This window comes from Rhinoderma darwinii, chromosome 3 (genome assembly GCF_050947455.1).
Source record: "Rhinoderma darwinii isolate aRhiDar2 chromosome 3, aRhiDar2.hap1, whole genome shotgun sequence".
Taxonomy (NCBI): Eukaryota; Metazoa; Chordata; class Amphibia; order Anura; family Rhinodermatidae; genus Rhinoderma; species Rhinoderma darwinii.
In genome coordinates, this window is record NC_134689.1 from 292,798,507 (window position 1) to 293,086,864 (window position 288,358).

Genomic DNA, 288,358 nt, shown 5'->3' on the forward strand with positions numbered 1-288,358 from the left:
TGAGAGGGAAGATCATTGCTTATGCGGCATTCAAAAAAAACCAGACGTTTCAGAAATATAAGGAATATAGTGACGGGCTCAGGGGGGCATACTCCAATTTTCAGGCAGATCCGACACCGGATAAGCAGAATCAGTGGGTGGAGGCCAAACGATTGTTTGAGGAGTGGATGGATAGAAAGGAGAAATATGGCAGATCAATATATGAAGCGGAGCTTTTTAGGTTCGGGAATAAGGCGGGGAGGATGTTAGCAGGATTATCAAGAGGCTTTCGACCCCGCTCACATATCACAAAATTAAAGGACCAAAACGGCCATTTACAAACGGACCCTAGGAAGATCAATGACATTTTGAAACTATACTACCAGAAATTATATAGGGAGGGACAGGCGCCGGACATCGCGCAGGGAAGTAAATTTCTCTCCGAAATATCTATGCCAACATTGTCCACAGAGCAATTAGACGGTCTTAATACACCAATTGACATGGAAGAGTTGCAGATGGCAATTAAGGGGCTACCAAGAGGCAAGGCTCCGGGACCAGATGGTTATCCGGCAGAGTTTTATAAAATACTGCTGGAACAGATAGCTCCAACGCTGTTGTCATACTTCAATTAATTGATGCAGGGAACTCACATCCCAAAAGCGGCAAACATGGCGTTTATAAAGGTATTGCCCAAGACAGGATAAGATCACACGCAGTCGGGCTCTTACAGACCCATCTCACTAATAAACCAGGATCTTAAATTGGTATCGAAGATAATGGCAAATAGATTGGCGGTCCTGATGCCCCAGTTAGTGGGTCCCTCACAAGTAGGTTTTATCAAAGGAAGAGCTGCAGTAGTCAATATCAGGAAGGTCCTGGGGGTAATGGATGAGATTAAAGGTTGGTCGTCGTCATTCGACCAACCAGCCTTAGTGGTTTTAGATGCAGAGAAAGCCTTTGATAATGTTGAATGTCGATGGCTAAACATGGTTCTGGACAAGTTCAATGTGCAGGGGAACTTTAGGCAGTATTTGAGAACGTTATACACAGATCCCACTGCGGCCGTCTGTACACCAGGATTTAGGTCGCCGACATTTGCGTTGCATAGGGGCACACGACAGGGATGTCCCCTATCGCCTTTGCTATTCGACCTGGCACTGGAACCCCTTATTCATGCTTTAGAAAGAGACGGGCTGTACTCTGGTATACACATTGGTGATAGGGAGGTAAAATCAGCAGTATTCGCAGATTATATTCTCCTGTTTATGTCGCACCCTGCACAACATCTACAGAAGGTTTTTGAAATGATTCGACACTATGGTTCCTTTGCAGGGCTTAAGATTAATCAGACAAAGTGCGAATTACTAAGATTATCCCCACAAAATCATAGGGGCGGAATAGAAATTCAACAGACAGGTATCAAGGTAGCGACATCACACATAAAATATCTAGGAATTCAGATAGGGCAAACGTCAGAAACTCTGTATAAATTAAATTATAAACCGCTCTTTCAGAAGATAAGATCTGAACTTACTAGATGGGCAAATTTGCCACTTTCACTATTCTGTAGATGTCATTTAGTCAAGATGATATCGTTTGCGAGATTATTGTACCCGCTGCAGACCTTGCCCATTTTATTAAAGCATAAGGATGTTAAAGATTTTAACACGGCCATTCTAAAATTTATTTGGGCAAATAAAAGGCCGCGAATTGCAATGGCCAAACTACAGGGCTACCAATGGCAAGGTGGAGTAAATATACCACATTTGAGGGGATATAATATAGCCAGCTTGTTTCGGCATGTGGTGGATTGGCTGCATAAATCTAGCCATTATTCAAATTATGAGTTGGAAAGGGCATTAGCGGGATCTCATGATCTCATCTCACTGCTACATACCAAACTGGCATCGCTCCCTAAACATATCAAAGGATCGGTGTTACTACGCGACACTATTATGTGTTGGAAGGAGGTGAGGAAAAAGATGGGGCTATCATTTCAATTATCCAAGTACTTGCCATTATGGTCGCACATAGACTTCCCAGCAGGGCACTCTAGTTCTTTATTCACAGCATGGAAACAACGGGGAATAATGACAGTGGGCCACAAACTCCATACCTCAGAACCCCGATTGAGCACATTGTCGGAGTTGGTGGAAAAGTTTGGGATCTCTTCTAATCATTTTCTCCAATATTTACAAGTTAAATCGTTTTGCACAAAGTTGGTGAGGAATTTGGAACCAGAAATGATAGACAATGTCTTTGATGAAATGATTGGAGATGAGTCACATAGAACATCATTGTCTATGTTATATAAAAACATGCGAGATCTATACATTCGGGTAACACAGAGGGCTCAATTTGCGTATTGGAGACGCACTCTGAGGGTACAAGACATTAAAATCCCTCTCTTGGAGGGCTGGAAGATAGTGCGGAAATGTGTGGTGAATGAGGTATGGAGGGAATCACACTTTAAACTTATCCATGCGGCAATATATGCGTTCAATATCCCCTCAACGACGGCCAGCCCACAGAGACTGCATGCTTGTCCAAAATGTAATCAATTGGGCGCTGATCTATACCATAGCATATGGTCATGCCCAGAGACACAAAAATTTTGGGTGGAAGTTTTGGGCTACGTGCAGTCGCTCTGGGACAGAATGGTACCAGCGGACCCTATGTTGTTGCTTTTTCATTCCATCGGTTCAATTAATACAGATGCGGCAGAGACGACAGTACATGTTCCCACCCTGATGCATATAATATTTCTCGTTGCCAAAAGATGCTTGTTGAAATGTTGGCTGGAGAACAGCATCCCTTCAATACATCAGGTCACCCAACAAATGAGAGTCTGCATGTTTTCAGACAGAATAGAAGCGACAAAGCATAAGAAACAAAAGACCTCAGGTTTTTTTAAAACGTGGAGACCATTTATAGAGCATCTACCAGCAAGGGAAATAAGGGAGGTGATGGAGAATTTCAATACACATCCTGGTATCTCACAGAAGACATTAAAGGGAATTTGGGGAATTTAAAAGTGCAGCGATAAGGATGGGGTGAAACGCATAATGGATAGGCGAGGAAGAAAGATAGGGGGGGATAAGAGGAGAGTGGAATAAGGAATTGATGTAAATGTAACACGAACAGGAGCTCAGGGAGGTGATAACGCAATAAATGCTGATCTTTCTAACTCGCACTGACTCCAGGATTACCAAGGAAGGGAGACAGAATATAAACACTACTGTTAAGCGGAGGAGGGACAAGGTCTCAAACATTACAGAGTGTACGCTCCTGCGTGAGTTGAATATGTCATCTGTCTGATTGTTAAATATACAGTTTTGTTTAACTTGTACTATGCTTGTTGGAAAACCAATAAAAAATGTTTGAAAAAAGAAATAAAAACTCCCTCGCACAACCCTCTTTCACCATTTTATTAAAAAAAAAAAGTACATTATCGAAGTAGTCCAACTAATCTATGACGTTAGGCTGGGTTCACACGACCTATTTTCAGGCGTAAACGAGGCGTATTATGCCTCGATTTACGCCTGAAAATACGGCTCCAATACGTCGGCAAACATCTGCCCATTCATCTGGATGGGTTTGCCGACGTACTGTGCCAACGACCTATCATTTACGGGTCGTCGTTTGACAGCTGTCAAACTACGACGCGTAAAATGACTGCCTCGTCAAAAGAAGTGCAGGACACTTCTTTGGACGTTTTTGGAGCCGTTTTCTCATAGACGCGAGTTGCTCAAAAAACGTCTGAAAATCAGGGGCTGTTTTCCCTTGAAAACAGCTCCGTATTTTCAGACGTTTTTGGTCACTACGTGTGCACATACCCTTAGTCTAAATGGTCCAGCCGAACATAGCAAAAAAATAAAAGTTAGCAGTATTACAAATATAAAACCTATACTTTTTTCTCCCCTGCGCCACAATAGAAACTAGAGGTCAAGGAAAAATAATTTCCCTTCATGTAACTCTGCTTCCTGTCAACTGAAAAGTTAGCCGCCAGAGGGAAAAAATGTTTCCCCATTGTGGAGTACAAGAAAGTCTAATTCCCAGGTGGGGCTTTCTTGTACTCATCGGGGAAACATTTTTCCTTCTGACAGATGATTTTTCCGTTAACAGGTGACAGAGTTCAATAGGGGTGGTGTTAGGGGGAGGAGGGGGGAAAATATGGTCTGTTCACAGTTTGTGTTTTTTCCACCCCTGCCCTAGATCTCAATCCTATATCCGCCCCTGTGTGCAGAATATCACAAGTTCACAACAGAGCTTGCAGCGGAGAAGCGCATGCCCCTGTGGACCACAATACAGAGAGCGCGTCTAACGAGTGAGTATGGCAACTCTGCACCTCTCCTCAGCCTCCACATGTTATTGGATGAGAGGAGGAGGAGAAGGGCGGACTGCGGCTGATAACATTCACTGCTGGTATATATTTATATCTGCGGTATATTCACTGCTGCTATATATGGATCTGTGCGGTATATACACTGCTGGTACATATTTATTTATAGGCTGTGCACAGTTTATTTTTTGCTTTGCTACTGTTCCATATGCCTTTTTTTCTAAATATAAATTTTTGCCCCTTGCAGTTAAAGGGGTTGTTCCAAGATTAAATTTTATCCCCTGTCTACAGGACAGGACATAACATGCTGATCGGTGGGGGTCCGACCACTGGGACCCCCACTGATAACTGGAACGGTGGTCCCTTGTACCCCTGAGTAACTGGAGCGGCAGGGTGTATGCTTGACCTGCAGCGTCATTAACTCAGGGGTACGAGGGACCCCCACTGATCAGCATGTTATCTCCTATCCTGTAGAGAGGGGATAACATTTAATCTTGGGACAACCCCTTTAAGACCTGAACATGCAGTGAATAGTTTTCAGATTATATTACTGGCTCGATGATTACATTCATTCCTAGTCTGGTCTGTGCAGTTTCGGTTTACAAATATTACGGATTGGTAGTACAGATCCAACAGACGTGGACAGAAAAAGTGCAGCATGTGTTACTATACTGACTGTAAAGAGCAGCGTGCGTTACTATACTGACTGTAAAGTGCAGCGTACGTTACTATACTGACTGTAAAGTGCAGCGTGCGTTACTATACTGACTGTAAAGTGCCGCATGTATTACTATACTGACTGTAAAGAGCCATTAAAGGAGCCCTGACACAAGTTTGAACACTGACATTGTTCTTTCATTTTTGTGTTTGAATTTTGGATACACGTTGCCCTGGTCATTTTACTAGTATTTATAGCTGGGGCAATATAGGGATATTTACTACACAATTGCCTGTAGCATTATGAGACCTTGCAGTTTATAACAATGATGTTCAATAAGGGCCTGTTCACATCACCGTTCGATTCCGTTCCGTTGTCGACTCCGCTATTGATTCCGTCGGAAAACCGGAAACCACTGGAATGGTGACGAACGGAAGCCATTAGCGATGTTTCCATCAACATTGAGATCAATGGTAACTGAAACGGAAGCTGTGCTGTCACTTTCACTTTCCGTTGCGGGGTTCACCCGACAGAACCTCGGAACGGAAGCGAACGGTGATGTGAACAGGCCCTAATGTATTTTTTTGTTCACACAGCTTTAATTTTTTTGTTTTGTTTTACAAGTTGTTTCTTACTTACAATTTATTTTTATTTATTTTTTTGTGTGGAGGGGGGGGGGGGGCGCCATTTCCATTTTCGCCTCAGGCAGCAGAAAAGCTAGAATCGGCCCTGCATGGGCTGCAGCGTTATCCAGGGAGGCCGGACGGGACTGCACAGGAGGGATGCGTCGGCCATAACAACGGCCTAGTTAACTATGAGCATTTTTTACTGCTACTTTCTGCAGCAGAAATCCGTCCGAAAATACGCACCACAATGTGGTGTGGTTTTTCAGACGGAATGTACTGCTGGTTCCAGGTCGGATACGCTGCACAGTTTTACATAGCGTATCCGACCTGTGGGAACACGGCCTAAGGGTACTATCGGCCCACATCGGGCCATGTAAACGAGCGCCGATCAACGAGATAGCTCGTTGATCGGCGCTTGTTTGCTCCTATCACACGGAGCAATGATTGCATATGTATAGGGACGAGCGCTCGTTACTCCGATCACTCGTCCTCATACATTTTCATCATATTGGCAGCGCATCGCCCTGATTTTACAGGGTGATGTCTTGCCGACAATGATGATTTTTAATTCTGCATGAAAGAGCAGATCAGCCGACGAATGAGCGTTTGCTTACATGGCAATGATCGGGAACGAGTGTATGAACACTTGTTTGCCCGATCATTGGCCCGTGTAATAGGGCCTTTAGACATTAGAAGCAGATCCTTTAACCCCTTAAGATATATCCGTCGGAAGCAGGTGTTAATTCCCGCATAGCGACGGATATATCCGTTGCTCTGATCTCCTGGGTACTGCCAGTGTACCCACGCGATCAGCGGCAGGAGCATGGCTGTTATACACAGCCTGGCTCCTGCCCCAACTGCCGGAATCGAAGCACGCTCCGATTTTGGCTGTTTAACCCAAAGAAACCGCGGGGTGCCGTTGGGTTTCCATGGCAGCCGGGGGCTCAACAAAAGGCCCCCAGGTCTGCCTTCAGCAACTGCCTCTTAGGCCATGCCAGAGGCATAGCCTAATAGATTGCCTGTCAGTTTTACTCTGACAGGCAATAATGCTTTAGTATACTTTGGTATATTGCAAAGTGAAGTCCCCTAGTGGAACAAAAAAAAAAAAGTTAAAATAGTTAAATCAAGTTCAAGGAAAAAAAAAAAAAGATTACAGTAAAAATTAAATAAAATCACTTTTTTTCTCCAACAAGTGGTTTTATTTAGTAAAAGTGTAAAAAAAACACATACACATAAATGGTATCGCTGCGATCATAACGACTCAAACAATAAAGTGAACATATTAATTAAACCGCCGGGTGAACGGCGTCCAAAGAAATGCAAAAAACAATGGCAAAAGTCCTTTTATTCTCCCATACCCGCCATAAAAAATAAAATAAAACTTAATCAATAAGTCTCATGATCCCCAAAATACTACCAATGAAAACTACACCTCGTCCCGCAAAAACAAGTCCACATATGGCTACATCGATGGAAAAATAAAAAGGTCACGGCTCTTGGAATGTGGCGATGCAAAAACAAGTAATTATTTTTTTGAAGGGTTTTTATTTTGCAAACGTAGGAAAACATAAAACCTTTACATATTTGGTATCCCCGTAATCGTGCCGACCCATAGAATAAAGGTGACATGTTATTTATGCCTCCTAGGGAACGGCGTAAATTTATAACGTGAAAATCAATGATGGAATAGCTGCTTATTTTCAATTCTTTCCTAAAATAAAGTTAATAAAAGTTAGTAAATATATTATATGCACCCAAAAATGGTGCAATTGAAAAATACAACTCGTTCCGCAAAAAATAAAGCCCTTATACAGCTATGTCGACGGAATAAAAAAAGTTACGACTCTAAGGGTATGTGCACATAATCAAAAACATCTGAAAATACGGAGCTGTTTTGAAGGTAAAACAGCTCCTGATTTTCAGAAGTTTTTTATTCAAAGTCGCATTTTTCGCTGCGTTTTTAATGGCCGTTTTTGGAGCTGTTTTTCTATAGAGTCTATGAAAAATGGCTCCAAAAACGACTGAAGAAGTGACATGCACCTCTTTTTCATGGGCATCTTTTTACGTGCCGTTTTTGGAAAATGAGGCATAAAAAAATGCCCCGTTGGAACAGAACGTCGTATTTCCCATTGAAATCAAGGGACAGATGTTTTTAGGCGTTCTGCTTCCGCTTTTTTAGCCGTTTTTCAAGACGTTTACGGCCCGAAAAACAGCTGAAAACACTACGTGTGCACATATCGTTAGAATGCGACAGTGAAAAAAACAAAAATAATCCTTGGTCATTAACATGCAAAAAGGCCTGGTCGTTAAAGGGTTATTCCCAAGTTGAGTCATATTCTTTTTTTTAAATACATCCTATACCTAAATAAAATTCTAAATCTAGGGTTATAAAAATTTGTACAAAATTCCTTCCCTAACAACCCTTTTTTCCAACTAGATAACGCAGCTAGTGCTGGTTATTTTTTCTAAAAGGGGCGTGAGCGGCTCGATGTCAATCAAGCCGCTCTGCTCTGCTAGTGCGCGCTCCCGATGTGCTAGATAATCTAGTTCTAGCAGCATCGGGAGAACGATCGTCTCAACCAGGCATGGTAAGCGTGGTTGAGACGACCCCCCCTATTCCCTTTAATATAGTTTTATAGTGCCACTTTGTATTTCACGGCACCCCGCCCCCTCCTCCCTGCAAACCCCCGCCACCCTTCACGGTAACCCACTTACCCCCTCACGGAAAGCTAATTTCCCCCCCCCTTTCGCGGCACGAATACCCCCTCGCAATAAGCTACAACCCCCCTCGCGACAACCCTTCCCCCCCCTGTGTGAACACCTACCTAGTAGGCAGGACCTGGAGCCGACCGTTGATGCATCCACCCGAGAGGTGGCCGGGCCGCCATCTAATGCGCATGCACGTATAAGCGCGTTCACGAGTACACTGACATCCTCTCCTAAGTACGGAGAGGATATCATTGCGCAAGCGCGGCCACCACTAGAGGAAAGCAGTGGTGGCCGGATCCCTGGACAACGAGGAAGAAACAAAGATGCAACAAACAAGAGGAAATCACAGGAAACGTACATCATTTAGAAAAATAAAGGTAATTACAAAAATGTATGTGGATTAGGAAAGAATATGATCCAGCGCTGCAGGTATGTGATTTAAAAAGGATCTCGATCCCACTTTTATTTGTATCAAAAATTTAAAATTCGATATCAGGTGCATTCAGGCATCAAGGCAGTATTTTGTAGGTGTTCAGCGCCTACGCGTTTCAAGCACGACTAGTGCTCTTAATCATGGCATCCATTCACACACTGGGGCCCATGGATATGAACTTATATACTGTGTTTTACTAGGTGGAGCTAGGAGGCCAGCTGAATTAAATGATTGCGAACAGCTTGTGTGTTTCTAAAACACAGGAAAATTTGTCTTATCTTTTAAATCATTATATATGTCAGTTTGTATACAAAGTACAGAAATCTGACTTATTATTCCATTGTTATTGCAAAAAAGAATTGTTATGCGAGCAACATTGGCTCAGTTGCTATATTTTCCCTTTGCTGTATTATCTTACTATTTAAAAGAGCCCCGATGTAAGAAAGGGGAAAATATACTGGCTTACTTCAGAACCGCATGAGAAACCGTGGTTCAAGCTTTCCACAATAAATAGAAATAGGGCTTAGTATCTGTGTGTGAATGGGTGCTGAATTAATACCGATGTTACATCTTGTTTCGAAATTAGACAATTATGTGTAAAAACAAACCGTTCTAAATAGAAAAGTCAAAACATAAGACAGAAAGAAAACATATAAAATTAGACTTTACGAATACCAACAAATAGTGTGCTGGAATCTGAAGATAATTAACATAATAAAATAAATGAGTATATCATGGATATTACATCTAAGAATATAAAATATTTTGATATTTTTTATTTCTGTAGTACCTCGCCGTGGTATTCATTGTAAGATAGTGGAAAAAACTCTATATATGCATATAAATTAATTTCTATACAGAACATTACTGTGTCATATTTACTCAGCTATATAAGATAGAATTCATTGCTAAGCGCAATTATATATAGCTATGTTGCAATGCATATCTTTACTATAATCGATGTGCTGCCTGAATATTTTCTGTGCATATATATTTATTTTTTATAGTTTATCATTTAATGTTAACATAATTCGATCAATATGAAATAATTATTGATGAGTAGCTGTTATTTTTAATTGAACATATTGTATATGTGTAGATTTTCAAGTTTATAGTATGTTTATCATACGGTATGAAGTTATATAAACTGGATCTATGTTAGATAAAGAGATATGGGAATTGACAATCCTGCTATTGAAAACATGAATTTGAGAATTAACTTGTATCTCATATGCTACAACATATATTGACTACATTGCCAACTTATTTTAACTGTAACCTCTAGATTTTGTATGACAGATTACATTCATATTTATTCTTTTTTCCAATGGAACATCTACAATCGAGCAGGATGGAAAGGCTTCCTATTGTGTACACACTCTCCCGCAAAACACTCCCACTCCGATTGAAAACCAATGACACTCAAATTGCGTCTGGCTATGGGTTATGAGGTATGTATTATTTCAATTTGGTTTTTCCAATTTATTTTTCCCATAGGCAATTTATTTATCCATTTTTAATTTTTGGTTAATATAGGAACATTAGCTCTCTTTTTAAATTAAGTCCGTGCGGAAACCTTGTTTGTAAATTAAATATCCAAAAGGCTTCTCGTGTTAGGAGTGATTTTTTAAGATTTCCCCCACGAGCCGTGTGTTTAATTTTTTCGATGGCATATGTTTTTAGATATGTGGTATTTCTGTCATGACACGTAATAAAATGTCGTGCGGCATTCGATATGTTGACAATTGCCGGGTTCCTAATGTAACCAAGATGTTCTAAGATTCTTGTTTTGTATTTCCTGGTGGTACTTCCTACATATTTCAAGTTACAGCTGGTACATTCTATTATATATATTACAAAATCGCTGTTGCAATTAATGTATGATTTAATGGGATGACTCTGTTGTCCACTAGAGTTTTCAAATTTTTGGACTATTCTCGTGTAATTGCATATTTTACAAGGGTGGGATCCACACTTATAGAAACCCAATTGCTCCAACCATGTGGCTTTAGTAGTGTTTGATGGTAGTAGTGAGGGGGACAATGTGTTCCCTATTGTTAGACCTCTTCGTGCTACAATTCTGCATCCTTGTTTTAATATATCTACTAGTTTGTCATCATCATATAATAGTGGAATGTACTTTTGTACCATACTTCTGATAGTGGAGAATTGATTGCTGTATTGCAAACTTAATGTAGGAATTGCTTTGGTTGGTTTATTGGTATTGGTCGCTACATACTCTTTGTCCATTAATAGAGTGTGTCTATCCTTGGTCCTAACAATTTCCTTGGCCCTGTTCAACATCCAATTCTTGTACCCCCTTTTGGCCAGTTTTTTACTCATGTTTGATTGTTCTTTCTCAAAACTCTGTGTTGTACTACAATTCCTTTTGGCTCTTGTGAGTTCGCCTACCGGTATAGATGTAATCGTATGTTTTGGATGGTTCGAACTGGCGTGTAATATGGTGTTTCCTGAGATAGGTTTTTGATATATTTCAGAATGTATCACTTCATTACTTGTAGCAACTATGTTTAAATCTAGGAAATTGATGTTGTTCCTGCCTATTTTATGTGTGAATCTCAAATTGAATTCATTGTTGTTAAGGTAGGTAAGAAAGTCTTGTATGGCAGATACATCTCCCTCCCATAGGAGTAGGAGGTCATCGATGTATCTGCCATACCAATGTATGTATTTGTTGAAGGGATTGGACATAGAAAAGATGGTAATTTCTTCCCACCAGGCCATAACGAGGTTGGCTACTGATGGTGAAAATTTGGCTCCCATGGAGACTCCACGTTTTTGGAGATAGTACTGGCCATTGAATTTGAAGTAGTTATGGGACATAAGGAAGATAAGGGAATTTCTCGCAAAATCCTGTAAATGCTTGTCATATGTGCCATATTTAAGTAAGTGAAAATTGAGAGCTTTGACCGCAATTGTGTGTGGTATACTTGTATATAATGCGATCACATCGCAACTTAACCAAGAATAATCCTGTTCCCATACTTTGTTGGAAAATATCTGGAGGACGTCTTTCGTGTCCCTAAGATGACCAGGGACCCTCTGCACAAGAGGCTGTAATAACAGATCGAGCCATTCTGAGAGCCTCTCTGTGAGAGACCCTATGCCCGACACTATAGGTCGCATAGGGGGTGGGACTATACCCTTGTGAGTTTTGGGTAGGGCGTGAAATATGGGTATAATGGGATGCTCGGTAAGTATATAATCCAATTCTTTTTTGGAGATAACCCCATTATCTAAACCAATGTTTAGTAGATCTTTTAGTTCTAACTGATAGATTTGGGTTGGGTTATGATCTAATTTTACATACGTCTCTGTATCCATAAGAAGCTCCATAATTTGTTGGACATATATATCCGTATCCAATACTGTCACGCTACCCCCTTTGTCGGACATACGTACAACTAAATTCCTGTTGTCTTGTAGTGACTTGATGGCTTTTTTATGTGCAATGGATAAGTTGTGTCTATGTTGGCCCCCTCTAGTAGATTCTTGTAAGTGTAATAATTCTTTTTCTATAATGGCTTGAAATTTGTCCATAGACTCAGTCCTTGAATTGATAGGATAATATGCTGAGTTGGATGTCGTGAAATTGTTCAATTTTGAAATTGGTTCTTTTACAGTGTTATCTGCAAGTTCTTCCAGATTTATAAGCGTCAACTGTTCTTGAAACATGAATTGTCGGTATTCATTCGAATTTTTCTTTGTAAGGGGGACATCTGATAGTGCCGAAAGTATGTCCGTTTCCACTTGAGATGAAAAATGTCTCCTTATTGTAAGGTTCCTAATGAACTTGTTAATGTCCAATAGTGTAGTAAAGATGTCAAAATCTCTGGTCGGCACGAAATTAAGACCCAGCGTCAGTACCTCTATTTGGGCCTTTGTGAGTACAGTAGAGGACAAGTTGATAACGTCCATGTTTAGTACTTCTGATTCCTCAATTTCCGAGGTGGGTAATTTACCGCTGGATTTGTGTTTCCTGCCCCCCCTTTTTCCCCGTTTTTTGACATGTTTGATATTTCTCTGTAATTGGATCTTTGTGCATAATGGCTTGCTGGAAAATCCACGTCCAATCCTCCTATGGCTTCATCCGAAGTTTCCATTTCTGTTGAACTGAAGCTTACTCTATGGGGACTCACATTGCGTCTTTTAAATTTTCTCGGTTTTTTCAGGATAGATCTTGTTCCTTGTCTGCTATAATCCCGATGATTCCAGTTGTATACTTCATTTTTGGCATAGTCATTCATATCTCTCGTGAATTTGCTTTTTTTGGTCTCGGCAATCGATTTATCCAGTTGTTCCAAATATTGTGATGTTCTTATTTCCAACTTTCTGTAGTCTGGTAGGGTGGAGGATTTTTGGATTTCCTCTTTGAGAGTTTTGATATCCACTTGTAATTCTACCAATTTTAGCTCTTCCTGTTCCACAATAAGATTCATCAAACTTAAGGAACACTGCGATAATATGTTATTCCACTCCGCTGTAAAGTTGGGAGAATAAGCAAACGTTGGCGTTTTTCTTAAACGCAGTCCTCGGGGAATCATTTTCTTGGTAAGATAATTGCGTAATGTGGTGAGATCCCACCATATTTTGGTCTCTTGCGTCGACACTTTTTCCAACTCTCTGAATTGGTTTTGTAGTGAGAGATCCATGTTGTGGTGATCACCATTATCAAGAAAAACCGAGGCTGCCAGTTCAGCTCTTGAACTCTGCTGGTTGTGTGACATATTGATCGATATAATTAATTCCACTTTAATATCTTGAATTGTAGCCAGATAACTTTCATTTGTTTTCCTTATTTGATGGTTATATGTATAAAACAAAGAATGAACATATGCTGCCTTGTATGGTAACTGTAATCATTTGTTGTTCACTGAACAATATATATTGCATATAGTTACTCTTGATATGTGTGTAGGTGAGCACGAGAGATATGACCGTAATGACTAGAGTAAAGGGGAGGAAGCCTCCAGCTCACCGTTCCAGCACCCGACACCTTCGCCTCGCCCGGATCTCCGCGACGGTCCGCGGCAAACAATAGTGGATTAGGAAAGAATATGATCCAGCGCTGCAGGTATGTGATTTAAAAAGGATCTCGATCCCACTTTTATTTGTATCAAAAATTTAAAATTCGATATCAGGTGCATTCAGGCATCAAGGCAGTATTTTGTAGGTGTTCAGCGCCTACGCGTTTCAAGCACGACTAGTGCTCTTAATCATGGCATCCATTCACACACTGGGGCCCATGGATATGAACTTATATACTGTGTTTTACTAGGTGGAGCTAGGAGGCCAGCTGAATTAAATGATTGCGAACAGCTTGTGTGTTTCTAAAACACAGGAAAATTTGTCTTATCTTTTAAATCATTATATATGTCAGTTTGTATACAAAGTACAGAAATCTGACTTATTATTCCATTGTTATTGCAAAAAAGAATTGTTATGCGAGCAACATTGGCTCAGTTGCTATATTTTCCCTTTGCTGTATTATCTTACTATTTAAAAGAGCCCCGATGTAAGAAAGGGGAAAATATACTGGCTTACTTCAGAACCGCATGAGAAACCGTGGTTCAAGCTTTCCACAATAAATAGAAATAGGGCTTAGTATCTGTGTGTGAATGGGTGCTGAATTAATACCGATGTTACATCTTGTTTCGAAATTAGACAATTATGTGTAAAAACAAACCGATCTAAATAGAAAAGTCAAAACATAAGACAGAAAGAAAACATATAAAATTAGACTTTACGAACACCAACAAATAGTGTGCTGGAATCTGAAGATAATTAACATAATAAAATAAATGAGTATATCATGGATATTACATCTAAGAATATAAAATATTTTGATATTTTTTATTTCTGTATCTTTACATGGTTGCGCAAAATAAATAGATTTATAAAGATGGGAATAACCCTTTAACCCCTTCCCGCCCAATCACGTACAGTAACGTGATGAAAACTGGTGTCTTAACGCCTTTTCACGTTACTGTACGTGATGGAGATGAAGCTAGCTCAGGAGCTGAGCCAGCGACATCACCGCTGGATGACAGCTGTATGTTACAACTGGCACCCTGAGGTATCGGCCAGGACCGGAGCTAGCATCCGATCCGGCCGATTAACCCCTCAGATGCTGCGTTCAATAGAGATCGCAGCATGTGAGGAGTTTTTAGCCGCCGGCACCCCAGCAATGTGATCGCTGGGTTGCCGGTGGCTGCAAAGGCGATCGGAGGCCTAATACTTACCTCCCGGTCTGCCAGCAACGGAAGCCTCCTATGCCCCGCTCGGCGGCAGGGCCTAAAAGGCTTCCGGTACCATCGGCAAGATGGCGCCGGATCAGCTTCTGGCTCAGAAGCGGAGCCGGCGTCATTAGCAGTGGGTGTCCGCAGTATGTTGCAGCGGACACCCCGATCTATAGGCAGCAACCGGAGCTAGCTCCGATTCCTGGCATTAACCCCTTCGATGCAGCAATCCATTGCGATCGCTGCATCCTAGAAGTTTGTAGCAAATCGGCAGCCTGCCATGCGATGGCGACTGCTACTATGGCAGCAGGAGCCCTAACAATGGCCTCCTGTCTGCCATTACGGAAGCTGATTAGGCCCCGCCCAGAGGCGGAGCCTGATCGGCTCGCTGTCAGTGAACAACTGACAGTTCCAATACATTGCACTACATAGGTAGTGCAATGTATTAGAACATCAAACAAACATTTGGACCTTCAAGTCCCCTAGTGGGACTAAAGAAAAGTGTAAAAAAAAAGTGTAAAAAAAGTAAAAATAAAAGTTGTAAAACATACAATAAAAGTTTCAAGTAATAAAATAAAACACAATCTCCCCCTTTTTCCTTTATCAAGTCATTTATTATTGAAAAAAATAATAAACCATACATATTTGGTATCGCTGCGACCGTAACGACCTAAACTATAAAAATATTGTTAGTCATCCAGCGCAGTGAATGCCGTAAAAAAAACAACTAAAAAACACTGTCATAATTGCTGTTTTTTTGGTCACTTTGTCTTCCAAAAATTGAAATAAAAAGTGATCAAAAAGTCACATGTATCCAAAATTGGTGCCTATAAAATCTGTAACTCGTCTCGCAAAAAACAAGCCCTCTGTTAAGGATCTGCCAGGCACAGTTTCTGTATCCACGCCCATAGGTAATCAGTCTGCACCTGCTTCTATGTCTGTGAGACTGACTCCATCTTCCACGACTCAGGATGGCAGGCTTAGGAGTGGGAGAGCCTATCACAGCCTGGCCAGACGGAGCTAGCTCCCGCCCTCCGTCTATTTATACCTGCCTTTCCTGTTCCTCCTTGCTTGTGATTCTTCTCTGTTGGTTTCCTGGCCCTGCTGCAGCTTCTTGAACTACTTGTCCCTGCTTCGTATTGACCCTGGCTTACGGACTACTCTTCCGCTCTGCGTTTGGTACCTCGTACACTCCTGGTTTGACTCGGCTTGTTCACTACTCTCCTGCTCTGCGTTTGGCACCTCGTTCTCTCCTGGTTTGACTCGGCTCGTTTACTACACTTGTTGCTCACGGTGTTGCCGTGGGCAACTGCCCCGCTTCCCTTTGTTCTGTGTTTCCTTGTCTGGTTGTCTGTCGTGTACTTACTGAGTGTAGGGACCGTCGCCCAGTTGTACCCCGTCGCCTAGGGCGGGTCGTTGCAAGTAGGCAGGGACTGAGTGGCGGGTAGATTAGGGCTCACTTGTCTGTTTCCCTATCCCTGTCATTACACCCTCATACAGCTTCATCGACGAAAAAATTAAAAAGTTATGGCTCTCACAACATGGCGACAGAAAAAATACATTCTCTTTCCAAAAGTAATTTTATTGTGCAAAAAGTTATAAAAAAAGTTCTATAAATTAGGTATCGCCGGAATCGTACTGGCCCGCAGAATAAAGGCAACATGTAGTTTATAACGCATGGTGAACGCTGTATAAAAAAAAACTATGCCAGAATTGCTGTTTTTTTGTCACCTTGCTTCCCAAAAAAACGATAACAAGTAATCAAAAAGTCGCATGTACCCCAATATGGTACCAATAAAAACTACAGCTCGTCCCGCAAAAAAACAGTCCTCATACCACTACGTCGATGAAAAAATAAAATTAGTTAAGGCTCCAATAAGTCAGGAAAGAAAAATATCCAGTTGTGCAGCCCAAGGGGAACAATTCTTATGTTTCAAAAGGCGATGTATCAAGGCACTAAAATTAGGGAATCAGGAAGGGGAGGGCCCAAACATATCTGCTGGAAGCGAGGGCACCCGTATTATACCAGGACAACACATTCCCGGCAAAATTCCCCAAACTGCAAAGGTGCAGCGTGTGGACCAAAAGGGGGATAAGGAAGGACATTTATCAGTGCGACACCGGCCTGTGCAGAAAGGATTGTGTCACAGCGTAACACACATCTATGGATTATTTTTTTTTACCCCATTATTATACCACCTGAGTTTGCCCCTGATGTACTCTGCCCAGCTCACATATGCCCCACATTATAAACGGAAACACCAGTAAGACTCCAAACAAAACTATTACCAAGCAAATTCCACGCTCCAAAAGCCAAATGGCGCTCCCACCCATCTGAGCCCTACAGTGTGCCCAAACAGCTGTTTACTTCCATATATATGGCATCGCCATAACCGGGAGAACCCTTTTAACAATTTTTGGGTGTGTGTCCCCAGTGGCACAAGCTGGGCACGACATATTTGCCACTGAATTGGCATATCTAGGGAAAAATTTTAATTTGCACCTTCCGCAGCGCAATCATTTATGGAAAAGACACGTGGGGTGGAAATGCTCACTACACCCCTTAATAAATGCCTTGAGGGGTGCAGTTTCCAAAATGGTGTCACTTGTCAGGGGTTTCTTTTATTATTTCACATCAAAGCCTCTGCAATTTTGAACCAATACTTTATATGTCGCCAAATTAGGCCTCAATTTTACATGGTACTCTTTTACTCCTGAGCCCTGCAAATGTCCAGGCAAAAGATTAGTGCCACATGTAGGGTGATTCTAAAACAGGGAAGCACCGCATAATAATTGAGAGCTGTCTTGTTATGGTGGCACAAGCCGGGCACCACATATTGGCGTATCTAAGGAAAAATTCCCATTTTCACTCTCCCACATCGTGTGCACACGAATTTCTGCAAAACACCTGTGGGGTTAACATGCTCACTACACACCTAGGTGAATACCTTGAGGGTGTTGTTTCCAAAATGGGGTCACTTCTGGGGGGAATCCACTGTTTTGGTCCCATAGGGACTTTGCAAATGCGACATAGCGACCAGAAACCAAATGCCGTAAAATCTGTACTTACAAAAGCAAATGGCGCTCTTTCCCTTCTGAGCCCTGCCGTGTGTCCAAACAGCAGTTTATGACCACGTGTGGGGTATTGCCGTACTCCAGAGAAGTTGCTTTACAAATATTGGGGTTCTTTTTTTCCTTTATTTGTTGAGAAAATGAAAAATTTTGAGCTAAAGCTACGTCTTATTGAAGAAAAAGGATTTTTTTTCATTTTCACTGCCCAATTCTAATAAAATCTATGAAACACCTGTGGGGTCAAAATGCTCACTACATCCCTAGATGGATTCCTCAAGGGGTGTAGTTTTCTCAATGGAGTCACTTTTTTGTCGTTTTCACTGTTTTGGTCCCTTAGGGGCTTTGCCAATCTGACCTGGCCTCCGCAAACCATTCCTGCTAAATTTGAGCTCCAAAAGCCAAATGGCGCTCTTTCCCTTCTAAGCTCCGCCGTGTGTCCAAACAGCTGTTTATTACCACATGTGGGAGTTTGTTTTACTCGGGAGAAATTGCTTTACAAATGTTGCAGTGCTTTTTCTCCTTCAGTCCTTGTGGAAATGAGAAAAAATTAGCTAAACATACATTTTCTTTGAAAGAATGTAGATTTTCATTTTCATGGCCCACTTTCAATAATTTCTGCAAAAAACCTGCGGGGTCAAAATGCTCACTACACCCCTAGATGGATTCCTCAAGGGATGTCGTTTTCTCAATGGAGTCACTTTTTTTGGCGTTTTCACTGTTTTGGTCCCTTAGGGGCTTTGCCAATCTGACCTGGCCTCCGCAAACCATTCCTGCTAAATTTGAGTGGTTTCCCAAATGGGGTCACTTTTGGTGGATTTCCACTGTTTTGGCACCGCAAGAGCTCTTCAAACCTGACATGGTGCCTAAAATATTTTCTAATAAAAAGGAGGCCCAAAATCCACTATGTGCTCCTTTGCTTCTGAGGCCAGTACTTCAGTCCATTACCACACTAGGGCCACATGTGGGATATTTCTAAAAACTGCAGAATCTGGGCAATAAATATTGAGTTGCATTTCTCTGGTAAAACCTTCTGTGTTACAAAAAAATAGATTAAAAATGAATTTCTTCAAAAAACAATGTATTAATGCATTAATTCCTGTGAAACGTTTAAAGAGTTAAGAAACTTTCTAAATGCTGTTTTGAATACTTTGCGGGGTGAAGATTTTCAAATGGGGTGACTTATTGGGGATTTCTAATATATAAGGCCCTCAAAGCCAGTGGCGGATTATCATTAGGGGGACCGCCCGAACACCCTCATGCCCAGTGGCATCGCTAGCACCGGAGGGAGCTCCGGTGCCAGGACTGCACCTGTCATCAGACGAGGGGAGCTTCGCTCCTACTTAGCAGCCGTGGTCTGTGCTGCTTTAGAAGCTCCCCCTCGAGCCCCCCTTCCCTGCTCTAAACAGCTCTCCTCCTGCTGCCAGCTGTCGGGACATGGGGGAGGGGAGACTGTCGGCGGGCTCTGTGTCGGGCTGTGAGCAGGAGAAGAGCTGCAGTGAAGACTCACAAATCTCCTACATAAAAGGTAAGTGCATGTGTGTTTACAATGTGTTTAATGTGTATAATGTGCATACTCGTGTGTACTTTGTGTATAATGTGCATACTCGTGTGTACAATGTGCATACTCGTGTGTACTTTGTGTATAATGTGCATACTTTGTGTATAATCTGCATACTTTGTGTATAATGTGCATACTTTGTGCATAATGTGCGTACTTTGTGCATAATGTGCGTACTTTGTGCATAATGTGCGTACTTTGTGCATAATGTGCGTACTTTGTGCATAATGTGCGTACTTTGTGCATAATGTGCGTACTTTGTGCATAATGTGCGTACTTTGTGCATAATGTGCGTACTTTGTGCATAATGTGCGTACTTTGTGCATAATGTGCGTACTTTGTGCATAATGTGCGTACTTTGTGCATAATGTGCGTACTTTGTGTATAATGTGCCTACTTTGTGCATAATGTGCGTACTTTGTGTGTCTGTGATAGAGTGTATATATACATACATATGTATAGTGTGCGTATGTGTGTGTGTGTATATATATATATATATATATATATATATATATTTCAGCAGAAATTCCACTACAGAAAAAAAGCACCATTTCCTGCGGTTTTTACTGCAGTAAGTGGTGCGTATTTTGCTGCGTTTTTCTCAGTGTTGGGAGATGGTGACGTCTCCTCTGAAAAAACGCAGCAATTCAGTCACTTTCCGCAGCAGGAATTGACATGCTGCAGTACGAGAAATACGCACCGCAGGACAAAATGTCTGGTCGCAAATTTTACACAGCGTCTGGATGAGATTTGGTAAATCTCACTCACTTTGCTTCTACTGTATTCTGGGTATTTTCCGGGCAGAAAATACGCAGCAATTCCGTTAAGTGTGGACAAGCCCTAATACAGTAGCAGCAGAGTAGATTAGATGTGAACAATTCTCATCACACTCTGCCGTAAATGATAAGCGGGAAATAAAAAGCTCAGAAATTGACCTGCGGTGCGTTTTTTTTAATATGCAGCGTGTCAATTGTATTTGCGTAAACACTGCTCATTTGTTTTGGGTTTTCCCCATTTAATTCAATGGGGAGGTAAAACCTGCAACAGATAGCATAGCAGATGTTATGTAAAAACGCAATTTAGAAAAAATAAAAATCTTATACTTGCTTCGTCCGGGCCGGCCTCCTGGGATGACGTTTCACCCCATGTGACCGCTGCAGCCAATCACAGGCTGCAGCAGTCATATGGGATAAAATGTCATCCCAGGGCTGCAGCGACGCTGTGTAGCACTATATACAAGGGGGGGGGAGCGCTGTGTGGCACTATATACAAGGGGAAGTGCTGTGTGGCTCTATCTATAGGGGGCTGTGTGACGCTCTCTACAGGGGGTTGTGTGTGTGGCGCTATTACAGGGGTGTCTGGCGCTATCTACAGGGGGTGTGTGTGTGGCTTTATCTACTGGGGGGTGTGTGTGTGTGGCGCTGTCTACATGGGGGTTGGCGCTGTGTCCCTGCATAGTGTGATACTGTCAGTCTGTAGGGACACATCCCTGTGAAAGGGGAATCGTAACACCCATTTGTTAATGCTTGTGCAAAAAGGTAGTGTTAGCAATAGTTACGGCGCGGCAGGGTGGCGGTGGAGAAGGGGGGCCCAAGTTTGGGTAACAGCCCAGGGCCCATGGTCTTCTTAATCCGCCACTGCTCAAAGGCACTTCACAACTGAACTGGCCCCTGTAAAAATAGCTTTTTGACATTTTCTTGAAAATGTGAGAAATTGCTGCTAAAGTTCTAAGCCTTGTAACGTCCTAGAAAAATAAAAGGACGTTCAAAAAACGATGCCAATCTAAAGTAGACATATGGGGGATGTTAATTAGCAACAATTTTGTGTGGTATAACTGTCTGTCTTACAAGCAGATACATTTAAATATATAAAAATGCTAATTTTTGCAATTTTTCACAAAATTTTTGTGTTTTTCACTAATAAATATTGAATTTATCGACCAAATTTTTCCACTATCATAAAGTACAATAAGTCACGATAAAACAATCTCAGAATCGCTTTGATAGGTAAAAGCATTCCCAAGTCATTACCACATAAAGTGACACGTCAGATTTGAAAAATGGGTCTGGTCCCGAAGGCCAAAATGAGCTTGGTCTTCAAGGGGTTAAAGAGGCTCTGTCACCAGATTATAAGTGCCCTATCTCCTACATAATGTGATCGGCGCTGTAATGTAGATAACAACAGTGGTTTTTATTTTGAAAAATGATCAGTTTTGAGCAAGTTATGAACAATTTTAGATTTATGCTAATTAGTTTCTTAATGACAAACTGGGCGTGTTTTTACTTTTGACCAAGTGGGAATTGTACTGAGGAGTGTATGAGGCTGACCAATCAGTGACCAATCAGCGTCATACACTTCTCATTGTTTCAGCCCATTGCTACAGCATGATTGTGCAGTGAAAGAAGAGTCATACACAGAGCCTCTTTAAGGGTATGTTCACATGGGGCGGATTTGCTGCAGAAAACCCTACAGCAAATCCAACCCAGATTCCTCTGGAAATTCCTGCCGAAAATACACACCAAATAGTGTTTTATTTGGTTCACATTTCATCCGGATTTGTCGCTGCAGACAACGGAAAGGAGATTTTAAAAAAAAAGAAGACTATACTCACCTTTCCTGGTCTCCCGTGGCGATGCGTCCCTGATCCCCCATCTTGTGTTTGTGCTGCTGGCCTCCTGGTATGATTTTTTGTTCCATGTGACCATTGCAGCCTGTGATTGGCTGCAGTGGTCACATATGGGGAAACATCATTCCAGAAGGCTGGCTGCACATAGAACAGCCTTGGTAGCAGGGTGGCATCGCTACAGGAGACCAGGGGAGGTGTATAGTCTTTTTTTTAAAAAAAATAATTTAAAGCCATCTTTGCTGCGAATTTGCTGCTTTTCCACAGCTGAAAAATCGCAACATTTGCTATTTGTTGCAGATTTTCACTTCCCCTCTAAGCTCCATAGGGAAATCCGCAACAAATACGCAACCATTCCGCAACATAAATTGACATGCTGCGGATTGAAAAACGTTGCTACTACTTTGCTGCTGCTCTAATATGCTGTGGATTTTGCGCCCGCAAATCCGTAGGTGTTAACCATACCGGGAGCACCCCACATGACCTGCCATTTTGGAGATGATCTGACCCATTCATCTAGTTATCAAAATTTGGCTCTTATCAGACACTCAGATCTCTGTTTTCCCATCTTTACCTACTTCCAACTTTAAGAAATGACTGTTTACTTGCTGTCTAATATATCTCAACTCTTGAGAGGTATAGAAATGCTCAAAAAATAAGAAAACAGTGCTTCATAGTGTAAAAACAGAGCAGATGCAGGCATATAGCAGTGACTTAGTTCTGCTCACTTTTTTGTGTTGTGCTTAGGGCACAATACCTACTGATGCGCATCAGTGTGATAGCTGCCGTCCTTCCATCCGAACAACAGGTAGTGCAAATACCTTGTCTGTCTGGAGATTGATGCAAAAAAATAGAAGAAAAAATGGATTTTTGGAGGCGCTGCTTATATAAATTCGAGTTGAGGCAGGAGGTATAAATAATAGATTTGTTTTTTTCCAAATGACCATATTTGACCCCTTCCTGACATCCTCCGTATATATACGGCGCTGTCTGGCAGGGGTTCCCGCAAAGCGCAGTACTGATATGTTGCAGTGATATTGCGGGCTCCGGAGCGGAGACCGCACCGTCACCGCCGGGTGTCAGCTGTATGTTACAGCTGACACCCTGCTGTAACGGCTAGGACCGGAGCTAGCCTCTGATCTGGCCAATTAACTCTTTAGATGATGCGCTCAATAGAGATCGCAGCATCTGAGCGGTTTTTAGCCACCGGCACCCCAGCAATGTGATCGGTGGATTGACGGTGGCTGCAATGGCAACCAGAGGCCTAATACTGGCCTCCCGGTCCGCCAGCTACGGAAGCCTCCTATGCCCCGCTCGAAGGCGGGGCCGAAAAGACTTCGGTTACCGATGGCAAGATGGTGTCGGCTCAGAAGCTGAGTCGGCATCATCAGCAGTGGGTGTCTGCTGTATGTTACAGCGGACACCCTGCTGTAATGGCAGGAACCAGAGCTAGCTTCGATCCCCTCCATTAACCCTTTAGAAGCCGTGATTGAAATTGCGAAGTTTCTCCATTGCTGCTGAGTACCGCCATCACTGCTGAGCGCTTCCATTGATGCTGAGTTCCTCATTGCCTCCGAACTCTTCCATCGCTGCCGAGCTCCTCCATCGCTGCTGAGCTCCTTCATTGTTGCTTTGCCTCTCCGTTTCTGCTGTGCTCCTTTACTGCTGTGGGGCTCCGCCATAGCTTGAGTTCTTAACCTGGCTAGATTAACTCCCTGAATATCCCGGCTAAAAGACAGCCCGAAAAGGACAATTCTAAAAAGCAGATCTGGGAATGGTTTACCAAAATCCCAGAAAGGGAAACATTCACAAAATATGGATACATTTCTTAGTTCTCCTTTGTCAACCGGCACAAGAACATATAAAACCCAGTCTGCTTTAACACCTAACCAAGTGGATAGGGGTACTACATCTGTAAACCCCTTAGGAGAAGCAGACTTGCCTACTAACGCGGACATCTCAGATACTAATCTAGGGACTCAACTTGAACCCCAAAAGGTTGGATAACCCCCCTGCTACTACAAGAGATATTAAGTACAGTTAAAAGAATGGACTGTAAAGTGACAGACTTGCATGTGCAGATGTGTGGGATAAAACTTGATATCTCATCAATAAAGTCTAATATGTCTATAATTCGTAATAGAGTCGATGAGGCTGAGGGCAGAATCTCCCTCCTCGAGGACTCAGTTTCCGTACGATCAATGGACATTACAGAAGAAGCAAGACGCTAAACTCCAACAAAATAATCAAACCGATATGGAGGATAGAACCAGCAGATACAATCTCAAATTTGTGGGATACTCAGAAGGAGTAGAAAGCAATGATTGTGAAAACTTTATGCAGAAATGGATCCTGGAACAGATAGGACCAGAATCCCTTTCCAAATTGTTTTGTGTTGAACGAGCTCACCGGCTCCCGTCTAACCTAAATCAGTCTGAGCTTTTTCTAGGCTTATTCTGCTAAAATTATTATGCTACCTGGATAGGGATGCGATTATCCAAGGAAGAAGGGAGATTTCTTTTTTAATAAGGCTCGGATTTCCATTTACACTGACTTTTCTATGGCAATCAATAAGCTCAGGTTGAACTTTCATGAGGCCAAAAGGAGATTGCACAAGGCAAATATTCAGTATTCGCTTATTTAGCCAGTAAAATTAAAAATCCTCTACGAAGGAACAGTTTTTTTCCCATCAGCAAGGGAGGCGAGTCAATGGTTGGACGCCAAAGGGTTCTAAATTTAAATTTTGTATCTCACTATCACTATGGGCCATCAGTGCCGGTGTCAATAGCTGGACTCAGGTCCCCTAGTGGAGACCTATCTTATCTTCCTTTTGTGTCTTGGTAGTGGGGGGGGGGGGTGGGGGGGTGGGCTCTGAGAGATGATAGATTGAGTTTTCTTGTTCACTAGTTGGTAGTTGGTGCATTAGTGAATTATGTCTGGGCTCTTGGGGGAAAGTGTCGGTGGGTGGGGGGTGATAGAGAGGGAAATTCCTTTTTTTCTTTACTTGGTTTCCTTTTTTGGTCATTTATAAAGAAGAACCATGTTGAAAATAGTGCCATGGAATATTAGAGGAGCCGCTGCAAGATTAAAAAGATATGCTATCTTTAAAATCAGGTATTACCTTTCTGCAATTATATGCCTTCAGGAGACCCATTTGGTCAACGATAAAATTAGTAGCTTTCAGAGAGGCTGGATAGCTCGGTCTTATCACTCGGTTTACCCTTCTTTTTCCAGGGGAGTCTCCATATTAATACATAGGAACCTAGATGCTCAGATTTATGACACCCTTATGGATTCAGAGGGAAAGTATATAATCTTATTGTAATGACAGGGATAGGGAAACAGACAAGGGAGCCCTAATCTACCCGCCACTCAGTCCCTGCCTACTTGCAACGACCCGCCCTAGGCGACGGGGTACAACTGGGCGACGGTCCCTACACTCAGTAAGTGCACGACAGACAACCAGACAAGGAAACACAGAACAAAGGGAAACGGGGCAGTTGCCCACGGCAACACCGTGAGCAACAAGAGTAGTAAACGAGCCGAGTCAAACCAGGAGAGTACGAGGTGCCAAACGTAGAGCAGGAGAGTAGTGAACAAGCCGAGTCAAACCAGGAGTGTACGAGGTACCAAACACAGAGCAGAAGAGTAGTCAGTAAGCCAGGGTCAATACGAAGCAGGGACAAGTAGTTCAAGAAGCTGCAGCAGGGCCAGGAAACCAACAGAGAAGAATCACAAGCAAGGAGGAACAGGAAAGGCAGGTATAAATAGACAGAGGGCGGGAGCTAGCTCCGTCTGGCCAGGCTGTGATAGGCTCTCCCACTCCTAAGCCTGCCATCCTGAGTGGTGGAAGATGGAGTCAGTCTCACAGACATAGAAGCAGGTGCAGACTGATTACCTATGGGCGTGGATACAGAAGCTGTGCCTGGCAGATCCTTAACACTTATATGGATGTTTTGATGGAGTAATCTGTGTTCTTGCAGCAGTGTATTTCCCCCCTCCTTTTGTCATGTGTGATTTAGGTGGTCTCGCAATATATGATTTCGAAACCAAAATGCCCCTTTTTGATAATGGGAGACTTTAATGAAGTCATGGATATACAGCTAGATCTATTTAGGCAAAACACAATAACGTCACATAGGTCAACAACCAAACTAAAAGGCTGGGTTCACACGACCTATTTTCAGGCGTATTATGCCTCGATTTACGCCTGAAAATACGGCTACAATACGTCGGCAAACATCTGCCCATTCATTTGAATGGGTTTGCAGACGTACTGTGCCGACGACCTGTAATTTACGCGTCGTCGTTTGACAGCTGTCAAACGACGACGCGTAAAATGACTGCCTCGTCAAAAAAGTGCAGGACACTTCTTTGAAACGTAATTTGAGCCGTTTTTCATTGAATTAAATGAAGAACAGCTCAAGATTACGGGCGTCAATGACGCCTCGCAAAATGCGAGGAGGAGCATTTACGTCTGAAACGACGGAGCTGTTTTCTCCTGAAAACAGTCTGTAATTTCAGACATAAAAGCCAGTTATCGTGTGCACATACCCATAGGGTAAAGATCTGAGTTGGGCTGGCTTGATATCTGACGGATGAGGAATCCCTATGTTAAGAAATTCTCATGCTTTACAAGTTCTAGGGATGTGATGTCAGAGATTATTGTGATCCCCAAGAAGGACCCTCTTTTGCCAGAATCGTACCGGCCTATTTCCCTGTTGAATGCCGATGTCAAATTGTTGGCCAAAGTTTTGCCCAGCAGATTGATGAAGGTAATGAATAGCGTAATTCATCCTGATCAGACCGGGTTAATTCCTGGTAGGTTTATGGTAAAGAACATCTGTCGAGCCTTTGCTAATTACAGTATGGGAGAAAGTATGCTAAGGGTGGTGCCTGCCTCTCAATCAATGATATGAAAGCGTTTGATACAATGGAATTGCGTTTTCTTTTTAGGATTTTGGGTCGTTTCAGTATCGGGGAAAAATTCACAACCTGGATTAAATTACTATATAGACAACCCAAGGCTAGAGTGGGCATGACTGATCATAAATCAACTTACTTTAACTTAGAAAGGGGAATGCGGCAGGGTTGTCCCCTGTCCCCCCTCTTATTTACCCTAGTAATTGAGGTCTTGGCAATGAAGATCAGAACTTCTGAGAATATAGTGGGTTTTGAATTGGGGAATTCGGTTGATAAAATCTCGTTATATGCAGACGATGTACTCCTGTTTATAGCGGATTTAACCTCGGTCAACTAGGTAAGGCCTCATGCACACAAACTTATTTTTTTCCTCCCGTAAATACTGGCGGAAATACGAGTCCTTGGTCACACATATTTGACCCGTATTTACAGACCCGTGCCCGTAAATACGGATCCGGTGTCACCAGTATTCCACCTGTATTTACGGGCACGTTTTCACTGCAAAATTGCACTGCACTAATCGGCAGCCCCTTCTCTCTATCAGTGCAGGATAGAGAAGGGGCAGCCCTTTCCGCATTAAAAGTAAAAGAAATTCATACTTACCCGGCCGTTGTCTTGGTGACGCATCCCTCTTTCGACATCCAGCCCGACCTCCCTGGATGACGCGGCAGTCCATGTGACCGCTGCAGCCTGTGATTGGCTGCAGCGGTCACATGGGCTGAAACGTCATCCCAGGAGGCCGGACTGGAGGACAAAGCAGGGAGTCCTGGGTAAGTATTTTTTTTTTTAACAGGTTGATCTATATTGTGATCGGTAGTCACTGTCCAGGGTGCTGAAAGAGTTACTGCCGATCGTTTAACTCTTTCAGCACCCTGGACAGTGACTATCCCCTGACGTCGCCTAGCAACACTCCCGTAATTACGGGTGCACACATGTAGCCACCCGTAATTACGGGAGCCCCATAGACTTCTATGGGCCTGCCCGTGCCGTAATTACGGCCTGAAATAGGACATGTTCTATATTTTTCAACGGCACAGGTACCATCCCGTAAGCATACGGGGAGGTACCCGTGGCCAATAGAATTCTATGGTCCCGTAATTACGGGCGTTTGTACGTTCGTGTGCATGAGGCCTAATTCGTTTATATCAAGAATTTGGTAATCTGGCTGGCCTTCAAATCAACTGTCAAAAATAGAGTTTGTTAATTATCTCGACCGAGGTAAACCCAGGTCAGGTCTCCTCCTTGAATTCTGTTGAGGTATTCGGCTATTTAGGTGTAAAAAATCTCTAGGGATCCTGCAGATTACATCGCACTGAATATAATTTTCGTTTGCCTATTTGAGCGGGAAAGTTAAAGCTTGGAATAAATTACCCTTGACTAGAGCTGCAAAAAATAGTATTAATAAAAAATATTTTTTTACCTAAAATATTCAATTTCTTCTCCAATTGTCCGATTAGGTTGCCAGAATCTTTTTTTAAAACACTTGAAGCCTTTTCTAATGATTTAATTTGGAACGGGGGAAAAAAATAAAAAATAAAAAAATAAAAATCGCATTAAATACTCTGGCCTTACCTACCCTGTAAATAAAGGGGGCTTTGCCCTTCCTGACTGGAGGAAGTACTTCTTAGCTTCTCAGTTCCAACAGTTTCGGGACTGGGAGTGCCTTGGTGCTAATAGATTTCTGTTAAAAACACTAGGGGATAAATGGTGTAATGTATTTGAAATTTTAGAAGCTGGGGTTTTGACATCTCCTGATTTGGGACCGCGGCCTATCTATGAAAACCAGCAGCTGGTCTGGGATGCTGTTAAAGAGATTCTGTCCCCACATTATAAGTGCCCTATCTTCTACATAATGTAATGTAGATTACAGCAGTGTTTTTTATTTAGAAAAACGATCAATTTTGACGGCGATATGCGTGGGGCTTTCAGTCCCCTCTTGGTTCATCACGTAAATATGCTAGTTGATGCAACATTTTCACATATATTTTTTTCAAATGCTTATACACTAGGAACGCATATTTAGGGGATTAGGTGGGAGTGTGGGGATCTCTTTTGTTTGCCACTTATCAGGGTGGCTACCCCCAGAGATCTTGTTTAGCATGTTTATGCTATTTTAAATGTTTTTAAATTATTCATATGGTGTATTTACTTCAAATAAAAATATATATTTGTGATATACATAATTATTCTATGGTATTTTCTTGCCCTACATACATACCCGTTGGTGTTTCGTGTTCAATATTGTGTTCTATAGGGTAGCGGCAATATTTATGCAGTGCCCGCCGGTGATATAAATAGGAATATTGGGGTGTTTGACAGCCTCCCAGACTCTCGCATTTGGAAAAAGTACCACATTACAGGGATCTCACATTTATTTAATAATGCACAATTAAAAACTTTTACGGAACTGCAGAGACTGTACAAGGTCCCTAATAACAGTCTGTTCATATATTTTCAAATAAAACATGCCTTTTTGGCTATTAAATATAAATCAAGGTTTGTTCTTACACCTTAACTTTCTTTAACCCCTTAATGACCGGCCTATTTTGGACCTTAATGACCAAGCTATTTTTTACGTTTTTCAATCGTCGCATTCCAAGAGCTATAACCTTCTTATTTTTGCGTCGACATCGCTGTATAAGGTCTTGTTTTTTGCAGGACAAGTTGCACTCTTTAATAGCACCATTTTTAGGTACATATTATTTATTGATTAACTTTTATTAACTTTTTTTTGGGGGGGGAATAGAAAAAAATCTGACATTTAGCCACTCTTTTTTGCGTCCTAAATCTACGCCGTTTACCGTGTGATATAAATAACACAATAACTTTATTCAGCGGGTTGTTACGATTGCAACGATACCAAATTTGTATAGTTTTTGTATGTTTTACTACTTTTACACAGTAAAAACGCTTTTTTTTCAAAATTATTTGTTTTTGTGTCTCCATATTTGAAGAGCCGTAAAGTTTTTATTTTTTCGCCGATGCGGTTGTATGAGGGCTTTTTTTTTGCGGGACGACTTGTAGTTTTTATTGGTACCATTTTGGAGTAGATGCGACTTTTTGATCACTTCTTATTACATTTTTTTAAAGTCAGTATTCACAGAAAACAGCAATTTTTCCATAGTTTTTTATTATTATTTTTACGGCGTTCACCGTGCGGGTTAAATAATGTAATAGATTTATAGTCGGGGTCGTTACAGACGCGGCGATACCAAATATGTGTAACTTTTTAACTTTATTTTGGTTTTTTTTAATAGTAAAGCAGTTTGTAAGGGGAAAAGCTGGGTTTTTAATTTTTTTTCACATTTTTTTTTAAATTAACTTTATTAAACTTTTTTTTCACTTTTTTACTAGTCCCATTAGGGGACTATAATATGCGATTCTCCGATCGCTATTATAATACACTGCAATACTTTTGTATTGCAGTGTATTACTGCCTGTCCGTTTAACACGGACAGGCATCTGCTAGGTCATGCCTGCGGCATGATCTAGCAGGCATTCACTCCAGGCAGCCTGGGGGCCTTTATTAGACCTCCGGCTGCCATTACAGACACAGACACTCGGCGATCGTATCGCCGGGTGTCGGTGGGAGAGAGATGGAGCTCCCTCCCTCTCTCCAAAACCACTCAGATGCGGTGCTCACTATTGAGCACCGCATCTGAGGGGTTAAACGTGTGAGATCGATACTAATATCGATCTCACACGGCAGAGCAGGGACGCTCCCAGCCCTCAGCTGCCTCTAGCAGCTGAGAGCAGGGAGATCTGACAGTTCCCTGCTCTGTAAACTTATTCCGATGCCGCGACGTAAAAAGTCTATGGCATCGGAATAAGGCCCGTTAGTGACCGACGTAGAAACACGACGGGCCGGTCACTAACGGGTTAAATTGTTTAAAAAATAAGATAGGACATTTGTCCTCACTATATAAAAAATTCCTTCTAGCGGATGAAGGAAATAATATTAAAAAATAAAAAAAAAATAAAAAAAAAATCACAATAAGGATCTTGGGATTTGGATGGATTGTGAGTCAGTTTATAACCATATTGGGGAAGTTTCACTAAACCACGATCACTGATTTATTTGTTTCATGATTAATCATAGACTTTATTATACACCGAAGCTTTTAAAAGTTATGTGGTTAACCACTTGCAGACCGCCCATAAACTATAACGTCTGGGCGGCCTGCAGAGTTAATTGCGGAGACGTTCCAGAACGTCCTGCAGATTTATACTTTTTTTCCGCTCTGTGGCAGTATTTAGCTCCGTGATACAGCTGTCTCGACAGATGACATCACGGAACTCTGCCCAGAAACCAATCAACGTGATCTCTTGGCATGCGATCATCGTGACAACCTGTCACAGTGATAACAATACTATCCACGTCGGCAGAGCTTCCCCATAATCTCATAATGTAGGATTAAGTGACAGCACAGCGTGATCTCGCGAGATCACGCTGTGCTATGGATTAAGCTGAACATGAATTAAGAGAAGTGTATGACGCTCATAGGTCAGCGTCATACATTTCTCTTTACTACGCCCACTTGGTGAAAAGTAAAAGAAAACTACCACTTGGGCCTTAAAGAGGCTCTGTTACCAGATTTTGCAACCCCTATCTGCTATTGCAGCAGATCGGCGCTGCAATGTAGATTACAGTAACGTTTTTATTTTTAAAAAACGAGCATTTTTGGCCAAGTTATGACCATTTTTGTATTTATGCAAATGAGGCTTGCAAAAGTACAACTGGGCGTGTTTACAGTAAAAGTGTCCAACTGGGCGTGTATTATGTGTGTTACATCTGGGCGTGTTTACTTCTTTTACTAGCTGGGCGTTCTGACGAGAAGTATCATCCACTTCTCTTCAGAACGCCCAGCTTCTGGCAGTGCAGACACACAGCGTGTTCTCGAGAGATCACGCTGTGACGTCACTCACTTCCTGCCCCAGGTCCTGCATCGTGTCGGCCACATCGGCACCAGAGGTTACAGTTGATTCTGCAGCAGCATCAGCGTTTGCAGGTAAGTAGCTACATCGACTTACCTGCAAACGCCGATGCTGCTGCAGAATCAACTGTAGCCTCTGGTGCCGATGTGTCCTTGCTCGTCCGACACGATGCAGGACCTGGGGCAGGAAGTGAGTGACGACACAGCGTGATCTCTCGAGAACACGCTGTGTGTCTGCACTGCCAGAAGCTGGGCGTTCTGAAGAGAAGTGGATGATACTTCTCGTCAGAACGCCCAGCTAGTAAAAGAAGTAAACACGCCCCGATGTAACGAACACAATACACGCCCAGTTGAACTTTTACTTTAAACACGCCCAGTTGGACTTTTGCAAGCCTCATTTGCATAAATACAAAAATGGTCATAACTTGGCCAAAAATGCTCGTTTTTAAAAAATAAAAACGTTACTCTTATCTACATTGCAGCGCCGATCTGCTGCAATAGCAGATAGGGGTTGCAAAATCTGGTGACAGAGCCTCTTTAAGAACAAATTTGTATAACACTTAAAATGCTCGTAACTTTTTAAAAACAAACACATTACTTATCTACATTAAAGCGCCTATTAGATTAGGTAGAAGATAGGGCAATTATAAACTGGTGACAGAGCCTCTTTAAAGAGGCTCTGTCACCACATTATAAGTGCCCTATCTCCTATATAAGGAGATGGGCGCTGTAATGTAGGTGACAGATTGTTTTTTTAAATAAAAAGCATTACTATTTTCACAACATAGTTACATAGTTACATAGTTAGTACGGCTGAAAAAAGACACATGTCCATCAAGTTCAACCAAGGGACGGGAAAAGGGAAGGAAAAATTTCTACACATAGGAGCTAATATTTTTTTGTTCTAGGAAATTATCTAAGCCTTTTTTAAAGCCATCTACTGTCCCTGCTGTGACCAGCTCCTGCGGTAGGCTATTCCATAGATTCACAGTTCTCACGGTAAAGAAGCCTTGTCGCCTCTGCAGCTTGAACCTTTTTTTCTCCAGACGGAGGGAGTGCCCCCTTGTTTTTTGAGGGGGTTTTACAAGGAACAGGATTTCACCATATTTTTTGTATGTGCCATTAATATATTTATATAAGTTAATCATGTCCCCCCTTAGTCGTCTTTTTTCAAGGCTAAATAGGTTTAATTCTTTCAATCTTTCCTCATAACTTAAATTCTCCATGCCCCTAATTAGCTTCGTTGCTCTTTTTTGTATTTTTTTCAACTCCAGGGCATCCTTTCTATGAACTGGAGCCCAGAACTGAACTGCATATTCTAGATGAGGCCTCACTAATGCTTTGTAAAGTGGCAATATTACATCCCTGTCCCGTGAGTCCATGCCTCTTTTAATACACGACAATATCCTGCTGGCCTTTGAAGCAGCTGATTGACACTGCATGCTGTTATTGAGTTTATGATTTACAAGAACACCCAGATCCTTCTCAACAAGTGAATCCGCCAGTATAGCTCCCCCTAGGACATATGATGCATGCAGGTTGTTGGTACCCAGATGCATAACTTTAAATTTATCTACATTAAACTTCATCTGCCAAGTGGATGCCCAAACACTTAGTTTGTTTAAATCTGCCTGCAATTCATGAACATCTTCCATAGACTGAACTATATTACATAGCTTGGTGTCATCTGCAAAAATATAAATAGTGCTATTAATCCCATCTTCTATATCATTAATAAATAAGTTGAATAATAGTGGTCCCAGCACTGAACCCTGGGGTACACCACTTATTACCGGGGACCATTCAGAGTAGGAATCATTGACCACAACTCTCTGGATACGGTCCTTGAGCCAATTCTCAATCCAATTACAAACTATATTTTCTAAACCTATAGTCCTTAATCTACCCATTAGGCGTCTATGGGGGACAGTGTCGAATGCCTTTGCAAAGTCCAAAAACACTAAATCCACAGCGGCCCCTCTGTCTAGACTTCTGCTCACCTCTTCATAAAAACAGATTAGGTTAGTTTGACAACTTCTGTCCTTAGTAAAACCGTGCTGGCTGTCACTTATAATGCTATTTATTGTCACATAATCCTGTATATAGTCCCTCAATAGCCCCTCAAACATTTTCCCCACGATGGATGTTAAGCTTACTGGTCTATAATTACCCGGGGAAGACCTAGAGCCCTTTTTGAAAATAGGCACCACATTTGCGCTGCGCCAGTCCCTTGGCACTATACCAGTCACTAGAGATTCTCTGAATATTATGAAAAGGGGGACAGAAATAACTGAACTAAGCTCTTTAAGAATTAGGAGTGAGGAGCGATTTTGGTTTATGTTAATGAGCTTTCTTAATGCCCAAGTGGGCGTATTTTTACTTTCGACCAAGTGGGCGTTGTACAGAGGAGTGTATGACGCTGACCAATCGGCATCATGCACTCCTCTCCATTCATTTACACTGCACTAGCGATATAGTTATATCACTATGTGAAGCTACATACACAAACCCTAACATTACTACAGTGTCCTGATAATGAATACACATGAGCATCCAGCCTGGACGTCATGTGTATTCAGAATCCTGACACTTCTGACTCTTTTCTTTGAGATTTCCAGCACGGGAAACGAAATCTCGTTTAGCTCCGTAATCTCGCGAGATTTCGTTTCCGTTGCTGGAATCTCACAGAAAAGATTCAGAAGTGTCAGGATTCTGAATACACATGACGTCCAGGCTGGATGGTCATGTGTATTCATTATCAGGACACTGTAGTAATGTTAGGGTTTGTGTATGTAGCTACACATAGTGATATAACTATATCGCTAGTGCAGTGTAAATGAATGGAGAGGAGTGCATGATGCTGATAGGTTAGCGTCATACACTCCTCTGTACAACGCCCACTTGGTCGAAAGTAAAAATACGCCCACTTGAGCATTAAGAAAGCTCATTAGCATAAACCAAAATCGCTCCTAACGTTGTGAAAATAGATCGTTTTTTTAAATAAAAAGCATTACTGTCCCCTACATTACAGCGCCCATCTCCTTATGTAGGAGATAGGGCACTTATAATGTGGTGACAGAGCCTCTTTAAAGAATAACGATAACTGTCAGAAATGCGGAATACACCAAGCGGATCTCATCCACTTGTTGTGGCGATTTCCGAAATTACATAAATATTGGAGTGGGGTGGCAGTATCTATTTCCAAACTGATCCGGAAAGAGGTCCCATTGGAGCCAAAGTTATTTATTTTTGGAATTTCTGACCTTCTGAAAGATTGTGGTTATAGTAAATTAATTAGAAAGATTTTATTTCTGGAAAGGTTGGTTATAATTTATAAATGCATTTCATAAGATTTCCGACGGGAAGTAGAATGGCCTCATAGGGTGAATAGAGTTATGCTCTTGGAAAGAACATATTATCTGACATCAAATAGGGAGGAAGGGGAAATCTTTTTCTATAAGTTATGGGATAGATGGATAGCGGAATTATCCCCCAAACAGAAAATAACCCTAGGGCTGGATCAATGGCTGGTTACATAAGTTGTGTCAGTAGCTGATCAAGTAAGATGTTTATTTTTAACTTCTTTTTTTTTCTCCCTTCTCTTTCCCCCTCCCACAGGATAGTTTCTAGCGTTTTATTGGGGTCGTTGTTGTTTATTTATTAAAGTCTCTCTAATGGAGTCTATTATCCCAAGGAGGGTCTGTGGGCGGCAGAATAGCATGGCTCGGGAGGCTTTTTACTAATGATTATTAAATAAACGTTTTTTCGTATTAAGTAATTGGCCAGTTTAGTGTGGTCATTGGTGTGGTCTCTGAATATTGAGGTCACATGACGGTTTGCCCCATGAACCAGCTTATTCTGAGTTGTTTCAGTGGAATCTCAGGAATTGAAGGTCAATAAATCCCTATAGGGATGTTTGTACTATATAACAATTTGTTGGAATATAATGTTAATTTTGATACTACTTTTTTCTGTTATGTAGTATGGAATACTTTGGTATAATTCAACAATAATAAAAAATATATTGGAATTTATTTATTTTTTAGCTTATATTATAAAATTTGCTTCTTTAAATCTAGCCAGTTGTGGACTTAAAGGGGTTCTCCAGGATTAGAAAAACAAGGTTGCTTACTTCCATAAACGGCACCACACCTGTTCACAGGATGTGTGTGGTATTGTGTAATCGTACCAACCTGTAGAATAAAGTTAAAGGGGTTGTACCAGAATCAAAATTCACCAAACATCCACTGCTGGGATCCTCACCAATGCGAGTATGGGTGTTCCGAATCTCTTGTTCCTCCATCACACAGCGAGGAGATTCTTGAATGGAGCGGGGGTCGAGCACACGCCTGGCACTCTGCTCAATGTCTATGGGACTGACAAATAGTCAAGCGCTGTACTCGGCATTTTCCGACATTCCCATAGGCTTTGAATAAAGCAAAAGCGCGCGTGCTCGACAGCTGCTCTAGTCAATGTTGTAAAAAACAAGCTAAAAACATATACAGTTTTGCAGTGTGATTTTTGATTTTGCGGCACACTACCGGTGCCTGTGATTACACCCTATGTGAATGGGTATTAATGATAAATAGCGGTTGATAAATTGATCTTAAATCGAATCACTGCTGCTTGCAAATTTATCGTTATTACTTTATCACCTTATGTAAATTGTGATAATGCTCTCGACCATCTTTTTTCACGTTTTAAAATGATCGCGTAGTGTAAATGACCATCTCAAATTGTATGACTGATATAAAGTTTATTTTGTAGACAATTTATTTTATTACAATATTGGATGCGGGGAAATAAATAAAAGATGACAGCATAATGCTAAGGTGACACCACATTTGTCATACACACTGGGAAAAACTCCCAGCATATACATCAAATGTGCCGACATACTTCAGAAGCCAAGCATATGCCAAAAGTATGTCCTTTGGCGGGTATACGTGTAAGGCCTCATGCACACGACCGTAGTGTTTTTCTGGTCCACAAATTCCAGGACCGTGTTCCGTGAAATGTCCTCCGCAGTTCATCCGTATGTAATCCGCAGTTCATCCGTATGTAATCCGCAAAATGCGGATAAAAAAAAAAAGCCTAGGTAAAACAGGATGACGACAGAACTCATTCCCGGTCGTCGCCTAGCAACACTTCCGCAAATCCGCAAACTGCGGTTGACACACGGAGGTGTACCCGCATTTTCCACGGGCCCATTGACTTCTATGGGCATGTCCGCATCGAATTTACGGGCCGTAATAAGACATGTCCTGAGTTTCTGCGGCACGGATTTGCGGACATGCGGAGACCCGTGAAAACACGGATAGTGTGTATGGGCCCATAGAAATGAATGGGTCCGCAATTCTCCCGTGGATTTGCGGGGGAATTGCGGACGCAAAAACACGTTCGTGTGCATGGGGCCTAAGTGTTACACTGCCCAACTATTGAAAAGCGCAGGTTTTTTTATGGAATATTAACCTCGTGTTATATGAGCTGCATGGGTGCCTATTTCATGAATGACATGCACACAGGTACACCATACAGCTACCAGCAGCACATTCTGCGAGGTGCCATTACAGTTAAATAAGTTTACCCAATTATATTGATGAGAAAATGAAACACAGGTGATTCTGGGAGCATTGCTCCAGCTAGCCAATTCACCAATGTGCAAATAGGTCATACTGAAATTCTAATAATCTGAAAGGAGCCAAATAAAATCTGTGTGTTATTTAGGGGTTTAAGTTGGGAAACTTTCAGTCAAAAGACAGAGCCTCGAATTAATACAAGTCCATGTTGTGCAAGCTGGATGACAAGCCCCGTCACGGTGAACATTCCTCTGGCTGACCCCTCTTCATTTAGTCTCAGTGCAATAGTAACGGAGCCAGCTGTTCCCTACAGACGAGAATTGTGACAACATGGATGTTTATTAGTTGAATAAACCTCTCTGGGTTTGCACCTGCCTTCTGGTATAGCACAGGGAGTTTTGGCAAGAGCATCCGGAAAATCATGTTAAGTTTTCATGGGGAAAATGGTCCCAGGTGGTAACTGAATCACTTATTTAGTCTCACGCCTGTCTGATGTGAGGTTGGTGACACCCCACCATGAACGCTTAGAAATCTGTCTTTTGTTAGTTACTTTTTACCTTTTAGCTCTTATTGTTAAATAATATAGGAATAGTGTCTCATGGAAATATTAAATTTGAAAATAGAAACGTTTCTAACCAAGCTGAAAAACGGAAGACTTGATATATCACAGATGTGCCATTTAAAAAAAGAAGTTGTCCCGCCACGACAACCACGTCCATATTCTTACTAGGGCATATGGACATCATAGAGGGGGTCCACCACGCGGGACCCACTCTTTTAACCAGAAAGTGCTCTGGCAGTCCGGGGGGGGGGGGGGTGTCCATGCATTACAAGGAAGGTCACTCACTTGAATGGACAACATGCATTGCTAAATCTCCACTCTGTGGCCTCTGCAGGAGAAATGTCTGGCCAGATGCGGTTTTCTCCTGTGATCACAGCAAATCACCTTGGGTCCAGCGTCTCTAACCCTCAATAATCATCTGTGATCGTTGGGTGAAGCCGTCTCTGGCCACACATTTTAAAAAATGGTCTGACTTCATGAGACACCCCTTTAAATTACAGAAACATGGGGGCAACTCACATGATTAGGTGATCACAGGTGTAGCCACAGCAGCCCATATAGCTGATATAGTGCTGAGAAGAGTGGGGAATTCCACATTGCTAACGGGAGTTAAACATAGACACCATTGTCTGCCACCCATCTGCACTGCACCATCACCCAAAATAGCTGTTGTGTTCTTGCATGTTTATAATAGGATATTTGTCCGTTTCCCTTGTACGTTCTCACAGGAAGGTTATAGAAGAGACTATAAACCTCAGTAAATCTAGGCCTGCTACTAATATATATCAAAAGGATTTTTCCGAAAAATGTGTGACCTGTCCTACGTGTCTGATCAACAGAATGAAGGCACATCCACACGTACGGATGAGCTGCTGTGTCTGGATAAACATTGAAAGGGCTACGGCACTTCCTGGACCACCACAGCCTCTTTATACTGCTTATCAGTGGGGATCCGACACCCATCCTAGGGATAGCCCATCAATCTTTTTTCCTGGAAAACCTCTTTAGGCTTGGGAGCGGAGATGGTTTTTTTTTATATTGGAAATGCAGGGTTGTCAAGATAGTCGTTAATTCATTCTTCCTTATTCATAATCTGATATTTTGATTAAAAGTAAAACCGATACCACCCATATATCCAAAAATTAATGTGTGAAAAAAGTAAAAAAAAATTATAAATAGGCGACGTGAAATTATATAAACACACTTAATATATTTCAAAGCGATTATGATCATTTCCTGTACACTACATGACAAAACAAATTGGTATTACCAAGCTGAGGGGACCGGTCAACTTATTTAGAAATAAATAGAACTAATCAGTGTAACGTGAGAAAGATTTATTATTACAAAAAATTTACATAGGGTATACAAATGTAGCTATTGGGAAACAATTAATTTTAAATAACAAAATACAATATATTTTGAAAGATGTAGAAATGGCCTTTTGTAGAACCTTGAAGAAAACCGGACCACTTATATTTGTGTAACCTTTAAATATAGAATACTGTTCATTTTAACAAAGGCCAGCTCTTGTGAACATTACAAACAACAAAAAGAACAATTAGAAATATAACCAGTAGCTAGACATTATTCATCTAAGATCTCAATCACAGGGCTGAAGGCTACTAGTTGCTTTAGTCGCATGTTCCAGATTAACTACTCATGGTAATACAAATGAAATATTTGTAATTGGCCATTGGAAGTAGGTAAAAGTGTAATTAATGTATCTTAAGAATTTGCACGGATACATAAGGAGTCTCTATGGTTCCGTATTTTGGAGCCATAGGCAGTCCGTGCGCCAGCGTATGGTGATTCTGTTCTGTACGGCACCATATTCTCCCCTAGAAGCATTATGGATCCGAAAACAATTCAACTAGAATACTATTATAGCTTCTTTTTTGCATGGTCCATCTGATGTCAGATTTATAAAGATTCACTGTAGACAGAGAAATTTGCCCCAAAATTTCCAATAGACAAGAATGGTTGATCTAATTTCAAACAGTCCAGTAACCTATTAATATACTCCCCTGTATCACATGTGTATTTACCAAGCTATAAAAGAAGGATCATACCAAAGATCTCTATGGCACAGTAAATGTTACATCTGGAACAAAAAAAAAAAAAAGACGGCCACATGGAGCAAAGCATCTCTGCGAATAGAAACTGAGAAGACAGTTGGGTAATCTGAAATAATATGCATCTGCAGGTCTCGGAGCTGCAAATATGTTGTGGCTAGGTTTCCTATAGTTATCAAGGCTTTCATTTTCTGACCATTGCTAGAAAAGAAACAACAATAATCTGATTGGTTCCTCTACGCAACATATTATTTGCATTAATTTTCAAAAACAAGCCCCATTGCTGCTCAGGGTTTTGAAGGCTGGATACATGCAGTTTTATTGCCGTTTTTTTTAGCCAAAGCCAGGAGTTGATTAAAAAAGGAATGAGAAGTACTGTGCACAAACGGATGCCTCGCATGGAAGCGGTCAGTAAGACTTGTATTGTATTGAATTGGTATCATGACAAATTGTATAACTTAACACAATTAAAGAAAAGTGAAGAGTGGACACGTGTACTATATAACTGAAAGACTTCCTTAGGGTAAGTTCACACTACAGTAAGTATACGTTTACCTCTCTTCCATCAGAGGAAGAGAGGATCGAAACATTAAACAAAGCAATGGTTCCGTTATAATCACCATTGATTTCAATGGTAATTATTTTGTTTTAGTTGCTTTACATTTGTCTCCGTTCGCTAGGTTTCCGTTTTTTTTAACGAAAACAAAAAGTTCTGCAGACTGCACCTTTGTTTCCATTCAAAAAAATGGAAACCTGGAGAACAAAGACAAACGGAAAGCAACTGAAACAGAATTACCATAGATTTCAATGGCAATTATTTTAACAAAACCGTTGCCTTCTGTTTAATGTTTCGATCCTCTCTTCCTCTGACAGAAGAGAGGTAAACGTATACTTATGGTAGCGAGAACTTAGCCTGTTGGATACACTCCTGGTTTTGGATAAAAATTAAAAAAAACTGCATCAAAAACAACATGTGTAATTCCACCTGAGGTGTTTTTTTTCATCTAAATTTAAAAAAAAAAAAAATTTATTGATATGGAGGAGAGATCGAGGAAAAAAACAAAACAAACAACTGCCCAGTCTTGAGGACCTAGATAATCTTAGGCACACTGGTGGCAAGGGATGCGCTGCGTGACAAACATATAAAAAGCAGTGCATCTGCAGCAACTAATCTGTCTCAAATTACTCACTGTTTGGCAGCAGTTACGCCATGCAATTCCAAAATCTCAGCCTGCAGTATTAATGGGGTTTTCCGAAACGTAAAAAAAAAAAAAAAGGGTCAGCTGACTTTCCATAAACAGGTGCCGCCCTTGTCCATGGACTGTGTCTGGTATTGCAGCTCAGTTGCATTCAAGTGCAATATAAGGCCTTGTTCACATGGCACTAAAAAAAACCTTGACCTGTAAACGTGTCAAAAACGCTAGCGTTTTTGCAAAGTGTTTTATAAAGTACAGGCGTTATTTATGTGGTTTATGTCGCTTTTTCTGGGCGCGTACTTAGGACTCCCATTGACTATGGGAATTAGGCACGTTTTTGGCGAGTTTTATGCGCCAGGAATTGACCGGATGCTTCTTTTTTTACACGACGCGTTTTTTCAAACGCACACAGGAAAAAAATTGTCGTATGTATTACAATGCGTTTTTCCATTAAAGTCAATGGGAAGCTTGAAGCATGCATTTTTGACGCATTTTTCGAAGCGTAAAACGCAGCAAATACGCACCGTGTGAACAAGGCCTTAGATACTGCCCATAGGCAAGAGTGGTACGGTTTCTAGAGGGGGCGACAACAGACTTTTCTTTTTAAAAAGCAATGGCTTTAAATACATTTTTCCCCCAAAAATATATTTTGATCCGAACCTCTGAATTCTTTAAAAGTGGGTTCCCTTGCATAGAAAAGTAAACCCATGTTCACAAGGCTTGTGATTAGCAAAAACCACCCCGTGTTTAAAAGAATAAGGATTCATCATAGCTTTTATTGAGCCACAATCTTGGGGGCCCCAGTCATACACTGAATGTACACAGGATACACTGCTCGTTTTCCAGTTCAGATGCATTTTTCAAGGATTTCAACTGCAGCTACATAGCAAAAACTTGCATACCAACTGGGCTCATTCCCAATAAGTTAAATATCAACAAAACTGAAATACTGCTACAGACAGCAACAAATTAAATCTGTGTGTTTTCTTATATATATGTACAATACATGACAACGATTTCACAACTCCAGTCCTACTGGAATCTACACATATTTGAAATGAATGAAACAAAAATGTTGTTCCTATTTACAAAAACCGAAATCAATATCATGCTTCTGGAAAAAATCTGTCTTCTCCAATTTAAACAAATAAAAAAGCAATAACATTTATATAATAATAAGACATAATATCATTTGTAACAAAAGTGAACGGACAGCATTTTAATACAAAATGCCGGGAACAAGTGCATAGCATACGGAATAACAAACATATACAGTGACAAAGCTGTAGTGACATGGTATCAAAACTGTACAAGTCAGAGCATGACGTTACTACTTACACAGCTCATTATTGTCATTGTCTAAAAAAAAACGTGAACGCTTTTATTTTGTTCAGCTGGCATCAGAACAGTAGTGGTTTGACCATTTTGTGTGTTTTTGTATTCAGTAAAGGGAGTTGTTTGCACATCCTCTACTTTGAAATGCATCATTGTTTCGTTCTTTCAAGATCATGCTTTTTCCTAGAATGAAAAAGATGCATTAAAAAGAGAGCAGTGAGAGACGTTTTCCTTACTGTTTTACAAGTAGGAAGCAATCTCTATACCATAGCGCAGGTCTTTACATTTGTTAGCATTTTCACACCATAAAAAGTAGTTGTCAGGACTCAGTCACACGCATGCATTCTGTAGAGAATATGTTCAACACAGGGAACAGACTTTAGAGTGAATATCCACCTTTTATCACCATGTCGTTTTTAGGTCTGAAATTCTGTGCCAGTCAATTTTTCGATATTTCTTTATAGTAGTCGTAACTCCATGACACAGCGGCAAATCACCTGCATTGACATAGTTTTAAAAGATAACATGCTGACTGCCTGCAGTAACTAGCAGGGGATGGGGGGCTTAGGAACTGCATACTGCATTATGCATCAAGTTTTTTGCCTAAGTTCAACATATACATTGGGGAAAAAGCTTCTGATGTATACGATATATGTAGGCTTTGATGGATGCCTAACAGTGGCATGAGTCACTATAGACTTTAATGGTATCCATTAAACAGATATGTCGTGAACTGGGGTCATGAGACTTCATGATGTATTCGTTAAACAGATACCATTCTAGTCTATGAGTGACAGATGCCACTATTAGGTATCCGTTTAACAGATAGGTCATAAAAGGCTATTTGAAAGCCCACAACGTATCGATTAATCGGATGTTTCTGACATATGCTATACAGTAGCATACGTCACCCATAGGCTCCCATGTTAAAAAAAAAAAAACTTATACTGCGCAATATTTTTTTTTTGCGGGATTCAGCAGGATGGAATAGCTTAGTCTATTACACTAGTCCATCCAACATATACCAGTCCGGTGGAGCCCAAAAGAACACTCTTGAGCTCCATCAGGCTAATGGAGTCCAATGGACACGTCGGGAGCTCTCATGACGTAGAGGCTAAACCGGCAACAAAACATAAAGTAAACAGGTTCTAAACAGTATGCAGTGAGTTTCTATACTGCCTCTAGTGGCGGCTGCAGACATCTTATAAACGTCAATGTAGTAGATTTCTATTTATAGTGGGCTTTATAGTGAGCTTCAACCGCTATAAAGATATATCAAGACATTAATCAGTACCAAACTTTGAACCTATTTAGAAAAAAAATAAAAAATCGTGCTAAAGGGTAGACAATCACGTTAACATTGAATGAATGACGTCAAGTGCTTTCAAAATAATTTTCAAATTAAGGGATCCATTAACATAAATCTGGCCATTATGGCACAACAGAAGTCTGATTTTTAGTAAACCCTGCATAATTCGTACTAAACAGTATTTGATGACTCAGATAAGTTTCTGTGCAAGTTAGGATTTTGGCTGTGTCTGTTTCGACTACGCACAGAAGAGAACGTAATGTTGCAACCAGCCACTTTACATTTATGAAGTTGCCGCAGATGTACTGTTTTGTAATGGGCCCTGAATGTGCCCTTGTTACTGTATGTTTTTTGGCAGATGTGGCAGGTTATTGGTATACCAGATGGTATATTTGAGAAACTTTGGTCAGCTCTACTGACCAAACTCAAATTGTGGTAAAGCTCTTCCTGTGGCATGAAGATCAAGCCTTCAATGTTTTCATCACTATCTTCCACTGGTAGGTTACCTTCTTCACTACCGCCATCCGAGTCCCAGGAGGAATGTGAACTGCTTGCTGACTTGAGGCTTGAGGTTGTGCTTAAATCCAACACAACACTGTCATTCACAGGATCTGTACCAAAGCTGTCCAAACAAGGCTCTCTGATCTTACTCATGGGATAAACCAGGCTCCCTGTCCGATTCATTCCTTTGAAGATCACAGATGTCTGTCCTGGGTTCTTTAGTGGGGATTCCTGGTAGCGATCCTTGGTCATGTCTTTCAAAAGATAAGGAATATTGTAAGGGTTGTTTTGTAGTTCCAAAGCATCTCTGGTTAGAAGTTTATGATGAAGGTTCAGATTAGAACTATGCCTGAAAAACAGAAAGAAGAGTGAGGGGAATTCCAATATACAGATAGAAGGCAAGTACCTTCTTGTGTATTTATTATGGTAAAATATGACATTGCCTAATAAAAGCAGATTAGCGGAAACAACATTAAATGAAACAAAGCCTGCGGAAATTGTTGGGTTAGAAAAATGACAAACAAAAAACAGTGTTCCACTATATCCTGTATTATATACAGAATATATCCAATTATATAAAGTGGTGTTTAACTTTTTGTTTTAACTATTGCCAAAAAATTCCAATATCGATACATAAAACATATGATAGTTTGTAAGAAGAGGTTAGATTTCCGATTTAAAATTCTGTTGCTGGATAGTTCCAGGTAAAGAACTGCATTTGCACTAGATGTAATGCTAAACATAAAGCAGATTTATAGTATAGTATGCAAGAAAAGTCAGTAATACTAGTTAATGTTGACCCGTCATAAGACAAACAAATTTTTAATAAGGGCAGCTATACAAAGTTAAACTAATACACTGAACACCTGTGGGAGAGTCTCCTGAACCGAACTGGGTGGCTGACATACAGGGCTGTACTCCTGCTGCTCTGCTCAAGTCTTTCCTAAAGCTAGCATCACCAAGAGTGCTTGAAAAAGAAACAACAACTACTGCTACAAAAACTAAAACTACTACCGCTACAACAACTACTATCGCTACTACTGCTACAACTACAACTGCTACTGCAACTACTACTACTGCTACTGCAACTACTGCTACAACTAAAACTACTACTGCCACAACTAAAACTAGTACAACTACACTTTTATTGTGTAAATTCACTTTTATTGTGTAAATTCACTTTTATTGTGTAAATTCACTACATATGCATAGGGCCCAACTTAACTAGTGGGATGCAGATGCACCTGTGTCCAGGTATTGAAGGGGGCCCTGCAGCCCCTCTTCTATATAATAGGGCATCATTACTACAAACAGCATGTGATAGGTGGGGGGAGAAGGGGGCCAGTTAGAGATTTTCCATCGGATTTCAGACTTTTGGGGGTAGTCACTGGAAAGATTTTTTTGCACCTTACTTTGCAAAAAGTTTAATAAAACAAAAATGAGTGATTTTCCTAGGATATTGATATGGACTATGGGCAAGATTTTGCCTTCTTCTACATGAACATACGTCATTTACAATAACAACACGTGGGATATTTTAAATTTTTGTCTTTGTTGATCTCAGTATGTATGCAAATATGTCTGTAACTACTGTAAGAAGTGTATTTGTTTTCTATGAGATTCATCTAGCGTCATATATATGTAGATCCACTATGTCTGACCAGTTATTCTGTATAAACACCGAGAAATATACTGTCGTACTGTTGCGGCACATAGATCTCCCTGGTGACATGGGCTGCATAGAAGTAGGGGGTTTATTTTCTTTTTAGTAAAATCTAAGACTCATGCATGACCAAGTATTTACATAAAGCAGGAGGAGATAAGTGGTTACCAGACACCTAGGTTGTTCCTTATTAAGCAGTGATACAATAGGATCAGTGAGGTGCAATCCAACCTGTCTAATCCATGCTTCCCGCGACAGCAGGTAAGGGTCTGCCATGCTTCACAGACATTAGATTGTCAGTGGACTGCACTAACAAAATCCCAATGTTTGAGAGCTCCTTTAGCACTACTGAAAGTGAACGTTTGTTTTCAACCCAATGAAAAAGCTCTGTGTGGGAAAAAGATCCTGTAGTAAAAGTCAGTCTGGAATTTTATGAAAAATTGTATGTGTACAAAGCTGCTCTTTATAAAAAAAAAGTGCAAATTTAAATAATGTACGGTCACAAGTTATTGCTGGGTAAAAGAAACCAAGTAGTAAATTCTGCACACCGAATGACTGGACAGCAGGTATGATCAGACCTATAGCATGTCGGTGGTAACAAAAAAAAAAAAATACAATCTATAATAATACTCACTTAGCCACTTACAACCCACTGCTTTAGAAGTGAGTGGCAGGGCAGACACTGGTGGATCACTTGTGCTGCTCCATTCACTTAGACACACTTTTAAACACACACTTTTAAACAACTGCTTCCCTCCATATAGCCACTGGTGGGAAGAGGTAGTCTGGAAATCATAGCGACTGATGTTGTCATATGTATTGCCCGAAAGGATGTCAGGGCTAACTATAAATATTAGGGTATGCTCACACAGAGTTTTTTTGCAGGCAGAAAATTCTGCCTCAAAATTCCATCCGGAATTTTGAGGCAGATTTTGAACGGCCTGCAAGTCGTTTGCTGCGTTTTTTGCCCACGGCCATTGAGCGCCGCGGGCAAAAACGCAGCGAAATATGCTTTCTCTGCCTCCCATTGATTTCAATGGGAGGTCAGAGACGTAAACGCCTGAAGATAGGGCATCTCGCTTTTTCCTGCGAGACGGTTTTTCCGCTCGCAGGAAAAAAACGCCTCCGCCTCTCATTGAAATCAATGGGAGGTATTTTCGGACGCTTTTTGGCGCGTTTTCCGATGCGGTTTCCGCGTCAAAAAACGATGTAAACTGGCCCTTAAAGGGACACTCCAGCCAAAACGAAAGTTTCCCGTGTGTACCATTATGGTATTCCATGTGTCAATCTCACCCGTTATTTTTCTTGCTGCTTCTATCTCTATATATATATATATATATATATATATATATATCAGACTGGGATGCTTGCTTAGCAGCAATGTGAATCAGGCTTGGTGACACACTACGTGTCCCCCTTCACAGACTTCATCAGTTCCTCTACTACACGGGGGGGGGGGGGGCAGAAACTTCTATCATCAGCAACCACTGATGCTTAGACAGGTTCCTGTCACACAGGTTTAATGTAGAAGAATATAATGCAGCCTCCCTGTCTGTATACTTAAGGTTTCTTGGCTTATTTAGGAGAATATAGAGAGAGTGATAATCAGTTTCCCCCTGCATGCAGAATTGGTACGGTCTTTAGCTGGTCATGTGATGCTGTGCTGAAGCAACATGGGATTGATAGCAAAGCAGAGAGGAAGAGAAAGCTGGGGAAATCTAAGAATCAAGATGGAGTTTTTTTTCTTTAAGAACAGACAAGGCAGCAGTTCAAGTAAGTACAGTACACATAAAAGAAGTGTAGGGTGTGGTATACAGTCAGGTGGGGAATGCAGACATAGAAAGCTGTGTTTCCACTGGAGGTCTTCTTTAAGCCCTGACATCATATTTAGAGCAAGTGTCACATTTTTGTTGGCTACAACATATATCTAACATCTATATGTGGGATTATTAAAAGCAATATTTAAATGCTCAGTAGCAGCAAGCTAAACATGGCAAAAAAATCTAAAATTAACTATTAATATTTAATAAAAATAGGTTTTTACCTGTCTCTGCTCCTCCGAGAAGGAAAAGCAGCATTGCAGCCATCGATTGTACATAAATGCATTTCTTTTGGGTGTACATTTTTGTAATGCATTTTAACACTGTACGGGTTTTTGAATGTCTTCTTACAAATCTCACAGTGGAAACGATTTTCATCCTTGGGAATATCTAAGTGCTGATTTCCACGTTCTATGTCTGCAGAGACACTCAAACCAGAGCACTTGTTAGATATTGCACCAAAAATGCCCCCGTTGAAAGGATAATGTCGAAATTCAATACTGTCCTCAGAATCAGCATGTTTTGACTGTTCTTTATTATACAGGGAGGGGTCAGCCAGCTGCCTCACAACATTAAAGTGGTTTGAGCGTTCATATTTATTTTCACTGGAATCCACTTTCAATGCCGGCTCTTGTGCAAAGGCATGAAATTCATTCTCAGAGTCAGAAGATGTACTGTCATAACTTCTATCCACAGCAGAGTGAGAATTTCGTTCTTCTCCATTTTGAGATTGTAAAGAGATTACAGAACGCACATGATCCCTCTCAAATCCACCTGGACTTTCAGCAGAGGTATCTACAATTCTATCAGAGTTATCAAATACAGGGGAATCATTTTTATTTGGTGAGAGGTCCTCTTCAGAACTCATGTTTTCTGTACTTTCGGTCGGGGTATCCACAGATTCTTTCTGGATTTTGATGGGCATGCTGGACTTTCGAGATTTCTTTTTTGGCATGCTATCCAAAAGCAGATCTGCGGAAGCTAACTTATCACTGATAGATGAAGAGATAGCTGGTAGGGAAGGGAGCATACAAGGAGTATTAGCGATTTCAGCTGGAGTAACAGGACTTCGGTAGAAAGGTAGAACTGGTTGAACAGTTTTCAAGTTAGGAATGAGAACACAAGACTGACCAACGTTCGGAATACCCGTTGGCATCTTTGAGTCAGTGCTGTGAGTTACATAGTTATTGGAACATCTGTTATCTAAACAAGGACTTTTAAGTCCCAGCCTTTTGTGATTCTCAGATACAGAGATAATGAGTCCATTTCGAAGATCTTTATCTCGATTATTCCTATTCATTGGCATATGAAGTCGTGGGTTGGGATTAGAACTGTGACGATTTCGGCTACGTAGTGAACTAAATACCATATTGCAGCCCTCTATGGTACACCTGTGTTTTATCTTCAGATGGACTGCATTGTAATGTATCTTTAATGTTCCTTTGTCATAAAAGGTCTTTTCACAAGCAGTGCAGTAGACACGGCCCTTTCTGGGTCCAGTGCCGTTTCGGTCAGCAGACTTCAGTTTATTTTCAGGAGAGACTGAAGTCATCTCATAGTTTGTCAAGGTGTTGTGTGAACTGGAATCGCTTAATGGGCTATCATCTTCTGCTTTGGTGACGACATCCTGAGCACTTATGCTGGACTCATTTTCTAAATTAAATGATGCAGAACTAGAAGTCAAGAAGCTGCTTTCAGAGAATGATATATGGGCATCTTGTTTGCTTTCATTCCCTCTATCCTGACTTCTTTCAGTAAGTGGCCTTTCAGGTGGTGAGCCTATGAGAGGGGGAGGCACAGGGCTGAAAAATTGAAATGGCAATGTGAAGGCCATGTTATTGATCATGTTCTCAAATGGATGTATGGAAGATGGGGACATTTTCTCCAGTGGGTTAGGTACTATAATAGGACTGCTCCTTGGGTTGCTGCCTTCAATAAACGTTCGGATGTCAGAATTTGCTCGAGTGCTGGGAATAAGTACAGAGTATCCCTCTTTCTCATGGATTGCCATAAGTTCCACAATAGATTTGGTTTCTCCAAATCGAAGAAACTGTTGCAATGTGGCTAATTCTTCTTCAACAGTCATTATTGACCAGTGATCCAAGACTTTGCCAGATGCATCCTAAGGTCAATTTTGTTTTTAGGGAAGAGGAAAAGACAATTGTGTTAGACACATAAATATTGTTTATAAATACATTAAAAAACAATACTAACCAGGCTAAATTTCTATACACAGTTGTTAGAACCTGAGGATATTTTAACCCAAAACCCATTAAGCTGAGTCCCATTTTAAGTCAACTAATAAGTGGTGGCCACACTGTTCCTTCCAATGTAAGCAATCTAGAAACAATGCTGCTTAATAGTGTTTCTGGTCAGTAGCAGAGGAACCCTTCAAGATGAAGTGCTCTTTAAATTAGCATTTTAACATCCTCCTTTCTGGATTTCTTCCCTTAGATGGAACATTTATCTAGTTCTCTGAAATTAAAGGGATTGTCCAGTACCGGACAACTGATGACCTATCCACCGGATAGGTCATCAGTATATCATCGGTGCAGGTCCGACACCCGAACCCCACACCGATCAGCTGTTCCTGTGGCCTGCAGGCACCGGACGTTATGGCACAGTTGGCTCCGTACATTGCATAGCGGCTGCGCTGCCGAACTGCAGCTCAGCTCTTATTAGCTTGAATAGGAGCAGAGCTGCAGTACTGCAGCTCGGCCGGATATCCTTGACCGGAGCCATCTGCTTCTGGCATGGACATCCAGTGCCCGGAGGCAGCCGGAGCGACTTAACGGTGCGGGTTCCGAGGGTCGGACCCCCACAGATCATGTACTGATGACCTATCTGGTCCGGTAGTGGACAACCCCTTTAAGTTAATTTTGGCAATGTAGTATTATTTTTTTTTAACTATTTGTAACCCAACACAACACATATTTATTGACTTCCTTGGGAGAATACATTTGTCATATGGCATCCCCTGGAGCATGCAGAGTATAGAAATCTAGATATGTAAATAGCTTAAAAGGATTAAAGTGAATTGAAGAATTAAAGTGAATGGAAGACGAAGGCTGCAATACCTGTGAATCGCCGCTACATGTGTGTTGACGATTCACAGTTAGCAAGTAGAAATGAAGGGGAAGTAGCTCTCGTACGAGTGCGGCACCCCCTTTAAAACAGCTGATCGACAGGGGGTCCCGGAAGTCAGACCCCGACCCATCATCTATTGGTGACCTATCCGCAGGATAGGCCATACGTTTTTAGGGATTGAACAAACCCTTTTTATAAAATATCACTGGGTCTGTACTCAAGACCTATTTTATACATATCCTGAATATGGGTTCCTTCAAACTTGCGTATCAAATACAGATCAAATACGAATGCGACATACGGATCTTTTCTTTTTACAGTTTCCGCTTTTGTTTCCATATTGTATCTGTTTTTGTTGTTTTTTTGTTATGAGTTGTTCGATTTTCATCCGTATTGTTCCAATTTTTTGTTAAAGGATTCACTTTTTTTTTTTGCGGTTTTTGTTACGTCGCTGAAATACAGATGTAAAAAAAACTGACCAAATACGCACATGTGCACTATGCAAAAATGGAACATGCGTTTTTAAAATCAGCCCATTGGGGAAATTATCAACTTTTCAATGTCATTTTTTCTGGGAAAACTCAAAAGTCTAAATTTAAAGTAAAAATAGCGAATTTTGAGCCACATACGACGCTCCTGCCTCTTTTCTAAAAAGTTGGGGAAGCTTAGTAAAAGTGGCGTGGTCACCCGTGAACCGACAGATTTATTATAATTTACGCCAGAGATTATATCGGTGTCCATTACATCGAAAATTTATGTTAGCTCCTAGTTGGCGTAGATTGAACTCTGTGGCCAGGGGTGTAACAGGGGACAGGCAGGCCCTGTACCATCATCCCATAACTGATTGGATATTAAAATAAGTAAAAAAAATAAATGTGGTGCATTTATTTTTATTCACTTCATCACTCTGCTTCTACCCCCACTCCGATCTTCTCAGACCCCCACATCAGGCCGCGGTGCATACAAGGTCCTTACACCGAGCAGCGTCAGGGCCTTATTATGACGTAGCACACGCAGGCCTGTGTGTGCTGCATGCCTGCATCGCATATAACGTCCTGACGCTGCTTGGCTTCATGACCTCGTATGTGCTGCGGCCTGATGTTGGAGTCTGAGAAGATTGTGGATGGGGGAGAGGAGCGGTGAGGTGAGTAAAATGTGAAATATTAGGTCTGATTGGGGGGGGATGGCGCACGGCCAGCAGAAAGATGCAAAAATGTGCCTCTTAATAAATCTGTTGCATTTTACTCCAGCGGTATAGAAAGCCAAGACTGGCGTATAAAATGTCTTTGTAAATATGCCCCCACTGGCTAAACGGTACCAATTTGGATCCCTTAAAACATGCTGCGCATTGGGAAAAAAATAAATAAATAAATCGGCATGCGAATAAAAAAGGAAATGTAAATAAAACCATTTAAATGTATTGCCAACGCTTTTTCAATTAAACAAAAACAGGAATAATAGAGTTTTGATATACGGAAGTGTGAATCAGACCTAAGGGTGTGAATGAGGCCTAAAAAAGTGCTTCAATTCAATTTAAAGAAAAAAAACAGTCCAAAAGTGTTCTCCAATAGAATGTCTATTAATCCTTAGGGTATGTTCACACGGCTTATTTTCGGCCGTCTTTCGGGTCGTAAACTGGCGAAAAATCGGCAGCAGAATGCCTCCAAACAACTGCCCGTTGATGTCAATGGGAAATACGGCGTTCTGCTCCGACGGGGCGTATTTTTACGTGGCCGTATTTAAAAACGGCCGCGTAAAGAAAAAACACCCGCAAAACAGAAGTGCATGTCATTTCTTGAGCCGTTTTTCATTGACTCTATAGAAAAACAGCTCCAAAACGGGCGTAAAAAACGCTGCGAATAATCAGAGTTGCAAAAAAAAACTTCTGAAAATCAGGAGTTGTAAATCCTTGAAAACAGCTCCGTGTTTTCAGACGTTTTTTGCTAAGCATGTGAACATACCCTTAGAATCAATTGGGCTCTTAGATATCAGAACAAATTTATGCAAGCAACTTATTTGAAAAGCAAGTTGTGCATATTGCATTTTAGAATCAGAGAGTAGATAACCTCTAAAGATGATTTCTCATCTAAATCTAAACGGATGAGTTAATATAAAAATAAAAAGGCCACGCAATTTACGTTTCAGATTATCTTCTCATTTTAGTCAAGTCCCATCCCCCCCACTGTAAGTTTAATAATCTTTCAGGCAACTAAGGATGGTGGAATAAATGAAGGCGTATTGATCTATAGCCAGCTTCCACAAAGCACAGCTGTAATTACACTTGAGTGTTGGAGTTATATCAAACTCTGGCCTTGTCTAACTTTTCCCAATAACTACAATAAATATTTTATCACAGGACATGTATTTGATAGCCTACAGAGATTTTTCACAGTCCATGAAAGACTTTTCAGGTTGATGAAGAATGTATCATCATATTTTTTTCATGCTGTAGAGGCTTTGAGATAATTGATTCCATATTTTTAATCCCAACACTAAAACACAAGATTATCCAGATCATTAAATATTGATCTGTCATGATATAAGACCATAATGGAGCTTTGCACAAAAAAAGCATAATTGTAGCAAGCAGCATGAAGAGCAGGGATCTCGCAAGCCGTTTAATTAGCATATCTTAATTGCGGTCCATTGTGCTCTTACCAGGTACCAAGATGATCATAATGGATTGCAAACTAAGTGATTTACAGTTACTACTGGAGTTTGTAAAGGCAAGCAAATGAACTAAAACAACCAACAAGATTTTAGAGGGTTTCATGTAGGTTCTTTGTCTATTACTCATAAAACTGTGCCATCACAATGCTGGTTGTGAGAGGTACTGCAGATTCTTTAGCCCAGTGCTTCTCCTCTCACATCCAGGAGTTGTCTGGGCACAGGGTGGTTTTTCATACTGATGACCTATCCACAGGATAGGTCTTCAGTATATGATCGGTGGGGGTCCAACACCCGCACCAATCAGCTGCCCAGGCAGCCTCTGGGCACCGGATGTCTGTGCCGGAAGCAGTTGGCTCTGGTGACAGTATAGCAAGTGAATAGAAGCAGAGTTGCAGTTCTGCAGCACGGCCACTATGCAGCGTACGAAGCCATCTGCTTCTGGCACCGAACACTACACACTGTGCATAACATCCGGTGCCCGGAGGAATTGGATCAGTGCAGGGTTCAGGTGTCAGACCCCCACCAATCATATACTGATAACCTATCCCGTGGATAGGTCATCTGTATGAAAAAGGGTCCATGGTCGGACAACCCCTTTAAATGCGTCCAACAGTTAATGTAGTACGTATTTCCTTATTATCTTAATGTCTAAACTTTTACGCACTAGACCATCCACAGCGGTTATCCAACTCATTTACAGCGCAACAGCACTACCTAACCTTTACAAGGTGTGTTTTGCTAAAGAATTTTCTTATAGACAATAGTTGATGAATAGAGAAAGAGATAGATAGATAAATAGATAGGTGAAACTTTGTACACAAATACGGCAGAATTACCTGAAGCACATAGCCCCGGATGTAGTCCTGGAGTGTCCAGTCAAGTGAATGAAGAATCTGAATGACCTCTTCTTGCTTTAAGACACTGAAAAGTCGATCAAGCAGAATTTTCAGTCGAATAGGAATGGCTTCAGTTCCATAAAGCATAAGGCTGCTAATATCAAAGACTACGCTGGACTGAACGATCTCAACTTGACCGGTGGGGTAAAAGTGTGGGATCCGTAGCTTACTCAGCGCTAAATGAACATAAGAAAATAAGTATTAAAACTATGTTAATTAAATAGAGATATATACAAATCGAGAGAGTGATCAGAATGTAGCGGTTTAATAAATACCATGCGCCACCCATCCATGTCTGCACTGCTCGCACTGACGGGGATTTATTTTGCCAGGCTTGAATCCCAAACAGATGCAGTTTACCAGTGTACATCTTATTGCCTGTAAAAAAACACACTGAATATTAGCATTTAATATTGCAAAACATAAAGCAGAGCATTAGAATTCCCATCATGGAGCTGCTATAGTTGTCCCCCGATTTCGTGTATGCAGGTAGCAATGGCGGCATACTGATGGTACTTCTATCAAATAGAAATATACACATGCACTCTGTGTATGGAGATCACTTCCAGATATAATGGACATCAGTGACAGATTATAGTGCATGTTCATACTTTTATGGCTTCCAAGTGCAATGTAATGATTACTTTCCGTTGCCATAGTACATCTTATCCATCTGGATGCCTTATGCAGGTCATAAATAATCTCCATTATAGTGGGTTTCAAAGTCAGATGCACAAACGTACAGACATAACCTAAAGTTCTATAAGTTATGGGAGTAAAGAACATGTGTTCTCAGGGATGCATCTATACAATAAAAAGATGAAAACGGTAATAAACTATTTCCCGGATGCAAAGTTCTTCATAATAATTCCTAGATTACGGATTTCTAAACTCTGCAGGCCAGGGAGGGCAGCTGCATTCACACAACTTTGTTTAAATTTGGTTGAATGGATTTGGAATACATGGAACAAGTAAGAAATTCAATCTGTCACCACTTTTTAGGTACATCAATGGACATGTCTAAGAAGAGAAAATTCCTACATGTTCTGTATTGGAGGGCACTAAACCCAGCTGTATGGTAACAGTGAGTGAAGACTGGGGATGTACATTAATCCTCTGGGGAAACCATTCCTGTACAGAGTGGAAAACAGATTATGGCAGTCTAAGAAAACCAGTCTCAAGTTACCCCTATTAGCATTTCATCAGCAGTACTTCCTACAGGGGTTTAGGACATCTGCTGAAACTTTGTATGCAACTGATTTATAGATTTACATGATCAATAAATGAAATGCTTTAAAGAAGAGTATGACTGCAACAAGAATTCTCGGATATTTCAGTTTAATACGGTGTTGCAGAAAGGCTAGGACTGTTTTTCATGCAAGTCACCTGAGATTTTAAATTGCTGTGCAGTCTTTCAATTCCTATTATTGCCTCTGAAAGAAAAGATTTCGGCAAATGTCATATCGCCCCCCCCCCCCCCCCCATAGTGAATAATAGGAGTTGCACCATTTTACGAAAAAAAAAAAAAAAAAAGTGATCCGGTTTAGAAAAAACATTTTCAAATATCGTACTTGGGAATTTTGAATTAGAAGAGAGTTCAGGACCTTAATCTTTTATCCAGAATGGCTTCAAAGAGCTTCTCTCTCTCTCTGAAGGACCCAGCATGTCCATGCATTACATGGACAGATGTAGATTTCAATGCTGTATTTCCTCTGTGGAGGCACTGCAGGGAAAGTGAATACTTGCCGTCAGGTCCCCCCACAGATTACAGCTGTTTGCAGGTGGTCCCAGGAGTGGGACATCCTGTGATCTGTCCTGTGGGACATCATTGAAGGACCCTCCTGACAAAGAGATACTGTCCAAAGCAGACAACCCATATAAGCAGCCGTGTAGTCCTAGCCTTAGACAAGAGTGGGATGCTCCACAGATCTCAACCTGATCAGCTTCATCTGGTAAACATTCATCTTCTCATGTTCTCACTTAGTTCATCCGGGTTGAGTTAGGCTGGGTTCACACGTTGTGGTTAAAATGTAATTTTTTTCTTGTGAATCGTAGAAAAACTGTGCCATCCAACTGTGAATCCAGCCTTGGGTGGCCCATGCAATCAAGAGGGCGAGAAATACACAGCAAAGCCACAGATGGATTTACCACGTATTGTCGCGTTTTCGCAATGTGGTTTTTGCACACGCATCTTGTACAGGTGAAGCACATATTTTTAATCCTTTGGTGGCACCCTGAATGAAAGGGGCATCCTTATTAAGTAGGTTTTATATACATTAGTTAATGGAGACCAGCTCAATGTTGCGTTTGTGAGCAGACATGAGATATAGCAGGTTGATATCCAGGTTGTTTGCACTTGGATAAGCTTTGTGACATCTGGTGACTTTTTCATTAACAGAATACCATTTAAAAACAAAAACGGACATGTATTATAAAACAATTGAATCCGACATGGAACGCACCAGTCAGTGATATAAATGATGCTTTAATATTTTCAAACTACGTTCAATAAATACATGTTATGCTGCTTTCCATGGAGGTGTTAAATAAATATTTGAAATCATCAGTATACGGCTACATGCAAACGTTGCGTATTCTGCTGCGCAAAATACACACCAAAACCGCAGCAATACGCAGGAAATTAGCAGGTAAAAACTGCACCTAGTGTGTTCCTCGATGCAGTTTTTACGTTTGGATGTGATTTTCGGCAAGTTTTCATGCTGCGTATTTTGGTGCGATTTTCCTCAGCACTAGGCATATAGCATTCGCAAGCGGAAATGCAAGATAAATTGACATGCTGTGGATTTTAAAATCCGCATCGCAGATCAATTTACGTGCAGAAAAATGCAGCAGCGTGTACATGAAATTTCCTGGAATCTCATTGACTATGCTGGCACTGTATTGTGCTGCGGTTTTGCCGCACGTAATACGCATCGTGTGCATTGCTACTGATGGTAACGTGTAGTGATAAATAGAGGAAAAAAAAGGAAAAGAAAACTTACCTCATTCATTTTGCGCTTTGGTTCAGTCCCCACAAACAGCTGAATCTCATTCCCTGGAATGCACTCACTAACACACAAAACAGAAGGTCAAGTTACTTTCTGAAAACACTTCTTGGCAATGCTTCCAATCCAGCTACCACCCTCATTACAGATATTCACTCTGCTACAACTAATAACTTCTGTTCAGTATCAATAAACCTTAACCCATTCACACAGTGCAGAACTTTATAATATATATATATATATATATATATATATTCATAGCCAATGATGGAGCAAGGTCATCCTCATCCAGCATAGTTTAATAGGTATGTAGTGGTCTCTATCTTATGGTGGCCACACACAGCCAACAGCTACCTCCACTGACTCCCCCATAAACACCCATGTTGATTGGATCAGCCAAGAGTACATGTTATTTTAATGGCGAGAGGTGTAGAGGCCACTACCAGACACCTCAGGCAGCTTTTATTCCTCCGGAGAACAAAGAATCGGGCACATTTTTAATCCAGCATGACCCATCTTTCTTTCCTTGTTTGGAAGACATCAGGGAACGGTTTGGTTACCTCCTATATATTATGCTATGTTTACACGGTTTGTGGAGCATAGCCCTGATGTATACATCTCTTTGTCTTCGAGTTGCATCCGACGCCCACTGACACTCCATGTAAAAAATGTCCCTGTGTTACATATCATTTTTCTGTTTTTTTTTTCTGCAGAATCCCCTGTATTGAAAGTGTAGTCGACTATGCTTTTCAATACAGTAAACCAAAAAATATGGCGATGCATACGCATATAGAAATTACTTTGCCATAGACCAGGCCCATCATAGGCTATAGACATGTTTAACATATACCCCATGCAAACATAGATAAATCGTCTGATTTTGACAATCCTCTGTTAACGTTTAGGCTGGAGGAATAGGCAAGCCCACATTTACTAATAATGGTATATTGCACAGTAAATGTAAAGAGAGCAGTGGGCAATGCTTGCACCAAAATGTTATAAAAAGGTGAATCTCTTAATAAAATTTGCCACTTTTTGAAGTCAGCAGATATATAAAAAATAAAAAAAGTTTTGCCTGTCAATGAGCAGATGTAGATTTGTGCCATTTCTCCTCCTTCCATTTAATATATTTGGCTTATACTACGTATATTCCTTGGAGACCACGACTACATTTTAAATAGGGCTAATTTTATGCCAAAAACTGCTGTAAATACATTGATAAATGTAGGCAGAGACTTCTGCAGTGTAACAGCTTCAAGCACAACTTTTTTTCTCCATGACTTACTTAATGATGTATATGTGCATGAACAGTATGGGTCTACACGCAGATATTTTTTTTTAGCACAACATCTGCAGTCCATAGGAGTACATTGAGTAGTGTGAAGTTCACATGACAGACATACATGAGAGGAAAAGTGGTGCACTAGTTCTACGACTGAAACGGTTGCCTGACAGTTGCTATTGAAGTTGAAGTCTCTGTAAGGGTCCAATCAGATGTTGCCGTTGAGGTGCGCTGAAAAATCGCATAGGAAAAAACTCATCTGATAACTGCATGCATTTTTAGCACGACTCGTTGCCTTTTTTACCTCAACGGCATTGAAAAATGCACCTCAACGAACGTCTGAATGGACCCTTATGCGGTGATAGATATACCTTTCTCCTAAATGTTACTACAGTTTTTGATTGACAGTAGTCTGAGTATTTGATTTCTAATATGGTCTAGCATCTGTGTGACCATGCATAGTGACATGCATCATAAAATATGCAAAAGTACACTACAGGAACCATTACAAAATGGAATACAATAATCCAAGACGTGCCACCTGGATATAAAACTGTAATAATTAAAAAGGAAAATTCTGAATAACATGATTCAAAGCCCATGAGATGAGGGTAAAACACTAGTGTGTAATCATTCTGTGTGGCATTCCACATTGCTGCCACCGGTGACACTACTGGCAGACTGACATTACTAAAGGGGCAGATTTATCAATGATGTTGCAGGGACAGGTTATAGTGCTGTGTAAAAAGTGTTATTCGTTGAGTGACGGTATCCGAGGTCTGTCTTTAAATGGTTAAATGATAAATGTTACCAACACTAAAGACAATCATAAAAAAGGCTCAAGCTTTCCTTCAGGTCCAACCTGCCATTCTTAGATTCTATTGAATGGTAAAGTTAAAGAGAGTCATAGGGTATGTTCACATGAACAGTTTTGTTACCGCATTGGCTGCTGTTGTAATTTACTGCCAGAGAATAAATTATATTGATTTGACCACAGCAGAATAGTGTTTACATGCATGTTTATGCCCTTTTCCACGATCGTGGCAGTGGTACAGACTACTGCTATGTATGAACCTACCCTAAGCTGTTAAAATATCACAAGCCAATTGTGACCATTTTCATACTCCAAGACCTCCTTCACACACAGCTCTTTTTCTGTCAATTTAAACTACACCAAAACACTTCTACAAATGGCACCAAATGAAAAACGCCAGATGATTTTTTTACTGCCGCTTTTGAAGTCCTATAAAAAAGCCTATGGGGAAAAAAAGCAAAAACACCATACCCAGAACATGCAGTGTTTGAAAAAAACAAACAAACACACTATTGACCCCAAATTTGCCTCAATAACACAATATACAAACCAAAACGCAGTTGTATGTAGTGCATTTTAGATTTTACTACAGACATTTTAATATACCATCTGGCCACATAAAAAAAACCACAACAAAAAAATGCTCAAAACAAATGCCCACAAGCGCAGCACAACGCTGTGTGTGAATCTATCCCTTGTAGCAGCTTTAAAACAAGGCACAGAGTTATAAATCTGTACGCTGTAAAGGCGTAGAGATTATAATTCTGTAATCAGAAATATATTTAATATCAGCCCTAAAGACAGTTCATGAAATTCAACTTTTTTCAGCTACATAGTAAACTAACTGCAAAGAAGACAAAAGATTTGTGGTCATTGATGACTAATGAACAGACAATCACGTGGATCTGGGAACAGAGCAAATATGACTTGTTACAAGTCTCAAGTAACAACATTTGTCTGTAGTCAGGTAACCCCAAAACATTGGTGCAGACAAAATAATGACACAATAAAAGTGATATGGCAGACCATAAAACCCAACTCATACAGGAAAGGATGAGCTCATCATCAGGGCCTGAATCATTTCCACTAGAACTCCTGCAGGGTCATGTAGTAATCCTGAGTACACAGACCGTCATACCACAAGCACCTCCTTGTACAATCCATTTTCTTATTCTCGCCCAAATGGCACACATACAGTCACTTGCCTCAATATATACCATAAATACAATAAAATCCAAAAATGTAAACTCAACTTTAACACACATTGCTAACTGTTTAGTATGTTGTGGTAACATGTCGAGTAAATGTCTGTACTATGATATTCCATATGTCTGTTTATGTGAAACTCGAAGGATGCTGCAGGTTCTCGACTGAATATCCATCCCAGACATCTGAATGGGGTTGTTTCTGCAATATGTGCATGGAATTTTACAAACCCCATTCAGATGTATGAAACGGTCGCAGAAATTTTTGCAACACATCTGCCGCATGTAAACATGCCCTTAAGTGGTCCAGACTCCATAATTAAGTTGCCCTTTGTACTTCGGCTACACTTCACATCCAGGGGACCTGAACCCCGGCATGGACTAGCTCCAGTACAAACGGTCTAGGAGAATAATTTCTGATTCCTCACCTCAGCTAGAGATGCTATGTAGTGTTTCAGAACACGTCTGGTAGCCCACCACAGATCTAATCTACAGGTTGCACATGATTGAGAGGTCTTTTTCAAAACCTAATAATTATATAAGCCACATTCTCTGTACAAGGCAATCTCCAACCATCTTATTACTGTGATCTGAACTACAGGGACAGAAATGGGCATGTCATATTGATTTACTGAAGCCTATTACCGGAAGCAATATAGTATTATACATAGCATTTGTTACCCATTATGAATTAAAAAATTTATTTCATGTCTGCTCACGTTTAAAAGTATGTGTATTTTTATATTGCTCAACTCAAGCCAAATACAGGCAGAATAGCAATGTAATATGAGGTCGATGTGGCACAGGGATGAGGGGTATAATGCCAGTGCATCAGTGAAGTATTGTACAACGTCATTTGCTTTGCTGCCTAGGAGTTTACTGCACTGTGCCACCGTTACCTAACCTACTTCCATTCAATAAACTTTCAATAGTTCTACTGACCTATCAATCATACAGAATCATCAAGCAGCTGTTAGGATCATTTATGTACATTTCGCTCTCCAGTCATTGTCACACATTAAAGCAAAATAACAGCCAACACCACAGACAAAACCGGCAATTGGCACAATAGTAGAACACCTATTTTAATAATGAATTACTGTATGTAGAATTCTCCCGAGTTCCCCCCACTGTGGTTATGGAGTCTAAGTCCCTACAAGCATTTAGCCATCACTATAAATTGTCACAAAATGACAAACTCAACTCTGCTGCATTTAACATATAATCTGTATTTAAAACAGCACCGTTATCTGGTTGTTTTATTTCTTTAACATCCCCCCCTCTCCCCCAAACTGAAGGGAAGATCTTTTTGCAATATGTATGAAGCACTGAATCTATCAGACATGATAGAAGTCACTGAGTTAACACCTCCAAAGTGCAGTGCACTGGGAAGATGCATATAGACAAAAACACCTGAATAAAACAAAAAAACAAGCATCACATTTTGGCAACCTCCAGACCACAGTAGAAGGGTTAATTGGCCTTTGGCTGCAATTGAAAGTAAGCTCTTAAGATCTTTCAAAGATCATACTCTGTCATACGAGAAGAGGTAGCTTCGAATACCAGTAGAGATGCTTGGTCACACATAGACTTCAGGCCACATAAAGAAGAATTGACAGAGCCTGTCAATTAGCAATGCTGCGTTTCTTGCGGATGCCTGTACGGTTAACTGCTCATCCATCACATGATCACCGCTTGTCGGATCATTGTTGTTACCTGGTGTCTAAACACGAGACAATTAGGCCCATGCATCATTAAATCCTGTAAGAAAATATCAATATCTACAAAGATTTAATGGTCTTGTTTGCAAGGCGCATAAAGATCTTAAAGTCATGCCTGAGGTGTCATACTTTACATGATTATTTTATCATCTGTATTAATCTGCAAATTGCAAACATACACAGCGGAATTTGCTGGTAATAGGTTACGCAATATAGGTTTTAATGTTTGCAGAAGAGCCATAAAACATAACCTGCTGAAAGCTCTTCTATATAACTTAGCACTTGTCCAGATAGCTGTCAGATTTCCTGTATGGAAGAAAATCAAATGTTTCTTCTAAAAAAAAAACTTCAGTTTAGAGGGGAATGGTCACTTCAGTGCTAAAGTTACAAAACTATTAACTCCAGAACAAAAATTTAAGATCAGGCACCTAGGGGAGCTAGTTAGGATTAACAGAACTGCGCCACTATGCCACAAATCATACATGGGCATTGTACAGAGAATAACATACATGCGGAGACCTCGTGTGAGAAAGCATGTGAACGTCAACATCAGGAAAAGAAAGGGACTTATATAAGCAGTAGGCATGTTTAGGGAACCTGACTAGGTTATGACATTCTAATGCTATGGAAGAAAAAAAATAAAAAAACGTAGGCAATTTTAAAGATTCTCAGACAGACATGAACAGATAGAAAAAAAAAACAAAACACTATTATCTACTCCAGTCTGTAAAAAACCCAGGAGTTGAGACATTGGCAGCTCAATAGTAAGAAAAGAGGAGCAGTAGAGAAGAACATGTTTCTACACTGCCTTTGAGAAAGTTTGGCTTCCAGCTATGCACTGATTAATATCAGATCTCCTCCTTTACTTGCCTCTTGACAATCGTGTCACATCTGGCTGACAAATCCTTACAAGCTTATCCAAACCTAGGCAGCCCAGATCATGCTCCAGGACTCGCTAGAAGGAAGCGGTAACACCAGCCCTGTACTGATGTGCCATCATGAAACTAATGAAGCTGACTTCACTTGTAGACTGCAGAAACACGAAGCAGCACAACATGCCTGGAGGTCCTTGCAACATAGATGTTAGCTCACCCAAAAGATACAAACAACAATAAGCTTTCCACTTCAAGAAGCCAAAAGAGCTACATGATTCCAGGCTGTGCAGGAGAGCCTTGTAAAAGGAGATAATCACAGATTCACAGAAGAGCAGAAAGACACCTCGGCGCAGGCGAAACAGGAGAGTTTGTCTCTAGATTGCACTTTCCATCTCCAGCATTACGTCAAACTAAGAAAATGGGCTGGGCACACCTATCTTAATGGATCCTGCATAGTTAAAGCCATCTATCAGGGTATTGATTGTTCTGGACCAAGTTCACTGGAAAGATTGGTTTCCTATCCACAACTACAGGAAAAGCTTAACATAAAAAAAAGAGAGGGAAAAAGAAAATAATCTCAGCAAGCTTTAAAAATGTATAAAGTGCACTTGTAAGGGGCATATATTTAGACCATTAAGTGTTACGACAATGGAGTGCACTGAAACTATTCAGTGGCATTAGGACTGATTAAAACAGAGCCCACACTGTATCATCCTCATCATCTTCATCATCACCACCACAGTGCTTTCAATGCAAAGGGACTACAGGACTAAGTGTGCTCTGAGGGAGGACAAGAGGACAATAGCACTCTCCAATAAAAGGCTAAGATTGTATGCATAATTTACAGACGCTGATCACCGGCCACTAATAACACTAAGAACAACTATAGGAAAATTGGTTTTACTGCCTGCTCTAAAGAGCATTTCTGCATCATAATAAGGACATTAATGCACTTGCTTAAAGCACTTTGTACAAAACTCCTTTAAAAGTTACATTGTCACTTATCAGCATTAGTGAATGCGGGGCGAAAAGAATTCAGACACAATTACACAATAAAAAGTTACGTCATATGCTGCTTACTGCGCAGAATATATGGTTTTAAGACATTGATGACAATTACATTATTAGTCACTATTTAAAAAAATGCAACAATATTATTTATTACACACATACAAAACAAAATATATATAAAAAAAGTTCCCTTACTTTGTCCATTGCTAGTAAGAGATCATGTCCCCGGCTGTTCCTCATTCCCTCAATGAGTACTCCAGCTATGTACTTTAAGCGCACTCCTGTCTGTACAAGTACTAAAACAGAACATCACACGCCTTCTTAGCCTTGTCTGAATATGAGCACCTCAAGGTCTGATGAATACTAAGACTGTGCACAGGGGAGTGGAATGAGATCCTCCCACTTGGTGATCTGTTGGCCCTCCAAGTTTGTGTCTGCCTCGCTCACCTCTGCAGCACGCTCTCACCTCAGTGCCCTGGTGCGCTCTGTTCCAGCATGCTCTCAGAGTCACAGGGCAGTCCCCTCACAGCTGGCTTGAAGAGGGCATGACACTCATCTTTCACAGAGATTTGATCAAAAGGAATCACAGAGGCTTGAGGCACTCCTGATGCAGTCTAAGGAGATTCTACCTCAGTTCAGGCAGCCTAAGTAATGCATTAAATCAATGCAGCTGACCTAAGGCCACTTACAGTTTTTTTTTCTGAAAACAGAACTATCTGTGTATAAACCACCAGGCTTATTTCAGATTGGAATTACTTGTTCGAACCAGTGACCTAACCCCATCTAAACTAACTCCCCAAACTAAAAATGTGTTCACCAGTTTTCTGAAATCTTACAATAAAACGTGGAAGAGAACCAGACTTTCAGGAATGCCAAGCATTTAACACATAGATTTGTAAATACTGCAAAGAATTTGAATACAATTTTTACAAAATTCTATTGATCAGAACAAAAAAGTCATTATGATGAGTTTCTGCTAAAGCAACACATTAACAAAACGTTGTCAGATACTGTTGATGCCGAATTAACAGAATTTCTGTACGTCTAATAGATACATTGATTTAATGGGGTTATAAAAATACCAACAGCATACGATAAGTCAAGAGAAAAAATGTGTATTCCCTCACCTGTGACTTTCCGGTCTTGACCTATATCACATTTTAATATTCCATTAACTTACCTGTCACCAGAGCCACCCATGAAATGTAAAGCATGCACAGCTGGGAAGATTTTCTTTTTTCAAAGAAAAGAAAAAAAAAACAGCACAATGTATATATACACGTTTTACTCCTAAATAGTGTCTTAGCGCTGGGTGCCATGATTAATAAAAAATTTAGTCATGTATTTCATTTTATAAAAGTGGAGTAAAAAGAGGGTGTTGCTTACTGCTTTATAAAATGCAACTTCAAAAAAGAAAAAAAGCCGCAAATGAGAAAAAAAGAAAAGAAAAGTTGCATCTCTACTCTACACAGGCCCTGGAAGTAGAAAAAGTAATTTTAACCAGTGAAAAAAGTTAATAGCAATGATGTAGGTTCTGACAGATTTTTCAAATAGGACCCATGAAGCCATAAATTTGGCACAACAAATGCCAATACATTATTCGAACTTCATACCACTTACATTTTATGAACAGCCTTTTTTTTTTTTATATATATAAAATTTCATTTTATTTTAATCTTGAATGAATACATAGTCTTTGTTTTCTAGGAGCTGCTGATTAGTTACAATAGACAGAAGTAGGATTTCTAGCAAGGATTGTAAGTTTACGTCTAAGAGATGATCAGTAAATTGGCTTCTATAGGTAACCATGAACGATCAGGTCTCCTTAGGTGATGTCCCACAAAGATACATGCCCTGCACGGAACATGTCAGGGAGACCTGTTCTTTCCATGCTCTGTATTGGCACAGCTGCAGTAAGCCCAGTCCTACAGAAAGCCAGATTCTCTGAAAGAAATATTATTTGACAGGTTAACTACGAGTTTTATAAGGTTTTTGAAACGTTTTCAGTGGCTTTTTTTATGCACTTTTTACCCAAAACCACTGTGGCCAGATGTAAGTGTAAAGTCTATAGTGAAATATAAAATTCTATATACACCGCATTTTAGTTTTTGTCATTTTTGTAGTATTTGTGGAATCAGGCGTGTTTTTAACAAAATGCAGCATGCTCTCGGCATGGTGTTTTTCATTATTGGCTTCTCTATAGAATTTCATAAAATGACAGAAAAAAAACACCTTTACACAATTACAAACAATTGAAACCCATGGTATTTTTTACATGCATTTTAAAACGCTGAAAAATAAAGTACGTCTGAAGCAGGCCTAAAAGTAGTGTCGTGATTTTAAGCCCATTTTACTATTCATTATATTAGGACAGGCCAGGAAGAATCAAGCATAAAGAAGACATCACAGATCCTAAACCTGTAATTCATCTGAATCATTTTGTTTTCAGTGTGGTCACTTTTAATCTGAAAGTAAGCAGACTTTACGAAGACTTCATCACAAGGAGCCCGATAAGGTTCCACATGAAAATGTAAAGCACCTGTGAGAACAATTCAAATTTCACAGTGCACTGTCCAACATTCCCAAGAAATGTACTCTGGAAACCCAACCTTCCTCTGATTTCACATTGTTGCTTAGAAAGCCTAAATGTTAAAAGCGAATCAATTTTCTGTGCTCTGGTTCTTACAAAAAGAACTGATACCAGTTTCTCTCCAAAACAGCCAAAATCAATTGGACCAAACTTTGAAACTTATAAACTTACACACACACACACACACACACACACACACACACGCTCCTTCCATCACTATCAGAGTTGCACTCTTTGGGGAGACTTCTAATTAGTGGGGTCATTTCAGTTGCCACCTAACAGGTGCATGAAGTCAAGCAGTCATGAATTCTCCATACATAAACAAGAGTTTTAGAGTTGAACTGGTGAACTCCACTGTAAGGTGGAAGTGAAGGAACACAAGCCCACAGAGTCGGCCAAAACGCATAGCAGAAGTAGTGCGTCTTCAATTGCAACAAATCACTCAAGTACCTCTGGAAGAAACATTTGTACAAAAATGGTTTGTTGGGAGTTTCATATAAAAAGTTTGGTTGTGGAAGAATAATGGACTCGGGCTGATTTACATGTCCTGGTCTAGGGTCTTTATTTCTAGCAATTGGAAACTATAATGAGAAAGAATACAATAAAATTCTAGAGCATTATGTTCTTCCATCCTTGTGGCAATAGCTTTGGGAAACTGGTTTCAGAACAACAATGACCTCACGCACAAAGAGCTCCATAAAAATGGTTTTACAAATTGAACATGAAAAAAATGTGATTGGCTTGCACAGGGCCCTGACTTCACCTGCATCAAAAATCTTTGGGATGAATTGGAATGCCAACTCTGAGCTTTTAATGCCCAACATCAGGGCCTGACCTCTACCAGAATGGAGGAAAGTCTCCACATCCATGTTCTAAAATCTATTGGAAAGACTTCCTAGAAGAGTAGAGGTTGTTGCAGCAGCAAAGGCGGAGACAACTTTATATTAATGTTTTTGAAATTAGATATTCAACAAGCACACGTGATTATCTTGTGTCTATGATTTAATTTATGTTCGAAAATGGTGGTGTATGTAAGATGTTACATCCACGGCCGCGTACCGTCGGGATTACTCAGCCCTCGACAGCTGCAGCCATGGACTTGCAAGTGCTGGTCCCCATCTCCTCCCCAGGAGACGCCAGCGCTCACTTCTGCTCCATTCTGCTGTGTCCCGTAGGGTGTGCGTGCATGCTCGCTCGCGGCCTTAAAGGGTAAGTGCGAGCACATGTAAATCATCAGTAATTAGCCCATGATCACCCTTGACTATAAGAAGGGCTCTGCCCATTTACTCCTTGCCTGAGTGTTGCTCGTATTCCTCTGTTAGTCTTGCAAATGGTCCTTTAGTGTTATGCTGTTCCCATGCCCTGCATCCCGAGTTCTGCCATCGGCCACGTATGCTGTGTTTCGCCAAGTCTGGTGTCATCGGTCTCGTCTGCATCACCTGCCGTCAAGATCCCATCTGCGCCTGCCGTTGCTACGGTCTGGACTATCACAGGTACCCCTGTGCTTGGAAAATAAATATATATCTAGTTTTGCCAGCTGCCATCCTGCTACGGCGGTGCGGCCGAGCATTGTAACACATGAATGTATGAGAACGGGCCTGCGGCTGTGTAATACAGCTATCGCCCCGCTCCTGAGTCCTGACAAGTGCGCGCTGTCAGGATGATGTTATGCAGCCAGCGCTGCACTAATGAGCGGCGGCAATGAAGATAGAACATAGCGGGCGCAATGCAACACACCCTCATGTTCTGTCTTCAGTGCATGAACCGCCGCTCATTAGTGCAGTGCCGGCCGCATCACCTCATGCTGACCACGCACGCACTTAATGTCAGGAGCGGGGTAATGGCTGTATTGCACAGCCGCAGCCCTGCTCTATAACGGCGGAGATCAGAGAAACCGCTCATCTCGACCGTTATTCCCCTGAATGCTGCGATCAAAGAGGACGGCAGCATTCAAGAGGAAGTGAGAAGGGGGGATGCCCCTTGGATCGAATCACAGGAATCCCTGAGACGCGACTGAGTGACATACCATATATGGGCAGACAGCCCAGGGTCAATTGAAGACCCCAGGGCTGTCCTACCATATTTCCTGTTAGGGCATACTGAGGTATGTTACAACTGCCTGTGTACTATCAGTACACAGGCTAATGTACTGGCATATAGATATATACCAGTACATTACTATCAGTGTATAGATATATGCCAGTATATTAAAGTTTAAAAATAAAGTAAAAAACATAAAGTAATATTAAATTAAAAAAAATACACAGGAACCTTTTTTACAATAAACATTAAAATAAGTCTCAATACATACAATATTCACATATTGGGTATTGGCGGGGCCGTAATAACCTTCACAACAATTTTTTTGCGTCATTTATGATGTGTACGCTGTAAAAAAATAAAATAAAAGCTGCTTTCTTTCACTTAGGCCGGATCCACACGAGTGTGTGCGTTTTGCGCGCGCAAAAACCGCTGCGTTTTGCGCGCATTGCAGTTCCGTGTGTCATCAGTGAATGGTGCGTGGCTGCATGATTTTCATTCATATGCCATCCTTATGACACTCGGTTTTGATGTATAGAAAAAGAAATGAAAGAAGTGCTTTTATTTCCTTCATTTCTTTATCTACTGTTGCGCGAATCACGACTGTTGCGCGACTTCAATGGGTGTGTGATGCGCGAAAAACGGCCAAGTATAGGACATGTCTAGAGTTTTACGCAGCGGATGTACGCTGTCTGGACGGCCCCATTGACTAACATAGGTCCGTGAGACGCGCGTGAAAGTGAGGCACGAGGTGTGATGAACTTAACCTCCATGTGCCTCACATTATTAGTAATTAACCCCATGTACCTTACACATTAACCCATTATGACTGAGAAACATGATGGGATTAATTACTATCAATGTCAGGCACATTCAAAATGTATCACACCTCACGCCTCACATCAGAAAATGGAAGAACTTTTTTTTTTTTTTATTACTGTTGGCATAGTATCGTTTTTGCCTCCGTCAAACCCTTTTTTTTTTATTTATTTTTTTTTTTTTAGTCCTATGGCGAAGCCCAGGGGAAAAAAATGCCATACCTAGAGAGTGGCATTTTTTTTTCCTTTTAATGCAGCATTGAGCCCAAAAACACTACAAAAGACGCCACAAACAAAACACTACATTTTTCATAGTTCCATATAGACTTCTAAGCAACATCTGGCTGAAGCGGTTTTAGGCAGAAAAAAAATGTGAAAAAGAACGCCACAAAAAAACACCACAGAAAACGCAAATAAACAGTGTGTGTGATATAGATATTATTTTGGGCATTGGGGATAGTTTGTTAGGGCTCATTCAGACAAGCATAATATTCGTCCATGTGCTGTGTGTTGAAATAACTCACAGCACACGGAGCCATTCATTTCAATGGGGCTATTCAGACACGCGTGAGTTTCCATGCAGCGAGTGTCCGTTGTGTAAAACTCACTGCATGTCCTATATTGGTGCGTTTTTGCGCACCTAGTCACCAATTGAAGTCTATGGGTGCATGAAAACCTATAGAAACGACATCCGTGTGCTCAGTTTCATAAATCAATTACATAGAAAAGCAGAGAAATAAATAAAAATAAAAAAGTGCTTGCACGGATGTGAAAAACGCAAGCCACACACAAAGCACAGTGATGGCAATACGCAACGCACACAGACATGAATTGTAGGAAAAACGCTGCGTTTTTTACGCATGCAAATCGGACACGCTCGTCTAAATGTAGCCTTAGTGTTTTAAGATACCGTAATGTCTAAATGGACCTTGATGCTTTCAGTTAAATGTTGGGCCTTCAATGCTGATCTTTGGATACATACATTTTTCTGTATAGACAACAAACACACAATAAACTTGATAATGAATGCCTAGGCCACGGACAAAACAAAACAGAAAAACACTGCCACCCCTGCAGCCGTAATCTATAGTGATTGGGGACCTAATGTTATCATAGAACATATGGAATCCATTTAATTACTACAAAACAGGGTCATTAGAAAAGTCGGCCATAAGTAAATTTCCATTAGTTTGTAGGTAATGAAAAAAACAACACATACATACAAGAGAAAGAACTCTACTTTGACCTTGGCTTCACACATCCCAGTGTCACTCCATAGTTCTTAAAATTACCATAGCCATGAACTAAGGACAGGCATTAGAAGGTGGTAAACACAGTCTGTTTTAGGAAAGGTAAACAGAGACAAAAATCTTTACTTTGAGTGAGCTGATAATAGCCCAGGAGAGCAGCAGAAAGCCCCACTTAATACCCTTTAAAATAAGGTCATGACAGGGTTGCATGTCTCGTACACTGGTAGTGCTGCTTTAACATCAGACGGTCATACTAGTATTGTGAGCCATTCAAGGGATTTATGGGGCACTTTAGTGTTGCTGAAGGCTATGAAAATTAAAGGGTACAAGTGAGAGTCAGATTACAGCCTACAGACACATACTTTTATGAAAAATTGGCTAGAAACATTCCTTCATTTTAAAAGGACATCATTTAGTCGGCAGAGTCAATTTGGCAACTAATCTGGATTTGCATACTGTATATCACTGCAAAGACATCAGTGTCATATGGAAAGGGGCTTTTCCCATTTTAGGTAAATAAAGCATAAATTATATACCTTGCATTTCAGTTCCTGGTCATTTTCAAGACCTCAGCTTGCGGTCAGTGAATGAATACATGGTTTACATTCGGAGGTGTTCTGAACATATCTGGTTTACACAGCTAATGGGTTCTCACACGTAGCCGAATTGCTGTGTATTTTCCGTCTGGAATTGCGGATGGAAAATACGCAGCAGAATAGAGTAGCAGCAAGGTGGTTGAGATTTAACAAATCTCATCCACACACTGCGTAAAATTTCTGAGCAGAAATTAACCTGCAGTGCGTATTATTCGTACCGCAGCAGGTCAATTGCTGCTGCGGAAAGTGGACTGAATTGGTGCATTTTTCAGAGGCGATGTCACTATCTCCCAGCATTGAGAAAAACGCAGCAAAATACGCACCATTATCTGGAGTAAAAAACATTTCAAACAGAGTATTTTTTCCCACTACGGTAAGTGATGGCATATCGCTGTGGGTCTGACTGCTGGGACCTCCACCATTTCTTTTAATGAATGGCCTATCGCACTAGCTTAAAGAGGCTCTGCCACCAGATTATCAAATCCCTATCTCCTATTGAATGTGATGGGCGCTGCAATGTAGATAACAGCAACATTTTTTTTTTGTTTTTTTTTAAACTATCATTTTTGCCCACGTCACGCTGTATCTGCTGTGAAAGAAGCTGGGTGGGAACGATGAAAAGTGTACGATGCCGATATGTCAGCGTCATACACTTCTATTCACAATGCCCAGTTGGTAAAAACACAATACACGCCCAGTTGGTAAAACGAGAAAACACGCCCAGTTGTCCATTGAAAAGCTCATTTGCATAAATATAAAATTGCTCATAACTTGGGCAAAAATGATCGTTTTTAAAACAAAACAAAACATTGCTGCTATCTACATTGCAGCGCCGATCACATTCAATAGGAGATAGGGATTTGATAATCTGGTGACAGAGCCTCTTTAAAGCTGTGGTTACTGCACAGTATTTCTCTGCACAGCGATGCTCCCACTGTGCATTGAACTGCAACACAGCACTACTCAACTGAATGGGGCTGTGTTGAAATTCCATGCACAGGGGATGGCAAGGAGTGGTGCTGTCCTCGAGAAAAGCTGAAGGGACCTCCGTACCTTTATTCTCCGGAACTGAAGTAGGATTCACACCGTTCACGAATGTTATGGCATATCCTAGCAATCTGCCATAAAATGACAAGATCCTTAAGGCCCTTTTACACCGGCCGATAATCGGCCGTTGCAGCAAGCGCCGATCAACGAGACATCGTTGATCGGCGCTCTTTTGCGCCCGTCACACAGAGCGATGGATGGGGACGAGCGGTCGTTACTCCGATTGCTCGTCCCCATACATTATTATGTTGGCAGCGTGTCTCCCTTTTTAACCACTTCATAACTGGAGGCTTTACCTCCCTGACCAGGCACATTTTCAAGTTTTAGCCATGCGCCAATTTAAAAGCGAATTGTTTTTCTATTACTCTTCCAACCTACGTGTTTTTACAAAACATGTTGGGCTTCCATATTTTGTCAAAATATGTGTACATTTCATACACACTGGGCGCAACGCGGAGCTAACAACGAACGGTGCGCAAATTGGCTTTTGGAGAGCAAATTTTCCAAAGCTGGTTCCAAAGCAATCTTTGTGTATGCGACCAGTGTCGCGGCCAAAGTCACTGTGTAGCCCCAGCCTAGGGCCCCCTGCACACGGCCATGCCTGTAATCACGGCCGGTGATTACAGACACGGCCGGCCGAGGACACTCATTTGCGGTCCATAAAATCAGGAGCATGGTCCGTAAAATCAAAAATAGGACGTCCTTTTTTGCGTGTCATTTCTACGGGCCGAACAACTTCCCGTATGGGAAGGCGTCCGTGGGCTATAGAAATGAATGGGTCCGTACTCTAATTACGTTCAGTAATTGCGGATCAAAATTACGGCCGTGTTCATGGGGCTTAAAACTGTATATAATATATATATATTAATAACCTTTATTTGTATAACAAATAAATTTGCAACCTAGATTTGAGATGGATAGATAGATATGAGATAGATCTAATATCTATCTCATATATATTAATATATAGTATAGTTCTAGGCTGGGGCTACACAACGACTTTGGCCACGACACAGGTCCCATGGCCAATAATTGCTTTGTCCGGTAAAATTAGTGCGACCACATTCACTTTGATTACTTGCCATGTACATAGTGATCTTTGGCCGCGTGACTGTAGTGTCCAAAGTCGCCGCGTCGCCCCAGCCTAAAACTATACTATATATCAATATATATTAGACAGACAGACAGACAGACAGAGGAAAAAAAAAAAGTGTGTGTGTTTTATTACTATTATTATTCTCCCTCCCTGACAACCTGCCAGGAGAGGGGGAAGTTCCGGGGAGAGGGGGTGCCGCGAGAGGAGGGGCGGGGATGGCGCGAGTATGGGGAAGCGCCGCCAGTATTGTGATCAGTGACAGGTTGTCACAATGATCACATGCCCAGAGACCACGCTGATTGGTCTCTGGGCAGAGCTCTGTGATATCAGATAAACCAAGCTTGAGAAAAGTTGTCTTAACCCCTTAATGACCAGCCTATTTTAGACCTTAATGACCAAGCTATTTTTTACGTTTTTCAATCGTCGCATTCCAAGAGCTATAACATTTTTATTTTTGCGTTTACATAGCGGTATAAGGTCTTGTTTTTTGCGAGACGAGTTGTATTTTTTAATAGCACCATTTTGAGGTACATATTATTTATTGATTAACTTTTATTAACTTTTTTTGGGGGGGGGGGGGAAGAGAAAAAAATCTGAAATTTCGCCACTCTTTTTTGCGTCCTAAATCTACGCCGTTTACCGTGTGGTATAAATAACACAATAACTTTATTCAGCGGGTTGTCACGATTGTAACGATACCAAATTTGTATAGTTTTTGTATGTTTTACTACTTTTACACAGTAAAAACGCTTTTTTTTCAAAATTATTTGTTTTTGTGTCTCCATATTTGAAGAGCCGTAACGTTTTTATTTTTTTGCCGATGCGGTTGTATGAGGGCTTTTTTTTTGCGGGAAGACTTGTAGTTTTTATTGGTACCGTTTTGGAGTAGATGCAACTTTTTGATCACTTTTTAATCACATTTTTTTAAAGTCAGGATTCACAGAAAACAGCAATTTTCCGTCGTTTTTTATATAATTTTTTACGGTGTTCACCGTGCGGGTTAAGTAATGCAATAGCTTTATAGTCGGGGTCGTTACGGACGCAGCGATACCAAATATGTGTAACTTCTTTACTTTATTTAGTTTTTTTTAATAGTAAAGCAGTTTGTAAGGGGAAAAAGTGGGTTTTTCATTTTTTTTTTAATTAACTTTATTAAACTTTTTTTTTTACTTTTTTACTAGTCCCACTAGGGGACTTTAACCCCTTAGTGACCAGCCCATTTTAGGCCTTAATGACCAAGCTATTTTATTCGTTTTTCTATAGTCGCATTCAAAGAGCTATAACGTTTTTATTTTTTCGTCTACATAGCTGTATGAGGACTTGTTTTTTGCAGGATTAGTTGTGCTTTTTAATAGCACCATTTTTGGGTACATATAATTTTTATATTAACTTTTCTTAACCTTTTTGGGGAGGGATTATAACAAAAACCTGAAATTCCGCCATTGTTCTATGCGTTTTTAAATTGACGCCGGTCACTGTGCGACGTAATTAACATGTTACCTTTATTCTATGGGTCGGTACGATTACGGCGATACCACATATGTGGAGGTTTTTTGATGTTTTACGACTTTTGCACAATAAAAACACTTTTGAACTAAAATTATTTGTTTTTGCATCGTCGCGTTGCAAGAGCCGTAATTTTTTTATTTTTCGATCAATGTAGTGATTTTTTGGGCTTGTTTTCTGCGGGACAAGACGTAGTTTTGAATGGTACTGTTTTGGGACTTATTGATTCATTTTTATTATGACTTTTTTGGGGGGCAATGGAAAAAAATTGCAATTTCGCCATGGTTTTTTGCGTTTTTTTTTTACGGTGTTCACCTTGCGGTTTAAATGACATATTAACTTTATTAATGGAGTCATTACGGTCGCGGCGATACCACATATGTGTAGTTTTTTTTTTTTTTTTTACACTTTTACTAAATAAAATCACTTTTTATGGAAAAAAATGGTTTTATTTATTTTTTTACTGTACTTTTTATTAATAATCTTTATTTCACTTTGATGACTTATTTTATTAGTCCCACTAGGGGACTTTACTGTGCGATGTTTCGATCGCTGCTATAATGCTTTGGTATACTTCGTATACCAGAGCATTATTGCCTGTCAGTGTAAATCTGACAGGCAATCTGTTAGGACGTGCCTCCGGCGCGTCCTAACAGGCATATGTCCAGGGCAGAGCTGAAGGCTTTTATCAAGCCCCTGGCTGCCATGACACCCCATCGGAGACCCGCGATTGCATTCGCGGGCCGCCGATGGGTGACAGAGGGAGCACACTCCCTTTGTAAACAAAGTTAAATGCCGCGGTCGCTATTGACGCCGGCATTTAACGGGTTAAACGGCCGCGATCGAAGTAAACTTCGATCGCGGGCGTTGGAGCAGGAGCTCAGCTGTCATCAGACAGCAGAGCCCCGGCTCCTGCCTGCACGGGAGACCCGTGCAGGACTTAGACTAGGCGGACGTGAAAAGGCGTCAGCCTAGCCTAAAGCCCATTAGTGACTCACGTGAAAAGGCGTATTGGTGGTCACTAAGGGGTTAATATGCGATTCTGCGATCGCTATTATAATACACTGCAATACTTCTGTATTGCAGTGTATTACTGCCTGTCCGTTTATTAGGCCCCAGGCTGCCATCGGAGACACTGACACTCGGCGATTTTATCGCCGGGTGTTAGTGAGATGAGAGGGAGCTCCCTCCCTCTCTCCGAAACCACTCAGATGCGGTGCTCGCTATTGAGCACCGCATCTGAGGGGTTAAACGGGTGAGATCGATACTGATATCGATCTCACCCGGCAGAGCAGGGACGCTCCCAGCCCTCAGCTGCCTCTAGCAGCTGAGAGAAGGGAGATTTGACAGCTCCCTGCTCTGTTTACTTATTCCGATGCCGCGACGTAAAAAGTCTATGGCATCGGAATAAGGCCCGTTAGTGACCGACGTAAAAACACTATGGGCCGGTCACTAACGGGTTAAACCAAAACGTCGCTCACTTCAGGTGAATAAAGCAACCATTTTTCATCTTCATTGAAGTCCTGGTGCCCTTCCTTTGTCCTATGTTTTTTTTCTACAAATTTGTTGGGGGAAGTGATTCATACTCTGGTAACGTGCACATGGCCTAATATTTAGCCGTGTTGGAGTGCTGTGTTCAATTGTGTTTGGACTGTATATATATATCTGGCAGATATAGAATATTTCAGTATAATTTACTCCAATTTCTGGCGTAATTTCTAGTAAATCTGTCGGCCTATGGGTGGCTAAGGGCCTTTTCACATCTACAGTTGGAGGCTTCGTTAAGGGCATCAGTCAAAGATCCAACCATAAACAACAGTGCAGCATGCTGCTCTATTGTTTCTGGTAAAACTACAGACACCCGGCAGGGTCAATAAAGTCAATGGGTTCAGTCAGACGGCGGTGGTGTCTGCAATGCAATGGAAACACTGCCTCCTGTATTTTCGTTCTCTTCTGACAGAGCAGAACAATGGAAAGACCAACACAGGTGTGAATCAGCCCTTAGCCTCGACACACTTGAAAAGTGGTGAGTGGTGTAAAATAATAATGAAGTAAAAAATGCATGCGCAAAACAGGCGTGTGCCAACATATGTGACTTTTAGGCCAGAAAACGTCTGCAAAATCGCTTACTAAATCTCCCCCAGGGTGTTTTTCAGTGCATTAAAAAAAAAAAATTCAGTCGCCAGATATCGACAATGAAAAGAAAAATGGATTTTCCATTCACACTTTTTGGCGATATTATGGAATGTTATGTTTTTATTTTGTAAATGTTGCAAGTTCTAGGTATTCCTTCTGTGGTAATTGCGCTTTATTCACTTCAATGTAGCGGAAGGGAATTTACAATGCGACAAATTTATTACGTGTATTAGACATATTTTACACCTCACGTGACAGTTTTGAATAGGGTTTCAAAAAAGTGCATGGCTAGGGGGGAGTCGTAAAATGCACCAGATTTATTAATTCTTTTGGTGCAAAATAGAAGTGTAATATATGCCGGCTATGCGGTGTCATAAGGAAGAGAAATATGTCTAACGTAGGATGTTGCAAATTTATCATAGAACGTGTACCACTGTGATTAATTTGGCGCAGTTTCTGCCCGATTAATGTTTTTTCCTGTCTGACTTTAAGAAATGTAATAAATCTCCGACCATGTTGTAGTTCTAATAACTCCACTATGCCTGCTTCCCATGTCTGAACCTAATCTGTAGCAAAACCACTGCTGACACATACGTTGTAGGGTTAATTTTATGTCACCGACAGCGTTAGTCTGGTAAAGAAGAACACTGATTTCAAACAAGCACAGTCTCCAACAACAAAAACAGCTCTGGTACGGATGTTCCCCAGAGGTGTGGCTTTTAATCCATAAATTGCAACACAAGTTTTAACAGGCAAGTCTGGTCTGTCACCAGGAGTTTAGTAATTAACAAAAACGTCTCTTTTCCTAATGGTTTATGAGAGATGCATGTGAAAAAAGCGCCATGCTCTGCTTTGCAAGATATCCATCTACTTGGTGATCCCTTTTCTGTTGCATCCAATTAAAAGAAGCCTATAGGCCAAGAGTACACATAAACATAACATTCCTGAAGTCATGTTTCAACTTCAGTGATGTTTTCAGAAGTGCAGATAGCAGCGTGGACTAGGTAGAAAACAGGAAGATGCACTAATCATGCCAGGGCCGTCTTCAGAAAAACAGAAAATAAACTACTAGAGCAGCAGCATTCAGAATCCTCACGGTTCAATCACAGCTCAATCTCCTTAGATTATTAACCTCTTCACAGGCAGATGCATAAAAATAAACTGCTTTCTTTTTTAAATTTCAATATAATAGATGAAAAGAGACAAAGATTAAATTTACTTACATTTCCTATCTGTATTTCCTTCTTAGAATTTTTATGCATTTCCCGGCTTGGTGAAGTCCTAAAATTAAACATCCTAAAACGTAACCAGATCTACCCAATAGGGGTGTCTTCCCAATGGAAAATATTTTTTCATTCCGTGACCTATACATGCTTCCTCCTCACTGATTACACTGCATTTACAGGCGTGCATGAGGCCTCTACTGTACCTCCATATGCCTTCAATTTCATACAGCAGTTTACAGAATTTATTTCTATAGGATTTAGTTTGAAATAAAAAAAATAATAATATAATATTATTATAATATTAATATTATCAGATGCCTTATGTTTGGATGTATTGTCCCCCTACAAACATTGCATTGGGGAACATACACTATATGGACACCTACACATTACACCTACAGGAGTTAATGACATGTTCTAAATCCATAGGAATTAATATTAAGTTAGAACCTCCTTTGCAGCTAAAACAGCTTTGATTCTTCTGGGAGACTATCTACAAGACTTTTGAGTACGTCTGTGGGAATTTTGGACCATTCATCCAGAAGAGCATTTGTGAGGTTAGACGCTGATGTTGGACGAAAGGGCCTGGCTCGCAAACTTTGTTCTAACTCAGCCCAAAGGTATTTGATGCAATTGTCCAAAATGTCTTGGTATGCTGAAGCATCAAGATTTCCCTTCACTGGAACTAAGAGGCATAGGCCAAACCCTGAAGAACCACCCCAGGCCGAGGCCAACCCCTGAATACCAAAATCCCTCCCCCACAAAACTTTACAGTTGGCACAATGCAGTCAGGCAACGTTATTTATTTATTTCAGTTACTTATATAGCGCCAAAATATTATGCAGCGAAGTACAGAGGTCCTCTTTTTTACTGTCCCCATTGGGGCTCAAAATCTAAATTCCCTATTGGTATGTTTTTGGGGTGTGGGAGGAAACCGGAGTACCCGGAGGAAACCCACGCAAACACGGGGAGAACATACAAACTCCATGCAGATGTTGTCCTTGGTTGGATTTGAACCCAGGACCTCAGCGCTGCAAGGCAATAGTGCTAACCAATGAGCCACCGTGCTGCCCTACGGTCTCCTGGCATTCGCGAAACCCAAACTCAGACATCAGACTGCCAGATACAGAAGCCAATCCTGCAGAACATGTTTTTACTGCTCTAGAGTCCAAAGGCGGCATGTTTTACACCATTCCATCCGACACTCGGTATGGTGCTTGGTGATGTAAGGCTTACATGCAGCTGTTCGGCCATGGAAACCCATGCCTAGAAGCTCCAGGTGCACAGTTTGTGTGGATATCAATGCCGGAGGTGGTTTGGTACTATTGAGTCAGCAGAGCGTTGGCGACTTTTATGCACTATGCCCTCAGTGACCCCGCTCTGTAACTTTATGTGTTCCGAGTGAGCTCTTTAGAACGTCCCATTCTTTCACAAATGTTTATAAAGACGACTGAATGGCTAGGTGCTTGATTTTATACACCTGTGGCAATGGGACTGAATGAAACACCTGAATTCAATGATTAAGACGTGTGTCCCAATACTTTTCTCCATGTAGTGCATCTTTGTACATGAAGCATCTGACAGAGCCTGTACGGCAGCACATGGAGGACGTATGGCGCGATGCTAAGATGCCATACAGTCTCCATGCACTAGGTCCTGCCGTAAGCATGAACTTTAAGTAAAGTAAGTACATCCAAATATTTAGAAAGGCTCACACTATGATTGCTAAAGTTTAAAAATCATTATGAAAATTGCTCCATTTACAATTACACACCGATTCCATCAAGAGGAAAAAAAAAAAAAAAAAGACAAAAATGCTATTCATAAAATAAAAAGGCTGTGATCTTAAAAGAAAATGACCTAGCTTTTCAGCATCTGCACAGAGCAGGATGATCACCTCTTGGGTTAAAAGATGATAAGAAATTGCAAATCTGAAAGTGCTCCTTTCTACACAATTACTCTTTCTATTATTACTATACAAGGTATGGACCATGTACAGTATATTTCATAGTTAGCATAGGTCACTTTAATATAATACATCTAGACATACAATTTCTTAGAGAAATGAAAACAAGAAATTCACCGAAAACTTTTATTGTATAGCCACAGCTGTAATTAAAATGCCTTAGTATGGTTGACCCACTTAAAAAGGTGGTAATCCATTCAGTAAGAGACTTGTTATAGTAGCAAATATGTGATGTGGCCGGTACTAAACGTTATGTAGGTTGAATTTGCTGTAGGAATGTTCACTCATCAACATCTTCAACAGGACTGTCAAGGTCAAAGAGGTTTAGAGTAGACAGACCATTTAATGGAATTAATGGAATAATGTTTACAAAGAAAGTTCTATAAATCTCCAAGGACAGTGATGCTGTCTATTGGCAAATCGGTCTTAGTATTTTCTGGGGCATAAGGATTGCATGTCATGTCATGTCAAAAAGGCATAGACTAAATCACAAAAAGGTGAATTTAAAAGTAATACGTAAAGTTAGGTTTATGAGTCTAGAAGCTGCACATAGATGAGGAGATTTGCAAGAAACTACTGCTACAGCTGAAATGTGCCGAACTTCCCAAAGTAGCCATGCAGGGTAACAGTACAGAAGGGTCCACCTGGATGCCATCAGTCTCAGCCAAGTAAACAATACTGACACCAGATTTAGCTTGCTGACCAGTGCAGGTTAGGAAGGGTCAATGAGACATAAGGGTGACCAAACTGTGCCTGAAGCAATAGATGATCTGGAAGTCATCACAGTAACTCGGACAGAAATTCATCTTTCTTCTGCATCCTTTACAGGAATTTTGTACTTCCAACATCCAATATGGAAGTTATTGGAAATCCCTTTACCGAATTTAGGGTGCAGAATAAAAAATAACGAATGTACAATTTTGCAGCAGATTCAATACCAAGTTTCCATCGGGAAATATTGGCAGTCTTCTTGTAGGATAGCAAATGAAAAAAGGCTATTGTGTACACCTATATATTGTCAGCCCAATATCTTCACAACTATTGACTAATAAAATGACAAGGCCACCATCACACGACTGTATTTTGGTAAGTATTTTGCCTCAGCATTTGTAAGCCAAAACTAGGAGTGGGTCTAAAACATCGAAGTAGTGAAAATCTTTCCAGTATGCGTTTTCTAGTTTTGGCTTACAAATACTGAGGCAAAATATGCAAGTGTGAAAGTGTATATCTGAAGCAGTTTTTGAAGCAAAGACCGGAAGAGGAGTTATAAAAAAAAAAAAAAAAAAAAAAAAATAAAAATAAAAAGAATTAGAACCGGTATATGTCTTTTATACTTTCTCTCCCTTTATGATCCGCACCGGGTTTTGGCTTTAATAACCTAAGAAAATTAAATCCTGATCAAAACCTGCTCATGTGCGTGCACCCTAAGAGATGGAGATTTTATGTAAAGAAACAGAGAACAGATTATCATTGTTTATCCTGGATTGATGGAGAGTGTTACAGACACTGGCTGCCTTATCAGATGTGGTCCATCAGGCAGTGCACATTAAAACATTAGCCACATGGCCAGAAATTCTTTGTTCTGTTTAAAACTCATTAAAGCCTTGTTCACGCTGGGCAGAGTTTGTGCTGTTTTCCCTGTGTGAACAAGACTTTAAAAGGGTCCTTTTCGCACTGCTACAAGGCTGCATCTTAAAAGTAAGGGCCCATTCACACGAAAGTGAATAACGACCGTGTGCTACGCACGAAAATCACGTGCAGCACACATGGAAATCACGTTCACGCAGCGAGAGTCCGCTGCGTGAAACTCACTACATGTCCTAGGTTAGTGCGTTTTCACGCACCTACGTGCACATTGAAGTCAATGGGTGCGGGAAAACTACGCACCACACACGGATGCGTGCGTAATTTGCACATCAATTTAATTGAAAATAATTTATTTTTAAAAAAGATGTGCTTTGCGAGTGCGTGAATAGCGCATGACACTCGCAAAGCACACTGATGCATAACGCAAACACACGGTCCAGATTCACGCACGTGATTCTGATACACTCGTGTGAATGTAGCCTTAATCCCCCAAAAAATATCTGTGAATACTGTTATAAGCAGCCTTATAAATTATTGCTGAACTCGTTTTTCACTTCAAGGGTAGGAGAATACTGCTGGTATTTCTGGGTAAAACATTAACCCTAGGCGAACCACAATGCAACTGTACATCCGGGTGGCCAGTGTCTTAGCGCACGAGGACGTATAATTACTGCGCGGTTCCCGCTCTCCCTGACAGCTGACACTCCACGGTTCCCGTTCAGCGGCTCATTTCCTCTGATTTCGGAAATTAACCCCTTAATTGCGGCGATCGATTGCAATCGCCGCATTTAAGGGGTTTCTAGCACATCGGCAGAGCTCACAATAATTTCGGGAGGTTTGCAGATGGCTAGCATGGCAACCGGAGGCCAAGTAATGGCCTACGTGTCTCCCATGTACGGAAGCCTATCAGGACCAGCCTCCTGATAGACTTCCTGTCAGAGTGACAGGAAGTCACTGTCGTTCCCGATGCACATTATTGGCGACAGTGTGCATCGGGAACCGGGAGGTCAGCTGTCCCCGAGAGCGGATACTCCACTGTTGCCGATCAGCGGCACCTCACCGCTGATTTCGGCAATAAACCCCTTAAATGCGGCGCTCGATTGCAATCGGCGCATGTAGGGGTTTTTGTAGCACATCAGCAGCCCCCATGCAATTGTGGGGGTTGTTGATGCTTGTGATTGCATCCTGAGGCCAAACAACGGCCTCCGTGTCTGCCATGTATGAAAGCCTACGAGGACCAGCCTCTGACAGTAAGTCTATGAGGACCAGCCAGAGTGACTGTGACGTCACACTGACAGTTGAAATACATTACACTACCTAGGTAGTGTAATGTATTCTAGCAGCGATCAGTGCTGCAGGTAAAAAAAAGAAAGTGTAACGAGTAAAAAAGTTAATAAAAATGTTTTACAAAAGTGTAAAAATCAAAGATTTTTTTTTCCTAAAATAAGTCTCTTATTATAGGAAAAAAATGAAAACGTTAAACAGTACACATATTTGGTATCACCGCGTTCGTAACGACCCAAACTATAAAACTATAATGCCAGAATCACTATTCTTTGGTCACCACCCCTCACAAAATATAGAATAACTTTGTAAAAGTAGTAAAATATAAAAAAAACTATATACATTTGGTATAACAGTAATCGTATTTAAAGTTAAAGAGGCTCTGTTACCAGATTTTGCAACCCCTATCTGCTATTGCAGCAGATCGGCGCTGCAATGTAGATTACAGTAACGTTTTTATTTTTAAAAAACGAGCATTTTTGGCCAAGTTATGACCATTTTTGTATTTATGCCAATGAGGCTTGCAAAAGTACAACTGGGCGTGTTTACAGTAAAAGTACAACTGGGCGTGTATTGTGTGTGTACATCGGGGCGTTTTTACTTCTTTTACTAGCTGGGCGTTAGGAATGGGAGTGTATGATGCTGACGAATCAGCATCATCCACTTCTGTTCGTTAACACCCAGCTTCTGGCAGTGCAGACACACAGCGTGTTCTCGAGAGATCACGCTGTGATGTCACTCACTTCCTGCCCCAAGTCCTGCATTGTGTCGGCCACATCGGCACCAGAGGCTACAGTTCATTCTGCAGCAGCATCACCGTTTGCAGGTAAGTAGCTACATCGACTTACCTGCAAACGCCGATGCTGCTGCAGAATCAACTGTAGCCTCTGGTGCCGATGTATCCTCGCTCGTCCGACACGATGCAGGACCTGGGGCAGGAAGTGAGTGATGACACAGCGTGATCTCTCGAGAACACGCTGTGTGTCTGCACTGCCAGAAGCTGGGCGTTCTGAAGAGAAGTGGATGATACTTCTATACAAAACGCCCAGCTAGTTAAAGTAGTAAACACGCCCAGATGTAACACACATAATACACGCCCAGTTGGACTTTTACTTTAAACACGCCCAGTTGGACTTTAGCAAGCCTCATTTGCATAAATACAAAAATGGTCATAACTTGGCCAAAAATGCTCGTTTTTTAAAAATAAAAACGTTACTCTTATCTCCATTGCAGCGCCGATCTGCTGCAATAGCAGATAGGGGTTGCAAAATCTGGTGACAGAGCCTCTTTAAGTTGTAGTTTTTACCGCACGGTGAAAGCGGTAAAAACTAAACCCAAAAAACAAAAGGAGGAATCTCAGTTTTTTTCCAATTTCACCTCGCAAAGAATTTTATTTTCAGTTTCCCAGTACATTATATGGTACTTTAAATGGTGTGAATAGAAACTAAAATTCTTCCTGCAAAAAATAAGCCCTAACACCACCCTATTGGTAAAAATAAAAAAGTTATAGCGTTTGGAAGGCGGGGAGTGAAAAACTAAAATGGAAAAGCAAAAAAGGATCAGTCCTGCAAAGGTTAATTAATTTCTATAAAAAAACAAAACAATTATTACCACATGTGGGGTATTGTCATACTCGGGAGAGATTGCGTTACAAATTTTGGGTGGCTTTCTCCTTTATCCCTTGTGAAAATTAAAAAATTCTGCATTTTAGTGGACAAAAATGTTGATATTCATTTCCACGGCCTGATTCCACTAAATTCTGCAAAAAACCTGTGTGGTATAAATGCTCACTATGCCCCTACAAAAACTTCTTGAGGGGTGTAGTTTTCCAAAATGGGGTCACTTTTGGGGTGTTTCCACTGTTTTGGTCCCTCCAGGGCGTTGCAAACGCGACATGGCACTGAAAACCAATCCAGCAAAATCTGCGCTCCAAAATCCAAATGACGCTCCTTCCCTTCTGAGCCCGGCCAAACAGCAGTTTATTACCACATATGGGGTATTTCCGAAATCGGGAGAAGATGCTTTACAAATGTTGGGATGCGTTTTCTTCTTTATTCCATGTAAATATTACAAATTTCTAAAAATAGTAGACTTTCATTTTCACAGACTAACTCCAATAATGGTCATTGGCCCTGTTACCCCTGAAGACGCTACATCGTAGCGAAACATGTCGGGGGGGCTTCTACCTTCATTTTAATTATTGTCCTATTGATGCTCTAGAATCTAACTACTAACTAAGTGAATGTAGCGCTCTGTGGTCGTGGTACTTAACCTTTTCTAGACAGAGCTCCTACGTCTGGCACTATACTGACTGCTGTCAGAAATGGACGTTAACTTTTAAATTTCATGTAGTCTGTCCTTGTTGCAAATCCAATAAAGATTTTTTTGTTTTTACATAATAGTTGGAAAACAGGGCCGCTTTCTGCCGGTAGGCAGCCTTTTTTGAATTTAGCTTCCAAAATGGGGTCACTTTTGCGGAGTTTTCCCTTTTTTGGCACCACAGGACCTCTTCAAACCTGACATGGTGCCTAAGATATAATCTAAAAAAAGTAGACCCCAAAATCCTGTAGATGCGCTTTTGCTTCTGAGGCCGGTGTTTCGGTCCATTAAATATTTCTAAAAACTGCAGAATGTGGGCAATAAATATTGATTGCGTTTCTCTGGTAAAACCTTCTGTTACAGAAAAAAAATTATTACAAATTAATTTAGGCAAAAAAAGTGAAAATTGTAAATTTCCCCTCTACTTTGTTTTATTTCTTGTGAAACGCCTAAAGGGTTAAGAGACTTTCTGAATGCTGTTTTGAATACTTTGAGGGGTGCAGTTTTTAAAATGAGGTGATTTATAGGGGGATTCTACTATAGAAGGCCCTCAAAACCACTTCAGAACTAAACTGGTACCTGTAAAAATAGCTTTTTGACATTTTCTTGAAAATGTGAGAAATTGCTGCTAAGGTTCTAAGCCTTGTAACGTCCTAGAAAAATAAAAGGATGTTCAAAAAACAAACAAAGTAGACATATGGGAAATGTTAACTAGTGACTATTTTGTGTGGTATTACTATCTGTTTTACAAGATATGGCTCTTTTTCTTATAGTATATCTATTGGTTGCTATTTGCCGGTTTTTTCTTCTAACTGATAATTAGATTTTATTGCCTTTTCTGTTAATGAATAAGTAATGTTTTTAATATTATTAATTACATCAATTTTATTAATTTTATCCCAAATTGGTATATTAATATTAGTTACACTTAGGATATATAACAATGCTTCCGTTTAATACGCCTCATGCTTCAAATACCAACCCGAAGTGGGTTTTTAGCATCTTTTCATTGTCATTCATAAATTTGTCTACATTTTTGTTCGTTTTAAATCTATTTAACATACATGTTTTATTGATTCAATTCTTATATATTGGATTAATTAATTTGTTTTTGCTGTCTCAGCATGATTCCGTTCTTTTTGCAGGAGTTTCCCTTTGTCCCCTCCCTGTTTCCCCCTTGTGATTGGCCCTTGGTTTAACACCGACATGTATATATATATGATGTTTTTCTGAATGTTCATGGCCTGATGAAGACGCATGTCCTGCGTCGAAACGCGTAGCCACCTGTAATCATTCATTTAATAAAAACCTTAACTGGTATAGCAGCGCCTCCATTGGTCCCCCTTTTTTCCTCATTCTCTTACCTCATCACCAGCGGTGAATTCCCATTCACCGGCTCTTGGACCTTGGCAGCAGCTACACCATTGATCTGGCTTACACACCTTGGGTGTGTCTCCTGTGCGCGCATCCCTGCAGCGTTGCTCTGTATGGAGATCGCCCCACTCCTTGCAACAGTGTTGTGCCTGGTCAGCATAACCCTTCTAGGTGAGTGCAATTTCCCTAGCATCATTTCTCCCATGACCCTTGGATAATTGCACTATCTGGCGCCGTGTGCTTTTGCTCTTTGTATAGTGTTTTACAAGTAGATACATTTAATTTTGAAAAATGCAAATATTTAATTTATCAACCAATTTTTTCAACTATCATAAAGTACAATATGTCACGAGAAAACAATCTCAGAATCGCTTGGATAGGTAAAAGCATTCCCAAGTTATTACCACAAAGTGACACGTCAGATTTGAAAAAAAATCGGCTGTGCCACAAGGCCAAAACAGTAGGTGTCCTAAAGGGGTTAAACAATACAGAAACAAATATACTAAATTCATCAATACACCTTATTGCATGAAGTGTAAAGTGGTTTGTCTTTTCAGTGACACTAATTGTATGTTTAAGTGGCACTGTATGGTGATAGTATTTGAGTACTTATATATTTAGATATAGTATTATGTAAACTCTGCATGGCACTAGTATGTGTGCACTTTATGATATTCGCTCAAATAATGGCACCATAAAATTCCCATTATGTGGAGATTGCAATGAGATTATTTCAGTGCTGAATAGCACTGGTATTTGGCCAGTATACGGCACTATCATTTTAATTATGTTTTTATTTAATGGGGTTTTCCCACAAATCAAAGTCCCTTAGATGACCACACTTGATATACATTTTAATACCAGTGAGTAGTGATTTTTGTAAACTTCCTTACTTCTTGAATGTTTGTCCTCCCATGTAATCCTCCTGAAACTGTGGGCACGCTGTACGTGTCAACCGGCATACTTCCACTCTCCTACAATATGCCGATTAGCACTGTGTAGGAAGTGAGGGACTGCCACAGCACAGATGCAGGGAAACTAGTGCTGAAACCAGGAAGCTTGCATGCGCAGAACACGAACTCATCACGTCACTACACAGGAACACAGAGACACAGCTCTGCGTATGCACGACCACCTATTGCAAGCGCCACTGGCAGTGGCGGATCATCATTAGGGCGGTTCGGGAACCCCACGGGCCCACTCATGCCCGGTGGTGTCGCTAGCACCGGAGGGGGCCCTAGTGCTAGCGGCAGCCACATTCATTTGTATCCGAGTCCTCAGGACTCAGATACAAATGAATATTATAGGCTGCTGGCCACGTTAGGGCTGCAGCCTTTAAGGTGCTGGGAAGACTCCCTGCGCATGCCGGCGATGAGGTACTGCATCATGCCGGTCTGCGCAGGCGTCTAGTCCGAAGGATTCACATGCGTCCAGCTGGAGCGCCCGCCACGGGGCAAGGTAAGTAAAATATATATATATATATTTTAGGTGGGTGTAGCGCTGTGTATATATTCAAGGAGGGGGGGGGGGAGTGCTCTGTGACACTATATACAAGAGGGGGGAGGAGTTCTCCATGACACTATATACAAGCGGGAGTGCTGGGTGGCCCTATATACAAGGGGTAGCGCTGTGTGGGCCTATATACAAGGGGGAGGGGAGCGCTGTGTGACACTATATACAAAGGGGGGAATGCTCTGTGACACTATATACAAGGGGGGAGAGTGCTGTGTGACACTATATACAAGGGGGGAAGCGCTGTGTATCGCTATATACAAGGGGGGGGGGAGTGCTCTGTGACCCTATATTCAAGGGGGAAGGGGAGCTCTGTGTGGCACTATATACAAAGGGGGAGCGCTGTGTGCACTATATACAAAGTGGGAGCACTGTGTACACTATATACAAGGGGGAGCGCTATGTGGCCCTATACACAAGGGGGGGGAGTGCTGTGTGACCCTATATACAAGGGGGGAGGGGAGCGCTGTGTGGCACTGTATACAAGGGGGGGAGCACTATGCGGCCCTATATACAAGGGGGGAGCGCTAAGTGGTCCTATATGCAAGGGGAGAATGCTGTGTGGCCCTACATACAAAGGGGAAGCGCTGTGTGACACTATATACAAGGGGGGAGCGCTGTGTGACACTATGTACAAAGGGGGAGGGCTGTGTAGCACTATCCACAGCGGTATGTGTGGCGCTTTATAGGGGGGGGGCTCTGTGGCACTATTTAAAAGAGGGGCGCACTCTACAGGGGGCTGTATGGAGCTATCTATAGGGGGCTGTGTGTAACGCTCTCTACGGGGGGGGGGGATGTGTGTGTGGTGCTAGCTATAGGGGGATGTGTGATATATACAAGGGGGCTGTGTGTGGAACTATGTACCGAGGGCTGTGTGTATATGTGGTGTTTTACAGTGTATGGTATTACTATATTCAGGCGCACAGTGTTTGGTGCTATTATATTTAGGGGCACAGTATGTGGCACCATGATAATTTTATTTTTGTTTATAGGTGTGGAAATGTTTGAAAATTGAGGAGCCGAAGACATCTGAGTGGCAAATTCTGCAGAAATGGGTCATGGCCGGGAGAAGTGGTCATGAGCTCTGGACCGGATGGAGAAGAAAAGAGGAAAAAAAACTACTAGAAACTGAGACATCGACACCTGTGAGTCACTAGATTTAGGCTGGGTTCACACGACCTATTGTCAGGCGTAAACGAGGCGTATTATGCCTCGTTTTACGCCTGAAAATAGTGCTACAATACGTCGGCAAACATCTGCCCATTCATTTGAATGGGTTTGCCGACGTATTGTGCAGACGACCTGTAATTTACGCGTCGTCGTTTGACAGCTGTCAAACTACGACGCGTAAATTGACTGCCTCGGCAAAGAAGTGCAGGGCACTTCTTTGCCACGTAATTTGAGCTGTTCTTCATTGAACTCAATGAAGCACAGCTCAAGATTTACGAGCGTCACAGACGCCTCGTAAATTACGAGGGGGAGCATTTACGTGTGAAACGAGGCAGCTGTAAACAGTCTGTCTTTTCACACGTAAATGCCTCTCAGCATGTGAACATACCCTTATAGAGAATCTGTCACCTCCCCAGACATGTTTATTATAGGAAAGCCTTGTATTTCACAAAAAGTCTTTCTGCAGTCCAGGACTGATAGACAATTCCCCTGGTCAGGAAGATGTGTCCCAGCACAGTGTGATACTGTCAGTATGTAGGGACACAGCCCTGTGACAAGGGAAATTGTAACAAAAAGGTAGTGTTAACAATAGTTACGGCGCGGCAGGGCGGCGGTGCAGAAACAGGGGACCAAGTTTGGGTAACAGCCCAGGGCCTATGGTCTACTTAATCCGACACTGGCTGCTGGTGGACATTACTACTGGCAACAGGTTTCTGACATGGGGCACTGAATCCTGAGCACGATTCTGACATGGGGCACTGGTAAGGAAATAACTTTTTAAAGAGGCATTTTCTAAAATTGAAGTAAATGACAGTTCATCAAGATATAATGAATGATTGATAGTTTTAATAGTGGGGAAAACGCCTTTAAAGACTATGTAGACCTTTAAAAGCGATATTATTTTAATAAAAAGGTCAATCCGTCTGCTTTGTGCAACTTTAGGGTATGTTCACACACTAGACTAAAAACGTCTGAAAATACGGAGCTGTTTTCAAGGGAAAACAGCTCCTGATTTTCAGACGTTTTTTAAGCCACTCACGATTTTCGCAGTGTTTTTTACGGTCGTTTTTGGAGCGGTTTTCAAGAGAGTCTATGAAAAACGGCTCCAAAAACGTCCCAAGAAGTGACCGGCACTTCTTTTTCACGGCCGTTTTTTTAAAAAAACGGCCACGTAAAAAAACAGCCCATCGGAACAGAAGGCCGTTTGAACTAACCCTTATAATTAGTTTCTATTAAAAAAAAAATTTTACTTTTTGAGATACAGATGCTCAGTATTCTGTACACAGAGCAGCTGTATCGTGCGCTAATGAATCTGTCAGGTCTATAGGACTGAGTGGTTCAGTGTCAGCGGGAAGGATCCACTTGTTTGTCCATCACATCTAAGTTCATAACTTAGATGTGATAGATTACAAGTGGATCGTGTGTATCAGAGACACGCAGGACCCGCTGACCTGTCAGATTCAGGTCTTAGCGATACACAATACAGCTGCTCTGTATGCAGAATACAAAGCAGCTGTATCTCAAAAATTAAAAATTATTTTTAATAAAAACTAAATTATAAAGTTGCACAAAGCACACCGATTTTTTTTTTTTCTCTCAATAAAAAGGTCAATCTATGGAAGTCTATGGGAGAAAATGATAGTAAATGCTGAAACAAAAAAACACCAGAAGCCAGGCTTGCTGCGAATTTGAAAATATGCCACCAAGTAAAAAAACAACACAAGCCCACGTAAAAAAAAGCTAGAAAAAAAAAGTGTGTGTGTGTGTGTGTGTGTGTGTAGCGGCCTTAAGGCCATGTTTCCACTCACAGGCTGCAGTGTCGCACGGCCCGAAACGTCATCCAGGGAGGCCGGAGCGGACATCTGAGGATAGAGCGGGTAAGCATGAACGGCTTTCTTCTGCAGCGGAATTTCCATCCAAAAAAAAAAAAAAATCGCCCCACAATGTACTGCGATTTTTCGGACGGAATGTCCTACGGGTTCCAGGTCGGACACGCTGCGTGATTTTTACACAGCGTATCCGTCCCTTGGGAACCCATCCTAAGATTTGTTTTTTTAGGAAGGGTGGAGGGCTTTCTAACTTATACACATACATACACACTGATCTATGTTAAGACTGATATGAAAGAGAGGCAACACTGCCACCTCTAGAGGCCTTTTTAGGGTAGGAACACACACAGCATAAACACTGTGGATTTTCCGCAACAGATTAATCAACAAATCTCGTCCCCACACTGTGGTAAATATCCGCCCAAAAAAAACGCAATTAATTCTGCGGATACTCAATTCTTCTGTTGCGGGTTTACCCATTGAATTCAATGGGGTGCTTAAACCCGCAACAAAGCAGTGTGTGTTGCGATATTTGCAGGAGAATGAAAGCGATGCACCGCAAAAAAATCGCAAGTAAGAAAAAATAAATAAAGTTATATATACCCAGAGTTCCCTGCTTCTTCTCCAGTCCGGCCTCCCTGGATGACGTTGCAGGCCATGTGACCGCTGCAGCATTACATGGCCTGCAACGTCATCGCAAGAGGCCGGGCTATGCGCCGAGAAGAGGGAAGGGGTAAGTATGAACGGTTTTTTGTTTCTTTTAAGGCTATGTTCACACAGAGTATTTTGACGAGTTTTTTGACGCGGAAACCGCGTCACAAAACTCGTCAAAAACGGCCCGAAAATGCCTTCCATTGATTTCAATGGGAGGCGTCGGCGTCTTTTTCCCGCGAGCAGTAAAACTGCCTCGCGGGAAAAAGAAGCGACATGCCCTATCTTCGGGCGTCTCTGCCTCTGACCTCCCATTGACTTCAATGGGAGGCAGAGAAAGCGTATTTCGCGGTGTTTTATGCCCGCGGCGCTCAATGGCAGCGGGCGAAAAACGCAGCGAAAAACTCCGCGAAAATCGGCGTGCAGGGAGAGGAAAATATGCCTCAAACTTCCAAACGGAAATTTGAGGCAGATATTCCTCCTGCAAAATACTCCGTGTGAACATAGCCTTATGGTGCCGCGTCGCAGCGGAAATTCCGCCGGAAAAACGCATCACAAAGTGGTGCCATTTTCGGGACACCATTCCCTGCGGTGTTAAGCTGCGCAGTGTATCTGCCTTGAACGCAGTGTATCCGCACGGAACACATGGTGTGTGTTCCTACCCTTAAAATGAAGATTTACCTTTAAATCAGAGATTCCTTTTGGCTGCTCTCATCAGAATACAAGCAGAATTTACAGCACCTGCATTCAGTCAATAAAGAGTAGAAAGCGGTCTTGATATGCCGAAAGCCATCTTGACAGCTCCTCTCCTGTGAACATTGAAAAAATACAGGCGCTCTGGTTAGATTTGACCCAATGACCCGCTTCATTAATAATTTTCAGAATAGCAAGTTCGCTATTTGTGGAAGACACACCTATTCCCATCTTTCCTCGGGTTCCGAAATAGCTGCCACACAGGCACAGCATCACTCCCTGTTCATATGCCAATCAACTACCCTGGGTACAGATCATAGATTCTTGCGGCCTTCTCCATCTTGAACATAGTCACAGAGGACAGGTTTTTGCCAAAGACAGAAGCTGTTTAATACACTGGTAATGTACTGCTTGTACCACATATCTGTCTTACTCAAGTAGTGGATTCCCCCCAACACCCCTGCATAGACTTTGACAAACTAAGATCCTGTCATTATGTCACAAATCTAAAACGTAAAATAAAAGATCTAATAGAGAAAATCTATTTTATGTAACTCATATATGCAAACCTCAATTCTATGACATTATATGCCATTTAAGAGCACTGGGTTAAGACAGACTCTATACAAATGATGCCCAAGCCCAGACCACATGGGGGCTGCAAGGCAGTGATGCGTACCAACCATGTGATGTTCCACCAATGTAAAAGGTACCCATATATTTAGCAAAATTGTTGTTGATTTGCCAGTCACAAAACTGCAGCAAAATCTGCACATATTACATGCAGATTTTGCTGTTGACTTCTACATTAAAAAGGGTGAAAGCCGCTATGAACAGTCGCAACAGAATGGAGCATGCTGCAGATTTAAATAATCTGCAGCATGCTCTGATTTTCGTGTGGAAAATGTTCTCGGATTGCCATTAGGGAATGGAGACATTTGTTATGCCCGCAGTCGCTGACCACCGGCACGCCCCACTTACCGGTAGCCGCGACTGCAGGACTGTATCTTCAGGTCGGCGTCTCCCTCCTCAGAGACACTGGCACACATGGCTGCAGTACTCTTCTGTGTCCTGTAGGGTGCGTGCACGCGCTCATTCCTGGCCTTAAAGGGCCAGCGCGCACACCTGTCTAAAGTTTCCCAATCAACCCATTAACACCCTAGACTTTAAAAAGGGCTCTGTCCTTCCTCTCCTTGCCTGAGCGTTGTAAGGGTATGTTCACACGCTGAGTCAAACAGCTCTGTATTTTCAGACGTTTTTTAAGCCACTAGCGATTTCCGCGTCGTTTTTTACGGCCGTTTTTTTACCTTTTTTCAATAGAGTCTATGAAAAACCGCTCCAAAAACGCCCCAAAAAGTGTCCTGCATTAAAAAACGGCCCATCGGAACAGAATGCCGTTTTTCCCATTGATTTCAATGGGCAGATGTTTGGAGGCATTCTGCTTCCGATCTTTCGGCCGTTTTTCGTCAGTTTACGGCCCGAAAAACGGCCGAAAATAGCCCGTGTGAACGGGTTCCTGTGTTCGTCTATGCAAATGGTCCCTTAGTTGTGTCCAGCTTCCAGTGCTTCCCCTATGCCCTATCCTGTAGCGGTGTTTCGTTCCGGTTCCTAAGCCTATTGTTGGAGTCGTGTGTGCCTCATCTGCCAAGCCAATCATCACCTGTGCCACTTGTCGGATACCTCAAGCATCTGCCTGAGCATCCTCCCAGGTACTCTTGTCCGAAAGACTGTTATTGACTATTGTTTGGCCAGCTGCTTCTCCGCTATGGTGGAGCGGTCTAGTGGGTCCACATACCCCACAGTCGTAATATTCTTGAAAACCTGTCCTGTCCAGCCCGACACATTTTGATGGCTTAGTATACGTTCACACATAGCAGAGGTGTTCCGCATGTTCCACAAATCCGCAGAATTTCCACGACGTGTGAACATACCCTTTATGAGAAGTACACGTGTGAGAAGTACAGGTTTAGGAAGGGACTTTCAGCTCTGGATGATAATAATTCACTACAGCGTTCTTAACAACTGAGGAATGAACACCCAAAAAGGGGTGAGATTTATAAAAACTAATGCAAAGGAAAAGTGGAGTTGCCTATTGCAACCAATCCTTAAAAAATGAAGGCTGGAATGTCTTCCACTCAAAAGTTTATTCTAGAAAGCAACATAACCTTTCATTATACAATAAATATGCTTTATTTAAACACCTAAAACTCCTAGATGACATTTTTGACGTAGGCAGATTTGAAACTCTACACCCCAGCTGCATAACCGAATGCTGGTGGTTTAGTGGCTCCAAACCTACTGACCGATTTCCATTAAGTATTTGGTAGCTATAAAAAAAATAGTTAGAACAATTGGAAAAAAATAATCCTAAATCAAAAAGGAGTCTTGCCTTTCCTTATTTCATTTTACATGCAATCTGATGTTGTTATTTTAGCCCACCAGGCATTTGACCAGTACAGCACCATATGTTTCTCACCTACTCCCTTCATTAATTTGTGCCACAACCTCTGGAAAAAAGCCAGTCTAATGTGTGGGTAATTAGCAGTGTCCATGTGCTCATTCCAACAGCAGTCACAACTAGTTCAATGCCAGGGGCAGAGGAAGCATTGCTGTGCTAGTGCAGAACATGTACTGTAAAACCTCTCACATTCGGCCATTCAGATTTCCTGTAGATCACAAAGGAAATTGTAATATTTATTAAGACCTATGAATTGCAGTTATGTAAGAAGGAATAGTAACCTTATAAATCTATAGTATACAACCTCTGCACCATTCATTAGCAAGCAAAATACACACTGGGGAACATTTATGAAGACTCCGTTTTAAGAAGACCTGGTCTGCCACGTGCTGTATTACACAACTTGGGGCATGCCTGCTGGAGTTGCACCTGGCATTGTTTGGTGCTACTTTTCTGTATGGAAAGGCAGTAACAAATGTTGTTAAATCAGTGACACAGAGGACCATGCAATCTTTTCCTGACACATAAGTTGTCCTTTGTGTCGGAAACCATGTTTGTTCTAAATGCCATTCTGCCAAATGCGTTGATAAATCTCACCTACTATAGAGTGCAGTGTCATTAACAGAAATACGACTGGAAAGCAAAGCCAAGGTACTCACAGAAATTGATTCAAGTAGGACTTCCCTCGCACAGCTTTTTTTCTAGTTTTTTTTTTTTTTTACACATATATTTTTAACGTGTGTTTTTTCTTTCTGACGTTTGTCATATGATATAAAAGCGTATGGGAAAATACCAGAGGGGAAAAAAAAACCCCATACAAATAGCTAAAAAAAAAAACAATAGTGAAGAAAAACACCACAAACCGAAAAGCAGTGTCTGTAGTGCGTTTTAGATTTCACTAGTGACTTTCAGCTAACATCTGGCCACTGTGTTATTTTGGGGACAAAAAAATAAAATAGGGAAAAAAATGGCAGGAAAAAGGAAACAAAAAAAAAAAAAAACCAGCGTTGTGTGTGTATGTATGTATATATATATATATATATATATATATATATATATATATATATATATACACACACACACACACACATACACTATATATATATTATATATGTGTGTAATACCACCCTAGGGTTTGTGAAGGACTAAAGCATCTGACTGATGTAGAATCTATATACATATCAATTGCTACCAGTAAACAAGTAGATTCAACAAATTAAAAAACTATTTTGCCTGTGCCGTGCCTTTGCTTTGTAATTGAAAGTGACCCTTTGAACGATCAATCTCAATTATGTAGATCACAAGTGATGACCAACTTTTTCACTATAACCACAAATATGGACATATACAGTAAATACAATAATAAAATACTTTGGGTGTAAAAAACAAAAAAATATGCTTTTGTAAATGTGTGAAACATGTAGACAGAGCTTGGTTTTGGACAGGGTAACATCACCATTTTGAGAGAGGGCATTTTTTGCACTGCATATGGCTTTCCCAGTAATTTACCTTAGATTGCATGTACTATTTTAAATCAATGTTCTATACTGTTGGTGAGATCAAGTACATTTTCCAGTGTCTGAACTGCATGGTCAAGAACACAGCGGGCAGAATTATCAATGTATTTACACCAGTTTTCTGCCATTTGGGCAGCACACCATTGTTATAAAGTCCCTGCCCCACTTTTCCGAAAAATAAGAATGAATCAGAAAAAAAATGGACAGGGTTTCAGAGTCACACCGAGAGGGCCTAAAGATTTCTTGCACTTTTCTAACTAGAAAAGTGTTGAAAAACAACGTCATGTGTGGATTTTCCATCTACAATAGATTCATCAATAGAGCGTGCCACTGGTTGAGAAATCTAGTGAACACCGCCGTGGGCATGAGACTGGTGCACCAATCATACCGTGCGCAATAATACATTGTCAGGTTGTGCTAAATCAAAGGGGTAACAGTTAAAGTTCTGCTTAAGGGCCCATGGAAAGCTTTTCCCACATCAAGCTCTAGGAATGTGTAAAGGATCTGCCCAGACACAACTTCTGTGTCGACGCCCATAGTTAATCAGTCTGCACCTGCTTCTATGTCTGTGAGACTGACTCCATCTTCCACCACCCAGGATGGCAGGCTTAGGAGTGGGAGAGCCTATCACAGCCTGGCCAGACAGCGCTAGCTCCCGCCCTCTGTCTATTTATATCTGCCTTTCCTGTTCCTCCTTTGCTTGTGATTCTTCTCTGCTGGTTTCCTGACCCTTCTGCAGCTTCTTGAACTACTGATCCTCTGCTTGTGATTGACCTTGGCTTTACTGACCACTCTTCTGCTCTGCGTTTTTGTACCTCGCTCATCTCCTGGTTTGACTCGGCTCGTTCACTTCGCTTGTTGCTCACGGTGTCTCCATGGGCAGCTTCCCCATCTCCCTGGCTTCTTTGTACCCTTGTCTGTTTGTCTGTCGTGCACCTATTGAGTGTAGGGACCGTCGCCCAGTTGTACCCCGTCGCCTAGGGCGGGTCGTTGCAAGTAGGCAGGGACTGAGTGGCGGGTAGATTAGGGCTCACCTGTCTGTCTCCCTACCCGACATTACAGAATGTCTTTGCTGATCTAACGGGACAGGATCCCCACCTACTTCTTGTCTCTTCCTCTAAATCACATAGACTGGAATGAGGAGAGCCACACACTTGGGCAGCCACCACTCTGCCGAGTCTGAGGCCACCTCACCTGGCAATAAAGGGAGGGGGGGGGGTCAGGGAAATCATTAAACATTACTGCACCAAACATATATAATCAAAGAGCAAAATGACATAATCATTGCGATTCCCTTTTTTTTCTTTTGCCATACTGCGGCCCTCTGGGTCCTTTACAAGTCCTCTATGTGCTTCTGTGCTTGATAACAAGTTGTCTATACTGGTAACATGTCATACGACCATGATTCATCACCTATGCGGGCTGATATTGGCCAATGAAAATGTGCGATCATGCTCCAGTGTAAAAAGGCAACTGACTGGGGTCTCTGAGAACAAGATCTCAGGTATGGGAGAGAACAACAAAAGGTAAAATTATTAAAAAGTTTTTTTTTTTTACATTTTATGGCAGTAGAACATTTGTTAAAGAACTAGGAAAACCCATTTAACAAATTCTCCAAGAGATCCTAAATTTCACAATGTTATAGTAACTGTCTGATATTTCTATTAACTTTGCCAGGTCATCAGCATTTAAGAATTGGTAGTCTTGTACACCATACCTCCCAACTTTTAAATTTGGAAAAGAGGGACATTTTAAGCCACGCCCCTAACCACGCCCAATATCCGTCATCAACACATCAAATCACGGCCAGATCCTTCTGCAAATAACAAGCGCACATTCTCACTGCGGATCTCTAGACTGTCTGGATATCACAGATATTATGGATCCGGTTATGTCGTCTTTGTGTTACTTTTCCTATCTTGGGTATAACATTTGCTCATCACGGCGTCAGCAGTAGCTGCAGGACAAACCAAAAGGCTGAGAACAATGAAAGTCAAGAGGGAGACCCTGTGGTGGATGACTTTTCAATTGACAGGTAGCAGAGTTACATGAAGGTTTTTTTTTTTCCAGTTGTGTAACTCTGCTACCGGTCAATGGAAAAATCATCCACCAGAGCCCCCCTGTAGATCGATCCACACACAGCCCCCCTGTACATAGCTCCAGACACAGCCCCCCTGTAGATAGCGCCAGACACAGCCCCCCTGTACATAGTGCCAGACACAGCCCCCCTGTACATAGCGCCAGACACAGCCCCCCTGTAGATAGCTACAGACACAGCCCCCCTGTAGATAGCTACAGACACAGCCCCCCTGTAGATAGCTACAGACACAGCCCCTTATACTTTGTGCGGAGAGCTGTAGAGGTAGCTGGCCCTACTGTTGCCACTCACCGTCAGAAGAAGGCAGGAGTCTTGCAGCGGTGTTCTCACTGGTGTCGATGCCAGCCCGGGAGTGGACCAGTCCAGTCACCTGACCGGTGAGGTCAGGTGACTGGACTGGTCCACTCCCGGGCCGTCATCTATCCCAGTGAGAACACCGCCGCAAGACTCCTGCTTTCTTCTGATCGCTGCTGCAGTCAGCAGCGATCAGCTGTTTTGATGCAGCGCCCAGCGGGACATTTTGAAGACCGGACGGGACGGCGGGACAGCGGTGAGAAACCGGGACCGTCCCGCCGGAATCGGGACGGTTGGGAGGTATGGTACACATGCAATTTGTGATACCGTTTGATTTTAAAACAATCTAAATTTTCCATGACATTACACAGTGCGCACAAAGTAAATTCCCAGTTTACACCTGACAATATAATGTGTGTGTTACAAGTCTTAACTTTTGCCAGTTCTCAGCAAAATAAGTGATCACAGCTATTCATTATCTCAGTTACACCAGCAGCTCAGGAGAGGGTGATTATCAACATAAACAGCAAAAGATGATAATTACATTTATTGGACAGTTCTCAGCTTGTACAACAGGTCACAGTGAGGAAGAATAAGGCCCAGTTCACACTTATGCATTTTTATTTTTGCCAGGTGCAGAACTAGTTTCACAAGTGACGCTTAGCAGCGCTTTTTTTCTGGCTGCATTCCTTTAGGGTATGTTCACACGGCCTATTTACGGACGTAAATCGGGCGTTTTTGCCCCGAATTACGGCCGAAAATAGCGCCTCAATAGCGCTGACAAACATCTGTCCATTGAAAGCAATGGGCAGACGTTTGTCTGTTCACACGAGGCGTGTATTTACGCGCCGCTGTCAAATGACGGCGCGTAAATAGACGCCCGCGTAGAAGAAGTGACCTGTCACTTCTTTGGCCATAATTGGAGCCGCTATTCATTGACTCCAATGAATAGCAGCGCTAATTACGCCCGTAATTGACGCGGCATTCAAGCGCCTGCACATGCCGGTACGGCTGATATTACGGGGATGTTTTCAGGCTGAAACATCCCCGTAATTTCAGCCGTTACGGACCCCCGCCGTGTGAACATACCCTTACTGTAAAAAAAAAAGCAGCAGCAATTTTTTGAGCTTAGCTGATAGGGGCTCTATACATTTCCAAAGACCACTCAAAGCAAATTATACAGCACAATATTTAATATGGGTTGTATATACTTTTTTTTTTTTTAGCCATTTTACAATAAATTGAAGCACAAAAAACAAAAAAACAAAAACAAAATTAGAGATACAAACCTCCACATAATGACAAAAAAAAATGGATTTGTAATAATGATCAAATGCTAAAATTTCACTATTACAAGTGATCTAGAATTAGGGTACACCTAGGGCCGATTCTAGCTTTTCTAGCGAACATTGAAACGACGCCACCCAGATTTTGATTGACACACGTCACTGCACGGTGCGTACCCATGGAGTACAAGGCAATGGCGCATCCCAGAAAGTTGGAGGAGACTGGTAGTGATGTATAACAGCCAGGGGGATGTGAATCAAGCATGGAAAGGTGGGTTTGGAGGTAGGACTATGTGATTCTTCAGAATAGTGGCACCGCCCCATGACCCTTTAATGAGTATTTAGCATATAGTGTGCGCCGTTTTAAAAGTTGATTTTATAGATTTTGCTGTATCTGAAAAAAACAAAGGGAATGTTTGGAGATATTGTCAGGTCATGTATTACAGCATGGTGGCGGTTGAAGGGGTTAAAACTACCTGACCAGTTTCCATTAAATATACAATTGCAACAATTCCATCTGCCCTGCAATTTTGTTATAATAAATATACCCTATATAATTACAGGTCCAGAACCAAGCTTAATACATATATACAGCACCAGAACAAAGCTCAATACATATAAATAAAGCACTAGAACCAAGCTCACTGCACAAATACAACACCAGAATCAAGCTCAGTAGATAAATACAGCACCAGAACCTAGACCAATACATAACTACAGCACCAGAACAAAGCTCAGTAAATATAAATACAGGACCAGAACCAAGCTCAGCACAAATACATTTCAGTATAGAAATAATTTGCAAAGTCGGGTTAGCAGCTTCCATTATGATCTGAACACTGGTAATTATATACTAGGAGTTGCATACACCCCCAAAAAAATGGAACCCTCCATCATCTGTACAGATCATACAGTAATAATAAGTTAGGCTCTGTTCACATCTGCGTTGGGGTTCCGTTCTAACGTTCCATCTGAGGTTTTCGTCAGAACGGGACCCCGAGCAGACACAAACGGACACCGACAGAAACCAGAGGGTTCCGACTCCATCACCATTGATTACGCAATTGCTTGGACAGGTCCAGTGAACAAAATAGGCAAACGGAAACCAGGGGCACCGGCTCCGTCACCATTGAAATCAATGGTGATGGAGACGGAACCCTCTGGTTTCCGTCTGTGTCAGTTTGTGTCTACTCGGGGTCCCATTCTGACGGAAACCTCCGACGGAACGTCAGAACGGGACCCCAACGCAGATGTGAACAGAGCCTAAGATGCAGAATAAACATTATTCAGTGACTGACAGGTGATTAGAGACGCTCTTTCATTTTCTTCTCCATCCGGTCCATACAAACATGACTACTTCTCCCGACCACGACTCTGCAGAGTTTGCCTTTCAGATGTCTTCACTTCTCCAGCATATCCGCACCCCCCATACTTACACAAAGCCCTCATTGTGCCACACACTGCTCCCATGAATATAACAGGACCCTATACGGAGCCCATGAATATACTGCGCCACACTATGCTCCTGAGTATAGAACGTTACAAAGTGTGACCTGGAATGCTGGGATGACCCTTAGAGAAATTAAAGACCGCCTGAGTCCCGGTTTATGAACCATCACGGTTCGGGTACTTTCACACTTGCCGAATGGCAGCATTTTGCGGTTTGGCTAATTACTGCACAGCAAAACCACACACTTTTACCACGAATTGCTGTGATTTTTTTATGCATTTTTTTGGCCACATATCTTCTACACAGGAAACAAAAACTTTTTTTCACCTGCAGAATCATGCAGCCAAGCACCACATTGCAAAACCATAATTTATGGAAAAAGTTTGCACGGTTTTACTGTGCGGTAATTGACCATGCTGCAAAAAGATGGTGCCATTTTGCACATGTAAAATTATCCTTGTGGTAGGGACACACACAAAGCGTAAACACTACAGATTTTCCGCAACGGATTTCAGTGACATAATCTGCAGTGTATTACAGGAGCAGAAGAGTGGATGAGATTTAACCCTTTCACGACCAAGGACGAAAATGCACGTCCTGGTCGGCTGCTAGTTCCCGCACCAGGACGTGCATTTTCGTCCGCATTTCAAACTGTCACTCTGTGTAAACACAGAGTGACAGACCCGCGCTGACAGCTGTCCTAGACAGCTGAGACATCAGTCTCGCCGGACAGCGGACCATCGCCGCTGCTTTCGGCAGTTAACCCCTTAAGTGCGGCGACGGATTGCCGTCGCCGCATTTAAGTCGTTTGAAGTATATCGGCAGCCCCCACGAAGTGATCGTGGGGGCTACCGATGCTTGTCACGGCAATCGGAGGTCAGATAATGACCTCCGGGTTGCCATGTACGGAAGCCTCGGAGGAACAGCCTCCGGCCATTCCTCCTCTGCTTCCTGTTAGTGTGACAGTCACGTCACAATGACAGTTACATAGTTACATAGTTACATAGTTAGTACGGCTGAAAAAAGACACATGTCCATCAAGTTCAACCAAGGGAAGGGAAAAGGGAAGGAAAAATTTCTACACATAGGAGCTAATATTTTTTTGTTCTAGGAAATTATCTAACCCTTTTTTAAAGCCATCTACTGTCCCTGCTGTGACCAGCTCCTGCGGTAGGCTATTCCATAAATTCACAGTTCTCACAGTAAAGAAGGCTTGTCGCCTCTGCAGCTTGAACCTTTTTTTCTCCAGACGGAGGGAGTGCCCCCTTGTTTTTTGAGGGGGTTTTACAAGGAACAGGATTTCACCATATTTTTTGTATGTGCCATTAATATATGTATATAAGTTAATCATGTCCCCCCTTAGTCGTCTTTTTTCAAGGCTAAATAGGTTTAATTCTTTCAATATTTCCTCATAACTTAAATTCTCCATGCCCCTAATTAGCTTCGTTGCTCTTCTTTGTATTTTTTCCAACTCCAGGGCATCCTTTCTATGAACTGGAGCCCAGAACTGAACTGCATATTCTAGATGAGGCCTCACTAATGCTTTGTAAAGTGGTAATATTACATCCCTGTCCCGCGAGTCCATGCCTCTTTTAATACACGACAATATCCTGCTGGCCTTTGAAGCAGCTGATTGACACTGCATGCTGTTATTGAGTTTATGATTTAAAAGTACACCCAGATCCTTCTCAACAAGTGAATCCGCCAGTGTAGCTCCCCCTAGGACATATGATGCATGCAGGTTGTTGGTACCCAGATGCATAACTTTACATTTATCTACATTAAACTTCATCTGCCAAGTGGATGCCCAAACACTTAGTTTGTTTAAATCTGCCTGTAATTCATGAACATCTTCCATAGTCTGAACTATATTACATAGCTTGGTGTCATCTGCAAAAATAGAAATAGTGCTATTAATCCCATCCTCTATATCATTAATAAATAAGTTGAATAATAGTGGTCCCAGCACTGAACCCTGGGGTACACCACTTATAACCGGTGACCATTCAGAGAAGGAATCATTGACCACAACTCTCTGGATACGGTCCTTGAGCCAATTCTCAATCCAATTACAAACTATATTTTCTAAACCTATAGTCCTTAATTTACCCATTAGGCGTCTATGGGGGACAGTGTCAAATGCCTTTGCAAAGTCCAAAAACACTAAATCCACAGCGGCCCCTCTGTCTAGACTTCTGCTCACCTCTTCATAAAAACAGATTAGGTTAGTTTGACAACTTCTGTCCTTAGTAAAACCGTGCTGGCTGTCACTTATAATGCTATTTATTGTCACATAATCCTGTATATAGTCCCTCAATAGCCCCTCAAACATTTTCCCCACGATGGATGTTAAGCTTACTGGTCTATAATTACCTGGGGAAGACCTAGAGCCCTTTTTGAAAATAGGCACCACATTTGCGCTGCGCCAGTCCCTTGGCACTATACCAGTCACTAGAGATTCTCTGAATATTATGAAAAGGGGGACAGAAATAACTGAACTAAGCTCTTTAAGAATTCTAGGGTGTAACCCATCTGGTCCCGGGGCCTTGTGCACATTTATTTTATTTAATTTAGCTTGGACCATCTCTACATTCATCCAATTCAGTATATCAACTGATATATTAACAGCACTGGCACTGGCTACATCAGCTGCTCTTTCTTCAGTTGTATATACAGAGCTAAAGAACCCATTTAGTAACTCTGCCTTCTCTTGATCCCCTGTGATCAACTCCCCATTACCATTATCTAGGGGTCCTACATGTTCAGACCATTTATATACTTGAAGAATTTTTTGGGATTTGTTTTACTATCCTTGGCCACCTGCCTTTCATTTTGTATTTTTGCTAATTTTATTACATTTTTACAGATTTTATTAAGCTCTTTATATTTTACAAAGGCTACAGCCGTACCCTCAGATTTGTATTTTTTAAATGCCCTTTTTTTGTCATGTATTGCCCCTTTCACAGAAGGTGTAAGCCATGTGGGGTTTAATTTGAGTCGTTTATACTTGTTACCTATAGGAATACATTTTGCACTATAATAACTCAAAGTAGATTTGAAAATCTCCCATTTATCATTTGTTCCATTAGTTGACATTAGTTCTTCCCAGTCCATATCCTGAATTGCAGCCCTCATCCTGGGGAAATTGGCTTTCTTAAAATTAAATGTTTTTGCCCTCCCAGCCTGCGTTTGTTTTTTACAGTATAGGTAAAATGTAACTATATTATGATCACTGTTACCGAGGTTTTCACGAACATTGACATTCCCAACAAGATCTGCATTATTAGAAATGACCAGATCCAACAGAGCTTCACCTCTAGTCGGGTCTTCCACAAACTGGCCCATAAAATTTTCCTGCAACAGGTTGAGGAAATGTCTCCCCTTTGCAGTTGAAGCCGAACCATGACACCAATTAATATCCCGGAAATTAAAATCTCCCATTATCACTACAGTACCTGCCTGTGCAGCCTGCTCCATCTGTTTATATAGCTGAACATCCATCTCCTCAGTTATATTGGGGGGTCTATAGATTACACCAAAAGTAATTTTTTCAGTGTTTACCTCCCTTTCTAGTTCCACCCACAAGGTTTCAACCTCCTCACAGTATTCACCCACTATTGTCTCTTTCACACTCGCCTTCATATCATTTCACACTACGTGTGTAGTGTAATGTACTCTAGCAGCGATCAAAGCTGCAAGTCTAAGTGTCCCCTAGTGGGACAAGTAAAAAAAGTAAAAAAAAGTAATAAAAATGTTTTAAAAAAAGTGTAAAAATAAAAGTTATAAGTGATATAAACACAAAATCCTTTTTTTCCTATAATAAGACTTTTATTATAGAAAAAAAATGAAGACGTTAAAAAAGTACACATATTTTGTATCACCGCGTTCGTAACGACCCCAACTATAAAACTGTAATGTTCTTTTCCCCGCACGATGAACACGCCAAAAAAAATCAATAAAAAACTACGACAGAATCACAATTTTTTGGGTCACCACCGCTCTCTAAAAAAAGAATAAAAAGTGATCAAAAAGTCGCATGTTCCCAAAAATAGTACCAATAAAAACTTCTATCCGTCCCGCAAAAAACAAGCCCTTACACAGCTTTTTTGACTAAAAAATAAAAAAAATTACGGCTCTCTGAATATGGTGACAGAATTTTTTTTTGTTTATAAATAAGTCATTTTATTGTGCAAACGCTAAAAAAAAGGACCAAACCTATATACATATGGTATCGCCGTAACCGTACCAACTCGCAGAATAAAGTAAAAATGTCACTTATAGCGTACGGTGAACGCCGCAAAAAGAAAACATAAAAAACGGTGTCAGAATTCCTGTTTTTTGCTCAGGATTGCAAAAAAATGGAACAAAAAGTGATAAAAAAAAAAAAATCGCATGTAGCCCAAAATGGTACCAATGAAAACTACAGATTGTCCCGCAACAAATAAGCCCTCACATGACTCCGGTGGTGAAAAAATAAAAAAGTTCTGGCTCTCAGAATATGGCGATGCAAAATGTTCCAAAAGCGGAAAAGATCGGGCGCCATTTATCAGTGCGACACCGGCCACATATCTATGAAATATTATTTATTTACCCCATTATTATACCCTCTTATTATACCCCGCACAGATTACACATGCCCCCCACATTATAAACTGAAATACCAGCGAAACCCAAATCAGAAAAACTACCAAGCAAAATCTGCGCTCCAAAAGCAAAATGGCGTCCCTCCCTTCTGAGCCCTGCAGCGTGCCCAAGCAGCAGTTTGCGCCCACACATACGGCGTCGCCATACCCGAGAGATCCCGCTTAACGTTTTATGAGGCATTTGTCTTCTGTGGCACAAACTGGGCACAACATATTATGCACTAAAATGGCATATCAGTGGAAAATTGCAATTTTCACTTTGAACTATCCGCTGTGCATTAACTCCTTTGCGCACTATGACTTAATTGCCCGTCATGGTGCGGCGGTTGATGTATGGAGCCGGCTCACGTGCTGAGCCCGCTCCATACGCTGCGGGTGTCGGCTGTGTATTACAGCAGGCCCCCTCGGTACTAACGGACAGGAACAGCGATCGCTCTGTTACAGAAGCCTGTAAGAATAACAATATACTGCAATACATTAGTATTGCTGCATATTGTACCAGTGATCCAATGATCGCTGGATCAAGTCCCCTAAGGGGATTGATTAATAAAATGTGTAGAAGAATTATAGTTATTAATAGTGAGAATTTTTTTTTTTTAAAGTTAAAAAAACAAAACACCTTTTCACATTTTTCTTCTAAAGTAATGTAAAAAAATTAACAAAATTGGTATCGCTACGTCCATAAAAGTCCGAACTATTACAATATACCATTATTTAATTTGCACAGTGCACACCTTAAAAAAATGTAATAATTGAAACCGCCAAAATCGCATTTTTTTTTTTTTTGTCACCTTCGCTCTAAAAAAAAAAATGTAATACAACTTTTGAATCACTTTTTATGTACCAAAAAATGGTACCAATAAAAACTGCAGCTCCTCCCGCAAGAAATAAGCCCTCACACCGCTCTATTGATGGAAAAATAAAAAAGTTATGGCTCTTGGAATGCGGGGAGGGAAAAAATAAAATAAGAAAGCAAAAACTGGATCAGTCCTGAAAGGGTTAATTAATTTCTAATGAAAAAACGTATGACCCCATGTGGGGTATTTCCGTACGCGGAAGAAATTGCTTTATAAAAAATGGTTGTTTTTTTCCTCCTTTATCCCTTGTGAAAATGAGAAAATGCAACATTTTAGTGGAAAAAATGTTGATATTAATTTTCGCGCCCTAATTCTAATAAACTCTGCAAAAGACCCGTGGGGTGTAAATGCTCACTATACCCCTAGAAAAATTCCTTGAAGGTTTTTCCAAAATGGGGTCACTTTTGGGGGCTTTCCACTGTTTTGGTCCCTCCAGTGCATTGCAGATGCGACATGGCACCGAAAACCATTCCAGCAATATCATAAATCCAAATGTCGCTCCTTCCCTTCTGAGCCCTGCTGTGGGTCCAAACAGCCGTTTATTACCACATATGGGGTATTGTCGTAAACGGGAGACATTGCTTTACAAATGTTGGGGTGCATTTTCTTCGTTATTCCTCGTAAATAATAAAAATTTCTATGTTTCAGAAAAAAAGTACATTTTAATTTTTACAGACTAATTCCAATATATTTAGCGAAAAACCTGTGTGGTCAAAATGCTAACTATACCCCTAGATAAATACCTTAAGGGGTCTAGTTTTTGAAATGGGGTCGTTTATGGACAGTTTCTATCGTTCTGGCAGCTCAAAGCTTCTCCAAATGTACAGTGGGGCCTAAAACATTTTCAAGCAAAATATGAGTCCTGAAAGCCTCCGGGTGCTCCCTTCCTTTGGGGCCCTGCCGTGTGTCCAAACAATGCATTAGGGCCACAATGTGGGTATTTTTGAAAACAGGAGAAAGAGGGTGATAGATTTCGGGGTGTGTTTCTTCATTTTCATGTTCGCTTTACAAAGAAATCGGTCTTCAAACAAATACTTTTATGAAAAAAGTGAAATTATATTTTTTTTCACCTGATATGCATTAAATTTAGCAAAGAACTGTGGGGTCAAAATAATTACTATACACCTAAATAATTACGTTATGGGGTCTAGTTTTCGAAATGGGGTAGTTTATGGGGAGTTTCTATCGTTCTGGCAGCTCAAAGCCTCTCCAAATGTACAGTGGGGCCTAAAACATTTTCAAGCAAAATATGAGTCCTGAAAGCCTCCGGGTGCTCCCTCCCTTTCGGGCCCTGCCGTGTGTCCAAGCAATGCATTAGGGTCACAATGGGGGCATTTTTGAAAACAGGAGAAACAGGGTGATATATTTTGGGGTGTGTTTCTTCATTCTCATGGTCGCTTTACACAGAAATCGGTCTTCAAAGTGATACTTTTATGAAAAAAGTGTTTTTTGTTTTTTTTTCACCTGCTATGCATTAAATTTAGCAAAAAACTGTGGGGTCAAAGTACGCACTACACCCCTATATAAATACCTTAAGGGGTCTAGTTTTCTAAATGGGGTCGTTTATGGGGAGATTCTATCGCTCTGGTAGCTCAAAACCTCTCCAAATGTACAGTGGGGCCTAAAACATTTTCAAGCAAAATATGAGTCCTGAAAGCCTCCGGGTGCTCCCTCCCTTTCGGGCCCTGTCGTGTGTCCAAGCAATGCATTAGGGTCACAATGGGGGCATTTTTGAAAACAGGAGAAACAGGGTGATATATTTTGGGGTGTGTTTCTTCATTCTCATGCTCGCTTTACACAGAAATCGGTCTTAAAGTGATACTTTTATGAAAAAAGTGAAATTATATTTTTTTACGCCTGCTTTGCATGAATTCTTACAAAAAAACTGTGGGGTCAAAATACTTACAACACCCCTTAATAAATACCTTAAGGGGTGTAGTTTTCAAAATGGGGTCACTTGTGGGGGTTTCCACCATTCTGACACCTATGAGCCTCTGAAAACCTGGCTTGGTGCAGGAAAACAAAATGTACTTCAAAATGTATAAAATGATTACTAAATTTGTAAGTCTTCCAAATTGCTCAAAAAAATAAAAACATTTTCAAAAGTGCTGACAAAATAGAGTAAAGAGATGGAAATATATATTTAATTAAAAAAATTGTGCAGTATGTGTGTACATATGTGACATATTGCAGTTAAAAATAGGGAAAAATGATAATTTTTACAAAATTTCTTCAATTTCTCTATTTTTTAATTAATTTCCGCAAATCGTATCAGTCTACTTTTACCACTAAAATAAAGTACAACATGTGACGAAAAAACAATGTCAGAATTACTTGGATATTCAAAACTTTCACAGAGTTATTCTCTGATAAAGTCACACATACCAGATTTGACAAATCTGGCTTGGTCATTAAGGTACAAACATGCCCGGTCATTAAGGAGTTAAACAAACTCCTCCATACACAACGTGAAAAATCCACCAAGAAAAAATTAATAAATTGACCTGCGGTGCAGTTTTTAATCTGCAGAATGACAATTTCTGCTGCGGAATCGCGGCTCTTCTGTTGACTGTTTTTCCTATTGAATTCAATGGCGAGGTAAAACCTGCAGCAAACAAGCAAATGTTGCGATTTTCTTCAGCGGAAATGCTGTGATTGCGCTGCAAAAATAGTCAATAAAAAAAATAAATGCCTTTTTCGGTTGGAAAAATAATAATAAAAAAAAAAAAGGATCATACTTACTCCCGGCCGTTGTAATAGCGACGCGATCCTCTGCTCTGAGTGCAGCTCGGCCTACTGGGATGAAGTTTCATCACATGTGACTGCTGCAGCCAATGAAAGGCTCCGTTGTTTCCTTCTTCATGGTCGGAAATCGCACGCTTCAGCCACAACACAGAGCAGTAGAATGGGCTTAGGGGGCCTCATTCTAGAGAAAGGTGCGGGTCCCAGAGGTGGGACCCGTATATATCTGACATATCCTGTGGATATGTCAAACGTCTCTGATGCAAAACCCCTTTTAAAAACATAGCTACTAGGGGAAAATATAGTGCTTCACTAGTGCACCATACCTGGTATCACGTACATGAGTCCCTAGCGCTACTAGGTCTTTGTAACCCAACTACTAGAACAACTGTACCATAACTATTCACTTTGTGATAAAACTAAAGGATTTACCTCAAAACACTTTATAAATTCATTCAACTCCAGACAAATAGATTAAGAAATTATTCAGACTGATGCATTTTTTACTTGATTTCCGGCCCCCGTTTTTAAGGATGCAAAATACTGCCTTGTGAGAGGAACCTAAAAATGGTAAGAATAAGGCCTCATGCACACGACCGTATTCTCTGTGGCTGTCATTTATCCACATTTTTGCAGATAAATTGCGAACCTATTATTTTCTATGATGGCCCCATGCGCACGAACGTGATCTACGCGGATCGGTGCGGGGGCCGCGAATGCCAACCATAAAAACTCAGGACAAGTCATTTTACGGCCCACAATTGCGGATTCACCAATACTGGTAAATTGTTGTGGATCCGTGAGTCCAGATGACACACTGATGCACAATAAGAGGAGTTTTTTTGCGGTCCGATGGACCGCTACGGACCCGTGGATTTGCGGACCGCAAAACAAATGCAATCGTGTGTATAAGCCATATGGAAGAATATTTAAAGTATGCACCAGTTATGCATGTGATTTTTATAAAACGCAGCAATTCACTTAACTAGATACTGCACATCTTTAGGTATTGGAGTATTATATGTAGATCTACAACCTGGTGAAACGGTCAAGTGAAATGCTGCCTAATTTTCCTTTGCAGTGCGAAAGAATTTCAACAGAGCTGTGACCCCCCCCCCTTCCAGCTGATGGGTGGACTTGAAGTTCGGTTCTTCTAGAAGCGTCTACAGGTGGCTGTCTTTGAGCTGTGGGTTTACAGCTGTTGAGTGACAGCTCCCATCAGCAACTCTCTAATGAAGGAGATTGCATGGAAAAGGATCATATTGCACCATTTTATATGTCTGCTCCTACACATTCACCCCAAATATTTAAGGAAAACAAGGTTAGAGAAGCACATAAACATATTAAATATTTTCATTTTAAAAAGGTTCAGAGATGAATGTCACAATATAGTACAAATCTACACCAGGGAGAACCATGGCCTACAAAAAGCATTTTAAATGCAGAAGTTAGAATAATGTCCCCAGAGGCACTGAAGAATGTAGATTGTTGTAATACATGTGAGCATTCTCAACAATGCAGTCAGTCATTCTCAGTATACCAGCCTCTCATTCAGGAAGCATTTTAGAAGATGAAGCTTACGGGCACACATACAAATTAATAACAGTAGGGACATTCTGGCATTGTGACACGCTCCTTTTATGCACAGGTGTTCAGGGCTTGGCAGGGCATCCTGTAACCGTACAATGTGACGTTGAAAAATGTGATGTATGTCTTCATCGCAGATTGCTACGGCATGCCAATTATGTTAAGTCTAAAACAATTTTTAAGTGCAGTTAATGTTATGGTGACCGTTCTCTAATGGACCCACTGAACGGCCAAAGTCTTACATAGGGGTGTGTGGATGTGGCTACGTCATCACTCTTGGGAAAATCAAACAAGAGGGGAAGGCTATTCAGAGAGATTAGGGGGAATTTGTGACTTTTCTATGCCAGAAAACTGGCGTAGAAAAGTTGCTAAATGGCTCAAGTTGCAAAAATGTAGATTTTTTTGAGCCACTTTTCTAAATAAGTGGGTGGAGCTTGGCTGATGGATGCTGGGCCACTGACGGTTCGACCAATTTACTATGGTTTACGCTAAAGCTTATAGTGAAAATCTATGCCGGATCCTGGCTGGCGTAGATTTTACTCAGTGACGCATGGACAGCTAAAGATGCGTGCGTCTATAAAACGCCAGTCTTAATAAATTCCTCCCTTTTTTGTTTTAAACAGAGTTCTTCTTTTCTCTATGGGCTGTGTCTGACATTGCAGTCAATTCCCATTCACGTGTAATGGACTGCAATATCAGTCTCTAATCTTAGAGAACCTCTTTACCATGTAGTTTATGCTCTTTTACTTTAATTCTTAGTTGGTAGTGAACATTGGCTTCTTTCTATTAGGTTATCTAATAGATACCCAAATTTTAAGGCCACATGCACACAAAGTGTATCTAATCTGCACATTGCACATAAAATTGACCTGCGGTGTAGATTGTCAAATCTGCCGCATGTCACTTTATATGACATATCTATGTCAAACTAATTTCGACAAGTTAATAAAAAATATGCACCAAAATCAGCAGCAGATGAGCCACAAATATTTCCGCATATACTGCTCCTTGAAGGGTACTTTCAGAAGGGTTTTAGCCATACTTCGACTACATCATTTTAAAATAAGGGAGTGGGGCCTGAATTTTTTAGTTAAAGGGTAACTAAATGTTCAAACTTCTGACATGTCATAGTGACATGTCAGAAATTTTGATTGGTGGGGGTCCGAGCACTGAGACCCCCACCAATCGCTAAAATGAAGTGGCAGAAGCGCTCAGGCTGCTACATTTCTGATCTGCTTTTTGTGGAAATCAATGTATCGGAGGAAGGGCTCAATAGAAAGTCTATCAGCCCGTACGCCGCTACATCGGCTTTCCGGAAAAAGACGAACAGAAACTAAGAGGCTGAGCGCTCACACGAGCACTTCTGCCACTTTGTTTTAGCGATTGGTGGGGGTCTCAGTGCTCGGACACCCACCAATCAAAACTTCTGAGATGTCACTATGACATGTCAGAAGTTTGTCGAACGTTTAGTTACACTTTAAAGAGACTCTGTCACCACTTTATGAGCGATTTTTAGCTTTATGCTAATGAGTTTCTTAATGCCCAAGTGGGCGTGTCTTTACTTTAGACCAATTGGGCGTTGTACAGAGGAGTGTATGACGCTGACCAATCAGCGTCATACACTTCTCTCCGTTCATTTATACAGTAATAGCGATATAGATACCGCTAAGTGCAGTCACATAAACACACTATAACATTACTGCAGCGTCATGATAATGAATATACATTACCTCCAGCCAGGACGTGATGTGTATTCAGAATCCTGACACTTCTGAATCTTTTCTGTGAGATTTACAGCAAGGCAAGCGTAATCTCGCGAGATTACGATGTAACCTGTCATTTCAAACGAGATTACTCTTGCCTTGCTGTAATCTCACAGAAAAGATTCAGAAGTGTCAGGATTCTGAATACACATCACGTCCTGGCTGGAGGTAATGTATATTCATTATCAGGACACTGCAGTAATGTTATAGTGTGTGTATGTAGCTGCACATAGCGATATAGCTAGATCGCTATTGCTGTATAAATGAACGGAGAGAAGTGTATGACGCTGATTGGTCAGCGTCATACACTCCTCTGTACAACGCCCACTTGGTCTAAAGTAAAGACACGCCCACTTGGGCATTAAGAAACTCATTAGCATAAAGCTAAAATCGCTTATAAAGTGGTAAAAATAGATAGTTTTTCTAAATAAAAAGCACTGCTGTCACCTACATTATAGCGCTGATCTCCTTATGTAGGAGATAGGGCACTTATAATGTGGTGACAGAGCCTCTTTAAGTCAGACTTTAATGAAAAAGTATGAAAAAAACAAAATAAAGAAAATGATTAATATCACCATTTTTGTGATAAAACTGTATAAATAAACTTTAAATAAACTGCCTCATAAGAAAAATTTTAAATAAGCAATTCATGCAGAAGGCAGATTCCACATGCAGACTAGACATATTCTGGTTAGTGGTTACAAGAAAAAAAAAGAAAAAGTCTAACTGGGCCACACACATTCACATATGGCTGGACAAATGAATGGCGGAACCTACTGGGAACATGTGTTGTCAATCTCTGTAGTCCATGTCCCTCAAGATTATGAGGAATTCTTACAACAAAATTTTGATTGACATGGCTGCTTCCCAAGTGGTTCTGCAGAAGTGGACATCTGATGTAGGCAAAAATTTTATTTACAAGACAGACCCCGCTTGTTCTTACACTGCTGCAGAAGAAGTTTTTCCTGGACCATGTTTGAAGTGGAACTTAAGAAATTAAACAACTGCATAGTAAAAGCAGTAGCTCCTGGCTACGAGGCTGTATAATTGAATACCAGTTCATTTTCCAAAACAACTACATAGTTAACACTGCAACGAAACTCTCAACATATTCATAGGCTGACCAAACTGTGCAATTACAACGTATCCGTATTACATTTTTTGGAGGTTTTAGAAGAAATGCGCTCCATTATGTAATATTTGAGTAGTGGCCAATTAACTTAAAACAGTATGATTGGCGAAGTTCCAATAAGAAAAATCACAATTATCTGTGGAGACAATTTTCAAATAGGTTTAAGAATCAACATATAATTTTACATATAATACAAATTGAAATAAAAGAATTGATCATTGGGAAAAAAATAAAAAATTATTAGAATAATAGATGGACATCGTAGAGCTGGAGCGAGTGCAGAGGAGAGCCACCACGATAATTAAGCGAATGGACGGATTTCAGTACCAAGAAAGATTATTAACCCTTTCGCTGCCAGGGATTTTTGGACATATTGCACCTCTGCTAGCCAGGACAAATTTTCACACTTTTGACATGTACAAACAAAAGCTAAATTACAAAAAACAAGACAAAAACCCACATACTAAACCCTCATACCTATATATTTTCCAAAAACAGACCTGACAGTGTCAAAATACCAATGAGCACAGTCACCGTCATGCTATTTTGTGTCAAAGTACCATTTTTCATTTAAGCAAATGCATAAAAAAAATTATAAAATATATATTTCTGGCTAAAAGCAGGACACAAGGAGAAAATTAGATGTACTACACATCCTAAAGTTCCATATGTGCAGAGTTCACCGATACAATTTATGCCATATCTACATGCACATATCGTTAAAAAAATTATTGTCAAAAATTAGCTTTTAAGCTGGAAATTTATTAAAAAAAATTAGACAAAATACAGGGATTACACACTAAGGCCGGATTCACACGAGTGTGTGCGTTTTGCGTGCCCAAAAAACGCGGCTTTTGCGTGCGCAAAAGGCCCCTTGAGAGCTCTGTGTGTCAGCCCCGTATGAAGCCGCCATCATTATGACACTCCGTTTGGATGTTTGTAAACAGAAAAGCACGTGGTGCTTTTCTGTTTTCATTCATCCTTTTCACTGCGGTTGCGCGAATCACGCTTGTCCCACGGAAGTGCTTCAGTGTGGCATGCGTGATTTTCACTCACCCATTGACTTCAATGGGTGCGTGATGCGCGAAATACGCCCAAAGAACGGACATGTCGTGACTTTTTCGAAGCGGACTCACGCTGCGGAAAAATCATGCAACTGTCTGCACTGCCCCATAGACTAACATAGGTCCGTGCGACGCGCGTGAAAATCACGCGCGTTGCACAGACGTATATCCCGTTCGTCTGAATAAGCCCTTAAGAAGTGAGTACTCCCTCGAACCCTAAATATTGCAGGCTACCTGACAATTGCAGCGGTCTTGACGTGCGGTTGGCAGTCATGTCCACCTTCATGTAACTTTGTGACAAACAGGATTAAAAATAAATAAATCATACTTTTTTTTTATTCTAAAACTAACATCAAGCAGCTGTTTACACACAAAAACAATAGGAAACAAAAAGAAGAGGCCGTACTGAAAGAAGAAAAAAGGAATAAGGGAAGGCCTCCATGACTAAAATAGATGGGAGGGACACAGAGTTGGCTGGCCTATGAGAGGAAAGGGGGGGGGGACAGCAGGAGGGCTTGAGTGAGAAGGGGTGGGGATTGAAGGGGATGTACCTGTTTCCTGTTTGTGCTCTCCCTCTCTTCGCCAGGACACAGAAGCAGGAACATGTTTGTTACCCCTGCTGCGTCTGATGAGGAGGCTATGGAGCTGTTGCGGGCCGCGGCAGCCTCTCAGGGTCCTGGATGGCTCGGAGCACGAGTGGCGACGCTGCTGCAGGGACAATCGGGCGCTCCGGTCCAGGAGCGAGCAGAGTCGGCTGGAGCAAGCGGGGAGCGCTCTGTCATGCCGGTGGTCGCGGGGCTGCTGGAGCAGGCCGAGGTACAGGACCGGCGTACCAGGGGGTCGGGCAGGAGAAGAGGAGAGCCCGTTTCCCCCATGACTCAGGCCAGGGCTGGCACTCCCGGTGTGACGCGCAGCACGAGGCGCTCGCGCCCGCCCGCAAGGCTGAGTCCTGAAGACATCCCGCGGGCGCGGCGGCGCAAGAGGAGCCCATCAGTGGACCCTGCAGGCCAGACCCCAGGGCGGCCTGCTGCTGCTCTTTTCGTCTGGTCCTGGGAGGAATCCCAAAACGCGGCAGCGCCCGGCGGCAGCGGCGAGGAGGACGCGGCCTTCACTTCCGGTCACATCCTCTCCTTCTTCAGCACGTGGCGGAAGGGCAACGGCGACCCTGCATGGTGATGTGCCAGCCAGAGGGTCGGCTCATGGTGTCGTCGAGGTGGAAACGACCAGAGGTCGCAGGATGAGGTCGGTGGTTGGAGTGCCAGGGACGGAACAGCTTGGAGCTGGTTCAGCGGGACGGATGAGGCATGAACTGGACCTCGGCCAATTGGATGATGCGATGTCACCCCCCCTTTACTCAGACGAAAATCGGAATTCCCCGTGCACACATTGCCAATGCGGACAGCGCCAGAGGGAGTCCGGAGCATTGGAGGACGGTGAGCGGCGGGCCTCTCCACGTGGACATGGGGGTCCGGCTGACGGGTTCACAGCCCCTGGGCAGCCTGGTGAGTTGACACCTACGTTACCATTTCCAGCTTTATTGATGTCGGGTATCGGTGTAGAGGGTGTCGAGGCGGTGGGCGTCGCGGCGGAGTCGGGGGTCCCGTCGCTACAGGCGGGTGTGCGGGGGATAGTTTGGCGGAGTTAGTGGGATGTTTAAAAGTGTTAGTGGGGCGGCTAGGTGGTTCCCCTTCCCAAGAATCGTCAGGTGTGGCGCCGGCCGCGGTGTGGGGGGGCAGTGTTGGAAGCGCTCCGGTTCGTCAAAACGGTGGGGGGTTGAATGCCGGGGCAGCGGTGGCAGTGGCGGCGGCGGTTCAAACAGACTCGCCAAAGGAGGTTGATAGGGTGCGTCTTGATGATCGTGCGCGCGGGGAGGTTTATGTTTGTTATGAGGGCCCGTTAGGGGCGCATTTAAAGCAGGAGGTAAAGGAAAGGATTTGGAAGGACGAGTATGTGGAGATTTTTTCCTTGCTTCCGCTGGAGAAGTTTAATTTAGATAAAGTGAAGCGGGATGAAACAAAAAAGGATGAGGAAGAAAAGAGACGGTACAGGTTGATTCCAAAAACGTTCGTCAATTGGATGCAGGCTTTTGCAATTTTGGCGAGCGTTATTGGGGAAAAGGCGCCAGATAATTGTTCCGGCTTGTTTTGTTATTTGGATGCGGTGGGGGAGGCGCATCGGGTTTATGGGGGCCAGGCCTGGCTTCGTTACGATGAGCAGTTTCGGCAGAGGAAAGCGGTGCGGCCGAATATACGGTGGGACCATAAGGACATAGCCTTATGGTTGAAAGTGACGGCACTTTATAAGCAGGGGCAGTCCTTTCCCGGGAGCGGGAATGCAGCAGGAACTTCCGGCGGGGGTAGTCAGGCCTCAGGTTCAAAATTTGGGACGTGTTGGCAGTTCAATGAGGGGCAGTGCAAATTTGGAGCGACGTGTAAATTCAAGCATGCGTGTTCACATTGCAGCGGGCAGTCACATGGAGCGTCTAAATGTTTTAAGAAGGGTAAACGACAAGGGGGAGCCAGCGGTGCGTCTGGTTATGGGGGAGACTCCGGTGAAACTCATAAAGATGGCCCCCTTTCTAAGTAGGTACCCCAATAAGGAGGGGGCGCGGTTGATTAGTTTAGGTTTTGGTTACGGTTTCGTTATTCCGCCCCCTTTGCATGAGGTCCCTTTCACGCAGCGCAACCTTAAGTCGGCATATCAGCATGCGGGGGTAGTCTCGGAAAAAATCCGGAAGGAGATTGATCTGGGCAGAATGGCGGGCCCCTTTAGCACGATCCCAGTTCCAGGTTTGGTGGTGTCACCGTTAGGGGTGGTTCCAAAACGAGAAGATAACAAATTCCGGCTTATTCAGCATTTGTCCTTCCCGAAGGGGGCGTCGGTTAACGATGGCATTGACCAGGATCTCTGTTCTGTGGTCTACACGTCGTTTGATGCGGCGGTAGCGTTGGTACGTGGTTACGGAAGAGGGGCTCTGATGGCAAAAACTGATATTCAAGCGGCGTTTCGTTTGTTGCCGGTTCATCCGGACAGCCAGAGGTTGTTGGGATGTTATTGGGAAGGGGATTATTACATTGATCGATGCCTTCCCATGGGTTGTTCGTTGTCGTGCGCGTACTTTGAGGTGTTTAGTTCTTTTTTGGAATGGGTAGTCAGGGAGGTCGCGGGGGTGGAATCAGTTATTCACTATCTCGACGATTTTTTGTGCGTTGGCCCGTCGTGTTCGGGGGTTTGCGCAAATTTGTTGGAGACGGTCAATTGGGTGTCAAGGGAGTTCGGTGTACCCTTGGCTGTGGAAAAAACTGAGGGTCCGGTGACGACCATTTGTTTTTTGGGAATTATTATCGACTCCGTAGCAATGGAGTGCAGATTGCCGGAGGATAAGTTGGGGGATTTGCGGTTGGTAGTGGAGCGAGCGTGTCGGATTAGGAAAATTACGCTACGTGAATTGCAGTCCTTATTGGGGAAGTTGAATTTTGCCTGCCGCATCATGCCGATGGGCAGGGTTTTTTGTCGGCGGTTGGCAGCGGCGACGGCGGGGGTTCGGGAACCCCATCATTTCATTCGTCTGGCTGCAGAGCACAGGGAAGATTTACAGGTCTGGCTCCATTTTCTGGCACAGTATAATGGGCGCTCTCTTTGGATGTCCCGGGCGTTAGATAGCTTCGATTTGGAATTGTTCACTGACGCGTCTGGGGCGGTGGGGTTCGGGGCGTTCTTTAAAGGTCAATGGTGCGCGGGAAAATGGCCGGTTGCATGGGTGGAGGCGGGACTGACGCGTAACTTGGCCCTACTCGAACTGTTTCCCATCGTGGTGGCGGTCACCATTTGGGGAGACAGGTTCCGGGACAAAAAAGTGCGTTTTCATTGCGACAATTTGGGGGTGGTGATGGCTATAAATAATACTTCGGCGTCGTCCCCTCCAGTGGTTCGCTTGTTGCGTCAGTTGGTGCTTTCCTGTTTGAGTTTAAATGCATGGGTGGTGGCGGTGCATGTTCCCGGGGTAGAGAATTGTATTGCTGATGCGCTTTCTCGCTCGCAGTGGGATCGTTTCCGGCAGCTGGTCCCGGACGCGGAGTTAACAGGGGTGGACTGTCCCAGTCATCTGTGGGAGCTGGTATCCAGGCGGCAGGTGCATTGATTAAACGTTCACTGGCCAGTGCGACGTGGTCGTCGTATGCGGCTGGATGGAGGCAATGGGAGGAGTGGGTGAGATCTTTGGGAGATGTGTGCTCGGATGATGATAGGATGGTGGCCTTGCTGTTTTGGTTGGGGGATGCGTTCGCCCGGGGTTGCACGGTCGCTAAGGTTAATCGCTTCGTGGCGGCCATTGCTTTCGGTTGTAAGTTACGGGGGTTGGCAGATATCACGAAGCGGTTTTTGGTGGGCCAGGCATTGAAAGGGCTGAGACGGGGTGTAGTGGTGAGGGATAAGAGGCGTCCCGTGTCATTTCAATTGTTGTGTTCCCTGGAGGTGGTGGTGCGGCAGGTGTGTCGTTCAGAGTATGAGAGCAAGCTTTTCCGGTTGGCTTTTGCGTTAGCCTTTTTTGGTGCTTTTCGGGTAGGGGAATTGGTTTCCCCCAGTTCGGTGAGAGCGGGGGGCTTGTTGCAGGATAATGTCGATTTGTATGAAGACAGGGTGGAGATAGTGTTGCGAAGGTCCAAAACGGACCAAGGAGGGGCAGGACGTCGAGAGGTTTTGCTGGCGGTCCCAAAGAATCCGGTTTGTCCAGTGTTGTGTGTCAAGGAGTACTTGGCGGGTTTAGATCTCTCAGACGGGCCGTTGCTGCGGCACGAGGATGGCTCGTTTCTGTCGCGGTATCAGTTTATTTCGGTTTTCAGAAAGTGTCTGGTGGCTAGCGGGGTGCAGGCAGAGCAATACTCGTCTCATTCTTTCCGTATAGGGGCAGCGACGGAGGCGGTGAGATGGGGTTTAGATGATGCAGGCGTGCAGCGGATAGGGCGTTGGGAGTCGGCGCGTTTCCGTTCTTATGTGCGCTTGAACATGTTGTGATATCTTGATGTATAGCATGTTCCGGGTGCGTGCGTTTCCGCCTGAGTATTAATGGTACGCGGCAGCAAGAGGTGGTGCGTGTATGTTCTTCATTTGTTTTGCAGGCCGTGACTCATGCATGGTGTGGATTATGGGACATTCTTTTGTGTACTGGGGTGCCCTTCGCGCGGATGTACGGCCGGACGGTCGACAGCTCAGGATTCCGCGGGACGCGGCGGTTGTGAGGTGGATGGGTATACGGGGAATGACATGGAACAGGGTATTGCCCGAGTTTCACAATTTTGTACTGCTTGACAGGGCGCCGGAGGTACTGGTGTTGCATGTGGGAGGCAACGATTTGGGTATACGCCCTTTCCGGGAGTTGGTACGGGACGTCAAGCATGATTTGCTCTGCTTATGGGCAACTTATCCTAAATTGGTGACGGTGTGGTCTGAGATGGTCCCTAGGAAGAACTGGCGGATGGCCCGTTCTGTGGGAAAAATTAACAAGGCTCGCATTAAGGCTAATAGGGCCATATCGAGCTTCGTGACGCGTAATGGTGGGGTTGCGGTGCGCCACTGGGATCTGGAGGCTGGGACAGGCAGCTACTGGAGAGAGGACGGTGTGCACCTCAATGAGGTGGGGATGGATATGTGGAGTCTGGCTTTGACCGATGGAATTGAGCGAGCGGTGGGAGTGTGGAGGAGCTCGCAGGCGTGAGGTGGTCAAGGCCTGTTTCGCTTTGGCGGGGGGGAGTCCTTGAAGTAGGTCGTAAAAAGTGGTGGGGGGGAATGCATCACGGGATGCACCCCCAATTTGTCGGCTTCTTAGGGTGTTACCCCTTTTGAAAGCTGGGTTATATATATTTATATATATATGGTGGTCATCTGCAAAAAGGTAATTTGGTGCTCCTGGGCCGGGTTACGGCTGGGGGTAAGGTATTTGTGGGCAGATGGCCAAAATTAAGTATCGGTGGCTTCAAGGACTTGCCCCTGTCATTCTGGTTGGTTTATAATGTTATGACCCTGATAGGGTCGCAGTGGGTTATTTGTTGTTATGATGTATCCCCTTTTTTGGGGATTCAAAAATTATGGTATTTAAAGTTATTGTTATTTAAATAATAAACGGCTGCTGTGGCCATTAAAATCCAACTCTGTTTCAGTGTCTGCTTTGGGAGGGTAGATTTACATAAGGGGAGAAGCGACTCGACTTATTTGAGTCATGGATTAAGGAGTGTAATCAAATAGAACTTGTGCTCTCAAAAACATTGAAACAGAGGCCATTCAATATTTGGCCATCAACCACAAAAGTGTTAAATATATACAGTATACTGCACAAGGCAAACAGCTACTAATATACCAAAATCAATTTTTTTTTGATAGAGCACAGAATACCGTGTATAAAAATACAACGTAATAATTTATACACACAACGACGTGACTGTCATGGAACTTTGCATCAGTGATAAGCAAAAATTGCATGAAAATGCGCATTCAAGCAGACATTTTTGCAAACAAAATGTACTCTCCAAAGAGCTATAAGATGGGAGTTCATATATACCATACATGTTCACAGGCGCATGTGCTAAAGCAATGCCAAAACGGAAGTAATTTGCCAACCAATTACCAATGTTTGCATGCAAATAAATTGGGAATTGTATAGTTACAGTGAAGGAAATAAGTATTTGATCCCTTGCTGATTTTGTAAGTTTGCCCACTGTCAAAGTCATGAACAGTCTAGAATTTTTAAGCTAGGTTAATTTTACCAATGAGAGATAGATTATATAAAAAAAAAAACAACAGAAAATCACATAGTCAAAATTATATATATTTATTTGCATTGTGCACAGAGAAATAAGTATTTGATCCCCTACCAACCATTAAGAGTTCAGCCTCCTCCAGACCAGTTACACGCTCCAAATCAACTTGGTGCCTGCATTAAAGACAGCTGTCTTACATGGTCACCTGTATAAAAGACTCCTGTCCACAGACTCAATTAATCAGTCTGACTCTAACCTCTACAACATGGGCAAGACCAAAGAGCTTTCTAAAGATGTCAGGGACAAGATCATAGACCTGCACAAGGCTGGAATGGGCTACAAAACCATAAGTAAGATGCTAGGTGAGAAGGAGACAACTGTTGGTGCAATAGTAAGAAAATGGAAGACATACAAAATGACTGTCAATCGAAATCGATCTGGGGCTCCATGCAAAATCTCACCTCGTGGGGTATCCTTGATCTTGAGGAAGGTGAGAGCTCAGCCGAAAACTACACGGGGGGAACTTGTTAATGATCTCAAGGCAGCTGGGACCACAGTCACCAAGAAAACCATTGGTAACACATTACGCCGTAATGGATTAAAATCCTGCAGTGCCCGCAAGGTCCCCCTGCTCAAGAAGGCACATGTACAGGCCCGTCTGAAGTTTGCAAATGAACATCTGGATGATTCTGAGAGTGATTGGGAGAAGGTGCTGTGGTCAGATGAGACTAAAATTGAGCTCTTTGGCATTAACTCAACTCGCCGTGTTTGGAGGAAGAGAAATGCTGCCAATGACCCAAAGAACACCGTCCCCACTGTCAAGCATGGAGGTGGAAACATTATGTTTTGGGGGTGTTTCTCTGCTAAGGGCACAGGATTACTTCACCGCATCAATGGGAGAATGGCTGGAGCCATGTACCGTCAAATCCTGAGTGACAACCTGCTTCCCTCCACCAGGACATTAAAAATGGCTCGTGGCTGGGTCTTCCAATTGATGCGGACTGGCCGTTGCGTATTGAGGTGAAAGTACTTCCCTTCTCTCTATCAGTGCAGGATAGAGGGAAGGGACAGCACTTTCCCTAGTGAAAGTAAACGAATTTCATACTTACCGGCTGTTGTCTTGGTGACGCGTCCCTCTTTCGGCATCCAGCCCGACCTCCCTGGATGACGCGGCAGTCCATGTGACCGCTGCAGCCTGTGATTGGCTGCAGCCGTCACTTAGACTGAAACGTCATCCTGGGAAGCCGGACTGGAGAAAGAAGCAGGGAGTTCTCGGTAAGTATGAACTTCTATTTTTTTTACAGGTTGCTGTATATTGTGATCGGTAGTCACTGTCCAGGGTGCTGAAACAGTTACTGCCGATCGCTTAACTCTTTCAGCACCCTGGACAGTGACTATTTACAGACGTCGCCTAGCAAAGCTCCCGTAATTACGGGTGCACACACATAGTCACCCGTAATTACGGGTGCACACACATAGTCACCCGTAATTATGGGTGCACACACAGTCACCCGTAATTACGGGAGCCCCATTGACTTCCTCAGTCTGGCTGTAGACCTTGAAATACATAGGTCCAGCCAGAATGAAGAAATGTCATGTTAAAAAACCAATACGCTCCGCAGCACACATAACATGTACATGACATCTGCGGACTTCATTGCAGAATTTAGAATCTCCATTGAAGTCAATGGAGAACTTCCGCAATGAGTCTGCAACCAGTCCGCCACAGGTCCGCAACATCCATTGTATGCTGCGGACACCAAATTCCGCACCGCAGCCTATGCTCCGCAGTGTAATTTTCCGCATTGTCGAGCACTACTAAAAAGCAGTGGAAGGCAATGGAGAAACGGGTCCGCTGCGGATTAACGCTGCGGAGTGTCCGCAGCGGAATTCCAGAGCAATTCCGCCACGTGGGGCTTTGCCCTAAGAGTCGAGTCGCAGCCTTGCATAAATTTACTTAATCAGAGAAAGAGCTGCCGGGCAGTGCATAATACACCAGTTTTCAAGAACTCCTCTTCTTGGCTGCTTACAAGTGCAGTGCACCATAGTAGAAGACATCATGTGAAGTGTCCCTCCTAGCTCAGCTTACAGTGGGTCACTTCAAACAGTGAAACTGTATTCCTGCATGGCAATTGCAGTTTCCTCACCAGCGCAGTGGATACAGTGTTTAATTGATTGTACAAATAAATTTCAAAAGGCAGAGTTTGTTTTGGAGGTTTTTAAACCATAAATTACGCCCTAGGTGGCTGCCTACTCAGCCTACTTTTTGTCCAAGCAATACTACATTTTCAGTTCACAGTTTTATATTCAAACAACATCCAAACTGTTTTTAATTCTGGACAGTTATGCAATTCCATATTACAAAAAGTTTTCACCTATTTTAGGTTGGATGCCAGATAAGCCAGAATTCTAGACTAATGGATGCTAGAGTTTTTCCTGTATAAGTAATTAGAGGTGTTGCTATCTACAGTAGTTCGATATGGACACCATTGACACATGGCAAATACTTTCCATGTACACTGATCCAACAGCATCCAATCCCTCCACAAAGTATTACATAATCTAACATTTGTAAATGGAAATGATGTACAGAACACAAATAAGACACAACGCAACACAATAGACCAAAAGTAAAGCAAATATCAAATAAACAAAATATCAAATTTTTATCTTCGTCCTTTTTTTTTTTCCTAATAATCCTAGTAGTAAGTCACTAAGGTTTGTTTTTCTTAACAGTGTGGGTCGGCCCCAGATCCTCCCCTTCCCAGAGTGCCTGCCAATTAAATGCCCCCATATCGTGACACAGATGCCCCTATTCCAACCACAGTTATCCTCCAGAATCCCGTTTGTGCTTACCCCTTGTGACCGGCTCTGCTTCTTTACATCTGACTTGCGGGACAGCAGGCGCAGTGCCTGTTGGTTTAGTAGGCAGCCATGACCAGTTTTGTTGCAGCTGCATTCCTGAATATATTTTTTTTAGACAATGGAACAAGGAAAATATCCGTAAGGTCAGAATCACACACAGATTTAATGCCGTTTTTGGATGAAATTTTTGGAGCCAAAGCCAGAAGTGGATCCAAAAGGAAGGAAAGGTATAAAGAAAAGACTAATGCATTTCCTTTTTTTTTGTGTCCACTCTTGTGTTTGGCTGAAAATTGGAGCCAAAAACTGCATCAAAAGTTTGTGTGTGATTCTGGTCTAAAAGTGGTCTCACGCACAGCGGTTTTTTTCCCATGCAGTTTTTGGAGCCATAGCCAGAAGTGGTTCCAGCAGTGATGAGTAGTACAAGTCCTTCCTTTATATTTCCTGTTCCATTCAATCTACTTCTGGCTAGGACTTAAAAAACTGCATTAAAAACTGCCACAAAAACTGTACTGTTTTTCAAAAAAACAGTGTGTGTGAAACCATCCTCAGGCTATTTTTTTTTTTTTTTTTTTAAAAACAGCTGAATTTTTGTAGCAGTCTCTTGAGCCAAAGCTAGAAATGGAACCAGCAGAAAGAAGAAGCCCTTCCTTAATTCCTTTAGGATGTCTTCCCACATAGCGTAAATACTGTAGAATTTCCGCAATGGAATTCTGTGCGGAAATTCCCAGTATTTACAGTAGCAGCAAAGTGGATGAGATTGAAAAAATTTTATGCCCACGCTGCGGGAAAAAAAAAATCGCAGCATAAATGTTAATAAAAATTGACCCGTGATGCGGAATTTAAATCCTTAGCATGTGAATTTATGCTGCGTGTTCGTTGCTTTTCTGTTGTGGGTTTTCCCCATTGAATTCAATGGGGATGCAAAACCCGCAACAGAAAGCCAGTGTTGCAGCTTTTGTGGCGGAATCGATGCGATTCCACCGCAAAAGTCACAACTCCGGAAACAAATAAAAAAATCCTACTTACCCAGAACGCTCTCCTTCTTCCTGCAGTCCGCCCTCCTGTGATGACGTTGCATCCCATGTGACTGCTGCAGCCAATCACAGGCTGCAGCATTACATGGCCTGCAACATCATCCAGGGAGGCCGGACTACGCACAGAGAAGAGGGAGGGGGTGCAGTTTTTCGGACAGAAGGTGCAATGCTGCGGGGTCCAGGTCGGATACGCTGCACAGTTTTTATGTAGCGTATCTGACCCGTGGGACCCCGACCTTAGAATCCACTTCTGAATTTAGCTAGAATAAAAAAAAAAAAAAAACAAAAAAAAAAAACGTCATGAAAAACGCTCACAAAAAACTCTGAAGCTGGATTCACATACTTTTTGGTGTGGCTTTTTTTTGTTGGACAATTTTTTTTTAAAAATAGTGTTTTACTTTGTGTTTATTTTAGGTGGTGTTTAATGTGATTTGAAGATCGTGCGATGCAAAGTTTCCACTTTTTTCTGAAAAAAAGCCACCAAAAACGCCATAAATAAAACGCAATACACATTGACATTTAAGAAAAAGTGGAAGTCTACGGGACAAAAATGGCACTAGATCAAAATCAGTCTAAGCCAAGCTTGATGCGATTTTAAAAAAAACGCAAATAACCAACAAAAAGACAAGTTTAAGTAAAACAAGAAGAAAAACAAAAACGTTTTATATTTCTCCATTGACTTCAAGCTAACATGTGGCCGCAGCTTTAGTCCAATAAAAATGTCAGGAAAGACGCCAATAAAATTGTGCCGTTTTTTCCTAAAAACGCCCCGCTATTAGTAGCTTTTTAGGGGGCGTTTTTTTTTTGCATCATTTAGTGGCTTTTTTTGTCCCATATACCTCTCTTTAACCCCTTAACGCTCAGCGACGTACTATTCCGTCGTGCTGACCGCCCCGTTTGCGCTCAGCGACGGAATAGTACATCGCAGGGAAAATGCATCGCCATTTTCCACCGGCGCATGCACGAGTTGTGACAGCTGCTGTTTCCGACAGCAGGCTATCACAGCTCAATACGCTGAGGACCTGTCGCGATGGTCCCGATCTCTTATCACTGACCACTTCTTAGTCTTCAGGACCAATTTCTTGGTCCCTGGGGATTATTTTTTTCTTTTTTTTTTCTTTATAAAACCAAGAAAACAAAATAAAATATATAAAAATTAAAAAACAAAAACAAAAAACTGTTAATTTAGACAATTTAACTGGTTAGTTTAGTATTAGGGTTAGTTAGTGTCAGGGAAAAGTAAAAAAGCGTAGTTAGGTATAGCGTCAGGGAATTTAGCGTTCGGAATCCATCACCGTAGTTAGATCTAGCATCAGGGAAGCTCGGAATAGTCTAGATAAGTTTAGTGTCAGGCACCCGTCACCGTAGTTAGGGAAGCTCGGAATAATCTAGTTGGGTTTAGTGTCAGGGAATAGTCGCCGTAGTTAGATTTAGTCTCAGGGAAGTTCAAATAAAATCTAGTTAGGTTTAGTGTTAGGAACCCTCCCCCTAGTTAGGTTTAGTCTCAGGGAAGCCCACTCGTTCTACAAAAACACCAATTTTTTTTGGCTGGTTTAGGTAGCAGCCTATTGCTCCTAGTTAGGGAAGCAAGCAAACATGTCCCAATGGACATGATCAGCCACTCTGCTTCTGCTGCCCATGGCCGCGCTACTCCTTATTGCTCTGTTCGCTCTTTGCGCATGTTCCATAGGGCACGCTTGCTCCCTGGAGTCACATTGCTCCCCAACCAATCCCTCATTTTCTATGCTTATTTAAGGCAGCTCCTCTGGTCACCTAGTACCTCAGCAACTTTGGTGCAACTAAGTGGTTTCCTGCGAAGGTTCCGGTTTACATCCCACAACCTGATACTAGTCCGCATCTCGCTACCTACTATCAGTCATTGTCCCACTACCAGCATGTATCCCGCTACCTGCTGCCAGTCAGTGTCCTGTGGATATATGTCATAAATGTCTCTGATGGGAAACCCCCTTTAAAAAAAAGTCAGTTCCATTCATCTATAAAGGGTTGTTTCTGCAGCAAGCACATAAAACTACTGCAAGTCCATTAAGAAGAATGGAACGGATTTTCAGTTGCAAAAGTTTTTGCAACAAAATCTGCCGCATGTGAATCCTCACTTACGGAATTCTGCCCGAAAATTCCGCAGCATTTACAGCATCAGCAAAGTAGATTTTGAAAATCTAATGCCCACGCTACAGAAAAAATGCAGCGAAAACTTTAATAAATTAACCTGAAATGCCGAATTTAAATCTGCAGCATGTCAATTCATGCTGTGTTTCTGTTGCGGGTTTTCTTCATTGAATTCAATAGGGATGCAAAACCTGCAACAAGATAGCCAAATGCTGCGACTTTTGACACAGAATTAAAGTGCTTCCACTGCAAAGATCGCAACTCAGAAAAAAACAAGGTTAAACTTACCCAGAACTCCCTGCTTCTTCATCCAGGCCGGCCTCCTGGGATGACGTTTAATCCCATGTGACTGCTGCAGCCAATCAGAGGCTGCATTGGTCATATGGGCCGCAGCTTCATCCAGGGAGGCCGGACTGGACGTCAAAGGAGAGACATGTCACCATGACAATGGCCGGAGTAAGTATTAACACTTTTTCGGACGGAATGTGCTGCGGGTTCCAGGTCGGATACACGGCATCGTTTTACGCGGCGTATCTGACCTGTGGGAACCTGGCCTTAGGCTGGGTTCCCACATAGCGTAAATGCTAATTCCGCAAAGGAATTCTGTGTGGTAATTCTGCAGCATTTACAGTAGCAGCAAAGTGAATGAGATTTAGAAAATGTCATGCCTGCGCTGCGGGAAAAAAAAAACGCACAAAAATTATGCGGAAAGTGATCTACATTGCGTTTTTAATTCCGCAGCATGTCAATTTATGCTGCGTGTTCTGTGTGGAGATGCTGCATGTTTGGCACATAGTCTTCAATGGGGAGCAGATATTCTGCAACAGATGTATGTTGTTGCAGTTTTTACAGCGGAAACGCAGTAAAAACCGCTGGAAATCCTCAGGTGCACATAAACATTAGTTATAGCAAAGTAGAACACTAAATACTCAGGTAAAATCACTGCGGGGAAAAACGCAGCGTTGCTGCAGCAATATGAGCAGGAAAAATGCACTATTTGGTCCGGATTTCTGTCACAGATTTACCAGCGTTTTTTAAGAGATTCTGCTGTAGATTTTCTGTTGCAGAAAATCTGCAGCGTATCCTGTGTGTGGGTATGTTACCTCTAAATCTAAAAATAAAACGCAGGTAAATCAGTCACAGAAATCCATTGCAAATAGTGTTTTTTTACCCATATTGCTGCGGAGACGCAACATGGCTGCAGAAATTATTGCAAATTTTCTGCAGCAGTTTTACCTGCAGATTTAGTGCGAAGAATTGATTATAGCAAACTTTATGTGCACCTGCAGATTTAGTGTGGTTTAAACATAGTTTCCACTGTACAAATTGCAACAAAACTCAACTAGCGTATTTTGGTGCGGAATTTATGCTCCACATTCAAGTCTATGTCCTAAACACACAACATCTCCGCAGCATAAATTGACATGCTGCAGATTTAAAAGCCGCACCGCAGAACACTATCTGCACTACCTGTTTTTTTCCGCAGTGTATAGCTGAGATTTAGGGCAGATACAGACGGACGTTGGGTTTTTGCGCACGCAAACAACGCAGCGTTTTGCGCTCGCAAAAACCATTTGACAGCTGCGTGTGTCATCCGTGTATGATGCTCGGCTGCGTGATTTTCGCGCAGCCGCCATCATAGAGATGAGGCTAGTCGACGCCCGTCACTGTCCAAGGTGCTGAAAGAGCTAACTGATCGGCAGTAACTCTTTCAGCACACTCGACAGTGAATGCCGAACACAATATACAGCAACCTGTTAAAAAAAAAAAGAAAAAGTTCGTACTTACCTTGAACTTCCCGGCCGTTGCCTTGGTGACGCGTCCTTGGTGACGCGTCCTTGGTGACGCGCCTCTCTTGACATCGGGCCCCACCTCCCTGGATGACGCGGCAGTCCATGTGACCGCTGCAGCCTGTGCTTGGCTGGAGCTGTCACTTGGACTGAATTGTCATCCCGGGAGGTCAGACTGGAGGAAGAAGCCGGGAGTTATCGGTAAGTGAGAACTTCGTTTTTTTTTACAGGTTCATGTTTATTGGGATCGGTAGTCACTGTCCATGGTGCTGAAACAGTTTAACTCTTTCAGCGCCCTGGACAGTGACTATCTCCGGACATCGCGTACCGGAATTTTTTTTGCCGAGTTCGGCCAAACCCGGTGAAGTTCGGTTCGATTGTCCGGGTTCGCTCATCTCAAAGACACTCCATTTGGATGTTTGGAAACAGAAAAGCACGTGGTGCTTTTCTGTTTACATTCATCCTTTTGACAGCTGGTGCGCTGTTTCAGTCGGTTCACATGGAAGTGCTTCCGTGCGACCTGCGTGGTTTTCACGCACCCATTGACTTCAATGGGTGCGTGATGCGCGAAATACGCGGAGATATTGAACCTGTCGCGTTTTTTGCGCAGCAGAAAAAAGCTGCGCAAAAAGCACGGACTGTCTGTACTGCCCCATAGACTTGTATTGGTCTTTGCGTGGCGCGTGAAAACCACGCGGCCCGCACGGACCGAATACACGTTCGTGTGAATCCCCCCTTACAGAAATCTTATCCACTTTCCTGCTACTGTAAATGCTGAGGAACTTCCGCACAAAACTCTGTTGCAGAACTTCCTTAGTGTTAACGCTGTGTGGGAACCCCGCCATAGAGACGGTGTACGGATTCAGCAGATGGCTAAACTTTAGTAAAGAAAAGTTGCTTTATTTCTGCAATCTTTGTCACAGGAAAATAATGGATGCAAAAAGGTTTCTTGAGTATGCATGACTAGGATTAAGAGCAGAATACGTGCATTCATTCTACACGCTGGTTCTGTCAGCTCTAATAATCAGATATTACTCTGGTAAGTCAGTGAAGACTAGAAATCCAGCTGTTTATTGTTCCTATAAATGATCAATTACATCAGTCTTGAAATCAATATGACAAACATCTGATGTGAAGCGATTCCTTTGCCCATTTCAATCTATGATACACACGCATAGCTCAACCAACATTAGGCACCTGTAGAGAGCAATGCAACATAAAGTAAATGGTTGTGGACATGTAAAAAAGGGGAACAAAATGAATGCTTCTATTTTTAAAAATACTTTTCAAAATATACAAATATGATACAACTTAGTAAGAAAATTGTGTATTGTAATGATGCTTGCATGCAAAATTCATAGCGATAATGTATTCATATACCAAACTCTGTTCCTAGTAGTATTCAATGTCAATTTTCCCCATCTCATCCACTTTGTGCGTTTCCCGTGAAATTGGCACCAGACATTTATTTGGGCGTGTGGTAGGAATTGGCAGATTCCAACCCAATGCCCCAGTGCTCTGGTTTGGATTCTTTAAAAGAGGTGTATTACATAGGTTTGGATATAGCTGCTTTCCATAATAATCCCCTAAACAAAATTACATATTGTACACTGACTATCATTAATCTTATTAGAGTTTGAGTAGTCATACAAAGTCATGTAGTAGCAGTAGGCCTGGCAGGTGTTAGATAATTTTCAGCTCTAGTTACACTGTTAATCCAGAGGCAAGATCCAGAAGACTAAAATGAGCATCCTTTTGAATGTCTTTTTTTTTAGCGTTTTCTAAAAAACATCTTGTATTATTTTGGGTGTTCTTTTTACATGCATACGTTTAATATATATATATATATATATATATATATATATATATATATATATATACACACACACACACACACACACACACTGGTCATGCCCACGTCAGGCTCACTCACCTCCTGACGGCCGCAGCCACGGATCTGCGAGCGCTGGCCCCAGCCTCCTCAGGAGACGCCAGCGCTCATTTCCCGCTTACCTCGGCCCGTTCCCGTAGAGTGCTAGCGCGCGCACCTGAGTTAAAGTCGAAATTAGCCCATGAGCACCCTGGACTATAAGAGGGGCCCAGCCCTTCCTGCCTTGCCTGAGCGTTGTTGTCTTACTTTAAGTTTGTCTAAGCAAAGTTCCCAGTGTTTCCCGTTCCTGCTACCTGTATTCCGTGCTATCCTAGTTAGGTGCCGTGTTGAGCTGAAGTCGTGATGTGCTGTATACCATGCCTGGCACCTACCTGCTACCTAGTCCCAGCCGAGCATGTCTTACTACTGTCTGAGCTACCACAGGTACACTATACGAACTATAGACTGTGTCCTGTTAGCCAGTTGCTATACCGTGAATGGGTCTACGTACCAAACGTGACACACACACACACACACACATAATATATATATATATATATATATACATACATACATACATACATACATACGCGAACACACACAAACACATACAAACAAGCCTTTGTGTCAATTTTTGTTGCTATAGTAGAATGTCCAGGTACATCTACAGTGCCTTGCAAAAGTACTTACTCCCCTTATAGTTTTTCTTGTTTTATTGCATTACACCTTAAGTTCAAATGGATTTTGGGGTGTTTGTACCATTTGATTTATACAGCATGCCTAGCACTATGAAGGTGCAAAATATATTTTTTACTGTGACAAACAATTAAGAAAAAAAAAAACGAGAACTTTACTGTGCATAAGTATTCTCCCCTTGAAAATACTTTGCTGCAATTACAGATGCAACTCTTTTGGGGTAGGTCTCTATTAGCTTAGCACTAGGAAATTTTGCCAATTTTTACAGGAAAACTGCTCCTATGGCCTCATTCACACGACAGGGTCCGAGTGTCGGCCGGGAAAATAGGCAGTTTTTGGCCGATTTTCCCGGCCGGTTTGCATCCGGGTTGCATCCGTTCCGATTCCGTTCCGGGCCGAGTTGCCGTTTTTACCGGCCGATTTGGACCCGATTTGCATCCGTTTTTTTCCCTGTCCGTTTTAAAATCGGATGAATTTCATTTCAATTTGTTGCCACACACAGCCCTTTGTAGATAATGCCACAGCCCCCCTGGAAGGTAATGCCACCTAGCCCCCTGGTAGGTAATGCCACCAAGCCCCCTGTAGGTAATGCCACCTAGCCCCCTGTAGGTGATGCCACACAGCCCCCTGTAGGTGATGCCACACAGCCCCCTGTAGGTGATGCCACACAGCCCCCTGCAGGCGATGCCACCCAGCCCCCTGCAGGCGATGCCACCCAGCCCCCTGTAGGCGATGCCACCGTGCCCCCTGTAGGCGATGCCACCCAGCACCCTGTAGGAATACCCTGTCCCCTGTAGGTAATGCCACCCAGCTCCCTGTAGGTGATGCCACCCACCCTGCCCCCTGTAGGTGATGCCACCCAGCCCCCTGTAGGTGATGCCACCCAGCCCCATGTAGGTGATGCCACCCAGCCCCCTGTAGGTGATGCCAACCAGCCCCCTGTAGGTGATGCCACCCAACCCCCTGTAGGTTGCACCCATCCCCCCCCTTCCAGGAGAAGTCACTGACTTCAATGTCCATATATGGACTGTGTAGTCACTGACTTCTCCTGAAGGGGAATTCCCTGCCACAGGTCGGGAATTCCGCTTCAGAAGTGACTGACGTCACTGTGTCCATATATGGACAGTGTAGTCACTCACTTCTCCTGTAGCGGAATCCCCGGCCATAGAGTCGGGGATTTCCCTGCAGAAGTGAGTCACTTCGCTGTGTCCATATATGGACAGTGTAGTCACTCACTTCTCCTGTAGCGGCAACCCCCGGCCATAGAGTCAGGGATTCCGCTGCAGAAGTGCGTGACTTCGCTGTGTCCATATATGGACAGTGTAGTCACGCACTTCTCCTGTAGCGGAATCCCCAATCCCCGGCCGGGGATTGGGGATTCAGACTCCTACAGCGAGCAATAAAAGATCCTCCTCCTCCTCACATGCACTCTGCGCTGTGAGGAGGAGGAGAGAGAGCGCGAGCGACGGTAGACCCGGCCATCACTCGGGACACATTCCGGTGATGGCCGTGTATTACCCGGCCCCATAGACTTCTATGGGAGCCGGGCGGCCGGGCACCCGGCCGAAAATAGAGCATGTCCTATTTTTTGACGGCCGTCAAAAAATCGGTCGTGTGAATAGCCCCATTAGGGGTCTATTATTCCTAATGCAGCCGGGTGCCGGCAGATTTATGAACGGCCGGCACCCGGGCCGGGAAACCCGGTCGTGTGAATCCCGCCTAATCCTTCAAGTTAGAGGATTTGCTTGCACAGCATTTTTCAAGCGATGCCATGAATTGTCAATTGGATTGAGTTCTGGGCTTTGACTACGCCATTCCAAGACATTTAAATTGTTTTCCTTAACCCCTTGACGCACCGTGACGTGCAGGTACGTCATGGTTTTGGAAGGAGAGGTATGCATTTGCAAAACCCCTGATGTACCAAACAAAAGTTGATTGGGCGGTGTGCGGGCTGGTTTTTTGCGAGACGGGCTGTAGATTTTATTGGTACCATTTTGGAACATATACGACTTTTTGATCACTTTTTATTTCATTTTTTGGTAAAGGAAATTACCAAAAACAAGCAATTCTCGAATCGTTTTTTGTTTTTTTGTTATCGGCATCCACAGTGCGCCCCATGTTAGCTTTATTCTGCGGGTCGATACGATTACGGCGATACCAAATTTATATCGTTTTTTTTATGTATTGCAGCTTTTGCACAACAAAATCACTTTTTTTATAAAATCATTTGTTTTCTGTGTCGCCATATTCTAAGACACATAACGTTATTATTTTTGCGTGCACAAAGCGGTGTCAGGGATTATTTTTTGCGGGACGGATTGCCGTTTTTATTGGTACTATTTTGGAGTAAATGTGACTTTTTGATCACTTTTTATAGCATTTTTTGGAAGGAGATGTGACCTAAAAACAAAGATTCTGGCGCTGTTTTTCATGTTTTTTTTTTTACCGCGTTCACCGTGCGGGATAAATTACATAATAGTTTTGTAGTTTGGGTCGTTACGGACGCGGCGATACCAATTATGTATAGTTTTTTTAATTTTTACGGTTTTCCCCATAATAAAAGACTTACTATGGGAAAAAAGTCAGTTTAGCTTTATTTTTATTTGAAATGTGTGTTTTTATTGTTTTACCACATTTTTATTAACTTTTTTTTACTTTTCTGACTTGTCCCACTAGGGGACATGAGGGCCTGATGCCCCGATCGCTACTCTAATACACTGCACTACATACGTAGTGCAGTGTATTAGCGCTGTCAGTTATTCACTGACAGCAAGCCTATGAGGACACGCCGAAGGCGGGTCCTCATCGGCTCCCGTACAAGGCAGACTCGGACGCCATTTTCTGGCGTCCGATTGCCACAGCAACCCAGCGATTGCATCACTGGGTTGCCGATCGGGTGAAAACCTATCAGATGCTGCGCTCTATTGAGCGCAGCATCTGAGGGGTTAATCTGCCGGATCGGAGAGTAGCTCCGGTCCTGGCAGTTACAGGAGGGTGCCAGCTGTATAATACAGCTGTCACCCCGCGGTGATGGTGCCGGCTCTGCTTCTGAGCCCGCACAATCACTGCGCCGTACATGTACGGCGCTTTGCGGGAAGCACCTCCCGACAGCGCCGTACATGTACGGCGCATGTCGGGAAGGGGTTAAAAAGTCGTATGTACCAAAAAATGGTACCAATAAAAACCACAGCTTGTGCGGCAAAAAACAAGCCCGCACACAGCTCAAACGATGAAAAATAAATAAATTATGGATTTCAGAATATGGCTAAACAAAACTTTGCTCAGTGTTCCAAAGCCCTGTTTTCAGATGAAATTTGGAAATCACGGTCCCAGAGTCCGGAGGAAGAGTGTAGAGGCATCAACCCAAGTTGCTTGCGTTCTAATGTGAAGGTTTCCACAGTCAGTAATGGTTTGGGGAGCCATGTCATCTGCTGGTGGTGGTCCACTGTGTTATATCAAGTCCAGAGTTAACGCAGCCGTCTACCCGGAAATTTTAGATAACTTCATGCTTCCCTCTGCTGACAAGCTTTATGGAGATGTTTACTTCATTTTCCAGCAGGACTTGGCACCTGCCCACACTGCCAAAAGTACCAATACCTGGTTTAATAACCACAGTATCATTGCGCTTGATAGGCCAGCAAACTCGCCTGACCTAAACCCCATAGAGAATCTATGGGGTATTGTCAAGAGGAAGATGAGAGACTCCAGACCCAACAATGCAGACGAGCTGAAGGCCGATATCAAAGCAACCTGGGCTTCCATAACACCTCAGCAGTGCCACAGGCTGATCGCCTCCATGCCACGCCGCATTGATGCAGTAATTCATGCAAAAGGAGCCCTGACCAAGTATTGAGGGCATATACTGTACATACTTTTCAGTAGGACAACATTTCGGTATTAAAAATATATGTTTTGAAATTGGGCTTCTATAATATTAAAATTTTCGGAGAAACTAAATTTTGGGTTTATTAACTCTTAGCTATACTCATCAACATTAAAAGAATAAATGCTGGAAATAGATCTCTCTGTGTGTAATGAATCTATATAATATATGAACTTCACTTTTTGAATTGAATTACTGAAATAAATAAACTTTTTGATGATATTCTAATTCATTGAGAAGGACTAGTTTACAGTATGTATATGAAGTCTTGTAATGTTCCTTTTTCTGAACATAAACACAACAGGAGGTATCTAGGTATTTGATATTTACAGATTGTTGTAACTCTGAATTTTCTCATCTAGATCAGACAATTATCAGTTTATGACAGATCTCCAGAATCCTGAGGACTAAGGCCCCATGCACACAAACGTGCTTTTGCGACCGCAATACCCCCGAAAATCCACGGGAGAATTGCGTCCCCATTCATTCCTATCGGGCCATGCGCACGACTGGTTTCCACGGTACGTGGATGGCCCAGGAGCCCGGACCACAGAAAGAACGGGCAAGTCTTATTACGGCCGTGTTCAGGCGCATGGCAAATAATGGCGGCGGCCAAGTGCACGGCCCGCAATGTGACACTCCGCCCCCGGCCGACCCGAAATCACGGCCGTGCACATGGCTACGGTCGTGTGCATGAGGCCTAACAAGGAGGATGGAAGAGAAAAGTCATAGGGAAACAGTCATAGTCAAACAAACTGGAGCACACAACACTTTCAAAACAATCTGCTAAAGTTTCAAATGCACAAATGTTTGCTTTACATTTTTTTTTTTTTTTTAAAAGCCTTCATTAGAAAGCAAAACTTTTACACTTTAATAGTTTGCCCTCACAGTTCCTTCATAAATCTAAGAGGTCAAAGGAAAACTTTTTATAAATCAATCTTTCTTTTGTTTGCCGTATTTGATCATGTCACTTGGAATGGAGCAGAACGGGGCCTGATGAAATTGGAAAAGCATGTGTAGATAGAAATCACTTTCAGATGAATTCAGACACTTCCTGCCACTCTACAGATGCCACAGTGCTGGAAGCCACCCTCCCAGGAGAGATGATTCACCTGGAAGGAGGGCCAGGCTCTGCCAGATGTGTAGGAAGCTGCCTGGGACCCACACGCTAACACTGTCTCAATTGTATGAAGCATATGCTTTAAGTCAAGGGTGAAAAATGCAGGCACCAGCACATGCCAAAACCCTTTCAAGCATGGCCCACCAGTCAGCCTCAAGCTTAAAGCGCTGATCCATCGAGTCAGCAGATGTGTGTCACTGCAGTACAAGTTGTGGCTGGTTCAAACTATAAAGAAGCTAAGTGACCTAATCCAGACATTCAAACTTCACGGCTAAAACCACAGTACTGTCACTTTGCAAGCTGATAGTAACAGACATTCCTCTAGTGCAATGAACTTTACTTGCTGACAATTACAGCTCTCCAGATAGCGCTCATTATAAAATAGAATTAAAAAAAAGAGCTTTGTTTTCTTTTAGAAGAGTTAAACATACAAAACAGGTTAACATATGATGATGAAATAGAAGGTAGTTACCTAAATCGATGAACAGCTCTAATTCGTTATTGGGATCAGCCATATTTTGGCAAGATGTGGATAACTTTAAGGGTATGTGCACACTATAACTGCAATTACGTCTGCAAATACGGAGCTGTTTTCAAGGGAAAAAACAGCCCCTGATTTTAAGAAGTTTTTTGAGGAACTCGCGTTTTTCGCTGCGTTTTTTACGTCAGTTTTTGGAGCTGTTTTCATTGGAGTCTATGAGAAAATGGCTCCAAAAACGTCCAAAGAAGTGTCCTGCACTTCTTTGACGAGGCAGTCATTTTACGCGTCGTCGTTTGACAGCTGTCAAACGACGACGCGTATATTACAGGTCGTCGGCACAGTACGTCGGCAAACCCATTCAAATGAATGGGCAGATGTTTGCCGACGTATTGGAGCCGTATTTTCAGGCGTAATTCGAGGCATAATACGCCTCGTTTACACCTGAAAATAGGTCGTGTGAACCCAGCCTTACAGTAAAACTATCCTCAATAAAGCAAAGCACACTGCTTTTCCCCATTAGGGCCTGCTTTGCAGTCACAGTTTCATATGGGGAATATAGTGAGATATTACACACAGAAGTTTTGTTTATAGTATAAGATTATTGTTACAATGAGTCAATTTTATTTGGACTGTAGGGAAAAAAATAAAAAGGAAGCGGATGCCTACTTTGGGTGACCTTTTTCTATGAGGCTGCCCCACCCTTTCTCTGACGGGACTTCCATGATCTACTGTTACCATCGCGGGCACCTACACGGAAAGTGAAACATTACATTGCTTTTATGGAAATCAAGGTCTTCCAGAACAAGATAAACACATTGTAGTAACTAACTCTCTGCTCTGGATAAATATAAGGGTCCTGATCAGAGCACCATATTTGGTTACCTCCTAATATGCATGTGGATAGGGGAGCGGTTCACACATTTATTTACACTAGATATGTGGTTGAGAACCACACCATTATTCCAAAAAAGAAGTGTACATGAAGTTGTACAAGTGGGGTCAAAAATCGAAGACAATGAGATAAAAAAAAAAATAAGAAAATGTTGCTGCATGCAGTACCACATGTAAAAACCACATATTCATCAGAATAAAAAAAAATAATATGCAAAGATAGAGTATGCAATAAGAAGACAAACAAAGACACAAAAATAGGTGGGTTCATGTGACGAAGGAAAGTATTTCACTTTCTGTTCTTGAGTTCCTTGTTCCTCACATTTCCATGAATCCTTGGATTGCCGCAGGTATGAAGTTTTTATCAGATTTTTAGCAATCCGACACATTTCAGACTTTTGAAGAATTAAAGAAATCTTATCACCTATCCCAAAACCTTTTTTATCACAATCTTGAAATCAGACATTGTATCCAATCCATGAGATTACCCTCAATCACCTAAAACTTTTACTTCATTCCACAAATTCTTACATAATTGGCAAGGGTATTCGAAGTGTTTACTGCTGTGCTGTAAATCCCACACAAACGTTACCGAAGTGTCACGATTGTGAATAGACATCACGTCCCGGCTGGAGGTGAGGTCTATTAACTCCCAGGACACTTCAGTAACGTTAGTGTGTATGTGGCTGCACATAGTGATCTGGTAAAATCACTATGTGCAGAGTAAATGAATGGGGAGAAGTGTAGGACGCTGATTGGTCAGCGTCATACACTTCTCTCCACAACGCCCACTTGGTCAAAAAGTAAAACACGCCCAGTTTTCTATTAAGAAAGTCATTAGCATAAAGCTAAAATAGGTCATAACTCCATCAAAAATGATCGTTTTTCTAAATAAAAAAACACAGCTGTAATCTACATTACAGCACCAATCACATTATGTAAGAGATAGGCCACTTATAATGTGGTGACAGAGCCGCTTTAAGGGATGGATCTCTTTCTTTCCATGAAGAACATCTGTCTCAAACCTTGGAATAATTCTTGGACCTATACTCATGATCTATCAACCCAGCTACAAAGGATCCATTTTCTTTTCTTACCAAGAAGAATCCAGCAGCAGAGGACGACTTTTAGAGGAATTTTTTCTTGATATTTTTTTTAAATATACATTTTTTTACCATTGCCTCAGTTTCAGGCATAAACAGAGGGTAAACTCTACCCCTGGGTGGATTGTGACCTGGAAGGAGAGGAATGGCACAATCATAGGAGTGATGTTCCAGAAGTATCCAAGACCCTTGTTTGGAGAACAAGTCCTGATATAGCAGAGGAATGTCGGTGTGCAGGGTAACAGAGCTGAGTGGAAGTAAACGTAAACACAGATCTGGACGGCAGTGCCGAAAAACTAGAGGAACTGTAGAGGATGATCTGACCAGCCGACCAGTCTATTGAAGGAGAATAGCATCTGAGCCAAGGTAAGAAAAGCATTACCAAACTATTGAAATAAGGGAGAACCTGGAACAAAATTTCTTCACAATTGAGGACTTCCACTTGTAAGTGGACTGGAGAAGTTTGATGACAAACATATCCCTTAGGGGATCAGTTATTCCGTTGTCCGAAATCTACAAAAGTGAAACAGGAATTGTGAGGTGTCTTGAAATTAAAAGGAACAGGAACAAGTAGTTTATCATCGGGAGAAGGAAAGAGTTAGGCCCAAGGTGATCTCCTCACACTTACCTAGGACTTTGAGTTTTCAGTCTTAACAGGATGCACAGGACAACTGGAACGAAGATGCCTTTTATTGGATCTTTGCTAAAGGCATAGGGTCATCTAACGAGTTTTCTCTTGAGAGACAAGGAAGTGTGACCTAGTTGAATGGGCTCCACCAGTTCCACAGTAGAAAGTCATTGAAGGTTGAGGCCTAGTGATCATACCGACCGGTGTGTTCCTTTTCCGGAGACCTCCCCTGGAAACAGCCACTGAAGTGGATCTCTAAAGAGATCAGGTCGTCTAGTGTAGAAGGAAGATCGGGACCTGCCAATTCATTCTTAAAAGCGTCCTGATGATCCTTTCTGGGGTCTTCTATAAAGGACTCCAAGCTAGTTTTGAAGCCAGTGTATGGAATTTTACACCATACTGTCCAACTGTGATGGCTTATCTTGAGACGCAACAAAGCAGAGGTGGTTTGTCCAAGTTCCTCAAAAACTCTCTGAAACAAGCTGGTAGACGACGCATGGAATCTGAGGTGAAGAGTCTGTTTCTCCTCAAGTCTCCCACAAAACCAGGCAACCAGAGACAAGCGGTTTCGACTGGCAGTCTCCAAGCTTGGTTACGTGCTTGGCCAGTTCATAGACATCAATAGGCAGAGGCGTAGAAGTGGCAGCAGCTCCTCTGGAATCCATGGCCTGGTAATTATGTTATGATCACATTCTGATCTAAGTACTAATCCGTATCATGCAAGCTAGATTAATAGGGTGCGCGGTCTAAAAGAATCCACTGGTCTTCAACTTTAACAACCACAAGAAGGTGTGGACTTTGCTGCTTGAGAATTTCCAGGTTGCGGTACCCAGCATAGTCATAGATTGGCATCGGTAGTGATGTCGGAGTGGAGCGTGGTCAAGAGCGAAGCTAAAAGGTCATCACCAGGAAAGCAGACAGAATGCGAGAAGCCAAAGGATGAGACAGGAGCTAGTCAGGAGTAGCATTACTAGTACCAGGCAGGTGTGTAGTCAGGAACAACACAAAAATTACGAAGGCTGTGTTGTAAAACTTGTCAGCGTTTCTTCACGGAAAAACTGCCAATTTGACATCAGAGTTCAAAACAGTATTGTTTAATGAAGTACTTAAAAGCCCTCCATATATTAATAGATAACCCACAATTTATTAATAGATAACCAGTTCACCAGACTCCAATCTCCAGTATAGACTTTCAATAGCACCAAGCACCAAGTGTATTTAAAGAAGGAACACATCTAGTGTTCCTCCGAAATGCCTTGCCGCAGCAGGAAATGGGACACAAGCGTGAATTCCAATGGCACACTAGGAAAACTGTTAGGTTTTAATACTCACTTTATTATGGACCTACTCAGTACGTATATTTTTTAAAATGCCTTAATGAAAGATGTTTTTATTGGCCTGTTAGCAAAAGGCTGGGTTACTAGCGAGGCATCTAGCCTTAAAGTAATTTTTGTGCAGTTTAAGAATTCATTTCTTTCACAGGCCATGGTTTCTACCCAGTTTTCTTGAACTTATTCAGAAACAAGGCCAAGGTCAGGATAAAACAGTAAATAGAAATAAACGGAAAAGAACAGACAGAAGAAACCTCAGTTACCAGGAAACAAATGGCAGGATGATCCTTCATTAAAATAGGCCACCAGGCCTGATGTCATTTTTGGGCACCAGATACCTTGGCAACCCAGTGCCGCTGTACAACCAGAGCAGGAGGCCGAAGCAAGAGATGGGAGACTGAGCAGGAGCTGCAGCAACTCACTGGAATATGGTGTTGGAACCGGGAGAGGTGAGTAACACTATGCTCTGTGGTGGGCTGGCAGGCAAATTGAACACTTGCTACCAGGTTCCGCCCCATATTACAGCTGATCGTGGTGGGCTCCAGCAGCGGGACACCCTGTGATTAGCTCTTTGACTGGGACCGTTCTAACTGGATTGTTTAAACGGATATTTCAAAGCAACAAGTAGTGAGGAAAGTGAAATTACGGCACTCACCCATGTGGTTGTATTTCTTTCTTTTGTTGTGGCATCCAGAAAAAAGTTAAAAGCGTTCAAGGGATGACATAGCAGATTGCATGGCAGGTTAGAGCCCGTTTCGCACGAAGAGTAACGCATTCTTCTTCCTGTGATGTCATTTCCAACCCCTGCAAGAAATTTTCGTAGTGTTCCCGTAGGAAATCAGTCCACTTTCCGCAGCAATAATGGACATGCTGTGGAACTAAAATTACGCACCATAGGTGAATTTCTGGACAAAATTTTTCCACAGCGTATGGATGACATTTGTTAAATGACACCCACTTTTCTGCTACTGTACTCTGCTACATATTTTCTGTCCGCAATTCCAGGCGGAAAACTCGCAGCAATTCTGTTACATGTGGACAGGCCCTAACACTGGTTTGTGATCAGCGATCCTACATTCTGAAATGGTATGATGGATTAACATTTTTTTTTTTTGAGAGAACACAATGTCTCAGTTGAGCTGAATAAAATACATACACACGTAAACACACAGAGGTATAATGTCCTAGAGGTATAATGTCATGACGGTATTTACCAGCATTAGCAGTATGTTCGTCAACATGCAGTGTCGTACACTTTAAACTGGCCTGTTTTAAATAAGCCTCCCTTCAAGGAGTTAATGAGCACTGCATGACTTGTACCATCCGTAAACGTCTCTGGTCCACTTAAACATAAGGCAGAGCTCCAAACATACCTAAGACAGGAAAAAAAGTTTATTTAAGGAGTACCACTATGTACTTGGTATAATCGCTGGGTTACATAAGGTATTCATTCCTTCACTCCCCACAGAGGGCTGACAGTGTCAGTACCATGACTTGGCTGTGTTTTTCAACTCCTTCAGTTTTTTTTTTCCTTTCTTCTTTAACTTATTTTTATGGAATTCAGTCATTAGCTACTCCATTATCACTGCTCAATGGAGGACTGCAAAATTCCCAGGAGAATTATTGACAGTGAAATGTATCTTGCATGGTTATAATATGAGTAGAAGTACCTAAAAAAGGTCAGACTTTTCAGGGTTCAATCTCCAAAAAGTTTTTTTATTTTTTTTATTTCTTTGTGTGTGTGTTGTCTGGAATCCAAGTTCCACATGAACTGAAAATAGGCAGATTTGCCATTCTGGATTCCAGGAAAGCTGGGTGGTTGTGTGAGCCGTGTTGTCTGCCACTAATCTTTCCAAAATACAGATCTAACTGAATTGATAACACCATGAAATGTAAAAGTTCAACTTAAGGACTTTTAGTTGGTGATTTTCTTTTTACAGGGAATATAAAAATTGAAAAATGAATGAAGTTCTTATATTGTTTTCAACTGCCAAGGTTTGTATTGAAAGATTCTCTGGTAATCAGGTGAATGGAGTGTTTTTAAAATCTCAAGCTGGTCATACATGTGAGAAAAAAAAAGCAAAAAAAAGCAAACCTGCCGATTTTGGTAGGATTGGCGGACAACCTAATGTATTTCAGCCAACATTGGAAATATGCCCTGCTATAAGTTTTTGGCAGTAGATTATACCCCTCTCCATATTGAAATAAACATGCATGCTTGGCCGGTTTGATTGTACATGTTTATGGGGGAGTCAGGAGAGATAACGGTCGACGGATAGTTAACTTATTAGACTGGGACCACACACACATACTTTTGGGAAACTTCTTTTCAGCCCACACAAATACATCAAGGTTAGTTTCACACACAGTATTTTGCCGTGTTTTAGGTGGCGTTTTTGAACTTTTTTTTTTTTTTTACTCAAATACGTTAGGGCCAGATTCATCATGCTGTAAAAATCTGTGCATAGTTCCCTGTGGTAGTTGTAACAGCAGCCATTTTGGTTGTCACTCATCTGTACCAAGCACAGATATAACGAAGAAAAAGGCTGAACAGAATTTGTAACAAATTTATAGAAAAGGATAATTTAATGAGTGAAGGAAATCCGTGTAAATATCAGAATTATATAGGTGGAGATTTGTGTTGGGAAAACATGTACAAACTGACATGCCATAACCAAACGATCAGAAGATTGGCTGCAAAACCCTACATTTCAAAAGAAACACACTGCAAGTGCCTCCTGTTTTATATGTAATGCAATATCCGCATGTGAAAAAAATAAAATAAAAAAATCATACTGTACCTACTGAAGGTATGACAAGACCTGTATGCCCTTCATTGCCAAAAGGCAGCGGTGCATTTTTACATGAAATACTGAGTGACAATACATTTCATCACATTTTTGGAAGGAACTGAAAAGAGCCGACGCACACTAAATAAATAGGACAAGCAGATGCATAGCCTTGTCTTTGAACAACATGGCTCCAATCTCTCACCTGGGATCCATTTCCCAGATGTCATGCTTGCTGCTTAAAGTATCTAGTCTTTGTAGGAATGCTGGCGTTAAACAATGACCTCATTGTGTGGTGATGGAGTGTGCCTAAGCTACAGTATAGGACACACACACACCTGTTCCATCTACGCCAAAAGGCCACTAGAGCCAAATTTACATCAATCAGCATACTCCATCATCAAATAAACAGTTTGACTAAAAATAAAAATCTATCATGAATGATATAATACAAAGGAACAAAAATTCCCTAACTAAAGAAATGTTCTATGAGGAAGGGATTGGCCCCCTAGATTTCTATACCAAGTTTAAAGTGTAGAAACTTGTAATAGCAAATTGTTTTGGACCAGGATCACACACACACTGACAGATTTCTTTTTTTGTTCTGCTAGAATTCTGGCCTAAGTTGCAAATCAATTTAAATATATTTATTATTGATTTGCGCCAAAAATAACAAATGTTTGTGACTCAAGACACTTTCAAAAATAGTCCAAAAAAGGGGGCATGGGTTAGCGGAAAGGGAGTGTGGCTTAAAATGCACCAAACTAAGCCAACCAAGTGGTGGAGTAAGATTAAGAGGAAAGTTTTTAGAATGTCTAGCAAGATGCTCAAATTTATTACACAGCGTGCACCACTGAATTTTCAGACTGCCTTCTCTATGTTTACATGGTCTCAATCTCTGGTATGTTCACAAAGCGTTATTTGTCAGGCAGAAAAAAAATCAGCCACTAAATTTCCTTCCGGATTTTGGAAGCAGTTTTTAACCCCTTGTCACATACTATTACATTGCTGTCGCCAAGGTCTTAAGACATAACAACGTAACTGTACGTTGTGTGGCTGGTGTGGGCTCAATCGACCAGCGGGTGTCCGCTGTATATTACAGCGGACACCCTTGCTGCATAGCCAGGACCGGAACTAGCCTCCGATCCGGCTGATGAACCCCTTAAATGCAGCGCTCAAAAGCGCTGCATCTATGGGGATTAACAACAGATCGGAACCCAGCGATGTAATCGCAGGGTTCCGATAGCTGCTTTGGCAGACCCGAGGCCTAACAATAGCCTCCTGTCTGCCAAGTATGGAAGCCTATTAGATCCCACTTGGAGGCGGGGCCAAAAAGTCTTCCATCCCCGGAAACCAGATGGAACAGGCTCAGAAACTGAGCCTGCGACATCAGCCGCAGATGTCAGCTGTATGTTACAGCTGACACCCTGCTGTAATGGCAGGCAACGGAACTAGCTTTGATCCCTGCCATTAACCCCTTAGATGCCATGATCAAAAACGCTCGCGGCATCTTAGTGGTTTGAAGCCAATTGGCATCGCTGCGATGTGATCACAGGGTTGCTGATCATTGCTATGACAACTGGAGGCCTAACAATGGCCTCCTGGTCTGCCACGTATGGAAGCCCATTAGGTCTCGGCCGGAGGCAGGGCCTAATAGGCTTGTTGTCAGTGAATAACTGACAGCTCTAATGCATTGCACTATGTGGGTAGTGCAATGTATTAGGGTATGTCCGCACGCAAAATAAAAATGTCTGAAAATACGGCGCTGTTTTCTAGGGAAAACAGCTCCTGATTTTCAGCCGTTTTTTATTAAAAGTCGCGTTTTTCGCTTGCTTTTTTTACGGCCGTTTTTGGAGCTATTTTTCTATAAAGTCACTGAAAAACGGCCCAAGAAATGACATGCACTTCTTTTTCGTGGCCGTCTTTCAAAACAGCCACGTAAAAAACGGTCCGTCGGAACAGAACGCAGTTTTTCCCATTGAAATCAATGGGCAGATGTTTGGAGGCGTATGGCTTCCGATTTTTTGGCCGTTTTTCGGATGTTTACAGTCCAAAAATAAGCCGTGTGAACATACTCTAAGGCTGGGATCACACGACCTATTTTCAGACGTATTGGATGCGTTTTACGCCTCGAATTACGTCTGAAAAAACGCCTCCAATACGTCGGCAAACATCTGCCCATTAATTTCAATGGGTCTTACGATGTACTGTGCCGACGACCTGTTATTTTACGAGTCGCTGTCAAAAGACGGCTCATAAAATGACAGCCTCGTCAAAAGAAGTGCAGGACACTTCTTGGGACGTTTTTGGAGCAGTTTTCCCATAGACTCCAATGAAAACAGCTCCAAAAAAGGGCGTAAAAAACGCTGCGAAAAACGCGAGTTGCTCCAAAAAAAGTCTGAAAATTAGGGGCTGTTTTCCCTTGAAAACAGCTCCGTATTTTCAGACGGTTTTTGTTAAGCGTGTGAACATACCCTTAGGGTAAAGATCGGAAGTGCAGGCTTTCACGTCCCCTAGTGACACAAAACAAAAAGTTAATAAAAATGTTACGTAAAAGTGTAAAAATATACGTTTCAAACACTGCCTTTTTTCCTATAAGTTTTTTTATAAGGCCTTATTCACACGAATGTGTTATACGTCCGTGCTACGCGCATGATTTTCACGTGGGTCGCGCAGACCTATGTAAGTGAAAGGGGTCGTTCAGACGGTCAGTGATTTTCACGCAGCGTATGTGCGCTGCGTAAAACTCACTACATGTCCTATACTTGCCCGTGTATCGCGCAGCACGCACCCATTGAAGTCAATGGGTGCATGAAAATCGCGCACGGCACACGGAAGCACTTCCTTCCGGGTGACGCGCGCTACAGTAGTAAAATAAATGAATGAAAACAGAAAAGCACCTCGTGCTTTTCTGTTTGTAAACATAAAAACAGAGTGTCAGAATGATGCCAGATGTGCGAAAATCACGCAGCCACGCACCATATGCTGATGCCACACGGACCTTTGGCGCGCGCAAAACGGACATGTCCGTGTGAATAAAGCCTTCTAGAAAAAAACAAAAAAAACAAGTACACATATTTGGTATCACCGCGTCCGTAACAACCCAAACTGTAAAACTATAATCTTATTTTTCCTGCACGGTTAACACCGCAGCAAAAAAAAAAAAATATATAATAATAATTACAAAAAAAAAAAACAAAAACAACAAAATGCCAGAATCGCTATTTTTTGGTCACCACCTCTCACAAAACATAGAATAAAATGTGATCAAAAAGTTGCATGTACCCCAAAATAGTACTAATAAAAACTACAACCCATCCTGCCACACAGCTTATTTGATGAAAAGTTAAAAAAAAAAAAAAGTTATGGCTCTGATAATATCGTGACACAAAAAATAAATTTAAAGTGATTTTATTGTGCAAATGCTGCAAAACTTAAAAAAACTAAATACATATGGTATCACCATAATCGTATCGACCCGCATAATAAAGTAAAATAGTCATTTATAGCCCACGGTGTACATAAAAAAAATTATTAAAAGAAAAGAATAAAAAAAAAAAACATCGTCAGAATTGCTTGATTTTGTCACCTTGCTTGCCAAAAATTTGAATAAAAAGTGATAAAAAAAATAAAAAAACGCATGTATCCCAAAATAGTACCAATGAAAACTACAGATTGTCCCGTGCAGGGGGGCACGACGGCAGAAGTCATCTCTGTCTAAGTGTCATATTGTCAAAGTGTCCTGGCAGTTATACATGGCAGTTGCACAGGGTCAGTGACAGGTAAGCTGCATTACCAAACCAGACAAACTAGCCCACGATCTCAATATTAGATTTCTAACTATCTGTAAACAAAGATGTTTGCCACCGCTCTCATCATTATAGCTGCTCTTGGTTTTCAATCCTATCACCCATTTAAGACTTGCCCAAAAACAGTCTACATCAGTCCCTCTCTCCTTGCCTCGCCCATGTACAGCTCCCATTCACTATTCACTTTCCTCAGTCAACTTAACCCATCTCATCCCACTGCCCAACATAAAAATCACTCTCATAAATCACATAACCATATGCTGTCTCTCTGCATTCTCCTGCTACTAGCTGCAGGGGACATCTCTCCCAACCCTGGGCCTCCCTTTTCTTCTGCCAAGCTCAACCACTTACCTGCCACACATAGAAACCCTGCAAATCTTCTTGCCATTCCTTGTATGTCTTCTCCTGTCTCTTTTAACTGTGCTCTCTGGAACTCTCGGTCCGTGTGCAACAAACTCACCTTTATTCATGACTTATTCCTTTCTAACTCTCTCAACCTTCTGGCTCTTACAGAAACATGGCTACACCTGTCTGACACTGCTTCCCCTGCTGCTCTATCTTATGGTGGTCTCCAGTTCTCTCATGCCCCCAGAACTGAGAACAGGCAGGGTGGAGGAGTAGGTATACTTCTTTCCCCACACTGCACTTTCCAGGTCATTCCCCCGGTCCCCTCACTCACATTTCCCTCTTTTGAAGTCCACACCCTCAGACTCTTTCACCCTTTTCCCCTCCGAGTGGCAGTTGTCTACCGCCCACCGGGCTCACCCCGCCAATTCCTGGATCATTTTGCTGCCTGGCTTCCACAATTTCTATCCTCTGAAACACCCACTCTCATCATGGGTGACTTCAACATCCCCATTGATAACCCAATCTCCTCATCTGCCTCCCAGTTTCTATCTTTAACCTCGTCCCTCGGTCTGTCACAACTTACTAACTCTCCTACACATGAAGACGGGCATTCACTTGACCTGGTCTTCTTCCGGCTCTGCTCAGTTTCTGACTTTATTAACTCTCCTCTCCCGCTTTCTGACCACAATCTTCTCTGCTTTACTATCAAATATTCTCTGCCTCCTCAGGTCATCCCTACGTATCAGACATACAGAAATCTACATGCCATTAACACTGTGAAACTCATAGACAGTCTACAGTCCTCATTGTCCCCTATCTCTTCCCTCTCCTGTCCCAATCTGGCTGCCAAACTTTATAATAACACTCTCAAAAATGCATTGGATGAAGCAGCCCCCACTACACTCCGAACCACCCGACGACAACCCTGGCACACGCCTCAATCCCGCTTTCTTCACCGGTGCTTGAGATGTGCTGAACGACTGTGGAGAAAATCGCATTTGGATGCAGATTTCCTCCATTACAAATTTATGCTCAAAACTTACAACTCTGCCCTTCACCGCGCCAAACAAGTCTACTTCACTTCTCTCATCTCCACACTATCTAATAATCCAAAACGCCTCTTTGATACTTTTCACTCCCTCCTTAGTCCTAAAGTGCAGACGCCAATCACAGATCTCAGTGCTGAAGACCTGGCCAATTATTTTAAAGTTAAAATTGACAACATCCGGCATGATATTATCTCCCAGTCCCCTAGTAACATCGATCCCCTTCCCCCCCGCACTCCCTCTTCTTCACTCTCAGCATTTGACCCAATAACTGAAGAAGAAGTCTCGAGGCTCCTCTCTTCTTCTCGTCCTACTACCTGCCCTAGTGATCCTGTCCCCTCACACCTCCTCCAGTCCCTCTCCCCAGCTGTCACTAGTCACCTCACTAAAATATTTAACCTCTCTCTTTCCTCTGGTATCTTTCCCTCCGCTTTTAAACATGCCATTATAAACCCATTATTGAAAAAACCAACACTTGACCCATCCAGCGCTGCCAACTACCGACCAGTCTCTAATCTGCCCTTCATCTCCAAACTCCTGGAACGCTTGGTCTACTCTCGCCTTATCCGCTATCTCTCTGCTAACTCCATTCTTGACCCCTTACAATCTGGTTTCCGCACTCTACACTCCACAGAAACTGCCCTTACTAAAGTCTCAAATGATCTCTTGGCGGCTAAATCGGACGGTAAATCCTCTCTCCTGATTCTTTTGGATCTCTCTGCAGCCTTTGACACTGTAGACCACAAACTCCTACTTAACATGCTCCACTCTATTGGCCTCAAGGACGCGGCTCTCTCTTGGTTTTCCTCCTATCTCTCTGACCGCTCATTCAGTGTGTCATTTGCTGGTTCCACCTCTTCTCCTCTTCCCCTTGATATCGGGGTTCCTCAGGGATCAGTCCTAGGTCCACTCCTCTTTTCTCTCTACACAGCTCCTATTGGACAAACCATCAGCAGATTTGGCTTCCAGTACCATCTCTACGCTGATGACACCCAATTATATACCTCTTCCCGTGACATCACCCCTGCTCTAATACAGAACACCAGTGATTGTCTGTCCGCTGTCTCTAACATCATGTCCTCTCTCTATCTGAAACTGAATCTTTCTAAAACTGAGCTCCTTGTGTTCCCACCATCTACTAACCTCCCTAAACCTGATGTCTCCATCTCTGTGTGTGGCACTATCATAACTTCTAAGCAGCACGCCCGCTGTCTCGGGGTTATTTTTGACTCAGATCTTTCCTTTACTCCTCACATACAATCACTTTCACGCTCCTGTCATTTTCACCTCAAAAACATCTCCAGAATCCGCTCTTTTCTTACGGAGGAAACTGCCAAAACTCTCATTGTTGCTCTGATTCACTCTCGTCTTGACTACTGTAACTCATTACTAGTCGGTCTTCCCCTCACTAAACTCTCCCCTCTCCAATCTATCCTCAATGCAGCAGCCAGGCTCATCTTTATGACCAACCGCTACACCAACGCCTCTAATCTGTGCCAGTCACTGCACTGGTTGCCCATCCCCTTCCGAATAAAATTCAAACTTATTACTCTCACCCACAAAGCTCTCCACAGTGCTGCACCTCCTTACATCTCCTCCCTCATCTCTGTCTACCACCCTACTCGGGCTCTACGTTCTGCCAACGACCTTAGATTAAAATCCTCCATAATCCGAACCTCCCACTACCGTCTCCAGGATTTCTCTCGTGCTGCACCCGTCCTCTGGAATGTGCTACCCCAGACAATCAGATTAATTCCCAATATCCACAGTTTTAAACGTGCCCTGAAAACACATCTATTTAGACAGGCCTATAACATTCCCTAATCTGACTCCTTTCCATGGCCCTCCATTTAGATTAGTCATCAGAATAAGATTCCCTCACACTCCTTCTCTTCATGTCCGTCATACACGGATAGTGGCTGGTGACCGGCTCATGCAGCTTTATGTTACCACCGCATGTGTATAAAAATGGCCGGACTATTGTGCAGAACAAACACTGTTACACTTTGTGTCTCCCTTATGTCCTCATAGATTGTAAGCTCTTGCGAGCAGGGTCCTCACTCCCCAGGTTTGAATTGTAAATGAACTTTGTCACTATGTAATGTCTGATATTGTTTGTTTCATGTTCCCTCTAAATTGTAAAGTGCTGCGTAATATGTTGGCGCTATATAAATAAAGATTATTATTATTATTATTATTATTAAGCCCTCACACAGCTCCGATGGAGAAAAAAAATAAAGAAGTTCTGGCTCTCGGAATATGGCAACGCAACATGTGCAGAGCGTTCCGAAAGCGGATAAGATTGGGCCCCATTTATCAGTGCGACACTGGCCACACATCTGCAGATTATTTATTTATCCCATTATTATACCCTCTTATTATGCCCTGATGTACTCCGCACAGATTACATATGCCCCCCACATTATAAACTGAAATACCAGTAATATTCCAAACATAACTACCACAAAGCAAAATCTGCGCTCCAAAAACCAAATACACTCCCACCCTTCTGAGACCTACAGTGTGCCCAAACAGCACTTTACGTCCACATATATGGCATCGCCATACCCGGGAGAACCCGCTTAACATTTTATGAGGTATTTATCTTCAGTGGCACAAACTGGGCACAGCATATTGTGCACTAAAACGGCATATCATTGGAAAATTGCAATTTTTACTTTGCACCATCTATGCATTAATTTCCAGTGAAAAAACATGGGAGGTCAAAATGGTCACTACATCCCTTAATATACCATACGGGGTGTAGTTTCCAAAATAGGGGTCACTACTTGGGGGGTTTGTTTTACTATTTGACCTCGGAACCCTGCAATTGTGGGCCAATGCTGTGAAAATCACCAAAATAGGCCTCAAACACGCATGGTGCTCTTCAATTATGAGCCCTGTCATTTGTCCAGGCAAATGAGAAATGCCTTGAGGGGTGTAGTTTCTAAAATAGGGTCACTTCTTGGGGGCTTCCACTGTACTTTTGTACCTCAGGGTTTTGCAAACGCGACATGGCGCCCAAAAATCAAATCAGCAAGATCTACATGGTAAATAGCGCTCATGCCTTTCTGAGCCCTGCCGTGTGTCCAGACAGCAGTTTATGACCGCATGTGGAGTATTGCCGTACTCGGGATAAATTGCTTTACAAATGTTGGAGTGCTTTTTCTCCTTTATCCTTTGTGGAAATGAAAAAAAATGCAACGTTTTAGTGTAAAAAATTCCACTAAATTCAGCAAGAAACGTGTGGGGTATAAATACTCACTATATCCGTCGATAAATTCCTTCAGGGGTGTAGTTTCCCAAATAGGGTCACTTTTGGGGGGTTTCCACTGTTTTTGTCCCTCAGGGGCTTTGCAAACACGACATGGCACTGAAAACCATTCCAACAAATTCTGAGCTCCAAAATCCAAAAATGGCATATCAGTGGAAAATTGCAATTTTCACTTTGCACCATCTGCTGTGCGTTAATTTATAATTAAAAAAATAAATAAAACAGTGGGGTCAAATTGCTTACTATACCACTAAAAAAAAACAAATCCCCTGAGGGGTTCAGTTTCCAAAATGGGGGTCACTACTTGGGGGTTTGTTTTACTATTTGTGGGCCAATGCTGTGAAAATCACCAAAATAGGCCTAAAATGCGCATTGTGCTCTTTCACTCCATAGCCCTGTCATATGTCCAGGCAAATGATAAATGGATAGAGGTGTGTTTAGTTTTCAAAATGGGGCCACTTCTCGTGGTTTTCCACTGTACTCTGGTACCTAAGGGAGCTCTGCATATGCAACATGGCGCTCGTACACCAATCCCTCAAAATCTGCGCTCTAAAAGTCAAATGGCGTTCATTCCAATTTGAGCTCTGCCATGTGCCCAAACAGCAGTTTAGGGCCACATATGGGGTGTTGCCATAGTCAGGAGAAAAATCGCCACACAATTTGTTACTCAATTTCTTCCGAGTATGGCAACACCCCATATATGGTCATAAACTGCTCTTTGTACACACCGCAGGGCTCGGAATAGCAATAGCGCTATTTGGTGTGCAGACTTTGCTTAATTAGTTTTTGGGCGCCATGTTGCATTTGCAGAGCCTTTGAGGTACCAGTACAGTAGAAACCCCTGAGAAGTGACTCCATTTTGGAAACTACACCCCTCATAGCATTCATCTAGGCGTGTAGTGAGCATTTTGACCCCACGGGTGTTTCATAGATTTTATCAGAATTAGGCCGTGAAAATGAAAAAATTATTTTTACAAAAATATGTAGTCTTCGCTCCCAATTTTTTTTTTTCACAAGGGGTAATAGGAGAAAAACCGCCACACAATTTGTTACTCAATTTCCTCCATTACCCCTTGTGAAAATAAAAAATTGAGAGCAAAAACTTGCTTTACAAGTGTTTGGGAGCGTTTTCTTTATTCCTTGCAAAAATAAATCAACATTTTAGTTAAAAAAAAAAAGTTGATTTTCAGTTTTACGGCCGAATTCCCAAAAATTTTGCAAAAAAAACTGTTGGGTTAAAATGCTCACTATACCGCTAGATAAATTCCTTGAGGGATGTAGTTTCCCAAATGGGGTCACTTTGGGGGGGGGGGGGGGTTTGCATTGTTATGTTCCCTCAGGGGCTTTGCAAATGCGACCTGACACCTGAAAACCATTCCTGCCGAACTTGAGTTCTAAAAGTCAAATGGCGCTCCATCCTTTCTAAGCCTTGCCGTTTATTATCACACATGAGTTATTTCCGTGCTCAGTAGAGTTTGCTTTACCGAAGTTGGGGTGCTTTTTCTCCTTTATCTATTGTGAAAATGAAAAAAACCTCAGCTAAAACTACATCTGATTAGAGAAAAAAAATGTAGATTTTCAATTTCACTGCCTAATTACAATAAGTCCGGCAAAAAAAACTGTGGGGTCAAAACATTCAATATACCCCTAGATACATTTCTTGAGGGGTATGGTTTCCCAAATGGGTCACTTTTGGGGGGTTTCCACTACTTTTGTCTCTCAGGGGCTTTGCAAATGCGACATGGCACCAAAAAACCAATCCAGCAAAACTTGAACTCCAAAAGCCAAATGGCGCTCCTTCCCTTCCCAGTCTAGTAGACATATGGTGAATGTTAACTAGTAAATATTTTGAGAGAAAACGGTTAATTTTTGCACATTTTCTCAATTTTCAGTCTTTTTACAAATAACCACTGAATGTATCGACCAAATTTTACCACTAACAAAGAACAATGTGTCACGAGAAAACCATCTCGGAATCGCTTGGATACATAAAAACATTCCAAAGTTATTACTGCATAAAGGGACGTCAGATTTGAAAAAAATTGGCCTGGTCCATAAGGCCAAAACTGTCTGTGTCCTTAAGGGGTTAAACCACCTTGGAGCTGGTTTAGTTTCCGACAATTATTTGCGCAAGTAAATGTAAAAAAAATTGAAAAAGGCCAAAACCACAACTCTTATCGTCACAAAAGTGTACTACCGTGTTGAGCATGTGGCAAAAAATTGTTTCCCTGACACATGCATAGAGTACATCAAATGTAAGTAATTTGCGCCACTGGAACAGGAGGAGCCTGATTAGACAAACGAAGTGCCGCAAGCATATTAAAGCTTAAGGCCTCATGCACACAGTGTTATCCGCGGGCAGCCCGCAAATCACGGATCGTGCACACATTGATTTCAACGAGCCTGGCTCACGCATGGCGATGGAAACCACGGTCAAGTGCATGGGCCCATAGCAATGAATGGGTCCGCAATTCACCCGCAGATTTTCGGGTGAATTGCAGACACAAAAACACGTTAGTGTGCATGAGGCCTAAAGCTGCCCCTGTGTGTATGATCTTGACCTAACCAAACTTTTTTCAGATCTTAGTTATTTGCCCCACAAGCTTTCAAGTCTATTAAAAAGGGGTCCCCCGGGAGCCTGACGTTTTGTTTTTTTACCATCCAAGCACCTAAAATGCTAAAACTTTCTAATGTATATCCAGCCTCAAAGTGTGCCAGCATGCAATAAATGCAACTCCACACGCTCTGCCCTGGTAACACTATATTTCCCTGGACTTCTGTTTCCCCCTACATTAAATAAAGACATCATAGATTACTTGTTTCCTATGAAACTGGATTGATGAAATTATGCACTACTGCACTGTAAATGGTTGGTGCTATAGAAAGCATAGTATTAAATATGGCAAAGAAGTTTGATTTCCAGAATATGTGGACATCACCGATACTGCAGACAGCTTCCATTGACTTGTAAGATAATACCCAATTTAGAACTGCATATGCACATTCATTTAAAAGTCATCCATGCACCACGATAAAAGTGGTAAATACAATGCAGAGAAAGACAACCATATCCTTGTCACACAAACATCTTCCAATATTACAATTTGAACTCCTCACCCTGAGAATGGTTTTGTCATCGATACTAGTGGACAGCATCTGCTCGTCCAGATCAAAAAGCAGTATGTAGTCCAGATGTGTTAAACTGTCATTACAAGAGTAAACAGTTGTGATGGACAGTGTGTTAACAGCAGCCTGCTCTACATTCTGCATACTGGTGACTACATATCAGACGCAAGGGATCTGGTGTGAATACCTTAAATCGTTCCTTCATTCATCATTATTAAAGAAGTCTTTTTGATCATCCTGCCCGTCAAGGACTTGTCCAATATCTTGAATTTTTATATTATTAAATGTATCAAAGCATCAAAATGCATAGGGCCCCATAACTAAAGTAAGACACAAGCGGATACAAATGATCACTGTATAGTACACAGTGATCTTTTGTATCAGCTTGTATCTTCCCTTAGTTATGGGGTCCTTTGCATTATGCAGGGACCATTTATGTATGTAATTTTAAACACACTATTTATACCATATATAGCTCAGGTGGCTAAGAGAATAAGCCATGATTTATATTGGATCTAAAACGGCGATTTAAAATGATGCTTCATTCATAATCAGTCACTTTAAGGGCTTATTCAGATGAACGTATAATACGTCCGTGCTACGCGCGTGATTTTCACACACGTCGCACAGACCTATGTTAGTCAATGGGGCCGTTCAGACGGTCAGTGATTTTCACGCAGCGTATGTCCGCTGCTTAAAACTCACGACATGTCCTATATTTGCCCGTTTTTCGCACATCACGCACTCATTGAAGTCAATGGGTGCGTGAAAACCGCACACGGACGCACTTACGTGTGCCAAGCGTGATGCGTTCTACAGTAGTCAAAACTATGAATAAAAACAGAAAAGCACCACGTGCTTTTCTGTTTACAAACATAAAAACAGAGTGTCATAATGATGCCGGCTGCGCGAAAATCACGCAGCCACGCATCATATGCGGATGACACATGGAGCTTTTGCCGCGCGCAAAACACAGCGTTTTTTGCGCATGCAAAACGCACACGCTCGTGTGAATCCGGCCTAACATTGGGAATTTATAAGCAGTTTTCTTCCTAAAAAGAGATTTTTTTAAGATAAAAACGAATAATCATATAATAAATCAGTATCATAGTAAACGTTATGTTAAATTGAAAAACGGTATTAGGAATTATATTTTTATAGCTACAGTACTTTAAAAAATTAAAAAGATTGATATTGCATATTTTTGTAGCACTGGCCTTAAATTAAGGGAACATTGTTTTTACAGTATATAGTAGTGTGGCCCATATGTGTTATTTTTGTGGGATGTTTGTTCTTAAAAGGTTTTTTTTATTTTTTTAATTGAGGAACAAAATCAGCTAGAGCAGGAAATTTGTTAAAATAATAAAATAAGTATTTGTCGCTCCAGCGCCGCGGCTTTGGTGCTTCCCAAGGGCGGGTCTTTGTTACTTAAAATTGAAGAGGAGAGACTAAGGACCGCACATCCACAATATCAGTAATCCTTAACCCCTTAAGGACGCAGCCTAGTTTGGGCCTTAAGGCTCAGAGCCCATTTTTCAAATCTGACATATTTCACTTTATGTGGTAATAACGTCGGAATGCTTAAACCTATCCAAGCGATTCTGAGATTGTTTTCTCGTGACACTTTGGGCTTCAAGTTCGTGGTAAAATTTGGTCGATATATTCAGTCTTTATTTGTGAAAAATTGCAAAATTTAGAGAAAATTTACAAAAAATAGCATTTTTCAGAATTTAAATGCATCTGCTTGAAAAACAGACGGTTATACCACCCAAAATAGCTACTAGTTCACATTTCCCATATGTCTACTTAAGATTGGCATCGTTTTTTGAACATTATTTTATTTTTCTTGGACGTTGCAAGGCTTAGAACATAAACAGCAATTTCTCATATTCTTAAGAAAATTTCAAAAGCCTTTTTTTGAAGGTACCGGTTCAGTTCTGAAGTGGATTTGAGGGGCCTATGTATTAGAAACCCCCATAAAACACCCCATTTTAAAAACTAGACCCCTCAAAGTATTCAAAACAGCATATAGAAAGTTTTTTAACCCTTCAGGCATTTCACAGGAATTAAAGCAAAGTGGAAATGAAATTTGCAAATTTCATTTTTTCTGCTGAATTTCAAATTTATTAATTTTTTTTCTGTAACACAGAAGGTTTTACCAGAGAAATACTACTAAATATGTATTGTCCAAATTCTGCAGTTTTTATAAATGTCCCACATGTGGCCCTAGTGCGCTCGTGGACTAAAACACAAGCCCTAGAAGCAAAGAAGCACCTAGTGCATTTTAAGGCCTCTTTTTTATTAGAATATATTTTAGGCAGCATGCCAGGTTTGAAGAGGCGTTGAGGTATCAAAACAATGGAAACCCACCAGAAGTGACCCCATTTTGGAAATTACACCCCTCAAGGAATTCATTTATGGTTTTTGTTATCATTTTGACCGCACAGTTTTTTCACAGCACCTATTTGAATTGGGCTGTGAAATGAAAAAAATGATATTTTTTCCAATAAGATGTAATTTTTGATCAAAATTTCTTATTTTCACAGGGAACAACATACCCCATTTTGTTGCCCAATTTGTCCTTAGTGCGGCAATACCCCATTTGTGGTGATAAACTGCCGTTTGGGCCCATGGGAGGGCTCAGAAGGAAAGGAGCGCTATGTGTTTGTTGGAGTCCAGATTTTGCTGGATTGGTTTTCGGGTGCCATGTCGCATTTGCAGAGCCCCAGAGGTATCAAAGCAATGGAAACCCACCAGAAGTGACCCCATTTTGGAAACTACACCCCTCAAGGAATTCATTTATGGTTTTTGTTATCATTTTGACCGCACAGTTTTTTCACAGCACCTATTTGAATTGGGCTGTGAAATGAAAAAAAAGATATTTTTTCCAATAAGATGTAATTTTTGATCAAAATTTCTTATTTTCACAGGGAACAACATACCCCATTTTGTTGCCCAATTTGTCCTTAGTGCGGCAATACCCCATTTGTGGTGATAAACTGCCGTTTGGGCCCATGGGAGGGCTCAGAAGGAAAGGAGCGCTATGTGTTTGTTGGAGTCCAGATTTTGCTGGATTGGTTTTCGGGTGCCATGTCGCATTTGCAGAGCCCCAGAGGTATCAAAGCAATGGAAACCCACCAGAAGTGACCCCATTTTGGAAACTACACCCCTCAAGGAATTCATTTATGGTTTTTGTTATCATTTTGACCGCACAGTTTTTTTACAGCACCTATTTGAATTGGGCTGTGAAATGAAAAAAATGATATTTTTTCCAATAAGATGTCATTTTTGATCAAAATTTCTTATTTTCACAAGGAACAACATACCCCATTTTGTTGCCCAATTTGTCCTTAGTGCGGCAATACCCCATTTGTGGTGATAAACTGCCGTTTGGGCCCATGGGAGGGCTCAGAAGGAAAGGACCACCATTTGGCCTACTGGAGCTTTTCTGGTGCTAAGTCATGTATGCAGAAGCCCCTGAGGTACCAGTAGAGTTGAAACCCCGAGAAGTGACCCCATTTTAAAAACTACACCTCTTAAGACATTCATCTAGAGGTGTAGTGAGCATTTTGACCCCACAGGTACTGTGTAAAAGATAATGCGCAGCAGATGGTGCAGAGTGAGATTTGCAATTTTATATATATATATGGCATGTCAGTGTCCGATATAGTGTGCCCAGCATGCGCCACCGGAGATATACACCCCTTAAATTGTAATGTGGGTTCTCCTGGGTACGACAATACCCTACATGTGGCTGTTATCAGCTGCCTGGGCATACGGCAGGGCTCAGAAGGGAAAGATGAGGGGGGTAAGCTGTGCGGAGTGCATCAGGGTAAATTGAAAATCAAGGGATGTATGATACATTTTAAAACAATCTTTTATACAGAGCCCTGGTTTTTCGGGACACGTGTCACATTGGTATATTGTGTTCTTCCTTATCCCCCTCTTATAGCAGACTCTGCACCTCTTTTGACTCTTTCCCTTTCCACCGGTTTGGGGAACTTCTCTTGGAAAGTGTTGCCCTGGTACGATGCGTGTGGCCTCGCTTCCAGAAGTACTGGGTGCCCCCCCTTCCTGGTCCCTAAAGATTAGATCTTGAAATTCCAGGAAAGTTCCCGTCTGGCCTGCACATCGACGTAGCACGTACGCATTGTACAAAGCCATCTGTATGATGTGCCCGGCCAGCTTCTTATACCACACCGCATGGCGCTGTAGGCCTTCAGGACTTGATTTGACAAGTCCTTCCCTCCCATGTACCTATTGTAGTCCAGGATGCAGTCTGGTTTGGGGGTGGCCTTTCCTTCATATATCCTAAACCTGTAGGTATACCCTCATACACTCTCACAGCTTATACATCTTCACGCCATACCTTGCCCTCTTACCCGGCAGGTACTGGCGGAATTGAACCCTCGCTTTAAAATGTACCAGGGACTCATCAATAGAAATACACTTCTCGGGGGTGTATGCTTGGGAAAACCGGACACTGGAACGGTCTAATAGGGGTCTCCGTTTATACAAACGGTCAAAATGGGGTCATCTCGGGGTGGGCACGACTCATTATCAGTATAATGTGAGAAGCGAAGTATTGCCTCATTTATTTATTTTTTTAGGTTCCAGTTCAGTTCTGAAGTTGCTTTGAGGGGCCCATATATTAGAAACCCCTATCAAACACCCCATTTTAGAAACTAGACCCCTCAAAGTATTCACAACAGCATGTAGAAAGTTTATGAACCCTTTAGGTGTTTCACAGAAATTTAGAGCAAAGTAGAGGTGACATTTACTTTTTTTTTTTTGTCAGAAAATCCTCTTTATACCATTTTTTTTATAACACAAAAGGATTTATCAGAGAAACGCAACTTAATACGTATTGCCCAGATTCTGCAGTTTAGAGAAATATCCCACACGTGGCCCTCGGGCCGGTAATGGACTGAAGCACCAGCCTCCGAAGCAAAAGAACACCTAGTGGATTTTGAGCCCTCTTTTTTATTAGGCACCATGTCCGGTTTGAAGAGGTCTTGTGGTGCCAAAACAGTGGAAAACCCCCAAAAGTGACCCCAATTTGGAAACTAGAGACCTTGAGGAATCCATTGCAGTTTTCATGTCATGCATGCGACTTTTTGATCAGTCTTTATTCTATTTTTATGTGGCGCGGTGACTAAAAAACCGCAATTCTACTATTGTTTTTTTGTTCTATTTTTTTCACAGCGTTCACCGTGCGCTATAAATGACACATTCACTTTATTCTGCGGGGCGATACGATTACGGCGATACCAGATGTTTATAGTTTTTTTATGTCTTATGGCGTTTGCACAATAAAATACGTTTTGTAAACAATCATTCACTTTTTGTGTTACCTTATTCTAAGAGCCAGAACGTTTTTATTTTTCCTTCAAAAAAGCCGTGCGAGGACTTATTTTTTGCGTAACGAACTGTAGTTTCGATCAGTACCATTTTTCGGTACATGCGACTTTTTGATCTCTTTTTATTCCATTTTTTGGGAGGTGAAGTGACCAAAGAATTGTGATTGTGGTGCGGTTTATTATTTTTTTTTTTTACGGCGTTCACCGCGCGGGATAAATAACGAAATAATTTTGTAGTTCAGGCCGTTACGGACGCGGCGATACCAATTATGTATAGTTTATTTGTTTGTTTATTTATTTATTTTAATAATAAAGACTGACAAGGGAAAAAGGGGGATTTTTACTTTTATTACTTTTAAAACTTTTATTTTCTTATTTTTACACAACTTTTTTTAACTTTTTTTTTACTTTTTTACTTTGTCCCATTAGGGGACTTGAGGGCAGGAGGTCCTGATCGCTATTCTAATACACTGCACTACATGCGTAGTGCAGTGTATTAGAACTGTCAGCTACTCACTGACAGCAAGCATAGTAGGTCCCGACTCTGTCAGGACCCACTAGGCTTCCGTCTATGACATAGCCGGACGCCATTTTTTGGTGTCCGGTTGCCATAGTCACCATCGCCGGCCGCTATCGTGTAGCAGGCCGGCGATGGCGGATTAACCCCTAAGAAGCCGCGATCGCTATTGAACGCGGCTTCTGAGGGGTTAAATCTGCGGGGACCACCGCGATCGGTCCCGGCACATTGAGCAGTGATAGTCTGCTGTCGGAAACAGCAGCTATCACAGCTCATGCACGCGCCCCGCGCGAACGGCGCCGTGTTTACTCCATGACATACTATTATGTCATGGAGCGCGAACGATGCACTTACCATGACATAATAGTATGTCCTGGAGCGTTAAGGGGTTAACATGAGGTTCTTTGTTAACATTTTGATCAAATTGTATAAGCCCACTTGCCACTTCACGGTGACCTCCTTTAAGTGGGTCCCTACTCTATTGGTTGCAGCACCGCATGGCTGTGCCCTCCACCACAAAGCCGTACCCACAGGCCCAGAAGCACCCCTGCTGCCAGGCCAAGCCAACCTTGGCTCTGGGCCATGTCCCCCCACAAGTGTAGCACCACAGGAACAGACACCACCACCACCACCACCACAAGTGAAAAGATGGAATGAACTCACCTTTAGATGCGCCCCCCAGTGGCCAACTGAGAGCACAACAGCAGAAATACTTATGAGGTCATTCCTAAATTAAAATCTTTGTTTACTTAGCTGAAGCGATGACGTGGCTGTCTACCCACGTGACCGCTGCAGCCAAATCACTGGTCGCAGTGGTTTCTTGCCGTACATCCCTGAGGCCAGTAATTGGCTGCAGCAGTCACGTGGGTAGACAGCCATGTCATCATTGCAGCCCAGTAAACAAAGACCCTCGGGAAGCACCAAGACCGTGCCGCTGGAGCGGCAGGGATTTATCAGGGGAGTATTGGTTAGTTTATTTTAACACATTTCCTGCTCTTAGCTCATTTGTTCCTGAACTCTGCAAAAAAACTTTTACGTTTAAGTAAATTTTGTTATGTATTATAATGCAAACATAGCCGATAAAGGTAAATAACTGTATTAATCCTTACATGCGTTAAGGATGTCATAACTTTTTTTTTTTTTTTACCAAGTCTTCTTTTATTTTCTTAAGGGCCTGTTCACATCAGCGTTGGCTTTCCGTTGAGGGGTTCCATCTGAGTTTTCCATCGGGTGAAGCCCTCAACGGAAAGTAAAACGGAAACCTTAGCTTCCGTTCGCATCACCAATGATCTCAATGGTGACGGAAACATTGCTAATGGTTTCGGTTTGTCACCATTCCGGAAGGTTTTGTTTTTTCGACGGGATCAATAGCGCAGTCGACTGATGTGAACAGGCCCTAAGATGAATAACAAAAAATAAAACAACTGTATATATTGCAAATACACTGTATACAACAATGAATATTAGCAACATGATCCGAAACCAACATATTACGTTAATTGTGCACATTTCTATGCACCAGGACCACAAAAACATAAGATCCATATATAATGATTCCTCTTTCTTACCACAACCTTTCAAAGTACATATACTCTATATCTGATAAAAAAAATAGAATACATCGCCAAATAATTTTAACTTTGCACAAAAATATGAACAAATAATGTACAGTTGCTTAATTTTTTTTCACAAAGACATTGCATCAGTCATAACAAACTTTATATACCCCTTCCCTCCCAAATAAAAAAAATTTAAATAATAAAAATTAAATATAAAATAATGATATCTCCAAACCACTTTCTCCATCCCCTCCACTACATCGCCTCCATCACTTTCAAGTGCCTCAAACCAGCAATGAATCCAAGGGGCCCAACCGGGAGGGGAAAAAAAAAAAAAAAAGATTTTCCCCTTTATTCTAAAATCATTCTTTTCCAAAATTATAATTCGATTGGTATATTAACCCACTTATCTACCGATGGAGGGTTTTTACTCTACCAATTCAATAGAATTGTCATAACTACAATAAAATGAATGAAAATGTACTTCTTTTGGCACCCTGCTTTCAAGAAGTCACAGGCCTTCTCAGTGACTGTTTATTGCCTACTCAAGTTGAGTACAAGATAGAGTTACAACCACCTAGCGCAGTGCTTCTCAAGCTGTGGGCCAACCACTAGATGCATTGTCTTTAAATCAATTCTTATTTTGGAATTTATTAATTACCCAGTTTTTATACAGTGCCAACATATTCTATAGTGCTGTACAGAAAAAGCAATTATGGCTCATGCACACCGCAGTCATGTGCAAGGAGGCCATATGAATCCCAAGTATCGAGTCGCACATGATCCGTCAGATGCAGGGCTTCTAGGGGAGGGAATTCCTCCATATATACGGAGTCCGACGTAGCATGCCACGATTTTTTGGGTCATATGAAATTGGAAGGCATACTGAGGTACAGAAAGGGATACGCACTTGAATTACCGCTGTATTGCAACTCTGTACAACTCAGAGGTTATATGGTGCTGTAATACAGCCGTGTGCATGAGCCCTTAGTTTCCCATGAGCTGACAATTGATTATCCTATCTCATACACACACACACACACACACACACACACACACACGTTGTAGAGCCCAATAGGAAGACAATTTTACTACACAGATTATTTGTTGTGAGCAAGTAAACTGAAAAGCTGGATATGAAACCCAGTAGCCCTGGTCAGATTTGAACCCAAGTCCTAAGTGATTCAAGCAACTGTGCAATATACTCTATATATGTGCATAGCAGTTTTGAACCCCTTCTTGCTCCATAACATACTACGTGACGGAATGCGAGTCGTTCCCGCGAACCACTGTACTATTGCATCATGTGATGGTGCATGCATACATCAGTGGGTGCCAGCTGTAACCAAAAAACGATATCCTGCTGTAAACGGCTGTGATCGGAGATACCTGAGATCCCGGCCGTGTAAGTGGTCAGACAGATTTGAATGCGGGGTACTAATGAGCTGTGATGGCAGCCAGGAGACCAACAAATTCCCCCGTGTCTGCCATGTGTATATGCAGACACCCCAGGTCAATCAATAAAAGTTAATCAATTCGTGGTAGGTACCCCAAAATGTTACCATTAAAAAAACATAACTCGTCCCGCAAAAAAAACAAAACTCATATGGCTATAGTATGTCCACAGAAAAATGTAAACGTTTATGGCTCCCATAATACAACGAACAAAAAATAAAAATAGGCCAAATCCGTAAGGAGTTTTTCAATCTTTAAAAATTGTGTGCAGATAGTATAACTGCAGTAAGATTAGTCACTAATATACAAAAATGTCTCCGTAAAAGCCAGTCTCACATGCAGTCACATGACCAGGTGCCTGGTGTTTATCTCCGGCTTGTGCGATGTTCTCTACACTCTCCTGTAGTACAGGATGTCCACCTTACACATGCCTATTATCTCCACTGCTCCCTGGCTCTCCATTACGTTAGCTGGAGAGGATGTATTCCTAATGCCAAGCAGCAGATAGTGCAGAGCCTAACAGCAGAACAGCAGAGCTGTGTCTCAGTAGGAGACCGGTAGTAATTCCACTACCTTAAGTCTTGTAATAGAGGGACATGCAGGCAGCGTTAAATAATTGTGATGGCTGTGAGGGGGGGGGGGGGCATGGGAACTGTGGTCTTTTATATTGTAATCCCACCTCCAGCTGGTCCTGGCAGCAGCAAAACCGAGGTGATGTACAGAGCTGGGCAAGATAATAAAAATAAAAACAGTAGTTTTTTCATTTTTATTATCTTGCCCAGCTCTGTACATTATGCTTTGGTGGCATCATCTGGTGATTATTTAGACACATTATAGGTACTTTTCTGTGTTTTTCAGAGGTTCGTGAGAGGTAAAACAGGTAGAAATGTACCAAAAAGTTAAGTAAATCTGGAGCGAACCAAGAAATGTTGACACATTTCACTTTTAGGATAGAATAATATCATATCACTTTGACCCTTTTTCAGCAAGCAGAAGGTTTGTGACGGTTTTGCACTTGACTCTAATCCAAAATATATTTTATGATGTGGGCTTATCCCACTTGTCAGCAAAATTATTCATATGATATAGTCATGAAAATAATACAGAAACATCCCCCCTACATCAGATCTAGACCAAAATCTACCCATAATTAAAAAACAGTGGAAACTAGCAGCAATAGTATATACACTACAGACGATCTTGTATCATTAACCCCGACAACGAAGAATGTTGAACTCTGACTAATGCTACAATTTCCAGACAACAAAATTCAATGCTCCACGTCCAATTAGCTCTGGTTTAGAGAGCAATTTCAAACTCAATCCTGGAAAACCTTAAAGTAGAATGTCAGGTTTAGACTCTGCCACTTGTGATCTTTCAGAGATTAAACATCCTGTAGTTTGCTCATAAAATTTTATAAGATTCTGTTTCATTGTGACCATGTACTGGACCGCTTTCCCCCCTGTAAATTAAAATCAATTTTTTTGTGATCTTAAAACCATTATGATTTGTAATACAGCTAATACTATACCTGGGGCTGATCGGCACATCCAGAATTGTCTATGACCCTCCTGGTATAGTTTTGTCAGTCTACAGTATTAAACAATCTACCTATTGGATTACAACCCACATTCCACTCAGGCCTCATTCACATGGAGCCTGTACGGCAGCACCGATCAATATGGTTCTTTACTACAGAGCCGCAGGGATACTGCCAAATGGTGCCTTCATAACCCCTAGAAGTATTAGCGAGAATACTGTATCTTTATAAACCGTAATCCAATGGAACCTGGCACAACTTTATTTTCCGTGATTACATAGATTGTGATCTGATCAATTTTTTTGCCTCAAATGTCTATCTTCCTCATGGAGCTGTATTGCAGTTGTATGATTGCAGCCTCTGAGCTCGAACAAGCTTGTGTTCTCTGATTGGGATGTTGGCGCTATAGAATTGAATGATAATATGAATAGTAAATCCATGCTTAACCAAACTTACGCAAATGCTGATTCACCTACAGTTTTGTGAATGTATGAAGAGTACTACATAAACAGCAATTCCAAATACGTATCTGTTATTGAAATTGCTTCCTTTAGAAGCAGGATTAAGGCCTTATCCACGTGACAGATAATAGGCTGGATGACTGCGGGTTTTTTTTTTGTTTGTTTTTTTAACGTCCTTCACACAGCTGCATCAATGCATCTCTATGGGGCTATTCACACAGCCGTTTTTTTTAATTGACCGTGTGAAAGGCCCGGGGAAAAAATAGGACATCTTCTATTTTTGCCCGTTTTCCTGGATCCCTCAATAGACTCAAGTCTGAGAGATCTGTGAAAAAGAGTCCCACACGTGTGCAAATCAGTTGTGAAGAAGACTTGACACCAAGTCGTGTGAATAAAGCCTTAAGCTGCATTCACACGACAGGTAAAAACGGCCGTGACAGCTGTCTTCTTTAACGGCCGTTTTTAGAACATTGTTGTTCTATGGCTGTATTTACAAGGTCGAGTTTTTTGTTTTGAACGGCCTGTGAATACTGGTTGTCAAAAAAATAGCACGTCCTATTTTTGACAATTTTCACGGCTAGATGGCCCCGATAGAGCTCACTGGATCAATTTTTAAATTTATTTATTTATTTTATAAAACGCAGACTAACTAATTTTAGGGAAAATGCACAGAAAGGGCAACTATAAACATGAAGTACAAATATAGTGTAATATGCCTCCACTATAAATGTACCTACACATAGAGGTCTCTAAACAGAACATCTCCAAGTCACGAACAGAGTGGCTAGCAGTTATCCTCCCCAGACTCTAAATCATAACCTTCATGTTTTTGGTATTTCACATTCTAGCCACAGTTTCAACATCCCATATCCCATGACATTATGGAATGATAAATCAGCAGGCGTGACAGCTCCCTTGTAGAGACTGGTACGAACCTAGGATCTGCCACAGCCAACACCCACAGCTTCTGCCAGATGTCTTCATGAGGTCGGACGCTTTAACCCCACAATGGAACACGGAGGAACCCTCCGCTACATGATACCATGAGGAGTGGAGGGGGGGCGCAATGAAGTCAGGATAAGTCTAAGATAATTTTGAAACTAGAAGCACATTTGATAGTAGGAGCACTGCCTTGTGGTATTCAAGACAGCACACGAAACAAAATAAATGCTTGGATGTTATCCATTCTTTTAACACTTTGGGAACAAGAACAGCCTGACCGAAAACAATTATAATAAAGTAAATTTACTGTATACAAGAGGAGGAGATCAAACAGCCTTCAGTGTAGATAAATGTTATTTATGAAAAAAAAAAAATACATAAAAAAACGCACAATTAAGTTCAGGACAATTGTCTGGAGGTACTGTCCCTGTTAAGAGACTGAAAATTAGTAAAGTGCCAGATGCCTTTTCAAATTGACAGGAGAAAATCATATTTTGTGCATGCTGCTAATTCTTGCTCAAACAAAGGCAAGGAAATAAAAGTGAAAATGTCCACAGAAAGCATTAACTTTTGTACTGTACTGTATGCAAGGAGTTAGTTTGTGGGGTAAAATATTTTTTCTACTTTATGATGTGGGCTGTGTTCACACCTAATTGAGCCTCTGTTGCAGGTCCGGTCAAAAATGACATGCTGTGCTATTTTTTCTGGTAAAATGACAGACATGAAGGAAACCTGACGGGAGCCATTAAGGTCAGTGAGTTCTATCAGGCGCCGATGGTGTCCATCATGCAACGAATCTGGCGCTTCCGTAGTTTCGCTGCCCTGCTCCAATGACGGCCCCATGCACACGACCGTAAAAAATCTCCGGAAATTGCGGACCGCAATTACGGACCCGTTCAGTTCTATTGGCCGCAGACACCTTTCCGTATTGCTACGGAAGGGTGTCCATGCTGTAGAACTGTGCCGTGAATTATGGAGCATGTCCTACTTTTTGTATTTTACGGGCCGTGCTCCCATACTTTGTATGGGAGAACGGCCCGAAAATGCGGGCTGCGGCGGGCACGGCCGTGTGCATGAGGCCTAAAGACGTGAACAAAGACGGAGAATATCCAGAAACCAACACTACTAAATACACATTTTTCAGACATTACTATTGTAGTTGCAAATTTCTTGGCATCATGATCACATGTAGTTGAAGTACAAGCGTACATGTACCATCATGAGCTACTATATATACATGGTAAACATGCTGGTAACTTTAGTTCCTCAACAGTAAGGATGAGTTCACATAGTATTTCTTGCCGTGGATTTTGACGCAGAAACCACATCAGAATCAGCACCAAGTTAATGTCCTAAAATCCCCCCCTCCCCCAACACGCAGCAAAAAAACGAGGAAAGAAAAGCTTAAAAGAAATACTGCCATTTAAAAAAATCTGCTAGTTTCTGCCAGACAAAAAACGCTGTGTGAACTACCCCTAAAGCTTTTTTTTCCCAAATGAGCCACCCACATATATCAATGGTTCGTGTGAAACAAAAACCAAAAATAACCTAATGAGAACCAATACGACCTGGTTGTGTAAAATTCAAATATAAACTTTATTGATTAACAGGATTAAAAATAAGTGAATATTAAAATAAAGCATACAACCTTTACAAAAAGAGGGAGACAGAAAAAGCACGGTAAGTAAGCTGGATGTACAGACTGTGTCAAGGTCTTTCGTGACGGGCATACAATGAACAAGATTGGTAGTACATGTCAAAATAAGTGAACCATGGTAAACAGACATTGGTCAAGTACACAGGTATGAATACATAATGTAATAAACAAATGCATATAATCAATCCTAAGTAGGAAATACATACATGGTACACTAGAAGGATGCCGGGGCCAAGGTAAGAGCGATGCCAGATAACCAGCCGTGCACCCGACGCGCGCGTTTCACCTAAGCTTCGTCAAAGCAGCCATGGACTTGTGAGCGCTGGTCCACATCTCACTTCCACTCTGCCTTCGGCCTTTGTAACGCTCCCGCGGCCTTCCAAGAATTCGTCAATGGTATCTTCCTTGACCTCCTCTATGTCTGCGTTGTAGTCTATCTTGATGACATTTTGATTTTCTCCCCAGATCCGACAACACATCCGAGACATGTTTGTCAAGTTTTACTGCGATTAAGAGAGAATCGCCTATATGCCAAGTTAGAGAAATGTACTTCTGAAAAATATTATTTGCCCTTTCTGGGCTACATCATCTCGGATCAGGGTCTCAAGATGGATCCTGAGAAAGTAAAGTCCGTCCTGAAGTGGCCACGTCCTCAGGGCCTGTGGGCCATACAGCGTTTTTGGGTATTCACTAACTTCTATCGGCAATTTATCCCAAATTTCTCTTCACCGACGGCCCCCATCTCTACCCTTACTGAAAAAAAAAGGTATGAGCGCCAAGGTGTGGACTTCAGAGGCAGAATCAGCATTTAATAGCCTCAAGAAAGCCTTCACTTCAGCCTCGATCCTCCATCATCCTGACGTGTCTAGGCAGTTCTCTTTGGAGGTGGACACTTCTTATGTTGGTGCAGGTGCACTTCTGTTCTAGAGGAGCTCCAAAGGAACGGCAGTAGTATGTGTGGCTGTTACTCAAGGCTTTTGTTTCCACTGCAGAACGTAACTACTCTATTGGAGATTGGGAGCTACTGGCCATCAAACTGGCTCTGGAGTAGTGGAGACATCTGCTAGAAGGCGTAGCTCACCCCATACTGATATACACCGACCCCAAGAACCTCACCTATCTCCAGTCAGCTGAATGGCTAAACCCTAGTCAAGCCAGGTGGTCACCGTTCTTCACCCTTTTCCAATTTGCGCTCCACTACCATCCCACTGACAAAAATGTGAGGGCTGATTCCCTGTCCAGGTCATTTGAAACGGAGGACACGGTGGAGTCCCCTCAAAGTGTCATAGACCCATCCTGCATTGTCACTGCCAATCCTTTGCAAGTTAGAGACATCCCTCCGGAGAAGACTTTTGTTCGGTTGGCAGACCGGAGAAGAATTCTCCGCTGGGGACACCGCTCTAAACTGGCTAGGCACGCTGGTGTTCGTGAGACCAGAGACCTGATTACTCGTAATTTTTGGTCGCCCATGCTACCCAAAGAGGTTGTGGACTTTGTTAGAAACACACACAGTTCAGGAAGAGACAAAGTTGCTTACTCAAAGCCTGCCGGCCTGACCAGCATCTGCCGGTACCCAACGCCCCCTGGCAGCACATTGCAATGGACTTTGTCACAGAGCTTCCTTCCTCAGCAGGACGCAACACTGTCTGGGTGGTGGTGGACCAGTTCTCGAAGATGGCACATTTTATCCAGCTGACCGGCCTTCCTTCTGCTCCTCAACTGGCAAATCTCTTTATTCAAACACATCTTCTGCTTGCATGGCTTGCCCCTTCACAGTGTCCGATCAGGGGGGTTATATTTCCTCAAAATTCTGGAGAGCTCTCTGTAAACTCCTGGATGTGAGATTGGACTTTTCTTCAGCCTACCACCCTCAGTCCAATGGTCAAGTCAGGAGGATTAACGAGATCATGTAGAATGATCTCCGCCACTTCATCTCCATGCAGCATGACGACTAGGTACAGCAAGTGAGTCCACCACTTCCACACCATTCTACATTGTGTACGGTCAACATCCTAGAATCCCTCTTCCTGTGTCGGCCACATCTCAGGTACCTGCACTGACTCTGCCTTTGGGGACTTTCTGCAAATCTGGCAACAGAGCCGATCCTCTATTCTGCCGGCAGTTGATCGCATGAAGCGAAAGTCGGAGAGAAGAGAGCCACCCCAGTATCTTCCGGGTACCAAAGTCTGGCTATCCTCCAGGAATATCCATCTGCAGGTGCCTTCATACAAATTTGCTCAAAGGTTCTTTGGACCTTTTGAGATCCTGCAACAAATTAAGCCTATCTCCTACAAGCTTCGGCTGCCTCCTACCCTCAGAATCCCGAACTCTTTTCATGTGTCCCTCCTGTAGCCTGTAGTCCTGAACCGCTACACTAAAACGTCTAGACCTGCAGTTGCTCCCAGCGGTTTGTCCGATGTGTTTGAGGTAAAGAAGATCCTGGACTTCAAGAAAGTAGGAGGAAGAACTTTTTATTTGGTGGATTGGAAGGGGTTTGGTCCAGAGGAGAGGTCCTGGGAGCCGGAATAGAACCTCAATGCCCCTATCCTCAAAAAGAAGTTCCTCTCTCGCTCTGGCCCCAAGAAGAGGGGGCGTAAGAGAGGGGATACTGTAACATCCATGGCCGCGGACCGTCAGAACTACTCACCCCCCGACGACCGCAGCCATGGACTTGTGAGCGCTGGTCCACATCTCCTCCCCAGGAGACGCCAGCGCTCACTTCCACTCTGCTGTGTCCCGTAGGGAGCGCGCACATGCTCGCGCCCAGCCATAAAGGGCCAGTGCGTGCACATGTTAAACATAACTAATTAGCCCATGATCACCCTAGACTTAAGTAGGGCCCTGCCCTTTTGCTCATTGCCTGAGCGTTGTTGGTATTTCTTTGTTAGTCTTGCAAATGGTCCCTTAGCTGTATCCTGTTCCCTCTGTTCCCGTGCCCGGCTACCTGTATCCCGTGCCATCTCTAGTGTTGGAGTCGTCTTGTGCCGTCTACTACGGCTGCTGACTTACACCACGTCTGGTGTCATCGTCCACGTTTTGCATCACCTGCTGCCTAGGTCCCATCTGTGCCGTTGCGACTGTCTGGACTATTACAGGTACCCTTGTGCTGGACTTTGTATATACTGTACTTGGTACACTGTTGTTTGGCCAGCTGCTACCCCGCTATGGCAGTGCGGCCTAGTGGGTCCACATACCCACAGATCGTGACACATTGCAAAATAGAGTACTGTCAAATTATACATATTATCCACACAGAACAACCTTCATGTCTGGTCAGCCCATAGAATTCAACCTTCATAGGATTTATGAACATGCAAGCATTATCACTAAAATGGAGGGGTCCATGGTCCTGCCATGCAATTGACATGCTATTGCCATCCAGTTATCCATCTACCTCCCCACAAAGCAGCTAGCTTCTGTTATAAGCAAAGTAATGACATTGGTCTGTTGTATCTTGACAATAAAAGTCAAGTGGGATTTGTTCCAGAAATATGGCAGCCAGAAGCGGGGTTCGAATATTTAAATTATTAGGTTTGATTTGTCTTGCAAAATATAAAAAAGTGGTACAGCATCATTGTGGCGGTTACCCAGAAAACATTTACTTGGAATACACTCCTACTGGATCCGACTGCCCAAAAGTTCTGTTGCAATATCTTGCTTAAACATTAAATTTACTTTTCACATCCATGGGGACAAGTCAAATTGCTGAGATTTATCTAATAATGTGCAGCCCTGGTGGGACTTCACTAAGGAGCATAGTCACCTCTTTCATGCACCTGCTCTCTAAGGCTTCGTTCACATCTGCGTCAGGGTCCCGTTCTGACCTGTCGGAGCTTCCTGTCAGAACGGGACCCTGACAAACTATAGGTTTCCGTTTGCATTCCCATTGACGAGACCCTGATGCAGATGTGAACGAAGCCTAACCAGTACTCTAGCCCAGTACGACTTTTGCTTTTTGGGGGGCTATTGGACAGGGGCAAATAGTGCCACTTTAAGGCTGACTGGTCAAAGTCTGTGTGCTGTGCGATACTGTACCAATGGCTATGCTTCTTTTTGGAATTCTGTACCTAAAATCTTCAACAAAAGTACAGCAAATGGGGTTTCAGTTTCTACATCATCCAGAACATAAAAAATAAAAAAAAAGATCTGAATGTGATGGTCTTCTTCCAAATCCTATTTATAACGAGGTGTAAAAAGTGAAAGCCATGAGAAAATAACGCAGTTTTCAAATAAACAAGAAACATCTCATTGCCAACGGTTTTATAGCAATTGATGTACTTAAATAAGGCAAGAAATAAGATATTTTTTAACTAACCAGTTTAAACAGAAGAATCCCTTTTTGTTGCCATCTGTAAAACCTGGCAATGAATCTTAAGCCTTGTTCACATCATTTTTTTGGATTACGTTAAGCGTAAACATTGGGAAACCTCTTGACGTACGGGTTAAAAGTGTCCACAGGGCTTCATTAGCTGGACAGAGGCTAAAAGTGTATACCGCGCGGTATACATATTTTTAACATGGCAACGTATGGGTGACATACGTCACAGGTATACGTTCAATGTATACGTCGTGGTTTTCTCAATAGATTTTCATGACGTATACGTTAAACATATAACATTATAGTTTATGGGCGATGGATACGTTAAACGGGCATCTAATAGTAGCATCCGTCACCCATAAACTAGAATGGTATCCATGAAATGGATAAGCCAAGAACCCTCATGACCCGAGTTTACGATGTATCCGTTTAACGGATTCCATTAAAGTTTATGGTGAAGATGCCACTGTTAGACATCCGTCACAGCCTACATTAACCCCTTAATGACCAGCTAAATGTTTCAATTTTTGCCTGTCTTTCAGCAGCCATAACTTTTAGATTTTTTAATTGACGTGGCTGTAAGAGGCCTTGATTTATGCGGGAGAAATTGTATTTTTTTTCCTGCGCAGTTAGGGGGTAGAAAAAAAATCACTGTTTAAGTTATATCGTTTTTTTACGTGAATATAGGTAGAAGTGATTTTCTGCATAGTTTTTTTTGTTTATTTTTTATCCTGTTCACGTTTCACGTTAAATAAATTTTTCAGGTTATTACGGTCGTGGAGATACCTAATATGTGTAGGTTTTTTGTTTTTATGTGATGTATGGGCAATAAAATATATTTTATGCAAAACAATTACTTTTAATTTTTTTTTATTTTTTTATTTCCATTAAGGGATAACTTTTTTTAATAACATTTTCTTTTACTTATAATGTATTAGCATACTCCCATAGGGAGCTTTAGCCTGCATGCGAATACATGATCTTCTTTGAGACAGGCTGCTGTACGGGCAGCACATAGTGTGCCCCAACAGCAGGCATACTGAGCAGACAGCCCTAGGGTCTTTCTAGGTCCACACGGCTGACTGCAGAGCGTTTCCCCGGTCTTCGATCGCGTCACTGGGTTGCCGGTGACGCGATTGAAGAGGGGAGACCCCTTTGACCATGCTGCGGTCACAGACCGCAGCGATCAAACGGTTAAGCAGCTGGGATCAGAATGTTTTCTGATCCCAGCTGTGTTCAGCAGGCTGCTCTAAGTTCAGGAGCGGTTAGTTACTGCTCCTGCTCACAGGAGAGCTCATCAGCTTTTTCTACAGCGACGCCAAAAGACGTCGCTGTAGACAAAGGACCTGCATGCCTGCCGTCAAAAGACGGTGGGCGCTCGTTAAGGGATTAATCTTAGGGCAGATACACACGAACGTTGCGTTTTTGCGCGCGCAAACAACGCTGCGTTTTGCGCGCGCAAAAACCATTTGACAGCTGCGTGTGTCATCCGTGTCTGATGCGCGGCTGCGTGATTTTCGCGCAGCCGCCATCATAGAGATGAGGCTAGTCGACGGCCGTCACTGTCCAAGGTGCTGAAAGAGCTAACTCTTTCAGCACCCTCGACAGTGAATGCCGAACACAATATCGAAAAACCTGTTGAAAAAAAAGAAAAGGTTAGTACTTACCGAGAACTTCCCGGCCGTTGCCTTGGTGACGCGTCCTTGGTGACGCGCCTCTCGACATCGGGCCCCACCTCCCTGGATGACGCGCCAGTCCATGTGACCGCTGCAGCCTGTGCTTGGCCTGTGATTGGCTGGAGCTGTCACTTGGACTGAATTGTCATCCCGGGAGGTCAGACAGGAGGAAGACGCCGGGAGTTATCGGTAAGTCAGAACTTCGTTTTTTTTTCTACAGGTTCATGTATATTGGGATCGGAAGTCACTGTCCATGGTGCTGAAACAGTTTAACTCTTTCAGCACCATGGACAGTGACTATCTCCTGACGTCGCGTACCGATAATTTTTTTGCCGGGTTCGGCCAAAACGAGTTCGGCCGAACCCGGTGAAGTTCAGTTCGCTTGTCCGGCTTCGCTCATCGCAAAGACACTCCGTTTGGATGTTCGGAAACAGAAAAGCACGTGGTGCTTTTATGTTTACATTCATCCTTTTGACAGCTGGTGCGCTGTTTCAGTCAGTTCGCACGGAAGTGCTTCCGTGCAACCTGCGTGGTTTTCACGCACCCATTGACTTCAATGGGTGCGTGATGCGCGAAATACGCAGAGTTATTGAACCTGTCGCGCTTTTTGCGCAGCAGACAAACGCTGCGCAAAAAGCACGGACTGTCTGTACTGCCCCATAGACTTGTATTGGTCCATGCGTGCCGCGTGAAAACCACGCGGCCCGCACGGACCGAATACACGCTCGTGTGAATCCCCCCTTATACATATATACATAGGGAGCTTTAGCCTGAAGAATACGTCAAACATAGGCAAAAAGACGTGATGTGAACATAGCCTTAAATACACTTTTGCAGGTCCCAAGGTCATCAGATAAAAAAAGGCATCTAAAGAGTTTATCCAGACATCCTATGATGCAAGACTGTACAGTAGTGACTTTAGATACTCCGACACATATGGAGAAACACAGCACTGACTAGAACTAGAACAAACTCTGCTGTGATTCATATACAATCAAAGTAACCAGTATAAATTTCCATTTTAGAGCTCTGGTGATATTGTCAAGTAATTGATGCCCCAGGCTATTTTATTGAGCAAGTAAAGCCACTTTTACATATTAACATAGGTGTGGCATATTTCATCTTAGTCCAAACTCCAACACATCTAAAATAATGCATTGAGCGATTGCAGAGGATGACTAACACACGATAAACTGTGAACAGTCAAAAGCATTACAACGTAGGCTAAATTCACACATCGCGTATTTGTTGCAGATTTTGTTGAAGGCTTTTGGGCCAAAGCCAGGAGTGGATCCAGGAGAAGCGCAAGTTCTCTCTTTATATTTATCTATCCTTTTGAAACCACTTCTGGCTTTTGCTCAAAAATCAAAATCTGCTTCAAAATACGCAATGTGTGAATCCAGCCTAAGGCCTTATTCACAAGAACATGTTATACGTCCGTGCTACGCGCGTGATTTTCACATGTGTCGCACGGACCTATGTTAATGAATGGGGCCGTTCAGACGGTCAGTGAATTTCACGCAGCGTATGTGCGCTGCGTGAAACTCATGACATGTCCTATATTTGCACGTGTTTCGCGCTGCACGCACCTATTGAAGTCAATGGGTGCGTGCAAATCGCGCTTGGCACACGGAAGCACTTCCGGGTGCCGCGCGCTACAGTAGTAAAAACGATGAATGAAAACAGAAAAGCACCACGTGCTTTTCTGTTTGTAAACATAAAACCAGAGTGTCATCATGATGCCGGCTGCGCGAAAATCATGCAACCGCGCACCATATGCTGATGGCACACGGTCCTTTTGCACGCGCAAAACGCAGCATTTTTTGTGCGCGCAAAACGGACATGTCCGTGTGAATAAGGCCTAAGCGCAAGGCCATACGGAGCGGCCTTGACAAATACCCTGTAAAATGGTGCTGAGGTTAATGTGGGTAAAACGTCCCTTTATCTGCAAAATCGTGGGGCCATTAATTAATACACCCTTTATGGCCGCACCAATTTGCAGGTAAAGGGTCGTTTTAGCTGCAATAACGCGTGGCCATTTACAGTGTATTTGACAGCCGTGGCAAACATGGTTCCAGCGCGGTTGTTGGCCGCGTCGAACGTGTCATGGTCGCTCCATGTGGCCTTACCCTTAGGGCTGATTTAGACTAATGTGATATACGTCCGTGCAACGCGCGTGGTTTTCACGCGCCTCGCACTGACCTATGTTAGTCTATGGGGCCGTGCAGACAGTCAGTGATTTTTACGCAGCCTAAAACTCACGGTATGCCCTATATTTGTGCGTTTCTCGTGCATCACGCACCGATTGAAGTCAATGGGTGCGTGAAAATCACGCGCAGCAAAAGGAAGCACTTGTGTGACACGCGTGATTCGCACAAGAGTAGTCAAAACTATGAATGAAAACAGAAAAGCACCATGTGCTTTTCTGTTTACAAACATACAACGAGAGTGTCATAATGATGGCGGCTGCGTGAAAATCACGCAGCCACGCATCATATGCTGCTGAAACACGGAGCTGTTATGTACCTTTTGGACGCGCAAAACACCACGTTTTTTGCGCGCGCAAAACGCACACGCTCCTGCGACTCCGGCCTGAGGCCAATATCTCAGAAGTCAGAGGGGTCCATTCCCAATTTGTGTTTTAGCCAAAAGGAACATTTTAGAAGAGAGAACAATGGAAACATTCCCAAACGGAAGGTTTAAGAGAAGGGCTTTGTTTCCATTTTTGCATATAAGAAAACTGAATGGCAAAGGATACCTAAATCTCCAGCAAAGGTCCCTTTCACAACATGGCTAAGAGTTTCCCCTCTACCTTCTGCCGAGATCCAACGGTGCATATACGGTGTGTGTTGTTAGGTTAGAATGAACCACTCGCTTTCCATTGAGCAGATACTTATTTCGCTAGCCTAAATCTTGACAACTTGTGCCATGTGTTGGCCCTTTTTTGTTTGGAATGTATCAAGTCACAAAATACATGTGCTTCACACCAACAGCGGTAACGGAACTAACAAAAGTTGACTCCTATCCAACTGGAGCACTAGAAGTCAAAGTGGGGAGAAATAAAGTTGTGTACATGGTTAGACTAGCGTGCCTTGGTCCCACTAGAGAAATTAAGTCTGATTGGCTGCCATCTATTTTTACAGAACAAGCACATGCTCAAGTTTAATTACACCCTGAATTATTTATTGCTGTGTTCACAGGTTGGACCATCAACTTGTTGGTAAATCCACCTAAGAATTGAAAGGGAGAAGCAAGTAATGGGCTCCAAATTGGCTTCACATGGGTTTTTCTTCTGCTGGAACTTAGGGTCCATTATTAGGTCAGAACTTGGGCCCACCAGTGGATCCACTGGTACACTGGTGAGCCAGTCTAGACCTGTTTGCACAATTCAAATTGCAAAGTTGTATTGTCGGTCTCTACCCCCATGGCAACTTAATCCAAAATATATATTATAATACACTCAGAATTTCATAGAAATCAACTGATAAAAAAAAAAAAATATATAGCTTTCTAAAATATATTTGTTGACAACACACTAGTACCTTTAATACCTTTTACGGACCCGATATCAAGGAGTTAATCTTTCATTTGTATTATTCTCTTCACAGCTAATATGTTTGTCACAGCCAAGTCACTCCAGGTGAGCCACCACCACTGGTGACAAATCTTCCCAGATTTTCTTATGCGGCTGCTTAAAGTCAATAAAATGTCATAAGAAGTGCATTATTGATTCACAGAACCCTCACATTCCTCCACATAGGCTGGCATCTATAAATCCCTAGTATATGTATCTGGTGTTTGTTAGAATGGACCCATCTGTACTGGTCTACAATAAATCTCTGGCACTGAATAAGTTGTTTGGCTCTTTCTAACCCATTTACTGGTCATTTATATAATCACACTGTTCTGCAAGTATGCACCATTACATAAATACCTTGCTGGAAATGATAAGAAAAATGTTCCAACACCGGCAATTTCTAAATTCCAGACTGATCTGGAATGCAAGGATTACAATTAGAGATCTTCTGAACAGACAGTTAAAGGAAAACGATCCTGTACGTTTTTTTTCTTTTTGAAGTGTAACTCTAGTATATATACGCCTGTAAATATTATTGCAAACTTGGACACACTTAATTTCCATTTCAATTTTCATTACCAGGATTTCAAGATGCACAGGTAATAGTTTGTTATTTATATAAAAAGCAGAAACAGAAGGGGGCCAAACAAAGTCTTAGGGTCAATTCACACTGAGTTTTTTGGCGCCGATTCCTGAAGGAATTCTGAGGCAGATTTTGTTCTGCCTGCAAAACTATTAGTAAGGCCCTGTTCACACAATTAGGCCGAAGTTTCCGCAACGGAATTCTGTACGAAAGTTCCACAGCATTTACAGTAGCGGCAAAGTGGATGAGATTTAGAAAATCTCATGCCCACGCTGCAGAAAAAAACTGCAGCGTAAACGTTAATAAATTGACCTGCGGTGCGGAATTAAATTTAATAAATTTATGCTGAATATTTATTGATTTTCCGTTGCGGGTTTTCCCCATTGAATTCAATGGGGATGCAAAACCCGCAACAGAAAGCCAAGTGTTGCGAGTTTTGCAGCGTATTCGCAGCGATTACGGCACAAAAGTCGCAACTACGGAAAAAGAAAAACAAACAAAAAAAAACTAAATCACATCCTTACCCAGAAGTCTGTGTTTCTTCGTCCAGTCCAGCCTCCTGGGGTGACGATGCATCCCATGTGAACGTTGCAGCCAATCACAGGCTGCAACGGCGGTCACATGGGAGGAAACATCATCCAAAAGAGGCCGGCTTGGATGACGTCATAGGGCTGGCGTCCTGGGATGACGTTACATCCCATGGGACTGCCGCTGTAGCCAATCATAGGCTGCAGGGGTCACATGGGCTGCAGCGGCATCGGGGAAGGTCGGACCGGACTGCAGAGGAGGGACCCGTCGCCATAACAACGGCCCAGGCAAGTATGAGTGGTTTTTTTAGCGCTACTTTTCGCAGCGGAAAATTCGTCCGACAAAATGCACTACAATGTAGTGTGGTTTTTTGGAAGGAATGTATTGCGGGTTCCAGGTCGGATACGTTGCGCAGTTTTTACACAGGGTATCCGACCCGTGGGACCCCGGCCTTAATGTAAAAATGATTTATTCTAGTAAGTGTCGTAGTTCAGCACTTGTAACAAAATAAAAATCAATAATCTGAGACCAGAAGTAGAGGTAACAAATTATGAGACTTCTCTGATTAACCCCTTCCCGACATTCGGTGTGTATATTAGTCCTTCTCAATGAATTAAAATATCATCAAAAAGTTAATTTATTTCAATAATTCAATTCAAAAAGTTAAATAGATTCATTACACACAGAGTGATCTATTGCTAGAATTTTTTTTATTTTTGATGATATTCTAATTCATTGAGAAGGACTAGTATATATGGCACACGTCACGTGGGAGGAGTATGGAGCGGGCTAACAGACTGAACCCGCTCCATAGAACGAGCGTGTGTGTCACAGCTGACACTTCAGGGTAACGCACGGGATCCCGCTCGTTTAACCGATTAAATGCCATGGTCAATAGCGACCGCAGCATTTAAATGACTAGAAACAGGGGGGCGGCCGCTTGTAATGTTGCAACGGCCCCCCCCTATGAAGCTGGCAGAGCATCATAGGCGTGTCAGTATCACGATATACTGCAATACATTATTATTGCAGTCCAACGATCGCTGGTTCAAGTCCTTTAGGGGACAAGTAAAAATAAAAGAAAAAGATGAGTAAAATAAAGTTTTTAAAATAAACGAAAAAAATAACTAAAAAGTAAAAAAAAAAATTAACATACAGTAACAGGCATTGACGCGTCCGTAAAAGTCTGAACCATTACAATATATCAGTCACTTTATCGCTTACAAAAAAATGAAATAAAAAGCGATCCAAAAGCCTCGTACCCCGAAATGGTGCAAATAGAAACTACAGTTTGCCCCGCAAAAAATAAGCCCTCATAATGCTCAATTGACTGAATAATAAAAAATAAAAAAAAGGAGTTATGGCTCTTGGAATACGGCGACAAAACTAAAATTTTATTTTTAACAACGTTTTTTCCATGTAAAAGTGGTAAAACATAAATAAAACAATATAAATTTGGTATCGCCGCAACGCCCTAAAACCCTATGTGGAGCGGTCTTACCAGACTTGTACCAATACCATGTAGCAGGTCGATTATGTTACTTGTATGGGTTACTAAGGCCCCCCTTCCAAACAGGGAACACTACTTCGCATTTTATCTACGACTCTCCCATCTGTGGCCGGTGCTAGAAAGTCCTCCGGGTACCATTAAAAATATGATACCTATCCACAAAGTGGAAATACAGGTGTGGTCAGCTGCGAAATCTATCTATGGGTACTCAGATATACAGACATGCCTATGGTTTAATACATTACTTCCGCAATTATCAGAAAACTTTGCTCCTACCTTTTAGATCTAATATTGGGTGTGCACTATAGGAGATCTATATATACACTGAGAACATAATTAAGTCCTTTACGCAGATGCAAAGAGACTTTGGATTGTCTAGAGAGGCTTTCTATAGGTATTAGCAATTATGCCACGCACGTAGGGGACAGTACCCACCATCCGGGGTAAAATCCTCACAATTCCAGTTAAACAGGATTTTCAAATCCCAGGGACCAAGAGGTCTGATATCTGCCATCTCACCCTTACCTGTGAAGGACAGTTGGGATGCCCAAATAATGGACTTGTCGCGAGAGGATTGGGAAGAAATACTTTCCTCTCCACTTTCAGTGTCTCCAGCGGCTAACAATAAAATGATACAAATTTTAATAATCCATCAAAGTTATCTTACTCCAGGGAGAATGCATAAAATGGGCAGATACCCAAGCCCAGAATGCCATAGGTGTCGCTTTCCGAGATCAGATTTTTGGCATATGATATGGGCATGCCCAGCAGTTTCTTCCTTCTGGAAAGAGGTGTTATATGTGGTTACTGAAGTGACGCAAATACCGACACCCGTAACCCCAAAGGTCTGTCTGTTTGGTGTATTACCTGAAGATTGGTGGCCTCATTTTACAAGGAACTTTCTCTGAGAGGTGCGGTCCCTGTCACGCAAAACTATTGCACTCAGGTGGACAGATCCAAGGCCTCCTAAACTTTCTAAATGGAAGTCTTTAGTCAACTCGATTCTTCCTTATGAATGTGTACTTCATAAATGTAGAGGATGTGTGAGCAAATTCTCTAAGATTTGGGAGGCATAGTGTGATTCATCACTCACTCAATACACCCCACACAGGTATACAGATATAAGAAATTCACTGTGAGGCTGGGTTCACACGACCTATTTTCAGGCGTAAACGAGGCGTATTATGCCTCGATTTACGCCTGAAAATATGCCTCCAATACGTCGGCAAACATCTGCCCATTCATTTGAATGGGTTTGCCGACGTACTGTGCAGACGACCTGTAATTTACGCGTCGTCGTTTGACAGCTGTCAAACGACGACGCGTAAAATGACTGCCTCGTCAAAGAAGTGCAGGACACTTCTTTGAACGTAATTTGAGCCGTTTTTCATTTAATTCAATGAAGAACAGCTCAAGATTACGGCCGTCAATGACGCCTCGCAAAATGCGAGGACGAGCAATTACGGAGCTGTTTTCTCCTGAAAACAGCTCCGTAAATTCAGACGTAAATGCAGTTTACGTGTGCACATACCCTTACAGACTTGATATGTATATTAAAAAGTTTATTATAGGAAATTATTTTTCTCTTCTATACATGTCTAACCAAGTATGTTCTGCAATTATAGATTTGCTTGTACAGGAATTTGCATATTCCTTTGTTGACAATGTTGTTACACATGTTTGGACTCATGTGTAGTCCATCGACACTTCACCTAGATTTGTACCGATTATTTATTTTGTAATCATATTTCATTCTTTGTTGACTATTGAATGCATTTGTGCTGCATTTCTTTAATAAAACGAGTTTTTTAAAAAAATAAAAAAAAATTGGTATCACCGTAATCGTAATGACCCGCAGAATAAAGTTAACATGCCGTTTTTACCGCACAGTGAACGCCGTAAAAACGAAAACCCCCAAAATATTGAGTAATCGCTGTTTTTTTTTCCTATTCCACCCTACAAATTTTCCAGTTTCCCACTACACTAGTACTTTGGTTCAATAAATGCAGTGAAAATCTACAACTCGTCGCCCAAAAAAAGAAGCCCTCATATGGCAATATTGATGGAAAAACAAAAAAGTTAAGGCTTTTGGAAGTTGGGGAGGAAAAAACGAACGTGAAAATCTGAAAAATGGCTGCAGCGCGGAAGGGCTAAAAAAAAATTTATAGTTGCATATTTTAGAGTAGCATTTTAGTTTGGGCTATTATATCTGATGGTTCTAATTCTAGGAAATTTGCTTAATTTCTCTTCTTCTAAAATCTAAATGTCAGATCACAAGAAAATGGTGCACTTTCAGGTGTACATAGTATTTATCTGTTGTTTTCCAATGTTCTACTTATTGATTTTTCCCTCTGGGAAAAAAAAAAAAAAAAAAAAAAAAAGGAAAACAAAAAGGAAAATACAACAGAATTGTTTTGGGTTATTGCAACTTTTGTAGCATTCAGCAAGAATTGGACAAGAATGTTCTATGGAGTGCAAATCTAAAAATTTAATTCAGATTTTTTCCATTACCATAATTTTTTTTATGTGTCAAGTTTATTTGATTAACCACTTCCTGACCGACTTCAACAATACTAAATATGTGCGCATTTCTTACATGCTGGGTGCAAGGTGGGGCTTACAATGAATGGTGCAGAAACTGGCTATTGGAGAGCAAATTTTCCAAAGCGATCTTTGTGCATGCGACCAGTGTCTCAGTGTAGCCCCAGCCTAAAACTGTACATCTATATATCGATATCTACATCTATATATATGATCTAAAAAGATATAGATAAAGGGATAGGTAGATTATATATATGTAAAATCGCTTTGTCCGGTAGCCTACATCGAAAGTAAAATTACTGCGACCACATTCACTTTCATTGCTTGCCATGTATGCTACGGAACATAGCGATCTTTGGCCAAGCAACTTGTGTCACGGCCAAAGTCGTCGTGTAGCCCCAGCCTAAAACTATGCTATATATCAAAATAAATTAGACAGACACAGATTGACAGACAGACACACAGTGGAGAAAATAAAAAAGGCATGTGTTTTTTTTACTTACTGTTCTCCCTGTCTGACAGCCTGCCAGGAGAGAGAGAAGTTAAGGGGGGGGGGGGGGTCGGTGCCACGAGGATGAGGAAGCGAGGAAGCGCCGCCGAAGGGGGAAAGAAAGTATCGTGATCATTGTGACAGGTTGTAACAATGATCACATGCCCAGAGATCATGCGGATTGGTCTCTGGGCAGAGCTCCGTGATGTCAGCTGTCTGGAGACTGCTGTATTATGGAGCGAAATTCCACCATAGAGCAGAAAAAAAAAAGTATAAATCTGCAGGACATTCTGGAAGAGTTAATTGCGGTTAATAGCTTAACGAGCTTAACTAGGTCTAGCTCTGAGCATCTACTCCCCTATAAATTTAGTTGTGACATAAGTGAAGGCACTCGTGCGGGGGGTGGAACGACGGCAGAAGTCATCTTTGTGTTAGGGCTTATTCAGACGAACGTGATATACGTCCGTGCAACGCGCGTGATTTTAACGCGCCTCGCACGGACCTATATTAGTCTATGGGGCCGTGGAGACAGTCCGTGATTCTTACGCAGCGTGAGTCCGCTGTGTAAAACTCACGACATGTCCGTTCTTTGTGCGTATTTCGGGCATCACGCATCCTTTGAAGTCAAGGGGTGCGTGAAAATCACGCGCACAACATGGAAGCACTTCCATGGGTGCGCGTGATTCCCGCAACAGCAGTAAAACTATGAATGTAAACAGAAAAGCACCACGTGCTTTTCTGTTTACAAACATCCAAACGGAGTGTCATAATGATGGCGGCGGCTGCGCGAAAATCATGCAGCCGCGCACCATATGATCATGACACACGGAGCTGTTAAGTGCCTTTTGCGCATGCAAAACGCAGCGTTTCTTGAATGCGCAAAACGCACACGCTCGTGTGAATCCGGTCTAAGTGTCATATTGTCAAAGTGTCGCGGCAGTTATGCATGGCAGTCAGACAGGGCAAGAGACCGATTAGGCTTCGTTCACATCTCCGTCAGGGGTACCCATTAACAGAATCCAAACTGGAACAAACGGAAACCATTAGGTTTACGTTTGCATTACCATTGATTTCAATGGCTTCCATTTGTCACTGTTGTGCAAGAGTTCCGTCATTTTGACGGAATGAATAGCACAGTCGACTATGGTATTGATTCTGTCAAAACGACGGAGCCCTTGCACAACGATGACAAACGGAAACCATTTGCACCGGATCTGTCACCATTGAAATCAATGGTGATGCAAATGGAAACCTATGGTTTCCGTTTGTTTCAGTTTGGATTCCGTTCATGAACCCACTGACGGTAAGCTCCGATGGAACCCATGAACGGAGCCCTGACGCAGATGTGAATGAAACCTTAGCTATGTGACCTAAACAAAGAGACTTGCATACATTATAAATATAGTTATTTTATCTGTTTTCCTGAAAGAATGAAAAAAAACAAAAAAAAACACTGTGTTCACTGCCTCACTCTTCATTTTAGCGGTTTGCTTTCAATCCTACCGCCCATTTATGCATTTGGTGGATTCTATCCACATCACTCCCCCTTTCCTTCCCTTGCCCATGTACAACTCCCAAGAAGAGGCCGTACTGAAAGAAAAAAAAAAGGAATAAGGGAAGGCCTCCATGACTAAAATAGATGGGAGGGACACAGAGTTGGCTGGCCTATGAGAGGAAAGGGGGGGGGGACAGCAGGAGGGCTTGAGTGAGAAGGGGTGGGGATTGAAGGGGATGTACCTGTTTCCTGTTTGTGCTCTCCCTCTCTTCGCCAGGACACAGAAGCAGGAACATGTTCCCGCCCGCCCGCCCTGATGTGGATCGGTTGACCGCGGCAAAAGGTTGCTGCGGATGGTGGTTCTTCTCGTCAAAGTTTATTTGCTTATTGACATTTGTCTTTGGGGGAGGTTAAATTTTGTCATTGCAGCTGCGGGGGGGAGTCCTTGAAGTAGGTCGTAAAAAGTGGTGGGGGGGAATGCATCACGGGATGCACCCCCAATTTGTCGGCTTCTTAGGGTGTTACCCCTTTTGAAAGCTGGGTTATATATATTTATATATATATGGTGGTCATCTGCAAAAAGGTAATTTGGTGCTCCTGGGCCGGGTTACGGCTGGGGGTAAGGTATTTGTGGGCAGATGGCCAAAATTAAGTATCGGTGGCTTCAAGGACTTGCCCCTGTCATTCTGGTTGGTTTATAATGTTATGACCCTGATAGGGTCGCAGTGGGTTATTTGTTGTTATGATGTATCCCCTTTTTTGGGGATTCAAAAATTATGGTATTTAAAGTTATTGTTATTTAAATAATAAACGGCTGCTGTGGCCATTAAAATCCAACTCTGTTTCAGTGTCTGCTTTGGGAGGGTAGATTTACATAAGGGGAGAAGCGACTCGACTTATTTGAGTCATGCACTATTCACTCTCCTCAGTCGCCTTAAACCATCTTATCGCACTGTTCAACACAAAAGTCACTCTCATAAATCACTGAATCATCTGCTGTCTATCCATTCTCCAAATATTAGCTGCAGGGGACATTTCTCCTACTCCTGGTCCTCCCTCTTCTGCTGCCAAGTTCAACCCTTTACCTGCCACACATAGAAGCTCTGAAAATCTTATAAACTATGTACACCTTTGAAATAGTGTTTATTTAACCCTTTTAGGACACAGCCTGTTTGAGCCTTGTGGACACAGATGATTTTTTCAAATCTGACATGTGTCACTTTATGTGGTAATAACTCCGGAATGCTTTTACCTATCCAAGCCATTCTGAGATTGTTTTCTCGTGACATATTATACTTTATGTTAGGTGAAAAAATTTGGTTGATAAACTCAATATTTATTTGTGAAAAACGTCAAATTTTAGCAAAAATTTGCAAAAATTTGCATTTTTCTAAATTTAAATGTATTTGCTTGTAAAACAGATAGTAATACCACACAAACTAGTTACTAGTTAACATCCCCCATATGTCTACTATATATGTTTGCATCATTTTTTTCACGTTCTTTTCTTTTTCTAGGACGTTACAAGGCTTAGAACTTTAGCAGCAATTTCTCATATTTTCAAGAACATTTCAATAGGCCATTTTTTCAAGGACCAGTTCAGTTCTGAAGTGGCTTTGAGGGCCTTCTATATTAGAAAGTCCCCATAAATCCCCCCATTTTGAAAACTGCACCCCTCAAGGTATTCAAAACGACATTCAGAAAGTATTTTAACCCTTTAAGCGTTTCACAGGAATTAAGGCAAAGTAGAGGTGAAATTTACAAATTTCTTGTTTTTGCTGAAATTAATTTGTAATAAAAAAAAATCTGTAACACAGAAGGTTTTACCAGAGAAACGCAACTCAATATTTATTGCCCAGATTCTGCAGATTTTATAAATATCCAACATGTGGCCCTAGTGTCCTAATGGACTGAAACACAGGCCTCAGAAGCAAAGGAGCACCTAGTGGATTTTGGGGCCTCCTTTTTTTAGGAATATATTTTAGGAACCATGTCAGGTTTGAGGAGGTCTTGTGGTACCTAAACAGTCGAAACCCCCCAAAAGTGACCCCATTTTGGAAACTACACCCCTCAAGGCATTTTTCTAGGGGTATAGTTAGCATTTTGACCCCGCAGTTTTTTAGCAGAATTTAGTGGAATTAGTCTGTGAAGATGAAAATCACCTATTTTTCTGTGGAAACATAGAATTTTTTCATTTTTACAAGGAATAAAAGGAGAAAAAGCCACCCAACATTTGTAAAGCAATTTCTTCAGATTACGGCAATAACCCATATGTGGTCATAAACTGATGTTTGGACCCACAGGAGGGAAGGAACGGCTTTTGGAGCACAGATTTTGCTGGATTGGTTTTCAGTGCCATGTCGGGTTTGCAACGCCCCGGAGGGACCAAAACAGTGGAAACCCAAACAAAAAAAGTGACCCTATTTTGGAAACTACACCCCTCAAGGAATTTTTTTAGGGGTATAGTGAGCATTTTGGCCTCACAGGATCTTTTTTAGAGCTAAGGTGACCAAAAAAACAGCGATTTTGGCGCTTTAAATTCTTTATTTCTTACAGCATTCACCGTGCGCAATAAATTACGTTTTACTTTATTCTGCCGGTCGGTACGATTACACCGATACCATATGTGTATCGTTTTTTAAAGTTTTGCAGCGTTTCCACAATAAAATTATGTTTCTATAAAATAATTTATTTTCTGAGACACCATATTCTGAGCCGTAACTTTTTTATTTTTTCGTCAAAAAAGCTGTGGGAGGTCTTGTTTTTTGCGGGACAGGTTGTAGTTTTTATTGGTACTATTTTGGAGTAAATGCGACTTTTTGATCACTTTTTATTCTATATCTTGGGAGGGGTGGTCACCCAAAAATAGCGATGCTGACGGTTTTCCGTTTATTTTGTTTGCGGCGTTCACCGTGCGGAAAAATTAACATTATAGTTTCATAGTTTGGATCGTTACGAACACGGTGATACCAAATATGTGCACTTTTTTTTTTTTTAACGTTTTCATTTTTTCCCTATAATAAATGACTTATTATAGGAAAACAAAAACTTTTCTAAAACATTTTTATTAACTTTTTTTACACTTTATTTTTTGTTTATTAACTTTTTTTTTTTGACCTGCAGCTTTGATCGCTGCTAGAATACATTACACTACCTAGGTAGTGTAACGTATTCCAACTGTCAGTGTGACGTCACAGTCACTCTGAGGGTATGTTCACACGAGGGTGTCCGTTACGGCTGAAATTACGGGGATGTTTCAGCCTGAAAACATCCCCGTAATATCAGCCGTAACGGCATGTGCAGGCGCTTGAACGCCGCGTCAATTACGGGCGTAATTGGCGCTGCTATTCATTGGAGTCAATGAATAACGGCTCCAATTACGGCCAAAGAAGTGACAGGTCACTTCTTTGACGCGGGCGTCTATTTACGCGCCGTCTTTTGACAGCGGCGCGTAAAATACGCCTCGTGTGAACAGACAAACGTCTGCCCATTGCTTTCAATGGGCAGATGTTTGTCAGCGCTATTGAGGCGCTATTTTCGGATGTATTTCGGGGCAAAAACACCCGAATTACGTCCGTAAATAGGCCGTGTGAACATACCCTGACAGTTAGGGTATGTGCACACGATAGCTGCCTTTTAAGTCTGAAATTACAGACTGTTTTCAGGAGAAAACAGCTCCGTCGTTTCAGACGTAATTTCTTCTCCTCGCATTATGCGAGGCGTCTTTGACGGCCGTAAATTGAGCTGTTCTTCATTGAATTAAATTAAAAACGGCTCAAATTACGTTCAAAGAAGTGTCCTGCACTTCTTTGATGAGGCAGTCATTTTACGCGTCGTCGTTTGACAGCTGTCAAACGACAACGCGTAAATTACAGGTCCTCGGCACAGTACGTCAGCAAACCCATTCAAATGAATGGGCAGATGTTTGCCGACGTATTGTAGCTGTATTTTCAGGCGTAAATCGAGGCATATTACGCCTCGTTTACGCCTGAAAATAGGTCGTGTGAACCTAGCCTTAGTATACGAGGATCAGCCAGAGGCTGATCCTCATAGGCTTCCATACATGGCAGACCCGGAGGCCGTTGCCTGGCCTCCGGATGTCATCACAAGCATCAGCAGTCCCCACCACAATTGCATGGGGGCTGCTGATGTGCTACAAACCCCCTACATGCGGAGATCGCAATAGAGCCCCGCATGTAACGGGTTAATTGGCAAAATCAGCGGCGATGAGCCGCTGATCGACAACACTGGAGTGTCAGCTGTCGGGGACAGTGTGCATCGGGAACGACACAGTGACTTCCAAAGGTTGGTCCTGATGGGCTTCCGTCCATGGCAGACACGGAAGCCATTGTTTGGCTTCCGTTTGCCATACTATCGGCAAAACGGAATGCCGCGATTTCGGACCGGGGTCTGCCGATATGCTAGAAACCCCTAAAACTTGGCGATTGCAACCGATCGCCGATTTTAAGGAGTTAACTCGCCGAAATCAGCGGCAAAGGACCGCTGGCCGACAAGAGTGGAGTGTCAGCTGTCGGCGACAGCTGACCTCCCAGTTCCCGGTGCACACTGTCGCCGACAGTGTGCACCGGAAAGAACTCAGTAACTTTACGTCCTCGTGCGGGAAGTAACCTCCCGCAACGACGTAGAGTTACTTACTCGTGCGGATAGGGGTTAAAAGACAAAAACAAAACAAAAAAACTATCAGTGTGTTTGGTGCAACTTTCTAAATACTTTTTATTAAAAATGTATTTGTGTTGAGACCTGAATCAGGTCAACGGGACTGACTGGTTCAGTGGCAGTAGGTCCTGCATGTAGTATCCACTTTTTATTTATTACTTATATAGCGCCGACATATTCAGTAGCGTTGTGCAGAAGTTCTTACTGGCTGTTCCCATTGGGGCTCACAATCTAAATTCCCTATTGGTATGTTTTTGGGGTGTGGGAGGAAACCCACACAAACATACAAACTCCATGCAGATGTTGTCCTTGGTTGGATTTGAACGCAGGACCCCCAGTGCGGCAAGGCAACAATGCTAACCACTGAGCCACCGTACCTTTTATCGATCACATCTAAGTTATGAACTTAGGTGTGATCGGTAAAAACTTGATCCTTCATGTCCGAGACACGCAGGACCTGAGGTCATTGAACCTGTGAGTACTGCTGACCTGACGGATACAGGTTTCAGAGCTAGATACAGTATTTAGAAAGTAGCACCAAAACACACTGATAGAAATTTATATTTAAAGAAAAAAAAACAAAAAACAAACGATTTCAAAAGGTGTACATGGCTTTTAATAGTATTCGTTGTATATCTTTTAACTGTGCACTCTGGAGCTCACGGTCCGCGTGCAACACCTTCACCATTATTCATGACTTCTTCCTTAAGGGTATGTTCACACGCTGAGCCAAAAACTCACGTTTTTCGCAGCGTTTTTTGCGCCGTTTTCACGCCGTTTTTGGAGCTGTTTTCAATAGAGTCCATGAGAAAACGGCTCCAAAAACGTCCCAAGAAGTGTCCTGCACGTCTTTTGACGAGGCTGTAATTTTACGCGTCGTCTTTTGACAGCTGTCAAACGACGACGCGTAAATTACAGGTCGTCGGCACAGTACGTCGGAAAACCCATTGAAATGAATGGGCAGATGTTTGCCGACGTATTGGAGCCGTATTTTCAGGCGTAAATCGAGGCATAATACGCCTCGTTTACGTCTGAAAATAGGTTTTGTGAACCCAGCCTTAGAACTCTCTCAATCTACCGGCACTTACAAAAACACTACTTCAGCTGTCCAACACTGCTTTCACTGCTGCTCTATCTTTTGGTGGTCTACACTTCCCTCATGCCCCCAGACCCGAGAACAGGCATGGTGGAGAAGTAAGCATACTTTTTTCCCCATGCTGCACTTCTCAGGTCATTTCCTCCAATACCCCCACTCACTTTCCCCTTCACCCTTAGATTCTTTAGACTATTCTCCCACCGTGTGGCGGTAGTCTACTGCCCCCTGGATCACTCCACAGGTTCCTGGATTACTTTGCTGCCTGGCTTCCACATTTCCTATCCTCTCATCACCAACTCTCATGATCAGTGACTTTAACACCCCCATCGATAACCCAACCTCCTCTTTTTGCCTCTCAGTTTGTATCTTTAACCTGCTCCCTAGGCCTTTCACAGTTTACTAATTCACCTTCACATGAAGACGGGAATTCAGTTGATCTGGTCGTCATCTCTGCCTCCACAGGACATGCCTACCCATCATACATACAGAAATCTACAATCCATCAACACTCAGCAACTCATGGACCGTCTACATTGTCCCCTATCTTTTCCCTCTTCTTTCCAAATCTGGCTGCCAAACACTACAATGAAACTCCCATAAGTGCCTTGGATGAAGCCGCCCCTCCTACACTCCAAGCCTCCTGACACAGACAGTGACAACATTGGCACACACCTCAATCTCGCTTTTTTCAGCGGTGATCGATATGCGCTGGACTTCTGTGGGGGAAAAAAAATAAATAAAAAAAAAAAAAAAAAAAAAAAAAATCGCATAATGAGCAGATTTCCCCCATTACAAATTCATCATTAAGAATTACAACTCTGCGCTTCACTGTGCAAAACAAGCCTATTTCCCCTCTCATCTCCACATGATCTAATAATCCAAAACAACTCTTTGCACTCACACCTATCACAGATCGCAGTGATTAAGACCTGGCCACATTACAACATTCGGCATGATATCTCCCAGTCCTCAAGTAACATTGATCCCTTTCCCTCCCTCTTCTTTAGGGTATGTTCACACGGCAGCCTCAGTTACGGCTGAAATTACGGAGCGGTTTTCAGGAGAAAACAGCTCCGGAATTTCAGACGTAATGGCAAGTGCAGGCGCTTTTCGCTGCATCCATTACAGACGTAATTGGAGCGGTTTTTCCATGAAATCAATGGAAACCGGCTCCAATTACGTCTCAAGAAGTGACATGCACTTCTTTGACGCGGGCGTCTTTTTTACGCGCCGTCTTTTGACAGCGGCGCGTAAGAAAAAATGACCGTCAGCACAGTACATCGTAAAGCCCATTCAAATGAATTGGCAGATGTGTGCCGACGCTTTGGAGCCGTATTTTCGGACGTAATTCGAGGCTAAAACGCCCGAATTACGTCCGTAAATAGGGTGTGTGAACCCAGCCTAATTCTTAGCATTTTAACCAAGAAGAAGATGGATAAGTCTTTAGGCTACTCTTTTTCTCGCCCTTGCTACCTACATTAGTGATCCTATTCCCTTGTCCAGTCTCTCACCCCGGCTGTCACTAGTCACCTAACTAAAATATTTTACCTCTCTTTTTCCTCTGGGAGCTTTCCCTCTTTTAAACATGCCATTATAACCCTATGAAAAAAAAATTCTCTTGACCCCATCCTGCACTGCTAACTCTCGCCTAATCCCTATCTCTCTGGTAACCATTTTCTTAACCCCTTATGCCCCATTCACACGAGTGTGAATCACGTCCGTGTGCTGTGCGTTGAAACAACGCACAGCACACGGACCCATTGATTTCAATGGGGCTATTCACACATGCATGATTTTTCACGCAGCAAGAGTCCGCTGCGTGAAACTCACTGCATGTCCTATATTGGTGCGTTATCACGCACCTACGCGCCCATTGAAGTCAATGGGTGTGTGAAAACCACGCACCGCACACAAATGCACATGCGTGTGCGTGTGCGGTGCGTGATTTGGCCATCAATTCAGTTGAAAATAATTTTTTTTTAAAAATAGATGTGCTTTGCGAGTGCGTGAATAACGCATGCCCCTCGCAAAGCACACTGATCCATAACGCAACACACACGGACCAGATTCACGCGCGTCTTTCACGCACGTGAATCGGATATTCTCGTGTGAATGAGGCCTTAGGATCTTCCGCAGCGGATGGTCTGCTAGTTGATGCGTATTTGCGGCTGAATTTTCTACAGCAAATCCATTATGTGTGGAAAGGCCCTTAAAATCTGGTTTACGCATTCCACACTTTTCAGTAACTGCCCTTAATAAAGTCTCAAATGATCTCCCGACGGCTAAATCGAACGATAATTACTCAGTACTGATTCTTCTGGATCACTCTGCAGCATTTGACACTGTAGACCACCAACTCCTAGAGTTGGACGATTAGGACCGAAATCAAAATCACGATTAATTGAACATGTAACCTCAAATACTGTGATTATAAAATGCCCCACAGCTGTTCTTCACACAGTATAATACCCCCATAGCAGCCCCCCACACAGCCATAATAGTGCCCAATAAAAATAATAAAATACATACTCGCCTAAAACCGTTCAAACGACGAGTGGAGGCGATCCCTCTGCTCATCTGGTCTGTGTGGCATGGGGCAGACAAGCGTAATGACGTCACGGTCTCGCGCCTGTAGGTGCTGAGCCGCTCACGGCTATTTTTTCTATTTACATGTATTGTATGAGGTATACACCTTTAAAATGCATATGTTTTAGCGATTGATAAGGTATACGTGAAGGGCGGTATGTTTACGGCCAGGCGAAGTGGGCATACACGCGAACACCCGTCGTCCATTTGCTCGTATCGCTGTCCAGAATGCTTACCTTGCAATTAACAAATAAAGCATTTTTATACGCCGGTGAGTGCCGGAAGCCTTTTCTTCTCTAAGGGTATGTTCACACACACTAATTACGGACGTAATTCGGCCCTTTTTGCCCCGAATTACGTTCGAAAAATGCGGCTTGAAAGCTTTGTCAAACATCTGCCCATTGAAAGCAATGGGCTGACGTTTGTCTGTTCACACGAGGCGTATATTTACGCGCCGCTGTCAAACGACGGCGCGTAAATAGACGCCCGCGTCAAAGAAGTGACCTGTCACTTCTTGGGGCGTAATTGGAGCAGTTATTCATTGACTCCAATGAAAAGCAGCACCATTTACGTCCGTAATGGACGCGGCATTCAAGCGCCTGCACATGCCGTTACGGCTGAAATTACGGGGATGTTTTCTCCTGAAAACATCCCCGTAATTTCAGCCGTTACGGACGCTGTCGTGTGAACATACCCTAAATATCACTATTATTGTGAACTGTGATAAGACACTTGCTGAGGACAACTATTAACACCGACCCTGTGGTGGATACATTGAAGAAAGTGCGGGTTGTCTATTTCTTTGGAGTGTTCGATTTACATAAATATATTAATTGCATAGATATATCATTTAGCATTGCTTTGATGCACAGATATACATAGAAATAAGGCTTATATTAACATACAGATGTGTACACCCTTACTTTAAAAGGGCTTTACCCATCAGAGACATTTATGACATCCACAGGATATGTCATAAATGGCAGATAGATGCGGGTCCCATACCTATCTCTAGAACAAGGCCTCCTAAACCCTGTTCTACTGCTCTGTGTTGTGGCTGAAGTGTGCGATTCCCAACCATGAATTACGGTAACAGGGTAGCTCGCTGAGCTTCGCTGTTTCCGTAACTCCCATAGTAGCGAATGGCAGTTAAAGAAGCAGGGTACATGCAAGCTACTCTGTTTCCGTAACTACCATTCATTCACTTCTATGGGACTTACGGAAACAGCGTACCTTAGCGAGGTACGCTATTTCCATAATTCATGGTCGGAAATTACACGCTTCAGCCACAACACAGAGAAGAACAACGGGGTTTAGGGGGCCTTGTTCTAGATATAGGTGCGGGTTCCCCCTCTGGGATCCGCAGCTCTCTGACATTTATAACATATCCTGTGGATATGCCATAAATGTCTCTGATGGGAAAACCCCTTTAAATTTGGTCAAAAACTCAAATTTCTCATTAAATAAATTCAATACAAAATGGCGACATGACCCTTGACAGGCAACAATGCACATCACAACCACCTGGTAGCCATGCAGAGACACATATAGCATAGACATCTCATGATAGAGTATCAAATTTTTTTTATTTATTTATTTTTTTAAAGCGGGTCATCTCGCTACACTATTGTTTTTCAATTCCTGGTAGTCTAGGGAAGTGAAAGAGCTCACTGTAAATTCCCTAGTGGTCTAATGATCTGGTTAATTTTACATTCTCTGGTGGTATAAGATAGTGAAGCGGTCAACGGTAAATTCAGGTTACCCCTGGAGGTCCTCTTAGGAGATTTCCTGTTTTGGATAAAAATGAAAGTACTAGTAAGAAAACCAAACCTGCACAGCCAGAATTGAATTGTAGTGCAAAATGTAAACAGTGCCAACCACTAAGCAACTGTGCTGCCACGTGAAAATCTTATCGCTGTGGACCTAATGTGTACAATCAGCATAGACAAAAAAAATAATAACATATTACATTGGAACTGGAGGTAAATTGACCCCGTCTCCTTGGCTCCTCCCTGAATTCCTTATAGATGCGAAAAAATACAACGTTTTTCATACCACAACTTTTTCAATATTCTCAGGCTGATAGTGATCCATATAAACAAAACCTGCCCTTCTGACTGAATCACCCTCTGCACTTGTAAATTATTGTACAATGGCAGACTGGCAATAGAAAGGAACACAGTTTTACTCCCTCAACACGCTAGATAGAGGTGCTTCCAGGGCGGGTCCCAAACACTAGAAAAGTTCTTGCTAGAAGACATGAGAGTAGTCATAAATATAATTAAAAATGCAGGAGGCATAAACGTGACAGGGCATGTCACCAGTGAAGTTGCTAAATACCGTTGACTGTGACATGCCATGTGACGAGGAGGAGAGATGCAGTCCGAGCATGCCAAGCCACTGTTCTTAGCTGTAAATGCCACCTAGGGGTAGAAATTATTATCCATGGGCTTTTAACATGAACCATTCCATCATTATGAAACTGCCTAGCCAGCAATTCCCTAATATAGTGTTAGCAAACCCTCTACGAATTGGAGTGATCCTATAACATCTTTGAGGGCTACAGTAGATTTGCGGAGCTCCTGCTGATACCTAAATTAATAGGCAATCGGGGCTAGTCATGCAAGGAAACAAAATAGATCAGGTCATGGCAGTTGATATTAAAAAAATAATAGTTAAAAATACATGTAATGAGCCAACAAAAATCGCTATGATAGTTTGTGGGTGTTCGCATAGGTTTACAGGCTCCGAGTACGTTTATTTTTATTTGGAGTCAATGACAGACATAAGCAACTGTATAGACAACAAGTTGCATATGTCTGGGACATGCGCTCAATAGCACATTTAACCCCTTAGTGACCAAGCTTGTTTGGACCTTAATGACCAAGCCAAATTTGTCAAATCTGGTATGTGTGACTTTATCAGAGAATAACTCTGTGAAAGTTTTGAATATCCAAGTAATTCTGACATTGTTTTTTCGTCACATGTTGTACTTTATTTTAGTGGTAAAAGTAGACTGATACGATTTGCGGAAATAACTTAAAAAATAGAAAAATTGAAGAAATTTTGTAAAAATTATCATTTTTCCCTATTTTTAACTGCAATATGTCACATATGTACACACATACTGTACAATTTTTTTTATTAAATATATATTTCCATCTCTTTACTCTATTTTGGCAGCACTTTTGAAAAAAAAAAATAATTTTTGAGCAATTTAGAGGACTTACAAGTTAAGTAATAATTGTATAAATTTTGTAGTACATTTTGTTTTCCTGCACCAAGCCAGGTTTTCATAGGCGCATAGGTGTCAGAATGGTGGAAACCCCCACAAGTGACCCCATTTTGAAAACTAGACCCCTTAAGGTATTTATTAAGGGGTGTTGTAAGTATTTTGACCCCACAGTTTTTTTGTAAGAATTCATGCAAAGCAGGCATAAAAAAATATAATTTAACTTTTTTCATAAAAGTATCACTTTGAAGACCGATTTCTTTGTAAAGCGACCATGAGAATGAAGAAACACACCCAAAAATCTATCACCCTGTTTCTCCTGTTTTCAAAAATGCCCCCATTGTGACCCTAACGCGTTGCCTGGACACACGACAGGGCCCGAAAGGGAGGGAGCACCCGGAGGCTTTCAGGACTCATATTTTGCTTGAAAATGTTTTAGGCCCCACTGTACATTTGGAGAGGTTTTGAACTACCAGAACGATAGAAACTCCCCATAAACGACCCCATTTAGAAAACTAGACCCCTTAAGGTATTTATCTAGGGGTGTAGTGAGTATTTTGACCCCACAGTTTTTTGCTAAATTTAATGCATAGCAGGTGAAAAAAAATAAAAATTCACTTTTTTCATAAAAGTATCACTTTGAAGACCGATTTCTGTGTAAAGCGACCATAAGAATGAAGAAACACACCCCAAAATCTATCACCCTGTTTCTCCTGTTTTCAAAAATGCCCCCATTGTGACTCTAATGCATTGCCTGGACACACAGCAGGGCTTGAAAGGAAGGGAGCACCCAGAGGCTTTCAGAACTCATATTTTGCTTGAAAATGTTTTAGGCCCCACTGTATATTTGGAGAGGTTTTGAACTACCAGAACGATAGAAACTCCCCATAAACGACCCCATTTAGAAAACTAGACCCCTTAAGGTATTTATCTAGGGGTGTAGTGAGTATTTTGACCCCACAGTGTTTTGCTAAATTTAATGCATAGCAGGTGAAAAAAAATAAAAATTCACTTTTTTAATAAAAGTATCACTTTGAAGACCGATTTCTGTGTAAAGCGACTATAAGAATGAAGAAACACACGCCAAAATCTATCACCCTGTTTCTCCTGTTTTCAAAAATTCCCCCATTGTGACCCTAATGTGTTGCCTGGACACACAGCAGGGCCCGAAAGAAAGGGAGCACCCGGAGGCTTTCAGGACTCCTATTTTGCTTGAAAATGTTTTAGGCCCCACTGTACATTTGGAGAGGTTTTGAACTACCAGAACGATAGAAACTCCCCATAAACGACCCCATTTAGAAAACTAGACCCCTTAAGGTATTTATCTAGGGGTGTAGTGAGTATTTTGACCCCACAGTTTTTTGCTAAATTTAATGCATAGCAGGTGAAAAAAAATAAAAATTCACTTTTTTCATAAAAGTATCACTTTGAAGACCGATTTCTGTGTAAAGCGACTATAAGAATGAAGAAACACACGCCAAAATCTATCACCCTGTTTCTCCTGTTTTCAAAAATGCCCCCATTGTGACCCTAATGTGTTGCCTGGACACACAGCAGGGCCCGAAAGAAAGGGAGCACCCGGTGGCTTTCAGGACTCCTATTTTGCTTGAAATTGTTTTAGGCCCCACTGTACATTTGGAGAGGTTTTGAACTACCAGAACGATAGAAACTCCCCATAAACGACCCCATTTAGAAAACTAGACCCCTTAAGGTATTTATCTAGGGGTGTAGTGAGTATTTTGACCCCACAGTTTTTTGCTAAATTTAATGCATAGCTGGTGAAATAAAATAAAAAAAACACTTTTTATATAAAAGTATCACTTTGAAGACCGATTTCTTTGTAAAGCGAACATGAAAATGAAGAAACACACCCCAAAATCTATCACCCTGTTTCTCCTGTTTTCAAAAATACTCTCATTGTTGCCATAATCTGCTTATTAGACGTGTGGCTGGACCAAAAAGAGAGGGAGCACCCTTTGGCTTTCAGGGCACAATTGAATAAATTCTAGGCCCCATATCATGCATTTAGAGGCATTGAGCTGCCTGAACAAAAAAAAAACACGCAGAAATGACCCCATTTTAAAAACTAAACCCCTAAAGGTATTCATCTAGTGGTGTAGTGGGCATGCGGACCAAAAATTTTTTAAAGGAGGAAATAATGGGTATCATTTCAGACACTATGGGTATATAATGTTTTCTTCAAGCTTTTATTACGTTTCCACATGAAATAGAGGAGACGTGGTAGAAGGTTATTTTGTTAGAAATATGCCACATTAATAAATTTGTGCGGCACAGAATAGAAGTGAAGCCGTGTATTCATAACGGATACATGTTGCTATAGACGTATTTGCCTGTACTTATGACTATGTCTTGCTGAAGAAGCAGTTGGTGCCATTATGATGTCATTGTGGACAGAATTCTGTCCTAATATAAAATCAGTCAGAGAGGAAAAAATAAACTGTACTGGAGTGACGGGCAATATCTTCAAACAAATGGAGGAAAATGTATCCAACTATGTTGCAAACTCGAGTCTGTTCACTAGATAGAAGAACACCTGCAGGGCTGTCATGACAAGGATTTTTTTTTTCAGTGACTGGTTGTACAACGTCTCTTTAGCTCCATCAATCCTTATGAGGGACGAATGTGCCAAGTGACGCGGTACACCATAACAGACCCCTGCCCGGCAAGGTAGGAACCGCTATGTGCACAAAACAACCAATCACCTACAGAATATATAAAAGGACAGTGTCCAAAACCATCTATAGGAACAGTAAAGGATCACTAATCCCCAAAATGAGTATTTCCAGAAGAACCGTAACAAAGCCCATGGTGTATTGATAAGGAACAGCTCGATTATTAGAGATCCTCCAAATAAAAAAAAAAAGATCATGCCCGTATCACGGTACAGAATTAGGAATGTAACAGCCGTATGTGGCAGGACATAGTCATAAGAACAGTCAAAATAAAAAAATTGTGGATGTGGGATTTTGTACTGGACAATTAATTCCAGCACTTGATCACCCACAAATAAATAAAAAAAATCATAAGGGGTAAAATTAGTTTCACGGTCTGAAAAAAATGTGCTCTACAACCTCTCCCACAAGAAATAATCCCTACTTGGAAAGCCCACGAACTAAAAAGAAAATATAAAGAAATTGACTCCCTAAAAAGGCCCCCAACCCATTATTTTTTTTTGTGTTAAATTCTAGTAATTTGCAACCGTGTGAAAGGTTTCGAAACAGGGATAGTTACAAAGGGCTGGTTTTGATGGACACATGGGGCAATAAAAGCGGGTATCCCTCCTCCTGCCATGCCTGCTACATACCCGACACCTTTTTTGGGGATATTTTTGGGTCTCAGTGGAGGGAATAGGGTGTAAAAAGTGGCGCTCTGAAAGCCTGCGCACATCCTCAGATTCGCAGGATTGTGCCGGTATAGTGGACTCAAAAAGGAGATGCTCAATGACCTTCTCCTGAAATTGAAGGAAAGTGAGCGTTCCTTGGGCTTTTTTGAAAATAACAAAACTGTTATAGGTAGCAACCTGGATGAGGTAGATTGCTACCTTTTTGTACCAGGCCTTATTTTTGCGCTTCACCAGGTAAGGCTGAAGCACCTGGTCGGAAAGGTCTACACCCCCCATAAATTTGTTGTAGTCTGTTACACAGACAGGTTTCTGCTTTGCAGTGGTAGCCCCCCTCTCCGTAATTGCCACAGTGGTGTCCGTGTGTACGGTGGACAGCATGTAGACATCCTTCTTGTCGGCCCACTTCACTGCAAGCAATTCCTGACTTGCAAGGGCCATGGATGTTCCCTTTCCCAAACGCCTGGACACCAACTGTTGTGGGAGTCCCACTCTGTTCTTCCGTACTGTCCCACAGGCCCCTGTATTTGCAGCATGGAGGGCTTTATAAAGGGCAACGCTGGTATAAAAATTGTCTGTATAGACGTGGTACCCCTTGTGCAGAAATGGCTCCATTAGGTTCCACACAATTTTGCCAGAGGTGCCAATAGTTTCTGGGCAGCCTGGGGTATAAATTTGGCAGTCCCTGCCTTCATAGATTTTGAAACCGCAGGTGTAACCCGTTGTGCTCTCGCAAACTTTGTACAATTTCACCCCATATCTGGCTCGTTTGGAAGGGATGAATTGACGAAAGGAAAGACGCCCTTTGAAGCTCATGAGCGATTCATCTACTGACAAATTTTTGTCAGGGGTGTACAACTTTAAAAATAAATCATTTAGAAGGGTGATTAATGGCCTTAATTTATTAAGCCGATCATAAGCTGGGTCACTTCTTGGGGGGACTTGGGAATTATCAGTAAAATGCATGAATCGCATTAGGGCCTCATAGCGGTTTCTGGACATCACTGCTGCAAATACAGGGGTAGCGTGGACAGCACTACAAGTCCAGTAGGACCGGACAGAGGGTTTTTTAACCAAACCCATATTGAGGGTAATGCCTAAAAATTTTTTTATTTCTGGGACACTTGTGGGGCTCCACATTCTGGAGTACATAGATGCAGGCTTTTGTAGAACAAACTGCCTAGCATACAGATTAGTCTGCTGGACTATCAAGTCTAGGACCGTATCACATATAAATAAATTAAAAAAATTATAGGGGGTAAAATTTTGGACGTCGACACTAATTCCTGGGGTCGCTTCAAATTGGGGTACTTGGGGGGAAAATGATAGTGCAGGATCCCACATCACGGGAGGGACTGCAACACTCGGCCCTGCACTTGACACCTCTACAGCGACTGACGTATCCACCACCATAGGACTATGGGGTTCAGCGGTGGAATTAGAATCGTCACTGTCACTGTCTGGAACAAATTCTGAAGCGGTGTCTGTTTCGCTTTCAGAAGTGTCGGAACATAGCAAGGCGTAGGCTTGCTCCGCGCTGTACATACGCTGAGACATATTTATAGATGTGTATGTATATATATATATATATATATATATATATATATGCCCTATAAGTCCTAACCCTAAAGTAAACCTAAAATCCTAAAAACGACACAAATTTTTTTTTTTTTTATATATATATATTTTTTTGATATTTTTTTTTTTTTTTTATATAACAGACGTAAAATTAATTCTAAACGGCCCTAAACACGAACGCTAAACTAGCCCTAACCCTAAAGTAACGCTAAACTAACGGTAAACTAGCACTAACGCTAAACTAGAACTAACGCTAAACTAGCACTAACGCTAAACTAGCGCTGACGCTAATCTAGCGCTGACGCTAATATAGATTTGATATATTATATATATATATATATGTATGTATATGTAACGATGATTTTTTATCACTTTTTTTCTTTCTTCACAGCACAGGACTTAGACTGATTTCTCTCTCCTCTCAGAACAACTACAATGGGAGGAGAGAGAAACACAGCCCATGTCCTGGCTGTGTTTTGAAAATAACTGTCAGTGATCTCTGTGATAGGTTTTATCACAGAGATCACCTGATCAGGGACCAGTCACAACGGTCCCTGATTGTTGCTGTGCCAGATGACGACACAGGTAAGTTATGCAAAGCGCACTCGGGCGCCATTTTGGGGGGGGGGGGAAATCGGACCGGGGGGGGGATCGGACATGAAGGGGAATCGGACGGGGGGGGGGGGGGCGCACTATTTACCCGTTCTCTCTCCTCTCTAAGGAGTTATTCCATGAGAGGAGAGAGAAATGGCGATTATCCGCCGGTTTAGCGTGAACGCCGTGAAATAGCGATTCACGGCGATCACGTGACCAGAGACCACTCGTTATGGTCTCTGGTCGTTGCCCCGAACTCTCAGCTACCTCCGGTAGCTGAGAGAACGGAGCCCCGATCTTTAATTTCGGCGCTACTTTAGGCTAATGCGATCACGTTAAAAGGCGTCGCATTAGCCTAAAGCCCATTAGTGAGGAACGTAAAAAGGCGTACTGTTGGTCACTAAGGGGTTAAAACAGTTTAACAAAACATTATGCGCAAACAATGCGAAACCAGCCTTCTTCACACACACAGTTGGGATTCACATGGCGTTTTCGCGGCATTTTTTTTATTTTTTGGGTGAAACATGAAAATGTCTGCATACACATTTTTGGTGTCAAGTGTATTTTTGTAAAAACACACCTCATGCTCTTCATGGGGAGTGTTTCTAGTGTCTTTCTCCACAGGCTTCTCAATAGGACTTAAAAAAAACAAAAAAAAAAACGATCAGAACAAAATTACAAAAAGATAGAAAACGCAATAAAAAATACTTAAAGCCACTGGCATTTTTTACATACGTTTTAAAAAGCTAAAAAAAAGGTAGCGTGCAAATGAAGGAGGTCTTCAGGTAGTTTCACATATAGTTTTTCAGGAAAAATTGCGCCATTTTACTGTCGTTTTGCCATTTATTTATTATTTTTTCTAAACGATCCGGCCATAACTGTAAGGCCCCATGCACACGAACTTATTTTTGCGGCCGCAATTCATTTCAATGGACCCACACACACGACCCTGGTTTCCACTGTCCGTGCATTGCCCAGGAGCCTGGACCGCAAAAAGAATGGACAGGTCTTATTATAGCCGCATCTTGCGGTCCAGGCTCGTTGAAATTAATGCACACGGCCCGTGATTTGCAAGCTGCCATGGGTGACACTCCGCGTGACTTGCGCACACCACTACGGTCGCGTGCATGAGGCCTTAGTCAATAGACAAATATGAAAACAGTGCAGTTTTTTGTGCCATTTTTTTCTCACTATTGTGTTTTGTGGATCAGTGGCATTTTTAAAAAAATCTAGGTATAGCGTTTTTCAGGCGGCTTCCCACAAGATTATATAAAGGAATTAAAGAAATGCAGGTTAAAAACGGTCTAAATTACAAAAAGAAAACCTGCCACCTGAAAAAAGCTTGTAAAAGCAGCATGAAATTCATGGCATTATCTTTTACAAGCCAAAAATAAACAGGGTAAAAAAAAAAAAACCTATGTGAAGGAAGCCTAAAGAAACAGTTCTTGGAAATGCACCTTCTATAAAATGCATCCACAGTGGAGGTATATACACCATTCACCCATAACATTGAAACCACCTGCCTATGTGTAGGTTCCCATCATGCTGCCACAACGGCTCTGACCTGTCGAGGTATAGACCCCACAAGACCTCTGAATCTGGCAGCAAGACGGTCAGGCTTTAAAGCCAGACACTCATGTGTCCTAGGAAGCAAATCTTCTCATTGAGCCATCAGGGATGTTGGACAGCTCCACTGCTGAATCGGCTGTCTCGCTTCTCTGATTTTTACTTCTTTAGGTTCCTTCCCTTGATTACCTGATCAGTCTCACACCTTTGGCTTGCTATACAAGCCTGGCCCTTGCATTTCTCTCTTGCCAAAATATTGAGCCACCTGCCTCTAGTCTAGTTCCTTGCTCTACAAACCATTGCAGCTTATCAGTTAACCGAACCTGGACGGTTATTTGACTACTCTTGCTATTATCTCATTCCTGCCTGATCGCACCAGCTCTGAATTTGCTACGGACCTTGACCAAGATGTTAGCAGTAGAGCTTTTATGTCCTGTAAGTTGCGAGGGGAGAACTCCATGATCAGACTTGTCTCATCACACAAATGTTTAATTGGATTGAGATCTGGGGAATTTGGAGGCCAAGACAACACCTTGGACTTGGTTATGTTCCTCAAACCATTCTTGAACAATTTTTGCAGTGTGGCACATTATCCTGCTGAAAAAGTGGAATACTGTTACTATGAAAGGGTGTACTTGGTCTGCAGCAATGTTTAGGTAGGTGATATGTGTCAAACTAACATCCACATGAATGACAGGAACCAAGGTTTTATCTTCTTCCCATAGTACATCCTGGCGCCATTTCTTCTCCTGGTTAGAGACGTACACGGTGTAAAAGAAAATGTTATCAGACCAGGCCACCTTCTTCCATTGATTCAGGGGCCAGTTAATGCTCAAGTGCCCGTCGTAGGTGCTTTCGGTAGTGGACAGTGGTCAGCATGGGCACACTGACCGGTCTGTGGCTACACAGCCCAAAATGCAGCGAGCTGTAATAAACTGTGTGTTCTGACACCTTTCCATCATAACCAGATTAACTTTTAGCAATTTGTGCTACAGTAGCTCTTCTGTGGGATCGGACCAGAGGGACTATCCTTAGTTTTCCACCCGCATGAATAACTCTTGGGTTTCCATTAACCTGTTGCTGGTTCAGTCGTTGTCCTTTCTTGGATGACTTTTGGTAGGTACTAAACCACTGCATACTGGGAACACCAGCCATCACAATTTAGCCTTTGTCAATCTCGCTCAGATACTTACATTTGCAACTTTTTCCTGCTTATAACATATCAACTTCAAGAACGGACTATTCACTTGCTGCCTAATATATCCCACACCTTGATAGCTGCCGTTAACATGAGATAATCAGAATTATTCACTTTATCTCATGTCAATGCACCTGACAACTGATGACCTATACCTAGGATAAGTCATCAATATATGATGGGTGCGAGTCCGACACCCAGACTCCGCACTGATCCGCCACATTGGCTGCCACCGGGCGCCGGATGATTTGAACGGTATGCAGTAGTTGGGAGTCGGAAGCAGATGGCTCCGACCACTGCATAGCAGCCATTCTGCAGAACTTCAGCTCTGCTCCTATTTATTTGAATGAGACTTGCAGAAATCACACACTACAGAAACAACCCCATTCAGATGTGTGGAATAGATTTTCAGTTGCAGAAAAATTTGCAACAAATCTGCCATGAGTAAATATAGCCCAAAAAAAAAATGAAATATGTGGAACCTAACCTGGCTTTAGTGGAGTAAAACAATATTTTTAAAAAAAATAATCCGTCTGGAAAGGGAGAAAATATCTATAGTCTGCAATATGTAACGCATTAGATCTTTCACTAGTCTCACCCTTGTGCCCTCAGTGGGATGTGGGACTACACCTTGAAAACATTGGTATGGAATCTTGGATCCTTATGTTTTGAGGCATTATTTATGAAAGTTTCCCAATCCTGCTCTTTGTCAGGGTTGGGTTGTGAATGTGACCATTGTGCATTGGAATTCCTCTGCCACAGGCGGCAGGATGTTCCAATCAGGCACCAGCTGGGACATGCTGTAGTATTCCTACTAAGGTCACCCATATTAACCTCTTCCTAACCACAGACATGGGCAGAGTTACACATCACTGTGAGACTTCCTTGTAAGCTTCTAAACTTGCTATGGCTTGTTTAGTGGCACAAAATGTTCAGCAGATCTGTGTGCGCTTTTTTGTCTTTTAATTCACAGATGACACAGATCTGACCTAAGATTCACTAGGATTTATACGGTTATGCTCCAATACCTGTAGATGTGCCCAGAAGATAAGTGAATGTTTTGCAGGAGGCTTCTTTTATTAATGGTGTAACAACAAGACTGATAAGCAAAAACATTTTTGATCTCTTGCCCATCCCAATGTTATTCATGCCATTAAAAGCATTTTGGATAAATTGCGGATATAAATACGGATCCATTAATTTCTATGGCCCACGGACACCTTCCCGTATATTTATGGGTAAGTGTCTGTGCTGTACAAATAACCCGCAAAATTAATTCAATGGGGAGGTAAAACCCACAACAAATGTTGTGATTTTTGTGGCAGAAAAGATGCAATTCCACCACAAAAATCGCAACTCAGAAATGTTGACATCAAACGAATAAAAAAAAAAAAAAAGGTCATACAGTCCTCCCGTTGTTCTAACGACACGGTCTTTGATTCTCCGCCCAGGTCGTCCTCCTGAAATGACGTTTCATCCAATGTGACTGCTGCAGCCAATCACAGTGACATGGGCTGCAGCGTCACCCCAGGAGGCCGGCCTGGACGGAGAACAGTAGAAAGTGTCGCTTTGACAACAGTGAACAGGGTAAAAAAATATATATATTATTTTTCAACCACTGTTTTCCGCAGCTGAGATTTTGCCAGAAAAACAGCACCGCAGTTCCTCGGGTGGAATTCCCTGTGGTTTCCAGAACGGGTGCACTGTTTATTTTTTCACTGTGTGAACATCTCCGTATTCAGCATCAGTATTTGTAAGCCAAAATCAGGAATGGGTCCAAAACATGGAAAAGGGAAAACAACCCCTGATTTTCAGCCATTTTTTATGCATCAGGCGTTTTTAGATGCGTTTTTTATGAAATCAATGGGCAGATGTTTGGAGGCGCTCAGCCCTGAGGGTATGTTCACACGGCCTATTTTAGTCCGTTTTTCAGGCCGTAAACGCCCGAAAAACGGCCGGAAAAATCGGAAGCAGAAATGGCGTTCTGTTCCAACGGAGCGTTTTTTTTTACGCGTAGAAAAACGGCCGTGAAAAAGAAGTGCAGGGCACAAAAAAACATCTGAAAATCAGGAGATTTTTTCTCTTGAAAACAGCTCCGTATTTTGAGACGCTTTTGACTCTGCGTGTGAACATACCCTTAGGGTGCACTCAAACATGGTGTACTTGATTTGTATTTCCACATAGAAAAATACGCTACAGAAACTACAATAAAAAGCCTATGGGTAAAATATTCTGCAACGCAGACAGAATGCTCTAGCTGTTGCGCTGCAGAATATTTTGGCCCATAGACATACATTGTAACTTTTTTTTTTAGTCGACTACGCTATAGTTTCCTTTAAAAAAAACAACAAAATGGAAACCTAGCGGAACTGAGGCAAATTGAAACCAACCGATTGCTTCCGTTTGGCTTTCCGTTCCTCTGCTGGAAAAGTTGAACGCAACAGATGAACGCAAAGACAACGCTGACGTGAATAGGCCCTTTAGGCCTCATGCACACGAACGTAAAAACGCCCGTAATTACGGGCCGTAATTATGGCACGTTTTTACGGGCCCATGGACTTCTATTGGCCACGGGTACCTCCCCGTATGCTTACGGGAAGGTGCCCGTGCCGTTGAAAAATATAGAACATGTCCTATTTCAGGCCGTAATTACGGCACGGGCAGGCCCATAGAAGTCTATGGGGCTCCCGTAATTACGGGTGACTACGTGTGTGCACCCGTAATTACGAGAGCGTTGCTAGGCGACGTCAGGGGATAGTCACTGTCCAGGGTGCTGAAAGAGTTAAACGTTCGGCAGTAACTCTTTCAGCACCCTGGACCGAAACTACTGATCACAATATAGATAAACCTGTAAAAAAAAACAAAAAAAAAAAACGGATGTTGATACCTACCAAAATCTCCCTGCTTCTTCCTCCAGTCCGGCCTCCTGGGATGACGTTTCAGCCCATGTGACCACTGCAGCCAATCACAGGCTGCAGCGGTCTCACGGACTGCCGCGTCATCCAGGGAGGTCGGGCTGGATGTCGAAAGAGGGACGCGTCACCAAGACAACGGGCGGGTAAGTATGAATTTCTTTTACTTTTACTGCGAAAAGGGCTGTCCCTTCTCTCTATCCTGCACTGATAGAGAGAAGGGCTGCCGATTAGTGCAGTGCAATTTTGCAGCGAAAACGTGCCCGTAAATACTGGTGCAATACGGGTCGAATACGTGTGACCAAGGACCCGTATTTCCGCCAGCATTTACGAGAGGAAAACATACGTTCGTGTGCATGAGGCCTTACTGGTGTTTTTTTTTGCCTTTATTATTTTATTTCTGTTCAAAATATTTATATTGTAGAAATTTCTGTAATTTACATAACTAAAAATCTGCATTCATATGTTCTGTAATGCATATCTAGGTTAATTGCATGCTGAAGTGGGCAAGACCAGCATAATCCATATTGCCAGGAGGCCTTCAGTGCTTTATAGAGTTAATGTTATATGAATAGGCACAGCAATTAAAAGGCTTTTGACATGACACAGGTGGCCGTAATCACAATGCGGTTATTACCATCCAGCAGGCCTCAGTCAAGGATCACTGCACTCAGAATGCGCAGTTCCTCAGGATAGCAGTTATCTGCAAATTGCTTGAATATATAAAAATGTGTGCAAACCCACTTGTTATGCCAATTACATAATTCAACCATTTGTGGATATACATATAAGCTAAGCGTACATTTTAACGTTTTATATATCATACACCTTTATTAACCATTCAGATTTTGAATAATACCTCAGTAAAAAAAGAGTTTCATCTTTTTAACTACGCTATGGTTTCCGCCCCCAAAAAAAAAAACGAAACATTACGGAACGGAAACAAAAAGACACCATTTGCGACAGAAACAATCAATGGTAATGCAAACTGAAGCTATGGTTTCTGTTTGCCTGTCCGTTCATGGGTTCCTCCAACGGAACGGTCTAACGTTCCATGAACGGAAGGGTGATGCCGATGTGAACACACACCCTTAGGGCTTATTTAGATGAACGTGTAATACGTCCGTGCAACGCGCCTCGCACGGACCTATGTTAGTCTATGGGGCCATGCAGACTGTCCGTGAGTTTCACACAGCGTGTCCGCTGCGTAAAACTCACGACATGTCCTATATTTGTGCGTTGTTCGCGCATCACGCAACCATTTAAGTCAATGGGTGCGTGAAAATCACGCACAGCACACAGAAGCACTTCCGTGGGACGCGCGTGATTCGCGCAACAGCAGTAAAAAGTATGAATGAAAACAGAAAAGCACCACGTGCTTTTCTGTTTACAAACATACAAACGGAGTGTCATAATGATGGCGGCTGCGCGAAAATCACGCAGCCACGCATCATACGGGGCTGACACACAAAGCTGTTAAGTACATTTTGCGCGCGCAAAACGCACACGCTCGTGTGAATCTGGCCTTAGAGAGTCCTTCAGACTCCCTGGTAAATAAATATTAAGAATGGTAGACTGTGCCTAAGGCCCTGCACACAGGACAGACATTCTCCTGATACTGTATCAGCCATGTGAATGGGATTTGAATAAATCTCATCCATATGCTGCAGTACAGTTCCAGTGCGGAAATCACAGCATGCTGCAGATTTTTAAATGCTCATTCTTTTCTGGATGTTCACTGCAGATTTCACCCTTTTCAATGTAGAAGGGGTGAAATCCACTTTGAATCCACACATAAATGCAGATTTTGCTGCTGGAAGGCGGTGGAAAATCAAATGGCTCGTGTGTGGGCACACTAAATGAGGCCAAGCTGCAAAAATTTGCCATGTATATATTTTTGTTTAATGGAAGTCCATGGCAGTGGTATCCAAATGTAAAGGTGGGTGTTTGCAGCCCAATCACAGGCTGCAGCAGTCACATGGGAGGGAACATCATCCAAGGAAGCCGGCCTGCAGGACGTCAGAGGGAAGTGTCGTCATGGTTACGGCTGGGGTAAGTATGAACGTTTTTGTTTTTTCTGCTAACGCTGGTTTTCACAGTGGAGATTCCGCCCGAAAATTTGCCACACAATGTGGTATGGTTTTTCGGTCAGAACGTGCTTCGGGTTCTAGGTCGGGAACGCTGCGTAGTTTTACACAGCGTATCCAACCCGTGTGAACCCGGCCTTAGGGCGCATTTAGATGAAAAGTTTTTTGCAGTGCAGCAAAACACTTAAAACGCATGTAAAAAACACCTGTAGTTGAACGTTTTTTTCTTTTACATTTTTGTACAAACAATTTTTTGGGCGTCTTTGTCGTTTTTTTGTATATTTCTTCAAACCTTTAACATGCTGCATTTTGAAAAAAAATATTGACATTAAAACACTAAAAAGGAAAAAAAACACTGTTGCAGACAATTGGATGAGATTTATATCCACATGCGGCTTAACATTTTCCACATGCATACTCACTCTGATCTGGATGTTCACTGCAGATTTCAACTTTTGGCTATGTTCGCACGGTTCGGATTTGCTGCAACCCAGATATCGCTGGGTATTTTGTCCGAAAGTCCGCACCAAATCGTGTTTGATTTCGTGCAAATTTTTGTCCGGAATGGACACTGCGGAGAAGAAGAAGGGGCGATTAGAAAAAAAGACCCTACTCCCCTCCCCTGGTGTTAGCATGGCTACGTGTCACTGATTCCCCATCTGGTGTCTGTGCAGCTGACCTCCTGGGAGGACATAACATGTGACCCCTGCAGCCATCACATGGGATGAAACGTCATCCCAAATTTCCAGCAGAACCAAGACCAGACCTGGGGAGCAGTGATGTATGATGGAAGTCCAGGAGAGGAAAGTATGATTTTTTTTTTAGAAAACATTTTAAACTGGAAATCGGGCTTTATTTATTTTCCTACTTGCGATTTTTGCGCTTGATGTGCAGGTTTTTTGCAGCAAAAATCGCAACAGTTGGCATATGTTGCGGATTTTTACTTCCCCTAAAATGGGGAAAATGTGCAACCTGTACGCAACCATTAAAACCTTAGCGTATAATTACATACATGCACAGCATGGAAAGCCAACCATTTGTGCATTCCACCGTGCATGTAGCTGACAGGCAATAATGATAAGTATAATAAAACATTATATCCGTGATCAGAAGATCGCAATGTGAAGTCCAATGAAAACGACATCTCGTCCCACAAAAAAAACACGGCCGCATTAGGAACAATAGACCCCATTTGTGGCTACTCACTCAAAAATGGAACATGCCCTATTTTGGGCCGTTCTCCCGGCTTCACGGCTCCCATAAAAGTCTATGGGACCGTGTAAAACACGGCTGTCACTTGGATGTGATCTGCCGCTCGCTCTCTTCTCCTCCTAACAGTGCGTAGTGCATGTGAGGAGGAGGAGATTATTTTTTTCTCCCTGTAGGAGCGGAATCCCTAATCACCAGCCACAGCGTTGCCGAAGCAGTGGCCAGGGAATCTGCACCAGAAGTTCCTGACTTCACTGTCGATATATGTACATTGACGTCATGGAATTCTCCTGAAGTGGAATCCCCAGTCACAGCCGTCAATGACACAGCTGTGGCGGGTGATTCTGCTCCAGGAGAAGTCCCTGACGTCACTATATGGATACGAATGTCAGGGACTTCTGGAGCGGAATCACGGGCCACTGTGGCCGAGGATTCCGCTTCAGAAGGAGTCCCTGATGTTACTGTCTATATGTGGAGCGGTTCCCTACTGTGGCGTTATCTACAGAAAGGGGGGGGTGCCATCTATGGGGGGTGTGCCATCGACAGGGGTGCTATGTACAAGGGGGCTGTGTGGCACTACCTACAAGGGGGCTGTGTGGCACTACCTACAGGGGGGCTGTGCGGCACTACCTACCTGCAAAAAATTGGCAAATGAAATTCATCAGTTTTTGAAACAGACAGGGAAAAAAAACTTGATGCAAAACGGGTCAAAATCGGCCATTAAAAACGGAAACATGGCCCGAAACGGATGCAAAACGGCCACGAAAAAAACTTAACAAAAATGGCCATTTTTATTGGCCGACACTCGGACCCTGTCGTGTGAATAGAGCCCAAGTTGCAAAAACAAAAAATGCTTTTTATCGTATAATAAGTCTTTTATTATAGCAAAAAAAAAATGAAAACTTTAAAAAAAGTACTCATATTTGGTATCACCACGTTCAAAACGACCCAAACTATAAAATATATAATATTTTTCCTGCATGGTGAACATCACAAAAAAAATAAGTAAAAAACAATGCCAGAATCGCTATTTTTTGGTCAACACCCCTCCCAAACTATAAAATAAAAAGTGATCAGAAAGTTGCATGTTCTCCAAAATAGTACCAATAAAAATTTCAACCCGGCCCACAAAAAACAATCCCTTACACAGCTTTTTGGACTGAAAAGAAAAAAAGAAGTTATGGCTCTCAGAATAGGGTGACAAAATATATATATATATATATATATATATATATATATATTTATAAAAAAGTATAATTTTTATAATTGCGCAAACACTGCAAAACATTTAAAAAAAACTATATACATATGATATCGCCGTAATCAGATCGACCCACAGAATAAAGTAAAATGTCATTTATAGCCCACGGTGAACACCAAAAACAAAAGAATAAAAAAACATGGTCAGAATTGATGGATTTTGGTCACCTTGATTGGCAAAAATCAGAATAAAAAGGTGATAAAAAAAAAACAAAAAAAAACAAAAAACGCTTGTACACCAAAATGGTACTAATGAAAACTACAGATTGTCCCACAACAAATAAGCCCTCACACTGCTGTGTTGCAGAAAAAAAAAAAAGTTATGGCTCTCAGAATATAGTGCCACAAATTGTGCAGAGCGTTCCAAAAGAGGATAAGATTGGGCACCATTTATCAGTGAGACTCTGGCCACATATGAATTATTTATTTACCGCATTATTATCGCCTCTTATTATTATAAGCCCTCACGCCACTCTATTGATGGAAAAATAAAAATAAACTTTATGGCACTTGGAAAGTGGGGAGGGAAAAACAAAAGTGAAAAAGCAAAAAAATTGATCAATCCTGAAAGGGTTAATTAATTTGTAATGAAAATAACGTTTATGACCACATATGGGGTATAGCCGTACTCGGGAGAAATTGCTTTACAAATGTTGGGGTGCTTTCTCCTCCTTCATGAAAATGAAAAAAATGCAACATTTTAGTGGAAGAAATATTGATATTCATTTTCACGGCCTAATTCCACAAAATTCAGCAAAAATCCTGTGTGGCCAAAATGATATCTATACCTCTAGAAAAATTTGTTGAGGAATGCAGCTTCCAAAATGGCGTCACTTTTGTGGGGGTTTCCACTGTTTTGGTCCCTACAGGGGGTTTCAAAGGCGACATGGCACCGAAAACCATTCCAGCAAAATCTGCACTCCAAAATCCAAATGGCGCGCCTTCCTTTCTTCCCGTTTGCGTACGGGAAGATGCCCGGGCCGTTCAAAGATATAGAACATGTCCTATTTCAGGCCGTAATTACGGCGCGGACAGGGCCATAGAAGTCCATCGGGCACCCGTAATTACAGGTGGCCACGTGTGTGCACCCGTAATTACGGGTGCGTTGCTAGGCGACGTCAGGAGATTTACATTTTTGAATAAAGAGAAGCAGAGAAAATGTCGTCTTGGCGATCGTGTGACCCTTTTAAGGGGTTTGGACATGATTGTGACATTTCCAGTCCCCCTTTTTTTTATGGGTCCGTAAATATGGATTAAATATGGCTTAAAAAAAGGTGACAAATCAGCCGTATTTACGGCCAGTATTTACGGGAGGGAAAAAAATACGGTCATGTGAATGGGGTCTAACTCCAATAAATATAGCAAAATACCTGTGGGTTCAAGATCCTAACTATACCCCTAAATTCCTTGAGGAGTGTAGTTTCCAAAACGGGGTAACTTTTGGGGGGTTTCCACTGTTTTGGCACCACAATACCTCTTCCAACCGGACATATTGCCTAAAATATATTCTAAAAAAAGAGGAGGCCCAAAAAATCCACTAGGTGCTTCTTTGCCTTTGAGGCCTGTGTTTCAGTTCATTAGCACACTAGGGCCACATGTGGGGGATTTCTAAAAACTGCAGAATCTGGGCAATAAATATGGAGTTGCGTTTCTCTGGTAAAACCTTGTGTTACAGAAAGAAAAAAAAAAAACTGGTATTAAAATGAATTTCGGCAAAAAAAATATGAAATTTGTAAATTTCCCCACTACTTTGTTTTTGGAGCTGTTTTTCCATAGAGTCAATAAAAAAACAGCTCAAGAAATGACATGCACTTCTTTTTTGCAGGCGTTTTTTTTACGCAGCCGTTTTTAAAAACGGCCACGTAAAAAAAACAGTCTGTCGGAACAGAACACCGTTTTTCCCATTGAAATCAACGGGCAGACGTTTGAAGGCATTCTGCTTCCGATTTTTCTGCCGTTTTTCGGCAGTTTACGGCACGAAAAACGGCCGAAAATAAGCAGTGTGAACATACACTTAAACTTTCTGAATGCTGTTTTGAATACTTTGAGAGGTGCAGCTTTTAAAATGGGGTGATTTATAGGGTCTATCTAATATATAAGGCCCTCAAAGCCACTTCAGAACTAAACTGGTCCTTTAAATATAGCCTTTTGAAATTTTCTTGAAAATGTGAGAAATTGCTGCTAAAGTTCTAAGCCTTGTAACATCCTAGAAAAATAAAAGAATGTTAAAAAAAAATAATGCAAACATAAAGTAGACATATGGGGGATGTTAATTAGTAACCATTCTGTATGGTATCACTATCTATTTTACAAGCAGATACATTTAAATTTAGAAAAATGCTACATTTTACCAGTAACAAAGTACAATGTGTCTCGAGAAAATAATTTCAGAATTGCTTTGATAGGTAAACATATTCCAAAGTTATTACCACATAAAGTGTCACACTTGTGGCCAAAACAGGCTCAGTTCTGAAGGGGTTAAAAGTATTCTAAGCCCTTAAGGACGTGGACTAGTTGGCACATTCAGGACGCAGCCCCATTTTTCAAATCTGAAGTGTCACTTTCTGTACTAAAAACTTTGGAATGCTTTTACCTATCCAAGCGATTCTGTTTTTTCGTGACACATTGGACTTTATGTTACTGGTAAAATTTGGTTGATACATTCAGTATTTAATTGTGAAAAACACCAACATTTTGGGAAAAATTAGCATTTTTCTCAATTTAAATGGATCTGCTTGTGAGACAGATAGTAATACCACACAAAATAGTTGCTCATTAATATTTCCCATATGTCTACTTTAGATTGGCATAGTTTTTTGAACATCCTTTTATTTTTCTAGGACGTTACAGGGCTTAGAACTTTAGCAGAAATGTCTCACATTTTCAAGAAAATGTCAAAACGCTATTTTTACAGGTACCAGTTGAGTTGTAAAGTGGCTTTGAGGGGCCCATACAATACAAACCCCCATAAATCACCCCATTCTAAAAACGACTTCAAAGTATTCAAAACAGCATTTAGAAAGTTTAACCCTTTAGGTGTTCCACAAGAATTAAAGAAATGTAGGGGTAAAATGTACAAATGTAATTTTTTTTTGCAGAAATTAATTTTTAATCCTTTATTTTCTGTAACATAAAAGATTTTACCAGAGAAACACAACTCAATATTTATTGCCCAGATTCTGCAGTTTTTAGAACTATCCCCTATGTGGCCCTAGTGTAGTAATGGACTGAAGCACAGGCCTCAGAAGCAAATGAGCACCTAGTGGATTTTGGGCCTTTTTTTTATTAGAATATATTTTAGGCCCTCTGGCTCCTCTTGGGGTAGCCTCCCTCATGCCCATCAGACCCCCTCAACCTCAATGCCCCAGGGGTCTACCCCGCCCCATAAGCCCTTTCCTCCCTGCCGCGCTCACAGTCAGGGCTTCGCCAGCCTCTCCTCTAGCCACCATGTTCAAGACTCTGCTCGCCATCCGGAGGTTATTTTTAGATTAAGTCATACAGACTTCTCACCTGTACCGGTCTGTGAAAATAGACCGGCAACTCTCCTGGACATTCGTCAGATGGCCCAAATGCTACCCACTAGGGCTGATATGACTTCCTTTGATAGACAGATAGTGAAAGAATGTAAACTGGAGTTTTCCCAGTTCCGAGCGGAACTTTCCTCACTCTCCACTAGGGTGGATACCCTCGCTCAAGACCGGGCCGCTGACAATGCAACATTGGTCACTGTACAATCCACCCTGCAGCATCATTCTGCTCAATTATTTACCCTGCAACAACATCTGGACAACATTGAGAATCGTAATCGGAGAAACAACATACGTATCAGGGGTCTACCTGAATCTATTCCTGCGTCCGATCTTTTCTCCACATTGTCCACCATCTTCAACAACTTATTGGGTCGCCCGCCAAATACCCATATTGAACTTGACCGAGCCCATAGAGCCCTACGTCCACTGAATCTTGATAACCAATGGCCCCAAAATGTTATTTGCCGGATACATTTCTATGCCATTAAAGACGCTATTCTGCACAAAGTCAGACAACAATCCTCCAGCTCTCACCACGGGACGCAGATACGTATACTGCTGGATCTGTCCAGACACACCTTGGCACAAAGAGCAGCACTGAAGCCCCTCTTGGAAGTTCTTCGGAATCGAGGCATCATCTATATATGGGGCTTCCCCTTTGCCCTAATGGTCTGGCGCGATGGTCACACCTATACATTCAGGTCTCCCAATGACTTGCCTGACTTCCTCAGAGACTCGGCCTTCCTTCCGTCCCTATCCAAGAGTGGCCCTCGTTGTGGTCTTCTGCGGGCAGGGGACCCCAGCTAGGACGCCCTCCTTTGTTACACCAGGATTCTGTGGGGGGCTGGCCTCCGAGGGGCCCCAGAAGACGATCTGGTCGCGGACGCGGCTGGGAACATGCTCAGTCAGATGAGACTGCCCCTTCAGCATGAGGACCTGTGCTGATAGGAGCCTCATGTGTCTACTCCGGGACTTAGTTTGCCTTCCGAGATTTGTTATGTTCCTGGAAGTCCTCTTATGTTCTTGTTTACTGTGAGATGCCTAGTTTGTTTTCTGCCTAAGAAATTGTGTTCATTACTGCTGCCATATGCCTGCCCCTCTATTCTCATTGTATCTATAACAATAGCCATGTATAGTTATACTTATGTTATTATATGCTGGGACAGCGGGTCGCTCTCATGAATAGCTGTCACTTTCCCCCCGTAGGTAATGGACCAATCCAGAGCGCAGCTGTCGCTCACTGGTCCCTTATATTTTTGTGTTTAGCTTATGCGGCAGTCTCTGTGTTGCTGCCTTTTTTTGTTTTGTTTTTCTCTCACGCAATGTTTTCTTTGCCTAGATTGTTCCCCCCTCTTCTCGTCCTCTTCTTTGTGGTGATCCTGGACTCCTTCCTCTCCTGTTCTCTCCAGAACATTTCAGAATGCGGTTCTGCATGTGCCCTCACTGTAGCCTCCTTCAATGTGAAGGGGTTGAATACGCCTGAGAAGAGAGTGCAGATCCTGCACCACCTCCATAAGCGTAAGGTACATATTGCTTGTTTCCAAGAAACACACTTTAACCCCTTAAGGACGCAGCCTAGTTTGGGCATTAAGGCTCAGAGCCCATTTTTTAAATCTGACATATTTCACTTTATGTGGTAATAACGTCGGAATGCTTAAACCTATCCAAGCGATTCTAAGTTTGTTTTCTCGTGAGACATTGGGCTTTATGTTAGTGGTAAAATTTGGTCGATATATTCAGTGTTTATTTGTGAAAAATCGCAAAATTTAGCGAAAAATTTGAAAAAATAGCATTTTTCCGAATTTAAATGCCATCTGCTTGTAAAACAGATGGTTATACCAGCCAAAATAGTTACTAGTTCACATTTCCCATAAGTGTACTTTAGATCGGCATAGTTTTTTGGGCATTATTTTATTTTTCTTGGACGTTACAAGGCTTAGAACATAAACTGCAATTTCTCATATTTTTAAGAAAATTTCAAAATACTTTTTTTTAAGGTACCTGTTCAGTTCTGAAGGGGCTATGAGGGGCCTATGTATTAGAAACCCCCATAAAACACCCCATTTTGAAAACTAGACCCCTCAAAGTATTCAAAATAGCATTTAAAAAGTTTTTTAACCCTTTAGGCATTTCACAGGAAATAAAGCAAAGTGGAGGTGAAATTTGAAATTTAATTTTTCTTGCTGAATTTCAATTTTATTCTATTTTTTTTCTGTAACAAAGAAGGTTTTACCAGAGAAACACTACTAAATATGTATTGTCCAGATTCTGCAGTTTTTAGAAAGATCCTACATGTGGCTCTAGTGCGCTCGTGGACTAAAACACATGCCCCAGAAGCAAAGAAGGACCTAGTGCATTTTGGTGCTTCTTTTTTATTAGAATATATTTTAGGCAGCATGCCAGGTTTGGAGAGGTGTTGAGGTGCCAAAACAGTAGGAATCCCCCAAAACTGACCCTATTTTGAAAACGGCACCCCTCAAGGAATTCAATTATGGTTATTGTTACCATTTTGACCCTGTAGTTTTTTCGCAGCGCGTATTTGAATTGGGCTGTGAAATTAAAAGAATGACAATTTTTCCAATAAGATGTCATTTTTGATCAGAATTTCTTATTTTCACAGGGAACAAAATGCCCCATTTTGTGGCCCAATTTGTCCTGAGTGCGGCAATACCCCATATGTGGTGATAAACGGCCGTTTGGGCCCATGGGAGGGCTCAGAAGGAAAGGAGCGCTATGTGTTCTTAGGAGTCCAGATTTTGCTGGATTGGTTTTCGGGTGCCATGTCGCATTTGCAGAGCCTCAGAGGTATCAAAGCAATGGAAACCCACCAAAAGGTGACCCCATTTTGGAAACAAAACCCCTCAAGGAATTTATTTATGGATGTTGTGACCATTTAGACCCCACAGTTTTTTCACAGAATTTATTTGAATTGGGCTGTGAATTTAAAAAAAAAATGTAATTTTTTTCCAATAAGAGGTAATTTAGGCTCAAAATGTCTTATTTTCAAAAGGAATAAAATACCCCATTTTGTTGCCCAATTTGTCCTGAGTGTGGCAATACCCTATTTGTGGTGATAAACTGCCGTTTGGGCCCATGGGAGGGCTCAGAAGGAAAGGACCACCATGTGACCTACTGGGGATTTTCTGGTGCTAAGTCATGTGTGCAGAAGCCCCTGAGGTATCAGTACAGTTGAAACCCCCGAGAAGTGACCCCATTTTAAAAAAAAAGACACCCCTTAAGGAATTCATCTAGAGGTGTAGTGAGCATTTTGACCCCACAGGTACTGTGTAAAAGATAATGCGCAGCAGTTGATGCAGAGTGAGATTTGCAATTTTCTATACATATATGCCAATTCAGTGTCCGATATATTGTGCCCAGCATGTGCCACCGGAGACATACACCCCATAAACTGTAATGTGGGTTCTCCCAGGTACGGCAATACCCTACATGTGGCTGTTATCAGCTGCCTGGGCACGCAGCAGGGCTCAGAGGGGAAAGATGAGGAGGGGTAAGCTGTGCGAAGTGCATCAGGGCGAGTAAAACTGTGGTAAATTAAAAATAAAAGGGATGGATGATAAATTTTAAAACACTTTCATACAGAGCTCTGGTTTTTCGGGACACGCGTCACATTGATATATTGTGTCCTTCCTTATCCCCCTCTTATAGCAGACTTTGCACCTCTTTTGACTTTTTCCCTTCTTGCCAGTTTGGGGAACTTCTCCTAAAAAGTGTTGCCCTGGTACGATGCGTGTGGCCTCGCTTCCAGAAGTACTGTAGGGCTTCAGGACTTGATCTGACAAGTCCACCTCTCCCATGTACCTATTGTAGTCCAGGATGCAGTCTGGTTTGGGGGTCTCTGTACTGGTACCTCGTACAGGTACATGGGTACTGGTGGGACATCTCTCTTGTCTTGTACTTAACACACAATATGTTGCTGCTTGAATGTGCCCAGCTCTCACCCCTTCTTGTTTGCCCAAGCAGAGTCTTCGGGAGGCCTCTCAGATTTCTTTAAGCAGTGCCGCATGCCGCAGGACTTCTGGAAGCGAGGCAGTTGAAGAGTGAGACGCTGGTATAAAAATTATCCAGGTAGAGTTGGTAACCCTGGTCCAACAGTGGGTGCACCAAATCCCACACAATTTTTGTATTAACCCCCAGTAAAGGGGGGCATTCTGGGGGCTGAATACTGGTGTCCTTCCCTTCATATATCCTAGATTTGTAGGTTTACCCTGAAGCACTCTCGCACAGCTTATACATCTTCACGCCATACCTTGCCCTCTTACCCGGCAGGTACTGGTGTAATTGAAGCCTCCCTTTAAAATGTACCATGGACTCATCAATAGAAATACAATTCTCGGGGGTGTATGCTTGGGAAAACTGGGCACTGAAACGGTCTAATAGGGGTCTCCGTTTATACAAACGGTCAAAACTGGGGTCATCTCGGTGTGGGCACTGCTCATTATCAATATAATGTAAGAAGTGAAGTATTGCCTCATTTTTATTTACTTTTTAGTTTCCAGCTCAGTTCTGAAGTTGCTTTGAGGGGCCCATATATTAGACACCCCTATCAAACACCCCATTTTAGAAACTAGACCCCTCAAAGCATTAACAGCATTTAGAAAGTTTATTAACCCTTTAGGTGTTTCACAGGAATTTAGAGCAAAGTAGAGGTGACATTTAATTAATTTAATTTATTAGGCACCATGTCCGGTTTGAAGAGGTCTTTTAGTGCTAAAACAGTGGAAACCACCCAAAAGTGACCCCATTTTGGAAACTAGAGACCTTGAGGAATTCATTGCAGTTTTCATGGGGTGCATGCGACTTTTTGATCAGTTTTTATTCTATTTTTAAGAGGTGTGGTGACCAAAAAAATGCAATTTTACTATTGTTTTTGATTCAATTTTTTTTTTTTACAGCGTTCACCGTGCGCCATAAATGACATTCACTTTATTCTGCGGGGCGATACGATTGCGGTGATACCAGATGTTTATAGTTTTTTATGTCTTATGGCGTTTGCACAATAAATTACATTTTGTAAAATATAATTTATTTTTTGTGTTACCTTATTCTAAGAGCCATAACAGTTTTATTTTTCCATCAGGAAAGCCGTGCGAGGACTTATTTTTTGCGTAACCAACTGTCGTTTTGATCAGTACCATTTTTAGGTACATGCGACTTTTTGATCTCTTTTTATTCCATTTTTTGGGAGCTGAAGTGACCAAACAATTGTGCTTCTGGTACGGTTTTTTATTATTTGCTTTTACGGCATTCACCGCGCGGGATAAATAACGACATAATTTTGTAGTTCAGGCCGTTACGGACGCGGCGATACCAATGGTGTATAGTTTATATATTTTTAATTAATAATAAAGGACTGATGAGGGAAAAAGGGGGATTTTTAATTTTATCACTTTTATTTTCTTATTTTTACACAACTTTTTTTTTACTTTTTTTACTTTGTCCCACTAGGGAACTTGAGGGCAGGAGGCCCTGATCGCTATTCTAATACACTGAACTACATGCGTAGTGCAGTGTATTAGAGCTGTCAGCTGTTCGCTGACACCAAGCATAGTGGGTCCTGATAGCCTGCTGTCGGAAATAGCAGGTATCACAGCTCAAACACGCGCCGGGGAAAGATGGCGCCGTGCTAACTCAGGTCAGTACTATTACTGAGCTGAGCGCGAACGATGCGCTCAGGACGACGTAATAATACTGAGCTGAGCGCGAAGGGGTTAAGGAGGGTCACTCCCCGCCTATTAGACACAAATTTTATACACACTGGCCCTTTAGTAACAATCCACATTCCAGATCCTGTGGGGTAGCCATAGCTCTGCACAAATCCCTCACCCATCAGGTCATCAATATTTTCACTGACACTGATGCTAGATAGGTCATCCTAGTCTTGAACTTTGGTGGACGTGAGTTCACGGTGATCAATGCCTACGCGCTTAATATTGGTCAGGTCCCTTTCCTCCTTCAGCTCACAGACACTGCCATACCGGTTGTACGGGGGACTATGGTGTTATGCGGTGATTTTAATCTCACCTTGGACCCGACCCTAGATAATTCTACTGGTCGCTCCAATATCGCCTATGGCGCTATCAGACGGGTGCGACGCACATTAATCACAACTTCAACTATGCGATGCTTGGCGCCTTCAACATCCCTCTGATAAAGACTTTAGCTTCTACTCTAACCCGCATGGCACCTACAGTCACTTAGACTACATCCTCCTCCAACATCATGCCCTCCCCTGGGCGGTTTCCACGTCCATAGGAAACATATTATGGTCTGATCATGCCCAGGTGTTTTGTACCCTACACCTTCCTTTTCTCACTAAAGGTCCCTGGTCCTGGAGACTTAACGAGTCCCTGCTTCTTGATGGGGTCTGTGGTATGTCCGACCACGCCCATGATACCACTTCTCCCATGATGTAGTGGGTGGCGCTCAAATGTGTGCTCCGCGGGGTCCTCATTAAACATGGCACACGTCTTAAAATAGAGAACGGGCCCACACCCCGAAACTTGCCCTCCAAAAAATCAGCTCCCTTGAATTGGCCCACAAACGTGCCCTCTCTCTCCCACTCCTACGGGAGTTACAGAGCGCCCGCCAAGAGGCTAGACGTCTGTTAGACTCGGCCCAGCAGCGTGCCCTCCAAGTTTGTAGGAGTAAGTTTTGAGTTTGGTAACAAAAGCGGATGCATGTTGGCCAGGACGTTAAATGCTCAGTTGGCCCAATCCCATATACTAAACATTAAATCCCCTTCTGGCCATGTAGTCCACGCGACCCCCGAGATTGCGGATTGTGTTCACACCTTTTATTCTGATCTCTATAACCTTTGATCCTCCGCTGGCTCTTCCTCCCCGGATCAAGCCTCTCTCCCCTCTCCCTTCACGCCTTTATCTGGTGCGGTGGCTAAGGAGATGGATGCGGAATTTACTTTGCCGGAGCTCCTTGCGGTTATTAAGGATCTTCCGGGGGGGGGGGGGGGGGGGGAGTCCAGGACAGGATGGATATACTGCCAAATTCTATAAGACATTGTGTAATGATGGGGGTAGGGAAACGGACAAGTGAGCCCTAATCTACCCGCCACTCTGTCCCTGCCTACTTGCAACGACCCGCCCTAGGCGACGGGGTACAACTGGGCGGCGGTCCCTACGCTCAGTAAGTGCACCAGACAAACAGACAAGGGTACACAAGCTAAGGGAAATGGGGCAGTTGCCCACGGCAACACCGTGAGCAACAAGAGTGGTGAACGAGCCGAGTCAAAACAGGAGTGAACGAGGTACCAAACGCAGAGCAGTAGAGTTGTCAGTAAGCCAGGGTCAGTATGGAGCAGGATCAAATAGTTAGAAGCTGTAGCTGGGCCAGGAAACCACACGAGAAGAATCACAAGCAAAGGAGGAACAGGAAAGGCAGGTAGAAATAGACAGAGGGCGGGAGCTAGCTCCGTCTGGCCAGGCTGCGATAGGCTCTCCCACTCCTAAGCCTGCCATCCTGAGTGGTGGAAGATGGAGTCAGTCTCAGAGACATAGACTCAGGTGCAGACTGATTACCTATGGGCGTATACACAGAAGTTGTGCCTGGCAGATCCTTTACAGTACCCCCCCTTTTATGAGGGGCCACCGGACCCTTTCTAAGTGGACCTGGTTTATTGGGGAAACGAAGGTGGAACTTACTGACCAATACCCCAGCGTGAACATCCTGGGCGGGTACCCAAGTCCTCTCCTCAGGCCCGTATCCTCTCCAATGGACCAGGTACTGGAGGGAGCCTTGGACCATCTTGCTGTCCACAATCTTGGCCACCTCGAATTCCACCCCCTCAGGGGTGAGAACGGGAACAGGAGGTTTCCTCGAGGGAGCCAAGGACGGGGAGCAGCGTTTAAGGAGGGAGGCATTAAACACGTCGTGTATTCGAAAAGATGGGGGCAACTCCAGTCGGAAGGAGACAGGATTGAGGACTTCAATGACCTTATACGGCCCAATAAACCGGGGAGCAAACTTCTTGGACGGGACCTTAAGGCGCAAGTTCCTAGACGATAACCACACCAGATCCCCGACCATAAACAAGGGGTTAGCAGAACGTCTTCTATCAGCCTGAGTTTTTTGTACGATCTGGGACGCCTCTAGGTTCTTCTGAACCTGGGCCCAGACTGTGCACAGTTCCCGATGAACGACCTCTACCTCGGGATTGTTGGAAGTACCAGGTGAAACGGAGGAGAAACGTGGATTAAACCCAAAATTACAGAAAAAGGGGGAGACCCCTGACGAGTTACTGACCCGGTTATTAAGGGAAAATTCGGCGAGGGGGATGAATGAGACCCAAATCATATTGACAGTCAGAGATAAAACACCTTAAATATTGTTCTAGAGATTGATTAGTCCTCTCCGTTTGGCAATTAGTTTCAGGATGGAAGGCAGAGGAGAAGGACAGATCAATCTCCAACTTTTTACAGAAGGCTCTCCAAAACAATGAAACAAATTGTACCCCTCTGTCCGAAACAATATTGACAGGGACCCCATGGAGACGCAGGATGTGTTTGACAAACAAGGTAGCCAACGTTTTGGCGTTGGGTAGTTTCTTGAGGGGCACATCTTACTGAAGCGGTCTACTACAACCCACACCACCGACTTGCCTTGAGATGGAGGCAAATCGGTGATAAAATCCATGGAGATATGGGTCCAAGGTCTCTGGGGAATGGGTAAAGAACGTAGTAAGCCCGCTGGTCGGGACCTGGGAGTCTTGGACCTAGCACAAACCTCACAAGCGGCGACGTAGGTCTTAACGTCTTTAGGCAACCCAGGCCACCAATAGTTTCTGGCAATGAGGTGTTTGGTACCCAGGACGCCTGGATGACCAGATAGGGAAAATCATGACTCCGCACTAAGTACCCTTAGCCGGAATTGCAGGGGAACAAACAGCTTGTCCTCAGGAAGGTTCCCGGGAGCTGAACCTTGATCAGCCACAATTTCAGAGACTAAATCAGAATCAATAGAAGAAATGATTATACCAGGAGGCAAAATACAAGCAGGATCTTCCTCCAAAGGAGGGCTGGCCATGAAGCTACGCGACAGTGCATCGGCCTTAATATTTTTAGACCCAGCCCTATAGGTAACCAAAAAGTTGAATCTGGTAAAAAATAGCGCCCATCGAGCTTGTCTCGGCTTTAGCCTCTGGGCAGATTCTAGGAAAACCAGATTCTTGTGGTCGGTAAGGACCGTTACCTGGTGCCTAGCCCCCTCCAGGAAGTGGCACCACTCCTCAAATGCCCATTTAATGGCTAAGAGTTTGCAGTTGCCAATATCATAGTTACTCTCAGTGGGCGAAAACTTCCTGGAGAAGTAGGCACAGTGACGGAGATGGGTGAGGGACCTGGTACCCTGGGACAAGACAGCCCCCACTCCCACCTCGGATGCGTCAACTTCCACGATAAATGGCTCCATTTGGTTGGGCTGAACCAGCACCGGGGCCGAGATAAAGCACTTCTTAAGGACCTCAAAAGCCTGGACAGCCTCAGGAGGCCAGTGGAGGAGATCAGCACCTTTGCGAGTGAGGTCCGTAAGAGGCTTAGCGATGACCGAGAAGTTAGAAATAAATCTCCTGTAATAATAACCGAACCCCAAGAAACACTGTAACGCCTTCAGGGAGGCAGGTTGGACCCATTCCGCCACAGCCTGGACCTTGGCGGGGTCCATGCGGAATTCATGAGGAGTGAGGATTTGACCCAAAAATGGTATCTCCTGTACCCCAAACACACATTTTTCGGTTTTCGCAAACAGTTTGTTTTCCCGAAGGACCTGGAGCACCTTCCTGACATGATCAATGTGGGAGGACAAGTCCTTGGAAAACAGCAGTAGGTCATCAAGGTACACTACAAGAAATATCCCCAGGTAATCTCTTAAAATCTCATTTATGAAATTCTGGAAGACCGCAGGAGCATTACACAACCCAAAGGGCATGACGAGGTATTCGAAATGACCTTCGGGCATGTTAAACGCAGTCTTCCACTCATCCCCCTCTTTGATGCGGATAAGGTTATACGCCCCCCGTAGATCAAACTTAGAGAACCATTGGGCCCCCTGAACCTGATTAAAGAGATCAGGAATCAAAGGAAGGGGATACTGGTTCCTTACAGTGACCTTATTCAAGTTACGGTAGTCAATGCATGGCCTAAGACCACCATCCTTCTTCCCTACGAAGAAGAAGCCAGCACCTACCGGAGAAGTAGAGGGGCGAATGTAACCCTTGGCCAGGCATTCCTGGATATACTCTCTCATGGCTTCACGTTCGGGACAAGAAAGATTAAATATCCTACCCTTAGGGAGCTTAGCTCCTGGTACCAATTCGATAGCGCAATCGTATTCTCTATGAGGAGGTAACACTTCGGAGGCCTCCTTAGAGAAAACATCAGCGAAGTCCTGAACAAACTCAGGTAGCGTGTTCACCTCCTCAGGGGGAGAAATAGAATTAACAGAAAAACATGACGTCAAGCATTCATTACCCCATTTGGTAAGCTCCCCAGTATTCCAGTCAAACGTGGGATTATGCAACTGCAACCAGGGAAGGCCTAAAACCAAATCGGACAATAATCCCTGCATCAACAGTACAGAGCACTGCTCCAAATGCATGGAGCCAACAAGGAGTTCGAAAACAGGGGTATGCTGTGTAAAATAACCATTAGCAAGAGGAGTGGAGTCGATACCCACTACCGGGACAGGTTTAGGCAAATCAATCAAAGGCATAGCTAGAGACATAGCAAATTCCACAGACATGATATTAGCAGAAGACCCTGAATCCACGAAGGCACTGCCGGTAGCAGACCTACCACCAAAAGAGACCTGAGAGGGAAGCAAGATTTTATTACGTTTCATATTTACCGGAAATACCTGTGCGCCCAAGTGACCTCCCCGATGATCACTTAGGCACGGAAGTTTTCCGGCTGCTTATTCTTACGCTTAGGACAGGTGTTCACTTGATGCTTGTCATCCCCACAATAGAAGCAGAGACAATTCTTCCTGCGGAACTCTCTACGTTGTCGTGGGGACACGGAGGCCCCGAGTTGCATAGGTACCTCAGAGTCTTCCGTGGAAGAGCGAAGCAACGGGACCTCGGGAGGCATCATGGGGGAGTCAGAGGGGAAAACACAAAAACGTTCAAGTTGTCGTTCCCTGAGACGTCGGTCAAGTCGTACCGCTAAAGCCATAACCTGGTCTAGGGAGTCAGAAGAGGGATAGCTAACAGGTCTTTCAGGGCGTTCGACAGACCCAACCTAAACTGGCACCTTAAGGCAGGGTCATTCCACCGAGAAGCTACGCACCACTTCCTAAAGTCAGAACAATACTCCTCAACAGGTCTCTTACCCTGACGTAAGGTCACCAGCTGACTCTCGGCAAAGGCAGTCCTGTCAGTCTCGTCATAAATGAGTCAGAGAGCAGAAAAGAAACGATCAACGGAGGAAAGTTCAGGGGCGTCAGGAGCCAAGGAGAAGGCCCACTCTTGGGGCCCTTCCTGGAGCCGGGACATAATTATACCCACCCGCTGGCTCTCAGAACCTGAGGAGTGAGGCTTTAAGCGAAAGTAGAGCCTACAACTCTCCCGAAAGGAGAGAAAAGTTCTCCGGTCCCCTGAGAACCGGTCAGGCAACTTGAGGTGGGGTTCAAGAGGTGAGGTGAGGGGCACTACAATGGTAGCGTCAGGCTGGTTGACCCTCTGAGCCAGGGCCTGTAGGGAGAGACCCTGCATTTGCTGGGCCAGGGTCTCAAGGGGGTCCATAGTAGTGTCAGGGACCAGGGTAGACTAGGTATATGGGCTTGTGATTATGTAATGATGGGGGTAGGGAAACGGACAAGTGAGCCCTAACCTACCCGCCACTCTGTCCCTGCCTACTTGCAACGACCCGCCCTAGGCGACGGGGTACAACTGGGCGGCGGTCCCTACGCTCAGTAAGTGCACGAGACAAACAGACAAGGGTACACAAGCTAAGGGAAATGGGGCAGTTGCCCACGGCAACACCGTGAGCAACAAGAGTGGTGAACGAGCCGAGTCAAACCAGGAGTGAACGAGGTACCAAAACGCAGAGCAGGAGAGTAGTCAGTAAGCCAGGGTCAGTATGGAGCAGGATCAAATAGTTAGAAGCTGTAGCTGAGCCAGGAAACCACACGAGAAGAATAACAAGCAAAAGGAGGAACAGGAAAGGCAGGTATAAATAGACAGAGGGCGGGAGCTAGCTCCATCTGGCCAGGCTGCGATAGGCTCTCCCACTCCTAAGCCTGCCATCCTGAGTGGTGGAAGATGGAGTCAGTCTCAGAGACATAGACTCAGGTGCAGACTGATTACCTATGGGCGTATACACAGAAGTTGTGCCTGGCAGATCCTTTACACATTGATAGACTGTCTGGCGCCACTTCTTCTCCACGCCTTTAATTCTATTTCCCCTGCAGTCTTGTTCCCCACGGGCTCCACCATGGCACATATTACAGTCATCCCTAAACCGGGTAAGTACCCACAGCTCTGCTCCAGCTATCACCCCATCTCTTTACTCAACGTGGATTTAAAAATCTATTCCAAACTGCTCGCTAACAGACTAAATAAGCACCTTCCCCATTTAATTCATCCGGATCAGGTCGGCTTCGTGCCCGGCCGGGAGGCGCGTGACAATACCCTGAAAACCCTAGATATTATTCATCATGCCCAGTCCCATCACATCCCTCTCATGATCCTGTCCCTGGATGCCGAAAAGGCATTCGATAGAATATCCTGGCCCGCCCTTCACCAGACTCTGCAACAAATAGGCCTTGGTCCTTCCTTTATAGGTAAAATTATGGCCCTTTATCATTCCCCATCTGACCAAATAAAAATAAATGGCTCCCTCTCTGCGCCCTTTGCTATTCATAATGGTACCAAACAGGGTTGTCCTCTCTCCCCATTGCTGTACATCCTCGTCATGGAGCATCTCATGGCCTCCATCCGGAACAGCTCGGATATTAGGGGTATTTTCATAGGTGGGAAGGAATATAAGTGCTCCGCCTTTGCTGATGACCTTTTGGTTTATCTTACGAACCCGCATGTATCTCTCCCATCGTTGATGTCCGAGCAGTTCCGTTTTGGATCATGGTCCAACTTCAAGATCAACTTCTCCAAGTCCGAGGCTTTGAATGCATCTCTTCCGCCCACAACACTCTCACTTCCCTTTTGCTGGCCTTCTAGGGCTATAACGTATTTGGGAGTGCGTATAAGTTCTGACCTCTCCCAACTGTTTACCAATAACTTTGCCCCTTTACTAGGCAAATTCCGCACTGATCTCGCCTCATGGCATAAAAAGGAATTCTCCTGGTTTGGCCGTATTAATATCATTAATATGTCACTCCTCCCCAAGTTGGTGTATCTCCTGCAAACGATCCCCATCTCCATCACCTCTTCCTATTGGCCGCGTATCCAACAGTGCTTTGAATCCTTCATCTGGCCAGTGGGTCGCCCCCGCCTGAGTAGGGCAATTCTTACTCGCTCCAGGGACGCGTGTGGGGTTGGTCTGCAGGACTGTCATCTTTTTTTATTTGGCGTCGACTCATGCTCGTGTTCTCAACTTTTTTCATAATCATGATTCTAAACTCTGGGTTCAATTAGCCTAACAGCTCTGTGCCCGTACCCTATCTACCTTGCCATGGACCCTGCCTGGGAACAGACGGAGACCCAACTCCTTTGTTGTTTTTCATACCCACATGGCGCTACGCTCTTCTGGGATAGGGGGTTCGCTCGTGGACCCACTGGGGCCATTGACCCCTGTTACCGACAACCCAGCATTTCCTGTTGGGGAGGCGCGTCTCCCCTTCTTAGGCAGGTCTTCCACTAATCCCATGTATTTCACTCAGGTCCTATCCGATTCTACTTTGCTCCCATTAACTACTATCTGCCCGGCTGAAACGCCCTCACCGCGTCACATATTTCAATACTCCCAGTTAAAACATTTCTATAGTGCTACTAAACGCCAGGCTCACCTTCATCGCCCACTTACTGACTTTGAAAGTTTGTGTGTTTCCACCCAGCCCCCTGCACATGCCATCTCCACACTCTATAAGTTACTCCTAATCCAGCGATCTCCTCACCTCCCATCCTTCTGCAAGGCTTGAGAGGCTGAATTGAACATGACATTTACTGACGCACAGTGGAGGTGATCTTTTCATCTGTCCCAGAAAGCCTCGATTGCCATACGAGCCGAGGAAACCAGCTACAAAATTATCTCTAGGTGGTACTGGGTCCCTTCTGCTCTACATAAATGGTACCCGTCTGTACCGGACACATGTTGGCGCTGTGGGGATCCATGTCTCATACAGTGAAGGAAATAAGTATTTGATCCCTTGCTGATTTTGTAAGTTTGCCCACTTTCAAAGACATGAACAGTCTAGAATTTTTAGGCTAGGTTAATTTTACCAGTGAGAGATAGATTATATTAAAAAAAAACAAAAACAGAAAATAACATTGTCAAAATTATATATATTTATTTGCATTGTGCACAGAGAAAGTATTTGATCCCTTTGCAAAACAAGACTTAATACTTGGTGGCAAAACCCTTGTTGGCAAGCACAGCAGTCAGACGGTTTTTGTAGTTGATGATGAGGTTTGCACACATGTTAAATGGAATTTTGGCCCACTCCTCTTTGCAGATCATCTGTAAATCATTAAGATTTCGAGGCTGTCGCTTGGCAACTCGGATCTTCAGCTCCCTCCATAAGTTTACGATTGGATTAAGGTCTGGAGACTGGCTAGGCCACTCCATGACCTTAATGTGCTTCTTTTTGAGCCACTCCTTTGTTGCCTTGGCTGTATGTTTCGGGTCATTGTCGTGCTGGAAGACCCAGCCACGAGCCATTTTTAATGTCCTGGTGGAGGGAAGGAGGTTGTTACTCCGGATTTTACGGTACATGGCTCCATCCATTCTCCCATTGATGCGGTGAAGTAGTCCTGTGCCCTTAGCAGAGAAACACCCCCAAAACATAATGTTTCCACCTCCATGCTTGACAGTGGGGACGGTGTTCTTTGGATCATAGGCAGCATTTCTCTTCCTCCAAACACGGCGAGTTGAGTTAATGCCAAAGAGCTCAATTTTAGTCTCATCTGACCACAGCACCTTCTCCCAATCATTCTCAGAATCATCCAGATGTTCATTTGCAAACTTCAGACGGGCCTGTACATATGCCTTCTTGAGCAGGGGGACCTTGCGGGCACTGCAGGACTTTAATCCATTACGGCGTAATGTGTTACCAATGGTTTTCTTGGTGACTGTGGTCCCAGCTGCCTTGAGATCATTAACAAGTTCCCCCCGTGTAGTTTTCGGATGAGCTCTCACCTTCCTCAGGATTAAGGATACCCCACAAGGTGAGATTTTGCATGGAGCCCCAGATCAATGTCGATTGACAGTCATTTTGTATGTCTTCCATTTTCTTACTATTGCACCAACAGTTGTCTCCTTCTCACCCAGCGTCTTACTTATGGTTTTGTAGCCCATTCCAGACTTGTGCAGGTCTATGATCTTGTCCCTGACATCCTTAGAAAGCTCTTTGGTCTTGCCCAAGTTGTAGAGGTTAGAGTCAGACTGATTAGACTAAGTGGGCAAACTTACAAAATCAGCAAGGGATCAAATACTTATTTCCTTCACTGTATTTGGTGTAGTTGCCCCTCCCGACAAAATTTTTGGGAAGCAACTCTTAAAATCATACTGGAAGTTTCGGGGGTCTCGGATCCTAGCTCCCCCGAGGCGGCCCTTTTATTTATGTTCCCTATGCCACTACCCATCTACAAGTGCTCCCTAATTAGACACCTTCTTCAGGCTGCTAAATCGGTTATTCCCCGCAAGTGGAAGGCGGTAGCTCCTCCACTTTTGGATGAATGGTTTCAGGAGGTTGCCTTGATACAACATATGGAACACCTCCTGGCTCAATCCCCCACCTGCCTCTGCACGATATACAGATATGTGGTCTCCGTGGCTTCAGTTTCTCTCCTCTATCACCTAACGCACTATAGTGGCCTGAGGCCCAGTGCCCATCCCTCCCCACGAGATTTAGTCTGTGAGGGGACTGCGTGCGAGTGTGGAGGAGATTGCTGGTTTGCTTGGCTCACTCAGGTATTTATTAAGTGCATAGCTGCCTTTTCTTACTTTTATGCATCTATGATTATCCGGAGCTGGAGTCCAGGCTCAACACGAACTACCCTGGTCTCTTCCCTGCCTTGTTTGTCTTCTATTCTGTTTTTTACCTTTCCTTCTGGTGTCTATTCTGAGGGGTTATTTGTTTCCGGTGTTGGAGCTCCCATGCTATGGCCATAGCGTTTCAGGATGTACAGGAAGTTGACTTATCGAACATTGTTTTGTTTTGTTTTTCTCACCACTTCCTTTTCAGTCATACACCTTCCCGTTATGATGCCCAGATGGCTGTGGTAGTGTGTGCTATTCATGCGTTGTGATGTTTACCCTTCTGTTTGGGCTGCGCCCTATTTGTCACGTTTTCTCTGTTTGTTTTTGTAAGTATTTGTATTAAAACTAATAAAAAACTTTGAATTAGAACGAATATATTTTAGGCACCATGTCAGCTTTGAAGAGGTCTTTTGGGGCCAAAACAGTGGGGACACCCCCAAATAGACACCATTTAGTAAACTATAACCGTCATGGAATTTATCAAGGGGTATAGTGGGCATTTTGACCCCACAGTTTTTTTGCTGAATTTAGTGGACTGAGTGGACTTTTTCCAACAAAACGTAGAAGTTTTAAATTTTTACAAGGCATAAAGGAGAAAAAACACCCCAACATCTGAAAAGAAAACCCTTCTGAGCACAGCAATACCCCATATGTGGTAAACTGCTGTTTGGACACACGGCAGGGCTTAGAAGGGAAGGAGCACCATTTGGCTTTCGGAGCTCAAGTTTTGCTGCAATGGTTTTCAGGTGCCATGTCGCATTTGCAAAGCCCCTGAGGGACCAAAACAGTGGAAAACCCACAAAAGTGACCCCATTTGGGAAACTATACCCCTAATTTATCAAGGGGTATAGAGAGCATTTTGACCACACAGGTTTTTTGCTGAATTTAGTGGAATTAGGCCATGAAATTGAAAATTAATTTTTCCCGATAAACCGTGGACATTTCCAATTTTTACAAGCAACAAAGGAGAAAAATCAACCCAACATTTGAAAAGCAATTTTGCCCGAGTACGGCAATACCCCACATGTGGTCATAAACTGCTGTTTGCACACACGGCAGGGCTCAGAATGGAAGGAGCGCTATTTGGCATGCAGATTTTGCTGGATTGGTTTTTGGGCGCCATGTCGCATTTGCAAAACCCTGAGGTGCCAGAGTACAGTGGAAGCCCCCAAGAAGTGAGCCTATTTTGGAAACTACATCCCTCAAGGCATTTATTATTTGCCTGGACATATTCGGAAGTGAAGATCAACATGCGCATTTGAGGTTTATTTTGGCGACTGATATAGCATTGACCCACAATTGCAGGGCTCTGAGGTCAAATAGTAAAACAAACTATTTACTATTTTAACAAAATAGACGTGACCCTTATTTTGGAAACTACACCCCTTAAGGCATTTTAAGGGGTGTAGTGAGCATTTTGCCCCTACAGTTGTTTTGTCATTAGTAATTAGTAAACAGCAGATGGTGCAAAGTGAAAATTGCAATTTTCCGCTGATATGCCATTTTAGTGCACAATATGTTGTGCCCAGTTTGTGCCACTGAAGACACACCTTGTAAAAGCGGGTTCTCCTGGGTATGAGAATGCCATATATGAGGACATAAACCGCTTTTTGGGCACGCTATAGGGTTCAGAACGGAGGGAGCGCCATTTGGATTTTAGAGCGCAGATTTAGCTTGGTAGTTGTTCTGTTTGGGGTTTTGCTGGTATTTCAGTTTATAATGTCGGGGCAAATGTAAGCCGTGCGGAGTATATCAGGGTACAATAATAGGGTATAATAATGCGGTAAATAAATAATAATCCGCAGATGTGTGGCCAGTGTCGCACTGATAAATGGCGCCCATTCTTATCCGCTTTTAGAACACTGCCAACAGACCTGTGTGAGGGCTTATTTGTTGCGGGACAATCTGTAGTATTCATTGGTACCATTTTGGGGTACATGCGATTCTTTTTGGCAAGCAAGGTGGCCAAGAACCAGCAATTCTGACAATGTTTTCTATTGTTTTTTTTTTTTTTTTTTACAGTGTTCACTGTGGGCTATAAATTACAATTTTACTTTATTACGGCGACACCATATGTATATAGTTTTTTTTTATGTTTTGCAGCGTTTGCACAATAAAATAAATTTTTTTTTTATTTTATTAATTTTTTGTGTCACCATATTCTGAGAGCTATAACTTTTTTATTTTGCAGTCAAAAAAGCTGTGTAAGGGCTTGTTTTTGGTTTTTGCGGGAAGGGTTGTAGTTTTTATTGGTACTATTTTGGGGTACATGGGTCTTTTTGATCACTTTTTATACTAAGTTTTGGAAGGGGTAGTGACCAAAAAATAGAGATTCTGGCATGGTTTAATTTTTATTGTTTTTGCAGTGTTCACCGTGCAGGAAAAATAACATTACAGTTTTATAGCTTGGGTCGTTACGGATGCATGTACTTTTTTTTTTTACATTTTTATTTTATTCCTATAATAAAGGACTTCTAACGCCTCATGCACATGACAGTGCGTGCCGCCCGAGTCCCGTCAGTGATCCGAGGAAAGATCAGACACGTTCTATCTTTCCTCGGATCAGAGACTCGGACCATTTTTCACGGGCACAATTCACCCGCTAAAGTGAATGGGTCCATAAAGACTATCGGGTGCCACTCGGATGCCGTCAAAAACGGCCCTAGTGGCACAACGGTTGTGTGCATGAGGCATTATAGGAAAAAAGTAATTGTTTGCTTTTTCAACTCAGAACGTTTATTCTTTATACCTTTCTATAACATTTGTAAACTTTTTTTTTTGTCCCACCAGGGGACTTTAACGCCTGCACCTCTGATGTCTATTCTAATGCATTGCACTACCCATGTAATGCAATGCATTAGAGCAGCCAGTCTTTCACGGACAGCAAGCCTATTAGACTCCGCTTACGGGCAGGGCCTAATGGGCTTCCAGAAAGGCGGCATACCAGGCCGCCATTTTTAGGCCTCCGGTTGCCATAGCAACCATCAGCAACGTGGCTATGCCAATTGTTTACGATCACTAAGTGGTTAATGGCAGGGAGCGGAACCAGCTCCATTCCCGGCGGTTACAGCAGGGTGTCAGCTGTAACAGAGCCGACACCCGCAGTTGATGGCGCAGTTTCTGAGCCCGCACCATCTACTTGGCAGACAGGAGGCCATTGTTTGGTGTCCGGTTGCCAAGGCAGCCATCGGAACCCCACGATTGTATTGCGGGGTTCAGATATGCTTGTAAACCCCATGGATGCAGCGCTCGCTTTTGAGCACTGCATCTAAGTTGTTAATCACCGGATCGGATGCTAGTCCCGGCCTTGCAGAAGTGATAGCGTTAAGCTATCACTGCTTTAAAACGGTCTGCAGACACAGTAGCCCGTTAACGCGATGACATAATAGTACATCACAGGGAGTTCAAGGGTTAATTGTGCAAAAGTAGTAAAACATAAAAAAATATATTACGGCCTGTTCATATCACCGTTCGCTTTCCGTTGAGGGGTTCCATCTGAGGTTTCCGTCGGGTGAACCCCGCAACGGAAAGTCAAACTGAAACCACAGCTTCCGTTTCCGTCACCATTGATATCAATGGTGACGTAAACATTGCTAATAGTTTCCGTTCGTCACCATTCCGGCAGGTTTCCATTTTTCTGACAGAATCAATAACGCAGTCGGCTGCGCTATTGATTCCGTCAGAAAAACGGAAACCTGCCGGAATGATGACGAACGGAAACTATTAGCAATGTTTCCGTCACCATTGATATCAATGGTGATGGAAACGGAAGCTGTGGTTTCAGTTTGACTTTCCGTAGCGGGGTTCACCCAATGGAAACCTCCGACGGAATGGAAAGCCAACGCTGATGTGAACAGGCCAATATACATATTTAGTAATCGCTGTAATCATACTGACCCATAGAATAAGGCCTTATTCACACGAACGTGTCCGTTTTGAGCACACAAAAAAATGCTGCGTTTTGCGTGCGCAAAAGTTCCGTGTGGCTTGAGTATTTGGTATTTGGTGCGTGCCTGCGTGATTTCCGCGCATATGGCAGCGTGATGACACTGTTTTTATGTTTACAAACATAAAAGCGGGAGGTGCTTTTCTTTTTTCATTCATTTATTTTACTACTGTAGCGCGAATCACACGCTAGTGCTTCCGTGTGCCGTGCGCGATTTTCACGCATTCATTGTCTTCAATGGGTGCGTGATGCGCGAAAAACGGCCAAGTATAGGATATGTCGTGAGTTTTACGCAGTGCACATACGCTGCGTGAAAATCACGGACTGTCTGAACGGCCCCATTGACTAACATAGGTCCGTGCGACGTAATACATGTTCGTGTGAATAAGGCCTAAGCGTAACATGTTATTTACACTGCATAGTGAAGGATGTGAATAATGCTGGAATAGCTGGGGTTTTTTTTTCGATTTCCTCCCCAAAAAAATATTAATAGAAGTTAATATTTTATATTTTTCTGTTTTTCCAGCTCATATTGCTGCAGAATGCTGCTTTTTTTCCATAGTGATTTTAACTGCGGATTAAGGCCGGATTCACACGAGCGCTGCGCATCTCGGACGTGAAAAACTGCCGTTTTTCACATCCTAGGTGTATCCGTGCTCTGCGCTGCGGGACGCGATGTCACGCATCCCCCATAGTTGAGAGTCTATGGAGGGATGCGTGAAGCGTGAAAAAAATAGGACATGTCCTATTTTCTCACGGACCCCTCACACGGTCCGTTGAAACAACAGCCGTGTGAACGGCCACATTGAATTATATAGGACCGTGTGACAGCAGTTTCAACGGTCGACACACGGACGTTTAAAACGTTAGTGTAAATAAGGCCTTATTGTTAAACATTGGTTATAGCAAAGTATATGTGCACCTGCTGATTTCCTTTGATTTTTACGATGTTTCCGCTGCGTAAACGCTGTAAAAACCACAACAAAACATCTGTTGTGGAATTAATGCTCCCCATTGAAGTCTATGGGCCAAACCCACAGCATCTTCGCACAGAACCCGCAGCATAAATTGACATGCTGCGGAATTGAAGTCCCACAGCAGAACACTTTCCGCTGGACTTTTCTGCATTTTTTTTCCGCAGCAAAAGTGGCAACACTTGGCTTTCTGTTGCAGGTTTTGCATCTCCATTGAATTCAAATGGGGAAAACCCGCAACAGAAAAGCAACAAAAACGCAGCATAAATTTACATGCTGCGGATTTAAATTCTGCACTGCAGGTCAATTTCTTAAAGTTTTTGCTGCAGTTTTTTTCCGCAGCGTGGGCATGAGATTTTGAGAATCTCAGCAACTTTGCTCTACTGTAAATGCTGCAAAAATTTCCGCACAGAATTCAGTTGCGGAAATTCCGCAGTGCTTGCGCTACGTGGGAACCCAGCCTTAGGCCCCATGCACACAAACGTATTTTTGCAGCCGCAATTCACCCGCAAATCTGCAGATGAATTGCAGCCCCATGTATACGACCGTGGTTTTCACGGTCCGTGTATTACCCGGGAACCTGGATCGCAAAAAGATAGGACATGTCTTATTACGGCTGCATTTGCGGTCCAGGCTGGTTGAAATTAATGCGCGGCCCGTGATTTGCGGGCGGCCGCGACCATTCAAGCTGTAAATCACGGCCCGTGCACACCACTACGGTCGTTAACAAAGTAGTTTTTGGAAAAACTTTGATTTTTATTTTTTGTAGTGTTTTTCCTTTCGTTTTTTTGGCCTAGAACCCTGCGACCAAATGTTAGCTGAAAGTCTATAGTGAAATATAAAACACACTACAAACAATACTTTTTTACTTGTGGCGTTTTTCTAAACTTTTAATGCATTTTCTGGTTTAGTGGCACCTGTAAAATATTTACAAGTTTCACCACAAGTTTCTTGTGCGTTTAGGTTATGACTTTTGATACTTTTTTCCAGAAATGTCTCATTAAATTATTCACACATCTTATTTTTAGGCGTATTTACATGTTTTTAGTATAGGACTGCATTTCTGCGGGAAGGCAGGGACTCCTAGTATCACCCTGAACAGTGTTCCATCTGGGAAACACGGCTGACATACGGTCCAGATCTCAGGGACCGAGCACCGCCGTGTGAAGCAGGCCTTAGGCCTGAATGACCCTAACGTGTTAAATGTCCGTGGAACAGCCGTTGAAACAGCGGCCGTCCCATGGACCTATGTGATTCAATGTGGCCGTTCACACAGCCGGTGTTTCAACGGACCGTGTGAAGGGTCCGTGGGAAAATAGGACATGTCCTATCTTTTCACGCATCACTCCATAGACTCAACTATAGGGGATACATGACATCGCGTCCCACAGCGCTGAGCACGGATGCACCTCGGACGTGAAAAACTGCAGTTTTTCAAACCCGAGATGTGCAGCGTTAGTGTGAATCAGGCCTTAGGCCTCTTTCACACGGCAGTAATTTGGTCTGTATTTCACATCAGTATTTGGAAGCCAAAACCAGGAGTGAAAACTACACAGAGAAGAGGTTTAGTGGAGAGATTTGCACCTCTTCCATGTTTTGGACCAACTCCCGGTTTTGGCTCATAAATACTGATCCAAAATACCGAAGCATGAAAGGGGTTTGGTATGGATTCAAGCACAACAAGTTTTGCAGTGTTTTTCAAGGTGGTTTTTCTAGGTCATAAGGGTAAGGCCACACTAAGCGGCCAACAACCGCACCACCACCATGTTCGGTGCAGCTGTCTAATAGCCTGTTAATGACTGCGCGTTGCGGGTAGAACGGCCCTTTACCTGCAAAATTGTGCTGCCATTAATTAATATACCCTTAATATACACACTATGTTGCAGGTAATGGGCCATTTTACCCGCAACAACGCGTGGCCATTAGCAGGTTATTTTGCAGCGGCGCCAAACATGGTGCCAGAATGGTTGTTGGCCGCATTGCGCAGGGTCAGGGCCATTCCATTTGAATCCTATAGTGAACTACTAAAAAAGCAACATACAAAACATATTGAATTGTGACATTACTACAAAATGTACTAATGTACCCCTGTATTAATACATATGCTTCCAATATAGAGTTCACTATATACATTAACAGGAGACTTAGCCTATTGAATAACATGGCGCAGGCTAAAAACAACACCAGGTTGGAGTTTTGCATTTTTTTTTTTCCTCAGAAAAATGTGTCACACAGAGACCGACTCTGAAACGACACCCATGTTGTCAGACACCTCTGGATGCACTGGATAGAATGGAGCAGGGGCTTCGAAAATATGTGAATCAGCCTGTGCCGCATGTTTTAAAAAAAAGCATTTCTAGCAGCAAACCCATTGATAAATCCGCCGCAATACATTTTATGTTTTTATTCTTTTTTTTTTTTTTTTTTTAAAGCATCACATCCTAAGTGCAGTATTTTTCTTCCCATAGACCTCAATGATAACAAAAAAACATACACGATAGATTATATATATATACACTTTAGTGTGTCTTGTGTGATAAAAAAAACTTTCTGTGAACAAGTACAAAATCTAGCACAGCATGTCACTGTAAATACATGCCACCACATACAACTACCCAAAAACATCCCTTTCTAATGGTAAAAAGCTGGGTGATGGGGTCACAGAAAGTGTCATAATAAATGCAATTCACAAAACCTGTGTGATTTTTCCATTACATTTCCACCATTTTATAGCGAGCAGCACAAATGACATGTGGCTGGACCCTGCACAATGTCCCCCACATTTATACCATTTGTGGCTTCATGACCTGCATTCAGTGTTATTAGGACAGTACTTCGTGTATCCTACATTACACAGAGTATATACCAGACAAGGAGCGGCAGGCTCAAGTCACTTCTTACCTCCAATGGTTTGTCCTCAACACACAGCGGCTGACACACTATGTGCTACTACCATAAGGGGGCGTAGTGGAGCACGTCACATGCTCTTATCAGTAGAGATTGGCCTCCCCTGTGTGGTGTCACCTCATCATGTCCCTGACTGCACAGCTCATTAACCCCTCACTAATCTGCTGCACAGCCCCTCCCTCGGACAGCAACACCTGGGGACTATTTTCTAGCGGCCAGTGCTGTGCCAAACAATCTCCACACTGTTTATCCTGCGGCTTCAGGGAGAATGTGAGAAGTTGCGAGTAACCAAAAGCACACTTCAGCCACCCAGATTAGCAGAGCCCAGGTGCAGACTACAAACACAAGGGAGGGACAGCGCACAACATACCTCTCTGCTCTGCAGCCCCCTTCCATGCACACCTCCACTCCGTTCCCTAGAAATCTTTGGCACGACAAGTCCCTCTAAAATTGCCTGTTCCTGAAAAATTCCTTGTGAAGAGGTTTCAGATGCAGACACTCACCCAGCGTGACACTCCAGTCACTGGTACATACATATCTCTGAAATGCTGGGCCATACAAAGAAACATTGTCAAGTACTGATGCAATTCTGAGTCTACCTGGCAGCTTCATGTTCACTGTACTTTTTAAGACTTTCTATAACTATTCCTTAAAGGGCAACTAAAGTTTTGAAAAACTTTTGACACGTGAGAAGTTTTGACTGGTGAGGGTCCGAGCACTGAGACCCCCACCCAGGGGCGTAACTAGGAAAGACTGGGCCCCATAGCAAACTTTTGACTGGGGCTCCCCCTCCCCTGGGAGTCACACAACTGCCCCCTTGTAGATAGTGCCTTTTTTACAGCCCCCCCCTGTAGATAACGCCATACAGCCCCCCTGTAGATAACGCCATACAGCCCCCCCCCCTGTAGATAACGCCATACCGTCCTACAGAAGGGGACTATATGGCGTTATCTACAGGGGGGACTGTATGGCGTTATCTACAGAGGGGGCTGTATGGCGTTACCTACAGGGGGGACTGTATGGCGTTATCTACAGGGGGGACTGTATAGCGTTATCTACAGGGGGGACTGTATGGCGTTATCTACAGGGGGGACTGTATGGCGTTCTCTACAGGGGGGACTATGGCGTTCTCTACAGGGGGGACCGTGTGGTGTTCTCTATAGGGGAGACTGTATGGCGTTCTCTACAGAGGGGGCTGTATGGCTTTATCTACAGGGGGGACTGTATGGCGTTATCTACAGGGGGGACTGTATGGCGTTATCTACAGGGGGGACTATGGCGTTATCTACAGGGGGGACTATGGCGTTATCTACAGGGGGGCTGTATGGCGTTATCTACAGAGGGGGCTGTATGGCGTTATCTACAAGGGGACTGTATGGCGTTATCTACAGGGGGGACTGTATGGCGTTATCTACAGGGGGGACTATGGCGTTCTCTACAGGGGGGACCGTGTGGTGTTCTCTATAGGGGAGACTGTATGGCGTTCCCTGCAGGGGGGGCTTTGTGGCGTTATCTACAGGGGGTACTGTGTGGCGTTCTCTACAGAGGGGGCTGTATGGCGCTAACGCCATACAGCCCCCACTGTAGAGAACGCCATACAGCCCCCCCTGTAGAGAACGCCATACAGTCCCCCCTGTAGATAACGCCATACAGTCCCCCCTGTAGAGAACGCCATACAGCGCCCCCCCCCCCCTGCAGGGAACGCCATACAGCGCCCCCCCCCCTGCAGGGAACGCCATACAGCGCCCCCCCTGCAGGGAACGCCATACAGCGCCCCCCCCCCTGCAGGGAACGCCATACAGCGCCCCCCCTGCAGGGAGCGCCATACAGCGCCCCCCCCCCCTAAAGAAATGCGACCTACAGTGTTGTGTCCTACAAATAACATGCATCCCCTATCCACAGGATTTTGGACATCATTTTTTCATAACTATACGATAGCAATTAATTGAAATGTTTTTTTTAATATGGGGACATGCATAAAAAAAAAATTTCTAACATGGTTTTTTAATGGATTTTTTATGGCATTAAAAATTTAATAGACAGCAATTGTACAGGTCAAGTGGTGATATGAGTGTGGTGATATGTGTTTTTGTGACTTAGGTGAAAAAAAAAAATTGGGTATTTTTTTGCATTGCAACATGATTTTCTTAACAATTTAATTTTTGTTTATTTCTTTTTTTGTCCCATTAGTGGCTGTTTACATTGCAATTTTTTTAAAAGCATAATGCACTGTCATATGTCTATATGTCAGTACATTACTAAATCTTTGAAAGGAAAAAAATAATAATTAGGCTCTGTTCACATCTGCGTTGGGGTCCCGTTCTGACGTTTCCGTCAGAACGGGACCCCAACGCAGATGTGAACAGAGCCTAATTATTATTTTTTTCCTTTCAAAGATTTACATAGCCTTTAACATATGACCTAACAGAGCTATTCCTAGAAAGCCCTCCAGTATGCTGGTAGTGTGCTGCATGGCCAAGAACTGCATGGCAAAAGTGAACGAAGTTGTATTGAAAATTGCAGTGGTTTTGCTTTGCAGTCTTTGGCTAGACAGCATGTACAGGTGAAACACATGGCCATGTGGCACACTGCCGACACTCTGCCGATACATGTAAAGGCACTTTAAATTATGAAATTGTAATTTAGACAATTCCCTAATATATTTTGTATTTATGGCTACAAAGTCAACAAAACCAAGGTGTTCTTCCACAAAGTGAATGTAAGGGTATGTTCACACGGCCTATTTACGGACGTAATTCGGGCGTTTTTGCCCCGAATTACGTCTGAAAATAGCGCCTCAATAGCGTTGACAAACATCTGCCCATTGAAAGCAATAGGCAGACATTTGGCTGTTCACACGAGGCGTAATTTACGCGCCGCTGTCAAAAGACGGCGCGTAAATAGACGCCCGCGTCAAAGAAGTGACCTGTCACTTCTTTGGCCGTAATTAGAGCCGTTATTCATTGACTCCAATGAATAGCAGCGCTAATTACGGCCGTAATGGACGCGGCGTTCAAGCGCCTGCACATGCCGTTACGGCTGAAATTACGGGGGTGTTTTCAGGCTGAAACATCCCCGTAATTTCAGCCGTAACGGACGCCCTCGTGTGAACATACCCTAATGATAAAATGCAGATTGCTTAGGCTTTGTTCACATCTGCTTCGGGGTTACGTTCATGGGTTCCGTCAGACCTTTCCGTCAGGGGAACCCATGAACGGAAACCAAAAGGAATCTGTAATGTCGGGGTAGGGAAACAGACAAGTGAGCCCTAATCTACCCGCCACTCAGTCCCTGCCTACTTGCAACGACCCGCCCTAGGCGACGGGGTACAACTGGGCGACGGTCCCTACACTCAATAGGTGCACGACAGACAAACAGACAAGGGTACGAAGAAGCCAGGGAAATGGGGAAGTTGCCCACGGGAACACTGTGAGCAACCAGCGAGGTGAACGAGCCGAGTCAAACCAGGAGATGAGCGAGGTACAAAAACGCAGAGCAGAAGAGTGGTCAGAAAAGCCAAGGTCAATAACAAGCAGAGGATCAGTAGTTCAAGAAGCTGCAGCAGGGCCAGGAAACCAACAGAGAAGAATCACAAGCAAAGGAGGAACAGGAAAGGCAGGTATAAATAGACAGAGGGCGGGAGCTAGCTCCGTCTGGCCAGGCTGTGATAGGCTCTCCCACTCCTAAGCCTGCCATCCTGGGTGGTGGAAGATGGAGTCAGTCTCACAGACATAGAAGCAGGTGCAGACTGATTACCTATGGGCGTCGACACAGAAGTTGTGTCTTGCAGATCCTTTACAGAATCCATAGCTTTCTGTTTGCATTTCCATTTCAATGGTAATGCTTCTGTTGCAAACGGTTTCCGTTTGTCTTTGTTCGGTAAGGTTTCCGTTTTTTCGGCGGAATCAATAACTGAAACCTTACAGAATGGAGATAAACGGAAACCATTAGCAATGGAAGCATTCCAATTGAAATCAATGGTAATGCATGCGGAAAGCTATGGTTTCCGTTTGGTTTCTGTTCATGGGTTCCCCTGAGGGAAAGGAAACCACAAACAAAACCACGACGCAGATATGAGCAAAGACTAAGGCTCAATTCACAACACATTTTTCCATAGAGTTGTCAGTATAGGTCTGGATCCAAAAAAACCTTTATCTGGACGTATACAGTACAGTGTCTACAGATTCTATTGGTTTGACTTATGGCGAAAGTAAATAATTTTTTGTACCTGGCAGGTGTAAAACGTGGGCTAAAGGACACAAAAAAAAAAAAAGATAGACATATTTTTTTTATAATTGAAGCTAACATCAGACGTACACAAACATATGGGTATACATTTGTACAGTATAAAGTTGGGTCTGTCTGAAGAAATTTTTTTCCTTTCCTCTAACCCCTTCCCACGATTGGGCGTGACTGTACGCAGTGGCGGACACAGACTGCAAAAGGCCCCTGTGCAGATAATGTGCCAGGGCCCCCCCCCCCCCCACCCCGCAAACTTCTCATGGCCGACGGTCCGCTTTCAGCTGCATCGCTGGGTCTCCTAAGTGACCCAACAATGCAGCACTAGCAGCCGGGGCGTCACTAAGGCTGGGTTCACACACACACTATTTACGGACGTAATTTGGGCGTTTTAGCATTGAATTACATCCGAAAATGCGGCTCAAAAGCGTCGGAAAACATCTGCCCATTCATTTGAATGGGTCTTACGATGTTCTGTGCCGATGGTCATTTTTTTTTACGCGCCGCTGTCGAAAGGCGGCGCGTAAAAAACTGCCTGTCACTTCTTCAGATGTAAATGGAGCCGTTTTCCATGGACTCCATGGAAAACCAGCTTCAATTACTTCCGTAGTGGACGCAGCAAAAGACGCCTACACATGCCATTACGGCTGAAATTACGGTGCTGTTTTCTCCTGAAAACAGCACAGTAATTTCAGCCGTAACAGACGCTGCCGTGTGAACATACCCTCAGGGCTTAAAATGTCCGGGAAATAGCCCCAATACATATGTGTCCGCCCCAAAAAAAAGTGTGTGTATAGGAGACAGCATAGCATATCTATAGCACTACGACCCTATAAACTATGGATAGGATTAGATACAGTGGCTGAGCAGACAGTATCACACATGATAGGATTAGATACAGTGGCTCAGAAGGCAGTATCACACATGATAGGATTAGATACACAGCTCAGCAGACAGTATCACACATGATAGGATTAGATACAGTGGCCCAGCAGACAGTATCACACATGATAGGATTAGATACAGTGGCTCAGCAGACAGTACCACACATGATAGGATTAGATACAGTGGCTCAGCAGACAGTACCACACATGATAGGATTAGATACAGTGGCTCAGCAGACAGTATCACACATGATAGGATTAGATACAGTGGCTCAGCAGACAGTACCACACATTATAGGATTAGATACAGTGGCTCAGCAGACAGTATCACACATGATAGGATTAGATACAGTGGCTCAGCAGACAGTATCACACATGATCGGATTAGATATAGGGCCCAGCACAGTATCATACATGATTGGATTAGATACACAGCTCAGCAGACTGTATCACACATGATAGGATTAGATACAGGGCCCAGCTCGCTGACATTGCGGCTCCAGCGCTGGACCCAGGAAAGGTAAGAATAATAATTTTGCTTCTTTATGTGTTACTGATTATTTTTGTGTGTTTGTGTTTTTTTTACAGGTTCGGTTGTTGGACTTCGGATACGAGGACTTCAATGACGGCGTTTTTTTTATTCTCAATAAAATGGTTAATGAGGGTTGTGTTTTTATTTCAATAAAAAAAATTTCTATGTGCTTGTATCTTTTTAAACTTTATTATCACCGCCTTAGTAATGGCCGCTGGCTGATTGACAACCTCCATTACTAAGGCGAGGCTTAATGTTAGCCGGTGCAGAGTCTACACTAACCCCCATTATTACCCCGGTACCCACCGCCACCAGGGGTACTGGGAAGAGCCGGGTACAAACCAGTACCCGACCAGCTGTAGTGACGGGCAGGCACCGGGGTGGCCGCAGGCTGGTAGTATTAGGCTGGGGAAGGCCAAAAACAGTGGCCCTTCCCACCCTTGTAATGCTGCCTGCTGCTGCTGTGTTGTATCTGGCTGGTTATGAAAATTGGGGGGGACCCGACATCGTTCTTTCCAATTATTTTTTAAATGACGTGGCGTCCCCCCCATTTTCATAACCAGCCAGATACAATAAAGCAGCAGCAGCCTAGCATCACCAGGGTAGGAAGGGCCACTGTATCTGGCCTTTCCCCTCCTGATAATACCAGCCTGCGGCCACCCCAGTGGCCGACCATCACTACAGATGGTCAGGTACTGGATCGTACCCGGCTCTTCCCAGCACCCCTGGTGGCGGTGGGTACCGGGGTAATAAAGGGGGTTAGTGTTAGCCTCTGCACCGGCTAACACTAAGCCCTGCCTTAGCAATGGATGCTGTCAATCAGCCGGCGGCCATTACTAAGGCGGTAGTAATATAGTTTAAAAAAAACCACAAAGACATAGAAAAAATATTTTATTGAAATAAAAAAAAAAAACACAACCCTCATTAACCATTTTATTAATAAAAAAAAAAGCTGTCATCGAAGTAGTCCTGGAATCCGCCGTAGTCCAACGACCGAACCTGTAAGAAAACACACAAAAAATGATTAGTAACACATGTGTTAGGGTATGTGCACACACACTAATTACGTCCGGAATTGACGGACGTATTTCGGCCGCAAGTACCGGACCGAACACACTGCAGGGAGCCGGGCTCCTAGCATCATAGTTATGTACGACGCTAGGAGTCCCTGCCTCGCTGCCGGACAACTGTCCGGTACTGAAAACATGATTACAGTACAGGACAGTTGTCCCACAGCGAGGCAGGGACTCCTAGCGTCGTACATAAGTACGACGCTAGGAGCCCGGCTCCCTGCAGTGTGTTCGGTCCGGTACTTGCGGCCGAAATACATCCGTCACTTACGGACGTAATTAGTGTCTGTGCACATACCCTAAGGCTTAGATACAGGGCCCATGTGTGATACTGTCTGTGGGACCCTGTATCTAAGCCTACCACAAGGTAGGCTTAGATACAGGGTCCAGCAGACAGTAATCTTATACAGTATAAGATTACTGTGTGCTGGGGCCCTGTATCTAAACCTACAGTGTGGTAGGCTTAGATACAGGGCCCAGCAGACAGGATCACGCATGGGCCATGTATCTAAGCCTACCATGTGATTGGCTTAGATACAGGGCCCAGCAGACAGCATCACACAATCTGTGATCCTGTCTCATGGGCCCCCTAAGCCTGCTACATCGTAGGCTTAGGGGTTGTGCAGTCCCTAAACATTGATGGCCTATCCTCAGGATAGGCCATCAATAGCTGATGTGTCGCCCGGGACCCGCAAATCAGCTGTTTTGAAGGGGCCGCAGCACTCGTACGAGAGCTGCTTCCCCTTCATTTCACTACTCGCCCACACTGTGAATCGCCAAAACCGATTCACAGTGTGACCGGAATGAAGTGACAGGAATGAAGGGGAGCAGCTCTCGTACGAGTGCTGCGGCCCCTTCAAAACAGCTGATTGGCGGGTCCCAGGAGTCGGACCCCGCCAGTCAGGGCTATCTTACCTTCCTCTTCGGCCGCGGCGGGAGTTCTGTAGTCTCGATGCTGTGCGCGGCGGCATAGCGCTGTGACGTCATGCGCTGCGCACAGCGCCTGACGTCAGGACCTCCGCTGCGATCCGGAACCAGGAAGGTAAGTAAAGTATGTTACTATAGTAACAGGGGCCCGCGGCCCGAGTTACTATAGTAACTTTTTATTGATGTGGTGCGGGGGGCCGTGGGCCCCCCTGGCTTCGGGGCCCGGTCGCAATTGCGACCGCTGCGACCCCTATAGCTACGCCAGTGGTCCACGGGCCTCTGTCTCAGTCCTCAGCATCGCGCAGCTGAGAACTGAGTCGGCCAGCAGAGGAACGGGCCCCCTTCCCACGCGGGGCCCTTGTGCAGCTGCACCGGCTGCACATGCGGTATGTCCGCCCCTGACTGTACGTCCGGAATCAAAGTGAATTCCCGCAATAGGGCATAAAGTTACGCCCAAACTTTAAACTGTCACCATGTCAATAGACACGGTGACAGCGTCCCGATCGCAACTGTCATAGACAGTTGCCGAGCAGGACTCACGGCACAGGACCAATCAGAGTGGTCCCGTGCCGGCAAGAACTGTGATTGGCCAGTCAATACTGGCCAATCACAGCGCAGGAGACTTGTTTTGCCAGCATCTCCAGCTCTGACAAGCTCATTTCTATCAGAGAGCTTGTCAGAGTCGGAAGCCAGAGAATACAGTGCAAGAGTGTTAAAAAAAACAACAGCGAACTGCCCCTATTTTCCCCGTTTTGTGCCCACTGACCAGTGATCACCACCTTTGGTGCCCACTGGTTAGCAAATATATAATTATATAATTTCAGTCACCCACAGTGTCCTTCTGCCGTGCTGTGATCTGTTCCCAGCTATCATCTGTCGCAGTACTCGGTCGCCATCACCCTGCTGTGTCCCTAGTTTGCCTACTGCCCGAGTTCCATGTTAGGTAGCAATGCCACGTCTTATTTAGTTTTTCCCCTGGTAGTCAGAGTACCCTTACTCATTGTATACAGCAGGGTTGCTAGTCTGTTCTCATTCTCCAGTGGAGAGTAGCGCCGTTTATTTTTTGTTAAAGAAAAGTTTTTCAAATTTTTTTTTAAAAAAATGTTAAAAAAAGTTACAACAAAAATGTGTTAGTTAGTTACTAGCTGAACTAAATTATTTAATATGGCCAATAGAGACTTCACAGCCAAGGAAGCGTATCAAATGATGTGTTCCTATACGGACCGCGCATGTGAAGGTGAAGCACAGTTCGTGCTTTCATCTTCATCTGTATCCAGTGACTCTGTGTCTGCCCCCCCGTCAGCGCAGAAGAGTCGTAGGTCCTGCTCTGCCTGAGCTGACATCGGAAGCTGCGGACAATTATACCCCCCAGGTGCCTGAATTTACAGCCCCCTCAGGCATTCAAATTAACACTACGGGTTTCAGCCCCATTGATTATTTTAAAGGTTTTTTTTCGGACGCCCTTTTAGATTTAATGGTCCAGCAGACCAACATCTATGCAGAATAGTTTATCGCCCAGAACCCTGACTCTTTTTATGGGAGAGGCCAAAATTGGACCACCACAAACGCAGAGGAATTGTGGATATTTTGGGGCTTATTTTTAAGCTTTGGTCTTGTAAAAAAAAGCCCAGTATTAGAGACTATTGGTCCCCATATATTTTATATAACACCGCCCTTTACCGCACCGTAATGACAAGGATGCAATTCAAAGCCATCCTAAAGTTCCTGCATTACAATGACAATAGTCACAGCCCACCACCACAGGACCCAAATTTTGATAGGCTATATAAAATAAGACCATTAATTGCCCACTAATCCCAAAGTTATTCCCAAGTTTATACCCTCCAACAAAATATTTCGGTAGATGAATCATTAGTGAGCTTCAAGGGTAGACTGCACTTCAGGCAGTATCTACCCAATAAAAGAGCTCGGTACGGCATAAAACTGTACAAACTATGTGAAAGTGCCACCGGTTACACCCACTCTTTTAGGGTTTATGAGGGGAAAGACTCCCAAATAGATCCCCCAGAATGCCTCCCATTCCTAGGAATTAGTGGAAAGATGGGATCTTGTTCATCCTTTGCTCGGCAAAGGATATCATGTTTATCTGTACAACTTTTATAACAGTGTCCCATTGCTAAAAGTTCTCTTGTCCAGATCCACCTTGGCGTGCGGAACAATCCGCAAAAATCAGAAGGGTCTCCCCAAAACTTTGCTGGGTCAGATACTAAAACTAGGAGAGAGCAGAGCTGTCTGAAGCGACGATCTGCTCCTCCTGAAGTATAAGGATAAAAGGGACGTCCTTATACTAACCAGCATTCATGACAGCAGGGGCAGCCTTGTCCCTGTACGTGGATCCACCACCCAAGTTCCCAAACCATTTTGTGTACAGGAGTACAACAAATATATGGGTGGCGTTGACCTTAAAACCATAAAAATCATAAAACCATACAGCGCCATGTGCAAGACCAAGGTATGGTATAAAAAGCTGCCTGTGCATCTTACACAGATGGCATTAGACAACGCCTTTGTCCTCTGCAGATATTCTGGCAGTAGGAATACGTTCCTGCAATTTCAGGAAAAAGTTATGAAGTCCCTGATATTTGCTGACCAGGTAGGAGAGGGCAGTTCGTCTGGTTCTAACGTCAGCAGGATAATTCCCGGGCCAGCATTTCCCCACTGAAATCCCCCACACTGAAAAAAAACAAGCCCCCCAAAAAATGCCTTGTGTGCCAAGCAAGGAATTCGTAAGGACACCACATACCAATGCGAGACGTGTTCCACAAATCCCGGCCTGTGCATGAAACAATATTTCAAAATATATCATACCTCCTTGGATTTTTAATTTATTTATTCTTCACTCACTTTTTCTGTCTCGCATATTGGCCATGACCAATTATTCATTTTTTTACTGACCAGCCCCATTTAAAATTTGATCATTTAAAATGTGAAAAAAAAACACCTAAAACAAAACTAAAAATTCTCACTATACCAAGAACCTGAGGGAGTGTCTTTCTCACATAGGTTACAAATCTGGGTGTGAGGAATAAATCCAGATGAGATTGGTTGTCTCGGCAAATCTTTTTTTGCTGAGGCCTTTGATTTATTTTTTGGGCTGGATTTTATGGAATGGTGGGTAGGTTGGTAGTGGGACCTACCGTTCCCTCTCCCTCCATTGCGGGTTTTCCAGGTTGTCCTCCTTAGTTACTAAAATTAAAGTATTTCTTATTATACCCCTAGATGAATACCTAGAGTGTTGTCACTTCACAATTTTAAAATTCTCTCTATACCCCTAGATGGATATCTAGATGGTTGTCACTTCACAATTTAAAAATCCTCACTATACCCCTAGATGAATACCTTGAAAGTTGTTATATTCCAATCTAAATCTTCTCACTATACTGCTAGATGAATTATTTGAGGGGTTTAGTTTCCTAAATGGGGTCACTTTTCTGGATTTCTAATGTTTTGACACCCCGGAGCCTCTGTTTTCATGACACAGGGCAGTAAATGCCATCGTAGTAGGCCTCAGATGTTGCATGGTGCTCTTTACCTTCTGAGCCCTGCCATGTGCTCAAACAGCAGCTTATCTCCATAAATGGGGTATTGCCGTATTCAGGAGAAATTGCGTAACAAACTGTGGGTGATTTTTCTCCTTTAACCCCTTGTGAAAATGATGAATTTGGGGCTAAAGCAACATTTTCTTTGAAAAAAAATGTAAATTTTCTTTTTTTACTGCCCAGTGTATGAAACACCTGTGGGGTCAAAATGCTCACTATACCACTTGAAAAAATCCTTGAGGGGTGTAGTTTCCCAAATGGAGTCACTTTTGGGGGGTTTCCACTGCACTGGTACCTTTACAAATGCGACATTGTGCAGAGAAATCAATCCAGCACTCCAAAAGCTAAATGGCGTGCCTTCCCTTCCGAATCCTGCCGCTTGCCAAAACAGCAGTTTATGACCACATGTTTGGTATTTCCGTACTCTGGAGAAGTTGCTTTTTTGTTGAAAAAAATTAACAATTTTGAGGTAACGCTACAGCTTATTGGAAAATAATGTAACTTTTCATTTTCACTGCCCAATTCTAATGAAATCTATGAAACACCTGTGGGGTTAAAATGCTCACTACACCCCTAGATGAATTCCTCAAGGGGTGTAGTTTCCCAAATGGAGTCACTTTTGGGGGGTTTCCACTGTACTGGTATCTTTGGAGATTTACAAATGCGACATGGTGCAGAGGAATCAATCCAGCAAAATCAGCGCTCCAAAAGCTAAATGGTGTGCCTTCCCTTCCGAGTCCTGCCGCTTGCCCAAACAGCAGTTTATGACCACATGTTCAGTATTTCCGTACTCTGGAGAAGTTGTTTTATAAATGTTGGGGTGCTTTTCCTAATTTATTTGTTGAAAAAATAAAAAATCTTGATGTAAAGCTACATCTTATTGGAAAATAATGTAATTTTTAATTTTCACTGCCCAATTCTAATGAAATCTATGAAACACCTGTGGGGTTAAAATGCTCACTACACCCCTAGATGAATTCCTCAAGGGGTGTAGTTTCCCAAATGGACTCACTTTTTTGCACCACAAGACCTCTTCTAACCTGACATGGTGCCTGAAATATAATCTAAGAAAAGGAAGGCCCTAAAATCCACTAGGCACTACTTTGCTTCTGGGGCCTTTGTTTCAGTCCATTAGCACGCTAGGGCCACATGCAGGATATTTCTAAAAACTGCAGAAGCAGGGCAATAAATATTCAGTTGTATGTCTCTGGTTAAACCTTGAGTATTACAGGAAAAAATGATTAAAACTGAATTTCTGCAAAAAACAAATGAAATTTCCAAATTTTCCTCCACTTTGCTTTAATTCCTGTGAAACGCCTATAGGGTTAAAAAACTTTCTGAATGCTGTTTTGAATACTTTGAGGAGTGCAGTTTTTAAAGTGCAGTGATTTGTGGGGGTTTCTAATATATAAGGCCCTCAAAGCCACTTCACAACTGAACTGTTCCCTAAAAAAATGGGCTTTTGAAATTTTCTTTAAAATGTGAGAAATTGCTGCTAAACTTATAAGCCTCCACAGGATAGGGGATACATGTGTGATCGCTGGAAGCGATAAGGAGAACGGGGGACCGGAAGTCCCCCGAAGTTCTCCATGAGAAGCCTAAGACTTCTGGGGTCTGCGCAATTCAATAAAAATAAAAGGAGCGCTGGTCACGCATGCGCACAAGCGCGGCCGGTGCACAATTAATTTCTATGGAGCTGCCGACAGACCCCGAAAGTCCGAGGTTTGTCATGGAGCACTTCGGGGGACTGTCGGTCCCCTGTTCTCCTTATCGCTGGGCGTCCCCGCGATCCCACATGTATCCCCTATCCTGTGGATAGGGGATGCATGTCTTTTGTAGGAACAACCCCTTCAGTGGCGTCACGCTGTAGCAGCCATAGCGGCTGCTAGCGGAGCCTCCAGCCATAGGGTGGGGGTCCTTGCCGGCGGGCGTCACTGGCCCCCTCATGCTGCGGGCCCTATAGCAGCTGCTACGGCTCCTACAGCGGTAGTTACGCCACTGAGATCACCCCTTGAAGTGCCCCCTTAAGCTCTGAGCTCCAATTCTCCACTGTTCCGGTCCCGGAAGCTCCTGCAGCGGTCACTTGCCATTCATCCATCGTGTGCCACTGCAGCCAATCTCTGGTGTCAGCAGGGATGCTACAATGAAAGACACATTACCTGCTGAAGTTTTGGATAACCCCTTTAAACCCCTCACAATGTATATTTATGACGTGGATTTACGCTGGATGCATGAGCGATCCGACATTTGGAACCCTGGAGAGAAGATAGAAGCGGTTTCCACAGGCGGAAAATCTGGAGCATATTAAAGTAGCAGCAAAGTGGGTGAAATTTGAACAAATCTCATCCACATACTACATTTGCACTGATGATTTCACTCCTTTCAATAAAAGAGGTGAAATCCACGTGTGTAACATGCAAATTTTGCTGCGGATTTGCGGCAAAATCCAGATGTAGATCTTTGGCTTATTTTTCCGCTACGTGTGAACACAGCCTTCCAAAAAGTTTGCAATATACTTTGTGTATTAATTTCTCAACATTTTCAAATAAGCCGCTGCTCTCAATTTGCCAATTTACGGCGGCTGCAGTCCCCACAGAGTTCAATGAAGAGCAGTACTAAGCTCTTTTCGTAAGAGTATGTTCACACGCGGTCTTTTCATCCGTTTTTCGGGCCGTAAACGTCCAAAAAACGGCTGAAAAATCAGAAGCAGATTGATTTCATCTGCCCATTAATTTCAATAGGAAAACGGCGCTCTGTTCCGACGGGGCATTATTGTTACGCGGCCGTTTTGAAAAACGGCCATGAAAAAGAAGTGCATGTCACTATAGAAAAACAGCTCCAAAAACGGCCGTAAAAAAAGCAGCGAAAAACAGCTCTGTATTTTCAGACGTTTTTGAGTTTGTGTGTGCACATACCCTAACTCCCATAGACTTGAGGAGAGGGTGCACGCAATGGCTTACCACTGGAGTATACACAAAATGTTAATTTGGAAAAAAAATGATTTGCTATAAAATATCACGCTTAATCTTGATTACAGGAAAATGTTGACATGAGCATTTACTTATCAAAACAGAAAGCAGAGACTCCCATTAAAATAAACTAATCTCTTTACACAGATCCAGCCTCCGTTTTTGTATATGAAGGTATATAATGTCAATGTACTTAAAGCTGCAGTAGCTGCTTTTGCAGGACCACCAGGCGTTCATATATAAGAAACATAGTTGTGCTGCCTTAAAGGTTATAGTAACTTGTGTTTGTTTTTCTATGTGCTTGAGTGTAATTCTATGCTAAAATGTACTCCATTAGGCTAGAAAGATATTCTAGAGCTTTTGAGCTTTGGAATGTGTGGCTGATGGAGGAATAAGAAGGTGTAACTCTTTCTTGGCCAGCAGACAAATTCATTTTCCAAGGAGTAAAATACTTCCTTGTCTTAGATCAATTTTTAAAGCAGTATAATTTTAACATTATACAATATACATTATACAGGCAGCATAATGTAATTACTGTATATTACACTCTTAGGCTATGTATAACTATTGTAGTAGATAAACTGGTCTTCACTTAGATACGCCACTGTGACATCACAATACACTGTATAAATCAGTCACAAGTTGGTTTTAATCAGGTAGACGGCTGCCAGTTTATGTGACATCACAATGTGTAAAAGTGAGGTAACATACTGTGACATCACAAATGTGTATCAGGCAGGCAAACTGATGTGACATCACAACTACATCCAATCATATGCTGTGTCTGATTGGAGGATATTGCTGCATAACCCAAACTCACATAACATGCATGTTAGAGTCCATTTACACAGGCCCATTATGGTCGTAACAACGAGCGCCGATCAACGAGACAGCTAGTTATCGGCGCTCATTTGCTCCTTTCACAGGGAGCGATTATCAGTAATGTATGGAAACGAGTGCTCATTACTACGATCACTCGTCCCCATACATTTCTATCATGTCGGCAGAACATCTCCCTGTTTACAATCTCATCTCCCTGCCGACAATGATAACATTTATTTTTCACTTTTAAAACAATACGATCACCAACGAACGAACGATAATATTTTCTGCTGTAGAAACTCTACAATCAGCCAATGAATGAGCGTTTTTCTCGTTCATTGGCTTATAGTTGCCAATATATTTTCTTTATTTTTATACTGTACTGTATGTGAGCATATGGATCCTAACCACTTTCCCTGTCATCGGAAGTTTCCTTTGTAAATCTTCTGCATTACTCTGCATAATCTTTGTTATAATAATGTTTGTGTTTTTACATTGGTTTCACATATGGCTTTGTAGTACAGTACAGCACAGTACAGTGTGTCATAATTATTTGTATTCAGAGCAATTTTCTGCAAAATAACTGGAGCGGATTTCAGCTGTTTTAATAAAATGGCTTCAGTTATTAATACCATTATCAAATCATGCCTACAAACCCTGAGGAAAGCATGCAGCCGTACTTATAATTTGGACCTCTCCCCACCTGCCATCCAGCTTATGTGGCACACTGTGGAATGTGTAAGGAGGACCAGATCTGTGGTGATTCACTGCTACTAGCTAATCCAATATGTTAGAGATATCTCTTCTGCAAGATAGTGGGGGAGAGTTCTTAGTACTTGTTTAAAGCCAAACAGGAAAAAACTGGACCAGACAAGTAGAATCTGCGTCAAACTAATCACGGTAGCGCACGTTATATGATGAATTTGGCCTCTTGCTAGACATGTTAGACACCTTGCTCATCCTCAGGGTATGTTCACACGCTTAACATAAAACGTCTGAAAATACGGAGCTGTTTTCAAGGGAAAACAGCTCCTGATTTTTAGAAGTTTTTTGAGCAACTCGCGTTTTTCGGAGCGTTTTTCACTGTGTTTTCGCAGCGTTTTTTTACGGCCGTTTTTGGAGCTGTTTTCAATAGAGTCAATGAAAAACGGCTCCAAAAACGTCCCGAGAAGTGACCTGCACTTCTTTTGACGAGCCGTCATTTTACGCGCCGTATTTTGACAGCGACGTGTAAAATAAAGGCTCGTGGGAACAGAACATCGCAATTCCCATTGAAAGCAATGGGCATATGTTTGTAGGCGTATTAGGGGCGTTTTTTCAGGCATAATTCGAGGCGTAAAATGCCCGAATTACGCCTGAAAACACTGCGTGTGAACATACCCTTACTCCTATCTCATGGTTGGTGTACATTAAACCAATATTTTGCACCAAAAGAATGGGGCAAACTATTAATAATTATGGTGCATTTTATGAGTCCTCTAAGCCACGCTCCTTTTTCTAGACACTTTTCAAAACTCTAATAAGGCCCCATGCACATGACCGTAAAAACTCCCGTAATTACGTGCCGTAATTACGGGCCGTAATTACGGGCTGTAATTACAGGCCCATAGACTTCTATTGGCCACAGATACCTCCCCGTATGCTTAGGGGAAGGTGCCCGTGCCGTTGAAAAAGATAGAACATGTCCTATTTCATGCCGTAATTACGGCACGGGCAGCCCATAGAAGTCTATGGGGCTCCCGTAATTACGGGTGACTACGTGTGTGCACCCGTAATTACGGGAGCGTTGCTAGGCGACGGTCAGTAAATAGTCACAGTCCAGGGTGCTGAAAGAGTTAAACGATCGGCAGTAACTCTTTCAGCACCCTGGACAGAGACTTCCAATCACAATATAGATAAAGCTGTAAAAAAAAAAGAGACGTTCATACTTACCCAGAACTCCCTGCTTCTTCCTCCAGTCCGGCCTCCTGGGATGACGTTACAGCCCATGTGACCGCTGCAGCCAATCACAGGCTAATCACTGGCTGCAGCGGTCACATGGACTGCCGCGTTATCCAGGGAGGTCGGACTGGATGTCAAGAGAGGGACGCGTCACCAAGACAACGGTCGGGTAAGTATGAATTTCTTTTACTTTTATAATGGAAAGGGCTGCCCCTTCTCTCTATCCTGCACTGATAGAGAGAAGGGCTGCCGATTAGTGCAGTGCAATTTTGCAGCCAAAAACGTGCCCGTAAATACGGGTGGAATACGGATGACACCGGACTCGTATTTACGGGCACGGGTCCGTAAATACTGGTGCAATACGGGTCGAATACGTGTGACCAAGGACCCGTATTTACGCCAGTATTTACGGGTGGACAAAAATACGGTCGTGTGCATGGGGCCTTAGTGAGGTATAAAAAGTGTCTAAAACACATAATGAATTTGGATCTTGGCCTGTACGCCAGTTTATTGGAACGATTTGAGCCAGAATTCTGGCGCATCTTGCTTTTTAAATCTCCCCCAATACGAAGCTACTCTTTTAATATTTTAGTGAAGAACCTCTTTAACTGAATCATAATCAGGAAACTAAAAGTTATAAAACATCGGCATATCCTAAAATACTTTAACATCCCAGGTTAAAAAAAATAATAATAACAGAGACATTTATCCTGATCTCCTCCTCCTTGATCCTGATCTGTTTAATATATAAATCCAAAGGGTAAAACGAACTATATGTTCCTTTTTTTTTCCAATTTGTCTCTCTCTTCGCCTTCCCCCTTCAGTACTGCAATACATTTGGGAAAGAGGTAGTGTTTCGGTTGCATTGTCTCTGGCCACAAAAACTTGAGTTACTGCTCTGTCTTCAATGGAGACCAAGCATGGCCAAACCCCACACCTTTATCGAAGCCTCATTCTTTAATTACAGCCATTAAAGGACTTGATATCGAGATGAAGGAATCTCAGTTCTGTGACACATTTCTACAAGAAATGAGTAAGCATAGAGCCTTAGGCTTCCTTCACATCTGCGTCAGGGTCCTGTTCTGACGTTCCGTCGGAGCTTTCCGTCAGAATGGGACCCTGACTGAAACAAACGGAAACCATAGGTTTCCGTTTGCATCACCATTTATTTCAATGGTAACGGATCCGGTGCCAATGGTTTCCATTTGTTCCAGTTGTGCAAGAATTCCGTCGTTTTGACGTAATCAACACCGCAATTGACTACGCTATTCATTCCGCCAAACCGACGGAGCCCTTGCACAGCTGAGACAAACAGAAACCATTGGCACCGGATCTGTCACCATTGAAATTAATGGTGATGCAAAGGGAAACCTACGGTTTCCGTTTGTTTCAGTCAGGGTCCCGTTCTGACGGGAAGCTCCAACGGAACGTCAGAACGGGACCCTGATGCAGATGTGAACGAAGCCTTACATGCTTACACATTAATAATTGTTTTACGTCTTGGGATAGTGACAACAGGGACACAACTGTCACTCATGGTAGCCTGGCCAAAACCTGACATTAGCTTTATTTAGAAAGTAATGTATTATCTCTTCCTTTGTTATAGACAGCTGCGATTAGTAATAACACATTTATTCAATATTGCTTTCCTTTCCATAAGTGGTATATCAATAAGTGTTATATGGCTTACACAATTTAGAGAAACAGCCAGATCCCAGTACTTTTTTTGACCGTCTGTTAACCCTGTATCCTTGTGATTTTAACAGGATTATAGTTGGATGTGTTTACATTAGATGATCACAATGTATTAGGATGATCACCCCAAATCAATAGCTTTTTTATTGAACCAAACCTGAAAAGGAGCAGCAGTGCAGACATACTGAAGCATGTTGTGGATTTGGTGTCCATAAATGTAATGATCATACACAGATAGTTTACAAAGTCATTTTTTGATTGACAGTAATGCCCATTTTATACCTTGGCAACAGTTCTGTTTTCCATAATTATACAGTATGCAGTCTGGAAAGTGTTTATCTATGCAGACTGCTGATGGTACTCATATAACCTCTATCTCAACAGCACAATCCCTGTCCAAGTTTACATAATTGCATGTATACAGATAATGGTGCTCGCTTGATTTATTCTCCACTCACAACTATTGCTGCTCTAGTGTCTCTTTTAAGATTCATAATGTCTACAGCAGATGTTATGAGTGCAGGAGAATGGCAGTGCAATCCATACTTACATTGCAATGAACTGACTGCTATTACAAACATATACTTTGCCAATATTTTCATTCATAGCTTTTAGCTGTTCCACAAGCAAAGGTCTCACTGAGCATACACTTAATAGAGTTCCAATGAGCTGTAACCATTCTCCTTAGATTATGTTTTTTCAAGTGGTTCCCACAGGTTATAATATGATTTATTTAGTATTTCAGTGTCTCTGTGCCTCTGTCAAAGTAGATATAATGCTTTTAGTGTCCTTTAAAAATATTATATTTAGTAATCCATAAATCACAAGGCTTGTGGTAAAGCACAAATGGAAGCAAGAGTTTTCTTCTGAAGCAGACTGTGTCATACAAAAACAGGGCCTTGAATGTAATAAAGACTATTTTTTTTGTAACACAGTGCATATCACTCTGACCAATGTCAGTCACTGTACAGCACTTAGAAATATGTTGAATCTATATAAATAATAACAACTAATTTCTTTACTGTTTATTATGGAACCAAAGGGCTGGTCAATTACCTTCACGTGAGACCCATGGGGCCCTCTGAAAAGTAAAGCAAGAGTGAGCTCCTATACTGCTGCCCCCCAAGAATAAGCAAACCCATTAAAGGGCTCAAGGCAGTCGCCTGCATAGCTGATTACTATTGGTTTCCAATCCTGCTCCGAAACGTAGGCCTGACAAATGGGTGTTGTTGGGAAAGGTAGGTGAGCATCACAATCACATTAACCGGTCGTAGAGGGAGCGACTGTGACCGGGCCCGGAGACAAAGACGACCCGCCAGCACCAGTCCCCCTTGCGACCACCGACTACTACATTGGCTCCCTGCCCCGCCACTAACTTTAGTAAGCCATAGGCTGTTTTAGGTCTGAGGCCTACTAGAGGTTCATGAGGATGCTAAGGCCATCAGCCTGATGTCCCGAGGCAGGTGGCATGAAGAAGGCACTGCATTGCGCCGGGCAGCAGGCAAAAGACGCAGCATCCCGTTGTGGGTACAGGGTTAGGTGACTTTATTTTTATTTTCATTCTCATTGGCATAAAGGGGGCACTATTAATGGAGGTGAAGAGCCTACACTATATTGGGCACCAATCTACTATATGGGGCCGAACTACAATATAGGGGGCCTAATTACTATATGGAAACTTAACCACTATATGGCGGCACCTATCTACTATATGAAGGGCCTAACAATGATATGGGTGCATATCTGTCCCGGATGAAAAACAAAGGGAAAGTGAAATATTTCAATCTAGGAAAAAGTTACCTGTGAGTCCCTGCATGTAACTGTGCTGTATTCACTTATATGGTCTGCAGAGCGCCTGTGTATAACTGGTATCTACTGCTATATGATTACAGTATGGTGGTATTATTGACCTTTGCACAAGGGATATTTTATTCAGTAACAGTATGGTAATATTATTCAGTCACTATGTGGTGGTAATATATGGTCATCGTGAGGCTGTATTATTCAATAACAGTATTGTAATATTATACAGTCACTATGTGGTGGTGTAGCGTCTGTGGCCGCAGTCTGTCGTCCCTACTCACCCCTCGATGGCCGTGACCGCAGACTTCCTAGTTCAGGCCGGCATCTCCCTCCTAGGAGACGCTGGCACTCTGTTCCTCTCCGCCCTGCAGTATTCTCTAGGGCACGCTCGTTCCCGGCCTTAAAGGGCCAGCGCACGCACATAAAAAATATTACTAATTAGCCCATGATCACCCTGGACTATAAAAAGGGTTCTGCCCTTTCACTCCTTGCCTGAGCGTTGTTGTGCATTCCCATATTAGTCTTAGCAAATGGTCCCTTAGTGTTATCCTGTTCCCAGTGTTCCCGTGCCCTGCTCCCTGTATCCTGTATCCCGTGCTGTGTTTGTTCCTGAGCCTTATCGAGTGTTGACGTCGTGTTATGCGACCTGTCATGCCTGCTGTCTAGTGTGGCGTCATCAACCTTCAAGTTTCATCTGAGCCTAAGCCTCTGCTACTGTCTGGACTATTGAGTGCGGCCTAGTGGATCCACATACCCACGGATCGTGACAGGTGGTAATATGTGGTCATGGTGTGGCTGTATTATTTATTAACAGAATGGTAGTATTATTCAATTACTATGTGGTTGTAATATGTGCTCATAATGTAGAGGTGTTATTCAGTAACAGTATGGTAGTATTATTCAGTCACTATGTGGTGATAATATGTGGTCATGGTGTGGCGGTATCATTCCTTAACAGTATGGTGGTTATATTTAGTCGCTTTGTGGTGGTAATATGTTTCTAATATTGTGGCTGTATTATTCAGGAACAGAATGATGGTATTATTCAGTCACTATGTGGTGGTAATATGTGCCTTTGGTGTGGCGGTATCATTCAGTTACAGTATGGTGGTATTATTTTGTCACTATGAGGTTTTAATATGTGCTCATGGTGTAGAGGTATTATTCAGTAACAGTATGGTAGTCTTATTCAGTCTCTAGTCACTATGTGGTGGTAATATGTGGCTATGGTGTGGCTGTATTTTTCAGTAACAGTATGGTGACATTATTCAGTCACTCTGTGGTGGTAATATGTGGCTATGGTGTGGCTTTATTATTTAGTAACATTATGGTGGTATTATTTTGTCACTATGTGGTGGTAATATGTGGCTATGGTGTGGCTTTATTATTTTGTAACATTATGGTGGTATTATTCAGTCACTATGTGGTGGTAGTATGTGGCTATGGTGTGGCGGTATTATTTGTCTCTTGTATAGGGGTATCATTGGTAATATTGGCCTTGATATACTGGGTTTTATTAAGTAACAGTATGGTAATAATTGTTCCATGTATAGTGGATAGTGGTATTATGTGGTAACTTTATGACTGTATAATTTAGAGGTATATTATCATACATAGAAAATTATCTAGTTACACCACTGGTGAGCATGAGTCTGATAGAAATTACTTTCCCTAATCTGAATAATAGTAATTATTTATGCGCACACTATGATGAGAAAGTTTAAGTGTTGCAAAACAAGCAACTGTACGTCTCCTTTTTAGGGACATGAAATTATTGCCCTGCTTATGGCCCCATTTGGCCATGACATGCTTCTAATTTCTCATTGTTTCTATCCTGCCCTAAACTACCCTTATACGTTTATTGGGAAAGTCAATATAATGTTAATGAATGAAAGGGCTGTTTTTTGTAAACGCAATGTACATCACAAGTTTGAAGAGCTGTGGCAGCCGTGGCTAGACACACTTGGGGTAGCGAATACCCCTCTGTTGAGGGAGAGGATATGCAATTTACCTGTAGTGTTAAACCCCCCAACTCGGGGACTAGATAAGCAAATGTTGATATATTATAGGAATAGAGTCATATCCGAACAAATAATATGTTGAAATCCAAATATGTCATTGATATGTATTGATCCGTAACTCTGTTTTCACAACCTTCATTTTGCCTACCCTGCGAGGTAGCCGCATGTAACACCTTGTAATTGCTTTATGTGAAATGTACTAATATGTCTGGAAGAAGGAAGGGGGTGGGGGTGGGGTTAAGGGGTTTGAATGTACTTTATATATGGTATGTTTTGATTTTGAAAATTTCAATAAAAATTATCTGATTTAAAAAAAAAAAAAATACCCTTATACACTTTAATACCAGTCTTGTTATAATCACTATGCACAAAATGTATGGACACATAAAAAAGAAAGAGAGAGAGATTATGTCTGCAATTATGTTAGTTATTATGGATATTATGTATACTATAATTTTTGCAGTTACAATTGCTCAGTCAATGTGCATGATCTGGGTTGCAGTTCACACTACTGCTACCTTTTATATGGGCCTAAGGCCTCATGCATACAACAGCCATACTACAGATATACACTACCGTTCAAAAGTTTAGGGTCACTTAGAAATTTCCTTATTTTTGAAAGAAAAGCCCAGTTTTTTTCAATGAAGATAATCAGAAATAAACTCTATACATTGTTAATGTGCTAAATGACTATTCTAGCTGCAAACGTCTGGTTTTTAATGCAATATCTACATAGGTGTATAGAGGCCCATTTCCAGCAACCATCATTCCAGTGTTCTAATGGTATATTGTGTTTGCTAACTGTGTTAGAAGGCTAATGGATGATTAGAAAACACTTGAAAACCCTTGTGCAATTATGTTAGCACCGCTGTAAACAGTTTTGCTTTTTAGAGGAGCTATAAAACTGACCTTCCTTTGAGCTAGTTGAGAATCTGGAGCATTACTTTTGTGGGTTCGATTAAACTCTCAAAAGCGCTTGATTGGAGCCAATTTCATCCTACAACAGGACAATGACCCAAAACACACCTCCAAATTATGCAAGAACTATTTAGGGAAGAAGCAGGCAGCTGGTATTCTATCTGTAATGGAGTGGCCAGCGCAGTCACCAGATCTCAACCCCATAGAGCTGTTGTGGGAGCAGCTTGACCGTATGGTACGCAAGAAGTGCCCATCAAGCCAATCCAACTTGTGGGAGGGGCTTCTGGAAGCATGGGGTGACATTTCTCCCGATTACCTCAGCAAATTAACAGCTAGAATGCCAAAGGTTTGCAATGCTGTAATTGCTGCAAATGGAGCATTCTTTGACGAAAGCAAAGTTTGAAGGAGAAAATTATTATTTCAAATAAAAATCATTATTTCTAACCTTGTCAATGTCTTGACTATATTTTCTAGTCATTTTGCAACTCATTTGATAAATATAAGTGTGAGGTTTTCATGGAAAACACAAAATTGTCTGGGTGACCCCAAACTTTTGAACGGTAGTGTATGTAGTACAGATCCGTATTATTACCCTATAGCCTGATTCCACCCCTGGAGAAACTCCTGGCTTCACTGTCCATATATGGACAGTTATGTCTGGGGCTCCCTCTGGGAGCAGAATCCCCAGAGAGAGCGTCGGCAACGATCTGGCCGCGGATTCCGCTACCGGGGGAAGCCCCTGATGTCACTGTCCATATATGAAAAGTTATGTCATGGGCTCCCTCTAGGAGCGGAATCCCAGGCCAGAGAGTCGGCCGCGCTCTGCCGGGGTTTCTGCTCCATGAAGAGCCCCTGACGTCACTGTCCATATATGGACAGTTATGTCAGGGGCTCCCTCTAGGAGCAGAATCCCCGGACAGAGTGTTGGCAACACTCTGCCGGGGAATCTGCTCCAAGAGGAGCCCCTGACGTAATTTTCCATATATAGACAGTGATGTTAGGGGATTTAAGATGCCAGAATCCCTAGCCAGAGCTTCGGCATCGGTCTGGCCAGGAATTCTGCTTCTGGAGGAACCATATATGGACTGTGACGTCAAGGGCTTTCCCAAGACAGGAGTCTCCGGCCAGAGAGCTTGCGTTGCTCTGGCTGGGGGACTCCATAGTTGAATGCTGAAGCAGGGAACTGACAGTTGCTTGCTTCAGCATTGAATTCAACTGTATCTACATCCTGAGGACGCAGATACAGTTGACACCGGGACATACCACCAACCACCCGGGACCACAGGACACCGCCCAGAATCCGGGACTGTCCCGCTGAATCTGGGACGGTTGGGAGGTATGTATACATCTATATACAGGCTGTTGTAGTAGTGTTAGTTTATTGAGACCACATTTCACAATCATTATACACTGAATTGACTCTTTATTTGAGACACCCATCTAGTAGAGCGTTTGACCTCTTTTGGCATTCGGAACCGCAGAAACTCGTCGTGGCTCAGATTCCACTAGGTGTTGAAATTGTTCTGCAGGAATATAGGCCTATCCAGACAGGATAGCTTCTCGCAGTTGCCGCTAAAGTGTCGCTCTGCTAAAGTGTTTGGTAAAACAGCTGCCATAAAGAGATGAACTTGGTCGGCCACAATGCTTAGGTACTGTTCAATTGTCCTCCATAGGTATAGAGGACCCAGGGTGTGGCAATAAAACACTCCGCCTTCACCAGCCAGAACTGTTGACACCTGACAGGAGGGTTCCCCGATTCATGGTGTTTGTGGCAAATTCTGACTATGCCATCAGCATGGTGCTACAGAAATCTGTATTCATCTGACCAGGCGATGTATTTTTACTGCTCAGAGATCCAATTGTTGCACTCTTTTGCCATCTGGAGTCTTGCCTTTCTGTTTCCCTTAGACAGCAATGGCACTTGAACTGGTCGTCTGCTGTTATAGCTCTTATGTGCTAAGAAATGACAAGTTGTGCATTCTGACACATTTGTTGGAGCACCAGCTATGTATTCTTCTGTTTGTCAGAACGATGTTTCACACCCTCTTTAGCAGGTTGATGTTATTTTTATAGCAAAAGATTCAGTGTAACTTGTGATTTATTTATTCACACCTCTGCTGATTTGGGGCTTAGGAGTCCAGTGGGTGGTCCTAGACAGTGTTTAACACCCTTCCCTGTATCCGTGATTAGGACCACCCACTGGACTCCTAAGCCCAAAATGATCAGAGGTTTAAATTACAATTTATAATGACTCTTTTGCTACAAAAATATATATAAATCTGCTCAGCTATCCCTGCTTTATAACATGCCACACGCAGATTGGTCTGCAGTTTTAATGTGACAGGTTCTGTATTCCGGTGTCACGTGTTTAATTTCCTTACAGGGAATCTGCGATCGTGAAAAGGCAGGTGTCTCTAATAAAGTGGCTATTTAGTGTATATGATAATATAATAAGTGGACATCAATGTTTTACATTTACATTACAGAGCCTGATATTGTAAAGTTGTGGGGAAGAACTCCCACCCTTAAAGGGGACTTTGTATACTATATATGCTACAGTATATGCATATTTGTTGGTGCACCGTGCCTTTATGTACTGCAAATTAGTGATGAATATGCTTGCTGTTAAGTCGTTTTCTTCCCCCCTAGGTACCATTCTGGAGGAGTAGCCAATCCGGTCATTAAACTATATTGTGCTGCTGTTATGTTAATGAACTGTAATGTCATACTTTGATTTGTACAGTTTGAGTTGTAATTGTAATGACAGGGATAGGGAAACAGACAAGTGAGCCCTAATCTACCCGCCACTCAGTCCCTGCCTACTTGCAACGACCCGCCCTAGGCGACGGGGTACAACTGGGCGACGGTCCCTACACTCAGTAAGTGCACGACAGACAACCAGACAAGGAAACACAGAACAAAGGGAAACGGGGCAGTTGCCCACGGCAACACCATGAGCAACAAGAGAAGTAAACGAGCCGAGTCAAACCAGGAGAGTACGAGGTGCCAAACGCAGAGCAGAAGAGTAGTCAGTAAGCCAGGGTCATATGAAGCAGGGTCAAATAGTACAGAAGCTGCAGCGGGGCCAGGAAACCAGCAGAGAAGAATCACAAGCAAAGGAGGAACAGGAAAGGCAGGTATAAATAGACAGAGGGCGGGAGCTAGCTCCATCTGGCCAGGCTGTGATAGGCTCTCCCACTCCTAAGCCTGCCATCCTGAGTGGTGGAAGATGGAGTCAGTCTCACAGACATAGAAGCAGGTGCAGACTGATTACCCATGGGCGTGGGCACAGAAGCTGTGCCTGGCAGATCCTTAACAGTAATGTTATATTTGTATTTGCCGCACTATAACGGATCCAGGACAATGAATCGCAGCTATGCCGCATCCTCTATAAAATGGCAATGTTCCCGCCGTCCAGTGTTCACTTTTTGGGTTGAACTGCATTGCTGAGAGGCGTAGCTAGGTTCTCCAGCACCCGGGGCAAAGATTCAGTTTGGCGCCCCCCCCCCCTGAACTTCTTTCCTGACATCTCCTACCTTCTACCAATCAATGAGGTGTCATTTTACATATGTACAACACCTGAACCAAGCTCATTACATATATACAGCACCAGAACAAAGATCACTACATATATACAGTGCCAGAACCAAGCCCAGTACATATATACAGTGCCAGAACCAAGCTCAGTACATATATACAGTGCCAGAACCAGGATCTGTACATATATACAGCACCAGAACCAAGCTCAGTACATATATACAGTGCAAGTACCAAGATCAGTACATATATACAGCACCAGAACAAAGCTCAATACATATATACAGTACCAGAACCAAGCTTAGTACATATATATACAGCACCAGAACCAAGCTCAGTACATATATACAGTGCCAGAACCAGGATCCGTACATATATACAGCACCAGAACAAAGCTCAGTACATATATACAGTGCCAGTACCAAGATCAGTACATATATACAGCACCAGAACAAAGCTCAATACATATATACAGTACCAGAACCAAGCTTAGTACATATATACAGCACCAAAACAAAGCTCAGTACATAAATACAGCACCAGCACAAATACAGCTCAATTTAGTGCAACCCCTGCCATATAGGTTTGCACTAAATTGTATAGAGCTCTCAGCATGGCCCAAACAATGGTAAGGATATGCTGGGAGATGCTATTTCACAAAAAAAAAAAATCATATCACCCATCATCCCGCAGCAGATCATACAGTGACTACAGTGCTGATTAGAAGCAGGATAAACATTTACATTAACTGACTCACAGGTGACGATCTCAGATTCTAGATGTTCTTTTTCTCTTTTCTTCTCAATCCGGTCCAGACCTCTGTGACGACTTCTCCCGGCCACAGCCCGTTTCTGCAGTTTGCAACTCAGATGCCTTCAGCTTCTCACTTTTAAAACATTTCTGCACCTATAAACAAAGATAAAGTTCCCATGATTCAAGACACTGTGCCCCTAAATATAATAGAACCATACACTGTACCTCTAATTATAATAGCACCATACACTGTACCTCTAATTGTAATAGCACCATACACTGTGTCCCACACAAACACACACACACACACACACACACACACACACACAAACACCGTTGCCCCTGTAGATAGTGCCCCCCATAGGGCCCCCTGTAGATAGTGCCCTACATAGATCCCCCTGTAGATAGTGACCCCCATAGAGCCCCTGTAGATAGTGCTCCACATACAGCCCCCTGTAGATCGTGTCCCACATATAGCCACCCCTGTAGATAGTGCCCACATATAGGCACCCCTATTGATAGTGCGCTACATATAGCCCCCTGTATATAGTGCCCCACATATAGCCCTCTCTGAAAATAGTGCCCCACATGTAGCCACCCTGTAGATAGTGCCCCAAATATAGCACCCCTGTAGATAGTGCCCCACATATAGCACCCCTGTAGATAGTGCTCCACATATAGCCCACCCCTGTATGTAGTGTCCAACATATAGCCCACCCCTGAAGATAGTGCCCTGCATATATCTCCCCCTATAAATAGTGCTGCACATATAGCCCACCCCTGTATATAGTGCCTCACATATAGCTCCCCCTATAGTGCTCCACATATAGCCCACCCCTGTATATAGCCCACCCCTGTATATAGTGCCTCACATAAAGCTCCCTCTATAGTGCTCCACATATAGCCCACCCCGTATATAGTGCCTCACATATAGCGCCACTATAGTGCTCCACATATAGCCCACCCCTGTATATAGCCCCCTGTATATAGTGACTCACATATAGCTCCCCCTATAGTTCTCCACATATATATGTATATAACCGCCCCTGTAGATAAAGCCCCCCATGTAGGTAATGTCACTTAAATTTTTATTAGGATTTAAAAAAAAAAAAAAAACCTTTACATACTCCCATTCCCACACCCTCCGGTGGCAATGCAGACCTGCTCTATTCTGAGCAGTTCTGCTGGAGTTGAATGACTTGTCATTGAATGGCGCTAATTGACAGGGTAAGTCATTCTACCCTGCCAATCAGCGCATTTCATAGACGCAAGCGGCGCGATGACAAAAGTCGCTGATTGACAGGGCACTATGACTTGCCCTGTCAATCAATAACAAGAAGAACAGTAGTGGATGTTGGATGAATAAAACCAAGTTTTTTTGAGTGCTGCTTCGCTTCTTCTCGTTATTGATGTGCACTTGGCAAGGAGAGGTCACTCCTTGCTTTGAAACATAGCACTGGCCTTATTAGGCGTGGAACCACAGTGCTGCTCCTATCTTTGATTTTTCTATTGCCCTGTCAATCAGTGCCTTTCAACGATGCAAGCGGCGCAAAGAAGTAATCGTGCTGCTTGAGTCGTTGAAAGGCGCTGAATGGCCGGGCACGGAATGTACCCAGCCATTCATCGCCTATAGGGCAGGAGGGGGTGGCAGCGGCTGATTTCAGTGGATGGTGCGGCCCCGGCGCCCCCCCACCTTCCATCTTAGTTGCACCCGGAGCACATGCCTTGCCTGCCTCCCCTAGCTACGCCCCTGGTGAAGAGCTTCTGCAGAGTTGTATGAGAAGTCTGTATCTGCTGAGTGAGTGGTCCTGGAGTGAATTACGGGTAATGGGTGGGAGCCTCCCCATGACTGTATGCAAGAGTCGTGTGGGCAGTGGGGGGTACAGGCAGGAGCCTTCCCATGTGTGACAGAAAGCAAGCACAGTGCAGCCAGTTGTGGTCTACTAAGCCTTACATTGCCAGACCAACCCTGTATCAGGGAGGGGCGCACTTGGCCTGTCCGCAAACAAAGCCAGCCATCATCTGAATTTGCAACAAATGTTCATACCTACTTTGCCGCGATTCATCAGTCCCCCACCTTAAAATATGATCATAGTTTTCTTAACAAACTATTAACCACACCATATAAAACTGCTGCAGTCAGGAAAGCTTGTGAAGTGTAGCTGAAAAAGAGGTAGGCCGGATATGAACAGACATATTATAATAAATTCCTCCTATGGGAAAAAAATAAAGCTAATGTGACTGCCATTAATATATGGAACATAATGGACTGAGCATAGAGATAATAGATTTAACATTATAGTAAATAAAGAATAGAGTGGCCATGTCTATTCCACAAAGTTATTTTTGGCAATCTTGTAGTTTATATTATTACATTTTTTTTTTCCGTCAATCATTTTTATTTTATTAAACAAAGTAAGTGCAGAACACAAAAGTAGCACAATAGAAACAGGGCCTTGTCGACAGTTAGTTACAGATTGTAAATAATCACATTTGTTAAATCCAAATTATTGTTAAGTATGTGTAAAAAAAGAACCGAATCAGAACGGTATTGGGACACGTCTTAATCATTGCATTAAGGTGTTTCATTCAGTCCCATTGCCACGGGTATACAAATCAAGCATCTAGCCATGCAGTCGCCTTTACAAACATTTGTGAAAGAATGGGTTGTTCTAAAGAACTCACTGAATTCGAGCGTGGTCCAGTAATAGGATGCCATTGTTGCAACAAGTCAGTTTGTGAAATTTCTTCTCTCCTAGATATTCCACGATCAACTGTGAGTGGTATTATTGTAAAGTGGAAGCGCTGTGTGGGAACAGTTTGGGAAAGGCCCTATTATGTTCCAGCATGACTGTGAGCCAGTGCACAAAGCAAGGCCCATAAAGGCATGGTTGGGTGAGTTTGGTGTGGAAGAACTTGACTGATCCGCACAGAGCCCTGACCTCAACCCCATCGAACACCTTTGAGATGAACTAGAACGAAGACTTGCCCAACATCAGTGTCTGATCTCACTAATTGTCATTTTATACATCTGTGGCAATGGGACTGAATGAAACACTGGACTTCAATGTTTAAGAAGTGTGTCCCAATACTTTTTGTCCATATAGTGCACCTTCTATAAAGATAACAACAGATAGAAAGTATCAAGGCACTCACCGGTTTTGCAACAAATTGATTTATTCAGGATCTTGGTCAGGATGTGGAATTAGTCTACAGCCGTTTTGCGTGCGTACTCGCTTTTTCAAGGCCCTGGCGTCACTTCCTTTTCCTGCTCTTTTTATACAAAAATCAGCATAGATTGTTTCGTAACAATTAATAATATTAATAGAAAAGACAGGAAAATACACAATATATAATACCGGGTGATACACCATCATTATATCAAAACTAAAATAACAACATATATTTTTATTATTCGTTACATTCTTTTAAAACAACAAGGTTTATGTTATAAAAGCACTCAATTCGTTTCGGTCATTAAGACCGAGAGGTCCTAGTGCCCCTGTCTGTAGGATAATCTCAGCCTCTTTTTGTAAAAGGGTTCTATGCCTATCTCCTCCAGACAATAGCGGCTTAATGTGAACTATGCCCACAAACCGCATACATCGTGCATTGCCTGCATGTTTATCCTGCATATGTTGTATTAACCTAGGGCATCCTTCACCTGTGATTAGTGATCTTATATGTTCATGAAATCTTATGTACATCGATCGTATCGATTTTCCTATGTAAAATCTGCCACAATTACAGATTACTGCATATACCACATACTGAGTTTTGCAAGTTATCAATTCATTTATTTCAAACGCACATCCCCCTAATTGAAGGTTCCTAGTGCATAAGTTGGAATTGCAAAAATGGCATTGTCCACACTTATGATTGCCTTTCGGTCCTAATGCTGATAACCAGTTCTCATTTGCTTTCTCTTTTTGGGAAAAACGACCCTTAATCAAATGTCTTTTCAATTCCTACATCTACGAAAATATATTCTTGGTTGTCTAATTGCGACCTCCATTAATAATGGGTCATTTTCAACCAAATGCCAATTTTTTCTAATGCTACTGTAAAGGATCTGCCAGGCACAGCTTCTGTGTCAACGCCCATAGGTAATCAGTCTGCACCTGCTTCTATGTCTGTGAGACTGACTCCATCTTCCACCACTCAGGATGGCAGGCTTAGGAGTGGGAGAGCCTATCACAGCCTGGCCAGACGGAGCTAGCTCCCGCCCTCTGTCTATTTATACCTGCCTTTCCTGTTCCTCCTTGCTTGTGATTCTTCTCGTTTGGTTTCCTGGCCCTGCTGCAGCTTTTTGAACTATTTGTCCCTGCTTCATACTGACCCTGGCTTACTGACTACTCTCCTGCTCTGCGTTTGGTACCTCGTACACTCCTGGTTTGACTCGGCTTGTTCACTACTCTCCTGCTCTGCGTTTGGTACCTCGTACACTCCTGGTTTGACTCGGCTCGTTCACTACTCTTGTTGCTCACGGTGTTTCCGTGGGCAACTGCCCCATTTCCCTTAGCTTCTGTGTACCCTTGTCTGTTTGTCTGTCGTGCACTTATTGAGCGTAGGGACCGTCGCCCAGTTGAACCCCGTCGCCTAGGGCGGGTCATTACAAGTAGGCAGGGACTGAGTGGCGGGTAGATTAGGGCTCACTTTTTTGTTTCCCTACCCCCATCATTACAGCTACCACGAATTACATCACTCATAGGACTGTGGCCAAAGGATAAGATGAACCGTTTATTCTCTTTTGTATTACATTTTTTCCTCTTTTTGTTGTGCTGTAATAAGGATATTTGTTTATTTTGACTTGCCTTATTCAATGCTTCCATTACCAAATCTGACGGATATCCCCTTAATTCCAATCTTTTTCTCATCTCATCTGCCTGTTCATAATATGTTACATCACTGCTATTAATTCTTCTTAAACGTAAAAACTGAGCATATGGTAAAGATTGGGTCACATTCCTCGGATGATAGCTATCATACCGTAAAAGTGTATTAGTAGCAGTAGGTTTGCGGTATCCTCTGGTCTGAACCATGCCCTCTTCTATGGTCACATATACATCTAGAAATTAAATTTCCTGGTTACCAAACTTATATGTAAAGCTCATATTCACATTATTTTCATTAAGATATTGTACAAATTCTACAAATTCTTCCTTCGTACCAGACCACACTATAAAAATGTCGTCTATATATAGTTGCAAATACCTAGCATAGGGATTAGATAGGTTATAGATCATTTTTTCTTCCAGATTCGCTAGAAATAAATTAGCAAAAGTTGGAGCCACTGGAGTTCCCATGGCCGTTTCTGATTTTTGACGATCCCGTGTGTCATCAAACTGAAAATAATTAGGACTCAACACATATTGCAGTGCTTCACAAATGAATTCAATAAACATAGGATCACCTTTTGTATATTGTAATTGACGTCTAACTGCCTGTACACCGGCATCCTGTGGGATGCGGGTGTATAGGCGCTCGACGTCAATACTAGCTCATTTAAAACCTTGCTGCCAACCAAATCCCATCAAAATGGTCAGGAAGTCCTGGGTATCTTGTAAATATGTGGGAATATTCCTTAATAGTGGGCGCATCACCCAACCCAAGTAGCGTGAAAGTGGCTCAGTAACTGACCCAATTCCTGCTACGATTGGTCGTCCCGGGGGGAATTCAATCGATTTGTGTACTTTCGGAATGAAATACCAATAAGGTTTTTTAGGGAACGGTGTAAATAGTTTTTATGCAAAATTCTCAGAGAAGTAACCCCCTTCAACTCCCTTTCTTAATAATGATCTCAATAACATCAAGTACAGCGATGTTGGTTCTTTTTTAAGAATTTCATAAGTCATACCATCATCTAACTGACGATGAGCCTCCTGTACATAGTATTCTCTTGATAGCAGCACTATGTTCCCTCCCTTGTCTGCCGGTTTTAGAACAACGTTTTTATTAGAACTCAACCATCTTACCATTTTACGTATTGATTTATATAGATCTATCTCAAACTTAGTAAAATCAAATTAAGAATTAATGCAGTAATTGAAACCCTTAGAAAGTAGAGAAATGCAATCAGAGGTCAGTGTGAGATCAGAAAGATTAATCACAGTGACCTCACTAGTTGGATTAGGTACATCGGGACCAGACATAAATGTAGAGTCATTGGAGGCACAATCTCTTATTGTCTCCAAGAGACCTGCTTCCGTTTGCACACCTGCGTAGTTGCCTTTTTTGCCTCTGGCGTCCCCTTCGGGTATGCCTCCTAAAGGGTTATTACAATTGTGTACCGGCAGGCAAGGGAGGGTTAAAAGTGGATGTTGTTCCACCCTGGAATCTCTCAGTGTTCTGCATATTTTGATCATAATCTGTTTCCTCCAATGGAACATCCATTAATACATGAAACGACTTGAGTGCTTTTTCAACATAAACCTTGTTGTTTTAAAAGAATGTAACGAGTAATAAAAATATATATAGTTATTTTAGTTTTGATATAATGATGGTGTATTTTCATGTTTTTTCTATTAATATTATTAATTGTTACGAAACAATCTATGCTGATTTTTGTATAAAAAGAGCAGGAAAAGGAAGGGATGCCAGGGCCTTGAAAAAGCGTGTAGGCACGCGAAACGGCCGTCGGCTAATTCCACATCCTGACCAAGATCCTGAATAAAACAATTTGTTGCAAAACCGGTGAGTGCCTCGATACTTTCTATCTGTTGATATCAAGTTGTTTTGTGCTGTACTTATCGATGAGCACCTCCGGGGCAATTTGACTGCTGTGATCCATTAGAAAAGGCCATTGAAATACTCCATTCTTACATTTATTGGTTCAACAGTGCCAGCCCCTTCCTTCTTCTTTCTATTCATGTCATTCTATAAATATAAGCTGTATCGTTCACTATCAACTGAATTCGTCAGTGAAGTTTATCAACTTAGATCAACTTGTGATCGTAATTATGGTGATTCCATGTGTTAGAGACACACAGGACCCGCTTTCAGCCGAGTCGTCAGTTCGGCCGAACTTACGGAATCAGCTCATAGCGAACTATGTAGTTTCTATGTATAGAGGATACATAAATGCTGTATCTTAAAAACGAAAAACCATTAAAGAAATCTTTATAATCACATAAAACATTTATTTCATTTTATAACTATCTAGCTAAGTTTTCTTTACTATCTAATTTAAAAATAGCTTTCAAAGGTGTACATAACCTTTAAGTCCTAAAAGTTGCAAGGTGGGGCCTCCATGGATTGGCAACGATGGGTGGCGCGTTTGGCCCGATTCGACTACACGATCCATTATTAGCCAGGCAAGAACCACATCAACGCAAATGCACTCTCTCGACAGCCATAGAACACGGAATTCACACCAGGGACATGCCACCTATTAGAGAACATTATCGCAACATACCACCGGCCTTATAGACGCAAATAAAAGCAAGGATCCAATATCACAAATGCAAATTCAAGAGTATATTGCAGATCATCTGTATGGGATAATATATCAATAAAACAGTGAGTAGTTTAATCTAATAGTGGGCACTCGTTTCACCTGGACATGTGTTGTGGCCATTGGTTAGCATCCATTTAAATGCTGTGTGCATATCTTTCAATGCCAGCCCCAGACTAAGGCATTAAGCGCTGAAACATGCGTTGAGGCGGACGTTCGCTGTGTGATTATTCATGCATTCCACCATTGGTATTTTATGTCCCTTGTTACTTATCTTTATTGTTCAGTAAAATATTTGCTCTCATTCTTACATTGACCTAAACAAAAGAGTTATATGCTCTGTAATATTATATACTATTTATGCAACTTGGCATCTACACCGTTATATATTTCATGATATTTGGTCTATGTAATTATGGGGGTTTGTCATATTAGTATCATCTCTTTTGGGAGGTGCATAGCGAACAGTCCTCTTTACCTGTAGGTTTATGGATTCTTTTTAATTGTCTTGTATTCAGTTTTTACTGGTTGTACTCCATAAGGATTTTTAAAATGTTCTATATTTATGTGTAGTTGTGGCATCAAATCTTTTGTAGGTTTAGCATACTACCGGCCTTACATCGTGAGGTTAAGGATCTCCAGGGGAAAATGATAGATGGCCAAGTGATACGAGATAGTCAGAGTCCATGGGCCGCCCCAATAGTCTTAGTGTGGAAGAAAGATGGCTCCCTCCAGTTCTGTGTTGATCACAGGAAACTCAATGCGTGTACACATCAGGATACATATCCGCTTCCCCGAGTGGAGGAGTCACTGACTGCTATACAAGAAGCCCGCTACTACACGACTCTGGATTTGGCCAGTGGATACTGGCAAGTCCCCATGAAGGAGGAAAATGAAGAGAAAACTGCGTTCATCACCCCCTCTGGGCTCATTGAATTTAATCGAATGCCATTTGGCCTAACAAATGCTCCCAGAACGTTTTAACGCCTGATGGAACACTACCAGGGGGACTTTCAACTATGAGTTCATTCTGATCTACTTAGACGATATTGTGATTTTTTTCAAAAACTTTTACTGAACATTTACAGCATCTACAATTCGTCCTGGCAGGGCTGGGCAAGTATGGCCTCAGACTAAATCCTATCAAGTGCTGACTAGCCTATCAACAAATTAAATATCTCGGTCACTTAGTGAACGCAATGGGAAATGCTCCAGAACCAGACAAGATCAAAGCTGTACAAGAAAGGCCCATCCCATGAAACACGACGGCACTTGGAGAATACCTGGGATTAGTCGGGTATTATCGGGGATACATTCAGGACTTCGCTAAGATAGCGGCCCCATTGAATCAACTTCTGTGTGGACATCCAACACAAAGAAAAGGGTACCGCAGCTGTAGTGTCACAGACCAGTGGCAGGATCAACAACAGATGGCATTTGAGGAACTGAAATCCCTACTACTGTCAGCCCCTATTCTGGCATTTGTGGATTTTGGACAACCATTCCAGTTCCACACAAATGTCAGTCTCCAAGGACTAGGAGCCATACTGGCTAAACAACAAGAAGGTATCAAACAAGTCATTGCCTACGGCAGTCGTAGTCTCCGACCCTCAGAATGCAACCCTACTAATTATAGCTCTTTCCGCTTAGAACTCCTTGCTATTGTGTGGGCAGTCACAGAACGATTTGCGGAGTACTTAGTCGGATGCAAGGTGGACATTTACACAGATAATAGCCCGTTGGTCTATCTCAGTACTGCCAAATTGGGAGCAATAGGGCAACGATGGGTGGCGCGATTGGCTCGATTCAACTACACGATCCATTATAAGCCAGGTAAGAAACACACCAACGCGGACGCACTCTCTCGGACAGCCTTGTGAAGCTCTTAATGGAGTAGCAGATGACGAACAGGAGAAGGTGGAGATTCCCCCATTGAAGTTTCTCATCCGATGTACAAGGACCAAGGCATGACCATGACAACACAAGTGTCCAGCATTCTATTAGAAACGTATGACATAGTCGAATGGAGTGAGCGCCAACAGCGTGATGCAGATGTCCGAACAGCCATAGGGTGGGTGCTACAAAATAGAAGACCATCGGCAGAAGAAAGGAACCAGCTTTCACTATGGGTGAAAGCATTGTTACGCCAATTAGAATGTTTGGAATATAGGGATGGACTGTTATATCAGCGAATATGGACCTCGCAGGAGCACAAGGACCTGTGGCAGTTGATACTACCAAAACTAAACGTGGAACCAGTGTGTCGATCGATGCACAAGAAAGGATGACACTTCGCTGTGGATAAAACCCTTCAATTAGTTCGTAGTTATCTCTACACCCCAGGACTAGAAGAGAAAGTCAGATATGTTTGCGGAGAATGTGTGACACAAAGCGGCTGGGCAGCTGGAAGAACCGATGATCATAAAAACGAGTGAACCATTAGAATTATTGACGATCGACTTTCTCACCATTCAAGAAGTCACGTCTGGCTACAAATACGCTATGTTGTGCGTCAACTACTTCTCAAAGTTTGCGGTGGTGGTTCCTACTCAAGACCAGATGGCACTGACAACAGCGACTGCTCTATGGAAACATGTTATTCGTCCTTACGGTTGCCCGAAGAGGGTGCTTTCAGAACAAGGACCAAACTTCGAATTAGAGCTCGTCCGGGAACTGTGCGACATGCACGGAATCAAGAAGTCAAGGACAACACCATACCATCCACAAGGTAACGGAGCATTTGAGCAGTTCAATAGCACACTTCTCGGTCTGCTGAGAACCCTAGGGGATGATCGTCAAGAATGGTGGCCCGAATACTTGGAGGACCTGGTCTGGGGCTATAATCATACGGTACAATGAACCACAGGATAAGCACCCTATCAACTCCTGTTTGGCCGCCCTAGTAGGCTACTATTAGCTCTTCTATTGGAAACTCCGGAACCCGTAGAGAACAGATCCCCATCAAGTACAAGAGCACCAAAGACGGCTAAATATAGCAAAGAATGACATGGAGAAAATTATCACACCAGAATTGTCGACAACACAGAAAGAACGTCACTGAGTCTTTCACCCTGGGGACTGATTGTTGATATGGAACCAGAGAACAGCCCAAGGCGGTAAGTTGGAACCCCGTTGGGAAAGACGACCATATGTGGTAATTAAGCGGCTAGACTGCAAATTGCCCGTGTATGAAGTACGACCAGAGGATAAAGAGGGACCAAGCAGAAATTTGCACAGAAATCTATTACGACCCTGTATGTTTTCAGCACCAGGCGTCACTCCATTTCCGAGGCATGAGGTATGGGAAGAACCTCAACCAGCAGATGCGGAGAATGATTGGTGGTTTGTGTACCCGCCAAACGGAGCTAACATACTCAGTAATCCGTCTTCAAGAAAAATGGCAGGACTTGGGTATCCAACTGCTCCTGATGAGAATTCCGATTCGCGTTACCCGAGGAGCCATAATCGTGGCAGGCAGCCGCACTATTTACAGGACTGTGAAGTTTAGGGCCGAGGACTTGACTTTTAATCAAGGGGAATTGTTGGAGGGATAAGCCCTCGTGTGACCTGCCGTGCAGGGACACGTTGCTGGCAGCCTTGGGGTTGGGTTCGGGAGTACGGTTCCTGAACCGGAGGAAGCGCTGACGTTGTCATGACGATGATGCCCACAGTGCTTCCTATGCAGAGTGACAGAGGAAGGCCCCTGTTGGCTCTGGAAGGGAACGTGATGAGCTGCTCTGGTGGGCTTGTTAAAGAAGTGGTTTGTATATCAAGTGGAGTTACAAAACCGGATTGACTTGCTGTGTTGTTTGTGACAAAGTGGGGGCTATTGTATGTGATATATGAATTGAGTGCTTGCTAAAAGAAGTTTGCAAAACTGACACAATTTAAAACCATTTTTTCTTTGCAGCTTACTTCCTGCTGAGCAGCTGACTAGGGGGAGGGGTTAACTGGTCCCAGGTGGTATAAATTAGCCCTCAGGACTCTGGAGAGCCTGCTCTAGTGGGCTTGTTAAAGAAGTGGTTTGTATATCAAGTGGAGTTACAAAACCGGATTGACTTGCTGTGTTGTTTGTGACAAAGTGGGGGCTATTGTATGTGATATATGAATTGAGTGCTTGCTAAAAGAAGTTTGCAAAACTGACACAATTTAAAACCATTTTTTCTTTGCAGCTTACTTCCTGCTGAGCAGCTGACTAGGGGGAGGGGTTAACTGGTCCCATGTGGTATAAATTAGCCCTCAGGACTCTGGAGAGCCTGCTCTAGTGGGCTTGTTAAACAAGTGGTTTGTATATCAAGTGGAGTTACAAAACCGGAGTTAAAAAGAGGAGTTAAAGCGCCTGTAAGTACTCTTCTTTTCTTTTACTTTAACAACTGTTCACTGTTTGTTTTTTTTTGTAATAATTGGGGATAATGGATAGCAGGATTGGAGGTTTTCTTCAGTGCACAGTTTGCCATATGTATGCACGACTGGAGCCGGAGTTCCAGGGTGAATATCTCTGTGGCAGATGTGAGCATGTTGGTTAGCTGGAAGCTGGCATTAGAGATCTGGTGGAGCAGAATGCAACACTGAGGAAGATAGACAATCTTGAGCAAAGCTTGCTGCTCACGGAGCATGCAGTTAGTGGGTTAGAACTGGAGGGTGAAGACATGGGTGAGCAGGATCAGGCAAGTAGCTGGGTTAATGTAGTTAAGGGCAGTAGAAAGAGGTCTAAGAAAAGGAAGGCCAATCCTGTTTCTGATATTCCAAGCAAAATTGCCAAGTTGGGTTATGATGCGAGGGTGTCTGTCTAAGAAATGGCAGCCCTAGTGGATACTGATCTCCCTAACAGCTGGGAGAACAGCCCAGCTAGTAGTTGGTGGGATGGTAATGCAGGTAAGCCAAGACAATTGATAGTTGTAGGGGATTCTATAATCAGGAAGACAGATAGAATAATTTGTCGCCAAGACCACCTCAAGCAAATGGTTTGCTGTCTCCCTGGTGCCAGGTTTCGGCATGTGGTGGAACGGGTGGATAAATTACTGGGAGGGGCTGGTGATGATCCAGCTGTTGTGGTCCATGTAGGTATCAACAACAGATTAAATGGTAGGTGGAGGAGCCTTAAGAATAATTTTAATGAACTAGGCTACAAGCTGAAGGGAAGGACCTCCAAGGTTGTATTCTCAGGAATACTGCCGGTGCCATGCGCATCACAGGAAAGACAGCGGGAGCTCAGGGAGTTAAATGCATGGCTTAAGTCTTGGTGTAGAGGAGAAGGCTTTGGGTTCCTAGAGCACTGGGCTGGCTTTTCATTGGGGTACAAACTGTATTCTGCAGATGATTTGCACCTAAATGGAAGGGGGTCCGCTGTGCTGGGGGAGAGAATTCTAGCTTGGGTGGTGGAGTATTTAAACTAGGGCTGAGGAGGGAGGTCAATGTAGAAAATAAAGGGGTAGTCAGCTTAGAGAGGGGTCAGACTTTATTGGTGGGGGGAGAAACAGACTGTGGGGAGAGGACTAGACAACAGGATAAGGAGATCCTTTTGTTACAAAACAGCAGTGTAAATAAAAATGCCCAAATAATGTCAAATAATCACATTTCTGATAATAAAAGTGAAAAAGTCTAGCAAGCAAAATGGGGGAGCTGGAGGCCTTGATACTGGAAGAAAATATAGATATAGTTGGTGTTGCTGAAACATGGCTAGGCTCTTCGCACGACTGGGCTGTAAATCTACAGGGCTTTACACTTTTTCGGAAAGACAGGACAAATAGGAAAGGTGGTGGTGTATGTCTGTATGTGATAAGTGATATGAAGGCGAGTGTGAAAGAGACAATAGTGGGTGAAGACTGTGAGGAGGTTGAAACCTTTTGGGTGGAACTAGAAAGGGAAGTAAACACTAAAAAAATTACTTTTGGTGTAATCTATAGACCCCCCCAATATAACTGAGGAGATGGAAGGTGAGCTATATAAACAGATGGAGCGGGCTGCACAGGCAGGTACTATAGTAATAATGGGAGATTTTAATTACCGGGATATTAATTGGTGTCATGGTTTGGCTTCAACTGCAAAGGCGAGACATTTCCTCAACCTGTTGCAGGAAAATTTTATGGGCCAGTTTGTGGAAGACCCGACTAGAGGTGAATCTCTGTTGGATCTGGTCATTTCTAATAATGCAGATCTTGTTGGGAATGTCAATGTTCGTGAAAACCTCGGTAACAGTGATCACAATATAGTTACATTTTACCTATACTGTAAAAAACAAACACAGGCTGGGAGGGCAAAAACATTTAATTTTAGGAAAGCCAATTTCCCCAGGATGAGGGCTGCAATTCAGGATATAGACCGGGAAGAACTAATGTTAAATAATGGGACAAATGATAAATGGGAGATTTTCAAATCTACTTTGGGTAATTATAGTGCAAAATTTATTCCTATAGGTAACAAATATAAACAACTAAAATTAAATCCCACATGGTTTACAGCTTCTGTAAAAAGGGCAATACATGACAAAAAAAGGGCATTTAAAAAATACAAATCTGAGGGTACAGCTGTAGCCTTTTTAAATTATAAAGAGCTTAATAAAATCTGTAAAAAGGTAATTAAATCAGCAAAAATACAAAATGAAAGGCAGATGGCCAAGGATAGTAAAACAAATCCCAAAATATTCTTCAAGTATATAAATGCAAAAAAGCCAAGGTCTGAACATGTAGGACCCCTAGATAGTGGTAATGGGGAGCTGTTCAAAGGCGATCAAGAGAAGGTAGAGTTACTAAATGGGTTCTTTAGCTCTGTATATACAACAGAAGAAAGAGCAGCTGATGTAGCCGGTGCCAGTGCTGTTAATATATCAGTTGATATACTGAATTGGATGAATGTAGATATGGTCCAAGCTAAATTAAATAAAATAAATGTAAAGGATCTGCCAGGCACAGCTTCGGGGTTAACTCCCATAATTAATCAGTCAGCACCTGAATCTACATCCCTGAGACTGACTCCAGCTTCCACCACTCAGGCTGGCAGGCTTAGGAGTGGGAGAGCCTATCGCAACCTGGCCAGACTCAGCTAGCTCCCGCCCTCGGTCTATTTAAGCCTGCCCTTCCTGTCCCTCGGTGCTTGTGATTCTTTTCGTGTGGTTTCCTGGCCCAGCTACAGCTCCTTCTATTTTGATCCTGCTCCATACAGACCCTGGCTTACTGACTACTCTTCTGCTCTTCGTTTGGTACCTCGCACACTCCTGGCTTGACTCGGCTCGTTCACCACTCTGGTTGCTCACGGTGTTGCCGTGGGCAACTGCCCCTTTCCCTTGCTTGTATTCACTTGTATGTTTGTCGTGTTTGTCGTGCACTTACTGAGCGCAGGGACCGCCGCCCAGTTGTACCCCGTCGCCTAGGGCGGGTCGTTGCAAGTAGGCAGGGACAGGGTGGCGGGTAGACTAGGGCTCACTTGTCCGTTTCCCTACCCCCCGTCATTACAATAAATGTGCACAACGCCCCGGGACCAGATGGGATACACCCTAGAATTCTTAAAGAGCTTAGTTCAGTTATTTCTGTCCCCCTTTTCATAATATTCAGAGATTCTCTAGTGACTGGCATAATGCCAAGGGACTGGCGCAGGGCAAATGTGGTGCCTATTTTCAAAAAGGGCTCTAGGTCTTCCCCGGGTAATTATAGACCAGTAAGCTTAACATCCATCGTGGGGAAAATGTTTGAGGGGCTATTGAGGGACTATATACAGGATTATGTGATAAAAAATTATATTATAAGTGACAGCCAGGACGGTTTTACTAAGGACAGAAGTTGTCAAACTAACCTGATCTGTTTTTATGAAGAGGTGAGCAGAAGCCTACACAGAGGGGCTGCTGTGGATATAGTGTTTTTGGACTTTGCAAAGACATTTGACACTGTCCCTCATAGACGTCTAATGGGTAAATGAAGGACTATAGGTTTAGAAAATATAGTTTGTAATTGGATTGAGAATTGGCTCAAGGACCGTATCCAGAGAGTTGTGGTTAATGATTCGTACTCTGAATGGTCCCCGGTAATAAGTGGTGTACCCCAGGGTTCAGTGCTGGGAACACTATTATACAACTTATTTATTAATGATATAGAGGATGGGATTAATAGCACTATTTCTATTTTTGCAGATGACACCAAGCTATATAATATAGTTCAGTCTATGGAAGATGTTCGTGAATTGCAGGCAGATTTAAGCAAACTAAGTGTTTGGGCATCCAGTTGGCAAATTAAGTTTAATGTAGATAAATGTAAAGTTATGCATCTGGGTACCAACAACCTGCATGCATCATATGTCCTAGGGGGAGCTACACTGGGGGATTCACTTGTTGAGAAGGATCTGGGTGTACTTGTAAATTATAAACTAAATAGCAGCATGCAGTGTCAATCAGCTGCTTCAAAGGCCAGCAGGATATTGTCGTGTATTAAAAGAGGCATGGACTCGCGGGACAGGGATGTAATATTGCTACTTTACAAAGCATTAGTGAGGCCTCATCTAGAATATGCAGTTCAGTTCTGGGCTCCAGTTCATAGAAAGGATGTGTAAAGGATCTGCCAGGCACTACGTCTGTAGATACTCCCAGGATTAATCAATCGACACCTGAGGCCGGACCTCTTAGACTGACTCCGGCTCCCACCAATCAGGGTGGCAGGCTCAGGAGTGGGAGAGCCTATCGCGGCCTGGTCAGTCGGAGTTAGCTCCGCCCCCTGTCCATATTACCTGCCGTTTTCTCTTCCTCATTGCTTGTGATTCTTCCTGGTTTCCTGGCCCTGCTACAGCCTTGCTCCAGCCTGCTACTGCCTTGCTTCAGCCTTGCTACAGCTTCTGCTTATCCTGCTTCGCTCTGACCCCGACTTGCTTCCTGCTCCTTGCTCAGCGTTCGTATACTTCGTGACATCCTGATTCTGACTGGCTCGTTGACCACTCTGGTTTCCTCACGGTGTTCCGTGGGCTACTGCCCCTTCCCTTGCTTGTTCCCTGTTTGTACTCCCTTGCACTTAGTCAGCGTAGGGACCGCCGCCCAGTTGTACCCCGTCGCCTAGGGTGGGTCGTTGCAAGTAGGCAGGGACAGGGCGGTGGGTAGATTAGGGCTCACTTATCCCCTTCTTCCTGCCATAACAGGATGCCCTGGAGTTGGAAAAATACAAAGAAGAGCAACGAAGCTAATAAGAGGCATGGAGAATCTAAGTTATGAGGAAAGATTAAAAGAATTAAACCTATTTAGCCTTGAAAAAAGACGACTAAGGGGGGACATGATTAATTTATATAAATATATTAATGGCACATACAAAAAATATGGTGAAATCCTGTTCCATGTAAAACTCCCTCAAAAAACAAGGGGGCACTCCCTCCGTCTGGAGAAAAAAAGGTTCAACCTGCAGAGGCGAAAAGCCTTCTTTACTGTGAGAACTGCGAATCTATGGAATAGTCTACCACAGGAGCTGGTCACAGCAGGGACAGTAGATGGCTTTAAAAAAGGGTTAGATAATTTCCTCGAACAAAAAAGTATTAGCTTTTATGTGTAGAAATTTTTCCCTTCCGTTTTCCCGTCCCTTGGTTGAACTTGATGGACATGTGTCTTTTTTCAGCCGTACTAACTATGTAACTGGAAAGAGGCAAGATGGGTCCAGCGCTGTGGTTAGTAAAATGGAAGCAAGTTCCAAGTTTAATGGTCCTGGTTAAAAAAAAATTCCAAGTGTTGGGAGTCCTGGTGTGAGAAAGTGGAGGGATAATATCCTCAGAGCCTACGCGTTTCGGACGGCTTCCGCGTCCTTAGACTTGGCTTATTACAGCCAAGTCTAAGGACGCCGAAGCCGTCCGAAACGCGTAGGCTCTGAGGATATTATCCCTCCACTTTCTCACACCAGGACTCCCAACACTTGGAATTTTTTTTTAACCAGGACCATTAAACTTGGAACTTGCTTCCATTTTACTAACCACAGCGCTGGACCCATCTTGCCTCTTTCCTGTATTTCTCTATCGTGTGCCGACACGAGGATCCGGGCGCTACCTACGACACGTTCCACAGTGTCAGGTGAGCTGGAGGATTCCTCCCTACCTCTGGTTTTTTGCTAACTATGTAACTATATGTAACTATGTAACTATGACGTCTTGCACAGGGGTTAGGCTCTGGAGAAAGTACGGGAATGGAGCGGAAGGAGAGAGGGGAAAGAGAAGGCAAGGCAGAGAGAGGGACAAGATGCCATTGAGAGCTAAGGTAGGGGCAGATTTAGTAGCCCAGTGCTAGGACCAACTCAGGCTGCTCCAAGCTGACTACTGTGAGGTGAATCCTCACTGGAAGGTGTCCACAAGGACAGAGGAATACGTCTTCCGTGTCTGATCCTCCCATACTCTTTTGTGGCTGCCATATGCCGGTGTCCCTGGGATCCAGATAAGTGTTACATATATGTATATATGTTTTTGGCTATGTGTCATCTGGTGTGAAGAAACGATAATAATGGTTCTTGTGGATAAAGAGTTAAATAGTGTGTGAAGCAGACTGATTTTAGGGTCAGAGTGACAGAAGCCGTAATTATACTGAACGTATGGACAATTATTAAGGTGTTCCATGTATCTGTCACTTCTGGACTAGTTGCATTTCCAGATGAGCCCTGTTGTTAGCGGCCACCGGATTAGGGCAGGAGAGGTTGACTGCGAAATTCCGCTCAGTAGTGGGTAGCTACCTCAGTGACTGGCGGAGTCTCTTTCATCGCCCTACATCTGGGCAACGTGAGTTCAGGTGCAACGTTTCTCAGGCGGACTCCAGCGAGATCGACGTCCCCAACCTCAGTTTAATTGTCTGCTTCATACAGAAGAGAAATAGTTGGCATGGAACTACTGTAAACAGCTACACCTAGAATGTGTC

The 288,358-nt window shown here is 42.7% G+C and overlaps 1 protein-coding gene across 3 annotated transcripts; it reads right to left on the minus strand.

The window, feature by feature from the left end:
• Positions 1-39,597: 39,597 nt before the first annotated feature.
• Positions 39,598-212,926, minus strand: BNC1 (basonuclin zinc finger protein 1). Of its 3 annotated transcripts, XM_075858068.1 has the most exons (7): positions 212,789-212,926; positions 57,816-57,882; positions 55,089-55,191; positions 54,754-54,989; positions 48,385-50,282; positions 44,683-45,026; positions 39,598-43,050 (listed from the first exon to the last, which is right to left on the minus strand). In XM_075858068.1, exons 2-7 carry the CDS (start codon positions 57,822-57,824, stop codon positions 42,974-42,976), a joined length of 2,667 nt encoding a protein of 888 aa, XP_075714183.1. In that variant the 5' UTR covers positions 57,825-57,882; positions 212,789-212,926; the 3' UTR covers positions 39,598-42,973. The 3 variants fall into 3 exon arrangements, with proteins under 3 accessions (XP_075714183.1, XP_075714180.1, XP_075714182.1); XM_075858065.1 differs by having other exon boundaries at positions 42,959-45,026; XM_075858067.1 differs by lacking the exon at positions 212,789-212,926 and adding an exon at positions 64,922-64,973 and having other exon boundaries at positions 42,959-45,026.
• Positions 212,927-288,358: the final 75,432 nt, after the last annotated feature.

Coding starts and splice junctions, on each gene's coding strand:
- BNC1 (XM_075858065.1), bottom strand. Junction 54,990..55,088: donor ACATGGATGGGTGGCGCATG/GTATTTATTAAA, acceptor ATGTTCATTTAG/CGCTGAGTAAGCTACGGATC. Junction 50,283..54,753: donor TCCGGGGCTATGTGCTTCAG/GTAATTCTGCCG, acceptor AATTGACCTTAG/GATGCATCTGGCAAAGTCTT.